The sequence below is a fragment of the Trichomycterus rosablanca genome, chromosome 5 (assembly GCF_030014385.1).
Source record: "Trichomycterus rosablanca isolate fTriRos1 chromosome 5, fTriRos1.hap1, whole genome shotgun sequence".
NCBI lineage: Eukaryota > Metazoa > Chordata > Actinopteri > Siluriformes > Trichomycteridae > Trichomycterus > Trichomycterus rosablanca.
In genome coordinates, this window is record NC_085992.1 from 39292936 (window position 1) to 39544624 (window position 251689).

Below are 251689 nucleotides of genomic sequence, written 5' to 3' on the forward strand. Positions count from 1 at the left end.
TTTTTACAACCCCTCCCCTGCATTTCCCCTCACCCCGTATCTTGCGTTCTCACTGGCTGTTCAACATAGCACTCATTGCCAGTTGTGCGACTCAGATCCAGATATTTGACATGCTAGATATCTCTCTTCGGTCGCCGAGTGCTCGGCGAGCCGCTTGGATTGAGTTGTTGAGTAGTTCTCACACAGCGATTTAGAGCCGAGTTTCGATCGCAGAGCAAACACCAAGTTGCTCCCGAGCTGGCAAGTTTAGCGCTGACCAGTCGGAGAGCGAAAATCAGGGCAAAAATCGTGTAGTGTGAACTAGGCATTAGGAAATTGAGAGACTGTTTATAACACTGGGTCTACTTACTGCCTTTAAGAGACTGTGATTGTGCACTTTGTCTTATCATTTTATTTATTACAAGCTGCGCTATGTAACTTCTCTGGTAGAAATTTGTTACTGCAAGCAGCTTGAGTTGTTTTAATTCACTTAATTAGATGTGTAGATTAACTTAATGATTACATTTTATATATACTTGATCTGTTCTGAAAAAAAAAGCATTGTAGGTGGTTGATGAGATTATTTCTGTCTTTGCGGTAACATGTAAATATGCCTAGATGCTTGGGTGGCACAGAGGTCTGTTTGTGAGGTCTGTTATGCTTGACATTAAGCAAAATGTATTAATCTTGATAACTGCTTCATCCTGATTGTGACACACTGGGAGCAAAGCAGAAGTATAACCAGGACATAACACCACACACTTACCAATTACATTACTCACACCCAAAAGCAAAATTGCATAACCAATTTTCATTGGGTATGTTTCTGGACAGTGGGAAAAAAATGTACCCAATAGTGACACTGGTGCTGCATGGAAATGGGCATTACAATCAAGAATTCTAGCAAGAATCTACAGTGCAGGATTTATATACAGTCATGTGAAAAAGTTAGGACACCACCTGAGAACCTGTGTCTTTTTGAACATGTTTAAACATATGGACATTTGAGCTTCATTTGAACAGTACTGAGAGATGGAGCTTATATAACTAAACAAATAAAACTGAAAAAATTACTTTTAAACACAAGTTGTAAAATGTAATGAACAAAAATTGAAATTTATTGTGAGGAAAAAGTTAGGACACCCTACGTCCTAATAGCTGGTATTTCCCCCTTTGGCTGAAATAACCTCAAATGGACGTTTCCTATAACCATCGACCAGTCTCTGACATCGACTGGGAGAAAGTTTTTCCCACTCCTCCATGCAGAATTTCTTCATTCAGCTGTGTGAGGTTTGAGGAGTTTCTTGCCTGCACAGCCTGTTTCAAATCACCCCACAGCATCTCAATAAGATTAAGATCCGGGTCTTGATTTGGCCATTCCAGAACTCTCTATTTCTTTTTTTTTTTAGCCATTCCTTGGTGGATTTACTGGAATGTTTTGGGTCGTTGTCATGTTGCAGGGTCCACCTCCGCTTCAGCGTTTGGACAGATGGTCTTACATTTTCCTCAAGCACTCTCTGATACAGTGAAGAATTCATCGTGGAATCTATAATGGAGAGCTTGCCAGGCCCTGCTGCTGCACAGCAGCCCCAAACCATGACATTTCCACCTCCGCGCTTCACAGCTGGTATGAGGGTCTTGTGCTCAAATGCTGTGTTTGGTCTGTGCCAAACATGTCTTCTGTTACTGTGCCCAAATTATTCAACTTTGGATTCATCTATCCAAAGTACATTGTTCCAGAAGTCCTGGTCTTTGTCTAGATGTTCTCTGGCAAACTTTAGCCTTGCCCTGATGTGTTTTTTTGACAGCAAGGGTTTCCTCCAGACCTCCCATGAAAATCAAACTTGTGCAGTCTCTTTCTGATGGTAGATGCATGTACCCTGCTATCAACTGTGGCAAGAGCTACCTGTAGGTCCCATGATGACATTGTAGGATTATTGGAGACTTCTTTACACATCTTGCGGTCTGCTCTTGGGCTGAACTTGCTAGGACGGCCTGACCTGGCCATATTGGCAGTTGTTTTAAATGTTCTCCACTTGTACATTACTTTCTGGACAGTGGAATGGCTGATTTCTAATTGTTTTAAGATCTTTTTAAATACCTTCCCAGACTCCTATGCATCTACAACCTTCTTTCTGAAGGCCTCAGAGAGCTCTTTAGATCTCACCATGGTGATAACTCTCACATTACCAATCAGGAGCAAACCAAACTAATGTCTGAGGTTTAAATAAAACTCGTGTCCTCTAAAATTTGTATACCTCTATAATTGCAGCTGATGTGGTGCACCGGATTCTAATTTTAGCCATTTTAAGTAGTAATAAATGTGGGGGTGTCCTAACTTTTTCCTCACAGTAAATCTCCATTTTTGTTCATTACATTTTTTGTTTAAAAGTAATTTTTAAATTTTTTTTTGTTTAGTTATATAAGATCCATCTCTCAGTACTGTTCAAATGAAGCTCAAATGTCTGTTTAAATATGTTCAAAAAGACACAGGTTCTCATGGGGTGTCCTAACTTTTTCACATAACTGTATAAAAAAAAAAGTTTAGTATGTGTGTGGTTGTACATTTATTAACTTTTAAAATGTTACTTTAAGCACTTTTTCATTCAGCCTTGTTCAGTCTAATAAAATCTTTATAAAATAAATTAAGGTAAAATGAATTTGTATATAACTAATGTAAACTACATTTAATATTGATGTTGGTGGTAATCAGAAACTCAATTATTTGAATTATTTGTGTTTAATTAAAAGTGAGCTTGTATGGTGTAATTGTAAGAGCCATGCTGCTCGTAACAGGGTTTCAGGGTTTTTAATCCTGGGCTGGACTCACATATACGGAAGGCGGATGCCGTAACATGAACTTTGTCCCCCCATTTGGGGGACACATATCAGTGCGCCCTTAGTGCCGATCCCAAGCCTCCATTCTTAGGAGGGTTGAGAATGGTCCGCTGTGGTGACCCTAACGGGAGCAACCGAAAGGACTCATTCATGTGTTTTTAATAGGAAACCATACACTCCTGATAATGATTTCATGCATTTTCTGAATGTGTATTCACTTGGTCTTAGTATTTATTCTGCAGTATTTTACTATTCATGCACTGACACTGAAGGTAACAAGCCTACACTTACTGTAAATAATAAAACCTCAATGCAAAATTTTATAACCATTAGTTCTGGTTTCAGCTATGAGATTGAACAAATGTTTCTATTTATTTGTTTATTTATTTTCACTGGATTCATCTAGTAATGTTGTGCAGTTTTATTTTAACATGAAATCCTTGTAATATTTATTTTTGAGTTACATCAAAAATAAATATTAATTAATAAATTGTTCTCAACCAGCAGCAAGTCTTGCAGGTCATTTACATGTACTTTTCAATGGGCGCAAGGCACACAGTGACACCCTGGATGGGGCACCAGTCCATCGCAGGGCAGACACACATACACACACCCATTCACCTATAGGGCAATTCAGTGTCACCAATTAACCTGACTGCATGTTTTTGGACTGTGGGAGGAAACCCACTCGGATACGGGGAGAACATGCAAACTCCACACAGAAAGGACCCGGACTGCCCCGCCTGGGGATCGAACCAAGGACCTTATTGCTGTGAGGCGACAGTGCTACCCACCGAGTCACCGTGCCGCTCATGAGTTATTTAAAAATTTACACAGTAACCACATTAAACATTTACTGTAGTATAAGAGTAATTCTTTTAATCTAGTATTTTCCTCAGCTGAGATGCTTGGTTATTATTTTCATCTAGTAACTCATTCCACAGACTGAGCTGTTTTTATCTAGTTTTTATTCACCATCAAAATAGACATTTAACAAATGATTTAGATCATGGTATCCAAACAGACTTTTTATGTACAACTTATTAGACTATTCGACTTTTGGTGATGACAATTATAGATTTTATAACAGAATCAACAAATGTGTGAGAGAACTTAGCGTGTGTTGTGGAATAGGTAACAGGCCACAGATTTCTTGTACAATATTCAGACTCTTTTATCCAAAACAACTTGCAATTGTGACAGAATACAGTGTAAACAATTGAGGGTTAAGGGCCTTGCTCAGGGGCCCAACAGTGACAATTTGGCAGTGGTGGTGTTTCAAGCAGCAAATTTCTTGTCTCTAATTTAGTACCACTAATAAGCTACCGCTGCCTTTTTAAAATGCATTTTATGTTGGGCATGCTATTCCAATGTGCCACCAAAAGATGGAACCAGAAGGTCACATTGGTTTAAATAATGCAACAGCATTTTGATGTAAGCACTTACACCAATCAGCCATAACATTAAAACCACCTCCTTGTTTCTACACTCACTGTCCATTTTATCAGCTCAACGTACCATATAGAAGCACTTTGTAGTTCTACAATTACTGACTGTAGTCCATCTGTTTCTCTGCATGCTTTGTTAGCCCCTTTTCATGCTGTTCTTCAATGGTCAGAACTCTCCCAGGACCACCACAGAGCAGGTATTATTTAGGTGGTGGATCATTCTCAGCACTGCAGTGACATTGACATGGTGGTGGTGTGTTAGTGTGTGTTGTGCTGGTATGAGTGGATCAGACACAGCAGCGCTGCTGGAGTTTTTTAAATACCGTGTCCACTCACTGTCCACTCTATTAGACACTCCTACCTAGTCGGTCCACCTTGTAGATGTAAAGTCAGAGACGATCGCTCATCTATTGCTGCTGTTTGATTTGGTCATCTTCCAGAACTTCATCAGTGGTCACAGGACGCTGCCCACAGGGTGCTGTTGGCTGGGTATATTTTTGGTTGGTGGACTACAGTGACAGTGAGGTGTTTAAAAACTTCATCAGCATTGCTGTGTCTTATCCACTCATACCAGCACAACACACACTAACACACCACCACCATGTCAGTGTCACTGCAGTGCTGAGAATGATCCACCACCTAAATAATACTTACTCTGTGGTGGTCATGGGAGAGTCCTAATCATTGAAGAACAGCATGAAAGTGGGCTAACAAAGCATGCAGAGAAACAGATGGACTACAGTCAGTAATTGTAGAAGTACAAAGTGCTTCTATATGGTAAGTGGAGCTGATAAAATGTACAGTGAGTGTAGAAACAAGGAGGTGGTTTTAATGTTATGGTTGATTGGTGTATTATCACAGGGCAGGATGACTAGCTTTAGTTTATGACAGCTACGTGATTTCTGTCACAAACTCCAGCTACATTAAAAAGCTGGGTTTAAAAGTGGAAGGCAAGCTGTACTTAAACATTTTTAATGTGGAGGTTGGAATGTTAGTTACCACATTTGCCAATTTTCTATATGGCTAAATGTAAACACTTGACATCCTTGTTGTACATCCATTTCCAAAACTATGGGCAATAATATGGAGTCCCCTCACAATATCAGCCTCCACTTTCTTTCACAGAAGGATTTTCAGTAAGTGTGTCTGCAGGGCGGCACGGTGGCTAAGTGGGTAGCACTGTCGCCTCACAGCAAGGAGGTCCTGAGTTCGATCCGCAGGTGGGTCTGGGTCCTTTTGTGGAGTTTGCATGTTCTCCCCGTGTCTGCGTGGGTTTTCTCCGGGTGCTCTGGTTTCCTCCCACAGTCCAAAGACATGCAAGTGAAGTGAATTGGAGATGCAAAATTGTGCACGACTGTGTTCAATATAATCTTGAGAAGTGATGAATCTTGTGTAATGAGTAACTACCATTCCTGTCATGAATGTAACCAAAGTGTAAAACATGACGTTAAAATCCTAACAAACAAAAGTGTGTCTGCTAGAACTTGTGCCCAATTAGTCAACAGCATTGGTAGGGTCTGGCACTGACGCTGGACGAGAAGGATGGGCTTACAACCACAGTTGCAGTTTATCACATATGTGCTTAACAGGGTTAAATATACCCTTTTTGTATATAATTCCTTGTATACACCTGTTAGCAATATGTGTGACAGAAACTACTAAACTCAATTATTAGCTTTGGTGTCCATATATACCTTAGGCAACATAGCTTAGCTCATTATTATTTATAGAAATCCTATAAGCGTTTGCCAAGACAAGGTAGAATCACGCCTTCTAGTGGTCATACTAGAAATAGCAAGAAGAATCAGATGGATTTCTGTCAAAATGTTGTATACACCTGTTAGGAATTTGTGTGACAGAAACTACTAAACTTAATTATTAGGAGGTGTATATATATATATACCTTATGCCACATACTGTAGTTTAGCTCACAATATATCTTATAGAGATGACTTTCTGACAGGGCAGAGAAGCGTTTGCCAAGACAAGGTAAAACCACGCCGTCTAGTGGTCATACTAGTAATATCAAGAAGTATCAGATAGATTTCTGTTAATACGACGTTAAGTGCAAATGTTCACAATTCACATTTCAATGTTTTGGAACTAGAAATGACGTCTAATTTAAATGCAACTTGTAATGTAGTGTAATTCAAACAAGTACAACGATTACTTGAAAATATAACAATTCAGGCAATTTTGCATATTAAAAAATGACCAATTAAATGCATCTTATGAACATCTAGCAGTATTATATTAATTTTGGAACCTCACACATCACATAAATCATTGTAGAGTTTTTAGGCCTACGGCTGAGGGAATGCGCTTTATGGATTTATTGCATGTTTTATTTGGTCAGTGTAAATGAATAACAGAGTCATGTAGCCTAATTATGCTAGTGTTGATACAATGCTTACAGATGACATACAGGTGACATTGCTCAGAGCTGTCCACATTATTAGAATAAAACTCCTCGTTAATATAGTGTTCTTATATTTCAGATTTTTATTTTATAGTTCTGATTTTTATTTTATAGTTTTGATTTTTATTTTATAGTTCTGATTCTTTATTTTATAGTTCTGATTCTTTATTTTATAGTTCTGATTTTTATATTATAGTTCTGATTTATAGTTCTGATTTTTATTTTATAGTTCTGATTCTTTATTTTATAGTTCTGATTTTTATATTATAGTTCTGATTTATAGTTCTGATTTTTATTTTATAGTTCTGATTCTTTATTTTATAGTTCTGATTTTTATATTATAGTTCTGATTTTTATTTTATAGTTCTGATTTTTATTTTATAGTTCTGATTTTTATTTAATAGTTCTGATTTTTATTTAATAGTTCAGATTTTTATTTTATAGTTGTTTTGCATGTTTTTATTACCATTTGGAATTATGTGTAGTATTCTATTGTTCTATTTTTATTTTATTTTATAATAATTTATTTTCACTTTAAGTAATTTTGTTTAAAGATTTAAAAGTGTGTATTTATTTGTGTGTATCTTTAGCAAAGAATGGAAGTAAATCTGTCTCATCAGATTTTGAAATTTAAAAGCCTTTGAATTTTGATTACTGAACTTTTTTTGCCTCAGAATTCAACCCACACATTTTACAATAACTCATTTTCACTTTCATTTTTCGATGTTAACAAATTCTAAATCAAAAATTCAAGTTTATAAAATTCAAATAATATATATTCAGGTTGCTCAAATTCGATAGGTCAAATTCAGATCACAAAATTCAGATTAAAAAATTCAGACTAAACATCCGGGACACGCAGGATGAGCAATCGATTCCAGAGCCGTAGAGAGAACAGAGTAGCGACACTCCCATAGAGAACCGCTGTGACGGGGGCGGGACAGCTCCGGGTGGAGCTCTGTTCATTTCCACTACTGAGCAGCATTTTCAGCTGTATGTTGCTTTGTTTTAAAAAAAATTATGAATTTAATGTCATTAATATACTTAATCCTGTTATTGTTTAGCATTTGCTCAGCACTAAATGTTACATGTTTATCTTAATTAATAGGTATAACCGAATTTAGCTTAGTCAATTAAGCTTAATTAATGACACTAGAGTCTTCTCACCTAAAATGAGTTGATTAATCAAGAGTCTTGTTACAGAAATGATAATAAAACATTAGAACCATAATAAATCATGCTACTTTTACTTTCATACTTAAGTATGAAAATCATACATTACATAATGTGATATCATTAAGTAGTAGAGACGATATACAGTACAGAGATTAAAGAGCTTTTTTTTTTTTTGCATAAACTATAATCTCCCTTCACTTTCCTGAGGATTCATAATAATAATAATCATCATTTTGGTTAAACACTAAGCCATGTGGCTGGATTCATAATGTTTACCTGCACTGAATGAACAGGTTAATAAACACACCACCGCACCTTTAACATTATAGTGCAGGTACATGACATAGCATTCATTCATGTCTTATTTCATGAGTGATTAATAATTGATTCCTACATGTAATACATGAATTAATTCATAATTAATATGCACAAGTTCATTTTGTCTAATGTAAGTGGTGGACAAGGTAGACAAACCATGTAGTTGAGTCGAAGTAGAGATATCCAAGGTAAAATATTACTCCAGTAAAAGTAGTAGTAAAAGTAAAAATACTCTTTACCTCCACTTCACTGAGTACAAGTACTAAAGTATTTACCTTCAAATGTACTTAAGTATGAAAGTAAAAGTAGCATGATTTATTATGGTTCTAATGTTTTATTATCATTTCTGTAACAAGACTCTTGATTAATCAACTCATTTTAGGTGAAAATACTCTAGTGTCATTAATTTAGCTTAATTGACTAAGCTAAATTCGGTTATATCTATTAATTAAGATAAACATGTAACATTTAGTGCTGAGCAAATGCTAAACAATAACAGGATTAAGTATATTAATGACATTAAATTCATAATTTTTTTTAAAACAAAGCAACATACAGCTGAAAATGCTGCTCAGTAGTGGAAATGAACAGAGCTCCACCCGGAGCTGTCCCGCCCCCGTCACAGCGGTTCTCTATGGGAGTGTCGCTACTCTGTTCTCTCTACGGCTCTGGAATCGATTGCTCATCCTGCGTGTCCCGGATGTTTAGTCTGAATTTTTTAATCTGAATTTTGTGATCTGAATTTGACCTATCGAATTTGAGCAACCTGAATATATATTATTTGAATTTTATAAACTTGAATTTTTGATTTTGAATTTGTTAACATCGAAAAATGAAAGTGAAAATGAGTTATTGTAAAATGTGTGGGTTGAATTCTGAGGCAAAAAAAGTTCAGTAATCAAAATTCAAAGGCTTAAAGTTCAGTAATCAAAATTCAAAGGCTTTTAAATTTCAAAATCTGATGAGACAGATTTACTTCCATACACACTGACCACTGTACAACATCACTCAAGCAGTAAATATTTAAGTAAATTATTGTTCTATAAAAATAATAATAATAATTTGCAATGAATTTTGCATTTAACGTGCTTAACATGTACAGTCAGCAGACAATAAATTAATAAATTCGTTTGAAATCTATTCAGTTTAATCTATTAAAATACCAAAAAAGTATTTTTATTATATATTTATGTAAATAAAAAGAATTAAGAGTAAATTTGTGTTGTTTACAAAAATGCTACTACTAACATAAATTCATATTTTCCTTTTATATTTTTTTATAGTTGGTTCAGAAAGCTGTGTAGTGTTATAAACATCCACAACTAAATAAAATGGACTATATAAATTTTATTTAAACATTACCAACAACCAACCATCTTAAACCGTTTAATAATTATCACCATTTATATTACTGAATTTTAAAAACAGAACCAAATATCTGTCTTTTTTTTTTCAGAATAAGAGATCACAGCAAAATTTAAAAACACTATTATATCTAATTTATAAATATCAAATCCTAGTCAGTATTAAAAAAATTTACACACTTTGTTGCTGAAGTGCAGCTATTGTATTTTTACAATGATCTTACCATGAAAAACAAAGAGGTCACAGAGTAAACCTATTACAACTGTTTGCAAAAGGTTGAGCCCCCTAGCCAAATGTACACCCTTAACTGTGCCTTAACTGACTGATAAGGCCTGGTTAGCCAGGTCAGGCATTTTTATTAGATATTGTCTGCTGATGACATTTCCAAACCTTTAAACCTTGTGCTAACACTCAACAACTAAAGACCCCATTCATGTAGATAAATCAATACAAAACAGGGGAAGTCTGTGAGACCTGCCAGTCAAAACATGTTTTGTCTGAAGCGGAAGTGTTAGAAGTTCATAAGCCTGTCAGTGGCATGAGTAAAATCTTGCACTTCTGTGAGGACACCAGTAATTCTGAGGGGTACATTTTGGAGCAACATGTAACAAAGCTGCAGTCTTGATGATGCCTTTTTCAGTAATGTTGATTTAGCGAAACAATGCCAAGCCACATGTTGCATGTAGTACAAAAGTGTGGCTTGGTAGTAAGAAAGTGCATGTGCCAAACTAGCCTGCCTGAAGTTCATAATTGTATTCTATTTAAAAAGCATATGGCAATGGAGACCACTGACAGTTGAGTAGCTGAAGTATTATTGTTTTTTCTATTTTTTGTATGGTTGTGCAATATGTGTAACAATTTCCCATGGGATAGTTCCATTCATCCAACCATTCATCCATCCATCCATCCATCCATCCATCCTCTATCCGTCTATCTATCTATCTATCTATCTATCTATCTATCTATCTATCTATCTATCTATCTATCTATCTATCTATCTATCTATCTATCTATCTATCTATCTATCTATCTATCTATCTATCTATCTCTATCTGATAGCTGAATGCAGATCTGTGCATCTGTTATGCTTTTTGAATGGAAAAAGGAGCCTGCTGTGATTCTTTTATACCTCATCTAGCCAAAAAAGCAGTTCTAAAAAAATTTTAATACAAAAATGTTGGTATTTGTGGCAGCCTAATGGCATCAGTGAAATTTCACACTAAGAACATTTAAAAGACTTGCCTGAAATGCTTGTCTATGCAACATCTTAAATTTGGACTATTACACCAGTATAAGGAGAGGACCTGGGTTCAAATCTCACCTCCAGTCACTGTCTGTGAGGAATTTGGCTTGTTCTTCCTGAGTCCCAATGGGTTTCCTCTCACCTCAAAAAACATAAAGAAGGTGAGTTGGATGTTTTAAATTTTTTCTAAGTGAGTTTCTGTTGCACAGGGATGCATGGCCACCCTGTCCATAGTGTGTCCAGTCTTACTTTGTGCTCAGGGTTTTAGGCTGGTGTCAGACCCATTGCAATCCTGCCCAGTGCTAAGTGCTACACCGATCAACCAAAACATTAAAACCACCTCCTTGTTTCTACACTCACTGTCCATTTTATCAGCTTCACTTACCATATTGAAGCACTTTGTAGTTCTACAATTACTGACTGTAGTCCATCTGTTTCTCTACATACTTTTTTAGCCTGCTTTCACCCTGTTCTTCAATGGTCAGGACCCCCACAGAACCACCACAGAGCAGGTATTGTTTGGGTGGTGTATCATTCTCAGTACTGCAGTGACAATGACATGGTGGTGGTGTGTTAGTGTGTGTTGTGCTGGTATGAGTGGATCAGACACAGCTGCGCTGCTGGAGTTTTTAAATACTGTGTCCACTCAGTGTCCACTTTATTAGACACTCCTACCTAGTTGGTCCACCTTGTAAATGTAAAGTCAGAGATGATCGCTCATCTATTGCTGCTGTTTGAGTTGGTCATCTTCTAGACCTTCATCAGTGGTCACAGGACGCTGTATACAGGGCGCTGTTGGCTGAATATTTTTGTTTGGTGGACTATTCTCAGTCCAGCAGTGACAGTGAGGTGTTAAAAACTCCATCAGCATTGCTGTGTCTTATCCACTCATACCAGCACAACACACACTAACACACCACCACCATGTCAGTGTCACTTATGTGCTGAGAATGATCCACCACCCAAATAATACCTGCTCTGTAGTGGTCCCTGACCACTGAAGAACAGCATGAGAGGGGGCTAACAAAGCATGCAGAGAAACAGATGGACTACAGTCAGTAATTGTAGAACTACAAAGTGCTTCTATATGGTGGAGCTGATAAAACAGACAATGTATGTAGAAACAAGGAGGTGGTTTTAATGTTGTGGTTGATCGGTGTATAATTCACTTATTAATACTTTACACAAAAGTCAATTTATCTGATTCCACTGGCAACAAAATAATTTACATTTTTGTTTAATATTTTTAAGGTTTTTAATTACACTTTACAAAGTTCTTTTTTTTTAAATAAGAAAATGTACCAGAAAATGAACCATACCTGCTCACGTTTATTCAGTACAGCTTTTTTGGTACACTTCTGTGGTGATCCACAGGATAGACTCCATCATTTAAAAAAAAAACTGCAACAAAATAATTATTTTCCCTTAACTTACAAATAAGGCCTTATAGACAAATCTATAATGTTAGTAAATGTTTCTCTCTGTATGATATAATAAGCTTTTACTGTATATGACAGTTTGTTCTGTATTAAAATATGACTCTGATCTATAGATAAACACACTGCAATGGATGATGTGGTTAGGGGTGGTGTGTGTGCTCTTATACCACCCAGCAGGAATGTAAAGCCCACAGCCAGCACTGCGTGACACGTGGGTTCAGGAGTTGGACACCACAGTGACACATGACCATCCCTTAGTGCTATGAGCATTTTACGATTTTACAAGTGTGTCCACTCAATAAACACACAGTTTTGGGGGATTATGTTAAGGGTGGTCTGGAGGATACTTTATTTAAATACACTTTATGTTATGACAGGACATGTGGAAAGACTCCGAAGACAAGGAAGACCAAGAATGAGTTGGATTGACATCACAACACAGATTGCATTATCAAGGGCTAGTTCACTACAAGCGACACAAGACAGAGGGTATTGGAGAAACATGACCCATCTGTGCAGCCAACCATCACAAAGCAATGACGGCTAGTGACATGACGTGACAAATACACTTTAATATTTTTATATACAATGTTTTATACTGTATATATTTATGCACGTGGGTAAAAGTGATACCCAGGGAGCTTTATTCACTTTTAAAAGATGCCAAAATGTCATCTTTTAATGCCATTATTTATGGACATGTGAGAAGTGTATGTGTGCATGAGGTTACTCTCAGACAGGTGAATCATTAACCCTGGCTGTCAGGGATCAGTCAGTGATAAACACTCACATAGCAGATTTTACTGAGTTTACTGAGTCACTGAGCTGAACTCTTCACCGCTGTCTCTGCTCCTCCAAATCCAAATGAGTAATAACGGCTCAAAAACCAGGTAAGTCTACCAGAATTTTTTCCAAACCTGGCAGGACTCGCTTTTTGTAAGATGAGGTGTTGGAATGTTTCCAGATTTGATGGTTTTATCGTGTAGGCTTATGTCATGCTGATTACAGGAGGAATGATTAGGAATCGTTTGGAGTGGGGTGGAACTCTGATCATAGATCATGACTTTCAAGCACCTGAGTGTAAAGACACATGAGGAAGACTGTTCTCCATTGCTGACTGAAGCCAAGTGTTCCAAATGTCCCAACACTAAACACAGGAGGACAGATCCACCAGAATTCTTACTCAGCAAGTGAGTTCAAACATGACATTTTTGTGAATGACAATGTAGAGTTGGAGTGAAACATCTGCATATACTAAAGGAACATGTACAGTATGTCATGGCAGTATTGGGATTTGTTCCAATATACATTAATATCATTAATATGGTACCAAAAAATGTGATTATGATTTACTAGAGTTTATGACTTTACTAGTACAAGTACATGGCCTCTAGTCTAGCTGTAGTTAGTCATTATCATTAAACAAGAATCTGTTATTTATTCATTGTCTTCAACCTTTATTTAAGTACAAAGTTTTCACTTATTAACTTCATTGCGGGCGGCACGGTGGCTAAGTGGGTAGCACTGTTACCTCACAGCAAGGTCCTGGGTTCGATCACCAGGTGGGGGCGGTCCGGGTCCTTTCTGTGTGGAGTTTGCATGTTCTCCCCGTGTCTGTGTGGGTTTCCTCCGGGTGCTCCGGTTTCCTCCCACAGTCCAAAGACATGCAGTCAGGTTAAATGGAGACACTAAATTGTCCAAGACTGAGCTCAATATAACCTTGTGAACTGATTAACCTTGTGTAATGAGTAACTACCGTTCCTGTCATGAATGTAACCAAAGTGTAAAACATGACGTTAAAATTCTAATAAACAAACAAACATTAACTTCATTGCATTTTGTAAATATAGACAACCTTCAACACACTCAAAGTTTGGAAGGGGAAAAATACGCTTACCAATTCCACAATAAGCAGGTGATGTGGTAACAGGTGGGTCCGTGGGTCAGCATGTTTTTGGACATGTTTGTTTATATATACAAATTAGTACAAACTACAGTAATGTTTGCAATGCTCAAATGGTGCTCTAGCCCACCACCAATAAGATCTGGGTTCAAATCTCAGCTGTGCTATTGGCCACACAGTCTACACAGACATGATTGTGTACAGGGGTTGGACAATGAAACTGAAACACCTGGTTTTAGACCACAATAATTTATTAGTATGGTGTAGGGCCTCCTTTTGCGGCCAATACAGCGTCAATTCGTCTTGGAAATGACATATACAAGTCCTGCACAGTGGTCAGAGGGATTTTAAGCCATTCTTCTTGCAGGATAGTGGCCAGGTCACTACGTGATGCTGGTGGAGGAAAACGTTTCCTGACTCGCTTCTCCAAAACACCCCAAAGTGGCTCAATAATATTTAGATCTGGTGACTGTGCAGGCCATGGGAGATGTTCAACTTCACTTTCATGTTCATCAAACCAATCTTTCACCAGTCTTGCTGTGTGTATTGGTGCATTGTCATCCTGATACACGGCACCGCCTTCAGGATACAATGTTTGAACCATTGGATGCACATGGTCCTCCAGAATGGTTCGGTAGTCCTTGGCAGTGACGCGCCCATCTAGCACAAGTATTGGGCCAAGGGAATGCCATGATATGGCAGCCCAAACCATCACTGATCCACCCCCATGCTTCACTCTGGGCTTGCAACAGTCTGGGTGGTACGCTTCTTTGGGGCTTCTCCACACCGTAACTCTCCCGGATGTGGGGAAAACAGTAAAGGTGGACTCATCAGAGAACAATACATGTTTCTCATTGTCCACAGCCCAAGATTTGCGCTCCTTGCACCATTGAAACCGACGTTTGGCATTGGCACGAGTGACCAAAGGTTTGGCTATAGCAGCCCGGCCGTGTATATTGACCCTGTGGAGCTCCCGACGGACAGTTCTGGTGGAAACAGGAGAGTTGAGGTGCACATTTAATTCTGCCGTGATTTGGGCAGCCGTGGTTTTATGTTTTTTGGATACAATCCGGGTTAGCACCCGAACATCCCTTTCAGACAGCTTCCTCTTGCGTCCACAGTTAATCTTGTTGGATGTGGTTTGTCCTTCTTGGTGGTATGCTGACATTACCCTGGATACCGTGGCTCTTGATACATCACAAAGACTTGCTGTCTTGGTCACAGATGCGCCAGCAAGACGTGCACCAACAATTTGTCCTCTTTTGAACTCTGGTATGTCACCCATAATGTTGTGTGCATTGCAATATTTTGAGCAAAACTGTGCTCTTACCCTGCTAATTGAACCTTCACACTCTGCTCTTACTGGTGCAATGCGCAATTAATGAAGATTGGCCACCAGACTGATCCAATTTAGCCATGAAACCTCCCACACTAAAATGACAGGTGTATGTCCCCTGTATGTCTAAGGGTGGAGGGTTGAGGCCCCGCAATGGATCGGCACCCTGTCCACTGCTTTGTGTGTATATCTAAAGGGGGAGGGTTGAGGCCCTGCAATGGATCAGCACCCTGCCCAGGACTTTTTCCTTGTCCTTTTTTTCAGTGCTTTCCAGTGAAAGAGGACCACTGTGACCCTGACCAGGATAAAATATTTTTCGGATGATAAAAATGAAATGAAAAATGGAATTCGGCTGGTCACTGAAAACAGTGAGCACACTTACTAGGGCACCTCCCAATGGCTAGGCTATTTCGCAACCCCCGTCCCCAGACATAGCCATTGTGTCTGTGTAGATGCCCAACTCGCCAATAGCAGTGCTGAAATTCGACCCTGAATCTCAGCAGTTGAGAATTGGTATGTTTTATTGTTGCACCACTTGAATAAGTGTTTAATAGACTTTAACAAATCACTGATTCTTTATTGTAATGCATTTAATCACAAGTTTTAAAGGCGCTCAGGTGGCACAGCGGGATAATCCGCTAGCACACCATCGCCGAGATTCTAAACTCCTCGGCCATATAGCGGGCATAAGGCAGGAATGACCGGAATATGTGGGCGGGGTGTTCAAATACTGTGTAAGGACCCTGATTGGCAGATAGAGGCACCTGTGCAGAGTGCATGGGTGGAAGAGGGTTCAGGGTTAAGGGCTGTGTGCGGGTTGGAGGAGGCGTGAGCAGCAATATACCCACCTCAATTGCAAAAACCGGGGATCCCCAGCAGCAGAAGACAAATTGACTACACTAAATTGGGAGACAAAAAACATATTTTATATATACAGTATATATATACAGTGTATCACAAAAGTGAGTACACCCCTCACATTTCTGCAGATATTTAAGTATATCTTTTCATGGGACAACACTGACAAAATGACACTTTGACACAATGAAAAGTAGTCTGTGTGCAGCTTATATAACAGTGTAAATTTATTCTTCCCTCAAAATAACTCAATATACAGCCATTAATGTCTAAACCACCGGCAACAAAAGTGAGTACACCCCTTAGTGAAAGTTCCTGAAGTGTCAATATTTTGTGTGGCCACCATTATTTCCCAGAACTGCCTTAACTCTCCTGGGCATGGAGTTTACCAGAGCTTCACAGGTTGCCACTGGAATGCTTTTCCACTCCTCCATGACGATATCACGGAGCTGGTGGATATTCGAGACTTTGCGCTCCTCCACCTTCCGCTTGAGGATGCCCCAAAGATGTTCTATTGGGTTTAGGTCTGGAGACATGCTTGGCCAGTCCATCACCTTTACCCTCAGCCTCTTCAATAAAGCAGTGGTCGTCTTAGAGGTGTGTTTGGGGTCATTATCATGCTGGAACACTGCCCTGCGACCCAGTTTCCGGAGGGAGGGGATCATGCTCTGCTTCAGTATTTCACAGTACATATTGGAGTTCATGTGTCCCTCAATGAAATGTAACTCCCCAACACCTGCTGCACTCATGCAGCCCCAGACCATGGCATTCCCACCACCATGCTTGACTGTAGGCATGACACACTTATCTTTGTACTCCTCAACTGATTGCCGCCACACATGCTTGAGACCATCTGAACCAAACAAATTAATCTTGGTCTCATCAGACCATAGGACATGGTTCCAGTAATCCATGTCCTTTGTTGACATGTCTTCAGCAAACTGTTTGCGGGCTTTCTTGTGTAGAGACTTCAGAAGAGGCTTCCTTCTGGGGTGACAGCCATGCAGACCAATTTGATGTAGTGTGCGGCGTATGGTCTGAGCACTGACAGGCTGACCCCCCACCTTTTCAATCTCTGCAGCAATGCTGACAGCACTCCTGCGTCTATCTTTCAAAGACAGCAGTTGGATGTGACGCTGAGCACGTGCACTCAGCTTCTTTGGATGACCAACGCAAGGTCTGTTCTGAGTGGACCCTGCTCTTTTAAAATGCTGGATGATCTTGGCCACTGTGCTGCAGCTCAGTTTCAGGGTGTTGGCAATCTTCTTGTAGCCTTGGCCATCTTCATGTAGCGCAACAATTCGTCTTTTAAGATCCTCAGAGAGTTCTTTGCCATGAGGTGCCATGTTGGAACTTTCAGTGACCAGTATGAGAGAGTGTGAGAGCTGTACTACTAAATTGAACACACCTGCTCCCTATGCACACCTGAGACCTAGTAACACTAACAAATCACATGACATTTTGGAGGGAAAATGACAAGCAGTGCTCAATTTGGACATTTAGGGGTGTAGTCTCTTAGGGGTGTACTCACTTTTGTTGCCGGTGGTTTAGACATTAATGGCTGTATATTGAGTTATTTTGAGGGAAGAATAAATTTACACTGTTATATAAGCTGCACACAGACTACTTTTCATTGTGTCAAAGTGTCATTTTGTCAGTGTTGTCCCATGAAAAGATATACTTAAATATCTGCAGAAATGTGAGGGGTGTACTCACTTTTGTGATACACTGTATATACCGATCAGCCATAACATTAAAACCACCTCCTTGTTTTTACACTCAATGTCCATTTTATCAGCTCCACTTACCATATAGAAGCACTTTGTAGTTCTACAATTACTGACTGTAGTCCATCTGTTTCTCTGCATGCTTTGTTAGCCCCCTTTCATGCTGTTCTGTTCTTCAATGGTCAGGACTCTCCCAGGACCACCACAGAGCAGGTATTATTTGGGTGGTGGATCATTCTCAGCACTGCAGTGACACTGACATGTTGGTGGTGTGTTAGTGTGTGTTGTACTGGTATGAGTGGATCAGACACAGCAGCACTGCTGAAGTTTTTAAGCACCTCACTGTCACTGCTGGACTGACAATAGTCCACCAACCAAAAACATCCAGCCAACAGCGCCCCATGGGCAGCGTCCTGTGACCACTGATGAAGGTCTAGAAGATGACCAACTCAAACAGCAGCAATAGATGAGCGATCGTCTCTGACTTTACATCTACAAGGTGGATCAACTAGGTAGGAGTGTCTAATAGAGTGGACACTGAGTGGACACAGTATTTAAAAACTCCAGCAGCTGTGTCTTATCCATGCATACCAGCACAACACACACTAACACACCACCCACATGTCATTGTCACTGCAGTGCTGAGAATGATCCACCACCTAAATAATACCTGCTCTGTGGGGGTCCTGACCATTGAAGAACAGGGTAAAAGCAGGCTTAAAAAGTATGTATAGAAACAGATGGACTACAGTCAGTAATTGTAGAACTACAAAGTGCTTCTATATGGTAAGTGGAGCTGATTAAATGGACAGTGAGTGTGGAAACAAGGAGGTGGTTTTAATGTTATGGCTGATCAGTATGTATATTTATGTAAACAAAGAAGCATGAGCTTATCATTCAGTCACAAAATAATGGTGAGGAAAATATTGAACTTGACATCAATGACTTTCATAAATGAATGTATTTTTTACTTTGCATTTGTACTGTAAAACTATTAATGATTGTTTTAGTAAAAAAGTACAGTAATGTCTATTATCTTTCTGTATAGACGACAAAATATTGCCCTGAGTATTGCTCTTCTTCTGAGCTGTTACTCAGTAATTCTTGTTCCAGCTTATTTGCCTACAAAACAACCCACTTTGACTGAAAGCTCCACAGAGGAGTTCAAGGTACAGAAATAACATTCTATAATACAATACTTGTCATTTTGGTCAAAATAACCTCATAAATATGATGATAATAACTTATATTTTTATCTGGTGGGTTTACTTTTTAACCATACAAGCCATGTACAGTGTATCACAAAAGTGAGTACACCCCTCACATTTCTGCAGATATTTAAGTATATCTTTTCATGGGACAACACTGACAAAATGACACTTTGACACAATGAAAAGTAGTCTGTGTGCAGCTTATATAACAGTGTAAATTTATTCTTCCCTCAAAATAACTCAATATACAGCCATTAATGTCTAAACCACCGGCAACAAAAGTGAGTACACCCCTAAGAGACTACACCCCTAAATGTCCAAATTGAGCACTGCTTGTCATTTTTCCTCCAAAATGTCATGTGATTTGTTAGTGTTACTAGGTCTCAGGTGTGCATAGGGAGCAGGTGTGTTCAATTTAGTAGTACAGCTCTCACACTCTCTCATACTGGTCACTGAAAGTTCCAACATGGCACCTCATGGCAAAGAACTCTCTGAGGATCTTAAAAGACGAATTGTTGCACTACATGAAGATGGCCAAGGCTACAAGAAGATTGCCAACACCCTGAAACTGAGCTGCAGCACAGTGGCCAAGATCATCCAGCGTTTTAAAAGAGCAGGGTCCACTCAGAACAGACCTCGCGTTGGTCGTCCAAAGAGTGCACGTGCTCAGCGTCACATCCAACTGCTGTCTTTGAAAGCTAGGTGCAGGAGTGCTGTCAGCATTGCTGCAGAGATTGAAAAGGTGGGGGGTCAGCCTGTCAGTGCTCAGACCATACGCCGCACACTACATCAAATTGGTCTGCATGGCTGTCACCCCAGAAGGAAGCCTCTTCTGAAGTCTCTACACAAGAAAGCCCGCAAACAGTTTGCTGAAGACATGTCAACAAAGGACATGGATTACTGGAACCATGTCCTATGGTCTGATGAGACCAAGATTAATTTGTTTGGTTCAGATGGTCTCAAGCATGTGTGGCGGCAATCAGGTGAGGAGTACAAAGATAAGTGTGTCATGCCTACAGTCAAGCATGGTGGTGGGAATGCCATGGTCTGGGGCTGCATGAGTGCAGCAGGTGTTGGGGAGTTACATTTCATTGAGGGACACATGAACTCCAATATGTACTGTGAAATACTGAAGCAGAGCATGATCCCCTTCCTCCGGAAACTGGGTCGCAGGGCAGTGTTCCAGCATGATAATGACCCCAAACACACCTCTAAGACGACCACTGCTTTATTAAAGAGGCTTAGGGTAAAGGTGATGGACTGGCCAAGCATGTCTCCAGACCTAAACCCAATAGAACATCTTTGGGGCATCCTCAAGCGGAAGGTGGAGGAGCGCAAAGTCTCGAATATCCGCCAGCTCCGTGATGTCGTCATGGAGGAGTGGAAAAGCATTCCAGTGGCAACCTGTGAAGCTCTGGTAAACTCCATGCCCAGGAGAGTTAAGGCAGTTCTGGGAAATAATGGTGGCCACACAAAATATTGACACTTCAGGAACTTTCACTAAGGGGTGTACTCACTTTTGTTGCCGGTGGTTTAGACATTAATGGCTGTATATTGAGTTATTTTGAGGGAAGAATAAATTTACACTGTTATATAAGCTGCACACAGACTACTTTTCATTGTGTCAAAGTGTCATTTTGTCAGTGTTGTCCCATGAAAAGATATACTTAAATATCTGCAGAAATGTGAGGGGTGTACTCACTTTTGTGATACACTGTAAGTGCCAAAACAGACATTACTTACTCCTGATCACATAAGTCAACATTATGTTCATTCTTCCCCAGGCTGTAGTTAACAGTTCAGCAGTGTTGCTGTCAAATCCATGTAAAAGTGGCTGGACCAAGGTACAGCTACAGAAAGTGCAGAGGTTCCAAAACCTGCTTCAGATTCCTGTATTCCTGCATAATGGAACAGGCTTTTGGGATATGCCACCTCCACTCGGTCTACAGGGCACTAAGGAGACTTTGGTACAGACACTTAGAATTCTGCCCAACTATGGGCTGCCTTCTGGCTCAGATAAGTGTAGAAGATGCATAGTGGTTGGGAGTGGTGGAATCTTACGTGGCAAACATCTTGGAGCCCATATTGATAAATATGACATTATCATCAGGTATGTGGAGCTACTTCACAATTTATTTAAACGTATATAGCACTTAAGAGTAGACATACTGTTATAAAGAAGCTATACAGATGACAGCAACTCTGAAACAGCATGTAAAGCAAAATTTTATAAGGTATAACTTCTAGGATGTTACATACATCGACCAGCCATAACATTAAAACCACCTCTTTGCTTTTAAACTCACTGTCCATTTTATCAGCTCCACTTACCATATAGAAGCACTTTGTAGCTCTACAAATACTGACTGTAGTCCATCTATTTCTCTACATACTTTTTAACCTCCTTTTACTCTGTTTTTCAATGGTCAGGACCCCCACAGGACCACCATAGAGTAAGTATTATTTGGGTGGTGGATGATTCTCAGCACTGCAGTGACACTGACATGGTGGTGGTGTGTTAGTGTGTGTTGTGCTGGTATGAGTGGATAAGACACAGAAATGCTGATGGAGTTTTTAAACACCTCACTGTCACTGCTGGACTGAGAATAGTCCACCAACCAAAAATATTTTTTTTTAAAACAGCGCCCCGTGGGCAGCGTCCTGTGACCACTGATGAAGGTCCAGAAGATGACCAACTCAAACAGCAGCAATAGATGAGCGATCGTCTCTGACTTTACATCTACAAGGTGGACCAACTTGGTCGAAGTGTCTAATAGAGTGGACAGTGAGTGGACATGGTATTTAAAAACTCCAGCAGCGTTGTTGTGTCTTATCCACTTATACCAGCACAACACACACTAACACACCACCACCATGTCAGTGTCACTGCAGTGCTGAGAATGACCCACCACCCAAATAATGCCTGCTCTGTGGTGGTCCTGTGGGGGTCCTGACCATTGAAGGACAGCATGAAAGGGGGCTAACAAAGCATGCAGAGAAACAGATGGACTACAGTCAGTAATTGTAGAACTACAAAGTGCTTCTACAGTGGGGGAAATAAGTATTTGATCCCCTGCTGATTTTGTAAGTTTACCCCCTTACAAAGACTTGAACAGTCTATAATTTTTATGGAAGGTTTATTTTAACAGAGAGAGACAGAATATCAACAAAAAATCCAGAAAAAAAACATTAAATAAAAGTTATAAATTAATTTGTATTTAATTAAGGGAAATAAGTATTTGATCCCCTACCAACCAGCAAGAATTCTGACCCCCACAGACCGGTTATGTGCTTATGAGGCACACAAATTAGTCCTGTCCCTGTATTAAAAACTCCTGTCACAGAATCAGTTTCTTCCGTTCAAATCTCTCGAACACCATGGGCAAGACCAAAGAGCTATCAAAGGACGTCAGGGACAAGATTGTAGACCTGCACAAGGCTGGAATGGGCTACAAGACCATCAGCAAGAAGCTTGGTGAGAAAGAGACCACTGTTGGTGCGATAATTCGAAAATGGAAGAAATACAAGATCACAGTCAATCACCCTCACTCTGGAGCTCCATGCAAGATCTCACCTGGTGGGGTAAGAATGATTCTGAGAAAGGTGAGGTCAGCCCAGAATTACACGGGAGGAGCTTGTCAATGATCTCAAGGGAGCTTGGAGCAGAGAAATGCTGGATATGACCCCAAGAAGAAATAACTCAATTTTGGTCTCATCTGACCATATCACATTCTCCCAAGCTTTCTCTGAATCATTCAGGTGTTCATTGGCAAACTTCAGACGGGCCTGTACATGAGCCTTCTTGAGCAAAGGGACTTTGCGGGCACTGCAGGATCTCAATCCATTACGGCGACGTGTGTTACTAATGGTTTTCTTGGTGACTGTGCTCCCAGCTCCCTTGAGATCATTGACAAGCTCCTCCTGTGTAATTCTGGACTGACCTCACCTTTCTCAGAATCATTCTTACCCCACCAGGTGAGATCTTGCATGGAGCTCCAGAGTGAGGGTGATTGACTGTGATCTTGTATTTCTTCCATTTTCGAATTATCGCACCAACAGTGGTCTCTTTCTCACCAAGCTTCTTGCTGATGGTCTTGTAGCCCATTCCAGCCTTGTGCAGGTCTACAATCTTGTCCCTGACGTCCTTTGATAGCTCTTTGGTCTTGCCCATGGTGGTCGAGAGATTTGAATGGAAGAAACTGATTCTGTGACAGGAGTCTTTTATACAGGGACAGGACTAATTTGTGTGCCTCATGGGCACATAACCGGTCTGTGGGGGTCAGAATTCTTGCTGGTTGGTAGGGGATCAAATAGTTATTTCCCTTAATTAAATACAAATTAATTTATAACTTTTATTTAATGTTTTTTTTTCTGGATTTTTTGTTGATATTCTGTCTCTCTCTGTTAAAATAAACCTTCCATAAAAATTATAGACTGTTCAAGTCTTTGTAAGGGGGTAAACTTACAAAATCAGCAGGGGATCAAATACTTATTTCCCCCACTGTATATGATAAGTGGAGCTGATAAAATAGACAGTGAGTGTAGAAACAAAGAGGTGGTTTTAATGATATGGCTGATCAGTGTATTCAGCTTAAGCATGAGAATAATTGTGCCTAAAATACTGGATTTACTGTATATTATCAGATAAATGCAATGGATTATTAAGCTTCTCCTTGTTGTTACCATTAAACAATACTATCATTTTAATGATTTTATTTTTTACCCAAATAATTCATACTTAAGAATATGATTAAATGCTAATTAATAATAATCTTACATTTTGTAAATTCCACCCCTTTAGATTAAACAATGCACCAATATTTGGATTTGAAAAAGATGCAGGCTCAAGAACCACCATCCGATTGATATACCCTGAAGGAGCCCCTATTTCCAAACAAGAATACCAAAACACAGATATAATAGCATTAGTTGCATTCAAGAGGCTGGATTTAGAATGGCTTTCCTCTGTCGTGACCAGAAAACCTTTGGTAAGCTGTCGAGATGCTTCTTTATTCAGCTCATCCTACTGCAGTGTTTTTATATGTAAAACTGTCATTAAAATATAATTAAAAATAAAAATGTATTTCTCTGTAGAGCTGGTGGTCTAAACTGTGGTTCTGGAGGGATGTGATTAATGAGATTCCACTGGAGCCAGGAAACTTTCGCATCCTGAACCCTGAAATACTCAAAAGGATATGGAATGTGCTGCTAACGTACACAGAACTACAAAGAAAGGTACCAACAGATACTGATTATGCAACATTACAATGACAGATCTACTTAAACACTTCACTTCAAAAGTAGTTGAGTTTTAAGCAACATAACATCTACCATCTGGTTGGCGGTGTTTCTGTTCATGTCAGGTGGACCATGGAGAAAGCATTGCTACAGAACTTTCCACTACTCGATTATCACAACAGTTCACGTTTTATTTTGTAAATGTTTGCTGGACTTTTTGCAGATGTAGCTTAGTTATTTTTTGGGGTGATATTTGAGGAGCCATTTAATCCATTTCCAAGCATGGTGAGTCAGTAGAGTCACTGGCTTAAATTATATATACAGTAGTGTTCAAAAAAATAGCAGTGATTTCAAAAAACCGAATAAAGCACAAAATCATTATAATAACTTTTATTTCCATAAATGCAAATGCATTGAAAATACTCCACTTTCAATTCTAAATCAAAACATTATTAAAATTTAGCCAGTTTGCGTTCATCCTTTACAGAAAATTAAGAAAAATGAATATTAGGTTGTTCAAAAAAATAGCAGTGCCAGCATTTTTCTTAAAAAAACTAAAAAAAATGTATCTATAACATGAAAAAATGTTTGAGGTTTCACTTTACTTTAAATTACTGAACTAATATTTAATATAACAATTGTTTCCGAGATCTGTGTTGCATGGAGTCGACCAACTTCTGGCACCTCTGAACAGGTATTCCAGTCCAGGATGATCAGACTACGTTCCACAGTTCTTCTGCATTTTTGGGTTTTGCCTCAAAAAAACACGTTTCAGATTTCAGCCCACAAGTTCTCTATGAGATTGAAGTCAGGGGATTGGGCTGGCCACTCTATTACCTCAACCTTGTTTGTCTGTAATCAAGATGTTTTGGGTCATTGTCATGTTGAAACACCCATTTTAAGGACATTTCTTCTTCGACATAGGGCAACATGATCTCCTCAAGTACTCTGATATATTTAAACTGATCCATGATCCCTCGTATGAGATAAATAGGCGTAACACCATGGTATGATAAACATCCCCATATCATCATTTTGTACCACCATGCTTTACTGTCTTCACAGTGAACTTTGGCTTGAATTCAGTGCTCAGGGGTCGTCTGACATACTGTCTACGGCCACTAAACCCAAAAAGAACAATTTTGCTTTCACCAGTCCACAAAATGTTCAGCCATTTCTCTTTGGACCAGTCAATGTGTTCCTTGGCAAATTTGAACCCATTCAGGACACGTCTGTTTCTTAACAACGGAACTTTGCAAGGAGTTCTTGCTGGTAAATTGGCTTCACTTAATCATCTTCTGTACTCACTGGTAACTTCAGATGTTCCTTGATCTTTCTGGAGGTGATCATTGGCTGAACCTTTGCCATTCTGGCTATTCTTCGATCCTTTTGAACAGTAGTTCCACGCTTCCTTCTGCATCTTTCAGGTTTTGGTTGTCACTTCAAGGCATTTGAGATCATTTTAGATGAGCAGCCAATAATTTGCTGCACTTCTCTGTATGTTTTTTCCCTCTACAATCAACTTTTTAATCAAAGTACGCTGTTCATCAGAACAATGCCTGGAACAACCCATTTTACCCAGTATTTCAGAAGGAATTGAGCTATGACCAACCTGTGCAACATTTGCCCCCTCCTACCTTAAATAAGGGCCAAAACTGACACCCGTTCTTCTGCATAATTAATGACTTCACCAATTAAACTCCTCACTGCTATTATTTTGAACAACTCCCTTTCAATCAATGCTTCGATTACTCATAATGAGCGGCATGCATGTTCTAATTGTTGGGTTTGTTTTGTTTTCATTACTCTACTACTTTCAAGTAAATTTTTTGCTATGCAGAAATATCACTTCTACTAAAAACAGTGATTTATCAGGTTAATGGTGTTGGACTGCTATTTTTTTGAACACCACTGTATATTTGGTGTGCTAGTGTGTGTTGTGCTGGTACAAGTGGATAAGACACAGCAGTGCTGATGGAGTTTTTAAACACCTCACTGTCACTGCTGGACTGAGAATAGTCCACCAACCAAAAATATCCAGCCAACAGCGCATCGTGGGCAGCGTCCTGTTATCACTGATGAAGTTCTAGAAGATGACCAACTCAAACAGCAGCAATAGATGAGCGATCGTCTCTGACTTTACATCTATAAGGTGGACCAACTAGGTAGGAGTGTCTAATAGAGTGGACAGTGAGTGGACACTATTTAAAAACATAGTCACTGCGAGCGGCACGGTGGCTAAGTGGGTTGCACTGTCGCCTCACAGCAAGAAGGTCCTGGGTTCGATCCCCAGGCATGGCGGTCTGGGTCCTTTCTGTGTGGATTTTGCATGTTCTCCCCATGTCCGAGTGGGTTTACTCCGGGTGCTCTGGTTTCCTCCCACAGTCCAAAAACATGCAAGTGAGGTGAATTAGAGACACTAAATTGTCCATGTCCTTGTGAACTGATGAATCTTGTGTAATGAGTAACTACCGTTCCTGTCATGAATGTAACCAAAGTGTAAAACATGACGTTAAAATCCTAATAAAACGAACAAACAAACAAATATTGAAAAGTATTTTTCTCTATTGCAGATTGTGCCTACCCTGGGCATCGGTGGTGTGGTGTTAGCACTGCAGCTGTGTGATGAAGTGAGTCTGGCAGGTTTTGGTTATGACCTGAAACATCCTGGAGCATGGCTGCACTACTACGAGACTCTGCGCATGGACCACATGATGGTACAAGTTGTGCATGATGTCAGCGCCGAGGGCAGCTTCCTTCGAGACCTGATTAAAGCCGGGGTTGTGCATGACCTCACAGGGGCACTGTGATTATCTAACAGCGTTTGCACGTTGAACATGACACTGCTTCTTCATCCTCGTGGGGCTATTATTAGACATTCCAGGGACAGAAAGAACAAGCAATGGCTTGTTTCAGTGGTAAGATGTAAAGCAATGTGAGGTACAAAAAGAAAAACAGTATGATCAAAAGAGGTGCCGAAGAGTCCTCTAGCATCAATGAGTCTTGACACTGTGATGTGAATTTGTATGTACACATATTTATTATAAATTTTAATAATTTAGCAAAACATAAGAGCAGGCAGCACAATGACACAAACATACAGAAGGTGAACTGGCTACTCTAAATTGTGTGCAATAATGGCTTAGCACCTTATTTAGAGACCCTTACTTGTGTCTAGTACTTTTGGGTGGCATTAGAATCACCCAGCCTGTGAATGAAATAATAAATAAACTAATTAATGATTATTTTATTTATTTGGTCCCACCACCAGACATCTTCTGGGTGGTTATATTAATGATTCTGACACAAAATGATGAAACAAAATAAATACATTGAAATGACACCTAGAAAATATCTGTATTTTTATTAGAATTTTCAGTTCTTACTTTGAATTTATGAATTATTATTAACCATGACTGTTGCATGGATGCAATAAATTATTGCTCATTAAAATCCTGTGTTTGTCATTAAAGTACTAAGATATATTCATCAGAATGACAGGCCTTCTACTACACACAATTCAGTTTTTTTAATATTGTGAATGGGGAATGAGTGGTAAATAATTGTAAAATACGAAAATTGACCAAGTGTAAAAAAACTACAAACAGGAAAAAAGAAAGGGGGGGTGCTGCAGTGTTTTCAGCAATGCTCAAACGTAGGAGTAATTTTTTAATCTCCTGCAGAAATGCTTGAAAGAAAACGGTCACTTCTGGCTTTCTCCCTTTTTCTCCCGATGTTTAGCATGTCTAATTTTTACCCAATTGCATTATGCTTCCTCTCTACTGGTGCTGACCCCGACCCCGATTAAGGAAAGCTAACTGACACACGCCCCCTCCGACACGTGTGCAGTAGTCGACTGCATCTTTTCACCTGCACGAAGCGAGTTCTTATGCGGATCGGCCTTGTGCACGGAGAGCCACACCCTGACCAGCATTATTCCTCTACTCTGTGCAGATGCCATCAATCAGCCAGCAGAGGTCATAATTGTATCAGTTATGAGGAGTCCCTATCCAGCATTTCCCTCCCTGGATGAACAACAGCCAAACGTTGTTCATATAGCCAACCAGCCCAGCCGGATGACAGAGCTGAGATTCGATATGATGTATTCGAAATCCCAGCTCTGGTGTGCTAGTGTATTTTACCAATGCACCACCTGAGCGGCTCACTTCTGGCTTTTTTAACAGCGGAAATTGTTAATGACTTAAACATTTAAAACGCAGAACCACTTTCAGGAAGAATAAAATGGTCCAGTGATATCAGATGTATTCTGCAGGGAGATAATGCAACTCAAATGATAATATGGTAATATAAACTAGAATGTGCAAGTTTTGCACTTGGGTGCCACTACTGGTAGAACTTGGAATCCAGGGTTTGGATCTCGGCAGGGTTATTGGCTCCTAGGAAGTCTACAGGGACATAATTGGCTAATGTCTGAGGATGGAAGACAGATGAAACAGCCTAGCTATTGGAAGGTGCACTTGTCAGTGAGCCCTCAATGCCGATCCCAAGCCTAGATAGAAATAAGAGGGTTGAGTCAGGGAGGGCATCCCGCTTGAAAGACTGTGCCAAGTCTGGAATGCAGACCAGATCTGCTGTGGCAACCCCTATATATGGGAAATTATCAGCAAAGAGGAGGTCTGTTATGGATCCTCTGGCTTTATTCTGAAGGTGGTTAAATGTGACCATTACTCTTTAATTTCATTTAAAGGTAAATAAATGTAGCTTTAGAAGGCGAACTTCATATCGACACTTTATCCTCAAAAAGTTTCCACACTTTTATATTTTCGTTGGAAACAATGAGGGCGGGTGGGAGGAGAAATAATTGGTCGTGTCGGAGAGACTGAGAGAGCTTATAGTCCGGATTTAGCGCCATCTGATTTCCACCTCTTTGGTCACTCAAAGAAGCTTTACGGGTAAGATTTTCATGTGATGATGTGCAAGCAGCGGTGCATCAGTGGCTACACGCTCAACCAAAAACATGTTTTGCTGATGACATTAAAAAGTTATAAAATCCTTTGGAGGGTGACTATGTAGAAAAGTGGTTTTTTTAAGTGAAAAGAACAAAATTGTTTATTAAATTCTTAATAAATAGGGTTAAAAAAAATTTTGCTTCACTAAACCTACTAGTTGGGCAAGCAAAATAAATAAATCAGAATCTTCGAAAGGACTTTTCCAGAACCTAAACAAATAACCTTAATTACATGTCATTAAGGAACAGTAAAAAAATACCATTTGTTTATTACTATCGGACAGCAGTTCAGGAACAGGAATCATCTGTACACAATATATGGCCACAACACGGGGAGCCTAGTGGATTAGTGCAGCACATTTTAACAGCTGTGTGAATACTGACAGTGTCATGAAACCATCCAGAGTCCAGAACTCAGCAAGTGCTCATAAGAGAGGAATGCGTGTTGGCTCCCACAGCTTGCGGGCCAGCTGGCTGCAGTGCTGCAGGATGTACTCAGGAGGGATCACGCCCAGGTGCACGGTCAGCAGCTCGTAACACTTCACCACCTCATTCTGGTGATTTTTACTGTAGTAGCGCAGCAGCTTCCTGTGGGAGAAAAGAGCTGTTAACTCTTAGAGACCCAGCCTATTTTTTTTTGCAATTTTTTCCTGTTGTTTTGCCCCAGTGATTAGTCTGAATCTCAAATCTGAATCTTATTAATGAAGCCACATACACAGAGGTGTTTGATGTGCTGTGTGTTGTGACATTCACCTCATCAGTAGTATTAAAATGATCTACCATTTAAGCCACAGTAGCTCTTTGTTGGTCAGTATCATACATCATAGCTTTCAAATCCTCTGGCATCAATGAGTCCTGGCCACTCAATAACCTGTCAGTGATTTGTGGTTTGTCTGATAGTGGGTAGTCACCACGGCTGACTGAGCACTCCTTGCTGTGTTAGCGAATCATCAACCCATTTTTCTTGGCAATAAAGATTTGGCCTTTATCATAGTCAGTCTGATCTTTAAGCTACAATGAGCATAACACTTAGTATATCCTTGACTATAACACGGCCAAATGTTATGACAAAGGCAAATTTTTTTGGAAGGGGGTGGTCCTAATATAATGGCTCATCAGTGTATTTAGGACCATAACAATGTAGCAGATACATATTATATTTTACCAGTACTACCATTATACACGTTGTCTGTTTATTACACTGTGAGTCAGAGATGTCCACAAGTCACAAAATACGAGTCCGAGTCGAGTCACGAGTCTTTAGGCTAGAGTCCGAGTCAAGTCACGAGTCAATATAATATACACAAAATATATATTGCAAGTGTAGCCTAGAAATAATCAAATAATCTGTAAGTTCAGATAAAAAACAACAACAGATTAGCGACTGTATTTTGCCATCTTACTTTTTTTTTTTTTACTGCCTTTATTTTCCTAGGTACCAGTTAAAAGCTTAAACTGATGTTTTGTTTGCATTGCAAATTACTGCACAGCGGCCAAAATCCCAAACACAGCAAAAAATTCATAATACTGCTTACCTTAGCTTATGTTCTTCCCGATGCTATTAAATTTATAACAGTGTGTCCCATTAGGAATATAATCCGTTATTTTGTAAATGTGCTTATAATTAAAAACCTCCAAACTTTTCCTGGTTGTGAAGTAAAACACTAACTTTTCGTTAGAAAGCCAATCAAGTGTTTCATTGACAATCATCTGTGTGATGCTGCAAACTAAATACATACAAATAACAGCATTTCTTACTAAAAATTACAATCAAAGGGTCTGATTGGTTCAGAAAGCGGTTCTTAAAATCATTAGCGTCAATTCTGTCGGCGTGTTCCATTCACATTATATGTTACTGTAAAGTGCACTACGTAGGGTATTCCACCATTTTAAGTAGGGAGCGACGCTTTATCACTTCGCCGGAAGCTGGAACATTTACCCATTGCGTGCGTTGCGGGTTAAGACAGCCGGAGCATTATTAGAGAACAGAAGGACACAATCAGAATGATGTCGGATCGCATATGTATATACATATATACATATACAGTACAGGCCAAAAGTTTGGACACACCTTCTCATTCCTGTGGTTTTTCTTAATTTTTTTAAATTTTCTACATTGTAGATTAATACTAAAGACATCCAAACTATGAAGGAACACGTATGGAATTATGTAGTAAACAGAAAAGTGTTAAACAAACCAGAATATGTTTTATATTTTAGATTCTTCAAAGTAGCCATCTTTTGCTTTAATGACAGATTTGCACACTCTTTGAAATTTTCTCAACCAGCTTTATTAGGTTTCCACCTGGAATGGTTTTCAATGAATGTTTGTGCCTTGTCTAGAGTGAATTTTTGGAATTTGTTGCTTTTTTAATGTGTTTGAGACCATCAGTTGGGTTGTGCAGAGGTAGAGTTGGTAAAATATAAAACATATTCTGGTTTGTTTAACACTTTTTGGTTCACTACATAATTCTTCATAGTTTGGATGTCTTCAGTATTAATCTACAATGTAGAAAATAAAAATAATCAAGAAAAAACATTGAAGAGAAGGTGTGACCAAACTTTTGGCTGGTGTGTCCAAACTTTTGGCCTGTACTGTATACACACACACACACACACACACACACACACACACACACACACACACACACACACACATACATATATATATATATATATATATATATACAGTACAGGCCAAAAGTTTGGACACACCAGCCAAAAGTTTGGACACACCTTCTCTTCAATGTTTTTTCTTGATTATTTTTATTTTCTACATTGTAGATTAATACTGAAGACATCCAAACTATGAAGAATTATGTAGTGAACCAAAAAGTGTTAAACAAACCAGAATATGTTTTATATTTTACCAACTCTACCTCTGCACAACCCAACTGATGGTCTCAAACACATTAAAAAAGCAACAAATTCCAAAAATTCACTCTAGACAAGGCACAAACATTCATTGAAAACCATTCCAGGTGGAAACCTAATAAAGCTGGTTGAGAAAATTTCAAAGAGTGTGCAAATCTGTCATTAAAGCAAAAGATGGCTACTTTGAAGAATCTAAAATATAAAACATATTCTGGTTTGTTTAACACTTTTCTGTTTACTACATAATTCCATATGTGTTTCATCATAGTTTGGATGTCTTTAGTATTAATCTACAATGTAGAAAATTTAAAAAAATTAAGAAAAACCACAGGAATGAGAAGGTGTGTCCAAACTTTTGGCCTGTACTGTATATATATATATATATATATATATACACAGTGGTGTTAAAAAAAATAGCAGTCCAACACCATTAACCTGATAAATCACTGTTTTTATTAATTTAATTGAAAGTGTAGTAGAGTAATGAAAACAAAACAAACCCAACAATTAACACATGCATGCCACTCATTCTGAGTAATCGAAGCATTGATTGAAAGGGGCTTGTTCAAAATAATAGCAGTGAGGAGTTCAATTGGTGAAGTCATTCATTCTGCAGAAAAACAGGTGTAAATTTTGGCCCTTATTTAATGTAGGAGGGTGGCAAATGTTGCACAGGTTGGTCATAGCACATTTCCTTCTGAAATACTGGTTAAAATGGTTTGTTCCAGACATTGTTCTGATGAACAGCGTACTTTGATTAAAAAGTTGATTGTAGAGGGAAAAAACATACAGAGAAGTGCAGCAAATTATCAGCTGTTCAGCTAAAATGATCTCAAATGCCTTGAAGTGACAACCAAAACCTGAAAGATACAGAAGGAAGTGTGGAACTACTGTTCGAAAGGATTGAAGAATAGCCAAAATGGCAAAGGTTCAGCCAATGATCACCTCCAAAAAGATCAAGGAACATCTGAAGTTACCAGTGAGTACAGAAGATGATTAAATGAAGCCCATTTACCAGTAAGAACTCCTTGCAAAGTCCCGTTGTTAAGAAACAGACGTGTCCTGAATGGGTTAACATTTGCCAAGGAACACATTGACTGGTCCAAAGAGAAATGGCTCAACATTTTGTGAACTGGTGGAAGCAAAATTTTTTTTTTTGGGGTCTAGTGGCCGTAGACAGTATGCCAGACGACCCCACTGTGAAGACAGTAAAGCACGGTGGTACAAAATGATGATATGGGGATGTTTATCATACCATGGTGTTACACCTATTTATCACATACGAGGGATCATGGATCAGTTTAAATATATCAGAATACTTGAGGAGATCATGTTGCCATATGCTGAAGAAGAAATGTGCTTAAAATGGGTGTTTCAACATGACAATGGCCCAAAACATCTTGGTTACAGACAAACAAGATTGAGGTAATAGAGTGACCAGCACAATTCCCTGACTTCAATCCCAGAGAGAACTTGTGGGCTGAAATCTGAAACACGTTTTTTTGAGGCAAAACCCAAAATTGCAGAAGAACTGTGGAATGTAGTCTAATCATCCTGGACTGGAATACCTGTTCAGAGGTGCCAGAAGTTGGTCGACTCCATGCAACACAGATCTCGGGAAACAACTGTTATGTCACTAAATATTAGTTCAGTAATTTGAAGTAAAGTAAAACCTCAAACATTTTCAGTTTCTACATACATTTTTTGAGTTTTAAAAGAAAAATGCTGGCACTGCAATTTTTTTGAACAGCCTGATATTCATTTTTCTTAACTTTCTGTAAAGGATTAACACAAACTGGCAAAATATTGTTAATGTTAATGTGTGAAAGTGTAGTATTTTCAGTGCATTTGCATTTATGGAAATAAAAGTTATTATAATGATTTTGTGCTTTATAGACTTTTTTTAAATCACTGCTATTTTTTTGAAAACCACTGTGTATATACAGTGCCTTGCAAAAGTATTCAGCCCCCTTGAACTTTTCAACCTTTTGCCACATTTCAGGCTTCAAACATAACGATATGAAATTGTAATTTTTTGTGAAGAATCAACAACAAGTGGGACACAATCGTGAAGTGGAACGAAATTTATTGGATATTTTAAACTTTTTTTAGAAATAAAAAACTAAAAAGTGGGGCGTGCAATATTATTCAGCCCCTTTACTTTCAGTGCAGCAAACTCACTCCAGAAGTTCAGTGAGGATCTCTGAATGATCCAATGTTGACCTAAATGACTGATGGTGATAAATAGAATCCACCTGTGTGTAATCAAGTCTCCGTATAAATGCACCTGCTCTGTGACAGTCTCAGAGTTCTGTTTAAAGCGCAGAGAGCATCATGAAGACCAAGGAACACACCAGGCAGGTCCGAGATACTGTTGTGGAGAAGTTTAAAGCCGGATTTGGATACAAAAAGATTTCCCAAGCTTTAAACATCTCAAGGAGCACTGTGCAAGCGATCATATTGAAATGGAAGGAGTATCAGACCACTGCAAATCTACCAAGACCCGGCCGTCCCTCTAAACTTTCAGCTCAAACAAGGAGAAGACTGATCAGAGATGCAGCCAAGAGGCCCATGATCACTCTGAATGAACTGCAGAGATCTACAGCTGAGGTGGGAGACTCTGTCCATAGGACACAATCAGTCGTACACTGCACAAATCTGGCCTTTATGGAAGAGTGGCAAGAAGAAAGCCATTTCTCAAAGATATCTATAAAAAGTCACCTGGGAGACACACCAAACATGTGGAAGAAGGTGCTCTGGTCAGATGAAACCAAAATCGAACTTTTTGGCCACAATGCAAAACGTTATGTTTGGCGTAAAAGCAACACAGCTCATCACCCTGAACACACCATCCCCACTGTCAAACATGGTGGTGGCAGCATCATGGTTTGGGCCTGCTTTTCTTCAGCAGGGACAGGGAAGATGGTTAAAATTGATGGGAAGATGGATGGAGCCAAATACAGGACCATTCTAGAAGAAAACCTGTTGCAGTCTGCAAAAGACCTGAGACTGGGATGGAGATTTATCTTCCAACAAGACAATGATCCAAAACATAAAGCAAAATCTACAATGGAATGGTTCACAAATAAACGTATCCAGGTGTTAGAATGGCCAAGTCAAAGTCCAGACCTGAATTCCATCGAGAATCTGTGGAAAGAGCTGAAAACTGCTGTTCACAAACGCTCTCCATCCAACCTCACTGAGCTCGAGCTGTTTTGCAAGGAAGAATGGGCAAAAATTTCTGTCTCTCGATGTGCAAAACTGATAGAGACATACCCCAAGCGACTTGCAGCTGTAATCGCAGCAAAAGGTGGCGCTACAAAGTATTAACGCAAGGAGGCTGAATAATATTGCACGCCCCACTTTTCAGTTTTTTATTTCTAAAAAAAGTTTAAAATATCCAATAAATTTCATTCCACTTCACGATTGTGTCCCACTTGTTGTTGATTCTTCACAAAAAATTACAATTTCATATCGTTATGTTTGAAGCCTGAAATGTGGCAAAAGGTTGAAAAGTTCAAGGGGGCTGAATACTTTTGCAAGGCACTGTACATATATATATATATATATACAGTGTATCACAAAAGTGAGTACACACCACACATTTCTGCAAATATTTCATTATATCTTTTCATGGGACAACACTATAGACATGAAACTTGGATATAACTTAGAGTAGTCAGTGTACAGCTTGTATAGCAGTGTAGATTTACTGTCTTCTGAAAATAACTCAACACACAGCCATTAAAGTCTAAATAGCTGGCAACATAAGTGAGTACACCCCACAGTGAACATGTCCAAATTGTGCTCAAATGTGTCGTTGTCCCTCCCTGGTGTCATGTGTCAAGGTCCCAGGTGTAAATGGGGAGCAGGGCTGTTAAATTTGGTGTTTTGGGTACAATTCTCTCATACTGGCCACTGGATATTCAACATGGCACCTCATGGCAAAGAACTCTCTGAGGATGTGAGAAATAGAATTGTTGCTCTCCACAAAGATGGCCTGGGCTATAAGAAGATTGCTAACACCCTGAAACTGAGCTACAGCATGGTGGCCAAGGTCATACAGCGGTTTTCCAGGACAGGTTCCACTCGGAACAGGCTTCGCCAGGGTCGACCAAAGAAGTTGAGTCCACGTGTTCGGCGTCATATCCAGAGGTTGGCTTTAAAAAATAGACACATGAGTGCTGCCAGCATTGCTGCAGAGGTTGAAGATGTGGGAGGTCAGCCTGTCAGTGCTCAGACCATACGCCGCACACTGCATCAACTCGGTCTGCATGGTCGTCATCCCAGAAGGAAGCTGAGGCACAAGAAAGCCCGCAAACAGTTTGCTGAAGACAAGCAGTCCAAGAACATGGATTACTGGAATGCCCTGTGGTCTGACGAGACCAAGATAAACTTGTTTGGCTCAGATGGTGTCCAGCATGTGTGGCGGCGCCCTGGTGAGAAGTACCAAGACAACTGTATCTTGCCTACAGTCAAGCATGGTGGTGGTAGCATGGTGGTGGTAGCATCATGGTCTTGGGCTGCATGAGTGTTGCTGGCACTGGGGAGCTGCAGTTCATTGAGGGAAACATGAATTCCAACATGTACTGTGACATTCTGAAACAGAGCATGATCCCCTCCCTTCGAAACTCCCTTTCCAACAGGATAACGACCCCAAACACAACCTCCAAGATGACAACTGCCTTGCTGAGGAAGCTGAAGGTAAAGGTGATGGACTAAACCCAATTGAGCACCTGTGGCGCATCCTCAAGTGGAAGGTGGAGGAGTTCAAGGTGTCTAACATCCACCAGCTCCGTGATGTCATCATGGAGGAGTGGAAGAGGATTCCAGTAGCAACCTGTGCAGCTCTGGTGAATTCCATGCCCAGGAGGGTTAAGGCAGTGCTGGATAATAATGGTGGTCACACAAAATATTGACACTTTGGGCACAATTTGGACATGTTCACTGTGGGGTGTACTCACTTATGTTGCCAGCCATTTAGACATTAATGGCTGTGTGTTGAGTTATTTTCAGAAGACAGTAAATCTACACTGCTATACAAGTTGTACACTGACTACTCTAAGTTATATCCAAGTTTTATTTATATAGTGTTGTCCCATGAAAAGATATAATAAAATATTTGCAGAAATGTGAGGGGTGTACTCACTTTTGTGATACACTGTATATACAGTATATTGTCAAACTAACTAATGTTGCTGACTTTTGCTGTCCACAAGTCATTTTTTGCGAGTCACGAGTCGAGTCCATGTCATTTGAAACGAGTCCGAGTCAAGTCTGAAGTCGCTGTGTGTTACTAAGCCAAAAATACAAGGTCCATGCTATTGTCCTGTCGGGCCTCTACATACAGGCATTGACATTCTGAGGAAGTCGGATCCACCGGACAGAATAACGTGGTGGTAAAAACATGAAAATGAAAAAAAATGGTTTAAGTCTTCTGCATTTACTATTGTATGCACTATGCTTTGTAAACATAACAGAACTCAGTCTTCTCCTACAATGTTTGATAAAACAATACTTCTGAGAGCATTTCTTTTACTATTTTGTTTATGCCTGTTTCCCCTTTTTCCCCAATTTAGCAGTTCAGTTCGTCTTCCACTGCTGGAGACTCTGGTGGAGTAGAGTATTTTTGCTCCCTCCGATGCATGTGTGCAGTCCACTGACCCCTTCTTATTCACCCACACGTATGGTGAATTTGCATGCGAGGACATTATTCATGTGTGGAGAGTCACACACTGATCTCTGTGCTTCTCCACCTTATGTACAAGCGCCTCAGGCTACTAACCAAGATCCTTACACAGTGTCGAAGACCCCACCCACATTCAGTCCGGTCTTTCACCCACCCGGAAGACTTTAAATGGGCAATTTTGTCTGACCCCTGTCCACCACCAAAAGCACCATCAATGGGCATGTGAGCATCAGGATGTGCTGGACAAACAAGTCCGATCCATGGAGGCCCGACCTTGCAACTTACAGGAGTTAAAGAATCTGCTGCTGACATCTTGGTGCCAGATACCACAGCACACCTTCAGGGGTGGTCATGATGTTATGTGGTCAATGTCAATGTAAGGTGGTCATAATGTTATGCCTGATCGGTGTATATCAATATGTATCTCGCATTTAGTAAAACAAATTACCTGTAATAATCCCAGGCAAGCATTCCTATAGGACCCAAGTCATCAGGAAGTTTAGGGATATCAACCACCTCCAGCTTGTACCCCTGTCAATGAAAAATACACAAAATAAGTATTAGACCAATAGATAATCGATAGTAGTTTATGAAATACCAGGTTAGTGTGTTCATCCATGCCCCACTAGTCATGATAAAAGTTGAGACAGGGAGATTTTAGTTTGGAATAGTCCACCATTGTGGTGCAGTTAGCATTAAGCTGTGACTTTGAATTAACTTTGAATGATTCTGATGTTTCTACACATACACAGAGAATATCAGGGTTGTGGCAGGTCAGTTTCCACCAGGAAACACCAGGGCGCCAATCCATCTCAGGGCTTCAGCCATCCCCACCTCTCAGCCACAGCCAATCATGTATGTGTGGACAACTGGCTGGCTAATAGCACTGCTGGGATTCAAACCAGAATCGTAACAGAATTGTAGACCGCTTCACCACTCTTGTAGAGCGCTCCATGATAATATATAACAATCATAACTGCAATAATGAATCCACACTCAAGCAAAACTATAATCAGGTAGGTTTTTTTTAGAAGCCTAAACTTTTTTCAACAGTTTACTATTGAAGATTAATGGCACTCTGCCTCCTGTTGCACCCTGCAACGTTGTTAACAAGCCAAGTTACCATATGCACATGTAAATAGCAAAAGGGACAAACATAAAATACATCTAACCAAGACTCTCAAATGACCGCGAACTACATTTCCACATTCATATAGAACATTTGTAATACAGTATTACCTTGTAACTCAACGTCCCCTAAACTCAAAATGTTTAAAACTCAAAGCCCTTCAGCGAGAAATTTCTACCCTTAAACTCAACCTTTCCCTTGAACTCAACGTGTGTGCGACTACTGCTTCAGCGCTTGGCTTGAGTGGTGGGGTAAAACGTCATGTGAACATGAGACAAATCTGCATTTCTGTGGAATAACCGTCAAATTCACTCTGAAAGCTCCACATGTACCTGTGTTCAGCTGTGTTTCTCCTGTTTCACTTTTAAACTTGTGTTACAGCTTGGGGTTCTGAGAAATTGTAAGGTCAGCTTTTCTGAGAGAGTCTAAAACGCTTATCATAAAAAAAGGAACTTAATGTATTAAAAGAACAACATAGAAACACTAAAGTTCTCTTAATTATTACTGCTAATAAGTTCTCTCTACTAATTAAGAACCATGAGGAAACAATAAAGAAGTAAAGGTAAAGGGCAGGTTTTATTGTATTTTTGATTGATTTTTAACTGTTTTTAATTGTATTTCAGTGTTTTTTATATTATATTTGTGTTACTTTCAGTGTATAAGTGTCATAAACAACCCAACAACCCCTTTTTTTTACATTAGCCTAAAATATATGCAGTTCCACAGGAACACGGAATGCATCAACAGGTTCCCCATACATCCTTATGAGGAAAAAATACTATAAAACTCAATGCCTTTTAAACTCAATGCCACTCTCCGAACCAATTGATGTTAAGTTTCAAGGTACCACTGTATCAGGATGGGTTATACTGTGTAGGAAGTGTAAACACAGTAGACTCACTCTCGTGCTAGATAGCAGTGAACCTTTTTTACAGTCACTTCCGCAATAATTATAAGTACACCTGGCATTATAAGTACACATAAATGTATGACCTTGTGCTCATTTTATTGCTAAATGTAAATTTACTTGTGCTTCATATTAGAAAATGGTGGTTCTGCAGTGCCTTAAAAAGACCACACGTACTGTCTCATTCTCAAACCAGAGGAAGTAGCAGAAGTAGTAGTCTCCATCTCGTAACGTCACAGTGCTATAGCCTTTCTGCAAAAAACGCCTCGTCGTTGCAACCAGACTCCACACCTTTATAAGAAAGATAAAATACCAACAAGTTGCGAAATGTGAAAATGAAACACACATTTACTGTAACGACCACATAACAAAAAGTGCTCAGATGCTTTAATCAAACCTTGTTTTTTATAAAGTGAGCGATTGGACCGCTTCCAAGCTCTGTAGCAGCACTGTCAGTCACACTGAGAGATGGAGCAATCATTTGTCCTGTGGTACGATCCACGTAAATAAAATGCACAAGACCAGGAAAGTCATCTAAGTATGTGAGAATCTTGTTAAGGTCAATTTATCCAAATACAAGTAATGAAATGAACATGAGTTATTTTAGAACCACTGCACCTCTGGCAACTAAAAACCCACAAAAAATAAATAAATAAATAAATAAATAAATAAAAATTATATATATATATATATATATATATATATATATATATATATATATATATAAACAAACATTGTATGCATTTATTTAAATTAATCATATATCTTTTGTGCAAGTTTTTGCCAAATGAAGCATGATAGTGTTAATTTATTGATTATATCACCTAAAACTTGTTTTGCAGATCATATATTTCTTTCTACAATAAATATTAAATCGATGGGGTGGCTCAGAGTCATGCTGTGCTGCATGATCACTTTTTCTGTTCTAGAATAAATTACTAGACTTTACTAATTAGATTTTAGAATGCAATATTTTAACGATTGCTTGTCCCTTGGTTTGTTTGTTTGTTTATTAGGATTTTAACGCCATGTTTGACACTTTTGTATAACAGGAAACGGTAGTTTATCTTCACACAAGGTTCATCAGTTCACAAGGTTATATCGAACACAGTCATGGACAATTTAGTGTCTCCAATGTACCTCACTTGCATGTTTTTGGACTGTGGGAGGAAACCGGAGCTCGCGGAGTAAACCCACGCAGACACGGGGAGAACATGCAAACTCCACACAGAAAGGCCCCACCTGGGGATCGAACCCAGGACCTTCTTGCTGTGAGGCGACAGTGCTTCCCACTTAGCCACCGTGCCGCCCCATATCCCTTGGTAGCTGTATAACTAAACCCACTGACCTCCTCAAGTTAAAATAAAGCAATAAAACACTATTAACTTCACTTTCCACACTGATTTTTTAACATTGTATTTTAAATGGTAGTCGAGGCCCTGTGCTAGTTGGGCGCCCTGCATTGCGCCCAGCGATTCTGGTGAAACCGGTCCCATTGCAACCCTGACAAGGATAAATCTGTGGTAAAACATGACAATGAAATGAAATGGGGAAAAAATGTTGACGTGTGATCTGAATTTGCAAGCACTCTGGAGCGCTCTGTTTAAGTATTTGCCTGTATTCATCTGTCTCTTAATTATAACCAGTCTACCTGTCCCTGTCCCTTGAAAAGCATCCCATAGAATGATGCTCCCAGCACCATGTTTCACAGTAGAGCTGTATAGTGGCTGTATTTGGTCCTGATCAAAAAGTTAAATTTTTTTGTCTCATCCAACCAGACAATCTTTTTCCTTTTAGAGTGAACGTTGGGTTCACTCTTATGTCTTATGTCTTTCTTGACCCAATGCCCAATTTGGCTGGATGACCAACTCTAAAAAGGTTTAATGTTGTGCCAAGGTCCTGTGAACAATCCAAGCCTTAGGCTTATATGGTTTTATATCCAATTTGATTGCATATGTGTACACTTATTGGTAAAAATAAATTATTCCACTTCGAATCCACCACACAAAGTGTGCAAAAACTCAAAAGGTCGAAATACTTTCTCAAATCCACTGTAAGTGAGCACACTAATTCAGTTAGTGAGTAAGTAAACTACATTTTTAAATTACATTGAGTTTTAGAGGAACTCAACATATTTTTGTTAGAAAAAAGTGCAATTCGATAGTCTGACAGATTTCTTTCTTTGAATAAGGATCCTTTTTTTTTTTTTTATAACTAACTACTTAATCATGATAAGGGTCAGAGAGCGTCTGGGTCCACCCTATACAAATCACACACACACCCATTTACTCCATTACTTATTACCTGGGGGCAATTAATAGTAGCCAGTCCACCTTTACATATTTTTGAGAGGAGGGAAGAAACCTGTGACCTAAAACAAGAAATAAACCCAGGTTACTGGACCCGTGTTGTGGTAAAATTATGCTTTTTGTGTTATCATCAGCTTTGATGTAGCTTTAAGCCTAACTAGAAAGAAAAAAAATGTGGCTAATTAAAGGCAATCCAGTGCCACGAAAACAAGGATATGAGACCATAGTTGTATTTCTCTTGCTCTTAACCAGCAGAAAGTCCTTCCAGTCGATCAGCTTTTCTCTGGAACAAAATAAAACGTTGCTGAAATAAAATGCTGTAGTAAAGGAAGCAGTAAAACTCTTTAATATCTAAATAACTAAGCATGAGAACTGAAATGAGACATACTGCACCATGTTCAGCACTCGTTCTTGGAGCGTGGGGGAGAGACGCTGGGTACTTCCCATACACTCAGCTGCAAAACACTGTCGATACAAACTGCACAGCTGAGTCTTCATGTTTCGACACAGGAGCACCAAGCTACACAACAAGAACCACAGTGTATCGAGATTGGATCACACATTAATCCACATGGCTAAAAAGTAACTTAAGGTGCATAGCATGATGCTATAACATTTACACAGTCCTATTTTTATGCTGGGGCATAGGGCAACATATTCTAACCATTACACATACACTATAGCTGAGTGTCCGAAATCGCATACTTCCATACTGAACAATAAGCGAAAGCAGTACGTGAGAGCGGTTAGTATGTCCAAATATGTAGTATACATTAAAAAGTATGCGAAAACGATGCACACTTATGGACCGATAATCTGTCCTATAATGCAACTGGGGCTGCAAAGGCATTCGTAGCGAAGACGATAGATGGCGGAAAGAGGAGTAAGACGAACATTATACATGTTATGATTTAGTACAACCCGGAATAATGTTATGAGTAGCTTTGTGGAGAACGACAAAACTAATTTTGTCTGATTTTCAAATGGTTATAAGTGTGGCGATGAGACGTCATGCATCACGTGATGTTGGTAAGATGGCAGAAGTAGTACGTACGAGGTTGCGTGCATACTGCACACTTGCGTACTGAAAGAGCATACTGTTTCACCGGCCGAGCAATGTATACTTCCTCGAATCTAGTACGTACCGTACCTAGTAAGTATGCGATTTCGGACGCAGCTTATATGCAAAAAATTTGTGGACACCCGACCAGAAGCTTGTTGGACATCAAATTCAAAAATCATTGGCAAACCCACTTGTGTGGTCATAAAAGTGTTCAATCTTTTGGGAAGGCTTTCCATAAGAGTACATGTCAAGGCAAAAAGCCTGTTTGAGGTCAGGCCCTGAGAAGATGTGGCTTATATTCATGAATCCAAATCATTCCATATTTGTTTAAAGACATTGGGGTCAAGGCTCTGTGCAGGCCAATGAAGTTCCTTTGCACCAACGGGTCAAACTGTGTCTTTATGGACCACGCTTTTAGCACAGTCATGCAAGTTTAGCACAGTCATAAAGTTTAAAGCATCGATTTTACTTTGTTATTTATTTTATACATTTACATATTTGAAGGTCAGTTGTAGCCTAGCGGTTAAGGTGCTTGACTAGTAATTAGAAGGTTGCGAGTTCAAATCCCACCACTGCCAGGTTGCTGCTGTTGGGCCCTTGAGCAAAGGCCCTTAACCCTCAATTGCTCAGACTGTATACTGTCCCAAAACTGTAAGTTGCTTTGGACGAAGGCGTCTGCTAAATGCCGAAAAAGTAAATGCAATGTAAATGTAAATGCTTATTTTGTAGGGCAGCTGTAGCCTAGTGGCTAAGGTGCTGGTCCAGTAATCAGAAGGTTACCGGTTCAAACCTCACCACTGCCAGGTTGCTGTTGGGCCCTTGAACAAGGCCCTTAACCCTCAATTGCTTAGATTGTATGCTGTCAGAGTACTGTAAGTCGCTTTGGATAAAAGCGTCTGCTAAATGCTAAAATGCAAATGTATATGATACATCTGTTAGCAATAGGCACAGCTGAAACATGTGAAATAACTAATCAGGAGTGGTGTCCATATACTAGTTTATTAATTAAACTAGCTTATTTGGCATATTGGTGTAACAGTTTTGCTATTTATTATGTTAATGCTTTACTTATAATTCCAATATCAACTGTAAGCTGTTTATTTAAATTCACTTTTTAAACTGAAACTTTAGATCTTTAGACCAAGCATAAATAGACACTCACACTTTGATGCCCTGTCCTGATCGGGTAACAGCCTTGTTCTTAAATTCTGTCCAGGCGTTGTGAAGTTGAGGGGCCTAAAAATGAGAATATCAAGAAATTACAATAATAATATTAATAATAACACTAAACAAGCCATTATACAACAGCTGACACTTTATTATTTACAGCTATTACACATGTGTAGGGTGTCTGGTGTTTTTAAACATTAACTTGAACATTAACTTCCTGGACATGATTACAAAAATAGATGTGGTACATCTTGTGTGCATTTAAAGATAAGATAAGATAAGACTTTATTGATCCCTTTAGGGAAATTAACTTGTTACAGCAGTATGAAGACAAGAATACAAGAAATAAAACTAAGTAAAAAATATTGCACACATAGTGTGTAGTTATTTACTCTATAAAATATCAAAAAAATTATATATACATTAAAAATATGCAAAATATATTAAGTTATTGCACTTATTGTGAATAGGTTACATATTGCACTTATTACACCCAACATGAAAGATTAGGTATGAGTGATATTATTCTATATTATTATTGTTGTAAGCTCTGATGGCTGCGGGAATAAAGGACCTGCGGTAGCGCTCCTTCTTACACAGGGGGTGGAGGAGTCTGGTACTGAAGGAGCTTGTTAGGTCTCCTACAGACTCATGTAGTGGATGTGTGGTGATGTCCAGGATGGATGAAAGCTTGGCTATCATCCTCCTTTCTCCCACCTCCTCTACAGGTTCGAGAGGACAGTTCAAGACAGAGCTCGCTTTCTTGATCAGCTTGTTCAGTCTTTTTCTGTCTCTCTCCGATATTGCACCACCCCAGCACACATAAAATCAATAGCTGTTATTTTTTCGCACACATTTTGTGCTCTTTGGGACGTCACAGTACTGCACCACACCAGGGTCCAGGAAACTATATCTCTATTTACCGTCTGTGTGGAGTCTGATATGCTTTGAATCTGTCTGAATGTTTCCTTCTAAGAGTGTATCATAGCCCTATATCTGGATATAGTATTTATTTATTTATTATGATTTTACCGTCATGTTTTACACTTTGGTTACATTCATGACAGAAACGGTAGTTTTTTTCTCCCCCTTTAGCGCGTCCAATTGCCCAATTTGCATCACGCATCCTCTCTGCCTCTGCCGATCCCTGCCCTGACAGAGGAGATCGAAGCTAACCCACATCCCCTCCGACACGTGAGCAGCAAGCCGTATGCATCTTGCCACCCACACATTGACGAGTGTGGCGCCACCTAGCGTTGCGTGCAGAGAGACACACCCTAAGAGCGCTCCTTCCTCATCTCCGTGTAGGCGCCTCTAATAAGCCAGCAGACGTCGTAACTGCACCATTCTGACAGAGAGAGACCCACTTCCGACCTTAGTCCCGCCCATCTGAACAACAGGCCAATCGTTGTTCATATAGCCGCTCAGTCTCGGTCGGTAAGGCAGAGCTGGATTCGATACGACGTACTCAAGATCCAGTTCCGGTTGCAGCGTGTGTTTTTACCGCTGCGCCACCTGAGCGGCAGATTCACCAGTTTTAAAGTTTAAGGGACAATGGTAGCCTAGTGGGTAGGGCTTTGGGCTATCACATGAAAGGTTGAGAGTTCGAATCCCAGCTCTGCCATGCAGCCACTGTGGGGCCCTTGAGAACACTGACTGACCCTGCGCTCTGACCCCAGCTTCCAAACGAGCTGGTATATGCGAAGAAGAGAATTTCGTTGTACTCTATAATGTCAAACACAGTCATGGACAATTTTGTATCTCTAATTCACCTCACTTGCACGTCTTTGGACTGTGGGAGGAAACCGGAGAACCCGGAAGAAACCCAAGCAGACACGGGGAGAACATGCAAAGTCCACACAGAGAGGACCCGGACCGCCCCACCTGGGGATCAATCCCAGGACCTTCTTGCTGTGAGGCGACAGTGCTACCCACTGAGCCAACTTGCCGCCCAATCTGGATATAATAAGTAAATACATGAATGAATAAAAGCAAAGTGCACATTATAGTCATGTGGAATGAATGTGGATACAGTAAATCTAAACTAGCTGCTATAAGTAATTGCTGCCTGTTTTGTGTGACTGACAAACAAAAAACCTGTAAGTTTTATTAAATTCTATTAAATCTATCCATACCTGGATGTCCATGCTAGCCAGTACTTTGAGGAACTTCTCCATTTTGTTGCGGAGCTCTTGGATTGAAGGTTGAGCGCGCAAGCCCCCCGGCCCGTCCAGTCCTTCACTCAGCCTCTTTTCCAGCTTAACAAAAGCCTCCAGTAACACATACACAGACATGGCCACCTGGCTGTTAGGGATCTGTTGGGGCAAACATAAACGGACATGCCATGTGATCAAAAAACACTCAAAATAAACTGAACATGAAAAGGCAGTGTGTTGAAAGATCTGTAACAGAACCATACACAAACAAGTTCCATCTCAAACTGGAAATCAGTTGTTGCACTGAAACCAGATTTTACAGTTTACACAGCAGTCATGCAATTTCTTCAGGCTTTTATTAAACCAGTAAGAAAGTCAAGGTGTTAATGGATTGTAGAGTTCATGAGGTGCTGCCACCTTGTGGTTCAATATTGTCTTTGTGTAGTAGGAGGTAACAACGATCTCAACAATACACTAATCAGCCATAACATTAAAACCACCTCCTTGTTTCTACACTCACTGTCTATTTTATCAGCTCCACTTACCATATAGAAGCACTTTGTAATTCTACAATTACTGACTGTAGTCCATCTGTTTCTCTACATACTTTTTTAAACTGCTTTCATGCTGTTCCTCAATGGTCAGGACCCCCACAGGACCACCACAGAGTAGGTATTATTTGGGTGGTGGATCATTCTCAGCACTGCAGTGGCACTGACATGGTGGTGGTGTGTTAGTGTGTGTTGTGCTGGTATGAGTGGATAAGACACAGCAATGCTGATGGAGTTTTTAAACACCACACTGTCACTGCTGGACTGAGAATAATCCACCAACCAAAAATATCCAGCCAACAGCGCCCTGTGGGCAGCATCCTGTGACCACTGATGAAGGTCTAGAAGATGACCAACTCAAACAGCAGCAATAGATGAGCGATCGTCTCTGACTTTACATCTACAAGGTGGACCAACTAGGTAGAATTGTCTAATAGAGTGGACAGTGAGTGGACACGGTATTTAAAAACTCCAGCAGCACTGCTGTGTCTGATCCACTCATACCAGCACAACACACACTAACACACCACTACCATGATATTGTCACTGCAGTGCTGAGAATGATCCACCACCTAAATAATACCTGTTCTGTGGTAACCATTGAAGAACAGGGTGAAAGCGGGCTAAAAAAGTATGTAGAGAAATAGATGGACTACAGTCAGTAATTGTAGAACTACAAAGTGCCTTTATATGGTAAGTGAAGCCGATAAAATGGACTGTGAGTGTAGAAACAAGGAGGTGGTTTTAATGTTATGGCTGATCAGTGCATTAAACCTGTAAGAAAGTCAAGGTGTTAATGGATTGTAGAGTTCATGAGGTGCTGCCACCTTGTGGTTCAATATTGTTTTTGTGTAGTAGGAGGTAACAACGATCTCAGTAAGTGTTCTATTAATAAGTTATACATTCCTGTTTTGAACTCTGCTCTAAAAATGTGCATGTTTTTTTTTTTTGTTTAAATAAAGAAGTATATGTTTCAATTAGCCAAAAAAGCTCAGACAACATTGTTTGGAAAATGTTGCTCACATTGTTGGGGTTGTTCTTGATTGTTGTGCATGCTTTGGGGTCATGCTCTTAATGTAAAATCAGTTTGAGCAAGATCGTTTTTCGCAAGGACTTTCATAAGCATTGCCTAATATTTGGATAAAACATGTTTGCCAGATCTACGTCTCTGAAGTAATTTTACCATAGAACATTTGTTTATAACCAAATCACAAAGGATAAGAGATCTCTGTATGATGTACAGACATGAAAGTGTCTACTCAATTCACGCATTGTCATCACACATAAAACCTTCCATCCACGGCTTTCCTTGTTCTCAAGAAGAAAACTAAATTAACGTTGAGTAAATAATAAACAATTTAAAATGGAAAAACATAGTTGACAACGTTCACTGCAAAAATTTCAACTTCTTACATTTCAGACTTTCACAAGTTTTTAATGTCAAACAGTCATGGACAATTTTGTATCTCCAATTCACCTCACTTGCATTGTCTTTGGACTTTGGGACGACACCGAATCTCCCAGAGGAAACCCACGCAGACACGAGGAGAACATGCAAACTCCACACAGAAAGAACCCGTACCACCTGGAGATCAAAATCAGGACCTTCTAGCTGTGAGACGACAGTGCTACCCATCTTATTAAACAAATAAATGACGTAACGAATTTGGTGGAAATCTGCGTCATACTTTGGCAATAACTGCATTAGCCCATGTCCAGATTTAAATTTAGATACAATTAAAAAAAAAAAAACAATAGTATCCAAAATTATATTAAACAAGGATGTAGCCATGATGAATATGGGATGTGGGAAGGGAGGCATTCTGTTTGTTTGTTTATTAGGATTTTAACGTCATGTTTTACACTTTGGTTACATTCATGACAGGAACGGTAGTCACTCATTATACAAGATTTATCAGTTCACAAGGTTATATCAAACTAGGGCTGGGCGATATGGATCAAAAATAATATCTCGATATTTTTCGCTGAATGGCGATATACCATATATATCTCGATATTTTTTTATCCCATATGGTAATAACAAAAAGACACTTCTGAGACAAAGCTACATGTTCCAAATTTTTTACAGGCACTTTTATTAAAATTCATGCTGGGGAAGCTTCACACAAGAACTATTTTCACTTAAAAAAAAAAAAAAATGAGCTATTCTAACAAAAAGACAGTTGTTTCTAAGGTATCTCCTGTCGTGTAATGTAAACGTTTTCTCAAAAATCCACCCAAACGTTTTCTCAAAAATCCATCCAAACGTTTTCTCAAAAATCCATCCAAACGTTTTCTCAACAGTTGAGGGAACATTTGGCTAGATTGTTGGGAACATTTGGGTGAACTGTTGAGGGAACATTTGGGTGGATTGTTAAGGGAATGGTTGGGTGAATTGTTGAAAACCCAAACGTCTCAACGATCCACCCAACCATTACCTCAACAATTCACCCAACCATTCCCAACAATCTACCCAAACGTTCCCTCAACGTTCCCCTCTCACGTTCCCTCAACGTTCCTTCATGAACGTTCCCCCAATGTTTCCACACAAACGTTTCCTCAACGTTCCCCCCGAACGTTCCCCGAACGTTTCCCCCCGAACGTTTCCCCAACGTTCCTTCATGAACGTTTCCCCAACGTTCCTTCATGAACGTTCCCTCAACGTTCCCCCCCGAACGTTCCCCCAATGTTCCCCCCCCCGAACGTTCCCCCAACGTTCCTTCACGAACGTTCCCCCAATGTTTCCAAACAAACGTTCCCCCAACGTTCCCCCCAAACGTTTCCCCAACGTTCCCCCCCAAACGTTTCCCCAACGTTCCTTCATGAACGTACCCCCAACGTTCCCCCCCCGAACGTTCCCTCAACGTTCCCCTACGAACATTCCCTCAACATTTCTTCACGAACGTTCCCCCAATGTTTCCCCACGAACGTTCCCCCAACGTTCCTTCACAAACATTCCCCCAACGTTCCCCCCGAACGTTCCCTCAACGTTCCCCCACGAACATTCCTTTAACATTTCTTCACGAACGTTCCCGTTTTTTACAGGCACTTTTATTAAAATTCATGCTGGGGAAGCTTCACACAAGAACTATTTTCACTTAAAAAAAAAAAAAAAGAGCTATTCTAACAAAAAGACAGTTGTTTCTAAGGTATCTCCTGTCGTGTAATGTAAAAGTTTTCTCAAAAATCCACCCAAACGTTTTCTCAAAAATCCACCCAAACGTTTTCTCAACAGTTGAGGGAACATTTGGCTAGATTGTTGGGAACATTTGGGTGAACTGTTAAGGGAACATTTGGGTGGATTGTTAAGGGAATGGTTGGGTGAATTGTTGAAAACCCAAACGTCTCAACGATCCACCCAACCATTCCCAACAATCTACACAAACGTTCCCTCAACGTTCCCCTCTCACGTTCCCTCAACGTTCCCCCACGAATGTTCCCTCAACGTTCCTTCATGAACGTTCCCCCAATGTTTCCACACAAACGTTCCCTCAACGTTCCCCCCGAACGTTACCCCAACGTTTCCCCCCGAACGTTTCCCCAACGTTCCTTCATGAACGTTCCCTCAACGTTTCCCCCCGAATGTTTCCCCAACGTTCCTTCATGAACGTTCCCTCAACGTTCCCCCCGAACGTTCCCCCAATGTTCCTTCACGAACGTTCCCCAAACGCCACCCCCGAACGTTCCCCCAATGTTCCCCCCCGAACGTTCCCCAAACGTTTCCAAACAAACGTTCCCCCAACGTTTCCCCCCAAACGTTTCCACAACGTTCCCCCCCAAACATTTCCCCAACGTTCCTTCATGAACATACCCCCAACGTTCCCCCACAAACGTTCCCTCAACGTTCCCCCCCGAACGTTCCCTCAACGTTCCCCTACGAACATTCCCTCAACATTTCTTCACGAACGTTCCCCCAATGTTTCCCCACGAACGTTCCCCCAACGTTCCCCCCGAACATTCCCTCAACGTTCCCCCACGAACATTCCTTTAACATTTCTTCACGAACGTTCCCTCAACGTTCCCCCACGAACAATCCCTCAATGTTCCTTCACGAACGTTTCCACACAAACATTCCCTCAATGTTCCCCCGAATGTTCCCCCGAACGTTCCCTCAAAGCCCCCCCCCCCCACGCAGACACGAGGAGAACATGCAAACTCCACACAGAAAGGACCCGTACCACTCCACCTGGGAATCAAAATCAGGACCTTCTTGCTGTGAGACGACAGTGCTACCCATCTTATTAAACAAATAAATGACGTAACGAATTTGGTGGAAATCTGCGTCATACTTTGGCAATACAATAAAAATCCACCCAAACGTTTTCTCAAAAATCCACCCAAACGTTTTCTCAACAGTTGAGGGAACATTTGGCTAGATTGTTGGGAACATTTGGGTGAACTGTTAAGGGAACATTTGGGTGGATTGTTAAGGGAATGGTTGGGTGAATTGTTGAAAACCCAAACGTCTCAACGATCCACCCAACCAGTACCTCAACAATTCACCCAACCATTCCCAAAAATCTACCCAAACGTTCCCTCAACGTTCCCCCCTCACGTTCCCTCAACGTTCCCCCACGAATTTTCCCTCAACGTTCCTTCATGAACGTTCCCCCAATGTTTCCACACGAACGTTCCCTCAACGTTCCCCCCGAACGTTCCCCCAACGTTCCCTCACGAACGTTCCCCCAACGTTCCCTCACGAACGTTCCCCCAACGTTCCCTCACGAACGTTCCCCCAACGTTCCCTCACGAACGTTCCCCCAACGTTTCCACACGAACGCTCCCCCAACGTTTCCCCCCGAACGTTCCCCCAACGTTCCTTTATGAACGTTCCTGCAATGTTCCCCCCGAACGTTCCCCCAACGTTCCTTTATGAACGTTCCCGCAATGTTCCCCCCCGAACGTTCCCTCAACGTTCCACCAACCAAGATTCCCCCAACGTTCCCCCCGAACGTTCCCTCAACGTCCCCCACGAACATTCCCTCAACATTTCTTCACGAACGTTTCCCCACGAACGTTCCCCCAACGTTCCCCCACGAACAATCCCTCAATAATCCTTCACGAATGTTTCCACACAAACGTTCCCTCAATGTTCCCCCGAACGATCACCCTCAACGCTTTCTCAAAACCACCCCACAACGTTCCCGCAACCCCCCCCCCCCCCCACGAGGAGAACATGCAAACTCCACACAGAAAGGACCCGTACCACTCCACCTGGGAATCAAAATCAGGACCTTTTTGCTGTGAGACGACAGTGCTACCCATCTTATTAAACAAATAAATGACGTAACGAATTTGGTGGAAATCTGCGTCATACTTTGGCAATAACTGCATTAGCCCATGTCCAGATTTAAATTTAGATACAATTAAAAAAAAAAAAACAATAGTATCCAAAATTATATTAAACAAGGATGTAGCCATGGGATGTGGGAAGGGAGGCATTCTGTTTGTTTGTTTATTAGGATTTTAACGTCATGTTTTACACTTTGGTTACATTCATGACAGGAACGGTAGTCACTCATTATACAAGATTTATCAGTTCACAAGGTTATATCAAACTAGGGCTGGGCGATATGGATCAAAAATAATATCTCGATATTTTTTCGCTGAATGGCGATATACCATATATATCTCGATATTTTTTTATCCCATATGGTAATAACAAAAAGACACTTCTGAGACAAAGCTACATGTTCCAAATTTTTTACAGGCACTTTTATTAAAATTCATGCTGGGGAAGCTTCACACAAGAACTATTTTCACTTAAAAAAAAAAAAAAAAAAGAGCTATTCTAACAAAAAGACAGTTGTTTCTAAGGTATCTCCTGTCGTGTAATGTAAACGTTTTCTCAAAAATCCACCCAAACGTTTTCTCAAAAATCCATCCAAACGTTTTCTCAAAAATCCATCCAAACGTTTTCTCAACAGTTGAGGGAACATTTGGCTAGATTGTTGGGAACATTTGGGTGAACTGTTGAGGGAACATTTGGGTGGATTGTTAAGGGAATGGTTGGGTGAATTGTTGAAAACCCAAACGTCTCAACGATCCACCCAACCATTACCTCAACAATTCACCCAACCATTCCCAACAATCTACCCAAACGTTCCCTCAACGTTCCCCTCTCACGTTCCCTCAACGTTCCTTCATGAACGTTCCCCCAATGTTTCCACACAAACGTTCCCTCAACGTTCCCCCCGAACGTTCCCCGAACGTTTCCCCCCGAACGTTTCCCCAACGTTCCTTCATGAACGTTCCCGCAACGTTTCCCCCGGAATGTTTCCCCAACGTTCCTTCACGAACGTTCCCTCAACGCCACCCCCGAACGTTCCCCCAATGTTCCCCCCCGAACGTTCCCCCCAACGTTCCTTCACGAACGTTCCCCCAATGTTTCCAAACAAACGTTCCCCCAACGTTTCCCCCCAAACGTTTCCCCAACGTTCCCCCCCAAACGTTTCCCCAACGTTCCCCCCCAAACGTTTCCCCAACGTTCCTTCATGAACGTACCCCCAATGTTCCCCCCCCGAACGTTCCCTCAACGTTCCCCTACGAACATTCCCTCAACATTTCTTCACGAACGTTCCCCCAATGTTTCCCCACGAACGTTCCCCCAACGTTCCTTCACAAACATTCCCCCAACGTTCCCCCCGAACGTTCCCTCAACGTTCCCCCACGAACATTCCTTTAACATTTCTTCACGAACGTTCCCGTTTTTTACAGGCACTTTTATTAAAATTCATGCTGGGGAAGCTTCACACAAGAACTATTTTCACTTAAAAAAAAAAAAAAAAGAGCTATTCTAACAAAAAGACAGTTGTTTCTAAGGTATCTCCTGTCGTGTAATGTAAACGTTTTCTCAAAAATCCACCCAAACGTTTTCTCAACAGTTGAGGGAACATTTGGCTAGATTGTTGGGAGCATTTGGGTGAACTGTTGAGGGAACATTTGGGTGGATTGTTAAGAGAATGGTTGGGTGAATTGTTGAAAACCCAAACGTCTCAACGATCCACCCAACCATTCCCAACAATCTACCCAAACGTTCCCTCAACGTTCCCCTCTCACGTTCCCTCAACGTTCCCCCACGAATGTTCCCTCAACGTTCCTTCATGAACGTTCCCCCAATGTTTCCACACAAACGTTCCCTCAACGTTCCCCCCGAACGTTCCCCCAACGTTTCCCCCCGAACGTTTCCCCAACGTTCCTTCATGAACGTTCCCTCAACGTTTCCCCCGGAATGTTTCCCCAACGTTCCTTCATGAACGTTCCCTCAACGTTCCCCCCGAACGTTCCCCCAATGTTCCTTCACGAACGTTCCCCAAACGCCACCCCCGAACGTTCCCCCAATGTTCCCCCCCGAACGTTCCCCAAACGTTTCCAAACAAACGTTCCCCCAACGTTTCCCCCCAAACGTTTCCCCCCAAACGTTTCCACAACGTTTCCCCCCAAACATTTCCCCAACGTTCCTTCATGAACATACCCCCAACGTTCCCCCACAAACGTTCCCTCAACGTTCCCCCCCGAACGTTGCCTCAACGTTCCCCTACGAACATTCCCTCAACATTTCTTCACGAACGTTCCCCCAATGTTTCCCCACGAACGTTCCCCCAACGTTCCCCCCGAACGTTCCCTCAACGTTCCCCCACGAACGTTCCCTCAACGTTCCCCCACGAACGTTCCCCCAACGTTCCCCCACGAACAATCCCTCAATGTTCCTTCACGAACGTTTCCACACAAACATTCCCTCAATGTTCCCCCGAATGTTCCCCCGAACGTTCCCTCAAAGCCCCCCCCCGCACGCAGACACGAGGAGAACATGCAAACTCCACACAGAAAGGACCCGTACCACTCCACCTGGGAATCAAAATCAGGACCTTCTTGCTGTGAGACGACAGTGCTACCCATCTTATTAAACAAATAAATGACGTAACGAATTTGGTGGAAATCTGCGTCATACTTTGGCAATACAATAAAAATCCACCCAAACGTTTTCTCAACAGTTGAGGGAACATTTGGCTAGATTGTTGGGAACATTTGGGTGAACTGTTAAGGGAACATTTGGGTGGATTGTTAAGGGAATGGTTGGGTGAATTGTTGAAAACCCAAACGTCTCAAAGATCCACCCAACCAGTACCTCAACAATTCACCCAACCATTCCCAAAAATCTACCCAAACGTTCCCTCAACGTTCCCCCCTCACGTTCCCTCAACGTTCCCCCACGAATTTTCCCTCAACGTTCCTTCATGAACGTTCCCCCAATGTTTCCACACGAACGTTCCCTCAACGTTCCCCCCCGAACGTTCCCCCAACGTTCCCTCACGAACGTTCCCCCAACGTTCCCTCACGAACGTTCCCCCAACGTTCCCTCACGAACGTTCCCCCAACGTTTCCACACGAACGTTCCCCCAACATTTCCCCCCGAACGTTCCCCCAACGTTCCTTTATGAACGTTCCTGCAATGTTCCCCCCCCCGAACGTTCCCCCAACGTTCCTTTATGAACGTTCCCGCAATGTTCCCCCCCGAACGTTCCCTCAACGTTCCACCAACCAAGATTCCCCCAACGTTCCCCCCGAACGTTCCCTCAACGTCCCCCACGAACATTCCCTCAACATTTCTTCACGAACGTTTCCCCACGAACGTTCCCCCAACGTTCCCCCACGAACAATCCCTCAATAATCCTTCACGAATGTTTCCACACAAACGTTCCCTCAATGTTCCCCCGAACGATCACCCTCAACGCTTTCTCAAAACCACCCCACAACGTTCCCGCAACCCCCCCCCCCCCCACGAGGAGAACATGCAAACTCCACACAGAAAGGACCCGTACCACTCCACCTGGGAATCAAAATCAGGACCTTCTTGCTGTGAGACGACAGTGCTACCCATCTTATTAAACAAATAAATGACGTAACGAATTTGGTGGAAATCTGCGTCATACTTTGGCAATAACTGCATTAGCCCATGTCCAGATTTAAATTTAGATACAATTAAAAAAAAAAAAACAATAGTATCCAAAATTATATTAAACAAGGATGTAGCCATGATGAATATGGGATGTGGGAAGGGAGGCATTCTGTTTGTTTGTTTATTAGGATTTTAACGTCATGTTTTACACTTTGGTTACATTCATGACAGGAACGGTAGTCACTCATTATACAAGATTTATCAGTTCACAAGGTTATATCAAACTAGGGCTGGGCGATATGGATCAAAAATAATATCTCGATATTTTTTCGCTGAATGGCGATATACCATATATATCTCGATATTTTTTTATCCCATATGGTAATAACAAAAAGACACTTCTGAGACAAAGCTACATGTTCCAAATTTTTTACAGGCACTTTTATTAAAATTCATGCTGGGGAAGCTTCACACAAGAACTATTTTCACTAAAAAAAGAGCTATTCTAACAAAAAGACAGTTGTTTCTAAGGTATCTCCTGTCGTGTAATGTAAAAGTTTTCTCAAAAATCCACCCAAACGTTTTCTCAAAAATCCATCCAAACGTTTTCTCAAAAATCCATCCAAACGTTTTCTCAACAGTTGAGGGAACATTTGGCTAGATTGTTGGGAACATTTGGGTGAACTGTTGAGGGAACATTTGGGTGGATTGTTAAGGGAATGGTTGGGTGAATTGTTGAAAACCCAAACGTCTCAACGATCCACCCAACCATTACCTCAACAATTCACCCAACCATTCCCAACAATCTACCCAAACGTTCCCTCAACGTTCCCCTCTCACGTTCCCTCAACGTTCCTTCATGAACGTTCCCCCAATGTTTCCACACAAACGTTCCCTCAACGTTCCCCCCGAACGTTCCCCGAACGTTTCCCCCCGAACGTTTCCCCAACGTTCCTTCATGAACGTTCCCTCAACGTTCCCCCCCGAACATTCCCCCAATGTTCCTTCACGAACGTTCCCTAAACGCCACCCCCGAACGTTCCCCCAATGTTCCCCCCCGAACGTTCCCCCAACGTTCCTTCACGAACGTTCCCCCAATGTTTCCAAACAAACGTTCCCCCAACGTTTCCCCCCAAACGTTTCCCCAACGTTCCCCCCCAAACGTTTCCCCAACGTTCCTTCATGAACGTACCCCCAACGTTCCCCCCCCGAACGTTCCCTCAACGTTCCCCTACGAACATTCCCTCAACATTTCTTCACGAACGTTCCCCCAATGTTTCCCCACGAACGTTCCCCCAACGTTCCTTCACAAACATTCCCCCAACGTTCCCCCCGAACGTTCCCTCAACGTTCCCCCACGAACATTCCTTTAACATTTCTTCACGAACGTTCCCGTTTTTTACAGGCACTTTTATTAAAATTCATGCTGGGGAAGCTTCACACAAGAACTATTTTCACTTAAAAAAAAAAAAAAAGAGCTATTCTAACAAAAAGACAGTTGTTTCTAAGGTATCTCCTGTCGTGTAATGTAAACGTTTTCTCAAAAATCCACCCAAACGTTTTCTCAAAAATCCACCCAAACGTTTTCTCAACAGTTGAGGGAACATTTGGCTAGATTGTTGGGAACATTTGGGTGAACTGTTGAGGGAACATTTGGGTGGATTGTTAAGGGAATGGTTGGGTGAATTGTTGAAAACCCAAACGTCTCAACGATCCACCCAACCATTCCCAACAATCTACCCAAACGTTCCCTCAACGTTCCCCTCTCACGTTCCCTCAACGTTCCCCCACGAATGTTCCCTCAACGTTCCTTCATGAACGTTCCCCCAATGTTTCCACACAAACGTTCCCTCAACGTTCCCCCCGAACGTTCCCCCAACGTTTCCCCCCGAACGTTTCCCCAACGTTCCTTCATGAACGTTCCCTCAACGTTTCCCCCCGAATGTTTCCCCAACGTTCCTTCATGAACGTTCCCTCAACGTTCCCCCCGAACGTTCCCCCAATGTTCCTTCACGAACGTTCCCCAAACGCCACCCCCGAACGTTCCCCCAATGTTCCCCCCCGAACGTTCCCCAAACGTTTCCAAACAAACGTTCCCCCAACGTTTCCCCCCAAACGTTTCCCCAACGTTTTCCCCCAAACGTTTCCACAACGTTTCCCCCCAAACATTTCCCCAACGTTCCTTCATGAACATACCCCCAACGTTCCCCCACAAACGTTCCCTCAACGTTCCCCCCCGAACGTTCCCTCAACGTTCCCCTACGAACATTCCCTCAACATTTCTTCACGAACGTTCCCCCAATGTTTCCCCACGAACGTTCCCCCAACGTTCCTTCACAAACATTCCCCCAACGTTCCCCCCGAACGTTCCCTCAACGTTCCCCCACGAACATTCCTTTAACATTTCTTCACGAACGTTCCCTCAACGTTTCCCCACGAACGTTCCCCCAACGTTCCCCCACGAACAATCCCTCAATGTTCCTTCACGAACGTTTCCACACAAACATTCCCTCAATGTTCCCCCGAATGTTCCCCCGAACGTTCCCTCAAAGCCCCCCCCCGCACGCTCAAAGCCCCCCCCCGCACGCAGACACGAGGAGAACATGCAAACTCCACACAGAAAGGACCCGTACCACTCCACCTGGGAATCAAAATCAGGACCTTCTTGCTGTGAGACGACAGTGCTACCCATCTTATTAAACAAATAAATGACGTAACGAATTTGGTGGAAATCTGCGTCATACTTTGGCAATACAATAAAAATCCACCCAAACGTTTTCTCAAAAATCCACCCAAACGTTCCCTCAACGTTCCCCCCTCACGTTCCCTCAACGTTCCCCCACGAATTTTCCCTCAACGTTCCTTCATGAACGTTCCCCCAATGTTTCCACACGAACGTTCCCTCAACGTTCCCCCCCGAACGTTCACAAGGTTATATCAAACTAGGGCTGGGCGATATGGATCAAAAATAATATCTCGATATTTTTTCGCTGAATGGCGATATACCATATATATCTCGATATTTTTTTATCCCATATGGTAATAACAAAAAGACACTTCTGAGACAAAGCTACATGTTCCAAATTTTTTACAGGCACTTTTATTAAAATTCATGCTGGGGAAGCTTCACACAAGAACTATTTTCACTTAAAAAAAAAAAAAAAAAAGAGCTATTCTAACAAAAAGACAGTTGTTTCTAAGGTATCTCCTGTCGTGTAATGTAAACGTTTTCTCAAAAATCCACCCAAACGTTTTCTCAAAAATCCATCCAAACGTTTTCTCAAAAATCCATCCAAACGTTTTCTCAACAGTTGAGGGAACATTTGGCTAGATTGTTGGGAACATTTGGGTGAACTGTTGAGGGAACATTTGGGTGGATTGTTAAGGGAATGGTTGGGTGAATTGTTGAAAACCCAAACGTCTCAACGATCCACCCAACCATTACCTCAACAATTCACCCAACCATTCCCAACAATCTACCCAAACGTTCCCTCAACGTTCCCCTCTCACGTTCCCTCAACGTTCCTTCATGAACGTTCCCCCAATGTTTCCACACAAACGTTCCCTCAACGTTCCCCCCGAACGTTCCCCGAACGTTTCCCCCCGAACGTTTCCCCAACGTTCCTTCATGAACGTTCCCTCAACGTTCCCCCCCGAACGTTCCCCCAATGTTCCTTCACGAACGTTCCCTAAACGCCACCCCCGAACGTTCCCCCAATGTTCCCCCCCGAACGTTCCCCCAACGTTCCTTCACGAACGTTCCCCCAATGTTTCCAAACAAACGTTCCCCCAACGTTCCCCCCCAAACGTTTCCCCAACGTTCCCCCCCAAACGTTTCCCCAACGTTCCTTCATGAACGTACCCCCAACGTTCCCCCCCCGAACGTTCCCTCAACGTTCCCCTACGAACATTCCCTCAACATTTCTTCACGAACGTTCCCCCAATGTTTCCCCACGAACGTTCCCCCAACGTTCCTTCACAAACATTCCCCCAACGTTCCCCCCGAACGTTCCCTCAACGTTCCCCCACGAACATTCCTTTAACATTTCTTCACGAACGTTCCCGTTTTTTACAGGCACTTTTATTAAAATTCATGCTGGGGAAGCTTCACACAAGAACTATTTTCACTTAAAAAAAAAAAAAAAAAGAGCTATTCTAACAAAAAGACAGTTGTTTCTAAGGTATCTCCTGTCGTGTAATGTAAACGTTTTCTCAAAAATCCACCCAAACGTTTTCTCAAAAATCCACCCAAACGTTTTCTCAACAGTTGAGGGAACATTTGGCTAGATTGTTGGGAACATTTGGGTGAACTGTTAAGGGAACATTTGGGTGGATTGTTAAGGGAACATTTGGGTGGATTGTTAAGGGAATGGTTGGGTGAATTGTTGAAAACCCAAACGTCTCAACGATCCACCCAACCAGTACCTCAACAATTCACCCAACCATTCCCAAAAATCTACCCAAACGTTCCCTCAACGTTCCCCCCTCACGTTCCCTCAACGTTCCCCCACGAATTTTCCCTCAACGTTCCTTCATGAACGTTCCCCCAATGTTTCCACACGAACGTTCCCTCAACGTTCCCCCCCCGAACGTTCCCCCAACGTTCCCTCACGAACGTTCCCCCAATGTTCCCCCCCCGAACGTTCCCCCAACGTTCCTTTATGAACGTTCCCGCAATGTTCCCCCCCGAACGTTCCCTCAACGTTCCACCAACCAAGATTCCCCCAACGTTCCCCCCGAACGTTCCCTCAACGTCCCCCACGAACATTCCCTCAACATTTCTTCACGAACGTTTCCCCACGAACGTTCCCCCAACGTTCCCCCACGAACAATCCCTCAATAATCCTTCACGAATGTTTCCACACAAACGTTCCCTCAATGTTCCCCCGAACGATCACCCTCAACGCTTTCTCAAAACCACCCCACAACGTTCCCGCAACCCCCCCCCCCCCCCCACGAGGAGAACATGCAAACTCCACACAGAAAGGATCCGTACCACTCCACCTGGGAATCAAAATCAGGACCTTCTTGCTGTGAGACGACAGTGCTACCCATCTTATTAAACAAATAAATGACGTAACGAATTTGGTGGAAATCTGCGTCATACTTTGGCAATAACTGCATTAGCCCATGTCCAGATTTAAATTTAGATACAATTAAAAAAAAAAAAACAATAGTATCCAAAATTATATTAAACAAGGATGTAGCCATGATGAATATGGGATGTGGGAAGGGAGGCATTCTGTTTGTTTGTTTATTAGGATTTTAACGTCATGTTTTACACTTTGGTTACATTCATGACAGGAACGGTAGTCACTCATTATACAAGATTTATCAGTTCACAAGGTTATATCAAACTAGGGCTGGGCGATATGGATCAAAAATAATATCTCGATATTTTTTCGCTGAATGGCGATATACCATATATATCTCGATATTTTTTTATCCCATATGGTAATAACAAAAAGACACTTCTGAGACAAAGCTACATGTTCCAAATTTTTTACAGGCACTTTTATTAAAATTCATGCTGGGGAAGCTTCACACAAGAACTATTTTCACTTAAAAAAAAAAAAAAAAGAGCTATTCTAACAAAAAGACAGTTGTTTCTAAGGTATCTCCTGTCGTGTAATGTAAACGTTTTCTCAAAAATCCACCCAAACGTTTTCTCAAAAATCCACCCAAACGTTTTCTCAAAAATCCATCCAAACGTTTTCTCAAAAATCCATCCAAACGTTTTCTCAACAGTTGAGGGAACATTTGGCTAGATTGTTGGGAACATTTGGGTGAACTGTTAAGGGAACATTTGGGTGGATTGTTAAGGGAATGGTTGGGTGAATTGTTGAAAACCCAAACGTCTCAACGATCCACCCAACCATTACCTCAACAATTCACCCAACCATTCCCAAAAATCTACCCAAACGTTCCCTCAACGTTCCCCCCCTCACGTTCCCTCAACGTTCCCCCACAAATTTTCCCTCAATGTTCCTTCATGAACGTTCCCCCAATGTTTCCACACGAACGTTCCCCCAACGTTTCCACGCGAATGTTCCCTCAACATTCCCCCTCAACGTTTCCTCAACATTCATTCACGTATGTTCCCCAACGTTCCTTCACGAACGTTCCCCCAAAAATTTTTATTAATTCATCCAGTATAAACTAACACGACCACGTACAACATCCAGTACAGAGATCACTGCCCATAATGTTTTTTACAGATATAGCAAATATCTATACATGCACATCACATATACAAACACAAGAGTCAGAACAACAGGAGATGCACTGTTAAGTTATTATTACTGTTTATAACACTTGTGCTTGATTTACACTGTTTAAATATGAAGTAAATACATGCATGTCAGCGCGTGCATGCGCTTGTATGTATTTCCGTTTTCCAATATTGGTTTCTGAAACGAATAACGACTCGTTTTCTTGTTTTTCAACTTTGGGATTTGAAGTGAAAAACGAATGACCAAAGGTACACGGAGCTGGAACCTTTTGTCTGGACTTGTTTTCGGCATTCCCTACAGAATACATTATTCTGCTGTTCATCTGACACTTTGAATCCGAACCATCTCCAAATAACTGAGCCATTATTATTCTTTTTACTAAGCAGCTCCTCCACCGTCTTCATGCTATCATGGCAGTTTTACTTACAGAAATGTGTTCTGAGGGCAGAAAGAATTGGCGGTGGGGAGGGGCGAGTTGTGTTCAGTGAGGGAGAGGGGCTAGTTGTGTTCAGTGAGGGAAAGAGGCGGGGCAGGTGAACATGCGCAGAGACTAACTGGGAGAAGAGAAAGACGAACTGTCGGATCTAACTGGAACGCAACATCTATATCGATATAGACGATATTGTCTTATCTTATATCGCGTATGAAAATATATCGATATTTTATAAAATCTCGATATATCGCCCAGCCCTATATCAAACACAGTCATGGACAATTTAGTGTCTCCAATTCACCTCACTTGCATGTCTTTGGACTGTGGGAGGAAACTGGAGCACCCAGAGTAAACCCATGCGGACAAGGGGAGAACATGAAAGGACCCGGACCGCCCCAGCTGGGGACTGAACCCAGGACCTTCTTGCTGTGAGGAGACAGTGCTACCCACTGAGGGGGGCATTCTAAAACATTCCTGACATATCAGCAGTGGAATGCTAATGAGTGGAATATGTTTATTTATAATTTTTACATCAGCATAATGGGGGCATTTAATTGATTGATTACTTTATTGATACCCAATTTTTTTTGCACCATAAGCCACTTGTTTGTTACTGTTGGATGCTCTTTTTCAGTCCCTTTGCAGCCAATACAGAAGTTGACCAGAACAGCCAGTATTTACCACATGGCTGTGGCAGGAAGACAAAATCCATTCTAAAGCAACTGAGGGTAGGAGAGATCACCTGAAACTTCATTTTCTGTGCCAAATCTCAGTCTAGAATAAAGATCAGCTTACACATCAAAGGGACAGTAAATAACATTTAACAGAACAGAAACAACATTTTACCTTAGTCAGCAGCACCAGGGTAATACCAGGCCATAAGGGTAAACAGTACATGGAGTGAGGCATCATGGGATGAAAGCCCTCCTTAGATGCTGCTTCTAGGAATACTCTAGTTGGGGTCATAGGGTCAGGAGCCGGCACCTGAAGAGTTTGCAGACTGTCCTCTGCCATCTGAAATTAAACGCAGCACTCTAAAACAATCACAGCATGAGTTTAACTTTTGAATGTGATAAGATTTTACTGGTCTTACCTGAATGTCAGGATCCACAAACTGGAAGACAGGAGGACTGTCACTGCTAAGATGGCCTGTGTAGATTAATGTTAGGCACAGTTGCATAAAGTTTAGCCATGTTGTTATTCTATTTCATCTTTTTATTATTTACAGTGCATGATACCAGTCTGTAAGGGTAATTAGAGATGCAATGTCATTGGGCAGAGGGTGCAAATTGTTGTTTTACATTTCCATTTAGCATACAGTAATTAGCAGATGCTAAATCCAAAGCAGCTTACAATTGTGACAATGCAATAAAAGCAATTGAGGGTTAAGGGCCTTGTTTAACTTTGCAGTGATGGGGCTTGAACTACTGACCTTCCGATTACTAGTACAGTATCTTAACCACTGAGCTAGCACTGCTTACTTACTCCCTTCTGTACACATGAACCATACATGAACTTAGCGACATGTGACTGGTCGGGTTAGCTTGGACCAATAGGGAACGCCAGAATGCCTCCCTTCAGCCCCCCAAAAAAAGAGGGCCAATTATACACTCTTGGACTTCAGGACACACATGGCTGATGGGAACACTTACTAATCCTTCAGTATAGAGCTCCTTAAATTGAATTCAACATTTTATGGTTCTGTAGTGTATTAGAACAATATTAATTGATTTTGAGAATGGTGCGGCATGGTGGCTAAGTGGGTAGCACTGTTGCCTCACAGCAAGAAGGTCCTGGTTTTGATCCCCAGGTGGGGCGGTCCGGGTCCTTTCTGTGTGGAGTTTGCATGTTCTCCCTGTGTCTGCGTGGGTCTCCTCCGGGTGCTCCAGTTTCCTCCCACAGTCCAAAGACATGCAATTGAATCGGAGACATTCAATTGTCCAAGACTGTGTTCGATATAACCTTGTGAACTGATGAATCTTGTGTAATGAGTAACTACCGTGTCTGTCATGAATGTAACCAAAGTGTAAAACATGACGTTAAAATCCTAATAAACAAACAAAGAAAACAAAGTCAGAATGAGGTCTGACTCACCAGAGTCTTTTTCAATTGGTGAAGGTTCTGGAGTGTAGAAAATGTCAGGCGCTGAAGTACTTTCCAGCTCCTAAACACACCAGCAAGCCAAAAAAACACATACTTTAATATGAATATCAATGTGATGCCCGAATGCCAAAGGTAAGTATTAGTGGTGAACTGATACACTGCTTATACTTGATTATATCTGTTGGGGTTTTTTTTATTTTAGTAAACAATATTTTAGGAGGAAGCCTGGAGTGGCCCAATAAAAAAAATCACACACTAACACACACTAAAATTCAACACTTATTGCAAAATTTTGAATACACAATGTTCATACATAATTAAAAAAATAATAATAACAGAATAAAATATGTACAAGATTAATTACATGTTAAAACTGAACTATAAAATGAACAATTTTAAGCTGTAAGTGTATTAATAAAAATATTTTATGACATTTAGCAGATGCTTTTCTCCAAAAACAACATAATCAAGGCAGTTTAGGGTCAGGGGCTTTGCTCAAGAGTCCGACAGTGGTAAACTGAGAATAATGGAGCCTAAACCAGTGCTAAATGCTAGTGACAATGTTTAAAAAAATGAAACTGAAACCTAAATGTCTCCCTACACTTTACAGAAACATTACTCAAGATGCAGAAGCCAAAAGGTCAGACTGTTTGCAGTAGATTCATGTAGGCAATAAGGGTTTATTTATAATCCCTCAGTTTAAACAGTGCAATTGCATAAGAGTGTATAATCATGCTAAATCTATGTGATGTATCATGCTATAACACACTGTAACACACCTAATATATATACAGTGAAGCCCGAAATTATTCATACCCCTGGCAAATTTTGACTTAAAGTTACTTTTATTCAACCAGCAATTTTTTTTTTGACCAGAAATGACACAGGTGTCTTCCAGAAGATAATAAGACGATGTACAAGAGGCATCATTATGGAAAAAAATATTTCCCAGCTTTTATTTACATTTGAACAAAAAGTGGCATGTCCAAAATCATTCATACCCTTTGCAAACTGTCACAGTCTATGGGAAAATCCAAAGTTCTATACCATTCCAAATAGTCCAAGCTGTTCTAAAGCATCCTAATTACCCTGATTCATTGGGAACAGCTGTTTTAATCAACTCAACAGGTGAAAAACAGCAACTTTCTGCAGTTGGTTTGTGGACAGTCATGGCTAAGACAAAGGAGCTCACTAAGGACCTGCGGCTGTGCATTGTGGCAGCTCACAAGTCAGGAAAGGGCTATAAGGCCATATCTAAATGTTTTCAAGTTCCAGTGGCTACAGTGCAAAGTATTATTAAAAAATACAAGACATTCCGCACTGTGGAAAATCTCAGAGGACGTGGTCGGAAGCCAAAAGTGACACCTGTGCTGGCCAGGAGGATAGTGAGAGAGGTGAAAAAGAATCCAAGGATCACCACCAAGGCCATCCTGGTGAATCTGGGCTCTGCTGGTGGCAACGTCTCAAGGCAGACAGTCCAACGGACACTGCACACTGCTGGGTTCCACGGACGCAGACCAAGGAGGACGCCACTTCTCCAGAAAAGGCACACAAAAGCTCGCTTGGCCTTTGCAAATGCTCATCTGGACAAAGAAGAAGACTTCTGGTCTTCTGTTTTATGGTCAGATGAAACAAAAATTGAATTGTTTGGCCACAATGATGTATCCTTCATTTGGTGTAAAAAAGGAGAAGCCTTCAACCCTAAGAACACCATCCCCACTGTCAAACATGGTGGTGGGAACCTAATGATTTGGGGGTGTTTTTCAGCCAATGGACCAGGGAACCTAATCACAGTAAACGGCATCATGAAAAAAGATCAATACATCAAGATTCTCAACAACAACATCAGGCAGTCTGCAGAGAAACTTGGCCTTGGGCACCAGTGGACATTTCAGCACGACAACGACCCAAAACACACAGCAAAAGTGGTGAAGAAATGGTTAGCGGACAAAAACATTAACATTTTGCAGTGGCCCAGCCAGAGTCCTGACTTGAATCCAATTGAGAATCTGTGGAGGGAGCTAAAGATCAGGGTGATGGCAAGGAGACCCTCCAACCTGAAAGAGTTGGAGCTCATCGCTAAAGATGAATGGGCAAAAATACCAGTGCATACATGCAAAAAGCTGGTCAGCAATTATAGGAAGCGTTTGATTGCTGTAATAGCCAATAAAGGCTTTTCTATTAATTATTGAGAAGGGTATGAATAATTTTGGACATGCCACTTTTTGTTCAAATGTAAATAAAAGCTGAGAAATATTTTTTTCCATAATGATGCCTCTTGTACATCGTCTTATTATCTTCTGGGAGACGCCTGTGTCATTTCCGGTCCAAAAAAAAAATTGCTGGTTGAATAAAAGTAACTTTAAGTCAAAATTTGCCAGGGGTATGAATAATTTCAGGCTTCACTGTATATAAATTTTTTTATTTTTTTTTACCTCAGTAGATGTGTCTTCAAGCTCGAGGCTGCTAGGATAAAGATCCTGCACAATGATGATCAGGGACAGAAGGTCTGAAGTACTCAGCGTGCTGGCATTACGGCTACAGAAGAGAATACAAAACAAATCAAATTATACACTCGGGATGTTCAGCTTATCTTTTTCACTATGTGCCGAGTGCAAACCAAAATCACATTAATTACATTAGAATTCAACATGATTAAGTTCAACAAAGTTCACATTTACAAACTATCTGTCAAATGACTGCAGTGTGTTGTCGTGTTCCCTCTGATATGTGTCCTGTACACTTGATTATGTTTTTTTTTTATATGGAAGATTTAATTAGTGTATCTCTTATTACTTCCATGTTACCCAATCTGAATAGACATCATTGTATAATAAGGTTGTGACATTGTTTACAGTCAGTCTGGACTGGATCCAAGGCTGGATTAGATGTTCTAATGTCTACAGTTGTGTTTTGTCCTGTTTATGGATGCAGACTTAGCTTAGCTTGCTAGGAACTGACATGTTAGCAAACAAAGTAAATAAAAAAGCCTTTCTGTACACTGTTAGTTGTGATCCTCCAAACTACTTCGAAAGTGTAACAAGCCCACATGCTAGGGCAATTGGCGGTGTGGCTTGGTTGTGGAATTATGTCCTTATGTCTTGCCAAATATGGCTGGCAGATGTGGCATGGATCCTCTGACAATCACCTGCACCCTGTTGAGGGTTAACTCGCTGCATGTGAGCATTACGGTTTCTTTCACACAGACTTGCCGGCTCCTCTGTTGGCGACACGCCTTTCTCTTAGAACCATGATGCCGGGCTTTGTCTGGTCTGTTGCAGCACTTTTCTGGTGTCATGGGGGAACTGCCCTGGGCAGTCTGGACCCAAACTGGCCACTGGCGCTCGTACATTGCCATCCACTGCTTGTTCAGAGTCTACTTTTCTCTTTTTTCTGAGAACTTAGTTGTTACAGGTACTCTGAGCAGCTTGCCATATTGTGACAACCAGTTTTTATGTTTGCACTATCCCTTTCAAATCCCCTTTCTCTGTTGTTGGCTGCAGATTTTTGTTTTGGCCTCCCACTCTATGTTTTATTTAGCCTTTTTGTTTGTTTGTTTGTTTATTAGGATTTTAACATCGTGTTTTACACTTTGGTTACATTCATGACAGGAAACGGTAGTCACTCATTACACAAAATTCATCAGTACACACAAGGTTATTTCGAACACAGGCATGGACAATTCCACATCTCCAATCCACCTCACCCGCATGTCTTTGGACTGTGGGAGGAAACCGGAGCACCCGGAGGAAACCCACGCAGACACGGGGAGAACATTCAAACTCCACACAGAAAGGACCCGGACCGCCACACCTGAGGATCGAACCCAGGACCTTCTTGTTGTCAGGCGACAGTGCTACCCACCAAGCCACCGTGCCGCCCAGCCTTTTTGTTTGTGGCCCTTTAGCCACAGTATTAGTTCAGCACCCTGCAAACAGGGTTTATTTTCAGTACTTACTGGTGCCTCAATTGCAAGGCACAACCCACCCTGTTAGAGAAATGGGAAAAAAACCCACTGTTCTTTAAGAAAGCTGATATGTCAAGGCACAGCCAAACTGCCAAATATTTCACAACACCATTACCCAAAATGATCACCCAAAAACCTCTTTACTCAAGGTCATCAAAGGAACTGAGTCCAGCACATAAAACTGCAGGTTGAATGCATTTTATTAGAAGGTCACATGATTTATTCCTCAATACGCATTTACAGTACCTGGAATAGAAAGCCAAAAGTTTGGTGTGCACCAGGATGAAAGCATGCAGCACCTCCTCTCCTGCTCTTTCAGCACTGCTGTTGATCTGCTGCACCAGTTTCCGCTCCAGAAACTCAATGCATTGTTCACACAGCATCGGGTGGATCAACCTCTCCACAGCCTAATAAAGAAAGAAAAACATCTTTCACATTTATTCATTCTTATCAATTGCTTTATCCTAGTCAGGGTCACAGTGGGTCTGGCACCACCAGGAATAACTGGACAAGAGGCAGGAACAAATAAAAACACATTGGGGTGCCAATCCATTCCAGACAATCGCACACTCGCCCCATTTATTCATCAGCTTGCTCACACCTTGTGGCAATTTAGGGTATCAAACCATATTTCCTCATGTTTTTGGAAGGTGTTACACATTACACTGTAATTATGACTAGAGATGGTCAGACTGCAGACACTGCACAGGACAAAACGTGTACAGGACAAAGTATAATGCTAAACACAGGCTTGTTCTTAAAAGAAAACAGCCGATCCAGCTTTGGCATATTTTCGGGAGGTGGAAGAAAACCAGGGCAGCCATAAGAAAAACATGCCTACATAATAAAAAGATAAACTCCTCACAGAGTGCCCAGAGGCAAGGAAGGAACCCAGGTTCTCATACAGTATGCCACCTACTTCACCAGCTGTGCCACTGTTTTTTTTGTTTTTGTTTTTTTAATTTTTTTCAACTTTTTCTCCCCTTTTTGCGCATCCAATTGTTCAATTAGCATCGTGCTTCCTCTCTGTCTATGCCGAACCCTGCCCTGACGGAGGTGATTGAAGCTAACCCGTATCCCCTCCGAAACACGAGCAGCAGCCAGATGCATCTTTGCCACCCACACATTGACGAGTTTGGCGCCACCTAGCGTTGCATGCGGAGAGACACACCCTACGGGCACCCTCTCCCATCTCTGTGTAAGCGCCTCCAATCAGCCGGCAGAGAACGCAATCGCATTCTGACAGAGAGAGACCCACATCCGGTTCTTTGTCCCACCCCCCACATGAGCAACCGGCCAATCGTTGCTCATATAGCCACTCAGCTTCGAACCGGTAAAGCAAGGCTGGATTCGATACCACGCTTCTCAGAATCCAGCCCTGGTTGCAGCGCGTTTCTTTTTTACCGCTGCGCCACCTGAGCGGCCTGTGCCACTGTTTTGACAGGAAAACAAAAACATGTTTGTTTTTTAGCACTACCCATTTGAAAGCAGATTGTTACTACCTCCACTAAAAAGCTTTGATCCTGTTCTCTCAAGCGGCTGTACGTTTCAAGAAGTCCCTGCAGTTTCTTCCATACACGGTTCCTCTGCTCCATGTCGTGAGGGCGCAATCTGGCAATCAGAAAAAACAAAGGAAAGATAGATAAACAAATTTATTACTTAATAAAATCATTGTTCTTCAGAAAATATCACAAACATTTATTCTACTTCAGCAGATGTTTCTTCTTAATTGGGGTCAAGTTGGTTCCAGATGGACCTGAAAGGTGGTAATACAAAGTGGATACTGTGCTAATCCAACAATGTTTGAATAAAGTCATGAATGCATAAATGCTAGCGCACTACCATTGAGATCTAGGCTTCTATCACTGGTCAGACATCTACACAGACATGAGGTGCGGCACTGTGGCTCAGTGGGTAGCCTTGTCGCCTCACAGCAATTAGGTCCTGGGTTCGATCCCCAGGTGGGTTGGTCCGGGTCCTTTCTGTGTGGAGTTTGCATGTTCTCCCCGTGTCCTTTCTGAGTGGAGTTTGCATGTTCTCCCCGTGTCCTTTCTGAGTGGAGTTTGCATGTTCTCCCCGTGTCCATGTAGGTTTCCTCCAGGAGCTCCGGTTTCCTCCCACAGTCCAAAGACATGCAAGTAAGGTGAATTGGAGATTCAAAATCTGTCTGTGACTGTGTTTGACATTAAACTTGTGAACTGATGGGCAGTGATAGCTCAGTGGTTAAGGTACTGGATTAGTAAACAGAAGGTTGCCGGTTCAAGCCCCGCCACCGCCAAGTTGCCACTGTTGGGTCCCTGAGCAAGGCCCTTAACCCTCAATTGCTCATTGTGTTAAGCTCGTTGTGTAAGTCGCTTTGGATAAAAGCGTCTGCTAAATGCTGAAAATGTGAATGTAAAATGATGAATCCTGTCATGAATGTGACAAAAGTGTGTAAAACATGACGTTAAAATCTTAATAAATGTGCTCACAGTGCCGGTTCCAAGTCTAAATAAAAAGGGTTGCGCCAGAAAGGGCATCCAGTGTAAAAACTGTGCCAAATCAGGTACGCAGACCAGAACTATCAGCCAAGGCTACTCCTTAACATGGGTGCAGTAAAATGATTAAATCAGATTTATTTTGTAGCTGTGCAAAGCAGCCTTTTATGTTAGGGTGGCATGGTGTACATACACAAAACTACAAAAAACTGACACATTACTGTTCCAGTGAAATTTAAATGTCACACTTCTAACGAGGCTATACTACCTACATTAGCAAATATATTTCTGTCACAAACAACAGATTCGAAAATAACTGGCTTACACCTGAGCAAATTAGACGATAATCTAAATATTGGCTCTTAAACTGACCAAATCAGACGACATTCGAATTGTTAGGTCTTAAACTGGTAGCGATTTTTTTTTTTTCCTTAAATTTGAGTTTGTTTCCATACTTTTACAAATTAGTTAAATTAGAACAGTAAACCAGAGTGAATTTCTTACTCTTTCCTCAAGAGAGAGCTGCTGAGCATCACCATGCCAAACAAGATCTCTGTAAGTTTCTTCATCACAAAAACTTTTCTCTTCAGATCCTCATCACTCTCCTCACCGTCTCCATTCACAGCTATATACAGACATTCATCAAACTGTAAAAACAACAACGTTTTATTAACACAGTAATTATCTTCATTATTTCATAACATAGCACTGTGCTTCAGATCCATGAACCTAATCTATTTTTAATAATTATTTTCTACATTAATTTATGTGGTGTGTGCAATTTAAGGGTCAAATCAATGTCACAGAAAAAGACAGTAAACCAGTGCTTGGTACAGAGGTCAGACCAGCTTTTGAGACAGTCAACATTAGGGGAATCACAGATAGCAGAATGATGGGGGGATATGATCAAGTCAAGTCAAGTCAAATTTATTTACATAGTGATTTTTACAGGACCAACAGGCCAAAAACCCCTGTTGAGCAAGCCGAGGGCAAGAGTGGCAAGGAAAAACTCCCTTAAAATTACAGGAAGAAACCTTGAGAGGAACCAGACTCAGCAGGGACCATCCTCCTTGGGTGGCCTGGAGGATAATTTAATAAATAGGATTTACACAATCATACATACACAAAATTCAATTGAACTAAAAGTTATAAGAAGTAGCTAAAAATAATTGGAGTTCTTCATTATTCAGTTCAGTTTGTAATAAAGTCCGTAGTGAGTTCTGTTTTAAAAGGAAATGTAATTCTGTACAGCATTTCTTGCAGATAAGTAGTCAACTAGTCCTAATAGACAAACCGAGTAAATCAAGTGTGGCACCAACCAGCATGTTTCTGTAATGAATTCAGCAATTTGAATAGATGTTTAATTAATATTAAAACATAAATTTAAATTTTTTTATTAAACTGAGAAAGAATGCTGTAATTTTTTTTAAATTCTACATTGTGTCTAATGAGAAGAAATGTATTTCATTTATTTTCAGTAACCAGATGAGGATTAGGATGAATCCAAAGATTTAAAAAAATCAGGCCCAAGAAGAGAAGATACATTACATTTACAGACGCTTTTATCCAAAGCGACTTACAGTTACAGTATACAGTCTGAGCAATTGAGGGTTAAGGGCCTTGCTCAAGGGCCCAACAGCAGTAACCTGGCAGTGGTGGGGCTTGAACCACCAACCTTTTGATGACTAGTCCAGTAACTTAACCACTAGGCTACAGTTTGCCCATATACAGTATTTTGGATGGGGTGTCAACCCCTTGCATTGCAACATAATCTTGTCTGCTTGTTTTATACCTTTTAAAATAAGGGGTTGAATATTACCAATTGCAACTGTATATCTCTGAAAAATCTTTGTGTGTTTGATTTCTACACTATATGGACAAAAGTATTGGGCCACCGCTTTACATTTTTCTTTATGCATTTATTGGATCATGCTTCCTCTCCACCAATGCCGATCCCTGCTCTGATTGAGGAGCACGAAGCTAACCCACGCCCCCTCCGACACGTGGGTAGCATGCCGTATGCATCTTATCACCTACACTTTGACGAGTGCAGTGCAGCTCAGCGTTGTGTACGGAGAGACACACCCTGAGAGCACTCTTTTCTCATCTCTGTGCAGGCGCCATCAATCAGTCAGCAGAGGTCGTAATTGCACCAGTCATGAGAGAGAGACCCCATCCGGCTTAGTCCCGCCCATCTGAACAACAGGCCAATCGTTGTTCATGCGGCAGGCAGAGCTGAGATTCGATACGATGTATTTGAGATCCCAGCTCTGGTTTCAGCATGTGTTTTTACCACAACTCGACCTGAGCGTTCATGTGTTTTAGCCACAATTGCTAACAGGTATAACAAATCAATTAAATGAAGACAATTATAATCTTTAATTATAATTATAATCTTCCAACTTTAGATTAGGGAAACCAGCATTACTTTGCCCCTGTGTACAAAGCATGCTTTATAAAGACATAAAGAAAAGCTTGGCTCAAAGACCCCCAGTAGCCTACACAGAGCCCTGACTTCAGCCCCACTCAACAGCTTTGGAATAAACTGAAGCATCAGTTAAGGCTTTTCTTGACCAATATTAGTGCCCAGCTAAACAAACTCTTTTGACTGAATGGGCACACATTTCCACAGACATTTTTCAAAGTCTTTTGAGAGCTCACATAAAGGTCACTCTAGTTTAATCCCATTCATTTTTTTAAATGGGACATCCAACAAGCTCACAGTCAGAGGCCCAAATACTTTTGGCCATATAGAGTAAATGTAAAGGAGCCCTGATATATTTTCATGGTTGACGAGATGCACATGACTTTCTGTCCCCTTCACTTTTCAAATGCTTGCTACGTTTGTGGCCAGCAGAGTTAGCCAATACTAACTGCACTCTTTTTTGCTTTACTAAATACACACATAAGATTTCATATCAGCAGAATGTAGACCTGTGAGTCATATGACCCCATTCCACTGTGAGAATTAGACCAGCTTACCTGATGTAGAGCATAGACGTGACCATTCTCTGTGCTGAAAGAGGTGTAGCCCTCACCCAGACGGTCAACCATGGTGCTACAGGAGATGATAATTGGGGCAAACAATGTGTTGATGCTATCCTCAAAGGCTGGTGGCTGAGAATGTAAACCATAAACCATAATGTCTAACAGTATTATTGTTGTTGAGAAATGTTTTTCCAAATATTTTTTTAAATATGGAAACAATTCTTACCCTTCCACCCTCCTCTTGTGGTGTTTCATATTGTTCTTTAATGTGCTGCTCAAATTCAGGATCAGTCCAGAAGAAAAGGACTTCGGCACTTTCTGTGGCCACCAGAAGGCACTTCATCTAAACATAGATGTAAAGATTTAGCATTGCTTGTTTTCTGGTTAACCCCGATGGTTTGGCGCCCTGATGGTTTGTGTTACTGCCTGTGATTCCAGAAAAGTTGGACCCACTGTGCCCATGACCCAGATAAAGTGATGGTAATTCATGAAAATTAAACAAAATGAAAATAAAATTACATATTTGTGGGGCCGCTCAGGTGGCGCAGCGGTAAAAAGACACGCTGCGACCAGAGCTGGATTCCTGATACATCGTATTGAATCCAGCTCTGCCTCACCGGTTCGAGGCCGAGTGGCTGTATGAGCAATGATTGGCCGGTTGCTCAGTTGGGGGGGCGGGACAAAGAACCGGATGTGGGTCTCTCTCTGTCAGAATGCGATTACTACCTCTGCCGGCTGATTAGAGGCGCCTGCACAGAGATGAGTGTGTCTCTCCGCATGCAACGCTAGGTGGCGCCAAACTCATCAATGTGTGGGTGTCAAAAATGCATCCGGCTCCTGCCCATGTTTCAGAGGGGATATGGGTTAGCTTCGATCTCCTCGGTCAGGGCAGGGTTCGGCATAGACAGAGAGGAAGCACCATGCAAAACTGAACAATTGGATGCGCTAAAGGGGAAGAAAAAGGGAAAAAAAATTACATATTTGTGAAATGTACCAAATATTTGGAGTGCTAGTATTTTAATTTGTAAGACTCGGATTATTCAGACTTATATTGTATGGATTAATTAAATTAATAAAAAGAAAGAAATCAAAGCTCCCTGGGTGAAAAAAAGTAAAAAATGTTATGGGGATTTGGTTAATGAAGCACATTCCTTGGATTTTTCTAAAGTCTTAGACGATCCATGACTTGTGTGGAAGTAGGTCAATGAACCTTCCTAACCTAGTTCTTTCCTACAAAACCTTGAGGCTAAACCTCTTAAATGCCATTGTGAATTGTGAATGCTTATAGTTTACCAGAAAGTCATTTTTACTAAAGTATATACACACCGATCACTTACTATAAAGAAGCACTTTGTATTTCTACAATTACTGACTGTAGTCCATCTATTTCTCTACATGCTTTGTTAGCCCCCTTTCATGCTGTTCTTCAATGGTCAGGACTCTCCCAGGGCCACTACAGAGCAGGTATTATTTGGTTGGTGGATCATTCTCAGCACTGCAGTGACACTGACATAGTGATGGTGTGTTAGTGTGTGTTGTGCTGGTATGAGTGGATAAAACACAGAAGCACTGCTGGAGTTTTTAAACACCTCACTGTCACTGCTGGACTGAGAATAGTCCACCAACCAAAAATATCCAGCCAACAGCGCCACGTGGGCAGCATCCTGCAACCACTGATGAAGGTCTAGAAGATGACCAACTCAAACAGCAGCAATAGATGAGCAATCGTCTCTGACTTTACATCTACAAGGTGGACCAACTAGGTAGGAGTGTCTAATAGAGTGGACAGTGAGTGGACACAATAAAACCTACATTAACGGTGGCAGACACACAAATGAGCAAGTTTATGGTAATTCCTATGGTAATTCCTATGAAAAACCTTAAAAGGAACCACACTGATTATTCAATCCTCAGAGAACATAGAAGCATATTATTGGTAACACAAGAGTTCATTATCGCATCAAACCTTTTTGACATTTTACAGCACAGGTTTTATGATCTAGCTTTACTGGTTTAATTTCCAGACATTATAACAGCTCCCAGCCTTCATTATAGAAAGAGTTAAGTTCATTTACTTTTGAATAAATCTGTAGGCAGCACAGTTGCCAGCTGGTAGAGTGCACAGCAACATGGGTTCTAAGGATCTGGGTTTGATCTTTACTTCGGGTCAAGAATTAAATACATATAGTTGTAATATATTAAGTAAATAAAATATATTTTGTTGTATTTTAGAATAATGTTGTTTTGTGAAAGCCAAGTGTGTAAGATGATCAGTGGAGTAAAAATGTACCTCAGTAAAGTATTAATTTAAACTCCAAATCAGAAAAAGTTGGGGCAGTATGGAAAATGCAAAAGGGGGTAACTTAGGGCTAGTAATGAAGTAAAAAAAATAATGATGTGATGTCAAACAGGTGATATTAACAGGTGTAATCATGATTTGGATCAAAAGGAGTATCCACTAAAAGACTGAGTATTTGAGAAGCAAAAGGATCTTTAATTGGGGGGTTAGGGCTGTAATTAACAGACTTCGACAATAAAACCTACAATCAGAGCTACATTAATGGTGGCAGACACACAAATGAGCAAGTTTAAGGAGATAATTCCTATTAAAAACTATTTCTATGATATATTAATATGTAATATATAATTGCACTCATTCTTCGATCCTCTTCAAATAGAAAGAAAAATAGTACAAACTAGAAGCTTATTGTTGGTAACACAATTATAGCAACTTATAGTTCATTATAGCAACTTATAGTATCAAAACATAAAGCACAGCTTTATGTAGCTTTACTGGTAGATAAGTTTTATTTTCAGATATTATCACAGCTCCCAGCCTTCATTAGAAAAATAGAGTTCCAATTCAGTTAATTTACTTTTTATTAAATCTATAGGCCAGCTGGTAGAGTGCACAGCAACATGGGTTCTAAGGATCTGGATTCGATCTTTACTTCGGGTCATTAGATACATATAGTTGTAATATATTAAGTAAATAAAATATATTTTGTTGCATTTTAGAATAATGTTGTTTTGTAAAAGCTAAGTGTGTAAGATGGTCAGTGGGGTACAAATTTACCTCAGTAAACTATTAATTAAAACCCTGAATCAGAAAAAGTTGGGACAGTATGGAAAATGTAAAAGGTTGGTAACTTAGGGCTAGCAATAAGGTAAAAACTGAGTCTTTGAGGAGCAAACGATCTTCAATTTGGAGAATTCGGGGTTGTAATTAACAGACTTTGACAATAAAACCTAAAGTGTGTAAGATGGTCAGTGGGGTACAAGTGTACCTCAGTAAACTATTAATTAGATTAGATTAGATTAGATTCAACTTTATTGTCATTACACATGTACAAGTACAAGGCAACGAAATGCAGTTTAGCATCTAACCAGAAGTGCAATAAGCAGCAAGTGCAGGATGTACAGTATCTACATTATTTACATTATTTACAGAATACAGGCAGTGGTATGAAGATATACAGGTGAATATATTATTGAATGTACTATAAACATGATATACAGATGGGAGTGCTATACACATAATAAACATATTTTTCATAATATACAGAATATACAAAATGAAAACCCTGAATCAGAAAAAGTTGGGACAGTATGGAAAAAGCAAAAGGGGGTAACTTGGGGCTAGTAATGAGGTAAAAATAAAAACTAAATAATGTGATTTCAAACAGGTGATATCAACAGGTGTTGAGTAAATCTGTAGGCAGCACAGTTGCCAGCTGGTAGAGTGCACAACAACATGGGTTCTAAGGATCTGGGTTTGATCTATAGTTTACCTCAACTCACTGTATGTAAAAAGATTGGTATGTTCTCCTAGTTTCCACGTGGGTTTTTCGCGCATCCCAGATCAAACAGAGGTTGGACTGGTTACGTTAATTTGCTCTTAGCTTTGAGTGAGTAATAAATGAATAAATGAATGAAAGTCCAGTTTGATTTCATTTGATGCTTTCTATCAATGGGATGAGTCTAAGTAAAGTATTGCACGCCCATAGGGAACGGATGGGAAAGGGAAAAGATGTAGTAGAACAATTTCTGTGCAGATTTAGTGTGAGGAAATGCAAAAACAAAATAGTAGAACAGTTGTGCTCATATTATACAGCATCAATATTCTAAATAGTGCTTCAGAACAAGAAGAAATAAACTTACGCCTGTAGTGTGTCAGAGCAGCCGAGCTTCAATGTCTTTTTCTGCCCCGCCACATGATTCATTTATCCCCTAAAATACACGGAAAGATTTACACCAGTTTGTAAACACCAGTTAAACTGGGAGCGAGAAAGCACTTTATAAACACTGACACTGACTCGCTCCCCTCCAGCCAGCAGCAACTTTCAACACTTCCGTGTGTTACGCCCTCAGAGCGGTCACATGACTCCACAACAACACTGTGCTGCGTGTGTGTGTGTGTGTGTGTGTGTGTGTGTGTGTGTGTGTGTGTGTGTGTGTGTGTGTGTGTGTGTGTGTGTGTGTCTGCAGCGCGTGAGAGTTATTTTATAAGGGTAGCTAGGTTTGATTCGAGTTGTGAGTAAGTCATGCGACTCTGAGCTGTGCCACATGATTTCTAGAGTAGATGTGAATGAACTGACAGTATTCACACACACAGGTTCAGGATCGCGGTGAGTCCAGGGCCACCCAGAACACACATTGAACAAGGCTTCAATTGGACGGAAACGCAGCCCATTCACACACTCATTCACTAACACTTAAAGGCAATTTATTATTGGCACTTGTTTCCATGTCTTTTAAAGGTGAAAGGAAACAGCACCCAAAGGAAATTACAGCACAGAGAGAACGTGCAAAACTCCTGAATGATTCAAATCCAGGCCACTGCTCTACCTGTCAATATATGGTAGATTCATAAGTTATTTAGACCCATTTACATTTTTGGCATTTAGCAGGCGCTTTTGTCCAAAGCAGCTTACATTATACAGTCTAAGCACTTCAGTGTTAAGGGTCTTGCTCAAGGGCCAATAGTGGCAACCTGGCAATGGTGGGGTTTAAGCCAGCAACCTTCTGCTTACTAGTCTAGTACCTTAACCACTAGACTACAACTGCCACAATCTTGACTTTTTGTTTCTTTTATTTAGGGCTGTCGAAGTTAACGCGATAATAACGCATTAACGCATTCTCAATTTAACGAGATTAAAAAAAATAGTGCCTTTAACGCACTAATTACATTACGAGATTTTTTCACTTCTAAAACTAAAGCAATTCATGTTTCACCCACAGGAGACAGATTGAATTATTCTCACTGACCACGCTCACACGCACGTTTAATGTTATTTAGTTCCGTTTGACAAAAAAACCACTTAAAAATAGAGCTAACAGCGAAGATAAACCGGTTACAAAAGCAGCGACCGCTGTTTGTGTTCAATACTCTGTTCACAGTGTCGATACAAGTGATTCAGGAATCGATTCATTGTAAGCACAGCGTAAGTTTCTTTTCTCAGTCATCTCTCCGTGTTTACTGTGATAATGAATGATGCGGTTGTAAATAAACACCAACTACTACAGAACATTTTGTGTGACTCGCTTACCTTATAAAGCTCAGGCTTAATTATACTGGTTATTACCACAGAGCGGGAGTCGACTCAGAGTCGTTTACGATTTACCGAGGTGAACCACGAACGTGCTGATAGAATCGGCTCAGATGGGATCGGACTGTATTATTTTTTTAAAGTAAATATTTCAATCAGCAGAATCGCATCGCATGTATGATGTGCACAACGTTAATTACGTGCGTTTATTAATGAACGTTTACGTTAGCTTGTCAGAAGCTTTCTCAATGATGTCTGTGCGGTGTTTTTTTTTTACAATTAGTGATGGCAAGCAACTGTTCCACTGCACTATTTTACACTAAAAACTCCACTATTCCATAATGCTCCAGATTGCATCATTCTAAATAGGTATCGGCGAGTACAAAAATACATTTACTTGTACTCGTACTCGGTTGGGAAAAAATGGTATCGATGCATCCCTAGTGAAAACACACTCACTTTGTGTAGAAACGTCCATCAAACCATCGTCACAATACAACCACAGAAAAGTCTGTTACAATAACTGCGCATCTGACATATATACGAAGTCAAGGTTCTCTGCTGGATTGTATTACTGCCTAGTATGTGAGTGAATAAAACTCCCTTACAGTTTTCTCTTGTCCCAGCAGTTTTTAACATAAGTACATTTAGCATAAATATGTTCACCATTTTAATTGTAACATTTCACTTAAAAATCCTTGTTTTCTATAACATTTACACAGATTTTTTTTAATGCGATTAATCGCGATTAACTATGTAAAATTCTGAGATTAATCGCGATTAAAAATTTTAATCGTTTGACAGCCCTACTTTTATTGTGTGGCAGATTTGATTTTGAAGGTATTTAATTGCCATTTAGCCATCAATCCACATTCAATCACACACAATGAAGAGAAGTTTCAGTTTTTAAACATTTTTCTAATTAAAAATCAATTATTCACAACATTCACAGCATTTAAAGTATTTTCCGATACTTTCATGAGATCCATTTGGCTGAAAATTCAAGTGTGTGTCTTCTTGCCAAGCTTCTTCAGTTTCAAAATGATTGATGCCACTGTGATCCTGAGAACACTCAAAGCTTAATGTTACGTATCAAAACATTACGCGAATATAAGATGTGGTAGATAAAAAATATAATAACACATAAAATAATCACAATGCATAATTTATGACTAAATAATACATATACATTAAATAAATACATTTATGAATAAATACATATTCATTTTCTTAATTTTGTCTTTTTTCAGCTGCTACATTTAACAAGGCTTTAAAAATATTCACCCGTTGGTGAATGGGCTTATCTAGGATTAACCGAAATTCAGTGGTCATATGAGTTTTCATTCCAGCTTGTCTGGAAAAAAAATCTAATGTGCCAAAGACCTTAAGGACCATCCAGACGTTATAATCAAAGGGGGCAAAGGCCAACAACTATCATGGTATAGGGGGCATACGTGTCCACAGCATGGGTGACTTGCATATTTTTGAGGTACAACTGACACAGTGGCATATTTGGGATTTTTGAGAGACATATGCCGCCATCAAGGTGATGTATTTCCCAGGAAGTCCATGGTTATTTTAGCAGGACAATGCCAGGCCTCATTCTGTATGTGCTACAACAGTGTGGCTTCACACTTTATTGACAGAGTTTGAGTGCTTGACAGGCCTGCATCAACTTTCCTGATAATAACAGGAATAATAAAACATGAACCAAATACAATTATACATTATAAACCAATTAGGCATAACATTATGACCACCTTTCTAACTGCCTGGTCTGTAGCTATGCAGCCCCATACACAACAAACTTTGATGCACTGTGTATTGTGACACCTTTCTATCAAAACCAGCATTAACTTCTTCAGCAATTTGAGCTACAGTAGCTGGTCTGTTGGATTGGACCACACGGGCCAGCCTAAGCTCCCCATGTCCCCAGTCGTCTAGCCATCACAATTCGGCTTATCAAATTGTCAAACTCACTCAAATCCTTACGCTTGCCCATTTTTCCTGCTTCTAACACATCAACTTTAAGGATTAAATGTTCACTTGCTGCCTAATATATCCCACCCACTAACAGGTGCCATGATGAAGAGAGAATCAGTGTTATTCACTTCACCTGTCAGTGGTCATAATGTTATAATGTAATAATGCATGGTCAGTGTATAAATGAAATGCACTTTCGATAAAGTAAGTTCTAGCTTGACAAACACACACAAGCGTGTTACACCCGGATCAGGTTTACACAGGTTCTTGAGCACAAATTAAGCCTGTACTGAGTTTTAGTGGATAATCCTTTTTGACACCACAGTCTAATCCTAGACTAGTCTTAACTTGTATTTAGCTGCTCAAACCCTAGACTGTAATTTAATTCATGCCAAAATGTACTTGTGACATAGAGGGTGTTCTTTAACGCAGTACAAACTACTGATAGATAAACCTAACTAGACTCCTGTTTAAACAAATCTTCTCAGATGTTCTTATTTAACAGTCAAAAGCAAATTAGCAGAATCTGTTAGTACAAAATCTGTAAATAAAGGCATCTAGAATTACACAAACCAAAATATTGCCACCCAGAATGACTATTCATTCATTCTTAAATGTTAAAAAAGAGATTTATCCAACTTGAATACAAGGAAACCAATTTAATTCTTGATGTTCAGATCTACACCTGTTAGAATTTAACATTGTTAGAACATTACCTAATCTATTTAGTAAGGTCTAAGACTGCAACATTCCCCTAAGCCTTATTTAAGCTGACTACTGTATACATAGTATATACAACATGAAATCCACCATCCAAGAGATGATTGGGTCTACACATGGATCCTAAAATATAAACAGTTTCACAGTAGATTTGATTACAGTTTGAATGGCTAAGGGGGCATAGTCACGCAAAGGTATGTTAACTCAGCCCAAGCTTCCTGTATGTCAACATTAACCTGTTTAGATACAGACTACACAAGTTAAAATCACATGAATCTCAACTAATAATTTCTAAATGGGTAAAAGAAAATCACGTAGTAATAAAGTAAAGGTTACAAAAACGTCAACATTGTTAAGCCATAAGATCAAAGTGGTTCCATTTGTTTTTGTTCAAGCATGGAGCATGGCAGGATGAATAGAAGGTTTTTTTTTATGGTTGTTGCCATGGGCATTTGTCTGTATGTCATATGGTTCCATGAAGGAAATGCATTCTTATTCTTGCTGTTCATCCTTCCCCCATCGGGTTCTCATGAAGTTTCAATATTTCTCTACAAACGTTACAAAGTCCGTGTTTACTCAGCAACTTTCCTTGAAGTATGTGCCATGTTTTAAATGTGGATAAATATCTTTAAATGAGAAAATATGCTCATAAAGTGCTTCTGGGTAATGTCAGTTTATTGGCATGATACCAAACAAACCCAAGTGTGAATGATCCAGGACTGTGTTTAGAAATGAACCAAGTTGACTCATTTAAGATGAACCATATGTCAAAAGAGGCATGTTTCCTGAAATTCACAGTGATGATAGTTGTGTAAACACTTACCAAATTCAGCCATCTGCATAAATTCCTGTTTAGGGCCTCAAACTTGCGTTAAGGTGTCGATAGCTATGCTGTAAAATACAACAGCTGAGGTATGACGTAAACATATTGAGTTTGAATTAAACTACTTACAGAAATAAATGAATAAAAAATAACTAAATAGAGGCACCTATTGGAAACAGTATAAGAACGGCTGGTTATTTTAACCCTTGTGTGGTGTTCATGGTTTTGGTGAACCCACTGCATTATTGTTTTTAAATCAATACAGCCATAACTTATTTAACATACAAAATGTTTAAGATGTTTACAAGCAATAAAGACAGCATATTTGGTTAACATTTACTATTTACCTATGTTGGATCATATCTGAACACTGAACACAATCTATTCATGCTAGCCTATACAACACATGAGGGTCAGCTTTACTGTGTGTGTTGCATACATTGATTTGATGCATGTATGCTGTGTCTGTCTGTCTCTCTGTCTGTGTCTCTGTCTGTCTGTCTGTCTGTCTGTCTGTCTGTTTCTCTCTCTGTCTGTCTCTTAGTCTGGATCAGTATGTCTCTCTTTATGTATGTCTGTCTCTCTCTCTCTCTCTCTGACTGCCTGCCTTCCTGGCTGTCTCTGCCTGTCTGTCTGTTTTTTTCTGTCTGTCTGTCTGTCTGTTTCTATCTCTGTCTGTCTCTGCCTGTCTGTCTGTATCTATCTGTCTGTCTGTCTTTGCCTGTTTGTCTGTTTCTCTCAGTCCGTCCATCTGTTCCTCTCTCTCTGTCTGTCAGTCTGTCTGTCTGTCTGTCTGTCTGTCTCTCTCTCTCTCTCTCTCTCTCTCTCTCTCTCTCTGTCTCTGTCTGTTTTTTTTCTGTCTGTCTGCCTCTCTGTCTGTCTGACACTCTGTCTCTCTCTCTCTAAAGTAAAGGGACACACTTTTATATCTGCGGGTCCAGTGGACCTGAACACCACATGTGTAATATAAATGTGTAGGGGGATGTACAGTGTGAACTCATTAGAAACGTGTTATTTTATATGTTCTTCACACAAAATGAGCCAAAGCAAAGAGTCTGAGGTTAAAATAATAATAAATAGCATCATTTTTCTTTTGGTAAACATTGAAAATGGGTCCCACAGACCCAAACACCACACACAATCAAATTGGCTAATACATAAGCATGTTTTTACAGAGACAAACAGCTTGGCATGGATTCTTTCCCATTTCCATTACTCAGTACCTTTGAATTGAGATGTAAACAGTATCCATCACTTCCTGCTTTACAACACTTCTGACAACATAATATTGCTTAGTCCCAAAACTGAAGTCTACTTTTAGTGCTACTATTTATAAGCCTTGGTAAGTGGCCTTTGGGATCAGTCTAGTGTGGCTAAAAATGTTGCTGGTGCTCTTTGAAACCACAGTACTATTTTTATTTGAACCATCAAAATTTTTCCACTCATCTGTGGCTAATGCTCATGCATTTTGGCTACCCATTTAGTCTTATTGAAACTTAATATGCTAAATGTCCCAGTTATTTAATTAAAAATGTGATTTTAAATGGCAATCAGCCTGATAAAACTCACTTGTGCAGCTGTATTTGTCATTTACTCATTTTATGTTATTATTTTACTATTTTTTTATTAAATTATTATTTAGCCAAACATTATGCATGTGCAAATAACGTACAAATTTAAAAGTATTTAAATATATAACATAATTATATAGCGTGGGGCAGCACAGTGGCTTAGTGGATAGCACTGTCACCTCACAGCAAGAAGGTCCTGGGTTCGATCCCCAGGCGGGGTGGTCCGGGTCCTTTCTTTATGGAGTTTGTATGTTCTTCCCGTGTCTGCGTGGGTTTCCTCCGGGAGCTCCGGTTTCCTCCCACAGTCCAAAAACATGCAGTCAGGTTAATTGGAGACACCGAATTGCCCTATAAGTGAATGTGGGTGTATGTGTGGGTGTGTGTGTGTCTGCCCTGTGATGGACTGGCGTCCCGTCCAGGGTGTTACTGTGTGCCTTGCGCCCATTGAAAAGCTGGGATAGGCTCCAGCACACCCCAACCCCCCACCCCGCGACCCTAATAGGATAAGTGGATAAGAAAATGAATGAATGAATGAATTATATAGCGTAATTAATTGAATAAAGCAAGTTGATGAATTCACAGCTTCTTTTTGTACATTCATTCACTGTCTGTTTTATCATTGTTCCATCGTGGTCAGTGTCGTGGTGGGTCAGATCCACGGTCAGGTCGCCAGTCCATCACAGGGCACACACACACATGCACTCACTCAAACCCGGGGGAAATTTTTAGTAGCTTTAACTGGCCTGACTGCATGTCTTTGGACTTGTGGCAGGAAACGAGGGCACCAACTCATATACATTTAGCAACCGACTATTTAGTATTCACTGCCAAAAATGTAATGAGGTAATTAATCAATGATATTCAATCCATCTGTCAGTAGTTTTAATGTTGTGGCTGATCTGCATAAACAGGAATAAATATGATAATAATGATACTGAATGTTAAAATCTGGTGATTGGCATGGACATGGAATAACTTTGACTTTATTTTTGTGATAATCAAACAACTTTTACATAATCTTAGTGGGTTATATTAGAACAATATCTTGAAATATGGGAACATAATTAGAAAAGGGTGTTCATACCAAAGAGTACACCTGGTCCTGTAAAAATGCCTCATGTTTGTTGCCAGTAATACATGCATAAAAAGCAATCACTGGCCTTAATTATTTTCACCAGCTACCAGTATTAATCATTCACCATATGTTGGCAACAGACACCTCAGATTATGCCTTTTTCCAAATGTAAACCTGTCCAGATTTAGGAAAATATAGTCAGGGTAACTTTTCAGACATTTTTTATTACTCAGGGGTCCAAGATTTGTGGTTCTTACACTGCAGTGGCCTGTCTTACGGCAGGTTTGTTGGGACTGTTGTACAGACTCTTTTTAGAGCGGCACTTAGCGCAGGGTGCTAAGCAACTATCATTTAATGTGTTTATTTATCCCTGTTCCTGTTTCAATCCCTTTCAGCAGACTGTCAAATACAACCCTAAATCAGAAAAAGTTGGGACAGTATGGAAAATGTAAATAAAATAAAAATGCAGCGTTCCTTACATTTACTTTGCCTTTTTTTTTATTGCAGACAGTTTAAACCCAAGATATTTCATGCTCAACTTCATTTCATTTATTATAAACATTCATTCCTGCATTTCATGCCTTTACTTTACTGTGCAAAAAAGAAGCCTTATGTTAACCATGTCCAGAAGTGGTTTCGACTTCTCTTGGCTCAGAGGCATCTAGGATGGACCATCACACAGTGGAAACGTGTATTGTGGTAAGATGAATCAGCATTCCAGGTTTTTTTTTGGAAAAAATGGACGCTGTGTGCTTCGGACCAAAGACGAAAAAGACCATCCAGACTGTTATCAGGAACAAGTCCAAAAGCCAGGGTCTGTCATGGTATGGGGCTGTGTCAGTGCCCTTGGCAAAGGTCATTTACACTTCTGTGATGGCAGCATTAATGCAGAAAAGTACATTGAAATCTCAGAGACGTCATCTTTAAGACGTCATCTCTTCCAGGGACGTTCACACATTTTTTAACAAGACAATGTAAAACCACATGCTGCACACATTACAAAGGCATGGCTGTGGAAGTAGAGGGTACGTGTACTGAACTGGCCTGCCTGCAGTCCTGACCTGCCCCCAATAGAGAATGTGTGGAGAATTTTTAAACAACGATGACCCCGTACTGCTGCACATCTTAAGACGTGTTTGCAGGAAGAATGGGACAAAATAAAAGCTGAAACACTAAATCGCTTGGTATACCCAAACGTATTTTAAGTGTGGTGAAAAGGAATGGCAACATTACAGAGTGGTAAATGCTTTACTGTCCCAACTTTTTTTGGAATGTGTTGCAGGTCTGAAATACAGGAATGGATGTTTATTAATAAATGACGTTAACCAGACAAAACATAAAGTATCTCAGGTTCATTCTGTTTGCAATGAAATAAAATTTGGGTAGTACATACAGATATGAACCTAATGATGCATCAGGATCTCATTCTTGGGACTTAAATTAATATAAATAGTAATTTGCAACATATTGATGGGTTGCTTTAATGATGAAAACAGTCTACAGTCGAGCACAAAATAAAACCAGTTTAGCCATAGTGTTTTATTATTGTAAATATATTTTTAGACAAATATGTTCAAACACATTCAAACAATAAAATAATGCTCTGTTAATGTAGAGAATATTAACAACTTTAAATACACAATATCTACATTTGACAATGAAAGAAGATGCCTGCCATTTTCCAGCTTCATGATTTCCAATTGAATTGACAAGTTCTCCCACGTAAATGAAAATGCAATGTACCAGAGTGTGCTGGTTAATTCTGTAGATTTGGAACGTTGGTTAAAGAAACACTTTATATATAGTTCCCTCCAACTGGCTGGTAACAATGTGTAACTTATAAGGCTTATAAGAAATGTACCTGTTGATAAATGAGCTTAATTCACTCCGACAAAAAAGAGAAAAAACCAGCCTTAGGATTAAAGTAAATTTAATAAAATAAAATAAAAAAAAAACCCACATGCACCACAGTTATTGGCACCTCTGCATAAAATATGTTACAACCACCACTGGCATAAAAAACACCACTTTGTGTTTTCCTATAACAGAATATTACAGAATGCAAAGCATTAAATTTGAGACAATTTCTCTTTACACAATATCTCCAGATTTCCCACGGTATCTTGTGCATGCTCCTCTTGAGCTCACTCCACAGGTTTTCTATTAAGTGATCTGAGATAGTAATGGCGAGAAACTTAATTTTGTGTTGATCTGGACATATGTTTTGGATCATTGTCTTGCTGGAAGAACCAATCTCGATCTATTTTTTACTCAAAGGCAGACAGATTTTAATTAAAAATTGTATTTAGTTTTCATCCATTCCTTTATCCTGGCCATCGTTGTGGTGGGTTCATGGGAAACACATCCATCTCAGGGCTTCAGCCATCCCATCTCAGACATAGCCAATCATGTCTGTGTGGATGCAGATTTGAGTATGGATCCCAGTGCCGATGTGCTAGCATTATAGACTGCTGTGCTTAATTGTCCCAGTATTTCATTCAAGTCCATGTACCCTAACAATATGAGTGTCAGTGAACATCAAACAGTGAGCATCAGGCTCTTTTCAGTTTGTCTGCTCTTTTCTCTTCTCTTTATACCAAAGATGCACATCCTTAGGGATTTGTTCACATCTGTTACCATCGCATGCACTGTGCATAGTGGCAAATCAAACTAGTGTCCTTGTTCATGCAAGTTTGTCACAATTCCACTTAAATAAAATCTTTCTTTTTTAAATAATGTGCTGTAATTAACTGTAGATTTTGGCATTTCAGTCAAGCAGCTTTATTTTATAGCCCTACTTTTTGCTTACTTATGTGTTCTTGAACCTTCCTAGACACTCTGAACAAAAAAAAAATAAAATATGTATTGTTTAAATTAATTTAGTTTTGTTCTAATAATTTGTAGGGGTGGACGGCACGGTGGCTCAGTGGGTAGCACTGTCGCCTCACAGAAAGAAAGTCCTGGGTTCGATCCCCAGGCAGGGCGGTCCGGGTCCTTTCTGTGTGGAGTTTGCATGTTCTCACCGTGTCTGCGTGGGTTTCCTCCGGGAGGTCCGGTTTCCTCCCACAGTCTAAAAACATGCAGTCAGGCTAATTGGAGACACTGAATTGCCCTATATGTAAAAGGGTGTGTATGTGTGTGTGTGTCTGCCCTGTGATCCAGGGTGTTACTGTGTGCCTTGCGCACATTGAAAAGCTGGGATAGGATCCAGTACCCCACCCAAAGCGACCCTAATTGGATAAGCAGTTAAGACAGTGAGTGAGAGAGTGAGTGAGAGAGTGAGTGAATTTGTAGGGGTACCAATAATTGTGGCACATTGCTTTGAATTTTGTACAACCCTTTTACTTTTCAACTATGTCATTCTTGTCATCTGATTGAGAGGAATATAGCAAATACAAAACATTGCATCATTCATAAAGATTGTGTACCTTTGCATATGGTTACAAGATGCAATTCATTGTCAGGCCCAAATTAGTCTTTGTTAAATACTCTTTTATAAGCATACAAGACATTTAATTAATTGACAAAAAACCATCAAGACATAAATGTATATACAAATATATATTTATATAAATAATATATGTAAAAAAACAAAAACACACTTCTAAAACTCTATTATAAACCTATGTACATAGAATATTTATGCTCATATAAACCAGTTGTTTAGCAGCACAAAGGATTGACTGTACATTTGACTACACAATATACTCTAAAAGGTACAGGTAAGTATGGCTGAACAGACAGTTATCAGATGAACGACAAGGTAACAGTGTGTGAAGTGTGTGTATAAAATAAGTATTGTTCTTTATTAAGGGATTAAAGCTACATACTAACTAGACGGGAGGCTATGACTTCTTAAGTTTAAATATTTACTAATATTATTTTTTCTCTGGGTGGCACGGTGGCTCAGTGGGTAGCACTGTCGCCTCACAGCAAGAAGGTCCTGGGTTTGATCCCCAGACGGGTCAGTCTGGGTCCTTTCTGTGCAGAGTTTGCATGTTCTCCCCGTGTCTGCGTGGGTTTCCTTTGGGTGCTCCGGTTTCCTCCCACAGTCAAGTTAATTGGAGACACTGAATTGCCCTATAGGTGAATGGGTGTGTGTATGTGTGTTTGCCCTGGGATGGACTTACTGTGTGCCTTGCGCCCATTAAAAAGCTGGGATAGGCTCCAGCACCCAAACCCCCACGACCCTAATTGGATAAGTGGTTAAGAGAGTGAGTGAGTGAGTAACAATAATAACGATATATATTAAAAAAATAATAATTATAATGGGCACAAGGTTTACAGTAGGCTACCTCTGTCTATTTCCTCGGCTGCTCCCCTTAGGGGTTGTGATCCGCATTACTGATTTGGCACAGTTTTTACGCCGAATGTCCTTCCTGACACAACCCTACCTATTTATCCGGCCTTGGACCGCCACTACAATGCACTGGGTACCTATAGGACAATTCTGTCTCCAATTAGCCTGGCCGCATGTTTTTGGACTGTGGGAGGAAACCGGAGCACCCGGAGGAAACCCACACAGACACGGGGAGAACATACAAACTCCAAAAAGAAAGGACCCAGACCGCCCCACCTGGGGATCAAACCCAGGACCTTCTTGCTGTGAGGTGACATTGCTACCCACTTAGCCACCGTGCCGCCCTACAGTAGGCTACCTATTTAATATTTTTATAATATTTAGAATATTTTTGAGAGGGGAGAGACTGGAATACTCCATAAAACAGCTCCTGATGATGTCAAAACCCTTATCGACTTACAACGCTACACTACTGTGCCACCTTATACATCTTCAGAGTTTTTTTTTTATTTAGTGTATGTGTGTATGTTGTAGTCACATGGATTTAAATGTGGGCCCTACTTTAGTAAGAAGCATAAGACTAACCAAATGCTTGGCCTTTTGCCCTCAGCTAGGTCTTTCTTTTTCCTTCTGGTTTATTTATCTTTAAGACAAGAAGAAACATAAAGAGTGAACTGTAGTTCAGAACCACTACAATGAACCACAGTTTCAACACCTCGTATTAACAACTTTTTTTTGCTAATATTAGATTATTTTAAACAAGACCAGCTTTCTAAAATCTTAACCAAACAAACCCAGAACACGGAATTGATTAAAGAAGCCTCCATCTGACTGTTCCCGAAATACAAGAAAAATACAAACCAAATGGACATGACCTTAGCTGAAAGCAAAAACGCATGAGCAAAACAAATGTCTGACCAGAAACAGAGTTAGTTTTGCAAAACTATATGAAAAGATTGATGGTGTTGAAAGATTCAGTGCAGCCCTTGCTTACATGAAGGGCAGATCTCTTTATGCCTCTCTATTCAGATTAAAGAGAATGGAAAGTGATCAGAATGGCCATAGCGAGATGGTGCATTGCATCTGATTGAATGATAGAGTCTCATTGATGGTCTCATTGTTTGCGACAGGCATAAGCATTGATGTTCTTGATAACGTAAAAGCCGATGGAAAGTGGTGGCATGGCGATTGTTCGCCCTGCTCTGAGTGTCCGTGGTTTTAGTTCAGGGAAAGTGTCACTGTCTACCATGACCAAGGGCTCTCCATTCAGCATAACCGACCTGCAGAGCACAGAGACAACATGGGTCAAAATACAGATCACCAAGCTCATCCACAGAGCATTATGTTATAATAGACTATTTTAATACATATTCCTAATTTAAAAAGACAATTAATAAGAAGGTTTTGTTATAAATGAACAATAGCAGTAAATACACTAGCTAATAAAAGGAGTATTATTATTATTATTATTTTAAATGTCCTGTTAGGGATGAGTAATAATATTAAAGAACAAACACTAGCTTCTCACACTGCTATCACATTGCACAATAATCATTATTCTATTCATCCACCTGATGGCGCCACAATTGCATAAAGTAACCTAAAATAACAACACCACTAACAACAATAACAACAACAAAAGGTTGGCTTATTCATTTATTCACTTGTTTTCAGTGACCGCATTGTTTTGATTAGGGTGGTGGTGGTGGATCATGGGAATACACAAAAGCACTGTGCACAAGACAGAAGACAGAAACACAGACACAGAGTGTCTATCTTCTCACTCACTGTTTATTTTATCCTCTCCAATTACCATATAAAATCACTTTGAAGTTCTACAATTACTACCTGTAGTCCATCTGTTTCTCTACACACTTTTTTAACCTGCTTTTACTCTGTTCTTCAATGGTCAGGACCCCCACAGGACCACCACAGAGCAGGTATTATTTAGGTGGTGGATCATTCTCAGCTGCTGGTTTTTTTAAATACCAAGTCCGCTCACTGTCCACTCTATTAGACACTCCTAACTAGTTGGTTCACCTTGTAGATGTAAAGTCAGAGACGATCGCTCATCTGTTGCTGCTGTTAGAGTTGGTCAACTCTGAGACCTTTATCAGTGGTCACAGAACGCTGCCCATGGGGCGCTGTTGGCTGGATATTTTTGGTTGGTGGACTTTTCTCAGTCCAGGAGTGGCGGTGATGTGTTTAAAAACTCATCAGTGCTGATGTGTCTGATCCACTCATGTCAGCACAACACACACTAACACACCACCACCATGTCAGTGTCACTGCAGTGCTGAGAATGATCCACCACCCAAATAATACCTGCTCTGTAGTGCTCCTGTGGGGGTCCTGACCATCAAAGAACAGCATGAAAGGGGGCTAACAAAGCATGTAGAGCAACAGATGAACTACAGTCAGTAATTGTAGAACTACAAAGTGCTTCTATATGGTAAGGGGAGCTTCAGGGTATTTTTTCCCATAAGGATGTATGGGAAACCTGTTAATGCCTTCCATGGGCCCATGGATTATTTATATTTTAGGCTTATGTAAAATAATGGGGTTGTTTTTGACACTTATACACTGAAAATAAAACGAATATAATATAAAAACACTGAAATTAAAAGCTGATTCTTACAATTTCTCAGAACCCCAAGCTGTAACGCAAGTTTAAAAATGAAACAGTGAGGAAAATCCAGCTAAACACAAATACAAATCTGACGGTTAATCCACACAAATGCAGATTCGTGTCATATTCGCCCTTTGATTACGTTTTACTGCACCGCTCAAGACGAGCGCTGAACAAAGCGACTGTTCATTGTTAAGGGAAACGTTGAGTTTAAGAGTACAAATTTCTATATACAATAAGGTATTATGGCGATGTGTATAGAAATGAATTAAAACTACAACAAAGTATATACAGCATTTTTGATAACATTGGTTGACATATGTATAGTACAAAGCCCTGTGATGGTTTGGCACCCTGTCCAGGTTATTCATGCTTTGCTCCCAGTGTTTCCTGATGGAACCAGACCCAGAGATTTTTTTTTTTTTAGTAAACACTGTCTGATCACAGAATGCTGCTAGCTTTCTATTTCTGGTTGGAGCACTGTTATCCTTTCCGCAAGTCATTACCACATTAGTCTCATTTCAGTGCTAAGAAGGGTCCATCACCCAGATTAAATCTGGTCAGTAAGGGGTCCTATTGAGATCCCTTTCAGTTGATAAATGGGGTACTAGTAAGAGTTTCAAAACAAAGCTAAAATGGGTCGTGACTACATGTTTCAGGAGGAGACTGATCCAAGACATATGTCCAAATGGTTTAATGTGCACAGAATCAGGCTTTTGCCATTAGCATGGATATTTTATCATAATTTCCAGTCCCAATAGGTTAATGTATTAAGGATCTTAATATAAAAGCTATGAAGGTATGAATTAAGAGCAGTCTCAAAACAAAACACAAAGCCCAGTAATCAATCTCACCTCATGGACTGTTTAGTATTAACACTCATGTTTATGACTTGATGACCCTGATTTTATCATTTCATTCCACCTAGCACAGATTGAAGTGATCAGAAAGTTGGAATTGTTCTAATCCCGTTTGTTGCCTGTGGGACTGAAATCTCTCTGGAATCTCGGTGCAGGTTGTTTGGTGATGTAGTGTGACACAGCATGCTTCAGAAGCCATGCCAAAGAGCAATTGTTGATCTTCACAATCAACTCTCTAGAGGAATTAAGACTCTGGAGTTGAAAGCAGAAAGGATAGGTATGTAAGCATGCGGTATGCAGCACATCGCTTAAGGCCTAGACAGGAGGTTGTATCTGCATTTCCTTAAGATATGATAGAAATTAAATTTAAGTCCCCTAATAGTTCCATATGCTTGAGTTGAAGGAGTTCCTGGCTGCAGATGTGGGCATGTGTGTGAAAGAGACTGCCCTGACAAGACAAAATCCTGCAGGGTACTTAGACAGCAAAATGAAGCCAAAAGTCTGGGCTGATCAAATACCAAAACCACAAGGAGAAAGTTCTACACATACATATTTATGTTAGCGTAACTCTAAAGATGAAGAGATTAATAAACTGGAACTGGATAACATAAGCAGCACATCCTCTGTTACAGCACATCTTTCTTTAAACACTTCTTTTAGCGTCTTCACCACTGTTATGCATTACTCTATTAGGAAGGTTTTTTTTAGTTATAATTCTTGGATATTTATGCACATATGGGGTATGTCCTGTGGCATTCCTTGAAGATAAATATATGATATTTATTTATGTACACACTACAAAAGAAAATGCAAATCATGTCATATTTTCATTTTAAGAAGGACAAAAGTTAGGCTTGGGTTTGAGGCTTGTTTTACTTCTAATATTGAATAGTGTTCCAGTTTCAAATCCAGCATTCATTTTTGCCAACATATTGTGCTGATCGTACATAATGTGCTGATATACCCTGCTGAGTCTGTCTCAGTACACAGCTGGTGGTTAAAACCCACTGTCTAACCCGTTAATATATCTGACAAAAATGGTGTTAAGCTTTCTTGTCATTCAGAGAGATGACTAAGCATTAAATCTAGGCTCGTGGCCATCTTTAATTTGAACAGATATCAGAGCTGACATGTAACAGGAAACACACTTACAGATTCACACACTCACTCCTTCACTCTTACTAAGTGGCAAAGCGGAGCAGGCAAAGTACCTCCTGCATGTTTTGGGAGGTAACAGGTAAACCAGAATTTCCAACGTTCTGTCCTTCAGCTTAATTACTAAATACTTCATTCATAATTCATATAATGCTGTGGCATTCTATTTTTTCATTGTTGGTAATTTTTTTTACTATTACATGCTTTACATTATTTGTAAGTGTGTTTTATTGTTTAACACTGTTAAATTGGCTACTAATTACATTGGCTATTAATTAATGAATTTATATATTTTTGAACAATGGATACTTTTTATTAAGTATAAACATAATACAGTACTATATAATAAATAATATAGAATGTAATACTGACAAGCTGACAACTGAATATACAAATTGTTCATTGCAAGTGTGACAGATCTATATGATGCTATAACAGTATAACCACATCACAGATAACAAGACCCATCACAACATGTAACTTGTGATGAAATTATGTGCAGTAAATTTGGATGTAACTGGAAATTTACAAAAGTTTATTTAAATAATTTCTATGATCATTGTAATGGTAAGCTTATTGGATATCATTAAAATAACCACTAACACATCAAAATCCTTTTGGAAATATGTATTGGGTGGCATGGTGGCTCGGTGGGTTGCACTGTCTGCTCACAGCAAGAAGGTCCTGGGTTCGATCCCCAGGCGGGGCGGTCCGGGTCCTTTCTGTGCGGAGTTAGCATGTTCTCCCCATGTCTGCGTGGGTTTCCTCCGGGAGCTCCGGTTTCCTCCCACAGTCCAAAAACATGCAGTCAGGTTAATTGGAGACACTGAATAGCCCTATAGGTGAATGGGTGTGTGTATGTGTGTGTGTATGTGTGTCTGCCCTGCGATGGACTGGCGCCCCGTCCAGGGTGTTACTATGTGCCTAGCGCCTATTGAAAAGCTGGGATAGGCTCCAGCAACCCCGCACGTGACCCTAATTGAACAAGCAATTAAGAAAGTGAGTGAGTGGAAATATGTATTGCATAAAAATCAGGAAAAGGTGCTCAATGTGCACCAAGTGTGCAATATTTTAACATCAGAAACAGGCACTTGAATAAAAAAAACTGTACTATAAGTGAAGGTATTCAACTGTTTTTGTTTTATAATATTTAATTTACTTCCAGTGCATAAATTCACTTAAAAAATGCACATACATTATACTAAAATATAAGTAACATAAATATACAAACACGTATTTATAGGTATAAACTATAAATTTAATAATTTTTTGAAAATTCAGTTAGTCATACCTCAAATTAATCATTTAAGTACTTCATAGTAAAGCCCTTTTTGACAGTTACATGTCTACAGAAAATATTTTAATGGGGTTTAAGGAGTTGGGAACTTCATTGGAAAGTCACAACATTGACTATGTCATGCAAACACATTAAGAAATTGTCCTGAGTTGTCTATTTTGGGGGGCAGCATGGTGGCTAAGTGGGTAGTACTGTAGCCTCACAGCAAGAAGGTCCTGGGTTCGATCCTCAAGTGCGGTGGTCAGGGTTCTTTCTGTGTGGAGTTTGTATGTTCTCCCCATGTCTGCGTGGGTTTCCCCCGGGTGCTCCAGTTTCCTCCCACATTGGAGATACAAAATTGTCCATAACTCTGATCGATATATCTTGTGAATTGATGAATCTTGTGTAACGAGTAACTATTGTGTGTCTGTCATGAATGTAACCAAAGTGTAAAACATGACACTAAAATCCTAATAAATAAATATGTCTATTTTGGCTGTAAGTTTAGGATTAAAACATTAGGGCCGCTCAGGTGGCACGGCGGTAAAGTACGCTAGCACACCAGAGTTGGGGTTTCGAATACATCGTATCGAATCTCAGCTCTGCCTTTCCGACTAGGCTGGGCAGCAGCATGAACATCGATTGGCTGTTGTTCAGGGTTAGGGGTAAGAAAGTCGGATCATAGGTCCTCATAACTGGTGCGACTGCGGCCCCTGCTGGCTGACTGACCTGCACAGGGCTGAGGAATAATGCTGATGGGGGTGTGGCCCTCCGTGCACAGTGCCCGTCAACTATATGACTATACTGACTGTGCATACCGGAGGGGGTGAAAGTCAGTTGAGAGGCGTCCTCAGTCAGCGGTGAAGGGTCGAATCAGTATAGAGGACGCAATCAGGGTAATTGGACACGATTAGACTGGGGGATAAAAATTGGGAAAAAAGATTAAAACATTAGGACTGATGTATAATGGCTCAGTATTTTTTTTTATTAAAATGTCCTTCAATAATTTTGTCCTGTTTAGCTTTATGAAGTTCCTTTATCGTGATTGTGACTTGTTGAGTAAAATCTTTTTAACCACTGGCTTTTCTGAAAACACCAGATGCAATCTTTACAATGACTCCTTTTATTATTTGGAACATTAATATCTACTGTAGAACTATGTAACAGTACATATATACTTTATATATGTTAAATTCAAATAATGTGTTTGTGCTTATAAATACTTTTCTGTTTAATTTTATAAGTATGATGTCAAATTTTACTGAGTGAATTATAGTAATATAAACATTAAAAGTATTATTAAATAATAAAATTTGTTAATACTTGGTAGTCTTTGTTGTTACTCGCATGGACTCCGATAGGCTACATTACTACATACTACAAAAATATCATGAGAATTATATGCAGTTCAGAACAGTGCCCTCTGGAAGTATAGATACCTTTTGTATTAATGAGGAAAGAAGGCTATAGAAAATATGACCGGTTGTAACAACAGTGAGAGTGATGTTTATTGAAATGCAGGTGCAGGTGCTATATGTGGTTTGACACTTACAGGCTTTCTTCTGACAAACCTTTTATATAGTGTGTTGACACAGAAGTTCCAACAGTTCAAAGAGGCTTAGATATCAGTGAATAATTAACCTTATTGTTAGTATAGATCCTTCTTCAATTTTCATTCTGAAATCAATTAAACAGGTTACACAGACTATATAGTACATGTCAGTACATTGGTTGGTGAGAATGGTAAACAGGGCAAATCTTTTTTCTAAGGATTACAGTTGGAGGTTTGAAAAAGATGGTAGAATTCAGGGTTATAAAGATTTCAAAATTACAAATAGACAGCACCCTTGGGCCAACAATCTATTTACTCTATTTCAGGTTTGTTACAAGAAAAAGATAATTTCATTTTACTACAAATGTAAGCAACTAAAGTTCACTAGTCACTGGTGGAAGGGTTCCTCAATGTGAGTTTGCTCTAAAAAAGTCTTAACCTCTTCTGCAGTGTTAAATTTAATGAAGGTGAAAATTGTGACATATTGATTTGTTAAAAACAAAATTGTAATAGGGGTTAATAATGTTTTTTTTTTACTTGAATTAATAGTTGTCTCTACTCTCTACTTTATGCTGTGTATACAGTATATCATTAGTATTAAAAAATGAAAAACAAAAGCAAATTAGAATCATTTATGCTATGGGAACTCAGACCTTTGACTTTATTAAAATGCTTGGACTGTTTAAATGGTCAAGTGTAACCCCTTTAAGTGAACATTTGCTTGTACACTGATCAGCCATATCATTAAAACCACCTCCTTGTTTCTACACTCACTGTCCATTTTATCAGCTCCACTTACCACATAGAAGCACTTGTAGTTCTACAATTACTGACTGTAGTCCATCTGTTTTTCTGCATGCTTTGTTAGCCCCGTTTCATGCTGTTCTTCAATGGTCAGGACTCTCCCAGGACCACTACAGAGCAGGTATTATTTGGGTGGTGGGTCATTCTCAGCACTGCAGTGACACTGACATGGTGGTGGTATGTTAGTGTGTGTTGTGCTGGTATGAGTGGATAAGACACAGCAGCGCTGCTGGAGTTTTTAAACACCTCACTGTCACTGCTGGACGGAGAATAGTCTACCAACCAAAAATATCCAGCCAACAGCACCCCGTGGGCAGCGTCCTGTGATCAACTCAAACAGCAGCAATAGATGAGCGATCGCTTCTGACTTTACGTTCACAAGGTGGACCAACTAGATAGGAGTGTCTAATAGAGTGGACACGGCATTTAAAAACTCCAGCAGCGCTGCTGTGTCTGATCATACCAGCACAACACACACTAACACACCACCACCATGTTATTGTCACTGCAGTGCTGAGAATGATCCGTCACCTAAATAATACCTGCTCTGTGGTGGTCCTGACCATTGAAAAACAGGGTGAAAGCAAGTTTAAAAGGTATGTAGAGAAACAGATGGACTACAGTCAGTAAATGTAGAACTACAAAGTGCTCCTATAAAGTAAGTGGAGCTGATAAAATGGACAGTGAGTGTAGAAACAAGAAGGTGGTTTTAATGTTATGGCTGATTAGTGTATATGTGTTAAAGAGGATTTAGGACTTGAACGTATCATGAGTAACATGAGTGTGCCTGCATATGTTACTCAGTCAATTCGCTACGGCAGGCACTGATTTGGGCCATATGGGGTTCTGTGGATTTTAAATGAGATAAATACCCAACATAGTTTGCCATTACTGTAGGACAAGTGAACTAATTATTCTTGTAATTACACTTGCCAATTCCTAACAATCAAACTATGGTTATGTTAATTAGTCAATGTTTACTCTGGGAAATCCCACAAGAGGATCTGGAAATTTGAAGTACTTGAATTACTGCACAGTCTGGTAGTGACATATGTAAGTCTTTGGACTATAGTAGAACTTTACACTGGTATGAAAATACCATTCAGGTCTTAGTTAAACATACATCATTATGTCTTATTATTTAAGAAATAGTAAAACACACATCTTTCATTTTCTTGACAAATGTTATAGTAACAGTTGTTCAACATAGTAACTAATGACTCAAAAGAAGTAATTATTGTTATGTTTGCATGAAGAACTTTATGATGGATTGCATTGTTAGACATAATTGGTATTTGGCTTTTGCAACCTTACTCGAAATATTGTATTCCATTTATCACTGTTAGTACTGTGGTAAAGGTGCAGGCAACATCGCTGGAAATGTAACTTCTGGATATTTGATTTTATCAGCATATTTTCAACCATGTTCATAGTTCATAATTCATTTAATAGAAAACATTTTATCTAAATGAAATAAATTGTTTCCTGACACTTATTACAGCAAAATGTTTCACTTTACTGTGCAACATCAACAGCATCACACTACAAGACTGCAATTCAATGTAAGTAACAGATCTTGAATGTTTTCAAGAGTGACCTGAACATGCCGACATTCCTCCTGAAACTGAGAACACTAACAAGCATTTAATGACTCATCAAACGCTTACATGTGGCTGCACTAAAGGAAGTTACTTATCACTGCACACTCAGTTTGTTTTAAGTTTCAATAAGCCAAGACAAAGTTATTACGTTAATCCAATTTTATGGTCAATTTTGAAAGCAATGTTTTGTTCTTGGCTTTAAGTTAATCCCAGCAATCAATTCCAGTGTTTCCTGGGAATTCACACAACATAGCGAGGGGAGCATGTTTCAAAATCTGCTAATACTCAACCTTTTTGTTCCAAGCTGAAATAAATACACAGTTGAGCAGTTACCCCAACACAACAATGTTGCCATCCAGTATACTGTATGTTTTGAACGAAATTTTTTTGTTTTGCACTAAATCCTGTCTAGTCTTGTACACGTTATGTGTGTAATTCCTGTACATATAACTATTTTACACCTGAATGTGGTCAGTTCATCCCACTCTTTATTACAGGTTCTTACAAACTATGACAGATTGGATGGCAATCATCTATGATCTGCCATATTCAGGTCTTTCCAAAGATATCTGATGGATTTTGGGCATGCGAGTCTGGGCTAGAGATTTGCCCAATGCCACTTCTTTGCTGCTTTGGCTGTATGCTTTGGGTTAATGTTGTGTTGTAAGGTGAGCTGTCACAACAAGCCTGACTTTTTCTTCAAGAATGTTTCTTCATTTGGCTGAATACTTATGTTTTTTGACTTACTGATTTTTTTATTTGATCAGTCCTCCAGTCCCAGCTGCTATGAAGCAGCCCTTTTGCACAATATTGCCACCACCATTTTTACCAATGGATGGTAATAGCCAGTTAATGTGCAGTGCCTGTGTTTTCTACAGACATCGTGTTAACTGTTCTGCCAGTACAATTTTATTTTCATCTCATATTGCAACTTAATTTCTTTAATCTCATACAGTTCAAATGCAAAGCTAAAATTAATTAGGCCACCATGGTACTGGGAACTCTCAATGCCTTAAATATTATTTTAAATCCTTGCCCTGATCTTTGCCTTGCCACAACTTGATCGTGGAGATCCACAGGCAGTCCCTTGGATTTTATGGCTTGTTTTCTATTCTTACAATGGGATTTAAATTGAGAGCCCCCTATAGTCCCAGCTGTGTGACATTCCACCCTATGTCCAATCAATATATATAACACAGAAAGACAAACTGTTACAACACATGGTCTTCAGTAGTTTGGAGGTTATATGACTGGATAAATGATAAACATAAATGGTTTATCAAAAAAAAAAAAAAACTTATGGAGTTTTTCTGCTCAGAACATTAATGACAATATATAATTATGTACTTACTTTGAGTGGAGGCCATCAGCTCCAAATGGTTGTAACAAATATTGGTGAACTGTTTTATTTCGTAATGTCCCAGCCAGCTTTATTTTCTTTCTCGATCGATGCAGATTGATGATGTAAATTGTTATTGATCCTCTGACATAGTTGTGGCTATAAGAGATATAACAGTAAATTTAGTAACAAGGAAAATCTTCAAGTACATCTACTCTTTATGAAATCAAATGAAATATTTTTTAACTAATTGACTGCAGTAGGAAACACCATGCCTGCAGTCCAGATCTGTCTCCTATATGTGGCGCATCATGAAGGAGAGAATCAGACCACAGACTGTTGAACAGCTTAAGATCTTGTATCATGCAGGCATGGCCAGAAATCTAACTTATGTTATGTTCTTATGTTCAGTTCTTAAATAAATAAAAAGTGTAATTAAAAATTGTACCACCCCTGTGCTTGTCAAACCGACCCGCGCACAGCCCTTAGCAGAACCCTTTTCCACCCATGCATTTTGTACAGGCACCTCTCTATCTGCTAATCAGAGTCCTTACACAGCGTTTGAAGACCCCACCCACATAGTCCGGTCATCCCACCCTAGCAGAAACGTGTCTGCTGCAGGCACTGCAAATTATGCCCGCTAGATGGTGCCCAGCCGATTTGAACCGAGGAGTTCAGAATCTCTGCGCTGGTGTGCTAGCGGAATATCAAGTGGTGGAGTCTAATAGTAAGCCGTGTCATGTATGGAAGGACAGATGACCCATGACCAAACAGAATTTGTCTCAACTAAACAGCTGAAATTAAACCCATTTAACATCTCTCCCTCAGACACAGCCAACTGTTTGGATGCCCAGACTCTAATGACTTTTGGATGTTAAAATAAAAATTAAAACCGCAAAAAAACTGCACATGGTGGCACAACAGGTGATGTTCTGAGAAGCTGGTTTTGACCTGTGCCTTCTTGCCTTACTGTCTGTGTATGTATGTGTTTCTTTAATGGACCTAGATTTTCCCCTATCTCCCCAAGTAAGTAGATCTGCTACTTTTAGTTGCCCAGAGGTATAAATGTATGACTAAATACAGTAGACGAGTAATTAATGCCCTTTCCAAGAGTGTAGGCCACACCTTGAGGAGCGATTATTAACCTGTAAGAAGAGAGTAAGGTGGGAAACTCTTGAGTTCAGAAAGGCTCCCTTTTTTGTGCTTGGCAGCTAAACTCCCTCCACTTTTATTTATTTAGAAAAATAAAAACATGAAGAGCTGTGTAGTACTGGGAGAGAGGTGGATGCAAGGATTTATCAAGGAGGAAGGAAGGAAATGATGGGTTTCCAGGTAGAATTTAGACCCACAACCCTGATCAGGATTGAATATGAATTGAGATTCTGTCTTTAAGATAACTAATTACAGCCACTTTGCTCAAAATCAACGTTGCCAAATATACTGTATTTTGATTAAGCTTTTTTAAGATATAATTTTGAAAAAATTTATTTTTATTAGGGTTTTACAGTTACATAAAACACTATACAATATAACCACCGTACATACACCGTACCCTGTAAAATAAGTTGTATATGTATCACTGAGAAGGTCAGGCTAGGGGCCAGAAGGAGGCATGAAAGTGAGCTGAGACAGAATGAGGATTGTGGTTCGTAAGTCTACACTGCTGCTGACAAGCTAGCAAGCCCTGTGCACATCATCCTGGGGTAAAGGATAACCATCAAAGGGAATGGTGACATTTTTATCTGTTCTATGCACAGACCCCCCTATTGTCCTATTACCCACCACTCTCAATAAAAAAAATGCTAGAACAGAGGCCTCTAATGCCTTTCAGCAACTCAGTGACAGTAGAAAAGGCCCCTGCATACTTGATAATTGATACTTGTTAAATTTTATGGGCAGTCACCCTGAAAGAGTGGGTGTCTGAAGTCAATAATTTATGTGTGAGCTTAAGCAGATATGAAGTACAGTGTTAACCACTCTGGGCAGTGTTCTCAGATAACTGAGACTGTATATGCTGTGTATACAACAGCACACAGGCACACTCATTTCAGACAGTTATAATTGATGGTCAGAATGTCCAAAGAACCAATGCATCTCCTGCTTTAGTTTAACATAACCAGATATACAACCAGATATTAAGTAACAGAATACAAGAATAAAGTACAAAGAGGTCATTTGAAAAGAGTAATTTCCTCTGTTACATATTTGTCACACTAAATAATTATAGATTATTAAACAAAACATAATACTACACAAAACTAACTTGGTTAAAACTGAACACAGTTTCAAAGCATGAATTTGTTTATTAATGAAACTAATTCATTCAACATGCATATTACTTTTGGCTGTATGAATGAGAGGCATATATTAGGATTTTAGAAAGACATGCTGCCATCAGGGTGATGTCTTTTCCCTGGAAAATCCATAGTTATTTTAGCAATATATGCTACAGCAGCATAGTTTCGTAGTCAGAGAGTGTGTATGCTTGACTTGCTTGCCAGCAGTCCAGATTTGTCTCCTACTGATCAAATTTTTTTCTATTCTATTACTTATGAATGAAGTTCTCAAATACAGTGCTACCTTGTAACTCAATGTCCCCTAAACTCAAAATCTTTAAAACTCAGCGCCCTTCGTCAAAAATGTTGTACCCTTAAACTCAATGTGTTCAGTTTGTTTTTCAAAAATGTATTTATTTAATTTCAAATTAACAATGAACAGTCGCTTTGTTCAGCGCTCGACTTGAGCGGTGCGGTAATAGTGTGCATATGAGACGAAATTACATTTGTGTGGAATAACCGTCAGATTCATTTTGAAAGCTCCACATGTATCTGTGTTGTGGATTTTTTCTCCTGTTTCACTTTTAAACTTGTGTTACAGTTTGGGGTTTTGAGAAATTGTAAGAATCAGCTTTTTATTTCAGTGTTTTTATGTTATATTTGTGTTCTTTCAACACAAATCAAGTATCAAAAGCAACCCCATTATTTTACAAAAGCCTCAAATATATGCAGTTCCACTGGACCATGGAACACATTAACAGGTTTACCATACATTCTTATGGGAAAAAATACTTTGAAACTCAACACCTTTTAAAATCAACACCAGTCCCAAAACCAACTGACACTGAGTTTCAAGGTACCACTGTATAGTAAGATCTGATGCAGTTGAATATCTAAATTTGTTACAATACTATCTGCTCCAGTTATTTAATGTGTCAATAATACCGTCAATATTGACACCTATCCCTCTTAAACTCAACCTTAGAACCAATAAGAAGATCACTATAACAGCACTAACACTGTGCCAATAACACTAAGAAATCAATTTACATTTTCCATTCACAGCATTTTGTTTTATTCATGTGACCAAATACAATCCAAGCAGTTAAGGGATAAATGCTTTGCTCAATGGCCCAACAACAATAACCTGGCAGTGGGTGCTTGAAACAATCACCTTTCGATTACTAGACCACTACCTTAACCGTTGTGCTACCACTATAAATGGTATAGGCTGTATATTTCAAACTCTAATTTATTTTGAATGTTTAGTTTAGAATCCATAAAAACCTTAAGTACAAGTGTTCTTCAAAAAGTTTCCACACTTTTAAAAACTCTATTTATTAAGAATTCACATCACTTTTTTACATTGACACCTTCCTTTGCGATGCATTTTTCCAAATGTTGTATCATTTTAATGCCATCAGCAATAAATGTCTTTGGTTGAGTGCATAGCCACTGATGCACCACTGCTTTCACATCGTCATCACATAAAAATCTTCTTCTCCTTAAAGCTTCTTTGAGCGTCCAAAAAGGTGGAAATCAGATGGCGCTAAATCCAGACTGTCGCTCTCTCTCAGTCTCTCAGAAACGACCAATTACTACTCCTCCCCTCCGCCCTCACTGTTTCCAATGAAAATATAAAAGTGCGGAAACTTTTTGAAGATCCCTTGTATTTTGTTTATCCTGAACCCAGCAAAAATGGAGCATACATATTTGTTGTTCATTAGTATAAACTTATTAGTTTTAGTGAATATTGTAAACACATATAAAGGACACAGTGGTAAACCTACTTTGCAAAGCTTGTACAGTGGGCATATATGCGTAGCTTGTCTCGGATTACTCTCCCAGGACGGGGCTTTCTCTGGAGAGTGGCGATGTGAACTGCCAACACCCTGGGACCCACGAGATGTTTAAAAAGCAGAGACAACCAGTAATCCTGCAACAACAAAACACAAATGAACCTGTTACAAAAATGATCGACCGGCTTGTTTGTACTGAGGCATTTGCTTGCAGGAGGCTAGCTATTCAGTTAAATGCTGAAGGAATATTGGTGTGGTAAGGGTGGCATGTTTGCCGGAAATTAAAGATGAAAAGTGTTCCGAAAATAGAGAATCCCAGCTGTAAAGTGCCTTTCTCTTATTAGCCTTGTCTGCTGGAGGGACTGACGGAGATGTGTGTGTGTGATCTTTCATCTTGTGGTTAAACAAGCCCACCCATGCCTAAGCATTTTATTAAAAGAGACATTTTCTTGGACAGCCATTTAGAGTTATATACTAAAGATATTGTTGGGGAGCTTTTTATTTTATAGGCATAGAAAAAAACAAAGAAGAGGAGCATCTCTCTTTTGTCTAGAACAAAATGTTTGACTGGATTCCGGTTCATGTCATGTCATGTCAAGAGGGGGCGGATATGCACTATTAAGTGTACTAAATATTTAACACTGAAAACAAAAGATCAAAGAACATGTTCACACTTAATTTGACAATGTTTGATTTATTACTGCTACTACTACGACTACTGCTACTACTACTACAACTACTACTACTAATAATAATAATAGAATACTAAAATTGTAATTTATTTTTATGCTTACAAAAAGCAAACAAAATTAATTGGGAATTTATTATTGGTGGCCTACTGGGTAAAGACTCAGGTTTGATGACAGTGGGGGAGGTGGGCGCTGATGTCCTATGAAAGCCTTCATGACTTTGTTACCTGCTCGCTCTCCCTTTTAGTTATGCTGTAATAATTAGGGGTGCCGAAGTCTAAAGCTACTCTCTGCAAAACTGACATTTTACTCTTAATGATTTGACATTTTAACTACATCTTCTGTTGTTTTACTCCGAGGTTAAAGACTGCACGTCGAGACTGCTGTGCCAACAATGCTGCTCCTGCTAGATGTGACGGGAACCTGGCTTGTTTGCACCAAAAATGTCAAGAACTCGCTACAGACTTTATCACAGACAAATAATGAAAAACTCATTTGTTTTTTGCTAGTTATAACTTTTTTTTTTTTTTTTTTTTTCCCTTTTCCCCCCACTTTAGCGCATCCAATCATCCTCAATCATCCTCTCACTAATGCTGGTCCCTGCTCCTGATTGGGGAGGACGAGGCTGCTCCACGCCCCCTCCGACACGTGCACAGCAATCGAACATCTTATCACCTATACTTGACGAGTGCAGTGCAGTACAGCGCTGTGTACGGAGAGCCACCACCTCTACTGCACTCCTTTCCCATCTCCGTGCAGGCGCCACCAACCAGCCAGCAGAGGTCGTAATCGCACTAGTCTGAGAGAGAGTCCCCATCCGCCTTAAACCCACCCCTATCTAAACAACAGGCCAATCGTTGTTCATGTGGCCGCTCAGCCTCAGCTGGCAGGCAGAGCCAAAATTCGATACGATGTATTTAAGATCTCAGCTCTGGTGAACAGTGTGTGCTTTACCGCTGCGCCACCTGAGAGGCAGTTATAACTTTTAGCTTAATTTAATTTTGTGTTTGTATGATTTGTGTAAATCCTATTTATTCAAATTATCCTCCAGGCCACCCAAGGAGGATGGGTCCCTGCTGAGTCTGGTTCCTCTCAAGGTTTCTTCCTGTATTTTTAAGGGAGTTTTTCCTTGCCACTGTTGCCCTCGGCTTGCTCAACAGGGGTTTTAGATCTCTAGGTCCTGGATTCTGTAAAGTTGCTTTGAGACGATGTTCATTGTAAAAAGCACTATACAACTAAAATTGACTTGACTTGACTAAAGATCTGGACTTTAAATCTCTTCAGTTAGAAGGTTGTGGATTCAAATCCCACCTCTGCTGTGCAACCACTGGCTCTTAATGCTCTTGGTTCCAGCCATAGAATGTCTGACCCTGCACTTTGACCCCAGCTTTAAAACAAGCTTGGATATGTGGATAAATTGAATTTCATTGACAAATAAAGGCGTTCCATCTGCCCTAGATTATTATTCATTCAGCTGTTTTTACTAGCTGCTTCATAGCTGCTGATGATACCCAGAAACACCAGACAGAAATACTCCCTAAACATGGGGCTTATCCATTGCAAAGCAACACACAGTCACTTATCTACTCAAACTTGAACTAATTAATGAATTCCTGAACATATACTGTATATATTCACATTTATTCTGTTACTGAGAAACAATTTCAATGACAAAGATTAAACAGTCACAATATTTACAATTATAAAACATTACTGCTATTAATAAGTGGATGCACATTTGGATATTATTGGCAAACATGATGAAAGTGCTGCTAAAACAACCAAATATTTCAGTAAAGATTAGCGTGCAGTATTTGATTATGATTATAAATCTTAACAAATATTAATGATATACAATGAACAACACGCTGTTTGTTAGTATTTTGTAGCTACAGCAATTTAAGATACATTTTTCTTATTAGTTTCCAAATTCATCACCTAACTGAACGGATTCGGAACAGCATATGTGACTCAGGAAGTTCCCATGCAATCCTGCATGTGGAAACATTTAAAGTCTTCTTTTTCAGGGAAATGTTAACTTAATTTGCTCCGGCAGCAAGTAATATATAGGATCTGCTGTGGTAAGAAGGAGAAGTGTTAGTCGCAGTGGTGGGACTGTCTCATTGAACTGTGTATTATTAAAAAGACTAAACATAAAATTTCTACATAAAATAAAATGTCTAAACAAAGTCTGGTAAAAGTTTCCTAATTGTATACAGTATGTATGCATGATTAAATCAGTTATTATTATAATATATAAGTAGTTAAAATTCAGGTCAAATGGTAGATGATTTTTCTATAAAACAGACATCTGCATATGCTGTAACAAATACAGGTAGCTACACTTGTCTGCCAGTGTTCAGCAGGAGGGCAGAAGGCATATTGGTCAGCGTTTCTCAATTCTGTGGTACTAATAAACCTGAGGAATGCCAACAGCCTCACCCACAGATAGGCATCTAAAGTATTTGCATGCAGTAATCAAAATATTAACTATTTCCAAATTTCCAAAATCGTAAGTCAAATGTTTGCAACGATTTGAAAACGGGGAAAAAATAATGAAGGAACATACTTATTTGCTCAAATTATAATAATAATAATAAAAATTAATAATAATAATAATAATAATAATAATAATAATAATAATAATAATAATAATTATTATTATTATTATTATTAATAGTAATGATACTAAAAATTGTAATAATACTAAAAACAATAGTATAATACTACTACTACTACTACTAATAATAATAATAATAATAATAATAATAATAATAATAATACTAATAATACTACTACTACTAATAATAATAATAATAATAACAATAATAATAATAATAAAAAAAAAAGAAATAATACTAAAAATAATAATAATAAGAAGAAGAAGTGGGTTTGACCCCCAGGTGGGGCGGTCCAGGTCCTTTCTGTGTGGAGTTTGCATATTCTCCCCGTGTCTGCATGGGTTTCCATGCAGAGCTTCGGTTTCCTCCCACAGTCAAACATGCAAGTGAGGTGAATTGGAGATACAAAATTGTCCATGACTGTGAACTGATGAATCTTGTGTAATGAGTAACTACCTTTTCTGTCATGAATGTAACCAAAACATGACGTTAAACTCCTAATAAATAAATAAATAAATAAATAAATAAATAAATAAGAAGAAAAAGAAGATTATTGTGTGTTTTCTAATAAATATGACTAAATCGGCTTGGTCAAAAACATACATATAGCACATCTATAATTCATTTGTATGTTTCCTAGCTCTTTTTACCTAGATTAGTAAGATTCTGGCACAACTGGATAAATTCAACCAAATAAATTTGCTGATTTTACTGCACAGACTTGTTTTTCAATACAGCTTACAGATTTTTGACATAAAAGCTTAATTTAGCCTGATTTAGCCATTCCCAAACAAGTTAAAGTGTTTATTTGGGGTCACTGGGCCATTGGAACACTTATTTGTGTCCTACGTTTCTTCCTTATTTATTATTCCAGTCCTAGTTTTACTGGCAACAAAACTGCCCCATGCCATACTACTATCTTCATCATGCTTCACAGTAGAAACATTGCCGTTGGGACTAAATGTAACTAACCTAATCTTTTATCTTAGCATAAAACCCTCTTCTAGAAGGTTTTGCTTCCTTCACATGGTCAACAGGTGCTAATCTGGAGCGTGGGCTTTACTCTTGCATAACAGGCTTTACGCCAATGGCATGTAAAGCTTGTTCTACTGTAAACAATGACATCTGTGTTTCAGCAGCTACTAATTTTGTGTTTTACCTTTTTTCTATCATATCTAATCATCTGCATGAGTTTTTTCTCTGTATAAGGTGGGTTTTCTTTATGACATTAGCAAACAATGCACTGCATGTCTGTTTGCACAGATGATTTGAGACCTGAAGTTTTTTCAGACTCACATTTTTGAATGTTTATAATCTGCTTCTTGCTACAGGTAGTAATTACAAATGTGAAATTAGGAAACCATGCCACAAAGTTAAAAAACAATACTGCACTTTATATATCACTAAATGAATAATCTAAGCATCTATATTATTCTTTGTTTTTCGTATTTTTGGTATATTACAAAACAACAACAACAATAAAGTAATAAAGTTTATTTTAATAAGGTAATAAAGTTTATTTTTTTGGTAAATGTGTTCCAATCATTCACACACATAAAGAGAAAAGTTGTGTATAAAACATTGACTTTTAATGCAAGTATGACAACCAGTTTTAATGTATTTTAAAATAATTTTTCTGTAGAAGCTCAAAACATCCAGAACTTGGGATGAATGTTCAAAACAGGAATGTCTTTGCAGCGCTACAGCTGTAATTAATTTAATTCAGTCTTACATAAATTACTCAATACTAGTACTAGAGTAAAAACAGTGATACCTTTCAGAGATAAATGTCAAGTACAAGTTGAGTGAACTGTGTCCTGTGCAGCCACTCTGACAAAATTTGGGAAGTGTTTCAAACTGCATTCTTCTTGGTGCTTACAAACAATACCAGAAATTATATAATTATTGCATATTATTAAGAAGGGTATTGTGCAGTCTGGAACACTGCATCTTACTGTTCCTCTTCTTTATGCACAGTAATATGCAACTTTTAAACTTTTCATTATAGTAAATTACAATTCAGATAATTATTCATTTATTAATTTAAAGTAATGAATTTGTTTGTGAAAGGTAATTTATGTAAAAGTTGACACGTGTTTAAAATGTATTTAAGTACTTATTTATTTAATGTATTTATTTGATGTATGGAAAATGTATTTAGGCACATTAATAACATTAGAGGTTAAATAGAGGTTTATTATTTTACTTATACTTGACATCACACCAGTTCCCCAAATTTACAAAGCAAACTGCATATACATAACATTATGCCCTACTTCATAATGTATGAAAAAAAAATCAGTTCAAGTCAAGTCAATGCCATACCAATTCTAGTCTGTATGCATCCAGGTGAAGCACTTAGATGAGAAGGCCAACTTACAATCAACGCTCCAGTTTATACCTAAGGTGTAACGACTTGTTGTAAGCCACTAGAGTTCCTCTACACCAAACTTGTAAAACCATGTCTTTATAAAAAAGGAAGAACCTTCCTTAAACTGTTGCCACAAAGTTAAAAGTCTATTCATACACCTTTTAGCAATGGATGTGGCTGAAACACATGGAGTCAATAATTATGAGGGACGTTTCCATACTTTCATTCTTACTGTATTCAATACAAATGTACATACAAATCAAGGTAAATGTACATCTGAGTATCTCACTGTCTTTAAAAGACGATCACCTCTTTACTAAGCACTTAAGCTGAGAACTAACACTAACACTTGTTCAAAGTAAAAAAACTTTGGTTCTAGCAGAGTTTCAGCAGATTTGTGTTCATGGACTTTTGTCTACTTAAACTAGAGTAGTAAATGCCAAAAATGTAAAATGTAAATGTAATACCACTGTGATAAGGCTACATTTAAAAAAAATAAAAATTCAATGCTAAAACAAAAATAATAGGCTGAGTGACTGAGGGGAAGGTGGGAATGTTCTAGAAATTAGATGTAGAAGGACGTGAAGGTTTTGGGCCAACCCTGCAGAATTGACTGAGACATTAAAGAGATGGCATCTGGACATAAATTTCCAAACTGGCCGACAGGTTGGGCCTGTTGTGAATTCTCACAGTCAGAAGTCTGGCAGTTGACAAAGACACCCAGCTATGTTTAAAGCATTGTGATCGCAGCAGGGGGTGACTTATTGCCAGGAATGACCAAAGATAGATTAAACCAAGAGCAGGAGAAATGGCTCTCAAAACCAAGAAAAATTAAGAACATTTGCTAAAAACAATGATGAACAATGATATAAAGATGATCTTGTATGAATGTATTATCAATGATTAAGTGTATTGGACGAGGCTGGAATAATGTTACATGTCTTCTTGTAAAAAAAAACTCTATATACATATATACACCGATTAACCATAACATTAAAACCACCTCCTTGTTTCTACACTCACTGTCCATTTTATCAGCTCCACTTACCATATAGAAGCACTTTGTAGTTCTACAATTACTGACTGTAGTCCATCTATTTCTCTACATACTTTGTTAGCCCCCTTTCATGCTGTTCTTCAATGATCAGGATCAACACAGAGCAGGTATTATTTAGGTGGTGGATCATTCTCAGCACTGCAGTTACAATTACATGGTGCTGGTGTATTAGTGTGTGTTATGCTTGTATTAGTAGATCAGACACAGCAGTGCTGCTGGAGTTTTTAAATACCGTGTCCACTCACTGTCCACTCTGTTAGACACTCCTACCTAGCTGGTCCACCTTGTAGATGTAAAGTCAGAGACGATTGCTCATCTATTGCTGCTGTTTGAGTTGGTCATCTTCTAGACTTTCATCAGTGGTCACAGGACGCTTCTTTTTGTTCTTGGCACATGTCTGACCATGCAAACTATTGTTTTTTAAGCATAAGGTAACTTATCAGCTTTACTTGACCTCCTGTGACACACTGCAGTTTTTATACAGACATGGTTTGATGAGTTTGGTGTGGAGAAACTTTAGTGGCCTGCACGAAGACCCGACTTCAACCCCACTGACCACTAGTGGAATGAATTTAAAGACTAATTTCTAGCCAGGCATTCTAGCCTTCTCATTTAACATCAGCGCCAGGTATTAAAAACACTTAATAGGCACAAACTCCCAGAGACACAATTCTATTTTTTTCTGGAAAGCTTTTCCAGCAAGGTAGAAGCTTTTATAGCCATAAAGGTGTTGCCAACTCAATATTATTGCCCACAGTTTTGGAATAGGATGTCCAAAAGGAGAGTGTGGTGGAAAAACTCTTGATGAAATACTCCACGACTGGATTGTGAGTAGAAAAGTTTTAATCTTGTCTCACACAGATGATCTGTGGATGCGATAACCATAATAATAACAAACATCCTTATATATCTTGTTGGTGACCTGTAGGACAGTGGAAGATTCCACAGTTAACATAGGAACTGGTCTATATCAGCTAGAACTGGGTTTTGGATGTCATACAATGCAATTGACGCACTTTTTATCATGTACACATGAAGTAACATTCTATTGTAGCAGTATTCTTGGAATATGACTACTGGCAAAATGCCCTAAGCATACAGTAGACCCTTGTGTTACGAACGGTTTACCATAAGAACCTTTTGGGTTACGAACAATCTTTTTCAACTTAACGTACGAACAAATTTCGGATTACAAACCAAAATTCGCGAAACACGTGACGTCACGAACAAGTTCACTCCGAGTGTCTCTCTCTCTCTCTCTCTCTCTCTCTCTCTCTCTCTCTCTATATATATATATATATATATATATATATATATATAGATATACTGTATATATATATATATAGAGAGAGAGAGAGTGAGAGGAGAGTGGATGGTGTTTTTTCGGTGTTTTCTATATATTTTGTACAATTCAGTATTAAAATGGCCTCAAAGAATGTGCAGAAAAATAGTAGTGTTGAGAAAATAAAAAAATCTATTACATTTGTTGTGTTGTATAATTACTCCTGCCAGTAGCTGTCACTGTGTATCAGACAGAGGAGACAGTGAGTGAGAGAGAAGAAGTAAGTCACTGAGTAAAGTATTCTTTCTTTCGTGCAATTACAAAATACAACACTTAAAATAAAGAATGAAATAATAGAGAAATATGAGAGCTATTGTTGTTTCTGGTAGATACGTACATTTTATAAAAAAAGAAGGAAATGTATTATGGTGTACGGTACAGCACAAATGAAATGTGATGTGAAATGTGATGTGTGTTTTTAATGTACAGTACTACTGTGTATTGTTGTTTATTATTGTTTATTACAGGAATGTCTATTCTATAATTTAAGATTTAAGGGAAATATACTTGTATTTATAACAAAAAAGAGCATTTAAGACATTAGAAAGGTTAGGTAAGGGGGTGGTTTGGGAGGTCTGGCACGGATTCATTCTATTTACATTATTTCTTATGGGAAAAATAGGTTTAACTAACGAACATTTTGACTTAAGAACAGCCCTTCGGAACCAATTAAGTCAAGGGTCTACTGTATCTACATTTTCTAACTAGTAATTAATCATGTATTAATACTTAATTAATACGTAAATTATCATTTTTCTATCACATTAGATAAAAAAATGTGTTTAAATCAAATGCTACAGATTACATTACAATGAACCTATTTCTTTGCCTGGCCATGTACCTTCTCTTCGAGTATTTATGTTGAACAGATTTAATGAAATACTTTAAATGCTGCTGAAAATGTCATTTTACTAAAACTGACTTTTACCTTTTTCCTCTGATATGCAGCAGAAGTTATAATAAATACTAAGCACTCAAATGTTCCTAACTCGGATCTCAAAATCCTTATCACTCCCTATTTTTCCTCAAAATATCTTTGAGGCTTTATGCTCTAGTGAAAACAGAAACAACATGAAAGGCCTTCCTTACCATTTCAGAACTGTTCAAACATCTATATAAAACAGTTGAGTGATGAAGAAAAGGAAAGCCATCATAAAAGAACTAGGACTTTGCCCTTGGCATTGTACTTGTGGCACTACAATTCTCTAAACCTTATAAGCTGCTTTATTGCCAAAGCACTGTAGGAGTTCCCAAATAAAATTGAATTTTATTTGAAGTATTCTGTTTACCCTGTCCAAGAGGCTCACCCACAGACAGTTTGCAAGGCTGAGGTACATAGTACCTTGGATAGAGCCATACTGACCAGACCATAAAGAGCTGCATGTGGTTGTAGCGGTGACCTGCAGAGTAGCCTAGGCTCAGGTTTCTTGTCTGTTAGTATCTAGCAGGTCCAAACTCAAAGTGAAGCACACATGTTTGAGGAACAGTGGAGGGGGCCAGGTGACACTGTCCTGAAGTATTTGACACAGGGTTAGGGTTTCAGTGCACCTCACATCAGCTGCCCACTATTCAACACCATTAAACACCTTTCATCTTGGCTAATAGGTCCCACGGGAAACGGCTGTGAAGTGCCCAGGTATCAGACTGAATAGAACTGTCTCACACACTCGGTAGATCATGTGACTAAAAGGGTTTCATCAGAATAAGAGTAAAGCTTTAGGTCCTTCAACTATTGGACACATTTTGCTTCTAACATTTTTCCTTATGCTACAGACATACACCAATCATGCTTTGTTAGCCCTCTTTCATCCTGTTCCACCATAGAGTAGGTATTATTTGGGTGTTGGATCATTATCAGCACTGCAGTGACACTGACATGGTGGTGGTGTGTTAGTGTGTGTTGTGCTGGTATGAGTGGATCAGACACAGCAGCGCTGCTGGAGTTTTTAAATACCATGTCCACTCATTGTCCACTCTATTAGACTACCTAGTTGGTCCACCTTGTAGACGTAAAGTCAGAGACGATCACTCATCTATTGCTGCTGTTTGAGTTGGTCATCTTCTAGACTTTCATCAGTGGTCACAGAACGCTGCCCACAAAGCGCTGTTGGCTGGATGTTTTCGGTTGGTGAACTATTCTCAGTCCAGCAGTGAAAGTGAGGTGTTTAAAAACCCCTTTGCTGTGTCTTATCCACTCATACCAGCACAACACACACTAACACACCATCACCATGTCAGTGTCACTGCAGTGCTGAGACTGATCCACCACCCAAATAATACCTACTCTGTAGTGGAACAGGATGACAGGGGGCTAACAAAGCATGCAGAGAAACAGATAGACTACAATCAGTAATTGTAGAACTACAAAGTGCTTCTATATGGTACATGGAGCTGATAAAATGGACAGTGAGTGTAAAAACAAGGAGGTGGTTTTAATGTTATATGGCTGATCAGTGTAAGTATACATACAGTATGTGTTCAGATAATTTGGTGTGCCACTTTTAATAAAAAAAAATCTGTGGACCTCACTATCAAACTGTGGTTATATGAAGCTTTGAGTGTTGTTAGGTCCACAGAGGCCTTGAAAATATTATTTGGAACATTTTAATACAAGGGTGATATTGCTGTTGGATGACATCACATGTTGTACAAATTATGCTGTTTATATTTGTTTACTTATTTATAACTTAAGTTCAATATCATGTTTTATTTAACGATCTAAAATCATTCAGTGTGACAAGTTTTGTTTTTTTATCTTAAACTACTGTATATAACTCAACCTGTTACAGAGGTATCAAACAGTGTAAAAAATTTTTAAAACAGTAACATATGGAAATTGGTCAGACAACATCATAACGTAAAGTGTAATAATTTGAGTTATATTAAACTTACAGGTAAAGGATTGAATTGCTGATCCACTAGATGGCTGTAACCGTAGTCAAAAAACGAATGTCGAAGCACAACATCAATTCCTTGCATTGCAGAAATTCCGAGAGTATTTAGCCACCTAGTAAATATAAAAATAAATCAATGCTCACACAAACAATAATTATATAAATTGTTGACAAAATAGAGTTAAAGAAATCTTAAACATTTACAGTGTTTACATCTGTAGTTAGGACCATATTACTATCTGACCGGTAAATTCATCCATTTGTCTCATGGCAGGGAATATAAATCCACCCACTATAGTCCTAAATGTACTATAAATAACAGAAGCTCTAATGAGCGCTAATGTGCCACACATTAGGTCTGTTTAAGAAAAAACAAAGAGCTCTCTTTTCTCACAAGTCCAGGCACTAATTGTAAATGCTGCAAACTGTTTCTACATTTATTTGGAAGCTACTGCTCGGTCTGTAAATCTTCAGCATGAATCAGTTCCTGGAATCGACTCCCATTGATCGTTTCTCTTGCTATCTGTCTTTTTTTTTTTTTTTTTTAGCTTAGCCTTGGGAGAAAAGCATCAGGACTTTAAACATGTGTAAATGGGTTGGTGGACTGAGTAGCTAGCCTGCTGGTCATAGTCACAATTTCACCTAGTGCATGAATCAGTTCATCTAATATAATTCCACCAGTATTACTAATGCCTAAATTGGATGATCAAATAATACTTACAAGAATCCAGCAGCAAAAGTGTCTGACAAATTGTTAAGACCTCCAGACCATGCAGGTCCAACTCCACCTAACCACACCCTCTTCTCCGGAGCATGCATCTTTACAATCTGCACACAAGACAAACACATCCATAATAACTTCAAGAGCAAGATACAAATACAGAAGTCTTTATATTGTTTATATAATGATTGTATTAAAAGAAATATAAACATGATTGTAATAAAGAAATATAAAAATAATTTTAAGAAAGAAAATGAAATAGCTTACAGTACACAATAGAGAGTAGCTTGACATGTACATTTTTGACATTTAGCAGACGTTCTTATCCAGAACGACTTACAGAAGTGCTTTCATAGTAAACAATTATCTGACACCAGGCAGTCAGTCATAAATTGGGGAATTATGGCAAATATATTTTAATTTAATGTTAGTATGAGTTAGCACTGTATTGTTCTTCATGTTGTAGAACTAGCTGGATTCCTTGATTTTTTTTTTTTACTGCTGCTACATAAGCACCAAGTGCTGAACCACAAACTCAAGGTGCAATAAGCATTTACTCTTTTGAAATACATAAATTGAGTAAAATCACCAATGAGGTCAAGAAAAAAAATATCTTTAGGACTTTTATGTGCAGTGTTTATCTTGCTATTGTATGTGATACAGGTCAAACTGCTGTCACATTCTGGTTTTAGCACATTGCAATAATGACATGTTAAGCTTAAAATTCAAAAATGGGAAAAATATGTTTTCTGTTTAATGTCTGACCAGAATTATCACCCTGTTTGGTGTACCTGAATATGCTGTATCAAAGAAATAAGACATACATGAGCTGTTTTTTTTTTTATTATGACTGGTGTCCCTACACAAGCCCTTAGGACAAACCAAAGTCTACTCTCAAGAATCGGAACACATACTCATGGGTGCACCGAGTTGCAGAAAAAGGCAAGAGTCTTATATTGTATATTGCACATATTTGCAATTGGCCAGAAATAATTTGACAAATCTGTCTGAAAGAAGCTTTTAACCTAAATTACTATCATACTTGATGGTGAGTACTAATTCCTATTATACTGACCTAAAATAAACAAGTGATGCTTTCATTTAATTAATATTAATAAAAAAGCCAGTTTCTTTTGCATGTTGTTTATGAGGAACACACCAGATGTGAACCTGACACATGACACTTGAAAGCTGTAGTTTTAATAACTTTCTTTTCAGTTTTAAAACTTGGGTCTAATGTGGCACTGATACACACTGAGTAAGATGAAACTCCAGCTCAAAGCTTCTGTGCCTTCATTTTTGGTCCCCTAGCTATAGCCCACCATGACTACAGCTTATTAGAATGTTGCACCTGAGAGAGAGGGCACAGTGTGATAATTAAGGATCAAAACCTAACAAGATCAAGAGGGAGTTTATTGCCTTTAATCCCCAGACAGTAACAACCTAAGTCTTTGGTGTTAGCAAAGAACACTAATTAACCCTCAACCTACAACTTATTTTGCCAACACATTAGAAACAACTATCAGCAACAGGAAATATTTCCGTGCAATAGAATAACATTTTTCTTTGCAACTTCTAATTCGGAATCTTACCTTCAACACCTTGTTGATCTGGTCTGTTAAGGTGTCCAGAAGTCGTGTTTTCAAAAAGTCCTCCACCTTGGTCACGCGTCTATCAATGTAAAAACTAACCAGAACATAGTACAGCTCAACAAGACTCATATTAATCAGTTTGGGTAATGGTTATAAATGCTAGTAAAAAGATAGAAAGCAGGCAAAACAGTATGAGCACCTTAAGGCATCAGAATACAAGTATTTATAAGTCTTGTAATCCTCTATAGGTGCTTTGATTGATTATCGTGACTTCTCTGTGTCTTTTGACTGCACCCATTAAAAATCCACAATAAACAAGCTTTACATCAATATGGGCTTAAAGGCTGCCATGCAAGAAAGACACCCCTACTCAAATGTTGGTACCATAAAGCTTTACTGAGGGTACAGGGGTATCTTTTTAGCACTGCAGCTTCTAAACCCAAAATGATGCAAAGCTTGCTTTGATACCTTTGTTTCGGCAGCTCTTAATTCATGACAGACCTTATTTAGTTTTCATGATCACAACTGTTGGGACACATTTCCTCTCTGTGTAAATAGATAGATTGGGTTTTTCTTTCCTGACATTGGCAATACCTACAGATAACATTTAAGATCTGATTTTCCGACAGAGGTTTTATTTTTTGTAATGGTGTAATGGTTGTTGCTCAGTATAACGGGTGCAGTCAAACTAGCCTTATATTCAAGGGCACAAAAGCCATGCCACATATCAAGTTTAAGTACATTATAGAACTTTTTACACCAGCAAAAATCAGTTTTAGAAATCTTTCAAAATCCAAATAGTGCAAAATCCAGATAGTGCCTTCAAGACTTGGTTTAACATGCTTAGGAAGGAATTTGGCTGCACAGTGCTCTTATTCTAATACTACTGGCCACCTGTTGAATGAATTGGAATGGCAACTGTAAGCCATAACTTTCCATATAACAACAGCTACTACAGATATTACCTTACTTATAAGTAAAATTTTCCACAGACACACGTGAAAAAGAAATTCCTTGTACATCTGCTACTTGGCGAATAAAAAGATTCTGATTCTGATTCTGATTCTGATTCTGAAAAGCGTTTCAAGGAAATGGCTGCTATAGATAAATTGGCAACCCTATGACAAATCAGTATAAAGCCATATTGGTATAATATTGTGATAGTGAGGGGTTTTAAATTTGTATATGTGATCATCTGGTAAAGTGTTAAAAAAAGCGGTAAGCTACCACCATTCAAAAGTTTTGGAGAGCTGAAAGTCTGTGCTGACAATGAACCACACAATTTACAGCCTCACTGGGATTACAGCTGCACAACAGTAAAAGCAACAAATCTTCATTATCTTGGGATCGGAAAAAGTACTGAATAACTCTTCAGCCGGTCTGCTTTATTATCAGTATGTCTCCATTAGTGAAGATTTAGTTTAAGATTGCATAGCACATTAATGATCATTTTACAACCTACCACGAAGTTGTTTTAAACACAACTCTATAAATAGACAGAAATAAAATTCTAGTTTGTACACTGTGTGTGTTCTTCTATTTCGTGGCAAACTACCAAACAGCAAGTCTGCATCCAAGGCAATATAATGCTGGTGAAATTATGTAAGACAGATTAATTATTTAACTATTTTAACATAAAACTACATACAGCTTAAAATAACAGAAATAGCAAAACAATTCATTTGTACACTTGGTCAAGCAATTAATACCTATTAAGATCTAGGTATAAAATACTACTTTGTTTGTTTATTAGGATTTTAACGTCATGTTTTACACTTTGGTTACATTTAAGACAGGAACAGTAATTACTCATTACACAAGGTTCATCAGTTCACACAAGGTTATATCGAACACAGTCATGGACAATTTAGTATCTCACTGTGGGAGAAAACCGGAGCACCCAGAGTAAACCCACGCAGACACGGGGAGAACATGCAAACTCCACACAGAAAGGACCCGGACCTCCCTACCTGGGGATCGAACCCAGGACCTTCTTGCTGTGAGGTGACAGTGCTACCAACTGAACCACCGTGCCGCCCTAAAATACTAGTAGAAAACCTGTTACAAAGGTCATAAAAGGTAAAGTACACAATGTCCTTACTGTACTGTAAGAACTGTATATCCGCAAAGGTGAATGCATGACAGCATATGGTTCACATTTGCACTGGGTGTTGTTTTTATTCCTCTGACACCGTCTTTCCTTTTTTTCTTAATTAAAGGTAACCTCTGCTTTAATAAGTCCACTTACACAGATTAGGGATGTAAGTTTAAATAGCTTGCCAAACCCATTATCTGTCTGTTGAAACAAGGGACAATGTTACTGAGGGAAAGAAAACAAACCCACATATGCCCTTATAACTCTTAATGACTTTAACTGCTGTGTAGACTTAATGAAACACTTTTTTTGCCATAGATAAAATACACATTGTCAGGTCATTTTAAACCATCAAATGTAATCTATGCAGATTTTGGTTCAAGAACATACTGAAATGGCAAAAAGGAACTCTATTTTACCTTTGTGTAAAATAGAGTAATAAATACATTTAAGAATACGCAACCTGGAAGCATCTCATATTCATAGCAGAAAGTCATGAGTAGAATAATATATATAATAATATAAATACCAGCATCTCAATTTCGATCATCATATTTATAGCAATTTATTAACTCGTATTCTAATTTTATCTTGCATGCCAAATGTTTTTTTAAAAATCGCATTACCACCATTTAAGCTGCGTTCTAACATTTGTTTATTCATTAATTTATGCATCCATTCATTAATTTGGTTGTTTATTCAATTATTTATTTTTGCCACCTAGAAAAGGCATCAGTCACTCATTTACTTGCACCCTCATACGTTTGTACCCGCGTAGACATGGTTAGGGGTTGCAGTATCATGCTCACCTGCCTTGCCATTAGGACCATATACACATTTGAAATAAGCATAAATTCGGTTTAGCTATGAGTTTTGAATTCTGGCTTTTCTGTTCTTCGTTGCAGCAGGCTGCTATGCAAAATCCCTCCTGGGTGCAGATAGCGTCAGGTGTGGGAGTAACAGTCTGCCTTTGTTCTTTATCTAGTTGCTGCTAGTTTTGTGGAGTTCCTTGCAATTTGGTCTATTTTCTCAAAAGTGTGAGTTGCCATTGCTGGTGGATTGAGTAGCTTATTTTCTTTTCTGGGTGAGTGCATGGAGTGTGTTGTCTTCTTCTGTGCTCACCTATCTGTTCTTTTGCCTTTACAATTTGGGAGATTTTTATTTGGTTTTCTTTTTGGTTTCATTTTCTGTTATTTTGGCCACTTTTTTCTTTCCTCCTCTTTTGGCTGTAGCTTATTAGCCACAGTATTTTTCTACCTTGGTCAAGTGTCATGCAATTGGTTCTTTTCACTCAGTCTTTCAGGTATGGGGTATCCGAGCAAGCCATTTAGTCTGTATCAGCCACTATGAGCTTATAGACAGTTTAAAATAAAGTGAAAGATATTCTATACTTAGTAATATAGTAAATATACTACAAACACAAAAGATTTCCATAAATAAAGGATATATTAAAATAAATCTAAGATAAACTGACTGGACGTTAGAAGAACTCATTTAAAGATGAGTGTCTTAACCCATAGCCATTGACATGGGGAGTGTTTGAAGCTAACAGCACCTGTGATTCTTCATGCTGTGAAACAAAGAGAAACTTTCCGTGACCTGAAACTCACTATCCTGTGTGTGTTTCCGGTGGCCTGCAGTGATCTTTTCACTTTCCTTGAGCTACAGTGCTGTAATTAGGGAATGCACAGCAGAGTCTCATCTTCAAACAAACTTGTAACCCCACTTCTGGCTGCCACTTGGTCAACCAACCAGCTACTCAAAGTACAACCTACTGTCCTATAACAAATGGACTAAAAATGCTTCCAGCTAAATTCCATTTATCCATTTTACACAAAGTTTATCTCTACCTCTACTACCTCTACTAAATGTATCTAAACCAGTTAAAAGGACTCCAGAAAGCTTGTCATTTTAAGTGCTATATAATCCAGCCTCAAAGTGTTGGCTACTCTTCCTTAAGTGAGGGCCACTTATTGGTAATCCCCTTGAAAAGGTTTTAGGGTTTTTTTGTCACGTATTTACAGTTTTATTACACATATTAGTACACAGTACACATACACTGATCAGCCATAACATCACAACCACCTTCTTGTTTCTACACTCACTGTCCATTTTATCAGCTCCACTTACCATATAGGAGCACTTTGCTAGTTCTACAATTACTGACTGTAGTCTATCTGTTTCTCTACATACTTTTTTAGCCTGCTTTCACCCTGTTCTTCAATGGTAAGAACCCCAACAGGACCCCCACAGAGCAGGTATTATTTGGGTGGTGGATCATTCTCAGCACTGCAGTGACACTGACATGGTGGTGGTGTGTTAGTGTGTGTTGTGCTGGTATGAGTAGATAAGACACAGCAATGCTGATGGAGTTTTTAAACACATCACTGTCACTGCTGGACTGAGAATAGTTCACCAACCAAAAACATTCAGCCAACAGCGCCCTGTGGGCAGCGTCCTGTGACCACTGATGAAGGTCTAGAAGATGACCAACTGAAACAGCAGCAGTAGATGAGCGATCGTCTCTGACTTTACATCTACAAGGTGGATCAACTAGGTAGGAGTGTCTAATAGAGTGGACAGTGAGTGGACATGGTATTTAAAAACTCCAGCAGCACTGCTGTGTCTGAACACACCACCACCATGTCATTGTCAGTGCAGAGAATGATCCACCACTTCAATAATACCTGCTCTGTGGTGGTCCTGTGGGGGTCCTGGAGCCTATCCCAGCTTTTCAATGGGCGCAAGGCACACAGTAACACCCTGGACGGGGCGCCGGTCCATCACAGGGCAGACACACACACACACATTCACCTATAGGGAAATTCAGTGTCTCCAATTAACTTGACTGCATGTTTTTGGACTGTGGAAGGAAACCGGAGCTCCCGGAGGAAACCCATGCAGACACGGGGAGAACATGCAAACTCCTCACAGAAAGGACCCGGACTGCTCTGCCTGGGGATCGAACTTAGGACCTTCTTGCTGTGAGGCAAAGTGCTACCCACTGAGCCACCAAGTGGCCCCATGTAAATTTTAATTTAATATTAAATATTAATTAAACTAATTAAATATAATTCATTATAAATATAAAGAATGATACTGCTTTAAAGTACTGTTTTTGTTCCTACAATAAGGACTATTTTTTGCTATTAAGTTGCTTAAATCTAGAGACAACCTTGAAACAATAACATGCTTTTCAACCAGTAAATAAAAAAATCAATGTTACCACAGATTAACAAAAAAAAGTACAATTTTAACTTTAAATTGTTTAAACACATAAAATCAAATTATGCATTTGGCTACAGTATGCCAAGAACTTCAAGTGAGATTACACCACTGTTATCAACATAGTAAAGCATAAACTACAAGTACTGTAAATATCACAATTATTTAAACAAAATGTAATAGTAGAAATATATAAGGTAGAATACCTACTGTTGCCACGTAACTGCGTCAACAACAGAACCACCATTTTTCATGAACCTGTGAAAGAAAAAAAAGTAATTGTTCAGTTGGTAAGTGAGAATTTGGCTTTAAAAGTGCAGATTATTTACAGCTGCTGTTTCAGTCGGCGCCGCGATTGTAAATGACTCTCGGTGCTGAGAATGCTGGCGTAGGCCACCAGTGTCAAGGCCAACTAAGACACACTCACATGGAGAGCGTGTTTATATGGCTGGTGGAGGTAGATCATTTAGGCATTGTGTAAACTGGCTCTACCCTGGTTCTTAACAGATGTGAGATGACAGTTTAGCAGTGTAGCCCTTGTAAGGGAGAAGGCCTCTCTTTCTAAACAGTCACTTTGCTGAAGAAAATGCGAATGTGTGATTTGTGCAATAAAACTGTTGACACCCTCATTCTTTCAAAATTTCATTTCTTCCCTATAGCCTCTGAAGCACAGCAGAACTCACTGTCTGCAAAACTCTGAATCAATTTGTCATTTCTTTTCAAACCCCAACTGGTAGCAGCAAGGGGTGGCGTCTCTCAGAGAAAGGCCTTTGACAAGGCAATTGTGGTAATATCAAGTGGGCATCATTCCACAATTGCTTTTAATAAAAAAGCTGAACAAACTATATGATAAAAAAAGTTAGATTGCACTTATATACAAACCAAACATTTACCTGGATTCTAAATACCAGACAAATTTAGGGTTTCATTTAAGGACCCATTTAAATTTCCCAAGTGTTTCTGAGAGGTTTGTAACTTAAATTCATGGTCTCAATGTTATTGTTATTAATGACAATTCAATGTTAAGAAATTTTTGTCTGTTATCTTTGCTGAAACAGAATCCCTGTCCTTACAAGCATAAAAATTATGTAAAGACGTAGACTGAGCAATAAAAAAAAAAAAAAATTGACATTACATATGATAGTGAAACAATGAACAGTAGCTGTGTTTGAATTTGCCTACTGCAAACTGCACTGTTCTCAGTATATACTGTATACTGTTCTCAGTATATGCTGTATACTGCATACTGTTCTCAGTATATACTGTATACTGCATACTGTTCTCAGTGTATACTGCGTACTGTTCTAAGTATATACTGTATACTGCACTGTTCTCAGTATATATTGTATACTGCCTACTGTTCTCAGTGTATATTGTATACTGCGTACTGTTCTAAGTATATACTGTATACTGCACTGTTCTCAGTATATACTGTATACTGCATACTGTTCTCAGTGTATACTGCGTACTGTTCTAAGTATATACTGTATACTGCACTGTTCTCAGTATATATTGTATACTGCCTACTGTTCTCAGTATATATTGTATACTGCGTACTGTTCTAAGTATATACTGTATACTGCACTGTTCTCAGTATATACTGCATACTGCCTACTGTTCTCAGTGTATACTGTATACTGTGTACTGTTCTAAGTATATACTGTATACTGCACTGTTCTCAGTATATACTGCATACTGTTCTCAGTGTATACTGTATACTGCGTACTGTTCTAAGTATATACTGTATACTGCACTGTTCTCAGTATATACTGCATACTGTTCTCAGTGTATACTGTATACTGCGTACTGTTCTAAGTATATACTGTATACTGCATTGTTCTCAGTATATACTGCATACTGTTCTCAGTGTATACTGTATACTGCGTACTGTTCTAAGTATATACTGTATACTGCACTGTTCTCAGTATATACTGCATACTGCATACTGTTCTCAGTGTATACTGTATACTGCGTACTGTTCTAAGTATATACTGTATACTGCACTGTTCTCAGTATATACTGTATACTGCATACTGTTCTCAGTGTATACTGTATACTGCATACTGTTCTCAGTGTATACTGTATACTGTGTACTGTTCTCAGTATATACTGTATACTGCATACTGTGCTCAGTATATACTGTATACTGCGTACTGTTCTCAGTATATACTGTATACTGCGTACTGTTCTCAGTATATACTGTATACTACATACTGTGCTCAGTATATACTGTATACTGCGTACTGTGCTCAGTATATACTGTATACTACATACTGTTCTCAGTATATACTGTATACTGCGTACTGTTCTCAGTATATACTGTATACTGTTCCCAGTATATATTGCGTACTGTTCTCAGTATATACTGTATACTGCATATTGTGCTCAGTGTATACTGTATACTGCATACTTGTCCCCTTATTAGTATGCAGTATAGTATCAATTATGCGACAAAAGCAAACCATACTATGGCGCACACAAACCCATTAAGGTTTTAATGGGTTTTTTTCCCCCACTTTTATTTCCAATGGCATGTCAAAACTGGTCACGTTACATAACTGGATGTAGTACCTCTCAAAGATAGCTTGGAAAATGTACTAGAAATTTTGTCCGGAGTAGTCATCTGGGCATTTTTTGTATCATTTTTGCATACTGTATACTGCATACTAATTTGGGGCCCCATTAGTACAAGAGTAGTTTGTAGCAGGTTTTTTAGAACACAGCCAGTGTTTCTATTTCAAAACAGTGGTAGTCAAAGGCTCAAAACAAATGGATTGTATGTAAGCCTTAAACTTTATTTAAAAAAAAAAAAAAAAGACTTGTGACACAATTACAGTTACACAGGTCAGTTCTGTTAAATTGGCCTCCAGTTGACAGCCTATCAGATGAGAAGAGGTATGACAATTAGTCCAATTTGCAGGTACATTTGTAAATAAATCTAGAAAAGAATGTAATGGCTTAGGTGAACAGTTCAAAAAGTAATGGACATGTCAAACATGGAAAAACAGCTTCAGTGAAAAAGAATGTGGTTGGTCAATATAAACACTTTACAGAATAGTCGATAAATGTCCTACAATTTACATCCACAAACATAGAATTGAATAAGCATCTCCATAAGCCAGTACCAACAAAAATGTTTGCAATGACCTTCACAAAGCTGGAACTCATGGCAGGGCTTTTATTGTTATGCTTGGAGAACATATTATCTGCTGCCAATTGTTAAAGTACAATGGTTTATAGTATTTTAACTATTAATGGTATAAGCATCCATCAGGTGAAAACAATTAGGTCTAGTCATTGCTTTGCATATTCATAAAATATCAAGGGAATATAAAGCACAGAGACGGCTGCACCCTGTGGTGCAAAATCATTTGTTTCTGTAGATAATCCCACACTTTGTATTATATATCTTGTATATCTTACGTAAAAATGCTTCAAGAGTGGCTTGATGAACACCAGGAATAAATCAGCCTTCTTCAAGTGCCTCGAAATGTAAACATTATTGAATGTTTTCATAATGTTCTGGAGTGCAGACTGTTAAGAAATGAAAGTTTGCGTCATTCATTCCTTCAAAAACTTTTTTTTTTTTAAAGAATGCTTCAACATTCCACTACAAAACATTCAGAACTGTGAGCATTTCAAGACATGATCAAAACTGATCTGGAATTTTGTTACTGCTCTTTATTAGAACCTTGATATGAATTTATTGTGGGTTTAGGTTATTTTGTATGAGCCCTATTTGATGTCCTATTCTCAAAATGTGCTGCCAAAACAAATATAAATAAGGAAGTTGGTGACTATGTATGAACATATTTCCAAAATAAAAAAGGGAAAAACCAATGAAATGCCCTCCAAACAAGCAGCCAACAAGTGCTCAACATATGTGGAAAATGTTGATAGAGCCTCCCAGGTGGCTAACTCATGAGACTGGTTAGGAGAATGCCAAAATTGTGCAAAGCTATTACCAAGCTTTTTTGTGGAATTCAAAATATAAATTTATACGTATTTAAACTTTAGCCCATTGAAAAATCTCAGATGTAACATTATGTTTTGTCTTCACTGTTACCCTTAGATGTGGAAAGTAGAAAAAATAAAGCAGACCTTTATGTATGTGTGTGCAAATCATGACTGATGCTGTACATGTTTTCTTGTCATCATTCTAGTACTTTCAGAGTGTGTCTGGACGGCGCAGACAGGTGCTGCTGCCAACCACTGATGTTGTGTATGAAAGGAAATTACACTCATGCATGATATTTATTGTCTGACTAGGCAATGGCATATTTATGCGTGGCTCTGAAACATCTGTACAATAACCAATTAGCTTACTAACCACTAACTTCCTCCAAATGGCCTCATTATCCCACATTTCAAAATCATAGTCAACTGCCTCAAAATGCAAACAACCAAAAATACAGACATGTCAGATCTTGAGTACTCTTTGGCAGCTGATAGATGCCAAACATATGTACAGTAATCCTGTCTTACTGCATTAAAATGACACCAGACAAAGTGTCCATAAAAAACTCAGCACAGAGTCGGCACAGTTGATGTTATAATAAGTTCCTCATTGTCTTGGCAGTACTACTCAAGAATCTGTGCTCAGCTGTTTGTCGGGTGTCTCTAACTCTTAATGGTACCAATTGACTGAATCTATGATGAGGGAAAACGTCTGTGTTCTGTTATAAATGTATATAAAAGTAAATCATGTGTGTCTTTAGAAAACTCCAGAACCTTAAACCTTTGGATTTATGCCCATATTCTAGTCTATTCCTAATCTTAGTCATAGTAAATACATACATTTTCCCAAACATTTGAACAATATTCAAAATCCAGCCTGCAAAAATAAACAAATAAATACACTGATCAGCCATAACATTAAAACCACCTCCTTGTTTCTACACTCACTGTCCATTTTATCAGCTCCACTTACCATATAGAAGCACTTTGTAGTTCTACAATTACTGACTGTAGTCCATCTGTTTTTCTACATACCTTTTTAGCCTGCTTTCACCCTGTTCTTCAATGGTCAAGACCCCCACAGGACCACTACAGAGTAGGTATTATTTAGGTAGTGGATTATTCTCAGCACTGCAGTGACACTGACATGGTGGTGGTGTGTTAGTGCGTGTTGTGCTGGTATGAGTGGATCAGACACAGTAGCGTTGCTGGAGTTTTTAAATACCGTGTCCACTCACTGTCCACTCTATTAGACACCCCTACCTAGTTGGTCCACCTTGTAGATGTAAAGTCAGAGACGATCACTCGTCTATTGCTGCTGTTTGAGTTGGTCATCTTCTAGACCGTCATCAGTGGTCACAGGACGCTGCCCACGGAGCGCTCTTGGCTGGATATATTTTTTGTTGGTGGATTATTCTCAGTCCGGCAGTGACAGTGAGGTGTTTAAAAACTCCATCAGCATTGCTGTGTCTAATCCACTCATCTCAGCACAACACACACTAACACACCACCACCATGTCAGTGTCACTGCAGTGCTAAAAAGGTATGTAGAGGTATGCAGAGAGACAGATGGACATCAGTCAGTAATTGTAGAACTGCAAAGTGCTTCTATAAGGTAAGTATGGCTGATAGGTGTACATGAGCCAGGGAAAAAAAGACATGGGTGTTTATCAATTAACAATATGATAATTTGTCATAAAAAAAAAATCTGTTTTAATGCAGGTACCAGTTTAAAATGATAGCCAACAGCTAACACAGCTAAAAAGGGAATCTTAAAAAGAGAACTCTTTGACTTGATCATTTAATGAATGATAGGAATCATGCAGGTGGAATATTGCTCAGTCACACCATAAATCGAGTGACACTTTAGTTAGCTGACAGGATTTTCTTGATGCAACACACCCCAGAAATAACCCAATGGGTGCAATATAAACATGGTTTGCTATGTGCTCTGTGATAGAGACAGAAAGTACTTAGCAGTATTAACAAAAAGCTATGGAGCTTTTTATAGAAAATGTATGTCTATAAAAAGAAATACTGGCCACACTGCAGAAAAGTTATCTTGTTCTAAACAGCTGGTATATGAACCCTGAAATGTCTGAACGTCATTGAGATATATTTATAACTTCTGTAAAATCATCTCACAAACCACTAAAGCGCTCAGTTATATGCAACAGTGCTAACACATGGGGGTGAGAGACCTTGTCAAGACTTCCCTGATGTAAGATAAGCAGTTCTAGTACAATGTTTCATTCAGTCCATCTATTAACTATAATGCAATAATGATACAGTACAGCAGAAGTAGAGATGAGCCATGCAGAGACAGACATAAGGGTTTGATTGCGCACAATTTATTTTTTTTCCTGATCTAATATATGCAAAGATGCAAAGTTATGCCATCTTCAGGTCTGCTAACTCATATAGACATACACTCACATGCCCCTTTATAAGGTTTATTTACAATTATTTCATGCAGACAGTTATTGGCTATTTTATGAGATACAACCAAACAGTGAATATAAAAAGCTTACACACTGTTGATTAACTATAAAAGAAGCGCTAATTACAGGTTTAGTTGTTTGCAAGCAAGCATCAAAGTTTGCTTTTTAAATAATTATTTGTCTTTAAATAAGTTACTGCTGCAATTACAAATGCAAAGTTTGATTATAGAAAGCAGAAGACATATATCAACAACATCCAGGCTTGTGTTTTCTAGGCCAAAACGAAAAATGGCTTTCTGGCTGGTACCAACATAATATAAAAGTTAGTGTGTATTAGTGGGGGTGTGTTAGTGCCAATGGCATGAATAACTTGCACATCTGTTTTAGCACCATTAGTGCCAAAGGGTGCATACACAATCTGAAGCATATGCTGCTATCAAGATATTGGCTGCGTTCAAAACTGCATACTTCCATACTCAACAGTACGCGAAAGTAGTACGCAAGAGCGGGTAGTGTGTCCAAATATGCAGTATAAATTAAACAGTATGCGAAAAGTACTTGAATGACCTACTGCATGGGCAGCCAGTTTTAAGTATGCAAACACAGCACACTATGGTTCAAGAATCTTTAATAATTTAACTGGAGCTGCAAAGGCGTTCAAAGCAGAAAAAGAAAGATGGCAGAAAGCGGAGAGTCGGAGTAAGACAAAAATTTAAAATGTTATGATTAAGTACAACCCTGAATAACGTTATGAATAGCTTTGTGGAGAACGACATAATTACTTTTGTCTGATTTTTAAATTGTTATAACTGTGGTGATGTGATGTCATGCATCACATGGCGTTAGTAAGATGGCGGACGTAGATCGACCGAGGTTGCGTGCATACTGCACACTTACGTAATGAAAGAGCATACTGCTTTACCGGCCAAGCAGTCTGCGCTGCCCCGAATTTAGTACATACTGTTTAAGTATGAGATTTCGAATGCAGCCATTGTCTTTTTAGGGACATCCCTGTTTGTTTCAGCAAGACAATGACAATGCACTTAATACAACAACATAGATTCATAGTAGAAGGATTCAGCTGCTAGTATGGCCTGCCTGAGGTATTTTTGTGTGGCACATTATAAAGTGTCAGCATATTAATGCATCAGCATAATGGACTGTTTAGTAGCTGAAGAGTTATTTAAATAAAAGTAAGAAAATTTATTTCCAGGGATAGAATAAGTGTATACATACAAAATATACTTAAATAGAATTTAAATTTACAAAAAATTGAAACAGTGAGTGATTGTGTGCCTTGCAATACCTTGTAGTTTTGTTCTTGTCAGTTTGGTAGTAGAATAGTAGAATAATTGTGGTGTGTGTGATAGAGAAATGCTTTGAGTAAGTGTATTGACTATTTTTAACACAGTTTACATTTATTGGCCTTTCTGTTAGGCACACATGCCCTATTAGCAGCATACCATGTTTTTTTTCTAGCACAAGCATTCATCTGCTAGCTTTTTATCAGTAAGCTGTTTTTGATCTAAAGATGCTTTTTGGCTTTATTTACTTATTTATTTATTTATTTATTCATTGATTTATTTATGGGCGACATGGTGGCTCGGTGGGTAGCACTGTCGCCTCACAGCAAGAAGGTCCTGGGTTCGATCCCCAGGAGGGGTGGTCCGGGTCCTTTCCGTGCGGATTTTTGCATGTCTTCCCCGTGTCTGCGTGGGTTTCCTCCGGGAGCTCCGGTTTCCTCCCACAGTCCAAAAGTCAGGTTAATTGGAGACACTGAATTTCCCTTTAGGTGAGGGTGTGTGTGTATGTGTATGTGTGTCTGCCCTGTGATGGACTAGCGCCCCGTCCAGAGTGTTACTGTGTGCCTTGCGCCCATTGAAAAGCTGGGATAGGCTCCAGCACCATCCGACCCCCCCTGTGACCCTAATTGGATAAGCGGTTAAGAAAGTGAGTGAGTGATTTAGTTATGTTTTTTGTTAGACACTACTCTTATTTAAGCACTTTGCATAATCTCAACAATACTGTTTCACTTAATACACCTACACCATACAATTCACACATTAGTGCTAAATAATCGTTTACCACTCAAATTATATCCAGTCAGTGGGGGTTACTATCCATATCAGGTTAAGGGTTGTGACAAAAACTACAGGACAACAGGCGAGCAACAGTCAGTATTTGTATACCCAGAAACCATAGTAGTAGGTATAGCTCAGTAAGTGGCTATTGAATGTAAGTACAGAATTGATGAAGCAAATTGGTAAAAGTGGCTGGTATGTGATGATTGCAATTGCAACAGCTGTATCAAATACTGTCTTTTTTCCTTTCATCAGTGTTGTTTCTGTGGGAAGCATCACTCAGCACTTAGGAGCTCCTGCTGTTTTTAATCATAGATCTTTCCAACAGTCCAGAGTCAAGAGGCAGCTCTTGGACACATCCAATAGTATATTCAAATGCCTGCTGTGAGACCAAAACTTAGTCCAAGGATGGAACTCTTTTACTTAATCCAAATGCAACCCAAACAATCATTATGTTTACAAAAGCCCAAATTCCTTCTAGTGTCTCATTTTGAATAGGCTCAAACAGGCACACAGTGAGACTAAAGGTCGTGTGCCAGACTAGTACAAATGTTTCTTGACAACAGGTAAACAGACTTTTCTCTGAATTTATTGCTAATCCCAGGCATAAAAGGAAAGATCCTTTAAGCCTTTTTTTCTTACTGCTTAAGTTAAACTGTATGAGTAATGATACAGAGCTGCTAGGTTAGCACAGGAAGTAATTCAAAATTGTTGGCTTAAAATTAACCAGTATAACCCCTATAATTTGAGCAATTGAAAGATCAGAGACTGTATTAAGTGGCCTTGTACACAAGGCTGAACTGTTAGATTACTTACACCGATCAGGCATAACATGATTACTTCCTTGTTTCTACACTCACTGTGCATTTTATCAGCTTCACTCACCATATAGAAGCACTTTGTAGTTCTACAATTACTGACTGTAGTCCATCCTGTCACCCTGTTCTTCAATGGTTAGGACCCCACAGGACCACTACAGAGTAGGCATTATTTGGGTGGTGGATCATTCTCAGCACTGTAGTGACACTGACATGGTGGTGGTGTGTTAGTGTGTGTTGTGCTGGTATGAGTGGATAAGACTATAGTTTTATATAATTAAAACATAATTTTGCCTGAAATTTAGATTTCAGGGTAATCAACTGAACTCAATTAAATCCAAACAGCTGCTTAAAAAACATTTTTTTTTTACAAACCGCTTCATTCTGGGTTTAAAAGCGATAGGTCCGGTTCCATCCGGAAACCAAGACAGGCTGCCAATCTTTGTTGTGAAGTTAATTTTAAATGAATATAATTGCCATTTTTACACAACAGTCTACACTTAAGTATGCATAATGCTGTCATTTTTTACTTTCTGGTCTGGTTGGGTCGTGGTGTGTCCAGTTTCACTAGAAACTTCTGGGCATTAATCCATAGCAGGGCTTCAGTCAACCCCCTCTAAGACATAGCCAATCATATCTGTGTAGACTAAGATTTAAAGCCAGTATAGGGTCTCATATCCATAAACAATTTACTACCAGAAAATGCCACATAGACAAAGTAAATTATACTCAAATTTTATACTCACAGATTTTCAGTAGGAAAAAGAGAAATGGTTACAGATATAAAATGCAAAGATTAGCCAATATAATAGCTGTGTAGCATCACCCACTTTTCACCCGAGTGAAAATGGAAGTGCATGTCTAAGTCCTATTAGACAAAATAAAACCACATTAATTATTTGTCTGTCGCAGTTACTTACCCATCCAGTAGCAGGATAGCATTTTTGCGAGGACGGCCAATGTTAGGTCCATAAAGATTGGCCCGGCTGTAGTAGCGGACAGACTGTAGCAGCGTCTTCAGAAGAATGTAATCCTGGGCCAGTCGAGTGCTGTTGATTGATCGTGCTACCATTGTGCGGTAACTGTTGGGCTCTAAAAGAGAAATCACATTAAAAAAGTATGTATTTAATGATTTAAAAGCATGAATGTAATTATATTTAACAGGTCCGGTCTGACAGTAATAGTGAAGTGTTGCAAAATCCTTATTTTTACAGATCAAGAGGGAAGGAGATTGGACAGAATTTTATAAGTATGTAAAAAAACTCACTTAAACATTATCACAAAGCCAACCAATTATTTACTTTCATTAAAGCTTAGATTTTCTTTTTTTGGCGTAAGATTAAGCTTCCTAATCTGTATTTGTTTTACTTAAGTCATGTGCATAGAGATGACCAACAACCAGCTATAGCACTTAAGTTGATATACTGTATATGAGGGTTCTTTGAAAAGTTTCTGCACTTTTTTAACTCCATTTATTCAGAATTTTAAAAACAAAAACATCACTTTTCTACATAATCACCTTCCGATGCATTTTTCCCAGCGTCAGACCAAATTTTTAATGCCATCAGCAAAAATGTGGTGTTTTTTGGTGCACCGCTGCTTTCACATCATCATCACATGAAAATCTTCTTCCTCTTAAAGCTTCTTTGAGCGTCCAAAAAGATGGAAATCGGATGAAGCTAAATCCAGACTATAAACTCTCTCTCAGTCTCCCAGACACAATCAATTATTACTCCTCCCCTCCGCCCTCACCGTTTCCAACCAAAATATAAAAGTGTGGCAACTTTTTGAAGATCCCTCGTACATTAGTGTCACAGAAAACTTTAGTAAAGCATTATATGATAAAAAGACATACCATTGCCCAGCTCCCATGATATGTTATACTTCTTTCCAGCACTGTATTTCAACAAACCCAGCGCACTAGATGCATTCCACGAGTTGTCAGGATTTCGGTGTAAGGCATTGAGTCCAAAGATCAGGTGCAGGCCAGCGCAGTCAGCAAAATTGTACAGTTTGTCTAAAGACCTGGCTGGGAGAAAGCGAAACACAGTTGTAACTTTGGCAAATTTATTTTCTGTAAAAAATGCTAACATACATTTTATATAACTATTGATCAGATTATTAGATTTAGATTAAAGAAAAGGAAAACAAGTATTTAAACATCTTTTTTTCTTTAATAACTTTACATTTTCATACTAAACAAAAATACATGCATTTATATAAAAGTAAATGAAAAGGGAAAGATACACTATATGGACAGAAGTTCCTGTGTCTGTGTGGGTTTCCTCCGGGAGCTCTGGTTTCCTCCCACAATCCAAAGAAATGCAAGTGAGGTGAATTGGAGATACGAAACTGTCCATGACTGTGTTTGACAATAAACTTGTGAACTGATGAATCTTGTGTTACGAGTAACTACCGTTCCTGTCATGAATGTAACCAAAGTGTAAAACTTCATGGTACAATCCTAATAAATAAATAAATACACTGATTAGCCATATCATTAAAACCTCCTTGTTTCTACACTCACTGTCCATTTTATCAGCTCCGCTTACCATATAGAAGCACTTTGTAGATCTACAATTACTGACTGTAGTCCATCTGTTTCTCTACATGCTTTGTTAGTGCCCTTTCATGCTGTTCTTCAATGGTCAGGACTCTCCCAGGACCACTACAGAGTAGGTATTATTTGGGTGGTGGATCATTCTCAGCACTGCAGTGACAATGACATGGTGGTGGTGTGTTAGTGTGTGTTGTGCTGGTATGAGTGGATAAGACACAGCAGCGCTGCTGGAGTTTTTAAGCACCTCACTGTCACTGCTGGACTGAGAATAGTCCACCAACCAAAAACATCCAGCCAACAGCACCCTGTGGGTAGCGTCCTATGACCACTGATGAAGGTCTAGAAGATGACCAACTCAAACAGCAGCAATAGATGAGTGATCGTCTACAAGGTGGACCAACTAGGTATGAGTGTCTAACAGAGTGGACAGTGAATGGACATGGTATTTAAAAACTCCAGCAGCGCTGCTGTGTCTGATCCACTCATACCAGCACAACACACACTAACAAACCACCACCATGTCATTGTCACTGCAGTGCTGACAATGATCCACCACCCAAATAATACCCGCTCTGTAGTGGTCCTGAGGGGGTCCTGACCGTTGAAGAACAGGGTGAAAGCAGGCTAAAAAAAAGCACGCAGAGAAACAGATGGACTACAGTCAGTATTTGCAGAACTACAAAGTGCTTTTATATGGTAAGTGAAGATGATAAAATGGACAGTGAGTGTAGAAACAAGGAGGTGGTTTTAATGTTATGGCTGATCAGTGTATATCCAACTATATTCAATTCACCAGCTTCCATTTAAATACACATTTAATGAATATAAAACACTATTTTTGTGTGGCTTTGAGTGTTCCCAAGACCATTTTGAAATGCAAGGAGCTAGATAGAGCTCCAAAGCCCTTGCAGAGACAGAAGAACCTGGTGGTGAATGGACAACCTGGATGGTAATCTCTGCAGCACTGCTTGGAGGTTGCTAACTGGCATGTAAAAAACTAAGGCAACATGAGGTAAAAGAGGTTAAAATTAAACTTAGCAAGCACTATGTATGTACTTCTCTTGGATAATACCATCCCTATGGTAAAATTGCTGGTGGGGTGCTTCTCAGCTGCAGGAACAGGTGAGATAAGTGTCATAATAATTGACATAATAAATACATGCAACCAAATACAGGAATATCCTTGAAGAAAATCTGCTCCATGCAAACTCAAACAACAATGAAAATACTGCCCAAAAAACACCTAAGAAACTTTGTGGCAAGAATCTGAATGTCCTTGAGGAGTCCACTGCATTTACTGTACAACAGGTTGGATAATTTGTCTGTGTGCAACAATTTACCTAAAATAAATAAAATAAATAAAAAATCTAAAATAAAAATGCACATTATAGAAGATGCGCAGAAAACATTGGCACACACACACTGAGTACACTTCATTATCAGTGCCCACCTTATAAAACAGAAATGTGCCAAAAACAGCATTTTAGTGCAAAACCCTTGAGGCTTGTACCGCACATGAGCATTGGTTGTTTTGAAATTCTATCAGTTAAGAGTGGTGACAATAAACACAAATATTTCAGTGCCCCTAGACTCAATTTCGTCTCTTTAAAGTAAAGCAGATGAGACATCCACAGGGGCCCCAGGGTTAGGTGGTGGATGGTGGTGTAATAAGAGAATACCAAACATATGTGTGTGATGTACCAGTAGAATGTAATATAGTACCCATGATCAGTAATTACATTAACCTTTTAAAATTCACATACCACACTGATAGCACAGCAGTCTAACTCAAAGTTACACTACAGCAGAGATCAGTGGTGACAATGGTGTGGTCAAGGCGCTCTACAGAAATGTACCCTTACTAAAGGATGAAAGGTCATACCGTTTGTTTATTAGGATTGTAACGTCATGTTTTACACTTTGGATACATTCATGACAGGAACAGCAGTTACTCATTACACAAGATTCATTAGTTTACAAGGTTATATCAAACACAGTCTTGAACAATTTTGTATCTCTAATTCACCTCACTTGCATGTCTTTGGACTGTCGGAGGAAACCGGAGCACCTGGAAGAAACCCACGTGGACACGGGGAGAACATGCAAACTCCACACAGAAAGGACCCGGACCATCCCATCTGGGGATCGAACCCAAGACCTTCCTGCTGTGAGGCGACAGTGCTACCCACTTAGCCACCGTGCCGCCCAAATGTCATAATGAAAGTCACTTCTGTGCTTCACTCATTCTGTCTGGTCAAGGTGTCAACATGAGTGGGGGAGGAATACAGAGAGCATAGTGTTTCTCTAAACATGTTAAAGCTTTCTGTAAAAATCATTCAATGGCTTCACATGCCAAAGGAGGCATTTGCTAGATTGGACCATCCTTGGCCAACATGGGTGTATACAAACAAGAGGAACATGCAGTTGAAAAGTTATTGAGACATGTTTATATGTTAAATAAAGTAAAATAACAAAATATGCCATGGTTGGACTGCCTCAAAATTGCCTGTAGGTGTGGGTGAGTGAGTAAATATGTGTGTTGCTCTGTGATTAATTAATGCACTGTCTAGTGTATTCATGTCTTGTGTCCAGTGTGGGTGGCACCAGACCCACTCAGATGGTGAAAATAAATTAATTAAAAACATTGAATGTAAAACTGTACATTTAGTGAAAGGGGTTAGTTTTAAAATGCATATGTCTTTGTGATCAGGGACAAAACAGCAAGAATGCATGCTTGCCTGGAAATCAGAGAATACTGAGGGGATTCTACACCTGTACACATATCTGTTAAAAAATGTCTGTCTGTACAGTAAAATTGCTATTACATCTGGATTTAAATCCCTTGGAAATTATAAGTATTTATACTATTGTATATTTTGATGGTTTTAAGTCTGACCTCTTATTTTATGAGAAGAGTAGCCCAAGGAGGGAGAGTCCAGGTCAGAAATATGAGACGGGTGCATCAGAGGTGTAGATATCCAGTTAGCAGAAAATCCACAACATGCAGTTACATCTAACCCAAATGAAGTAAGACAAATTCCCTCCCCATATGTGCACATTTACATGATTACTAAATTCCTGATTTTATAGGGTGGGTAACTTTAAAGCATTTTAAACAAAACACAGTTACCACACCAATAATTATGGGTGACAATCGCGTAATTTCAAGGGAAAGTCTAATTCAAAGCATATTTAATGTTACACTGTGGTTCAAAGCACATTAACCAGCATAAGTTCTTAATTGGTCTAATGCATCTCTTAATAGGGTACAAAGCTATAAAAAATAAATGAGGAGGATAAGAGCCTGTTTAATCCAAACACAAAAAGAATAAACAAATGGTAATTGTGAGCATTTCTAAAACTTCTTTATTCCCCAAACACCAAAACACCACCAAGTCGCTGCATGGCAGTACCAGTGCTAACCTAGATTTGTTCATTTTATCTTTCCAGTATGCATTTGAACCAGAAGGAAGGAAAGCCCACCTTGATATGCCTGAGTGGCATTCTGGGATTTCTGTCTGTTGTGTTATGTACCCTTTAGCACAGTGAGCTGATTGAGATAGAACTGTATCAAAGGCAGGTGGATGGAAAGCAGAACCGTGCTGTCAGGGTAGAAATAGAAGAGAACCAGATGTGGGCCAGAGGCTGAAAGAATCGAAGGCCTTTTTTACTCAAGCAGGCTCTTGCACAAGAACTGGAATTGTTAAGGATGCTGGATCTGAGTCAAACACATATCTAATTAAGTCAACTACTAGGATCACTTTTGTGTACTCCTACAGTGACTATCACTAAAATTATGATTTTAAAACTCAGCAGTGACCACCCAATTTTAGTTGTTCTGGTTATGTAAGTACATTTCTGAAGGTAAAATTTGTTCCTCATTTAGTTCTTGGTACCAACCGTTTGATCCTGGTGAGGGTTGTGTTGGGTCACGCACTTCACTGAAATACTAAATGCAAGACAGGAATACACCCTGAAGGGAGCACCAGTACATCACATAGCAACACACCTACACATTTACTTTTTTAAAGCTAGGCATAATTTAGCGTAACTAATCAACCACCTGCCTGTTTTAAGAAGTTCCCAGATGAACATAGGAAAATATGCAAAAGATCAAACCCAGGTCCTCAGGACTTTTATTGCTATGAAGCACTTACTCTACCAACTGCTGTTGAATATAAATCTTATTTAAATAGAAATTTTTTAATCAACAAACAACCACAAACCTGATGAATCACCACAAATAAATATCACCATACAAATAAATAACACCATAAATATATAATATAATATAAAAATTTACTGTCTTCTGAAAATAACTCAACACACAGCCATTAATGTCTAAATGGCTGGCAACATTAGTGAGTACACCCCACAGTGAACATGTCCAAATTGTGCCCAAATGTGTCGTTGTCCCTCCCTGGTGTCATGTGTCAAGGTCCCAGGTGTAAATGGGGAGCAGGGCTGTTAAATTTGGTGTTTTGGGTACAATTCTCTCATACTGGCCACTGGATATTCAACATGGCACCTCATGGCAAAGAACTCTCTGAGGATGTGAGAAATAGAATTGTTGCTCTCCACAAAGATGGCCTGGGCTATAAGAAGATTGCTAACACCCTGAAACTGAGCTACAGCATGGTGGCCAAGGTCATACAGCGGTTTTCCAGGACAGGTTCCACTCGGAACAGGCTTCGCCAGGGTTGACCAAAGAAGTTGAGTCCAAGTGTTCGGCGTCATATCCAGAGGTTGGCTTTAAAAAATAGACACATGAGTGCTGCCAGCATTGCTGCAGAGGTTGAAGACGTGGGAGGTCAGCCTGTCAGTGCTCAGACCATACGCCGCACACTGCATCAACTCGGTCTGCATGGTCGTCATCCCAGAAGGAAGCTGACGCACAAGCAGTCCAAGAACATGGATTACTGGAATGCCCTGTGGTCTGACGAGACCAAGATAAACTTGTTTGGCTCAGATGGTGTCCAGCATGTGTGGCGGCGCCCTGGTGAGAAGTACCAAGACAACTGTATCTTGCCTACAGTCAAGCATGGTGGTGGTAGCATCATGGTCTTGGGCTGCATGAGTGTTGCTGGCACTGGGGAGCTGCAGTTCATTGAGGGAAACATGAATTCCAACATGTACTGTGACATTCTGAAACAGAGCATGATCCCCTCACTTCGAAAACTGGGCCTCATGGCAGTTTTCCAACAGGATAACGACCCCAAACACAACCTCCAAGATGACAACTGCCTTGCTGAGGAAGCTGAAGGTAAAGGTGATGGACTAAACCCAATTGAGCACCTGTGGCGCATCCTCAAGTGGAAGGTGGAGGAGTTCAAGGTGTCTAACATCCACCAGCTCCGTGATGTCATCATGGAGGAGTGGAAGAGGATTCCAGTAGCAACCTGTGCAGCTCTGGTGAATTCCATGCCCAGGAGGGTTAAGGCAGTGCTGGATAATAATGGTGGTCACACAAAATATTGACACTTTGGGCACAATTTGGACATGTTCACTGTGGGGTGTACTCACTTATGTTGCCAGCCATTTAGACATTAATGGCTGTGTGTTGAGTTATTTTCAGAAGACAGTAAATCTACACTGCTATACAAGTTGTACACTGACTACTCTAAGTTATATCCAAGTTTTATTTCTATAGTGTTGTCCCATGAAAAGATATAATAAAATATTTGCAGAAATGTGAGGGGTGTACTCACTTTTGTGATACACTGTATATATGTATATATGTACGTATATATGTGTATATACAGTATATATATATATACAGGGGTTGGACAAAATAACTGAAACACCTGTCATTTTAGTGTGGGAGGTTTCATGGCTAAATTGGACCAGTCTGGTGGCCAATCTTCATTAATTGCACATTGCACCAGTAAGAGCAGAGTGTGAAGGTTCAGTTAGCAGGGTAAGAGCACAGTTTTGCTCAAAATATTGCAATGCACACAACATTATGGGTGACATACCAGAGTTCAAAAGAGGACAAATTGTTGGTGCACGTCTTGCTGGCGCATCTGTGACCAAGACAGCAAGTCTTTGTGATGTATCAAGAGCCACGGTATCCAGGGTAATGTCAGCATACCACCAAGAAGGACAAACCACATCCAACAGGATTAACTGTGGACGCAAGAGGAAGCTGTCTGAAAGGGATGTTCGGGTGCTAACCCGGATTGTATCCAAAAAACATAAAACCACGGCTGCCCAAATCACGGCAGAATTAAATGTGCACCTCAACTCTCCTGTTTCCACCAGAACTGTCCGTCGGGAGCTCCACAGGGTCAATATACACGGCCGGGCTGCTATAGCCAAAACTTTGGTCACTCGTGCCAATGCCAAACGTCGGTTTCAATGGTGCAAGGAGCGCAAATCTTGGGCTGTGGACAATGTGAAACATGTATTGTTCTCTGATGAGTCCACCTTTACTGTTTTCCCCACATCCGGGAGAGTTACGGTGTGGAGAAGCCCCAAAGAAGCGTACCACCCAGACTGTTGCATGCCCAGAGTGAAGCATGGGGGTGGATCAGTGATGGTTTGGGCTGCCATATCATGGCATTCCCTTGGCCCAATACTTGTGCTAGATGGGCGCGTCACTGCCAAGGACTACCGAACCATTCTGGAGGACCATGTGCATCCAATGGCGGTGCCGTGTATCAGGATGACAATGCACCAATACACACAGCAAGACTGGTGAAAGATTGGTTTGATGAACATGAAAGTGAAGTTGAACATCTCCCATGGCCTGCACAGTCACCAGATCTAAATATTATTGAGCCACTTTGGGGTGTTTTGGAGAAGCGAGTCAGGAAACGTTTTCCTCCACCAGCATCACGTAGTGACCTGGCCACTATCCTGCAAGAAGAATGGCTTAAAATCCCTCTGACCACTGTGCAGGACTTGTATATGTCATTTCCAAGACGAATTGACGCTGTATTGGCCGCAAAAGGAGGCCCAACACCATACTAATAAATTATTGTGGTCTAAAACCAGGTGTTTCAGTTATTTTGTCCAACCCCTGTATATATATATATATATATATATATATATATATATATATATACTGTATATATATATATATATTTTTTTTTTTTATAATTTTGTAAAACTGAAGAAAAAAATCTACAAGCTATAAGACTGCTCACTTCTATTTGATCTCCTTGTGGTCAGTATTATACTGGGTAATTCTGGGTAATGTAATATTTTACATACACTTTTTTGAATGAATTATGAGTAACTACAGTTCAGATCTGGTTTCTGAAGAGTTTAATCTTGTCAAGTTTACAAAGTCACAATACAAATTACTTACAAAGGAAGTGGGTGGCACTTTTTAAAATGTATAATTTTATACAAAGAACCACTTTGATGTCTTACTAAGACAGCGGAGCACTTTCAGCAACAGACTCATCCATCTCCGCAGTAACAAGGAACTCTACAGGAGATCGTTTGTACCAGCAGCGATCACGCTGTATAACACTTCACTAGTTCGGGACATCATCATCGAACACTGAGCTTCTATCAGGATGGACTCATGGACCATGATCTAGCACTCTGTTTATGGAGCCTATATTACACATCTACTAATATTTACTGCAATTACACTTTTAAAGTTATTTATATTATATTACATACTACATTGTTTATTCTATTTATTTAATTACATAGTGTGTACAACATTACTTGTGTACTTTAATATTTTGTACTTGAATACTCCTGTACTTTAATACTTTTGTACTTTAATAATGTTGTACTTTAATACTTTTTGCTTTAATGTATCTTGAGCTGCTGTAATAACTGACTTTCCCTATGGGATTAATAAATAATATCTATCTATCTATCTATCTATCTATCTATCTATCTATCTATCTATCTATCTATCTATCTATCTATCTATCTATCTATCTATCTAATATAATAAAATTCACTTTTTTTCTAAAAGTTCAGTTACATAGTTACATAACAAAGTATCATTTCGTTTCATACAGTTTAAAGTGATTCATGCTACCTGACTCCCTTTTTATTGTCTCTGTCTCTTTCACAGGGACAGCCACAATGAAAGAACAGCTACTGTGATTAGTCCCATGTAGCCAAATGTAGCCAATTGTGATTAGTCCCATGTTTCCAAAGTAAAGTAATTGCACCATGAACAGCATGCAGGCTCCTAGGGCCTCAGTGCAGACATGGCAATATAGGGAAGACCTCAGGAACTGAACTCTGGTTCACATTTACAGCAGACACAAAGTATTTCCAGATCAGTCTGATTTCTCTCTCTCTCTCTCTCTCTTTCTCTCACACACACACACATAAACACACAGTTCACAGTTCGCGCTGTCCCACTCTCAATGTCTTTGATAATAATGAAAAACAACAAAAGCTAAAGAGAACTAAAAAGGAAAATGACATTTGGGTTGTGAAATGTGCAAAATCAGATGGTTTGTCAAAATGAGGTTTTAACGTCACCGTCAGTTGGTTCTGGGAGGGGCGTCGGGTTTAAAAGACATTGAGTTTGCAAGGTATTTTTTCCCATAAGGATGTATGGAAAACTTGTTAATGCGTTCCATGGTCCTATGGAACTGCACAGATTCTAGGCTAATGTAAAATAAGGAGTTGTTTTTAATACATGATACACTGAAAATAACACAAATATAATATAAAAACACTGAAATGCAATTAAAAAACAGTTAAATACAGTACAATAAAACCTGCTCTTTACCGGCATTTCTTTATTGTTTCCTTATGCATCATAATTCTGGAGATGCTTGATTTTGGAATACCGTATTCCATTCAGTAAGGGCACATTCACATGAGTAGCGGCAAAATAGCTTTTGTGCTGGCTATGCTGTTATTTTCTATGGAGTGTGGCAATGCACAAACATTAACGTGACTTATTGTACTAAAACAATGAGTGAGGAATTTCATTAGTGGAGGGAACCTATGAGCAGTAATAAATAAGAGAGCTATAACACAAGTTTAATAGTGAAACGGACAGTTATTCCACACAAATGCAGATTCGTCTCATATTAACTTTAATGATGTTTTACTGCATTGCTCAAGCCAAGCACAGAACAAAGCAGCAGTCGCACACACGTCAAGTTTCAGGTAAACGTCGAGTTTGAGGGTACAAATTTCTCAAAGATTGAGTTTCAAAGATTACGAGTTTAGGGGACATTGAGTTACTGGTACCACTGTATTTGAATACTTACGTTTTCAATATTAAATAGACCTGCTGTTGTTTTTACATGTATTCTAATAATTCAAATAAAAATACAATACTGAAGTGCAGTGGCATTTGCAAGATGTTATATTCCTGTGCAGTACACCGATCTGCCTAATAGATAAAACCTGCCTCCTAATAAACCTGCAAAAAGAGCTGTTTGCAGTAAGTCAGGTTTGTGCAAAGAAATAGACTATTTTACACTGGTGTCAGAAGTTAGATCTGCTAAACCAGAATAAGATGCAACACATCAGCTTTCAGCATGACAGGAGCATGACAAGCAAGCTGGAGTAGCAGAGGGAGGTGAGGCTGGCAGAGGTCAGGAATAAAGCATCACAGCTGCAAAGAACTGGACTAACCTTCCTGGGGAAAAGTACATTCTTCCAAAGACAGCGAAAGCAAGCAGCAAGCCTTAGCAAAGCACGGGCGACCACAGGGTGTTTCTTCACATGGTCCCGGGGAAGATTCACAGGAAAAAGTCAATGAGAAACAACAACTCTCATGGGCCGTGGGCCTTGTCCGTGGTGTTTGTGGGGAAAAAGAACTCGTCTTGAGGGTTTCAGGAATTTACCGTTCTCATATTTGGCCTATGTAATACTCCAGCAACCTTTTGAAGAAGGTCCTGAATGTAATTTCACCCAATGAGTGCATCACGTATATAGACGACCTCTTTGTACACACCACCAGTTCTCAAGTGGAGGCCTAGTTTAGTCGCATGTTGAGCTGGTGCTCTTGGTTGACCTTCAACAACTTAACTGGGATCAACATCTCCCCATATTGCTGTTCACCTGTCACACCTTCATCTGCCTGCCAGATGACCAACTGCCGCCTGAGCCATCGCCTGATGTATGATTGAGCTGTAACATACATCACATAGCCAGCCATATTAAAACAAAAGGGCCAGAGTGAGTTCTAGCCAGGGGAGCGAGTGTGGGACTTTAAGAAACGGTGCTTAGAATACTCTGGACAGAATTGTAATACATTCCAGAGCTTTGTCCATCCACCCCTCTTAGACATTTTCTGTATGTCTGTGTAAACACCCAGCTGGCTGACAGCACCTTTGAGATTTAAACCTAGTATCTAAACCTCAGATCAAGTGAGCTAGCGTAATAAGCAGCTGCCCCTCTTGTGCGACATTCCAATTTGTTAGAATAAAAATATATTTTAAATACATTATGAATACATAGATTATGAATACATGGCAAGCTATATATTTATATATGTAGCATTTTTCCCAGGGTGTGGATCAGATTGTGATGCTAGGCTTTACAGTTAAAATATAAAAGGTCTTTAAATCAAAAGGTGCATTATGTAAAGTAATACATTGCTGCCCAAGCACATACCCACATATACGTATGTCTAATGGTGTTCCTTTATTTTAAATTGAACATTGTAAAAGTGTAAGTTTCTATTTGAAATCGTAATAATGCGATTGTTACAACTGCTGTATTCCTAAAACTGAGGGCTTGTAGTTAGTATCAACTGTAAAGCTGTGCACTGATTCCTCACAAGCTTGCAAGCGTAATGGAAAGAGAGGGGTCTGGATATTGTCAGAGTAGCTATCTGATCAGAGACATAAGACTTCCATAACGAGCAGGACTGTACCAGAGCGCTACGGCTCATTTCTGAGCCACAGCATTTCCATTTATGTTCAATGATTACCTACAGAAACAAACTGCATATTTAAAAAAAAAAGTTCAAAGCAAAGTAGTTCAATAGCCAGACAACATCTACAATGTCTGCTCTTAAGAAAAACAATGACTGCAAGAATGGTCTCAGCAAATCCCCTCATTTCATGCAATGTTAAATTCTGCATGTCGTTTACTTATCTGTGGGCAAAGTCATACATTTTCTTTTTGCTTTGTAACTGTACAGTAATTTTATTGATTAAAGATTACAACTACATATCTGGTGTAGCTAGTTTTTGTTTGCTTCTCTTAATCCTGTTTTTTTTTTTTAGTGCATTCATGTTTCCTATAAAAATGTAAGAAGTATTAATCATTTTTGTTATCATGGTTTTGGTCTCAACAGCATTACTTCTTTTTTTAAATCCGCTTCAAATGCTTTCTGTGCTCCCAGTGTGCTCAACAAATTAATTACGTGACTGCAGATGACTGATAATGAATCCTAATACCTCCCACTACCATGATTTACGATCTGTGACAGACTGTTTTCCACTTGAGGAAAGGCAGTGGTGCCATGTAACTTGTTTCAATTCCCAGCTCATACCAAACCAATTTGAGGCAAAATAACTACTCAATTACAAGGAAGGACCAACAAAGGTCAATCATGCAGATGTTGTGGAATTCTGGAGGCAGTGAGGAAGAGCATATTGTGTCTTCACTGCAATATGTTTTTAGTTATTCTGCCTGTAAGGCTAACAAGCTTCAACAATATATGCTAGTGTGAATGGTAGTCATTGTTCTTTATAGGTGTTGAGTAACTTAATAGAAATACTTTTCTTAAATACGTGAGAACATTTCATTCATATTTTTAACTCGTATTTTTACTTTACTCTGATTTTTGCTTTACTGTATTTTTAAAAGCAAATTGTTACTGATAATGTTGCCTAAACACAGTCATTACTTACTAATTTCTAAACAAATGTGTTTAAAAAAAGACAAACAGAAAGATGTTTCCTTGCATAGTGTACACTACCTTATTTATTAATATGAATTAATTACTGCACATTAATTAGTACAGTTCGAATGCACTGTTTAATAGGTAGAATATGCTGTTGGAACACCTTTAGTGGTTTTTACATAGCCATTTTTACATAGCCACTCAAAAGTCACCTCTCGTACAATATAGAGCAAGTTGAACCATTGGTCTAGTGGCTATGTTGTCACACAGAAGTGTGCCTGCATATGGACGTGCGGAGTGGAGTCAATAAAAAAAATACAGTATATTATTCAGTGGTACCTTGTAACTCAATGTCCCCTAAACTCAAAATCTTTTAAACTCAACAACCTTCGTCGAGAAATTTCTACCCTTAAACTCAAAGTTTTCCTTAAACTCAACGTGTGTGACTTCTGCTTTGTTCAGCACTCGGCTTGAGTGGTGCGGTAAAACATCATCAAAGTGCGAATACGAAACAAATCTGCATTTGTGTGGAATAACCGTCAAATCCATTCTGAAAGCATCCACATGTATCTGTGTTTATCTGGATTTTCCTCCTGTTTCACTTTTAAACTTGTGTTATAGCTCGGGGATCTGAGAAATTGTAAGAATCAGCTTTTCAGCTTTTCTGAGAGAGTTGCTCATCGTTAAAAAGCTTAATGTAACTTAATGTATTAAAAGAATGACATTGAAACACTATACTTCTTTTAATTATTACTGCTCATAGGCTCTCTCCACAATTAAGAAGCATAAGGAAACAATAAAAAAGTAAATTGTTTTTTTTTAATTGTATTTCAGTGGTTTTTATATTATATTTGTGTTATTTTCAGTGTATAAGTGTCAATAAAAAACCCATTATTTTACATTAGCCTAAAAAATATGCAGTTCCACTGGACCATGGAATGCATTAGCAGGTTCCCCATACATCCTTATGTATGTTGAGTTTCAAGGTACCACTGTATTTTTCTTTTTACCTCCATACATCACTGCGTCCATGCAAATACTGACGAGGCTTATTTTTTGTATGTCTTGAATTGATGGATGTTACCATATAGCAGAAGTGTAGTAACATAAAGGTGGCAGAGTGGCACAGATCATAGAGTGGGTGCTGTAGAGCAGTATGGGTCCTAGGGACATCCAGTGAATGTAATGAGTTTTGCATGCTCTATCAATGTCCACATGGCTTTGTTTAAAGTAGGCTTACCAGTTTTCTCTTACCTCCCAAAAAGCATGCAAGGAAGGGGTTGACTATTACTAGTGTGCACCTACAGGGGTTGGACAAAATAACTGAAACACCTGTCATTTTAGTGTGGGAGGTTTCATGGCTAAATTGGACCAGTCTGGTGGCCAATCTTCATTAATTGCACATTGCACCAGTAAGAGCAGAGTGTGAAGGTTCAATTAGCAGGGTAAGAGCACAGTTTTGCTCAAAATATTGCAATGCACACAACATTATGGGTGACATACCAGAGTTCAAAAGAGGACAAATTGTTGGTGCACGTCTTGCTGGCGCATCTGTGACCAAGACAGCAAGTCTTTGTGATGTATCAAGAGCCACGGTATCCAGGGTAATGTCAGCATACCACCAAGAAGGACAAACCACATCCAACAGGATTAACTGTGGATGCAAGAGGAAGCTGTCTGAAAGGGATGTTCGGGTGCTAACCCGGATTGTATCCAAAAAACATAAAACCACGGCTGCCCAAATCACGGCAGAATTAAATGTGCACCTCAACTCTCCTGTTTCCACCAGAACTGTCCGTCGGGAGCTCCACAGGGTCAATATACACGGACGGGCTGCTATAGCCAAACCTTTGGTCACTCGTGCCAATGCCAAACGTCGGTTTCAATGGTGCAAGGAGCGCAAATCTTGGGCAGGATGACAATGCACCAATACACACAGCAAGACTGGTGAAAGATTGGTTTGATGAACATGAAAGTGAACATCTCCCATGGCCTGCACAGTCACCAGATCTAAATATTATTGAGCCACTTTGGGGTGTTTTGGAGAAGCGAGTCAGGAAACGTTTTCCTCCACCAGCATCACGTAGTGACCTGGCCACTATCCTGCAAGAAGAATGGCTTAAAATCCCTCTGACCACTGTGCAGGACTTGTATATGTCATTTCCAAGACGAATTGACGCTGTATTGGCCGCAAAAGGAGGCCCTACACCATACTAATAAATTATTGTGGTCTAAAACCAGGTGTTTCAGTTATTTTGTCCAACCCCTGTAAGTGTGCATAAGTGACAGAATGGGTAAGTGTGAATTGCTTTGTTCAGCACTCGGCTTGAGTGGTGCGGTAAAACATCATCAAAGTGCGAATACGAAACAAATCTGCATTTGTGTGGAATAACCGTCAAATCCATTCTGAAAGCTCCACATGTATCTGTGTTTATCTGGATTTTCCTCCTGTTTCACTTTTAAACTTGTGTTACAGCTTGAGGTGCTGAGAAATTGTAAGAATCAGCTTTTTAGGTTTTCTGAGAGAGTTGCTCATCATTAAAAAGCTTAATGTGACTTGACAAAATCCGGCAGGGTTTTGTAATAAGCGCGCTTTGGTTTGTAATAATCTAAAAACGTGACAGAACTTTAACAGAAAATCTCAACTCTATGTCAATTCTAATTGGTCCATTACATTTGATTGACATTTACATCTTCCAATTGTAGACACTTTTGTTAAACAAGCCAAAAATGCTGCTAAATGTTCTGTGTGTAAAAGGTAAAATAAAAACAGCAGTTTTGCATAAGTGTGATGTTGTACAGAGGTTCTGTATTTATTCCTTTAGAATATTTGTTTCACAGTCTGAGAATTGTTATTTAGATAGCTACAGTGAGGAAAATAAGTATTTGATCCCCTGCTGATTTTTTAAGTTTAACCCCTTACAAAGACTTGAACAGCCTATAATTTTTATGGAAGGTTTATTTTAACAGAGAGAGACAGAATATCAACAAAAAATCCAGAAAAAAAACATTAAATTAAAGTTATAAATTAATTTGTATTTAATTAAGGGAAATAAGTATTTGATCCCCTACCAACCAGCAAGAATTCTGACCCCCACAGACCGGTTATGTGCACAAAAGGCACACAAATTAGTCCTGTCCCTGTATAAAAGACACCTGTCACAGAATCAGTTTCTTCCATTCAAATCTCTCGACCACCATGGGCAAGACCAAAGAGCTATCAAAGGACGTCAGGGACAAGATTGTAGACCTGCACAAGGCTGGAATGGGCTACAAGACCATCAGCAAGAAGCTTGGTGAGAAAGAGACCACTGTTGGCACGATAATTCGAAAATGGAAGAAATACAAGATCACAGTCAATCACCCTCGCTCTGGAGCGCCATGCAAGATCTCACCTGGTGGGGTAAGAATGATTCTGAGAAAGGTGAGGTCAGTCCAGAATTACACGGGAGGAGCTTGTCAATGATCCCAGTGTTTCCCAATGAAATTAAACTCACTGATCAGGATAAAGCAGTTGATAAAAAAATAGATAAAATTAATTAACCAACTGATCAATCAATCAATCAATTATAAAACAACTGAATGAAAAGCAACACTGAGAGCTAAAGTATAACTAGCTCCTACAGCAAAAAAGCTGCTAGAGTGAAAATATGGTTTCAATAGTCCTCATCTGCCCGTGGTAGTCTGAAGTGCACACTGCATGTCATACAAACCCAAGTACTCTGGTGTTTATAAACACAGCATTACACTGGGACTCTCCTTTGATAGAGTATGTTTTGCAAAGAGCTGATCAGGTCAAAGCACTTTTGTATTCTTGAAGAATGTGAGCTATGAAGACACCTGTTTTTGATTCGCTATGACTAGCATAAAATCTTAGTGTGTATGTTTGTGTCTGTGTGTATAGACTAGTAAACTGGTGGACTTCCCAAGTGCAAGTGTGTTATCCAGATAACATCTTGTATTTGTGAGCTTTTGAAAGCGTGTGTGTTTGTAGGGGGGTGTGTGTATAAATGTGTGTGTGGCAGTAATTCTACATGTTTGCATGTGCATGTCAGGCCATGTGGTTAGCAGTGGAAAGGATTGAGCAGTGAGTGACATGTTAACATCCCGAACACACACTGGTGTATACATCCACACACATTTGTGTACACTAATTAATCTTCTCCATGAAAACTGTCTTGTGTAGCAGCACATGGCTGAGACAGCACAGAGCTGCATGCTGGATTCTGATTTCCCGTTAGTGTCAACAGTTCTGAGTGCTCAACTGATTAAAGATACACTTGATGTCAAAGACAAGACTGTGTGCCAAACTGAGACTGTGCCAAGAACACTATGACATCCCAACTTATACCGAACCTTGGCTAAAAATCCTTATTCATAGATGTCAATTTTTATATGCGAGTGAGTGAGTGAGCGAGCGAGCGAGTGAGTGATAGACTGCTGCTCTGTACAGGTTATACAGTATTCTTGCCTTGCATTGGGAAGAAAAAAACCCAAAGCTAGACTTTTAAGTGGCTATTAAAGACACATCGATCAGCCATAACATTAAAACCACCTCCTTCTTTCTACACACATTGTCCATTTTATCAGCTCCACTTACCATAGAAGCACTTTGTAGTTCTACAATTACTGACTGTAATCCATCTGTTTCTTTGCATGCTTTGTTAGCCCCATTTCATGCTGTTCTTCAATGGTCAGGACTCTCCCAGGGCCACTACAGAGCAGGTATTATTTGGGTGGTGGATCATTCTCAGCACTGCAGTGACACTGACATGGTGGTGGTGTGTTAGTGTGTGTTGTTTTGGTATGAGTGGATCAGACACAGCAGCACTGTTGGAGTTTTTAAACACCTCACTGTCACTGCTGGACTAAGAATAGTCCACCAACCAAAAATATCCAGTCAACAGCACCCCGTAGGCAGCATCCTGTGACCACTGATGAAGGTCTAAAAGATGACCAACTCAAACAGCAGCAATAGATGAGCGATTGTCTCTGACTTTACATCTACAAGGTGGACCAACTACGTAAGAGTGTCTACTAGAGTGGACAGTAAGTGAACACGGTATTTAAAAACTCCAGCAGTGCTGCTGTGTCTGATCCACTCATACCAGCACAACACACACTAACACACCGTACAATGGCTGACCCTGCGCTCTGACCCCAGCTTCCAAAACAAGCTGGGATATGCAAAGAAATAATTTAGTTGTACTGTACACCTGTATATGTATATATGACAAATAAAGGAGTTCTATTCTAATGAAATTTTCTGCAAATCAGCTTTCTTACATTTTACATTTTCAGCAGACGCTTTTATCCAAAGCAACTTACAGTACTCTGACAGTATATTGTCTAAGCAATTGAGGGTTAAGGGCCTTGCTCAAGGCAACCTGGCAGTGGTGGGGCTTGAACCAGCGACCTTTCAATTACTAGTCCAGTACCTTAACCACTAGGCTACAACTGTCCTATTTCTTATTTCATTAATAAGTGAGTGTGTCCTACGAGGTGGAGCTTAGTGCTGTGTTTTGTATTTTTAAAAATGGTATAAATAATTATGTGGCTTACATAAAACCTACACTAAGACAATGTTTTAGCCACATCAGTGGTGAAAACTAAGAGATTTGATTAAAAATAACATCTCTTTATTAATTAACTCATGCAAGTCTTAAAATTATAATAATAAGAAGTTTTACAATGACTATAACAAAAAAAAAACCAGAATGTTTATATATGTATATTATAAAATATATTTTTGTTTAGTCTGGTTAATTCTTTATACATTCAATACATTTAGATTTTATGCTTGGTTCTACGTATAACAAAGCTATTAAAGCCCATCCCATGTTCCTGAATGTTTCTGGTTTGGTAGAAAGTCACCAAAGAGTGTTAAAATCCTCTTTAGAGAAGATTGTTCTAAGCCTTTACATACCTAACAGAATTATCTATCTGAAATCTTTACTATGTGCTAATGCTGTAATTGCAGCAGTAATTGCTCCATGATTATTTTGTCACTTTAAAGAAGCAGAGCATTTAGGAGGGGCAGAACTAACCTGAGCTGCCCCTAGGCTACTTATAACACACATCAAAAGATTTCCCTGAAGTATGTGCCTACTGTCCATTGTGCTTTACTGCACCCACTGATTAAATGCGCTGAAGCAGGTAGAACAGCAGGTCTATTATACTGTAGACTAAGGACGCATAGTAAAGTTTAATTCAACCTGAAATTTGTTAATTAACATGTCAATTAAAGACAAATCAATATCAAATTTATTATCCAGTTGATCATTGTAGTACAAAGCAACAGGTAAACCAGACTGCTCTGTCTCTATAAGTACATCACTCTTTCCTGAGTTAAAAATTAATACTTTACATTTTAAAAAAACAACTAGGGGCAGAAGTTGTTGGTCAATGTTGTGAGATGCTTTTTCTACCATTTTACATAAAACTCAACTGGATTTTAAACTAACAAAAAGAACAACTTAAATTTACCCTAATAAAACCTCTGAGAATCAGGCTGAGCATGTCAGACCAATAGAGTTAGTTTATTACATTACCTTTCAATACAATAGAGCTGTCAGGAGTTGTCAGGGCTGGTGTGTTATTTGTAATAGCCTAGAGCATACATTTAGCTTTGGCATTTATTAGTATATAAAATACTGCATACTACATGAATTCAGTACAAACACTGTAGATCTAAAGTTACTTATAGTAATGTCTTATATCAGCTGATACCAATGATGAGCTGATACTTACATCCTTACTAGGGCTGGCACCGTTTTCCGATATTGGCCCAAATCACTGGATTGGATATCGGAAGGAAAAACAACATGTAATCCGATCCGATACTGTTGCTGTATGTAAATAACACTTACTGTAAATAAGGCCATTCAGAAATTATAACACATTGATCTACTTAAACTTTTAGCAATTAAAAAAATCATCTTCTACTGCCACATCTAAAAACACTGTTTTACGGCGTGTCGTCCAAAATTGTCTACAATTGGAAGATGTGAATGTCAATCAAACGCGATGGCCCAATAAGAATTGATGCAGTGTTTGGTTGAGATTTTCCGTATAAGTTCTGTCATGTTTTTAGATGATTAAAAACCAAAGCGCACTTATTTTAAAAACCCTGCTGGATTTTGATGAGGACATCTGTGGCTAAATGGGAAACAGTGTAGTTTGTTTTATTTCATAACACTAATGGATTAAATTTCGTTGAGGATGTGAGAGATCTCCAAGCCGAGACAAGATAGATACATTTGTTTATTTTTTATTATCTAATTGTTTAATTTTTATTGTTTATAAATAATATTTTTTTATTATATATAATTTTTTGCTGCCTCTTCAAGGTGTAGACATCAGAGTTGACAATTCTAGAATTTTATATTGAAATTATAATTCATTTGTTAAATACAGATAAAGTTGCACTTTAAATTTTATTTGAAATGTTTGTACGGTGCTGTTAAACAAGCTAAAAATACTGATAAATGTTCTGTGTGTAAAAGTTAAAATAAAACAGCAGTTTTGCATAAGTGTGTTGTTGTAGGTTCTGTATTTATTCCTTTAGAATATTTGTTTCACAGTCTGAGAATTGTTATTTAGATAGCTAGTTTAACCATGGTGCATTGAGACATGTATTATTACTGCTTAGTTGTTTGAGAGGAGAAATGACGGTATCGGATTGGTATCGATATCGGACATAAAAAAAAAAGTGGTATCAAGCCAGCCATAATCCTTAATGAAACAAAGATGATTCACTACAAGCAAATTATGAATACATTTAAAAGTGTGATGGTGTTGTGCTTTACCGATTGAAGTTTAAGTTGATGACACACACACATATTTACTGCATTAAAAATCCATGTGGATCTCATTAACAAAAATAATAACAATAAAGAATTATTTTAAATCTGATCTGATACTGACACTGACACTCCTTATCAGATCAAAACATTGCCAGTTAAACACCAAGACTAAACACTGATAGAGACTCAACTATGAAAAACTAAAACTGCCAACAAGTCACATACGTATTGATTAAACAAGCAGTACTTGTCTATTCTTAACAATTATTGTTGTGATACTCATCGCATTGTTAAATATTGAGTAATTATAGAAACAATGTTCACCCTAGAGCTGGGCAGTTCCTGAATCACCTGGGTTAATGATTCGAATCTTTGTACTGAATCAGGAATCACGAGTCTGAAATCTTAATTAACCTGGATCCTATGAGTCCTCTGACTGGCTGCTGCTCACCATAACACCACGGACTCAGATGATTTGGCTGAACCGACTTTACTCCAGTCTGTGAATCTAAGTAATAAGTTAAATATTCCAATAAACATGCGGTTAAACTCACTGGTGTTCGTTATGTGGCTGATTTTATGCACATGCTATTATTATTATTCAGTCGTCAAGGTATAGATTAGTAATGCAGCATATTTTCTTGTAAGCAAAACAACAACAAAATATAGTTATATTATTATTAAAATGCAAATGCTTACAGGCTACTTTAGTACTGTACCACTTAAGGAGTATCATAGCCCCCATGGTAATTTTAAACCCTTGACCCATTAATATACCCATCTGATAGGTGAGTCCACCCCCTCTCCCGCATGATCAAGATTCCACTTAGAAAAAAGCGTCAACTTGTCACTGACAAGAGAAGTGTGAGGTGCCAAGATGGTGAGGTACAGAAGATGAGTGCATGGAAGATAAGTGATATTTGGATGCATTTTTATGCAGTAAATCAATCGCAATCAGAATGTCAGTACAAGTGACGCAACTGACTCAACTGACCCAAGTGAACCAGATCACATTACTGAGTGACTCAGATTAACCCGAGTCCACAAAATGAACCGAATTTACCACCACTAGTTCACCCAAGGTTAAAAAATGCTTTTTAATACACTTGACACTAGTTTAGTTAAACTAGTTTTTTTTTTCTGTCATGCTGTTTTTATTACATTAGTATGCTAGACAAGCTCCCATCAAAGAAACTTAAAGCTGAAGATTTAAACCACATGAGCAAAGAAATCACTTTTCAGTTCGTTTTGCTTTCATCCCTCTGTCATCCTGAAGAAAGCCTGCCATTTAAATACCTCTTAAACGTTAAAACTAAACAACTCTGTGTTCCAACTAAACCCTTGATTTTGTAATTGGCTTCTGTGTTCTTATTTAATCCTTGAGTTTGTAATAATGCCAGTCTAAATAAATTGCTTTTACTCTAAAACATATGCTGCTAAAATGATCACTAAAAGAACTATTTAAAATTTCACAATAACTGTGATGCACAAATTTGCAGAAGCTGTTAGAGGTATTCTTTTATTTCTTTGAGAATGCAATAAAAAACTTCACTAGCCACAGAGCTGCAAGACAGACCAAATGCGTGCTAATAGTGCTAATGGGCAAAGACCTAACAGACAGTGCAACAGCCCATATACACCATGTGCTATGCCCAGTTAACAGTGGAAACAAAATGTCCATCTGGCTTCAGTTAGAAGTGTCAGGTCCTGTCACTCAATTTCGAGGAGACTCAGAATCAGCAAAGAGTTTTTGTTGGCCCCTTCTCTCACAGCAATTGAAATGTACCCCAGTCACCACTTGAATCAAGTGTGGGACTTTATAACACAGCACAGAAAACTCAATTTTATTTTTCCTTTTGGTGCTCCCAAGACCATAGCAAATGTTATTACACATTTATGGACATTTGTGGACAGATTTATAACATTGCTTTCCTTCCACGCGGTTTCACTTACATTTTCTGTGGATGCAGGGCAGGCTTGTAAGATCTGTCACAGATAAACACATCTCTCAGGCTTCCACATGTGAATTTCCATCAGTCAAGTTCAGCATAGTGTTCATTACAGATAGTGGCCATATTCTACATAACAATATTATTTAAAGTTATGCTTTGTTGACATATTTACCCTGTTTAACTTACAACCCCCAAATCAGAAGAAGTTGGGGCAGTATAGAAAATGCAAATAAAATAAAAACAGTGTTCCTTAGATTTACTTTGACTTTTATTTAATTGCAGACAGTTTAAACCCAATATATTTCATGTTTTGTCTGCTCAACTTCAATTAATTTGTTAATGTACCTCAATTCCTGCATTTCAGGCCTGCAACACATTCCAAAAAAAGTTGGGATGGGGGCAATTTAGTGCTAGTAATAAGGTGATAAAACTAAATAATGATTCCAAACAGGTGATGTTAACAGGTGATTGTAATCATTATCCAGTAGTATCCAGGAAAGGCTGAGTCTTTAATGAGCAAAGATGATCAGAGGATCTCCAGTTTGTCAACAAATGTGTGAGAAAATTATTGAAATGTTTAAAAACAATGTACCTCAAAGAAAGATTGGAAAGGATTAGCATATTTCTCCCTCTACAGTGCATAATATCATTAAACGATTCAAGAAATCTGGAGGAATTTCGGTGCGTAAAGGCCAAGGGCGCAAGCTTAAGCTGAACGCCTGTGATCTTTGATCCCTTAGACGGCACTGCATCAAGAACCACCACTCAACAATAGCTGATATAACCACATGGGTGAGGGATTACTTTGGAAAACCTTTGTCAAGCACTACAATACAGAGTTACATGCACAAATAACACTTAAAACTTTACTGTGCAAAAAAGAAGCCTTATGTTAACTATATCCAGAAGTGGCATTGACTTCTCTGGGCTTGGAGGCATCTAGGATGGACCATCACACAGTGAAAACGTGTATTGCGGTCAGATGAATCAGCATTCCAGGTCTTTTTCGGAAAAAATAGACGCTGTGTGCTCCGGACCAAAGGCGAAAAGGACCATCCAGACTGTTATCAGCAAGAAGTCCAAAGGTCAGGGTCTGTCATTGTATGGGGCTGTGCCAGTGCCCTTGGCAGAGGTTATTTACACTTCTGTGATGGCAGCATTAATGCAGAAAAGTACATTGAGATCTTAGAGTAACATGTGCTGCCTTCAAGACATCTTTTCCGGGACGTCCATGCATTTTTCAACAAGACAATGCAAAACCACATGCTGCACACATTTCAAAGGCATGGCTGCGGAAGAAGAGGGTACAGATACTGGACTGGCCTGCCTGCAGTCCTAACCTGTCCCCAATAGAGAATGTGTGGCGAAAAGTCAAAAATGTTTAATTTATTTTAAATTTCAACAATTTTTAAATATTCATCTAAATATTACAAAAATGCATTTTTACTGTAATTCTCAGTAATTGTCAGCCTCAAATCAGGTACACATTTCAATTGCCTGATTCTTCCACCATCATACTTTACAGCAGATATACAGTACATACACACATCAAAATGTGTAAAGTCACCAACTACCTATTTATACCAGTTAGTTGCAAAGATTTATAAAGTCCATAATACGTACATAACACATAACACATACTGCCAGCTCAATCAGTCACAGTCACTAGAGACAAATAATTAAGCACCTGGCCAATCTGGTGGCACCATTGAGACTTAAACCTAGACACCTGAGCACCCTGATACATTGTATTATTTACGCCACACATACCACACACACAGAATCCATGCTGCATCAGTCACAAACACTAAGTACCATTTAGTCAAAGTCACTGGTTGATATTACAGTACCAGTTCTAACAATTTCCCATTCTAGTTTGTTGATAATTTTAAAAAAACTGGTAGAGACTATGACAAATAAAAAAGAGTCCTAAATACTTTTCCAATTATTTATGACTCCTAAATGAAATATTCTGGGCTTAATAAAATTTAGTTTGGAGCAGAAGAGAATCAGCCTGATATGTATTCCTGTGGTTGAAGGATTCTAGGCTTATTAGCATTTTCTTTGGAGCAATAGAAGATCAGTCTGAATTTTATTAATCTGGTACATATTATATTCTGAGCTGAGGCTGGCATCATTGATAATACACAAAGCTAGCATGAGGACAAGTGGAAATGCTTTGGAGTTAAAGACCTGATCTACAAGTGATGCTCCATGCCCCAAATTTGCATGTCTAAAAGCCCATCACCGAGCAGCTAAGACCAAAGCAAATGAGAAACCGGGGTGGTCTAGAAAAAGAGGTCTGAGTTTCATGTGATTTGTGAGAGAATAAGTATGCAACATTAACATTTTGTGTCTTGTACTGCAGTCTAAATCATTGTTAACTTTGAAAGAATGACATTGATTTGATTTGTTGTTGTGGATTTGCACAGTAGTGGAGGTGCAGTACTGACACTTCCACATTTTACTCTTTGTTGTACTGGGACTTTTACTTGTGTACCAGCACTTTTTACACTGCTCTTTTTTGCTTTCTCCATGTCAGGTTCAAGGCGAATCATAATAACCCTGTATAAGCTACATTACCCAGGAGGCACTATGTTATGCTCACCTATTCCCATTCCCTTGTCATCTCTAGTGCAAGACATGTAACGTTAATTTTAGTCTATATATTGTTATTTTAGAATTAAATGTAAAACTTTATGATTTGCTGATGCCAGCTAATACACACGTCAACATGTGAAGAAGGGAAGTACCAGCCCTTTTTTCCCACTACAGACACTGGTTGTATCCTGTTTAAATGTATTATTAAGTTTGGAATGATAAACCATTTAAAATAAGTCAAGTATTTTAGGCTTAAATTTTTACACTTTGTTAGATGCTCACACAGTGCTGACTCAAGATTTGTGTGTGTGTGTGTGTGTGTGTGTGTGTACCAATACATTTTGCTAACATAAAAGTTAAAGTTAGACATTTTGCTAACATATTATGAGGGTTCTTCAAAAAGTCTCTGCACTTTAAAAAAAAAACTCAAAAACAAATTACATCACTTTTCTACCAACTTTTTAATTCCATCAGCAAAAAATGTTTTTGGTTGAGCGTGTAACCACTGATGCACCACTGCTTTCACATAATCATCAGATTAAAATCTTTGTTCCCTTAAAGCTTCTTTGAGCAGTCCAAAAAAGTGGAAATCAGATGGCGCTAAATCCAGACTATAAGCTCTCTCTCTGTCTTTCAGACCCGACCAATTACTACTCCTCCCACCCTCACTATTTTCAATGAAAATGTAAAAGTGCAGAAAGTTTTCGAAGATCCCTCATAGTTTGATTAAAAAAAGTGACTATTATGAAGGATAAACATGTTAGTGTTAATAAGATTAAGCATTAATAAGATTATACTAATAATAAGATTTCTCTACCCAGCTGTATTTTATTTCTTTTAAATGTACCCTTGTTCAGACCTGAATGTCTTGCTTTAACAACATCGATGGAATTAAAGTCTTTGTAAAGCTTATTTACCTAATGCATTTTAACAGCAGGTATCAGCTATAAAACAGCCTTGATAATTAGTAAGTTGACAATTAGTAAGTTGATGTATAAGATTTTAATCCAACAGTGGTCACCTAATAAAGTCAAGAAGAGGCCACATACTAGGTGCCATAATTGAGTGCATCCATCACAAACACAAAAAAATGGTATCATGAAAAAACTGATCACATGTTATCTGAATGTACATTAGAAAACACTACATAATGAAACAAGCACAAAAACTTTACATCAGGGTAGGGTTGACATTTAGATACCTTTTGTGTCAAAGGTCAGTGCTCAGAAAATGCAGGACTTGGTGTTAATGAACACAAGACCTAGACCCAGTGTAAATTAAGTATTACGAGTCGGCCTCCCAGTATATTTTTAAAATTTCAATGTGTCTCTGTTACCAACTGTTAAGAATGGTTGGGGAACCATAATGGTACAAACAGCCATCTGGTGGAAATCATTAGGTCCAACTGGTTTGCATGGTCACTTAATAGCCAACAAATAGAGGTGGTTTTACTGGACCAGGGGCACCCTATGGTGCAGGTGCCCTGTACTGATTAGGTTCTCATATTCCAGGATGATAGTTCCCAATATTTACTGCTGTTGAACACAGAAACAAGGTCAAGCACCTTTTGTGGTGTCGGCAATTACATGTAAACATCATTAAACATTTATGGGAAATTCTAGGGCTTGGAGTACAAAGACGATCTTTGACTTCTTTATTTCTCATTATATTGAAAGATTTCTTATCCAAAGAATGATCCCGAATCCCACTACAAACCATCCAGCTTTTTAAGATTATTCTTCTGAAGGAATCTTATTCCTGCTAGTTTTTTGGGGTATTAATTTACTGTAATGGATTTCCACACCCTATAGACCTAAGATAATTAAACCTGCCAGTGAACTGCACATATAACCAACCCCTACTACATGTGGCACCATGTAACAACAAGAACTTCCTCCACAACTGGTTGTAATGTGTTTTAATGAAGTAACCAGACCCTTGCCAATTTCTTGAAAAAGGCAAACACATCCACATTCCTAGGGCAAGCACATGCATTTTCCTGACAGATCAAGCGTCACATTTCCAAAATTAAACATCTTATAGTAATGAAAGTTATTTCACCTCAGGACCTGAATGCATGTGGATGCAAAAAACTAATTAAAAGAATTGGATGCTGGGCTAAGTTAATCACTCGTGAATGTAGTACATTACAACAAAACGAGGGACAAGTTAATGTCACATTGGCATTAACTGAATCTTTAATTAAAAGCAGATTGTAAGAAAGTTCAGATGTTTATTACATTCTGGGCAGCGATAGCCAAATAAAAACATGCTGATTCTGTACATGTGCTATGAAGGATGAACATAAAGGTTACCATTTAATAATGTCTTCTGTTGGACAAATGCGCAGACACTACTATCAGTCTACACACAGCATCTCTATTGTAATCAAATCAGGATGTTGACCAGGCCACTCCAAATTTCAGATGATTTTTAGGTATTGACACTTGCTTTTATGCTTTTTTGAAACGTTGGTCTGGCAGCATAACCCATTTAGATTTTAAACAAGTAATGTAAGCTTTAATGTTGGTTTCCTTACTGCTAGTAATGAATACTGACCTTAGCTGGTGCTTCAAAATTCTACAGAATTCTTTATTAATTAATTTATTTATATTATTATTATGATGATGACGATGATGATTTATTATTATTATTATTATTATTATTATTGTTTTGTTATTATTATTATTATTATTATTATATGTATTTTTTTTTTTTTATTATTATTATTTTTTTTCTTTTTAGGCCATACAGACTGATATATGGTACTTTTTTAAAACCTCCCTAGATTAGGGTGACTACTTGACTTATGGTGACTGAGGGGACTGCTTGAAAGATACTTAAAGATGAGTGAGAGATATATTCTTAATGGATGGCTGAAATCAAGCCTGTCTGCATATCGATTCATTATACTGTATACTCAAAGGAAAGTATATTTTTACTATGAGAATATGTGTTGAACCTCTTGAATGAATAAAATTTTATGTCACCGTATTTTGTGTTTTAACTCAAGTTCTCTTTGTGAATAAAACAGAATTATGCAACCCTGTATTTGGCAATATTAAGTAGAAGAACAATTTTGGAGGGAAATGTAATTCATCATAAACAATAAATCTACACAATCTATTAAAAGGCTAAAAGCCAGTAACCTTATGCTAATTTAAAGAAATATAAAACAATATTTGACCCAATGTGTTTTTTTCTAGTTTACTAATACTGATGGTAAAGGAAAACTTGGACTGTTAAAGTCATTTGAATGGATTTTGATTTGGCTTCTCACAATGGCTTCCCACAATGTCCAGTGTTTTTGCACCAATAATACTCCAAAAAAGCCAAAAAAAAACTCCTCTGGTTCACCATCAGATTGACAAATAATAAATGCGTAGAGCAATACAAAGGATGATTTAAACAGTTTATGTTGGTGATATCATCAGGTATATTGAATCCAAGAACATAAAATATAGCACTGAGAATATAATAAACCTGAAAATAATTTTTATTATACATGATGAATTTGTAAATACGCTATCCAGTTTTTATAAATTGAGAATGAAGAAAAAATGCCTGTTGCTCAACATTTTGCAGAGGCTGGTGTTTTATTGAACATTTTAAGGAAGAACAAAAAAGTGCATTTTAAATTGATATTATTATACTCATGTTAAGAAATGCCTGCCTAGATACTGTGCAAACACATCTTGGGTTTTCTGGAAGATCGCGAGGATGCTACTAATTCCTTTTGACAAAGTACAAGCTGTACACTGTAGTTTGCAATTCAAATACGACCTAACTCTATTAGACAGTACTTTAACCTATTTTTAGCAAGCTAAAAACAAAGCAAGGTAACAAGATGGCTCCTAGTTTACTTTATTTTCCTAATGACTGTACTCGGTTTGTAAAGTGAACTAATTCAGAGCCAGACTAAAGCCTGACAGTGACAGACTTTGGTTGCAAGTGTTAGTGTCTCATTTATTCATAATTCTGTTTAGTCAGGCCTCAAGTGATTAAATTGAGTAAATGTGATCTCCCTCATTCACTTTCTCTCCGAGAGTTTAAACAGAGCCATTATGAACTGTGTGTATATGCACGTGTGAGTGTGTTCAGGAAAAGGTGCCTACAGGCATGCATTTACTTAAAGGAATCTGTTTCTGTGTACGCATGTATGCATGTATATGCGTTCAATGTATATGTCGCTGTAGAGGAACGTTCATCTGCTTAACGTCTTAGAAATGGGAAAAAATCGTATGTTTCCTTTCTGAGGCAGCAACATCTGCTGGAGTCTTAGATCCATCACTAGCTCAGTAAGCTACATGCTTTCACTGTGTTTGCATTGAGTGCACGCACGCATACTCCAGGAGCTGGGGGAGGGGAGCCAAAACATGAAACTCTTTGAGTTATTTTACACAGCCTGATGAGTCTAAAGATAATATGACAACTCACGAGGATGTAAAGTCTAAAATAACGAAATAGTGCCATGCGGTATTCATCAAAATGCCCCATCAATCATTTCCGCAGCATTACCACTCTGCAGCAAACACACTTAATAGGAACAAATTTTGGCTTCATTGACTAAAAACAAAGCTGAACAGCATAATCACACTCTCAAAGTTCTATAACTATAACTTTGATCTGCCATTTCACCTTTGTTCAGATCACTTCATATATAAAGTTTACCACAGCAGAGCCCTAAACCCTTCCACATTTGAATAAACAAACTTGATTTTTGTTACAGAGCACTGTCAATACTGTTTTCACAAGATCTTCCTTTAAAGAGCTTTTAATGAGATGAAAATGTATGTAGTTACTGCTGTCAACGAAAATGAGAGGCTAAAGGGCACCTTTAGTTAAAGCTAAAACTACATACACTGGACAATTTCCTGTCATTTGTCTTTAGTTCCAAGGGGGTGTAGACAGGAAATAGCTTTAAATATTAACAATACAAAGCTCAGAAACATGTGAGATTTCTGGTGCATCTTTAAAAACACACACGCACACATGGTAGGGAAAATTTAGGGGGCATTATAGTAAAACAGGAAAGGATTACCATGATACAGACAGGAGATGCATGAAGTTGTGATAAATGTTGCTCTTGAGGGAGCCACAAGAATGAGTTCCAGTATTTCTGGTAGCTCACATGTTTACACAGCCAAGCTCAGAAACAAGTGATGACAACCACAGCTTTCTTTTCTGCAGAACACTTTCCTACATTAATTTAACTTCAGTTTTTGCTGAAGGGCCACAGGGTAAAAAACAGAGATTTGTGTGCAAGGAGATGAGTTCATTAGATTAGATTTTACTTGGAATGTTGGCATGAGTACTACAGCAAAGTACAGTATAGGATCGAAACTGGTGCAATAGTAGTAAAGTGTGGAGATAACAACTAAAAATAGCAGTGTATAAGTTTGATAAGTTTGGGTCATGGATAGTTACAGTATAATCAATGTGCAATTAAAAATCAATAAACAAGAGAAATATGTGTCATAATCAGCGCAAAAATGAACAGTTATAAGCACCAATGGAAGCAGAAAAAGGAAACATATTTTACCACGTTATTATTTAATATACTTCCAATGAAAATATCCAATTACATCCAATAATGTTTGTACTTACAAATATGCACAAAATGATCTTAAAAATCAGTGTGTGTAATGGGTACATAAACATACATAAAGCTGTAGATATACACCAATTAGCCATAAAACCACCTCCTTGTTTCTACACTCACTTTCCATTTTATCAGCTCCACTTACCATATAGAAGCACTTTGTAGTTCTACAATTACTGACTACAGTCCATCTGTTTCTCTGCATGCTTTGTTAGCCCCCTTTCATGCTGTTCTTCAATGGTCAGGGCCCCCACAGAGCAGGTATTATTTAGGTGGTGGGTCATTCTCAGCACTGCAGTGACACTGACATGGTGGTGGTGTGTTAGTGTGTGTTGTGCTGGTATGAGTGAATCAGACACAGCAGCGCTGCTGGAGTTTTTAAATACCGTGTCCACTCACTGTCCACTCTATTAGACACTCCTACCTAGTTGGTCCACCTTGTAGATGTAGAGTCAGAGACGATCGCTCATCTATTGCTGCTGTTTGAGTTGGTCATCTTTAAGATCTTCATCAGTGGTCACAGAATGCTGCCCACAGGGCGCTGTTGGCTGGATGTTTTTGGTTGGTGGACTATTCTCAGTCCAGCAGTGAAAGTGAGGTGTTTTAAAACTCCATCAGCATTGCTGTGTCTTATCCACTCATACCAGTACAACACACACTAACACACCACCTCCATGTCAGTGTCACTGCAGTGCTGAGAATGATCCACCACCCAAATAATACCTACTCTGTAGTGGTCCTGGGAGAGTCCTGACCATTGAAGAACAGCATGAAATGGGGCTAACAAAGCATGCAGAGAAACAGATGGACTACAGTCAGTAATTGTAGAACTACAAAGTGCTTCTATATGGTAAGTGGAGCTGATAAATTGGACAGTGAGTGTAGAAACAAGGAGGTGTTTTTAATGTTATGGCTGATTGGTGTAAATGCTACTAATAAATAGTATTAATTTTTTTTGGTGCAAATTGCAGCTAGTTTCATTATTAATTACAATAAATTCTGTACCAATGTTTAAAAAGATAGCAAAGAGCTGTAGCCGCAATCGTTCCACAGCAGGTGGGTAATTAATTTCTAATGACTAATATAAATAGAAGGGTAAAAAAGCAGCAGCTATGCTAAAGCAGTTGCAGGATGACCCAAAATCAGCCAAGGTATTAGTTCCCCAGAAAACAAAAAGCAATGAGCTGCACTTCAACTATCTTTGTTCCTGCATGCCATGCAAAACTCAAGACCCAAAATCACCACACATTCACTAACAAATATAAAAGGGAGCATCATAGTATAGGGGCCTTTCTCCTGCTGCTGAGCTGAGTTGTTGATCAAGAATGTAAGTGTGGTGTTAGGATGGAAATAAGACAACAATCTTGTCTTAAAATTGCAAGTTCAACAGAGGTACCCCTATGTTTTTTAAGCAATATTGCTATAATTAGTATGTCAAAAGTCAATCGGCTAGTAAAATGATTTGTTTTGTGCGGGTGAATTTGAAATGCAACATAGTTTAAGGTTTTCATACCCTGTGTTTTAACTTACTTTATTAGATTCACTGAACTCATAGATAAAATACACAAAGCACAAAAAGCAAATGCAATTTGACTAATTTTGTCTATGAAGTAAAACAGACAAATAGAACTGGGATGCTCCTATGGAGCAACACAAGAGTCCGTAAAACAGGGTAAGACTGCAGCAACTTGAGAGCATCAGCTGACCCTGACCTTGACTTGTTTCAGATGGTTTGCTTTAACTAACCTGGACTAAACTATGACAAAAAGAAAAGTGAGAGTTTGACCTCGGCATGTCTCACCACGGTTTGTTTTAACTGGCAGGGGTGCTTTCTCTCTTAGTTCAATTCTCTCTTTAATGAGGGAAGGTCAGTAAGGGTCACGTGAAGAGTGAAAAAGGATGGAGCAAGGCTGTTTTACCACTTCTCCCACCTGCCAGGCACCACACAGGAGGTATTCTGATTGTTAACAGACCTGTCTATCTGTCTCACCCAGACTCTGAACACTGGTGTGTTAATTCTAGCAACTTAGAAACGTCCTCCTAACAGTTTTACATGCTAAAGATCTTCCCAAGGGACAGAAAAGGTCCTCTTATTACCAGTTTGTCATGTGAAGCAGAGTTCTATAAAGCATGACATGACTACCCCCCCAACACACACACACACACACACGCGCGCGCACACACACACACACACACACACAGACACAGCAATATTCTATTCTAAGTATAATAATCAAGTACTTGCAGGTGGTTGTAGAGAAGGCATAGTTTAATAGTTTTTTTTTTTTTTTTTTATGTGTGATATTGATGGTCAGTCTAATAGTTTTATATTACATTTCCCAGTGGAAAGACGCTCTGAGGGGATCAGTTTTGGAGGGGGGTTGTAAGCTTGTCAACCATGACAAATAGAGTGCGGGTGTTGCTGATGTTCGTGTTAATAGTCTTAAAAAAATGCAGCTGCCTAGCCCTGCTCAATTTAGAGTTAAAACTTCAAAGCCTTTGTTCATATTTAAATAAGGCAGTTAGCTCGGTAATATAATATATATAATACAATAATATATATTTGTGTTTGTGTGTGCCAATAAGAATATTTAAATAATTAAATGCATTCCGGTATAAAGCGATTGTACTTCCCATTTTTTTTCTTTAGAATGGTACTCCCAAAATTCTATTTTGTACAGACCTCCAGAATAAGCTGCAAATTTTAATGAGTTTGCTGTTGCTGTGTGGACCTTTTCATTATTTAATGCCTCAAATGATCATTTTTCAAAATTTGCTATTTCCTCCACATAGAAACATTAAAGTAAACCAGGGATACCCTTATTTTGTATTTAATGTGTATTTACTACAGTATGGTGTGTACTCGATGTTGAATTTACATTACATAACAAATCTTTGTGGAACAACACCTGCTGTTTTTAAAACATATAAAACATGATGTGCCGGTGTTGTATGGCGTTTTTGTTTTGTTGGTTTTGTTTAGGATGTTTAATTTTCTAAAGGGTTAAAACATTAATATTGGTGCATTTTAATCCACCAAAGAGGAACAACATCACCACCAATAAATAAATAAAATTAGTGATTGGTTGGTGAGCCGAAATATACTTCTGGTAACGATTAATACTTGTCAGTACACCACAATATCTGTTTAAAATAGAACTCGACCATAATATTTCAGTTCTGCCATGTATATAATAGCATGTAATAAGCGTGGTTTGATATATATATATATTACATTTTTAAAAATTTTTATTACGGAACATCCGAATGCGAATTCCATCCTAGGAACTCGAAACATCAAGCACCCAAATAAATGTCGACTAAAACATCCAACCTTGTCGAAGATAACGAACGAACGAATAAATGAATGAATGAATGAATGGCCAACTATTTTAACACTGAGCTGGCCCAGAAGGTCACTGTCACTTAAGACTATATAGCCGGATGCAAAATTAATAATTAATAAAATATTATTTTTTTTTATCTCAAATTTAGTCGAAATGAGATATAGAAAATTAGAGACACTTAAGTCTTACTAATAAACACATTAGAAAATACCCTTTAAAGATACAAAGCGCTCAATTAAAGCAGAACGATTGCCGTGAACAACTTAATTTTAAAATCTATACTTTTTTTTACTAAAAACATATGAAATACTGTCCATGCTCAAGTCCATCTAATATGCAAAGATTTATTCATTTGATTAGTTGATCATTTGATTCCCTTTTGAATGAAATATTTGTAGTATGTAGTAAGTAGTAAGTAATTTTAAGTTACCTTCAAGAGCGGGTTATCATTTTAAGATTAAATTTTACTTAAACTAAAGGCAAATGCACAAATTGATTTAGGTTGGATTAATAAACGTGACATTTCTCAACAATTGACAACTACATGACAAAAAGTAAAAAAAAAAAAAATCTTTAAGTTTAGGCTATGCACAACTCCAAAAAAAAGCTGGGTTGTTTTCTCTACCCAAACGATGGGTTGAGGCAGTTAGGTTACCTTGCTGGGTTATTTCTCACTCAAATAACCCAACTGGTATTTTCTCAACCCAGCACTCGGGTTACCATGTCTTGTTGCCCATGGCTACATTTCCTTAAGAATATAAATGTTGCCAAATAAAGCGTTGGGTTACCAAATAACCCAGGTTGGGTTGTTTTCAGCCCAGCATTTTTAGAGTGTAATTGCAAGGAAGCTCAAATACAACAAATACAATGATAAGTGAACATAAACCTTCTTTTTGCTCCAAAGCCTATTGCTGTTATCTCGTTACGGTCTTATAGACGGTTCTCATGCTCAGCGTGTTTGTTGTGATCTCCTACCTGTTATTGTAACATCACTGTAAAGGTTGGATAGCTGCTCCTTCAATAAAACCTGCTGCATCTGAGCCGCTTTCTCCCGCTGCAGCTCCAGCATCATGTCTGGGTGACTGGCCAGTTTACATCCCTTCTGTTTATCCAGGGCAATGTCACTGCGCACAATATCTGTCAAGATACAGTAAAGTAGCTACAGTAAGCGTTCATTGTTTTAAATTACCATGTCGGATATTATGTATTAAATTACAGGGGAAAACATCTTACCATCCTCATAATTCTTGAGGTAATAGTCTGGTCCTGGTCCTCTAAACTTGGCTAAATTCTTCAGGTTGTGAAACTGGAGGAAATCTGTTCTCTTGCCCCCAAACCGCAGATAAGCAGGAGAGAGTCCTCGAGCCAACGTCACTAAACGCTTTGAACTGAATAAATAAATAGTGTCTGTTTAAAGTTATTAAAGACATTATATTAACATTTATGGATTAGGATTATAAAAATAACAGTAAATTATACTAGAACTCTCAATTATTAGCAGGACTACAGAAACAAGTGCTACTTTACTGCATTTATCTTATATCTTCAAGCCTGCACTTGATGTAAAGTTACAATTTGAAAGATACTATGTTGGCATTTTATAATAGGTCTACAGAAGCTCTAGAACTAAAACGATTTAAGAAATCCAAATGACGTTTAAACTGAGCTCTACAAGACAATGTAATAAAACTGAAGTTTTCACTGAATATTACAATAAAGCTTATACGGTGTTTTGATAAAGCCCGGTACGATGCCAAAAGGTGTTGCTCTGTGCACTTTTTAAGAGAGCACATTATTGCTTACACGACAAAAAAATTATGTGTTTGCAAACCTGACCCTACAACAATTTTTATATTGTTGATTTGAAATTATTCGCAAATGATGGTTTACAAAATTTAAGCATAAAAAGGAACAGTCAATCCAGGCCTTATTAAATCTAGACTTACATTCCTACTTATAAACTAAAAAAGAATGTCAATCGGCTGCCCAGTTTCAATTCCACTTAAATACAATATAAGCAAACAACTACGTAATGAAAAAAAATAATCAAATTGTCTGATCGTTTCTTTATCGTTTCTTTATCTTGCTAAATGGTGTTGTATTAAATGATGATGCTGGTGATAATAATAATAATAATAATAATAATAATAATAATTTTGACATAGATACATATATACCTTATCGTTATAATTGCAGATGTAGCCATTACACACAGCAGGCCATACCACAGTCTCAGTATGTATGTTTGTTTGTTTTCCCAGCTAATTGCTTCTAGTTTATTTATTCAAAATAGATTAAAGGTCACTTGCAGCACTGCGACTGATCGCAACGCATCTATTGTAATGTAAGTTCATTTTTATCACTCAAAATGCAAAATGCGGTATCATGCTAAGATATAATTTTATCATTTTCACATAGCCACATCAGGTAAAAGTTTCTGTAGAAATTAACTACGAAATAAATCTGTACAATTTATCGCAGAAAGTGAAGAATTATGCGACAACAGTTAAGGAAACCACCGCTTTGCATTTATTAATACTTTTGTCTATAGAAATCCAGCTTGGTATTTTTTTACATTTTTTGAAAAAGTTTTTTTTTTTTTTATTAAATGTAAATAACAAACGAACATAGTCATACAGTAAAAAGACATAAGTTCAGTATTTATCATTCTGAAAATGGTTAATCAGCCTGGAATGGGTAAATTCACTTCCAGGTCAAGGGCCTGGCCTAAACCGCACACAGCATCACACTAAAGACGAATCTTTTATTTTTCACCGTTCTGGTACATCGAGTACAGCAGGATTTTTCGCACATCTGTTGGGTTTTGAAACTTCTTCCAAAGGCCATGACCATGTTCCATCCCAGCGCCAGCGTGGTGAAGCAGCGCCGAATAACAAAACGAGAACAGAAGCCGCAGAGTCTCGTTGCGGAACATCCAGTTTTACTTAGTCAGAAATGCAGGAACTGACTACAGTTTCGGCCTAATAACGCAATTATATCGCTTATACACAAGTAATGTTTCATATGAAGCATCCAAAAAGCAACAGTCTGCATTTTACCACAACTGTACATGTGCGCAGAACTGATAAAGATTGATTTGCACTAATTTAAAATGATTCTTCAATGAAATACTGAAAAATGAGTGGTTATTATACGTGTAAGGTAAGAAAATCATTTATACAGCATTATAATGCTTTTATAGTTTAATTTATTGATCTATGGTCAGGTCAAATTAAAAAAAAAGTGAGAATATGTCTTTTCTGACAATATTTCTGTGTATATGAATTTAAATCGTTAGACGTAGATGTCAAATTACCATTGTTTGGTAAGGTGTTTTATGTATTTTAGCGTTATGTTTGTACATGTGGTCTTCACTAGCAGGCATAGACTGATAAGACTGATGCTAATAAAATGCTAATTGAAGGGTTAACTAACAAACTATCTTACTAACAAAACTCAACAAACTCAACGTGTCACCAAACACATTCAAGTCAACTCTTGAACAGAAAAAAATCAAACACAAATGTACGTCTATGGAATGTATTAAGATTATTTGATGGCACTACAGCTATCATACAATAAAATGATGTCACAACTTGGTGTACCAACAGAGCTGCATGAAACGGGTGGCTAATTACCACTGCTGATAAATAATTGTTCATTACATTACACCTGTGTATAACAACTGTATGCAAACAACCAATGTAGAATAAAATACAAATACCTTAAAAAGTCCAACCAGCCGTTCTTCAAGATAGATGGATCCACTTGCAGCGACAAGAAGTTGTCATTCAATATCCTCACCGGGCTACGCGTGTTAACGTCCAGTAAAATCAGCGTCCTCTCCAAAAAGCTCTGTCTCTTCTCGGTGTTCACGTGTCTACCGTAAGTATTGTTAGCAGAGGATACTCGAGACTGGATTAGAAATGTCCAAACCAGAACCAAGCCGAACATCTGAAGAAAGAATCCTCCTGGCATCTTCTATCCGCTAAGCCACCGAGCCGAGTGAGCTGCAAATAGGAGGAGACCCTGTTGTGCAGCCTTATAAAAACACTCTGATTAAAATCACCTGAAACGATCTTGTCACCCCTTGGAGTGCCTGTTTGTTTTTTAAAGTCCACTATATTTGGCACCCATCAACCCCCGTTTGTCAAGCTGAAGCTGTCGAGTCCGCCCCGGGGCCAGAATCCCAACCTCTTCGGTAACGGGGGCCAGGGGCAGCACCGCCCCTCCACACACACACACACACACACACACACACACACACACACACACGCACACACGCACCCACTGCTGCTTCTGAAGGTAAGGAACTACACAGACTATATTAATCTACTGAATGATGTATTTAGGAAGTTTTTTGATGAGAAATTGACGTCAATTACATTAAGGTCATTCTCAAGCATTCAACTGAATGATTTGCTTGGTGGTAATATCGGTTTTAAGAAAATAAGCTCCTGAAAATGGCCTGTAAGTAATTTCTGAACCTAGTCGAGAGATTTGCTTTATATGCTGACGACTGATAGACGGTTTAAGGGCGTGTCATTTTCTTTGCAACAATCAACAATGAAAAACAGCTTTAAAAAAGGATTTTTATTGGTCGACATTGGGATAACTGGCCTACCGTATTTTCATATTAGCTTCGTATTTGGTTTGCTGAAATAATCAACACATTCCAATGATGTTAAAACACATTAGCCTGCCTCATGGAAAGCAACTTAAAGACACTTAAAATTCTATTTCTCTTACTTTGACTTGATGACTAGAACACTAACATTAAACCGAACGATATGATTGGGCATTTAATAATAATACCTTTAAATTAATTTGACACAACATAGAAATGGCACCCACAAGGTTTACTCCTCTAAATTATGTAAGATATATTCAAGTACAATTAATTGCAATCTGTTAACCATCTTGTAATTTGTTGTATTGTCCCAGAAAATGTCAGAGCACGCTATTAAGAAAAAGATGACCTTCTGTCTGTCTGTGTCTTTAATTACCCGTGAATTGTTGTTAAGAAATGGCATATAAACATTATAAAAAAAACATAATGAAAGCTAAAATCATTATTAACTCATAAAGCTCACGACATTGTCAAACATTTAATTATTTTCAAGAAAATTAAGGATTCCTGTTTTTTTTAATTAAGAGGCTTTTTAATTCTGTAATGAGTTTTGCATAGCAATGTAAGCATATTTAAGTACGAAATCCATTCGATGAAACTGATTTTAGTCTAGCACCATGCCTTATTAAGTTTATTTATATAGCACTTTATACCAAGCATTCACAATGATCACAGTTAAGGTATTAAAAAGAATACGCGTATTAAAGCTGCACTTGTTATTAAAAAAAAAGTTCTAAATAAACATATACACACATACAGATTGAAGAGATTATAATGATTAAATTTTAATGTTTTTGTTGTAACTAATGAATTTTAATTTTACAATTCAAACCCCATTTCCAGAAAAGTTGGGGGACGTTTGGTAAAATACAAAAAAAGAAGAATCTCGGATTTGTTAATTCACTTGAATCTTTAGTAAAATGACAAGAGTAGAAAGAAAAAAAGTTTTTACTTATCAGCTTCTTTGTATTTTGTAAATATAAACAAATTTTGAATTTAATGCCTGCAAGACATTCTAAAAAGTTGGGACAGATGCGTGTTTAGCTCTGTGTTTCGCCAGTCTTCCTCTCAAAATAGACATGTGTTTTATTGCTACTGTTTTTTTTTCATTTTTATGACTAAATTAATAAAATGGTGCAGACACTGAACTAATATTTCCACAGACATTGTGGGCAGTGTTATTGGCCAGAATAAAGCGACCTCGTTCTGGAGCTGCAGCGGGAGCAAACGGTTCAAATTCCACAGGTTCTACTGAAGGAGAGCATTAGAGGTAACCTAACCTTTACAGATTGTTTTCACTAAATATTTATATTTATAACTAAAATAATAATACATCCAACATGTACTTTTATTCAGCTTGGATTGTCCTATTTATTTATGTATTTATTTATGATCCGTTGTTTGTGGCACTGTGTAAATAGCCATATAGGCTACCTAAGTTACCGGACGATTTTAAAGATAAAAAGTAGTTGACCAAAAAGAGAGAAAAAATATATATATATTATAAATAAAAATGTAAATGTAAAACATTAAGTAAGTACTAGTGAGGGCCTAACGTTGAACGGGCTTTATAACCAGTATTTACACGGTCTAAATCTTATTTGTGTGTTTAAAAATAAATGTAAGATATTTTCTTTAAATAATTGTGTTCTTTAAAAGTACATATACAGCTCCAGAGTGGCATATATAAATAAAAAACTTGCTAACAGTTTAGATAAAAGCGTCTCTTGATTGCGCTGTTTTTAGACGCGTTCATGACTCACTGATGCGCGCAAAACTGCATCTAATACATTTAATTACAAATATCTAAAACAAAACCAAATATAGCATAAGAACTCTTGTAAATAAAAAAGGATAATTTTGTTTGTCGCATCTGGAAAAATATTTGGATATATATATATATATATATATATATAAATAAAATTATGTAGCTATATATATATATATATATATATATAATAATTTTATTACATTATGACGGTTGCATTATTATTATTAGTAGTAGAAGTAGTAGTAGTAGTAGTATTTGTCACTGCGAATGTAATTGTTGTGTTGTGGAATTTGTATTTTCATGCTATGTGTTTAAGTACAAATGTACATACATAAAAATATACGTACATATTTAAACATACATGCATACATACAGACATACATACATACACACATACCTGCATACAGGTATATGTAAGTCCGAGAGGCCAGGCTACTTTCTGTGTAGAGTTTGCATGTTCTCTCTGATACAGAGTGGGTTTTCTCTGGATGCTCCGGTTTCCTATCATAAGTCCAAAAACATGCAGTCAGGACAACTGGAGCTACTAAAAGCCTTGTTGCTGTGCAAATAAAACATACAGCTCGACCCCTTTAAACATACAAAAGTTTCCAGCAGCAAGTCAGCATTATTTGGGTTGTTTGACTGTAGGCTAAACGCGGCCTTCATTCACACCCAACACTCAGTCTGTTCTGGTGCGTTAATGTTTTCCAAAGGCCTACGGAGAAAAAAACGAGCACACATAAAGCAAAACACATAAGCCTAAGCGCAGCAATAAAAGCTTCTTTTATAGTTTAAACGGCTGTTTTTAGGGTTAATAACTAATGTAATTTTATATTAATAAAATACAGTATTTTATTAAATATAATGTAATTTTATTAAATAATTATGCTCTGCATACATTGCATGATACTTATGATACTTTTATTATTAGGATTTTATTATTATTATGATTTTTAATTTCATACACATGGTGTAAGAAGAGATATTCCTTTCATGGTAAACAGAACCATCCATAGCAAATTCGGTATTTGATGAAGGGCTACGGACCTTTGTCACTTCACCATTTCGAGTCTTCCTTAAAAGTCAACATTACACGGTTATATTTTAAAAACATGCAAATATAAATATACTACGATTTGCTTGGGCCAGGTTATTTACAAAAATATGAACTTTATGGCAACAGTTTTTTTTTCAATTATTGGCAAACTTTAACTTTGCAAGCTCATTTTAAAAGATGATGCAAACTAAAGTAAATATTGGTAAATATGGACAATAGTTAAGGATAAATATTTAAACTTAGGTCCCAGTGTATAATTCCGTGATCAAAACCCATTACTGAGTTTACTGTTGAAAAGGTGGAGGTGTTATGGTTTGTTGTAATTTCTAAAGGAATGTCAAAATCTGGCCAGAATTAGTGGTAAGTGAAATAACATGTTATACGCACACCAGACGAGCTACATTTAGGATTTGTGAATGCTATACATGTTGAAGTAGAATGAAAACCAACAGTAGAACCAGTAGCTTATTATAAATTATACTACATGTTTTATTACACAAAAAAGGTCTGCATTGTCTCAGAACAAACATGTAAACTTGCAATTGGTCAGATATGCAAATACGAAATTTACTACAATACTATATACTATATTTATTACAAATATTAATCCACATAACGAAAATCAAGTTTACCATAAAATTTAACATTTAACATAATAAACTATTGGCCATATAGGTATTTCGAGCTAAATCATATTTATTTGACCAACCCTACCTCATCAGTCCAGAACTAGGACTCCAGATTGGCCTTAAAGAAGCCACAGGATTTTTCAATATGATGATTGGTCAGTAATTTAAAACAGTGTGTTGGACATATGTGTGTTTTGCTAACGTTTGCATAAAAAAAAAAACACTAGTGTTAAAAAAACCATAAAACAACTGTCCCAATTTTAGCAAAATTTGGATTTAGGATGTTCTTATGCTTTCATTTCTTGATTTTTGCTGTTAAATATTGTGATGCATTGGCGTTCAGTCTTAACGACAGATATAAAGACTTTACCTGGTTTTCTACGTGGCTGCAACACTGAGCACATCAACTAAGCAAATACATACTTTTATGTGGCCAGAACAGTTCAGTTTTTTTATAAAAAGAAAAACAACTTGTTTCCTTCACTCTACAAAAGTAAGTTATATTGAAACTGCCTGTTTTGGTGCTTCTTTCCTGCTGAAAAAGGCCAAGAAGTTGGGTTTAGCTGCTAAATAGCTTCAGCTTGTTAAGGTTGTTCAGGCTTGTTTACTTTAATGGTTTTAACGCTGTCTGGGGGATCACCAACTATACACTAGCCCAACAGTGCTCTGACTGTTGTTTGTTACCTGTATGAAAGTCTAACTTCAGATTTAACTTGGGCGGCACGCAGCTAAGTGGGTATCACTGTCGTCTCAAAACAAGAAGGTCTTGGGTACGATCCCCAGGTGGGGCGGTCCGGGTCCTTTCTCTGTGGAGTTTGCATGTTCTCCTCGTGTCCGCGTGGGTTTCCTCCGGGACATGAGTCTTCATGAACCTTATACTGTGTGATAAAAGCTAATCGGGAGGCAGACAGTCCATCTGACTGTAAGCTTTTGCTGCAAGAGCGTTTCAATATTTTGGTTAAGACAACACTGCCACCTTTTGGAAATTTGGAAATTTCACAGTTATTTTATGCTCTAAAACAAAGGTCCCTTTTACAAGAAGCACTGGTTTAATTTTCCAGTTCTTTAGTCTTTTATTATATAAAGATGACCAATAAATGTAATATAAGTCAATTTACTAATTTAATGAATTAGTTTACTAACTAGCTTGCTGTTTCAGTTTGCTTTTCAGTGGGATGCTTATGAACTGGTAAGACATTCACAAAGATAATTCCATGATGAGCAAACCACTACTATTTAAAACTAAAATATAGATTTTATATATAATCATAAGAATCTTTGGTGACACATGCTGCAGCACCTTGAATCAAATCATTGGACTCCCTCCTTATAAAATACATTCTAACTGAGTATCCTCATCAAGAGTTAGATTATTGTACCCATCTAAAATTGTGTAACTAATTTCTCAGAACCTCTAAGTAGAAGGGGCTCTGAAAAGGTAAAATGTTTATATGATAAGGACCAGTGCCACGTTACAAGTATCACCAAAAGTGGTGTACAATAGGCCAATGTAGCACTTACGAGCATATCCACACTTCACATTTTGTGCTGCTGGCAGTGGCATGGGTTCAATGCCACACCACTAAGCAAATTATCCCTTGCACAATGTGGGTTGTCTTGATGGTCCTATACTATACATTCAGGAATGGAAGCACTAAAACATACCTTTTTTTGTTGCTTGATAATAATGTGCTGTATTTTCCTATGTAACACCCTTGATTAAGGTACAAAATATGTATCACATCAAAGTCCATTTTAGTACTTCTGTCCATGTGGCCCTTTGAATGGCTATAGATAAACATTTTGAATTATTTAATTCTTTAAAATATATAGGGTTCTTTGTTGCACAAAAATTTCATATTATTACAAATAAATTAGTATTAACCTTTCATGCTCAGAATCAGAATCAGATTTATTGGCCAAGTATGTGGATACACACAAGGAATTTGGTTCCAGCTGATCTCACTAGTATAAAAACAGTATACAAGCAATGTATACATTAAACATTAAACACAAAAAAATATACAAACTATAAGTGTATATACATTTAATATATAGAAAATGTATGGACGTGTGCATGTATGTATGAACAGTATTCAGTGACCATAAGCAGAGGTACACAGTATCTGGTAACATACAGTGGGGTCAAAAAGTATTTAGTCAGCCACTGATTGTGCAAGTTCTCCTACTTAGAAAGATGAGAGAGGTCTGTAATTTTCATCATAGGTACACTTCAACTATGAGAGACAAAATGAGAAAAAATCCAGGAAATCACATTGTAGGATTTTTAAAGAATTTATTTGTAAATTGTGGTGGAAAATAAGTATTTGGTCAATAACAAACAAGCAAGATTTCTGCTCTCACAGACCTGTAACTTCTTCATTAAGAAGCTCTTCTGTCCTCCACTCGTTACCTGTATTAATGGCACCTGTTTGACCTTGTTATCTGTATATAAGACACCTGTCCACAGCCTCAAACAGTCAACCATGGCCAAGACCAAAGAGCTGTCGAAGGACACCAGGAAGAAAACTGTAGACCTGCACCAGGCTGGGAAGAGTGAATCTACAATAGGCAAGCAGGTTGGTGTGAATAAATCAACTGTGGGAACAATTGTAAGAAAATGGAAGACATACAAGACCATTGATAATCTCCCTTGGGGTCAAGATCTCATCCCGTGGGGTCAAAATGATCATGAGAACGGTGAGCAAAAATCCCAGAACTACACGGAGGGTCCTGATGAATGACCTGCAGAGAGCTGGGACCAAAGTAACAAAGGCTACCATCAGTAACACACTACGCCGAGAGGGACTCAAATCCTGCAGTGCCAGGCATGTCCCCCTGCTTAAGCCAGTACATGTCCAGGCCCGTCTGAAGTTTGCCAGAGAGCTTATGGATGATCCAGAAGAGGATTGGGAGAATATCATGTGGTCAGATGAAACCAAAATGGAACTTTTTGGTAAAAACTCAACTCGTCGTGTTTGGAGGAAGAAGAATGCTGAGTAAACACCATACCTACTGTGAAGCATGGGGGTGGAAACATCATGCTTTGGGGCTGTTTTTCTGCAAAGGGGACAGGACGACTGATCCGTGTTAAGGGAAGAATGAACGGGGCCATGTATCGTGAGATTTTAAGCCAAAACCTCCTTCCATCAGTGAGAGCATTGAAGATGGAACGTGGCTGGGTCTTCCAGCATGACAATGATCCAAAACACACCGCTCGGGCAACGAAGGAGTGGCTCCGTAAAAAGCATTTCAAGGTCCTGGAGTGGCCTAGCCAGTCTCCAGACCTCAACCCCATAGAAAATTTGTGGAGTCCGTGTTGCCCAGCGACAGCCCCAAAACATCACTGCTCTAGAGGAGATCTGCGTGGAGGAATGGGCCAAAATACCAGCTACAGTGTGTGCAAACCTGGTGAAGACTTACAGGAAACGTTTGACCTCTGTCATTGCCAACAAAGGTTATGTTACAAAGTATTGAGTTGAACTTTTGTTATTGACCAAATACTTATACCACCATAATTTACAAATAAATTCTTTAAAAATCCTACAATGTGATTTCCTGGATTTTTTTCCCCTCATTTTGTCTCTCATAGTTGAAGTGTACCTATGATGAAAATTACAGACCTCTCTCATCTTTCTAAGTAGGAGAACTTGCACAATCAGTGGCTGACTAAATACTTTTTGGCCCCACTGTACCAATAGTAATGTACAGTAATATACAGATATGTAAGTTAGCAGCATGTGGAATATTTACATAAACAGTAAAGTGCACAGCATGTAGGATGAGTGCTACAAAAATTAGTCAATTGGCAGCAGGTGAATATTGTCACGCTCTAGTCTGTATTGTCAGTCATTTATTTATTTAGGAGGGAGATGGTCTGTGGGAAGAAACTGCTCTTGCTATAAAAGTATGATATACTATAGTTATGTTTATACACTAATCACTAATCTCCTTTATACGATTTTATGCTGCTGCATACCTGTTCCAGGTAAAACCAACCAAATTCTAAGCACATATAATATTGAATTGTTTACCTGCAAAAGAAATTGCACAAGGATGCACTGTAGGATAATCCAATGTACAGAAGTTGAAGGATCTGCTGTTAATGTCCTTGTACCAGATACCACAGGACTCAGATGTCTTGTGAAATCCATGTCTCAGTGTTGAGAGCATATACAGCAGTTGGTCCTGATGTTTCGGCTCACTGGAGTATCATGAAACTACTAAAAGATGTTCTTACATTTGCCAAAAAAAACTATAATGACCCCCTTTTTGCTTTTTTTACAGCCAAGCAATTTTTCTTGTTGAACTTCTTGGAGGACATGAAGGTCACCATAGGGTCCACATAGCATTCCACAATACCAGGAATTAAACACGATAATGCCTGTGTAAAGGTGGTGTATGTGGACCTTATTATTAGGTTTACATATTTCAGACACATTCATTGCTTACAGGTGTATAAAATGATATGCTTTTAACTTCGTGGCAGGAGTTAAGGGAAGCTTGAAGCAAAGGAAGGTCCATAGAAACGTGATCTGATGGGGTTAGTGTGGAGGAACTTTAGCGGCCTGCTCAGAGCCTCTGACATCAATCACCTTAAGCACCTTTGGAATGAAAAAAACTGTCAATTGCAAGCCAGGCATTATCATGGGTGGAAGCTGTTATAGCAGCAAACTCCATATTAATAACAATGGTTTTTATATGAGATATCAACAATTATTTTTGCTTGTGTCAATGCTTGTATGTATGTGCAATTACATATATTTTTAATGTTGTAATGGTAATGTATATCTAACTGAAATGCAAGTACAGTAAAGGTTACAGTAAACAAATATGTAACCCAGGTGGTAGGAAAACATACAAGTCACCTTGCAACACTGATGTAAAATTATACTTGGGGATGCAGCGGAATGGTCAGTAATATACCGAACAAATTTTATTGCACACAAAAGAAGAACACTTAAAACATCAACTCCATCACAGTCCCTTGAGTCTTGGAGCTACCAGTGGTAGAGGTAGGAGAGGGTGGGCTTGTCCAAAACTCATACTTCATGAAACGACAGACTCAGTTCAATATATTCCATAAAACTGCCACTACAAAGAAGAGAGGGAGAGGGAAGCACAGTTACATCCTTAATGGCAACACTTCCCACAATAAACAGAGAGGAAAACTACCACCCTTACACTACAACTTAAGTCTACATGAAAACCTATACCAATTTAAAATCCACTGCACCCGTGTTGTAGCACACAAATACACTCAAATCATATACAAAAATAATTAATAAATAATACACTCTACATTCTACCAAAAGAGTAAATAATAAATTACACTACCACAAAAAGAGGAGGTGTAAATTGGTGTCCAGTGGCAATTAATTAACTAAAAGTCCCATTTTTTATGCATATTATTAATATTTTGCTAGCAGTTTAGGAGTAATTTTGCAGTACGCGTGTGTGTGTGTGTGTGTGTGTGTGTGTGTGTGTGTATACAGTAGCGAGATAGAGATGGATACAGAGGGAGATCGCCACGTGACGCTTCTCGCCAATGTCCTTCTACATCCCCACTCAGCATCATGGCTGCGGATGCTGCGGATGCTTTCCTCCTGCTCCGCATCCCAGCACCATGGCAGCTGACCCTGCTGCTTCTCCTCGTGTCACATCTTCCTGTCAGGACTCACGGCTTGTTAGGCTTTCGTCCGGAGGACACAAGCCCAACTCTGTCGGTGCAGGGTGGATTGCTGAGGGCGACCGAGGGAACTCGCTTCGTGCTGCGGGTTTACTATGCAGCATCACCGCAGAGGCTAAACCGAAGCTCGAGCGTCAGATCCGACCACACCACTGCACCATGGATCGCGTTCGTGGAGGAGCCAGAACCTGGCCGGGAGGGACAGGCGCATCCGAAGAAGAACTTATGCGTGGAAGAGAGCGCACGAAGTTCCGACATAGAGCTGCTGGGCTCGTTCAGATCGGCCTCGAGTCAGAACTCCATCCTGGTGGAACTGCTAGCCAAAGATCTGCGGAGAGGGGAGAAAGTGAAGTACTATTCCATGTGTGCCTTTGACGGGTCCAAGTGGGAGCACTTTAGGACGAGGGACTTCTGGCTTGCAGTGGTTGAGCGACCACCGCATGCAGACAGCTGGCTTCAGGCGTCTGTGTCAGTTCTGCTCTTGGCACTGTCTGCACTATTCAGCGGGCTGGTTATAAGCATGCTTGCCCTCGATCCCGTGGAGCTCAAAGTGCTCCAAAATAGTGGTACAGAGAAGGAGCAGAAGTACGCATGGAAGATCGAGTCCGTGCGCAAACACGGCAACTATGTGCTCTGTACTTTAGTGTTGTGCAACGTGCTGACCAATACGTTCTTAGTGGTGTGGATGTGCCAAATTCTTGGAGTCACACCCCTCTCGACCGCCGTCTGCACTTTTCTCATCTTTTTCGTTGGAGAGATCCTCCCGCACTCGGTTGCGTCTAGACACGGTCTGGCCATTGCGTCTAAAACAATCTGGATAACTAAACTGCTCATGCTGGTCACTTTTCCAATCACCTACCCTATCAGCAAGCTATTGGACAACATGTTGCACCAAGAAATCAGTAACTTCTACACACGTGAAAAGTTACTGGCCATGCTACGGGTCACAGATCCGTATCACGATCTGGTCAAAGAGGAGCTCAACATCATACAGGGCGCCCTGGAGCTCAGGACCAAAACAGTCGATGATGTCCTGACCCCTCTGAACGATTGTTTTATGCTGTCTTCTGATGCTATTCTGGATTTCTACACCATGTCTGACGTTATGCAGAGTGGCTACACTCGGATCCCTGTGTTTGAAAACGAGAGGTCAAACATTGTTGATATTCTGTTTGTTAAAGATCTGGCGTTTGTCGATCCAGATGACTCTACCCCTTTGAAAACCATCACCCAGTTCTACAAGCATCCTTTGCAATGTGTTTTCAATGATACCAAGCTCGATGCAATGCTAGAGCAGTTCAAGAAAGGTAAGTGTCAAGAACTTAAATTAAGATCTTAGTCTGTTTTAATTGAAATGGCTTTTGGACTTATGTATTCTGTCAACCTAATAAGCAAAACGTTTTCTGACTGGATGTTACAAAGCCAGAGGGTGTAATAATTTATTATCAGTAGTCTTTTTGTACATCAAACATTACAAGGACATGAGGGAAGGATTTTGTTAAAAAGCTTTAAAGATACTGTTTGTTTGTTTGTTTATTAGGATTTTAACTTTAGGATTTTTTAGTTATATTCATGACAGGAAACGGTAGCCACTCATTACACAAGATTCATCAGTTCACAAGGTTATATCGAACACAGTCATGGAGTAAACCCACGCAGGCACGGGGAAAACATGCAAACTCCACACAGAAAGGACCCAGACCGCCCCACCTGGGGATCGAACACAGGACCTTCTTGCTGAGAGGCAACAGTGCTACCCACTTAGCCACCGAGCCGCCCTAAAGATACTGTAACATGCCATACTGTAATACCACAAGCTATTTTTATGTCCATTTTACTTACTATTGAATCAAAGTAAACAACAAAGTTGCTATAATATGCATCATTTGGGCAGCACAGTGGTATCTGGTAGGGTCAGTGCCACAGAGCAACATGGTTCCTGAGGACCTGGGCTTTAACCTCACTTTTGGTCACTGTCTGTGAGGAGTTTTGCAACTTCCTCCCACCCTCCAAAACATTCAGACAGATTGACTGCTGTCTGTGTACCTCTGCCCTAAATCCAGACTCCGAACAGGGTGGTTAGTGAAAATTAATAAATAAATATACAGTATTATTGTGGAACTGGTGCCAATTGATACTCTATCAGTCTACTTTTGAGAAGATAAGGTTGTGGTCAGGGCTCTTTTCAGGCCATTTTTACACAGCAAACCTTTTTGCCCAAAGGTATTTTACAAACTGTTACCACAAATTTATATACAAATATATAAAATATATAAAAATACAAACATTTCCAAAACAATACTATATGTTGTAAGTTTTTTCTTATTGGAGCAAAGAAGCATAGCCCAAACACACAAAAACAGCCACAGCTCATTATTCCTGCCCCACAACGTTTACATCTGGCACTAGGCTATAAAATTGTTCAGGGGCAAGTGAAGGTGGAAGCATTAACCTGTCAGGGGGCCCAAAATTCCTTCTGGTGTCTAGCATATACATTAATTTGCTGATTACAGTTGTACTTCATGGATGTGTATGATTTGTTCAATTTACCTTATGTGATTTATGTACCCATTACAGACACACAATTGTAAATGATCAGAAAGAAACAGTAAGTGGGCACAAATGAGTCATTAGTAATAACTGGTATCATTCTATTCAGGTTCTGCATTGTGGAAAGATCTGCAACATTTGGGGGGCCAGTGATAGCTCAGTGGTTAAGGTACTGGACTAGTAAACGAAAGGTTGCTTTAAGAAAAAGGAGGCTGTAGATCAGCTAAATTATGTTATAATACAACAACACAGCCTGAGATGAAAAAAGCTAACTTAATTACACATAATTATACTTTTCTCTGTGAAGTATTTAAGAATCTGCTTGGCACAGGACACAGCTAATTACCTCTTAAGCAGTGACCTTTCTCCTAATTACTGCCTCAGCATCAGCCATAAAGACCAAAAGGTCAATAGTTCAAGTAAAGAAGATTTTGCTGCTGTCAGACTGAGCACCCCAAGTCTTCTTCTTTGAAGCTACCACCTCTTGCTATGTCCAGCAGGTGGCTTTTAGAGGAAATCATAAAATATGCAAGATCAACCTTTTCTTTCAGCTGTCAGACTAAGGAAGGAGACACACAGCAGGTTGCAGTGAAAGCTGGCATTATAATTGGCACCGCTTGTAACTCCAGGAAAAGAATATAGGTTCCTCTGACTGCAGTGAATGCTGCAAATTGTACACAAAGGAATTATTGAGGTTTTGAAAATGAGCACAATTAAAAACATCATGATTTAAATATTTCATGTCTGCACATGCTGTAATCTTTCTTTGGTGTTAGTAAGTCAAAAATCAAACATTTTGCATCAATTATTTTCACTTTATTGAACATTAATAATCAGACTTTGACACATTCTAGATAATCTGAACACAAACTGATCAAAGACTAGCAAATACACCGATCAGCCATAACATTAAAACCACCTCCTTGTTTCTACACTCACTGTCCATTTTATCAGCTCCACTTACCATATAGAAGCACTTTGTAGTTTTACAATTACTGACTGTAGTCCATCTGTTTCTCTACATACTTTTTTAGACTGCTTTCACCCTGTTCTTCAATGGTCAGGACCCCCACAGAGTAGGTATTATTTGGGTGGTGGATCATTCTCAGCACTGCAGTGACAATGACATGGTTGTGGTGTGTTAGTGTGTGTTGTGCTGGTATGAGTGGATCAGACACAGCAATGCTGATGGAGTTTTTAAATACTGTGTCGACTCACTGTCCACTCTATTAGACACTCCTACCTAGTTGGTCCACCTTGTAGATGTAAAGTCAGAGACGATCACTCATCTATTGCTGCTGTTTGAGTTGGTCATCTTTTAGACCTTCATCAGTGGTCACAGGACGCTGTCCACGGGGCGCTTGGCTGGATATATTTTTGGTTGGTGGACTATTCTCAGTCCAGCAGTGACAGTGAGGTGCATTGCTGTGTCTTATCCACTCGTAGCAGCACAACACACACTAACCACCACTATGTCAGTGTCATTGCAGTGCTGAGAATGATCCACCACCCAAATAATACCTGCTCTGTAGTGGCCCTGGGAGAGTCCTGACCACTGAAGAACAGCATGAAAGGGGGCTAACAAAGCATGTAGAGAAACAGATGGACTACAGTCAGTAATTGTAGAACTACAAAGTGCTTCTATATGGTAAGTGGAGCTGATAAAAATGACAGTGAGTGTAGAAACAAGGAGGTGGTTTTAATGTTACGGCTGATCAGTGTAGTTTACCATAACAAAATCAAAGTAAAGAAATTTTTCACTGTACTAAAACATCTTGTTAATTACAGTTTTAGCAACGTACACACCAATCCTTTCACTACATTTAAATATAATAAGCTTAAGTACTGATTTTTAAAACCATTCCATTGAACTACATTAGATGTATGTTTTTTTTGTATTAGGGGTCTGTGCAGGCCTCTAAAATTTCACCACTTTCATTCACCATGTAACCATGTTTTTAACATACCTTGCTTTGTGCACAGAAGAACAGTATGTTGAAACAGATAAGGGCCCTCCCCAAACTGTTGCCACAGAGCTGGAAGCATGTCATTTTTATACACGTTTCAGCAATGGGTATGGCTGAAACACCTACGCATATTTATTAGAAGCATTGTTAAGATCATTTTGTTTATATAGAGTTATCTCACAAATCAGCAAGCCTCTTAAATAAACCAACATTAAGTGAATATATGCCATGTCTTTATGATTAAAAAAGAAACAGGTTTTTATCATACATATGCTTTTACAAACAGCTTAACAACTAAAGACAAGTGTTATATTTCCTTAAAAAATATGTATAAAATTGTATAAAAATTATAATTAAATCATTATTATCTTTTTCATTTAATGTAGTTGAATGGGGTTAAAGTCATGGTTCTGGGCAGGTCAATCAAGTTCTTTCACCCCTAAAAACAGCAAACCATCTCTTTAAAGACCTTGCATTGTACACAGGGTCACTGTCATTCGGAAATAGGAAAGGGCTGTTTCCAGCTGATGACAGAAGCAAGCAGTTCTCTATTCACAATACATTATATGGCCAAATGTATTTGGACAAGACCATGAGCTTGTTGAACATTCCATTAAAAACATAGAGTGACCTCTATTTGATCTTTTGTATATCTGTGGAAACTTGTGCTCATTTAGTCTGAAGAGTGTTTGTATGGATGGGCACTGATTTTGGTCAAGAAAGCCTCAATAAATGTTCTAGTTCATTCCAAAGCTGTACAGTGGGGCTGAGGTCAGGGCTCAGTTCAGGTACTAGAGTTTCTTTAATGTCTTTATAGACCTTGCTTTGTGCACAGGGGCACAGTCTCCTTTATATAAATGATTTATCACACTTGTTAGCAATTGTTGAGGCTAAAACACATTATTTGAAAATTAGAAGGGATGTCCCAATACTTTTGTCCCTCACAGTGTATTTTATCTCATGGAAACTAAAGAGAACAGACAAAAGCAATAAAAACAATGATAAAATGTATAGAATAATGTATTTTGTTGAATATCTATAGGATATTGAAGCTGATGTGTATTCTGTGCTAATGTGTGCTGCCTTTTGGCTTAATATATAAGAACCTCATATACATTTGGGCAATCACATGTAAGTTGTACTTTAAATTGAAAACCTTGATCATTAGGTCATCCAGCATTTTTCCTAAATAATAAGTCATTTTGTAAAGGATACATGGCAAGGCCTGGTATATCAGCTCTTTACTTTGGTCCTATTGGTTCTGTTTTAAAGTTGGTGGCAAACCTCCTTTAATACACTAAGCTTTACTTTTAATATATTTATTTCAATATTGCAACTTAAATAGATAGATTTGTTTTAGGCTGAATCGTAATATGTTATCAAATGGCATTAATATTTATACTAGACTGTATTTGTTTTACTATGATGCCTAATTTAGCATCACAGGCACACGCTCACAGTGTCAGCCGTATGGAGCTGATCTGCTGGCACAGCAGCAGAGGAAATCATGGGGCCTCCATGTGTGATTCGTCTTCCCTTGGGGTGCATTTGTGTGTGTGTGTGAGAGAGAGAAAGAGAAAAACAGAGAGAAAGACAGAGAAAGATTTATTTGCATTATATAATACTGCAGTGATGTAATGCACCTTCCTTCACTTGCTAAAGGGCTGAGCGGTGCATTGTGGGATCCTTGATCTGTTCTCAGAAAAACTCACCACATTGTTTAACCTTGTAGAGCTACATATATTGGAACTGTTCAATTTAAACCTAATCAGGAGGTCAGACTGTGGTGCTATCTTAGGCGATAAGGTGAAAGGAAGTGGATGGCATAATACAATCCTCTGTGTGAATTGATACTCTATATCAGGCCATCTGATGCTCTACAGACCCCCACTGGAGTTAGGGCAGTCAATGGATGTATCCTGAAATGACCACTAACCCTGAATAAATGCACAGTTTTTACATTTGCCATTATTGTGCAACACAAGTTACACAATAAAGTGGAAGCAATTTTACTATGGAATCTAAACATTTAAAGTTCTTGACACTATTTTACACCAAAACCAATTGCGTTAGGGGTGATGAGCCATTAAATTAAATAATGATTAAAATACTTCTATAAAATTTTACTTGAGAATGTATATTTCAGTAAGTACATGTGCTCTTATGCTTTTCTCATTAGAAACTTGCTTTACTATTAGTCTTTCACTCTGCAGAATTTAAAGTAATTAAAATAGCTTATTCACGCTGCAATTTCAGTGTTGTTGTAAAATAAGATCTTCAGCTTGACTTTCATTCCATTATGAATAATTTTGTGTACTGACTTGCATAATCCTAATCCTGAGGCTTAATAAGCCAGCTCATTTGATAAGCAGTATACTGTATACCTACCAAATATCTCACATGCTAATGCTTCATGGTGGTTTGGTAGACAGATCAAGTGGGTACAATAGAAACAGAACACAGTAATTCGTTTGGACAGCTGGAACAGTTTTTTTTCAGGGCTGTATGTGCATGGTTGGTAACAGTGGCATGATCAGCTTTGTCAGCAGAGCCTGACATCCCAAACACTGTTGCATAATCGACCATCACGACTTGTGCAAGGACAAATCTGAAACTTGAAATGTCTGTTCTTTGGCAGTTTAATCTCTGTTATCCACCCACTGCTGCTAAGATCCCTCATGTTCAGAGCATTTACTACAGCAGTACAAAAGAAAGTCTGCAGTTTGCACTGCTTCTTGGCTTGTATATACACAGTGAATATTTTGTGCTAAGAGCAGCTGTGTTTTAAGAGTGAGCAACACCAGGGACTTACAGTTTATCCGCCGTTACAGTTTATCCGCCGTTATTTAAAATATATAACAAATATAATGTGTTGTTTTTTTTTGCATTTTTCCCCAATTTTCCTCCCCAATCTAGTTGTATCCAATTACTCGATTGCATTATGCTTCCTCTCTACTGATGCTGATCCCCACTTCTGATTGAGGTGGGCGAGAATGTCACACGCCCCCCTCCGACACGTGTGCAGTAGCCGACTGCATCTTTTCACTTGCATGAGACGAGTTTATATGTGGATCAGCTTTGTGTACGGAGAGACACACCCTGTCCACATTATTCCTTGACTCCAGCAGCCAGCAGAGGTCGTAATTGCAACAGTTATGAATAGTCCCTCTCCGGCTTCCCGCCCTGTATGAACAACAAGCCCAGCCCAGTTTGAAATGTCAGCTCTGGTGTGCTAGTGTGTTTTACCGCTGCACCACATGAGTGACATGTGGTCTTTCTTATTCATCAAACAATTCTTATCCACTGTCTACACTTCTACACTCACTGTCCACTCTATTAGACAGTCCTACCTAGTTGGTCCACCTTGTAGATGTAAAGTCTGTTTGAGTTGGTCATCTTCTAGACCTTTATCAGTGGTCATAGGACGCTGCCCATGGGGTGCTGTTGGCTGGATATATTTGTGGTTGGTGGACTATTCTCAGTCCAGCAGTGACAGTGAGGTGTTTAAAAACGCCATCGGCATTGCTGTGTCTTATCCACTCATACCAGCACAACACACACTAACACACCACCACCATGTCAGTGTCACTGCAGTGCTGAGAATGATCCACCACCCAAATAATACCTACTCTGTAGTGGTCCTGGGAGAGTCCTGACCATTGAAGAACAGCATGAAAAGGGGCTAACAAAGCATGCAGAAAAACAGATGGACTACAGTCAGTCATTGTAGAACTACAAAGTGCTCCTATATGGTAAGTGGAGCTGATAACATGGACAGGGAGTGTAGAAACAAGGAGGTGGTTTTAATGTTATGGCTGATCAGTGTAGGTGGTGTTTACTGGGAAATGTATGCTACACCTGAATAATATATTTTTTGTTTGTTTTAAGGCAAAAGTCATTTGGCTATAGTGCAGCGAGTCAACAACGAAGGTGAAGGTGACCCTTTCTATGAGGTTATGGGCATCGTTACTCTGGAGGATGTTATTGAAGAGATCATCAAGTCAGAAATTGTGGATGAAACTGATTTATACAGTAAGCACAATGATTTTAAAAATCTGTGATATTTTCATCTTAATTTTACTATAAAGAGTGAAAAAATATCTGTTAAAAATACCAGCTATGACTAAACAGTGTTTGCTCTGGACTATTGTATTTTGTGGGTGCCACACAGTACTGGAAACCTGGGTTTGATCCTTGATTCTGGTCACTTTTTAACAGGTATGGCATGTGATCTCTGTCTGTTTGGATTTCTGTCCAGCTCCAAGAACATGTCTTTAGCTAGACAGGCTGTTTTAAATTCCCCCATAGGTGTGAATACAGACATCCCAAGTTGCAAAAACTCATTTCAGGGAGGTACCCCCGGACCTCGACCCCGACCCCGACCCCCCAAGCCCCCCCCCCCCCCCCCCCCAAAAGCTAAAAAACCTCTCACACACATCAAAGGATATGGGTGATAACAGAACTTTTAGGAGCTGCTAACTAAGCTACTAAGCTAACTGTTCGCGTCACAAACACATTAATGTGTACTACATAGTGCACTAGATAGTGTGAAAGATAATAGATTTATGTTCCCTACATAGTGCACTAGAATGTATTAGAAAATAATTTATGTTCCTTACTTAGTGCACTAGATAGTGTACTAGATAATAGACTATATTAGTTAACAGATTTAGGTTCCCTACATAGTGCACTAGATAGTGTATTAGATAACGCATTCATGTTCACTACATAGTGCACTAGAAAGTATAACTAGATGATGATTTGTGTTCCTTACATAGTGCACTAGATAGTGTATTACATAATTAATTATGTTCCCTACATAGTGCACTAAATTGTATATCAGATAATGGATTTATGTTCCCTACATAGTGCACTAGACAGTATATTAGACAATTGATTTATGTTCCCTACACAGTGCGCTAGATTGTATATCATATAACGGATTTAATACTCCGCTCGTTCTAGATTCCGGGAGATTTTATCTGACTTGCGGGCATCAGGGAGCCGCTATGTATATGCGGGAGACTCCCGGAACTTCCGGGAGACTTGGGATGTCTGTGAATAAATGGCTAAGTAACATCTTGTACCAGATGTTTTCATTGTTTCTGTTTTTCATACCCCAGTACCCATGTAGTTGTGTGGCACCCAGTTTAATCTCTGCTACAACCAGAGATATAGCTAATAATATATGCAAATTCCCTAAAGTAAATTACATATAAAACCTCATCTGAACAAGAGAAGTTATTTTCTCTGCAGAGAATGCAGTCATTAATAATACCATGCTACAATCTTAATTACATGTGTGTGTTATTCATTGCATAAATCACATCTGTTCCACTGAGAGTCAGACATAATTTCATTAGTTTCAATCTCATAAGCTAAAGCTACTAGAGCAGCTTGTTTATCTTCTACACGAATGCGATTTGCACCATATGTACTGCTCAAAGTGTGATGTTGGATATTTAATCACCTTGCCATGAATTTACTTGCACAGAATTTATTTGAACTAAAATAATGTTAGAACACAGAAATCACTTAGGTGGTCCCATTTCAATAAAATGAAATACGGATTGTTTTATGGCTCTTGTACAAAGAATTAAAAAGAGTTTTCCTCACTGGTGTTCCGTGTACTTGTAGCTGATAATCGTACTAAGAGACGGGTGTCCCATCATGAGAGGAAACAGCAAGACTTTTCCATCTTTAAACTCCCTGAAAGTGAGATAAAAGTGAACGTCTCTCCTCAGCTGCTGCTGGCCACTCACCGCTTTCTCGCTACAGGTACCTCCCTCAACTCACAACATTTCAGAACAGTTCTAAATATCACACAAAGTCTGTTCTTTGATTTAGGTTTGTTTATGTACTCGTTTATGATTTTATCACAATGGTTTGGTTGTGATTGTTCATAATAACCAGCATTGATATGTATAGATAAGTATATGGACACTTCTTCCATCTTATGGTTTGGTTTTCCCCCCTTAGTTCTAGTGAAAGAACATCCTAATTCTACAGCCTACATTGACTGTCTAGTCAAGTAAAATACAATTTATTTGTATAGTGCTCTTTACAGACATTGGCTGCGTTCAAAATCGCATACTTAAACAATACATGCTAAATTGTGCGCACTGCTCGGCCGGTAAAGCAGTAAGCTCTTTCACTATGCAAGTGTGCAGTATGCACACAACCTCAAATGTACTACGTCCGCCATCTTACCAAACATCACGTGATGCATGACGTCATATCGCCACAGTTATAACAGTCTTAAAATCAGACTAAATTAATTCTGTCATTCTCCACAAAGCTACTCATAACGTTATTTGGGGTTGTACTTAATCATAACATTTTTAATTTTTGTCCTACTCCACTTTCCGTCATCTTTCTTCTTCCGCTACGAACGCCTTCGCAGCTCCAGTTGAATCATGGGATAGATTATCGGACCACAAGTGTTCTGTGTTTGCATACTTGCATAAATGGCTGCCCGTGCAGTAGGTCATCCAGTTACTTTTTGCATACTGTTTAATGAATACTACGTATTCTGACACACTACCCGCTCTTGCGAACTGCTTTTGCATACTGTTTGGTATGGAAGTATGCGATTTCGGACGCAGCGATAGTCTCAAAGCAACTTTACAGAATCCAGGACCGACAGACCATAAACCGCTGTTGAGCAAGCCAAGGGTGACAGTGGCAAGGAAAAACTCCTTACTAAACTAAACTAAAGAGACTGAACATGAACCCATCCTCCTTGAGTGTCTAGAGAATTAAGAGCCACTAGCTTTGTACAATCAGCCTAATAAAGACCCTTTGCTGTTTTGATATGACAATGTCCCAAAGTAAAAAGTCAGATCTGTATGTTTATTAAGTTTGTTGTTGAAAAACCTGACAGGCCTGCAGAGCCCTGACCTCCACCACACTATTGGGACTAATTTGACTCAGTTATGAGGCAGGCCTCACTGTCCAACAACTTTGCCCAACCTTATTAATGCAGCTTTTTTGCTCAATGAAGATGAATCCCTGTAATCATGTTCAAAACCTAGCAGAAAGCCTCTTCAAAAAGAATGGAGGCCATTAAAGCAGAAAGCTTGAAACCAACTCCATTTAAGTGCACATAACAAGCACATATGGCGGAAATGTTTGAGTGCCTACAGTATATGTCTTTGCCTGTGTAGTGTATACCCACAGTATAATGTTTGATGTTTGTTTCCTTTCTGTGTTTTCTCAGAAGTGGAGCCTTTTAAACCTGCATACATATCAGAGAAGATCCTGCTGCGCCTTATTAAGCACCCGAGCGTTGTTCAGGAGCTCAAGTTTGATGAGAAGAAAAAGAAATCGCCAAAGCACTACCTCTACCAGCGCAACAAGCCTGTTGATTATTTTGTGCTGATTCTGCAGGTAAAATACTAAAACATATGGTGCAAAGACCACACCACAGTGTAACAGAAAACCTAAATTTGTGTAATAATGTAGAGATTAGACAATGGACTACAAAATATGAGCTTTAATCCAGAACGATATACAGAGGTGCTTCCATAGTAAACATTACCTAGTTACTTACTCAAGTTTAAGTAGACAACAGTCCAAGAATACAAATCTGCTGAAACCCTGTTAGAACAGAGGCCTTTTTTTAAAATAAATAAGAATGTTAGTAAGTACATGTTAGTTATTAGCCTAAGTGCTTAGTAAAGAGGTGGGGTCGGCTTTTGAAGACAGTGAGAGACTCAAGTCAAAATTCAAATTTATTTGTATAGCACTTTTTACAATGAACACTGTCTCAAAGCAACTTTACAGAATCCAGGACCAACAGACCAAAAACCCCTGCTGAGCAAGCCAAGGGCCTGCAGGATAATTTGAATAAATAGGAGGAAAATTTTAATAAACTCAGATGTTCGGACAGACAAAGGAAGTTCGTTCCACCACTTGGGTGCAAGTACAAACAAGAGCCTTGATGCATGTCATTCTCGAGTTCTGGGTGGAGGATCAAGGCAAGCAAGACTAGTGGCTTGGAGGTTGCGTAGTACAGTCCTTTAAGATAGCTTAAGGCTCTTCCATTTTTGGCTTTGTAGGAGTCAAAGTTTGACCCAGACGTCAAAAGTGTTATATGTCTTTTATGCATGTTCTGAGTTCAACTTTAGCGGTACCACTGGCCAGGCAGTAGGCCATGTTACAGGGAGGGAAGGCCAGATGAAGAATCACCTCCTTGCCATGGCAACAGTGACTCCTACTGTGTGGTCATGCTGTAGACATAAGCAGCGGAGGAACACAAAGAGAATACACCAAGCCTCTGTACCGCCAGTGTAAAGAAGCAGTCAGATGTCAGAGGAGGTATGTGCTAGCCTGTGGCCCTCCTCTGCCATTCAGGGTGTCGTGCAAGAAACCAAATTAGGACCATGCAAAAACATTTAAAAAGATTATAGTATTTATAATATTTTTTTATATAATCGTTTATCAGGGCCACCATGGGTTTTGTGAATTGTTGTCTCTTGCTATGCAGGGTCGAGTGGAGGTAGAGATTGGCAAAGAAGGACTAAAGTTTGAAAATGGGCCTTTTACATACTACGGCATGCCCGCCATCATGGCCGTCCTACCCACAGGTATGATACTAACAACTGTTTATTAGGCTGTGATAATACAGTATGATAATATTATGTCCAACACTGGTGAAGCCCCAACTCAAATATAATGAATAACCACAGACACTTTGTCAAAGTAAAAAATTAGAAGCAAATAAAATGACTGGAAGGTAAATAAGTTTGGAAACTCTACTGGAGGTGACCTGCTTCACAACTGAGGTATTTATGGCAGGCGAAGACAAGCAGAGTGGCTATATAAATCTTATGGGCTTTGTAATTCTTATGGGAGTAGAGTAAGGTAATTAAAGGCAGACTCAGACCCTGAGAAAAAAAAATAGCACAGTTATGTATTATTAAAATTCTCACAAGGGAGATTATCACATAGTAATATTAACTCCAAAAGCCCTAATGCTCTACTGGTGCTGGCTCCAGACTCACTCAGCTCCGCCGTAACAAGGAACTCTACAGGAGATCGTTTGTACCTGCAGCGATCACGCTGTATAACACTTCACTGGTTCGGGACATCATCATCGAACACTGAGCTTCTATCAGGACAGACTCATGGAGCATAATCTAGCACTCTGTTTATGGAGCCTACATTACACATCTGCTAATATTTACTGCAAAGAACACTTCCCAACAGTTTAGTATATTACATATTACATATCTCATCTGTTTACTGCAATGACACTTTTTAAAGTTTTTTATATTAAATTTTTTATTCTGTTTATTTAATTACATAGTCTGTACAACATTACTTGTGTACTTCAATACTTCTGTGCTTTAATACATTAACTATCCATCCATACATCCATCCATCTATCTATCTATCCATCTATCTATCTATATATATCAGTATGAGCCCCACAAAACAAAGAAACATTTACAAATAACATACATTTTATTTTGTGTGTTTTAAAGTATTTACTTAAATACTGGGCATGGTGGCACATGAATCCAGGTTCAATTCTTGTTTGTATAGTCTTGTAGGGCAAGACCTGATTTCTAATAATGTTATTCTGCATAAATTTGTTGAAGAATTTGGCGTAAATGGGGGCTGGAATGCAGCATACTAAGGTGCGACCAGATTTATAACAAGTTACTCAAATATCAGATAAATATAAAGTATGTGATTCCAAGCTGCACCATATAATGGTAAGCCAAAGTGAAGCACTGATTTTAAAGGATGAAGGTTAAGTTTACTTATTCTTCATTTCTTTTTGTTCACTTCTGTATAAATAGATTAGCTACTCTAAATTGGCCCTAGGTGTGTGTGAATGAGTAAATTTGTGTTGGTTACGTAGTACAACTGCTTTGCCCATTGTTTCTAGCATAAGTTCCTGGACAAACAGACAGACAGACCATGCACATGGCGCATGATTAGGATTGTAGTAAGTGCGAAGCCACTAAGAAATCACAGGGCCGTACACACTCATCCATTCACTCATCCAGCCATATTCATGCGCATTTAAGAGCAGCCAGTTAATTGGAGGGAAAACCTAAATACAGAGAGGACCTGTTTTCCATTTTCCTTCAAGACACCCTCTCTTATGCAATGTGCTTGCTCATCCATAGGCAATCTCTCACAGCTTTTATATCCTTTTTTCGTGTATAGTTTCTGGATTTAGGCTATATAAACTTCACAAAAAGCTAGAACATCTTGCTGGTTACATAATGTTAAGTATATACTATAAAGGTGTAATTTAAATAAATGATTCATTCATTTATCTTTAGCAACTGCTTTATCCTAAACAGGGATCAAGATATCTACAGATTATCAAGGTCTTTCATTCATTCATTCATTCATCATTCATTCAGCAACTGCTTTATCTTGAACAGGGTTGTTTCGGGTCTGGAGAGTACTTGGAAACACTGAGCACAGGGCGCGCTACCTGGAGAGGGCACCAATCCATCACAAGATATCAGTTACATATAAGGGCAAAAAGCAGCAGCCAATTCAATCACTGGTACATTTTTGGAAGGTGAACACAGGGAGAACTTGGCAAACTCCACAGAGACTGGAGGCCACAGGTTTCCAGAACCCTGCTGCTATGCAGGGCCAGCCAAAGTTGCTGCACCTCTGTTTTACCCATGTACATTTATGGGAATTTTTGCCTCAGATACAATTATGCAATTATTGCTATTTTATTTCAAGAATAAAGCTCTTTTTTTACAGTGCTGTGAAAAAGCATTTGTTCCCTTTCACCTTCTTCTATGTGCAACACTTACAAATAAACAATTAAATAAAAATACTAGTTTTACTACTTTTACTACTTTTAATATTAGACAAAGGTAACACAAGTAAATTATTTAATTCATTGAAGGTGAAATGCTCTTCAGCCCTACCTGGCCATATGAAAAAGTAATTGCCCCCTTATCTACTAAATCAATCAATTAATCAAATTCAGTAGCCACAACCAGATATGATTACTGCCAGATCTGTTCAAATTAAACTTCACTTAAATAGAACCTGTCTAGCAATGTGAAGCAGGCTAGAAGGTCTCAAAAAGCACAAACAAGCGGCGAACACTTTGTCACAGAACATATTTCAAGTAATACATCCAATTGGAAGCCAGTAGTTGTCAAAGAATCATTCATGTAGAGCCATACATTTTCTATGCTTAATTTAAAATAATAAGACTAAGATGCTACCTAACACAAACATACAAACTAATTCTATTACAGTTTACCGCAAAAGACCACTTGCCACTCTTGCTTTTTGTTTTCCTTCAGTAGTAGAGTATTTTAAGCCTATAAAATCTCAGAAATCTGCCAGCACCTTATTAAGCTTGTGTGTTTTATAATAGAGCCTAAGGGACTTCATTAACTGCCAAGCCTATTATTGCCATCTGTAAATCACGTCCGACCATCTGCATCTGATTTCAGAAACTATGAAATGTAGAGCAATAAATGGTCCAGTCCTTCCACGCTGTTCAGCCTCTCGCATTTCTTAAAACAATAATAATTAGGCTCAAACCTATTTAAATTCCGTTGCAAAAAAGCATGTTCATGAATGTGCTTCTTTTTAAAGTGACATATATATTAAAACATGACATAGTGAAAGGATTACATGAAGTGACTGGTCGTGTCTCATTCAGTTCACAGGTCACCATCACGGAGCAGCGGACTAAACCATTCTGACACCACCATTCACGGGGGAAGTCAGAGCCAACTGAGCATAGGTGGAGGAGCTTACCTACCAGATTATTCTGTTCGACAGCTCACTGACCTACAGATTATCAAGGTTGTCATCCAGAAACACTAATTGATGAGTGATGGGCAATGTAGCTGACATTTATTTTGTATGCTACATCATACCATATTGGTATTTATCATAATATAGTACTTATGTAGCAACAGGTAGAAAGAGTAGATGGTTTGTTGGAGTAGCTGTAGTCAGATTCACATAATTCACATAATGGTGTCTTACACAAGACATACAATAGTTATTACAATTAGCAATTGGTTTACTGTTTAAAGTAAAAACAATAAATATGTATCTGGCCAATACAAGATTGAGTTTATAGGGATAGTGATAGCCTAGTGGGTAGGCCCTATCAGTTGAACGACTGAGTGTTAAAATTTTGGGTTTGCTATGCAGCCACTGTTGAACCCTTGAGCAAGGCCCTTAACCCTCTTGGCTACAGGGATGCTGTACAATGGCTGATCCTGTACTCTGACCCCAGCTTCTATATGAGCTGGGATACGCAAAAAGAGAATTTCGTTGTACTGTACATGTGTATATACAGTATGACGATAAAGGCATTCTATTCTAATCAGTGGATGTCTTTTACAGATCACATGACCTCACATTTGTATTGCTTCTATATCAATGTTCATTCTGTAAAGTTTGTCTTTAAAGTAAATTTTATTTTGCATTTAGGTCACCCGTAATCACTACCAGAACGCTCTGACAGCCACCCGCATGGACAGCTCACCTCAGACTCCTGATGCAGACAACCAGGCCGGAGGAGAGAGAACCACACTACCAGAGACTCGCTCCAACAGTATCGCTTTACCCCTACCTCGCTCACACTACAACGCACACCACTTCAGACAGCCCCACAGCACCTCCACACTCAACGAGAGGAACCGTATTGTTCGTGAGTGCACTTGCCCTAATCTAGCATTTTTGAAAAATTTATGATTTAGTTGAGAGCACTGGAGAGCAGGAAAGGTTCATGAATATTTAGAATAAGCACAAATAAATTAAATATTAAACAAACTTAAATGCAGATATGGACCATGTGGGATATTTTCAAAACATGCAAACTTTCCACAGAAAAGGCTGCACCCAGCTGGGGAATCAAACCCTTATTATTATTATTATTATTAATCAAACCCTTATTATTATTAATCAGACCCTTATTATTATTAGTAGTAGTAGTATTACTATTATAAATTATGCATAAAACATGTACAGTATATAAGTAGTCTTAATTGTCATATGCACTGTGGACACATTTACATTTGTGGCATTTAGGAGATGCTTTTATTTTAATTGACCTGTGACCAGTTACAATCCAAGCAATTGAGGGTTAAGGGCCTTGTTTAAGCCCAAAAGTGGTAGCCTGGATATAGTGGGGCTTGAACCAGTGACCTTCTGAGTATTAATCCACTACTTTAACCATTAAGCTACCACTGCCCTACCACACATGCTTTACACCTGAGACCACTACAACATTTTTTCCCAAATCTAAAACCTTGAAGCTTTGCAACAGCTACTTGAAGACAAAAGAAGATCAAGGAGTGCCAACTGTCATCACCTGATCTAAACCCCACTGAGCATTTATGAATACACTTGACAGAGAATGCCAAGCATTCAGTGACATTATGATGATCTTCGCAATATCATTAGATTTTACACTTGTGGAGTTTTATTATTATTCAATTTTTGTTCAAATTGTTATGATAATTATTTGAATTATATGGGGAGAAGTGGTACCTCAATGGTTAAGGTACTGGATTGGTAATCAGAAGGTTGCCAGTTTAAGTTGCCACTGTTGGACCCTCAATTGCACTGTCATAATTGTTAGTCACTATGGATAAAGGCGTCTGCTAAAGGCCGCAAGCGTAAATATGAAAATTGTGATGAAAACATTAAATTTAGGAAAAAAAACTAAATATAATTATTCTTACAAGTGGTCTCAGTCATTTGGTGCCTTTTTTATTTTTATTTTTTTTTATTATTTTTTTTTTTTAACATATTTTGCACTTAGGGAGGGTGCTTGAGTGGTCTAGTGATCTTTTATGCTAGCCTACCTATGGTCTGTGGGTCGGCCAGGCACCTGCACAGACATGATTGACTGTGTCGGGGGAATTGGCCTAAGCCCTGGGGATTTGTGCCCTCTCTAGGATATTCCTGCCTTGTGTCCAGTGTTTCCCAGTGGAACCTGGCCTGCTCTGACCCTGACTAGGATAAATGTGTTGATTAAAATGATAGAAAGATGAATGCACTTAGGGAGCTTGTTGTTGAGTAAAATGTAAATGTTGTCCAGAACATTTTGATCAGATTTTGTGGTGTGTTTTTGTGTATTAAGTTGCTTTTGGCTCTTCTTGTAGGGAGTAAATCAGACGGGCAGAAGAGCCCCAGTGACTCTGTATTTCTGCGCATGGATGAGACTCCGTACATGCGGACAGAATGTCTCGAGGAAAAAGGAGAAACTGGTGAGTGAACTTACCATCTGCTTATTCTACAGACACAAACTGTTAGTGTCACCTGTCTGGGCTACCTCTGACGGCCCTCCACAGCAGGATTTTAGGATTATTGCATTCATCAGCCGTTTAGCCATTACACTGGTGATGGTTGTAAACAGATGTTCTTTACAAACATGTCTTGTGTGGGGGCTGACATGAGCAAAGTACCAGCTATCTGCCATGGCAATGAGTAAATGCACTAAAACTTTCAAACAGTGGAGAGGTTGTTTGACACGGTGCTGCAAGAGGAAATGCATGACTTCCAGGCTCTGTTTATATGACCAGTGCCGGAATGCTGACACCAGACACCACCACTCATCTCAGCGGTGTTTGTTATGGCTGGAGGTTAGCCGAGCCACTAAATCTGAGATTTTGAAATCAATGTAAGTAATGGGAGAGCCAGAGGATACAGAACGTACAGTTCAGAATAAAGAAGCAAGGAAGATGTGGTACAGTTATAGTGGTACAACGAAAAAGGTTCAAGTAGATTTACTTCAAGACCAACCTTTACCTCTAAAACAGCTATAACTCTTTTTGGAAACTTAATGGTTTGGGATGAGATGTTGGGCTAGGCTTTAAATTTGAGTTGTATGATGATGTATGAAGATGGTGTACACCTAGTTCATAGTTTACACACCAAAACTTTAAGCATATTCAATGATGTTTGAATCTGTTGATTGAGAAGATCATGGAAGCAATAACTACACCAATCAGGCATAACATTATGACCACCTTTCTAATATTGTGTTGGTTACCCTTTTGCTGCGCCATATGAGACACCATTCTATCAGAACCAGCATTAACTTCTTCAGCAATTTGAGCTACAGTAGCTTGTCTGTTGAATCGGATCACACGGGCCAGCCTTCGCTCCCCACGTGTGTCAATGAGCCTTGGCCGCCAATGACCCTGTCGCCGGTTTACCACTGTTCCTTCCTTGGACCACTTTTAATAGATACTGACCACTGCAGACCGGGAACACCCCACAAGAGCTGCAGTGTTGGAGATGCTCTGACCCAGTCGTCTAGCCATCACAATTTGGCCCTTGTCAAACTTGCTCAAATCCTTACGCTTGCCCATTTGCCCTGCTTCTAACACATCAACTTTGAGGATAAAATGTTCACTTGCTGCCTAATATATCCCACCCACTTACAGGTGCTGTGATGAACAGATAATCAGTGTTATTCACTTCACCTGTCAGAGGTCATAGTGTTATGCTTGGTCGGTGTATATTGCTTTACTTCCACCATAAGGGTGACAATTAATAATATAGTGAAAGTTGGCTTATCAGACCATATTACTTTCCATTACTTAGAGGTACAAGTACACCAGTGCACTTCACCACCCCTCCTATTTGTATGGTGTTTGTAGAATGAAATAATATGTTTATCTTTCTATTAAACTAACCATCTGTCCTTTATATTTTCAGAAAGTATTACTGTACCTACAGAAACTGGTGTGTCCATGTCTCAGCTAATCAGTTCACACTCTCTGAATGGATCAGATGAGACATTGGGCAAGAAGTTACTGCGCAAACTGAGTAAGTACCGCAACACACACACATTCACACACACACACACACACACACACTGGAGTACTGCTGGCGCTGACTGTATCTTAGCAACCAGGCAGGCATTATTATTATGCTGCTGCCCACACATATTTTTAACAAGTATGATATACACTCCAATTTGACACACGCATTGCACATGTATTTTTGGACCGCTGATTGTGATCTGTTAAGTGATCTGCCATTAATCATCATGCTTAGTCAGAGGTTTAATTACAGGACTAGCTCAGGACACTGACTTGTCAGTTTATTAAGTACGCCTACATCGTACATTGACTCATTTGATATTTTATCAACAAATATGCACATTGTAGGTGTTTAATTACTGATCTGATCTGAAACCGATCTGTTGCTTTGTGCAAATTGTCAGTACATTTTAATTATGTACTTCAGTATGACAGGACCACCACAGGACCACTTCTGTGGTGCTTGTACAAGTGTATCAGATGCAGCAGCATTGACCATTTTTTGCATCGCTGGTATTGGGATATACAATGCTGTAAAAAATGTCCTTATTTTTTTTCTACTTTTGCATATTTGTCACACAAGTACACATAAAATGCTTTGTTTTAATGATGATTTTATTATTTTTTTAAAAATGGTGCTCTACCCTTCCCGACCCTGGACAAAATATTATAACATGTAACAATAGGTTCATTTCAAGCAGCTAATAAGATCAGACAAACCTTAACCTCCTATAATCTAACACCTATAACCTTTTTTGGAGTGCTAAATGGTTTGGGATAAGATGTTGGACCATGCTTTAACTTTGAGTATGAAGTACGAAGTTTGATGTATGAAGATGGTGGAGACCTAGTTCATACACTGATCAGCCATAACATTAAAACCACCTCCTTGTTTCTACACTCACTGTCCATTTTATCAGCTCCACTTACCATATAGAAGCACTTTGTAGTTCTACAATTACTGACTGTAGTCCATCTATTTCTCTACATACCTTTTTAGCCTGCTTTCACCCTGTTCTTCAATGGTCAAGACCCCCACAGGACCACTACAGAGTAGGTATTATTTAGGTGGTGGATCATTCTCAGCACTGCAGTGACACTGACATGGTGGTGGTGTGTTAGTGTGTGTTGTTTTAGTATGAGTGGATCAGACACAGTTTTTAAATACCGTGCCCACTCACTGTCCACTCTGTTAGACACTCCTACCTAGTTGGTCCTTGTAGATGTAAAGTCAGAGTTGATCGATCATCTATTGCTGCTGTTTGAGTTGGTCATCTTCTAGACCTTCATCAGTGGTCACAGGATGCTGCCCACAAAGAGCTATTGGCTGGATGTTTTTGGTTGGTGGACTATTCTCAGTCCAGCAGTGACAGTGAGGTGTTTAAAAACTCCATCAGCATTGCTGTGTCTTTTCCACTCATACCAGTACAACACACACTAACACACCACCACCATGTCAGTGTCACTGCAGTGCTGAGAATGATCCACCACCCAAGTAATATCTACTCTGTGGTGGTCCTGGGAGAAACCTGATCATTGAACATTGAACAGCAAGAAAGGGGACTAACAAAGCATGCAGAAAAACAGATGGACTACAGTCAGTAATTGTAGAACTACAAGTGCTTCTATATGGTAAGTGGAGCTGATAAAATGGACAGTGAGTGTAGAAACAAGGAGGTGGTTTTAATGTTATGGCTGATCGGTGTAGTTTACACATCAAAACTTCAAGTGCATTAGATGATGTTTAAATCTGGTAACTAAGAAATCCATGGAAGCAATAAGTATATTTAATTACTTTCACCATAAGGGTGACAACTAATAATATAGTGAAAGCTGGCTTATCAGACCATATTACTTTCCATGTGGTCCAAGTACACCAGGGCACTTCACCACCCCTCCTATTTGTATAGACTAAAACAAACATTTTCTACACTTATTACCTTGCAAATAACAAGTCAGTGCTAATGTTGTACTGAGAATGTTCCAACACCCAAGTATTATCTGGTCAGTGTAGGTAATAAAAAATGAAATTAAAGAAAGTAAATTGCAACTATATGGTCGGTACATAGTGAACTGTTCAGTCTGTGTATATATTAGATATGCACATCTGTAAACTAGTTTTTTTTCTCCTATTGTTGAAGCACACAGACTAACAGTGGTTTGCTTTCAGGCAACAAAAAGCAGAAAAGGTCACGTGATGGAGAGAAGCCAATGGAGGACAACTGTGAACAGTCCCAGGTGAAAACCTAGCACTCCAGTAAAGGGCTTCAGGCTTCACATCTCACAAACCTGTATCGCCCACCAATGTGAAATGTACTGCAGTCCCCTGTCTGACTTAAAAAGGATAAAAGCTTAATATGCAGAGATCAATATGAAGACTGAAGTCAATATTTCCAAATTTCTCCTGTTGGTTGAAACTCCTGAATTGAGTAAGATAAGACTTTAAAATGTGTTATGCATTCAGGTATGAGGCTATAGGTACAAGCCAAGCTATACAGCCCAGTTTTGGATGTGGGCACTACTATGATTCTAGACAAAACATCTTGTTTAGTGTTTTAAGACACTACATAGCTTTTTTAAGTGCCATGTATTATTTAAAGAGATCCCCTAGATACTGCACAGATCTAACACAGACCTTTGGTGCAGGCAAACCTGCAAAGCTCAAGTTCTTTATTTTACCCAAAGCAGGATCTAGCTTTTAAAGTGGGTCTGAAAAAACATGGTACTACATCAGTACTGCTTTTGAATTAATGATTAGTTTTTTATTAATTATTCTGTTAATTAAAAGAGGTATTTTTAAGAACGTGCCTGGATATATATTAAGATATTTTAGTGATAATAGAGCACTTTGAGATAAATATAATTATTTAATTTAATACTTTGTTGAATAGTTTACTGGATGTATTGACATGGGGTAAATCACTGAAACTGCCTATATTAGGTACATGCTATTAGCTTTTTAAAAGCTTTTAGCTAATTAATAATTTTATAGTGCTGTATAAAAATGTATTCTATTCTTTTTTCCCAGTCATGTTAGCTATAATACAACTTTTCAGTTGAATGAATATTCTGTCATGGCCACAAGGTGACAATGGTGGCTGGTCTTCATTCCTTGAGAAGTACATTGGCTGATGTTATAATAACACATCCAGCTAGTTATGAGCAAGCACATTCAGTCAATAAGTTTTACAGTAGAATGAAAAATATTAAAAAGCATGCATTTTACGTACTCAAATACGTACTACTATTAATAAAACTCTTATATTTATTCAAAATAGGCTGTTAAAAAGCCATATCTTGAACAAACCTCAGACTTTGAAATTTATACGTCTTTTATAAATGAAATGACAATTTCATAGTAATGTAAGCTAGCATTTTTAAAACTAAGTGCAAAAGATAATACCTACAATTAGTGATAAGCTTAGTACCCTGTAGTGTACTATCCAGGTTAACTTTACATCCATACCAAGATACAAAGTAACGTTTCACCTCATGTCACCTGTGGACATTCCAGACATGTTTACTGCAGTTCATCTGCCTGGCTTCATGACCACTGCCCAGCAAGTATTGCCAGATTGCAGTCGCACCACACAGGATGTGACAGGCGGTGTCTTGAATTATTCACATACCTCCTTAATGACGAATAACAGCCTCACTTAATAGTAAAAGATGTGTTATGTATTTATTTATCAAGTCAATTTAAACGTTCAATCTTTACAAACTTGGCAATAACCTGTGCCGACATGCACATGGGCTTTGGCTCAAAGCTCATACTACTGCACTACTAAATACACTGATCAGCCATAACATTAAAACCACCTCCTTGTTTCTACACTCACTGTCCATTTTATCAGCTCCACTTACCATATAGAAGCACTTTGAAGTTCTACAATTACTGACTGTAGTCCATCTGTTTCTCTACATACTTTTTTAGCCTGCTTTCACCCTGTTCTTCAATGATCAGGACCCCCACAGGACCCTCACAGAGTAGGTATTATTTGGGTGGTGGATGATTCTCAGCACTGCAGTGACAATGACATGGTGGTGGTGTGTTAGTGTGTGTTGTGCTGATATGAGTGGATCAGACACAGCAGCGCTGCTGGAGATTTTAAATACTGTGTTCACTCACTGTCCACTCTATTAGACACTCCTACCTAGTTGGTCCACCTTGTAGATGTAAAGTCAGAGACGATTGCTCATCTATTGCTGCTGTTTGAGTTGCTCAACTTCTAGACCTTCATCAGTGGTCACAGGACGCTGCCCACAGGGCACTGTGGCTGGATATATTTTTGGTTGGTGGACTATTCTCAGTCCAGCAGTGACAGTGAGGTGTTTAAAAACTCCATCAGCATTGCTGTGTCTGATCCACTCATACCATCACTATGTCAGTGTCACTGCAGTGCTGAGAATGATCCACCACCTAAATAATACCTGCTCTGTGAGGGTCCTGTGGGGGTCCTGACCATTGAAGAACAGGGTGAAAGCAGGCTAAAAAGGTATGTAGAGAAACAGATGAACTACAGTCCATAATTGTAGAACTACAAAGTGCTTCTATATGGTAAGTGGAGCTGATAAAATGGACAGTGTGTGTAGAAACCAGGAGGTGGTTTTAATGTTATGGCTGATCTGTGTATATTAATGACACCATTTATGGCATAATAATTTCACAGAATCTGTTTGTAAAAAGTAACAGCTGTACAAAAGAATTTTAAGTATTTTTTTATCATACATAGGAGCAAATATTTGGTGAAACCAACAGTACTAAGCTTAAGGATCATTTTTACTAAGACATGGCTTTGCTCCCAATTCCACATCTCGCAACACAACCTTTTTGAGATGCTGTCTTACCTCACTTCGATTGCTAACATTCAGTCATTTTGTCTCACCACCATAAATTACTCACTTGAACTGAATTGCAATAGTTTTTTTGTTTTGTTGTGCCATGTCACTGCCCGTGTGAGGACAGAATTAGTCCACACATTGGAAATGGTGTCCTTTTTTTTTTCTAGGAATACTGCAGATCATCCAAACTATGGCAAAACAGTCAATCTATCAAAGGTGCCATTCCTGTATCACTGCCATCCCTTCACCAGCATGCCATAATCATGCTAAACAAAGGACATTTTGAGCTCATCCCTGCCAAATGGTTACAAACAGATATGCTGTATGGGTGGGTGGCATGGCACATAGATGTTTTGCATGAAAAGGCACTATTTAGCTGCATATATTCCCCCACTACCTCTCTTGTTCTGCATGCTTGAAGTAGGCATCAGTATCCTGCACTGAGAACAAAGAGGTCAGTCTGCATGAGGTGTACACACCCAAGAGACCTGCAGTATTTCTGAGCTGCTCGGAATCAGTGATTGAGTTTAATCCACCCGTGTATAGCGCGAAACAAAAATGACTCAGGCAGGCAACCCCATGTCCATGATATTTCTCGAATAATGTTTAATGATAATGATAAGCAATAAGAAATCTGTTGATGAATAACCCCTTTGTTACTGATGCACTGAATCCGTGTTTTTAAATTGTAACCAGTGTCTGTCGGCAGTACTGATGCTGCTCTCAGGTCACATGGCACCACATTGTTGTGCAATACTGTGAGCTGACTCTGCTTTACTGAGAGCACATGGCACACAGCAGCTGGAGAACGCACTCTGCCTTGCACTGCTGCATTGCAGGCATAGGAACATGTGATGTGTGACGTTTAGACCCTGCCCTCCTCCACACACACACACACACACACACACACACACACACACACACACACACACACAATTATTTAAAGGGTAATTTAGATTCTCATTTTTAGCTTATTAAGGATTAAAGATCAGCATCTAAAGGCCAGCAAGGTGACTGAGCTGATAAAGTGGGTCCTGAGGACCAGGGATTGATCCTCATCTTTGGTCACTATACACTGATCAGCCATAACATTAAAACCACCTCCTTGTTTCTACACTCACTGTCCATTTTATCAGCTCCACTTACCATATAGAAGCACTTTGTAGTTCTACAATTACTGACTGTAGTCCATCTATTTCTCTACATACCTTTTTAGCCTGCTTTCACCCTGTTCTTCTATGGTCAGGACCCCCACAGGACCACTAGAGAGCAGGTATTATTTGGGTGGTGGATCATTCTCAGCACTGCAGTGACAATGACCTGGTGGTGGTGTGTTAGTGTGTGTTGTGCTGGTATGAGTGGATCAGTTTTTAAATACCGTGTTCACTCACTGTCCACTCTATTAGACACTCCTACCTAGTAGGTCCACCTTGTAGATGTAAAGTCAGAGATGATCGCTCATCTATTGCTGCTGTTAGAGTTGGTCATTTTCTAGACCTTCACTAGTGGTCACAGGATGCTGCCCACGGGGCGCTATTGGCTGAATATTTTTGGTTGGTGGACTATTCTCAGTCCAGCAGTGACAGTGAGGTGTTTAAAAACTCCATCAGCATTGCTGTGTCTTATCCACTCATACCAGTACAACACACACTAACACACCACCACCATGTCAGTGTCACTGCAGTGCTGAGAATGATCCACCACCCAAATAATACCTACTCTGTGGTGGTCCTGGGAGAGTCCTGACCATTGAAGAACAGCATGAAAAGGGGGCTAACAACGCATGCAGAGAAACAGATGAACAAAGTGCTTTTGTATGGTAAGTGAATCTGCTACAATGAACAGTGAGTGTAGAAACAAGGAGGTGGTCATAATGTTATGCCTCATCGGTGAATGTATCCTACTTCTCAAAACATGAAAAAGGTGATTTGGCAGCTTCACATTGTCCCGAGGCGTGTGAAATTGTGTTGCCCAGTCACCCTGACCAGGATAAAGTGGAATGAATGATAACATGCGTGAATGAATAATATTAAACATAAAGATGTGCTGTTTATTCAATTGACTCTAATATATACATTAAAATAGTTTAGACAATTGCTTTTCTTTAAAAAAAGAAGCACTAAGAGATTTAGTAAATGCTGTCAAATTGAGAAATCTGTTTACTGACTGACTTGTAAACTCTAATCTTGACCTAAACACATTGCTGACGTTCATGTTACCTCAGTATTCAGATCAATTACACCTAATTCCTCTGTACATGTAAACACACTGACTGCATTGCACACACACACACACACACACAGACCCCAACCCTAGAATCTGATGACGCATACATTAGAAGCCTTAACTAATCAGTCTTGCTAAAGACAGTGAGGGGTGGAAATGGCATGTGAGTCAGCGCTCCTATGTCCTCTCAGTAAATATGTTGAGCAATGCCTGATAATCTAATGTTGGTTTAAGAATTTATGTTTATTAAGATATTTGCAGAAAGAAATCTATTGAAATATGTAGTAGGAAATAAAGATATAAAGATTTAAAATGTATAGTATATGAATTAAATATGACATGATATTTTACAGTAAAAGTTTATAATAAATGGAATTGAACTGCATTTGTCTGTGGTGTTTTGCATTATAATCATTAGTATTAGTAGTAGTGGTAGTTGTAGAAGTAGTAGTATTAGTTTGGTGAAAAAAGGCTTATTCTGTTCCAACAGGGTTGTGCCACCGTTCATTAAAACACATTCCGACATGTTTGCTGTAAATAAACTTTAATGGTCTGCACCTAAGTAACCTGCTAGAAAAAGAAGAAAGTTTTTGTCCCCACGTACAGTTAGTAGAATGGTCAGAGAAGCACACCTTTCTCCAAGAATCATGATTAGAGATTTGGATAAGCATTTTGCAGTCCTCAACATTCTCAAGAATCTACTAAATGACAACCCCAAGCCAAAGCCATTTCAGAAGAATGTCTATTATTCATCTAACCCTAAATGCGACAACAAACACACAAAGTGACAAAGTGTGAACACACTTTTAAATATGATGGAGGTTTTGTTATATATTTTGCTGACTGTTATTCAAAGACCTTGGGCACCATGTTTGGATACATGGCATCATTAATTCAAAGAACTACCTAAGACATTTTTAAAAAAAGAACAGTGCTAGAACAGGACAGTGATCCAAAATAAATGTCCAAATGCACACAAAGCAAGAAAAGACCCTGATACCTAAATGATAAGGCAAGATGTCACATAGAGAATTACTTTTAGCTATATTAAGGAAGACTCAGTGATATCACTTTGGCAAAAAGGATGCACAAAGTAAGCACAATCACAACACAATTATTACCACCACTGCTTTGGTAAAGAGTAATTTACAAAGAATAAATTTGCTAAAAAAGATTGAGCTAAATAACCTAAAACATTTTCTTAATAAAAAAAAAATAAAGCTCAAGTTTTAGTGTGGGTCTCCTACCACTTTTTAAAAACATGCAAGTAGTGTGAGTGATGAGAGTAAGATTAATGCCCTGTCCTGTGTCTCGGGTGAGATCCACACTCATGTAACTCTTAAGTTATGATAAGGATAAGTTACTGACAATGAACAAATGAATGAATAAACGAATGAATTGTAAAGGCAAACCTAAAATCAAAACTTTCGCCTATATTTATCTCTTGTCCATGTGATTCTGGGAACAATTTATCATTATCAACCACTTATTTTTTTTTCTTTCACCAATGTTTGTTTTTACCAAGAAATGATAGGTGAAGAAAAAAAAACTAACCCATTATACTGGGTCATGCTTCATGTTCTCTCCCTCTCCAGAAATTATAAACAAAAATTCTAAGCACTTTCACTCAAAAAACTTGTAATGTTACAAAAGAAAAAAAAACATTCAATTTTAGAAAGAAAACAGTAATCCTCATTTTATCATTGCAATAAAGTTATTCTATTAGCTAAAAAGTAGAACTGGCTCAGTTTCAAGGCCTGTTAGTTGTCAAGGTCACATGACCCTTTGTCTAGTTTGTTATGTTAATAATGATAACCTTTGGTTGCTGGTTGATCTGAACAAGAAAACATGTTCCTGGGTTTTCTTCACTCACTTCAAACAAGAACAGTCATTACAAAAGGACAGACTCGTGTACGTTTACAATATGTTTATTTCTAGGGGCAGTAGACATCCTGTGCAACACATTTTATTACAGATTTTACATAGTACGTAAATAGATTATTTACCAGGCGTTTTAGTTAAACATGGTTAAAGAGCAATCCCTACATGTGCTATTGGATGTATATGTTTGACTTGGTAGTGTGATCCTTAACAGATATTCAAAGCATTGATGGGGGTAAAACAACAATCACAAAAGACAATGAACACATAGTGCAAACACTGCTAAACTCTGTATTTCCTGCATTGTCAACACCACAGATTCTCTTATTTGCCTGAAATTGTAAAGTTTGGATGAATCAGCCACCAAGTATAGTCAGGATGATGAAGCAGACTACTAGAAATATAATAATAGAAACTTGCATATTAGGCACAGTTTATTGTCATGATAGTTTTAACTTTATTATTAGTTTAGGAGTAGGACATAGATAATAAATGTAATGTAACTACACTATACATTACAATGTTCTGGTAATTCAAGTCATAAAAGGAGTTTGCTTATTCCATTCATTTTTGGTTATGACAATATAGATTCAGTATTTGAGTTATGATATAATGCCTGTATTCGTTTGATCGCATATCATCAACTTTTGACTTGATCTAACCACAATATAGTAAATAAATTGTAGTGTAAATTTATGCTAGTAATAAACTCAATGCAAGTATGTAAACACAAACGACCAACCTAGTGCAAGCTTAATATGCATTCTTGCATCACTGTGGAGGTTATGAACATTCTCATGGGATCAACAATCCTCATGGGAGAATTATCACAATTTGAGTCACAAATTAGTCCCAGGCTTTCCAGTTTCTCTTGACAGCATTCTTGGAAAAGTAAATTTAGAGCTTAAAATGCTATAAATATATTTGTACTGTCATACCAGCTTAAGGAAATCAGTGACATTTATTACACTGCTTTGCCATAACAGACTGGACATAAACACACTCAGGTGGCGCAGCGGTAAAAACACATGCTGGAACCAGAGCTGGGATCTTGAATACATAGTATCGAATCTCAGCTCTGCCTGCCGGCTAGGCTGAGCGGCCACATGAACAAAGATTGGCCTGCTGTTCAGATATGGGTGGGATTAAGCCGGATAGGGTGTCTCTCTCATAACTAATGCAATTACGACCTCTGCTGGCTGATTAATGACGCCTGCACAGAGATAAGAAAAGGGTGAAGAGTGCTCTCAGGGTGTGTCTCTCTGTACATAGTGCTGAGCTGCACTGCACTCGTCAAAGTGGAGGTAATAAGTTCTCCTCAATCAGAGTAGGGATCGGCATTGGTGGAGAGGAAGCATGACAAAATCAGGCAGTTGGACTCGCTAAAAGGGAGAAAAAGGGGAGAAAATGCATAAATAAAATTCACAAAAAAAAAAACACTCAAACTGAGTGCACTAGCTGCAAAGCATTCCGAATTTCGTACTGACACGATGCAGAACTCAACAACATGTGAAACTGATCTTGCCTACCTGGTTGTGTTTACGTTTACAGTATGTTTTACATTAAGTATGTTTCTAGCATGGATGTACTCTATACTGTTGTCTTATTTATTCCAAACTAGTCAAACTAAAGTTATCAATATTAAATCACTCACAGCTTTTCTACTGAGCAAGTCCTCACTTAATAACACCGTTCTATAGGCTTCCTTATGCCATCATAAACCTTAACCTTTAGAGTGAAGCACTACAAGCGAGACTGAAGTACAGACTTTTACTGCAGGATGGCTACAGCTGGAAGGATTTCATTAAAACTGTATTTATTTTTGCTGGAACAAATATTTGACCTTAAGTGATAATTAAATGTGCTGTATACATGTGATTATTAAGCCAGCAAAATTAGCTGGAGTGCTGAGCACCGATGAATAAGAATAGAATATGGTGTACATGTGGACATCACACCAATAATGCCTCTCATTGCACACAAATGGGAAGTTGATATGGGAAACAATTATTGGACCTTAGTGACAGCTTCATGGATGGACTCTGCAACATAGTCAATGTTCTTGGTGGTCAGACCACACATGTTGATGCGGCCACTGGCCATCAGGTAGACATGCTTCTCCTTCACCGTGTACTCCACTTGTTTGGCTGTAAAAGGTAAACAATATATAACTGATTTGAGCATGCATAGGTTTACAGTAGGCTTGTGTTAACATCAGGTTTATTATTTATTTTTCTTATATTCCATACCTAGAGGTTACACATCATTTATTCGAAATAAGATTTGTGTTGGCTTCTAATTGATCAGACAGGCTTGTGACCTAATGTCGGAAAAAGTGTTTAGTATGGTCACAAAATCATGTCCTTCATTCATTCCAGTATCTGGGAACACTGAGCATAAAGCAGAAATGCACCTTGGAAAAACCACCAGTACATTAAAATACCCCTCACCCTTACACCTACATGTAATTTAATTTGTGTAAGGTAATTAGTGTGGATACTGGAAGGTTTTGAATCCAAATGCTTAGAACTCTGGAGCTGTGCAGCACCCTGCTACTCGTTAAATAGAAAATTTATGTGTAGAGACTGGCTAGGCAATAAAAGTTGTTACTGCAGTGTTCGTACAGAGTTCTTTTTAAACAGGGTCAGTTAGAGTTTCTTTTTCAGTAAAGAGAACAGAGAGAAAAACAAAGATGAGTGAGGAGATCACATAATTACAAAATAAACCAAGACTAATTTTAAACATTACTAAAGTAAACCAGGACTAATGCAATCATGCTATGGGCATGTGTAGTGTACTGTCTACTTTGCTTTCTTTGATTTAGCTAATAACTGGCAAAGAAAATCACATATATTAAAGCGGACATAGGAACATATTTTACTTGTAGTGCGTAAAACATCTTATTGAGTTAAAACTACAAACTTTAACATAGTTACATTTATCAATTTTTTACATTTATGGCTGTAGCCATGGTGTACACTTTTTATTGGTCTACTAGCATGTTTTATTCATCTGAAAGAAGGAAGTTCTTACACGCACTTTTGTGTGGTTTCTAAATATGGTCGTCAGGAAGTCAGAATCTATTTGACAGTGCTTAATAACAATGAAATAATAATGCTATTATTAGCTATTAGGCACAAAGCTTTTACTTACTAAGTCCTATAACATTAATGCACCAACAAGTAAAAAAAAAAAAAATCACTAAATATGACATATTAAAAGAATGTTTTAATGTAGGCATAACATTATGACCACCATCCTAATATTGTGTTGGTCCCCTTTTGCTGCCAAAACAGCCCTGCAACTGTGATGCACTGTGTATTCTGACACCTTTCTATCAGAACCAGCATTAACTTCTTTAGTAATTTGAACTAATATTTGGATCTGACCACACAGGCCAGCCTTCGCTCCCCACATGCATCAATGAGCCTTGGCCGCCCATGACCCTGTCGCCGGTTTACCACTGTTCCTTCCTTGGACCACTCTTGATAGATACTGAACACTGCAGACTGGGAACACCTTACAAGAGCTGCAGTTTTGGAGATGCTCTGACCGAGTCGTCTAGCCATCACAATTTGGCTTTTGTCAAAATTTTTCCTACTTCTAACACATCAACTTTGAGGATAAATGTTCACTTGCTGCCTAATATATCACACCCACTAACAGGTGCCGTGATGAAAAAATAATCAGTGTTATTCACTTCACCTGTCAGTGGTCATAATGTTATGCCTGGTCGGTGTATATTCCATTGTGTTTCGTAATGAGTTAACAGCAAGATTATACAACTTTTATCAATATGGCCATTTATTTCTAAAAATATAGAAGTGAGGATCTCAGGGGTGCATGTTGCAAACCTGCACAAGATATGTAAAAATAACACTAAATAAATAAAATGTTGGATGCTCGGGTGTCAAAAGTGGTAAATGCGCTAGCCACTATTGGTAAGATCCAAGGTTCAAATGCCCAGAACTGCCAGCAGTCAGTCAGATGTCTATATACAGATGTTACTGGCTATGCCTGAGGGTGGGGCGTGGTCAAAGCCCTGTGATGGATTGGCATCTTGTCTGGGGTGTGTTACTGAATTGAAGCCAGTGATTGAAGAGAAACCCACCATGACCCTGACCAGGATATGTCAGTGGTAAAACAAAAACCCTACAGAAACTAATGAACTGACAGTACATAAGAAAAATCCAGAGAATGTTCTGGGTGATTGGATCTATATTGCATTCCTAGATGTAGTGTTTTCAAAAGAGACTATGCTTAGTATGAGAGACTGTGTGCAGAGTAATACATACGGTTGAGGCCTGTGAAGCTGAACATGCCAATCTGTTCAGTGATGTGCTCCCAGGTGCCTGGGGTGCCCAGAGCCTTTAGTTTGGCTTTCAGCTCAGCTCGCATCAGCAGCACCCTGTCAGCCATTGTCTTAACATTACCCTTCCTGTACAAAGTAATGGAAAATCATTAATGTGTTATGGTGTGTGTATGAGTTTTTTTTGAACATGTGACATTTAGTTTTATGTACCATTCAGCAAAGAGATCTGGGCTGTTGAGTGTTATGGCAACCAGACGAGCTCCTTGGGATGGAGGGTTAGACCAGGTGATACGGACAATCTTCTCCATCTGAGAGAGAACTCGGTTCAGGTTGTCAGCATCTTTAGCAACAACTGTCAGGTTGCCAACCCTCTCATCTGTGGAAAGTAGTTTAGCATTTTATACAGTTCAGATCACATTCTACCAGTATGAAAATTTGGTGACATGGGAATAATCTTATGTTCATGTTTCTACCAAAAAAGTGCAGATTGTGCATCTAAAAGCAACAATGAATAACTTACTGTACAGGCCAAAGTTCTTTGAGAAAGACTGTGCGCAAAATATCTCAAAACCCTGAGACACAAAGTAGCGAATTGCCCAAGCGTCCTTCTCCAAGTTTCCTGAAGCGAATCCTTGATAGGCTGAATCGAAGAAGGCAAAGAGATTCCTCCTCTGTAAAGATTAAAACAGAATTGTAAACATAAGGTGTCTAAATTACGAATATTTTACAACTAATACAGTCTCAATTTATTTTATATACAAACCTAAAAAAGATCTGGAACAGCGGGTAAATTCAAATAAAAACAGAAACCAGTGTTGCGGTGGGCCTGGTTTCCCCGGAACCACTGGGCAAAATGCAGTAACACACCCTGCACAGGATGCCAGTCCATCGAGGGGTCATAGCCAGCCTACCCCTCAAACATAAACAATAATGTCTGTATAAAAACGCCAGACTGGGTAATTGCACCACTAGGGATAGAAACACTGGATACCAGTGGTAAAGGCTAGCGTTATATGCTACTGCACCACCTGAGTGGCCAGTACATTATTTTTTTTAGTTACATGCTAAGTCTGACTGTTTGATGTTAAAACTTGTGATCTGATGAATCTTGTGTAATGAGTAACTACCATTTCTGTCATGAATGTAACCAAAGTGTGTTAAACATGACGTTAAAATCCTAATAAACAAACAAACAAACATGCTAATTTCTAATTTGAAGCATGCAACATATTGCATGCATCAAAAAATTTGGGACAGATGCAAATGTTGGCTGTAGATGCCAACATTAGCCCCTGTTCAGTGCACATGCCTTTGATAGTGCCTATAATATAAAAAAAGAATCATTTGCATAAAGGGACAACTATCATATATCTAGGTTTAGATGCAAAATAAAGCAGTTCTGGCTTAAATTAAATTTGCTAGTAAATATTTAAACTATATTAAGTGAATTTAAGGGAACAAAATCACATCAGATTTAAATAAACAAAAGATATAAGTTAAAAATCTACACTGATCTAAACTATTAAACTAAACTATGAAACTATGAGAACAAAATGTCACTGAAAAATAAAAACATCACCCCACAAGCCCTGGATTCAAAATCTTCCCAAAAATCAAAGCAAAAAATTTTAATCAGTGGTGTGTATGGGCAGGTGTAGCCTAGCGGTTAAGGTACTTGACTAGTAATCAGAAGTCGCTGGTTCAAACCTTACCACTGCCAGGTTGCTGCTGCGCCCTTAAGCAAGGCTTAATGCTCTTAACCCTCAATTGCTCAGACTGTATACTGTCACAGTACTGTTAGTCGCTTTGGATAAAGGCATCTGCTAAATACTGAAAATTTAAGTGTATGACCCCTCTGTGTCTGTATGCACTCCCAACTGGGACTGCTCCTGATGAGACAGACCTGGATCAGGGCATCAGTGAGCTCATGAACCGCTGTGGCACTGATACATAATGTCCCAAAGCTTCTCAATTGGATTTGGCTTTGGGGAATGTGAGGACCAGTCAATGGCATCAATACCTGACTGACTACATACTCACTTTGTCATACTCACATAGGTCACTTTGCAAGGCTTAGGCTGTGCTTTTCCTGTTCCTTCTCGCACAAAGAAGCAGATAGCGGTCCTGCTGCTGTGTTTTACAGCCCTGTCTAGCTCTCCTTAAGAGACTGGGACAGGCTGGCATATTAAACCTAAATATATCTTAAGTATATAATGCTTAGCCATGACTAAATGTTTCTCATGTAAATGAGATTAGGCTACTTTTAGGGTGGTTTGTTTGTTTATTAGGATTTTAACGTCACGTTTTACACTCTTTGGTTACATTCATGACAGAAACGGTAGTTACTCATTACACAAGATGCATCTGTTCACAAGGTTATATCGAACACAGTCATTGACAATTTAGTGTCTCCAATTCACCTCACTTGCATGTCTTTTGACTGTGGGAGGAAACCAGAGCACCCAGAGGAAACCCACACAGACACAGGGAGAACATGTTAGGGTGGCTAGCTGGGGTTTGAGAGTGACTTTATAGTTTAATTTAAAATTCTTACCTTCATAACTTCTGCGATTTTCTTCCACTCATCCTGGGTGGGATCTGTGCCTGTTGGGTTGTGTGCGCAGGCATGTAGCACAATGATAGAATACTCCGGTGCACTCTAAAAATATATATATAACATATGAAATACTTTTAGAGGATCGTTAGCAGAGTTGGACAAGGTGCTCTAAAAATGTGGTTAGCTAGGTAGAGGTTACTCTTTAAAAATGTACTTTAACACTATCAAAGGAAGAATATTGCTGCTGTACTACACCAAAACTTCAAATAATAATAAAATAAACCTGTCATGCAATTTATTCTTATTGTTATATTGAATATTATTATTCTTATTTAATGTTTATCTCTGGTACACTGAATTAATCAATAATATAACCTCTGATGAAAAAAGGCATTAATTTCAGCAAATACAATTAAAACTGACAAATGTAAATAATGTCACTACATACGACACCTTTGACTTGTCTTAATGTCTGTTATTTCAGCAAAACATTTTGAAATGCTTTTGTCAACCACAAATTTAAAACTTGCCATTCAAATTAAATGCAGAGCATAGGGCCGCTCAGGTGATGCAGCGGTAAAATACGCTAGCACACCAGATTTCGAATACATCGTATCGAATCTCAACTCTGCCATCCGGCTGGGCTGGGAGGCTATATGAACAACGTCTGGCTGTTGTTCATTCAGGGAGGGAGCCGGATAGGGACCTCATAACTAATGCAATTAGGACCTCTGCTGGCTGATTGATGGCGTCTGCACAGAGTAGAGGAATAATGCGATCAGGGTGTGGCTCTCCGTGCACAAGGCTGATCCGCATATGAACTCGCCTCGTGCAGGTGAAAAAATAGTCGGCTACTACACACGTGCCATTGGGGGAGTGTGTCAGTTTGCTCTCCTCAATCGGGGTGGGGGTCAGCACCAGTAGAGAGGAAGCATAGCGCAATTGGGTGTAAATTGGACGTGCTAAAAAAATAAAAAATAAAAAAACAAGGAAATCCAGCACTACCTTCACTAGCTTTAATGTAAGTGTCAATTTATAGAGCTTGCAAAATCAACTGTGACTTGCACAATCAGCACAAAACAGTTTTAGTACATCGACTGTGTTACACTTTTTTCTTTTCCTAAACGGACTGATTCAGAATAGTCCTCTGGCCTTTTCATTTGCTATACATGCAGATTGATTTCACCTGATTTAACACGCCTGGAATTCTACCAATGGGGGACCACAGAGAATGTGGTGTATCGCAGAGGACCAGCTACACTGATGGCGCTTCGGAAAGAAATGGACCTTTATACAAGTTTTCCTTTTGTTGAAAATGTGTGTACATTTTGGCTGGCCCCTATGTATATTAAAAATGACAACTGTGTATGTAGTCAAATGTATTGTCAGTTACATTTCATGTAGTATTAGTAACTTTTTTACTGGAAGTATCTATTTAAAAAGTATTTTAGAAACAGCAACACTACCAACCTGTTTCTAAAAATAATCAGAAACTAATACATTTGCTCTATTTAATGAGTCTCCTGTAAAACACTGATCATTTCATGAGCTTTTTAATCAGAGACGTAGAAGATAAATAACTCTGTCAAGTTGGATTAAAGCCCAAGTTGTTCAGGAGCTGACTGATCAAAAATGCATGCACAGGTTTAAACTTCACCTCTAGGTCACCCAGGAAACCAGACAGGTCCAGTCCACATTTAGCTGCATCCCAATATTTGTATGAACGGATATCTTCAAACCCAGCATTAGCAAAAACAGCATTGTGATTCTCTAGAGATGAAAAACATGGGTGTGAGTATTTAATCAAGTAGTGATAAAACCTTATCTAATAAAGCCAAGGACCATCTGCTCAGACTATCACTCAGGACTTTGATTCATATTACAGCTCCGCTAGAATAGAATAAAGTGTACTTTGCTCCCATGCGGCAATCAGCTTTAACTGTTACAAAATATGCACAATTATCTTCCTTATAAACCAACATTTTCTTCTACCCCATGTCGGTGTGGAGACATAAACAGGTGTTTTTGTGTTGTTGTCTCCATTGTGAAATCTGCGAAGAAACTCTGCGCCAATCTTCAGGGCACCAGTTCCTCCCAGGCACTGCACAGCTCCTACCTGCAAGACATGAACAAAACTAGTCAAAACATCAAGGAGTATGTAGCAGGTCGGCTAAAATTGGAAAGAGGAGATTGTTTAGTGGTTATACCTGTAGTAAGTCCGCAAATCAAAATCAATAGCGCATCCTCTGGAGAACTAAATTTTCTAATGAGTTTTGCAAGAGTAACATTTAAATTTGCCAAAACTAGAAATAAACCAACTAGCATGATTTAACTCACATGCATGGTAATAGTGTTAATACAGACTGAAATTAATTAAGAATGTAATGAAGTATTTGACAGAGACACTAATGATCAAAAAATTTTAATACTTTTTTTCAGTTAAGCTTCAAATGTACACACATTTAGTAACAAAACAATTTCAGATCTATCTGTAAATTAAGGAACTTTGCTTTAAATACATTTTCAATAACAAGGTTGGACCTAAACAAGACAAAGTTAGTTTCTGTTTTTGATATTACATTTAGAGAATTTAACATCAAAAGTTTTTGTTGACTTTCCTTTCCAATGATTGACAGGGGCCAACCATTGAAGTGCAGAAGTAAGCAACAGTAATATCTCCAGCCATTGTTAACCTTTTGTGGCTCAAGTGTAACGGAGTTAAAAAGTAATAATATTAGTCCCCTTATTTTGGTGAATTCTATCAAAATTATTTGTTACAAGAACGCATGTTGTGTCATGTTGTGTCATTAAAAATAATGATTTGTATTATTCACATATGTTATATACGTTTAATGTGTTCTAATGGACTACAATTCCCTGCTTTACACACGCGCAGCTGCAAAGCTTCTAAAATTGTCCCTTAGCGCTTTCCTTACTCCAGTGGCGCACTGTACATTGCTGGAGAGCTTGTGCAGTTGCAGAACACAGAAAAAAAGGATTGTATATGTGTGTATGCAGGCAAGCACAATAAAGACAGAGAGAGAAGGAATCAAGAGTCACCCCTTTTCATTGTGTTCACCCCCTGATCGCATTAGAGCAGTGCAGACCATTACATTGGTGAGTCGGTCCATCAAAACAAGCAGAGACCCGTTACACAAACCTCTAAATACAAGATAGTTTTACTTTGATTTTCATTGTACCCACCTAAAAATTTAAGGAAATGTATCTAAATGTAAGTATTATGTGACACTAGTGAAGGGGTTAAATTAAGGATGCAAATTTTGTACAAATTCAGTGCCGATCAGTTATATAACCTTATTATACTGTTAAGATGACCAAAGCAGTATTTAAAACAAAAGCTATAGCTTACCCTCTTCTCCAAAACAGCAGGGCTGTCCTCACCCAAAGCAATTTTAGATGCACTGGAACGAAATTCAGGCAGGCCCAAAATGGGCAAGTACTCATGGTTAAGACTGTTGTCTTCAGCTATCATCTTTTCCACTTTCCTCACAACAGGCAGAACCCATGGCTGACACTCATCAGTCCTGTAGGCTACAAAAAAATTATAGCAATAAAAACAGTGATTTAGTTCTGCTTAAGTTATCTATGCATTCTGACCATTGGTTTTAAATTCCAATATAATAGGAATGAGACTGTTAAATTGGCAAGGCAATAACATTCAAGTTTTACTCATTTTAACACTGTTTTAGAGCACTTGGGTGGCACAGTGGTCATAAGTTTGAATCTCAACTGTGATATTAGCCGGTTGCCAGCATCTGCACAAACATGACTGGCTAGCGATTGGGAATTGGACTTGTCAGTGTGCTCTCAGTGCCTGTCCAAAGTCCAGTGTCAGCAAGGGCATCTGGGGACCAGTTGCCACATTTTCACGATTGTGGTCAGCATTTCCACTTGCATTGAAGAAATTGGTCTACTGAGCACTCACATACAGCTACATACTGTTGTAAGATACAGCTAGAAACAAAATGTAGTAGATTAATATTAATAGCTAGTTTTACTCATTGTAATGACACACAATCAATATTTTGACCAGTGGTATTAGGATGGATCTCATAGGAACAAACAGCTGGGCATTTGGAAAGTTTTGCCTTGAACTCAATAGAGATGTTGTGGTGAGACCTAAAATAAGTTCATCCTATTTATTTAATTTAAGGCAGTTTTGAAAGGGCGAAATTTGATCAAAAAGCACAGTGAAAAGTGTTTAGCTGCAGTAATTGCTGCTAAAGGTTGTTACAACCAGTAATTAAAAAAAAAAAAAAAAAAAAAAAAAAATATATATATATATATATATATATATATATATATATATATATATATATATATATATATATATTAGGGTTCGGCGGTATGACGATATTACCGTATACCGCGGTATTCAAAAATGGTGACGGTATTCAAAAATGGTGACGGTATTTTTGAAATGTGAAGCGCCGAATTTCTGCTTCAGGTTTACCTTGAAAACTGAGACTTTAGGACATGCGCGCATCCACAGTGAGGGAGGGGTGGGAGGGGTAGGTGGTTGGAGCTCGCTGATTGGCTGTGTCTCACTGTGTGATAACACAGAGAGACGAGTGAAGAGCCACACTGGCTAGCGTTAGCTGTGAGCTAACAAGCAGAAACTGAATAACGGCTCGTCTTTTAATTTTTCAAAATCAACATTTTTTATCAGTTCAACCGGAAATGAACACAAGCGCGTGCATGCGCGGACATGTACTTATTTACTAAATATATCTTCAGTGTAAATCGAGCACAAGTGTTGAGAAAAAGGAGCAAACAGTAATAATAACGTTACGCCCAATCCGCTGTTCTGACTCTTGTCTGCCATAGATTTTCCTGCCTATGTAAGAACTATTTTTTTCCTAAATAAAAGCGCTATATTAAGAAAAAAGAACGTCTCACCTGTCGTGTAATGTGAATTATAAAATATATTGTCTGGCCCTTTAAGAAAGTTAAGCGCACTATAGGGCGTAGGGAGCGAGTGTGTAGGGAAGAGATCGGATTTGTACCGTTTCCGTGCTCCTGTTTTGCACTGAGCTTGTGTGACATGTAAAGTAGCGTTCTCGTTAACCACTCAAATGTTTGGACTTTGAATTATTTTAACATTATTTTACATCACCGTCATCGCAACATGAACATTTACATTCATATTTTTTGTATATAAAAACAAAAACAAAAAAACAATATGCATTCACCTGTAGTCACCGGCTTTCACATTTGCATTCAACTGCAGCTGTAACCTAGTGGTTAAGGTACTGGTTCAGTAATCAGAAGGTTGCCGGTTCAAGCTTCACCACTGCCAGGTTGTCGCTGTTGGACCCTTGAGCAAGGCCCGTAACCTTCAATTGCTTAGACAGTGTACCATCACAACTGTAAGTCGCTTTTGATAAAAGCGTCTGCTAAATGCTGAAAATGTAAATGTAAACTGCTTGGCCTATTGACTATTTTGCTAGACATTTAGTTATACAAACATATAATTACCTGGGCTGAAGATGCAGCTAAAAAAAGATTTAACCCAATTTTATGTTTAATATTTAATCCAAGTTGTCATTGTGTGTTTACTCTACAATAAGAGCTCATGGTAAAACTTGGAATGTTTTTCAACTTGGAAATTCACTGTTAGGTGGCAACTTTGCTTTTCTGAGCCTGATGGAGGAGGTGGAGAAAATAGCCAAGCAGACAGGGGCTGTAAACTGAAACCATTTCTCAACTTTATCATTGACTGTGCTGGCTGCAGTCCTGCAGGACGGCAAGGACAAATCACTGCAGTCACACCTACTGAAAGCTCAAAGATCCAGTTCAAATCAAGATCTGCAATCAGGACTTAGGTCTAAACCTTACTAAGCAATAAATAAAACCGATTCTGTAATATTGACTTTACTGAGGTAACAGGCTGTATCACTAGACAACCAATTCATCTCACAGAGGTCAGAAAGAGGATTACTGAGCACTGCTGATCTATGATCTCTGATCCTGAGTGGACAGAAGGAGAGCAGCAGGGTGTTAATAGAAAGATCAGCACAAAACAGGTGGATTTAGATAGATTCCAGTATATAATGTGCATGATGTTAGGACAGATCATTCACATACGGCCTTCAATAAGTTAGCTTAGCTAGCTAACCGTCTTAGTGCAGTGGGTCTGTTGTTATTATACCCCAAAACAGTAGAAGATCAAAAGAATCTGAGGTGATCCACTATGAGATCTAAGATCACTAACAACATCATACAGCTTCTTACCTCCAACTCCGAGGTTCACCTTGTTAGGACTCGGGTCTTCACGGAAATCCGCTGTCAGTTTGAACACAGCTACGGGAACTGCAAGTGGAACCTCGCTGAACAACGACGACATTGCAGCTACTGGTAACAAACAGGAGAGAGAATAGACAGTTACTGCACCGGTGTCAAACTGAAGAGCCGCCTGAGAAGAATTTCACCTTCAAACCGCTTTGAGCAATGGAGGATGGGCGTGACAGAACCGACCAATGGGAAGCCCTCTCAGCTAACAGACCCCATAATAGAGCCAATCATGTCACAGTGTTTGAAAGGTCACGAGGTAAACGAGTGACGTCATATACAAAGCATAATGTGACCCATGATAAATCGAATGATGTGATAAGGGGCCTTCCTACCCTGTCCAGTGTTCCCTGGCGAACCTGACCAGCCGTGACCCTGACCAGAATAAACTGGTTGATGAAGAAACTTATTGTTGCACAGTTTCAATCAGAAATTTGTAACCCTCTCAGTTTACAAGGTAGTATAGTGATGTGCAGAAGTGGAAAGTAACGAATCACATTTACTCGCGTTACTGTAATTGAGTAGTTTTTTGTGTACTTGTACTTTTTAAAGTAGATTTTACAACCAGTAATTTTACTTTTACTTAAGTATGTTTTGTATTAGTAATTGTAATTCGCTACATTTTAAATAACATCCGTTACTTAGTAAAATAACTGCTGCAGTAAATTCTGTGATGGGGAGTCGGATCTTTTGGCTCGGTTCCTTTTAAAGAGCCGTTCAAAAAAATGGTTCTTCATTCTTTTTTTCAGGCAGCGAGAGGCGCTACTGTAACTATAATACAGCCCCGATATTAATATCAATGATGAACAATCATCTAATTCAAACAACGCTTAAATGAGAAAAAAAGATTGTTGTTAAAAGTATACAAATTGACAACAAGTATATTTTAATAACAAAAATTGTTTAAAATAATTGCAATAAATCATCTGTTGTATAACTTGTAGCCAAACTGGGCTAACATTTTATTTCATTACATTCCGCTCGGTAATACGTGATAGAGAAAAAACTACAGGGAAGAGACATACTGTGGTTGCATTGTATTCAGTTTCAGAAAAATCCTCTCTTGTGCACAGACGTGCCTGTGTTTATATATAACGACTCCCAGAGGCGCGACTCGGTTCCTTTCGTTCATTTTAAAGAGCCGTTCAATAGAATCGGATCGTTAGCGAACGACCCATCACTAGTGGTTATACAGTTTGAATAAGTTTTATGGGATGGTCTGTACTAAAATGACACATTACACATTCCCAAATGTTTTAAATGTTGTATCAACATGTTTTTTCTATTATATTTTAGTTAAAAACAACTATTGTGAGACGGTTTTGTGGTATACCATGGTATATGGTATATGGTACTTTTTTTTGTATGACTATATGACTTTTTATTACTGTGGATGATTTTACTGTCATAAGTACATATAATGTAAAAAATTTATATAAAAATGTATGCAATGTATACAGGTTGGCCAAAAAGTATTTAGTCAGCCACTGATTGTGCAAGTTCTCCTACTTAGAAAGATGAGAGAGGTCTGTAATTTTCATCATAGGTACACTTCAACTATAAGAGACAAAATGAGAAAAAAAAATCCAGGAAATCACATTGTAGGATTTTTAAAGAATTTATTTGTAAATTATGGTGGAAAATAAGTATTTGGTCACCCACAAACAAGCAAGATTTCTGGCTCTCACAGACCTGTAACTTCTTCTTTAAGAAGCTCTTCTGTCCTCCACTCATTACCTGTATTAATGGCACCTGTTTGACCTCGTTATCTGTATAAAAGACACCTGTCCACAGCCTCAAACAGTCAGACTCCAAACTCAACCATGGCCAAGACCAAAGAGCTGTTGAAGGACACCAGGAAGAAAATTGTAGACCTGCACCAGGCTGGGAAGAGTGAATCTACAATAGGCAAGCAGGTTGGTGTGAATAAATCAACTGTGGGAGCAATTGTAAGAAAATGGAAGACATACAAGACCATTGATAATCTCCCTCGATCTGGGGCCCCACGCAAGATCTCATCCCGTGGGGTCAAAATGATCATGAGAACGGTGAGCAAAAATCCCAGAACTACACGGAGGGACCTGATGAATGACCTGCAGAGAGCTGGGACCAAAGTAACAAAGGCTACCATCAGTAACACACTACGCCGAGAGGGACTCAATTCCTGCAGTGCCAGGCGTGTCCCCCTGCTTAAGCCAGTACATGTCCAGGCCCGTCTGAAGTTTGCCAGAGAGCATATGGATGATCCAGAAGAGGATTGGGAGAATATCATGTGGTCAGATGAAACCAAAATGGAACTTTTTGGTAAAAACTCAACTCGTCGTGTTTGGAGGAAGAAGAATGCTGAGTTGCATCCCAAGAACACCATACCTACTGTGATGCATGGGGGTGGAAACATCATGCTTTGGGGCTGTTTTTCTGCAAAGGGGACAGGACGACTGATCCGTGTTAAGGGAAGAATGAACGAAGCCATGTATCGTGAGATTTTAAGCCAAAACCTCCTTCCATCAGTGAGAGCATTGAAGATGGAATATGGCTGGGTCTTCCAGCATGACAATGATCCCAAACACACCGCTCGGGCAACGAAGGAGTGGCTCCGTAAAAAGCATTTCAAGGTCCTGGAGTGGCCTAGCCAGTCTCCAGACCTCAACCCCATAGAAAATTTGTGGAGGGAGTTGAAAGTCCGTGTTGCCCAGCAACAGCCCCAAAACATCACTGCTCTAGAGGAGATCTGCATGGAGGAATGGGCCAAAATACCAGCTACAGTGTGTGCAAACCTGGTGAAGACTTACAGGAAACGTTTGACCTCTGTCATTGCCAACAAGGGTTATGTAACAAAGTATTGAGTTGAACTTTTGTTATTGACCAAATACTTATTTTCCACCATAATTTACAAAAAAATTCTTTAAAAATCCTACAATGTGATTTCCTGGATTTTTTTTTCTCATTTTGTCTCTCATAGTTGAAGTGTACCTATGATGAAAATTACAGACCTCTCTCATCTTTCTAAGTAGGAGAACCTGCACAATCAGTGGCTGACTAAATACTTTTTGGCCCCACTGTATAATGAAGGTTTTGAGGTCCTTGCATGTGTGGATTGCAGAGATGGGGACTCGAGTCGCACGTATGTCACACACACAGCGACTTCGGTTTGGAGGTTTTTAATTATGAGCACATTTACAAAATAATGGATTATATTCCTAATGGGACAACACACGGTTATAAATTTAATAGCATCTGGAACAACATAAGCTAAGGTAAGCAGTATTATGGATTTTTTTCAGTGTTTGGGATTTTGGACACTGTGTCATAATTTGCAATGAAAACAAAACGTCAGTTTAAGCTTTTAACTGGTACCTGGGAAAGTAAAGGCACGAAGTAAAACGGCAAAATAATGACTTGGACTCTAGGCTAAAGACTTGTGACTCGACTCGTATTTTGTGACTATGTGAACATCCCTGGTGGATTGTTACTGCGTTCATAATGTCGTTTTTGCCGTGGCTCGACAAACCGTGCAGTATATAGTGTTTTAGTCTGTTCTAAACTGCCGACACGCCTCATTTATTTGGCAGGTTCTTCCTGTGCATATTTGGTCTTCCTCTCTTCATCTTCCATCTGTTTTTGTTTTTTTTATTTTTATTTTTTTTTACCAGTTTGAGGAAACCACTCTCATTTGTTAATACTGTCATGCTAACGCTAACTCGTGAGCTGTATCTAATCTGCACAGAGCTCCATAGCGCTTTTAGCACCAAACAATATATGATTAGCTGCCTACTGAAGCTTACAGCTGTTGTATTAACTGTGCTACAATATGGCGGTATTTAAAAAAATCCATACGGTATGAGGAATCAAAGACCAAATGGTATACCAAATGTACCATCATACTGCCCCAAACTACGTACAAGCAATTTTGGGAACAAAAATTTATATAACTTTGAGTTAAAAAAAAACATCTAATTCTATTAACAAGTGTCCATATGCTCTATAATTCACCATTATTCAACTTTCAAAAGAGTTCTGCCATGTCCTTGGTTGTTAGGTGATCTTCTTATGACTGTCACTGACGTTTCCCAACCTTCATCAGGTCGTTGTGTAAGTCTTTTGCAGTAACACAGAGGCTTTTCTTTGTTTTCCTAATGAGATTGCTAAGACCCGTGGATGAAATGTTGGGCTTTCTTCCATGGCCAGGCAGGTTTGCTGCTCTGCCATTTCTCTAGAACTTCCAGACAATACTTCCAGAATCAGATTCAGAATCTTTATTATTCACCAAGTACCAGATGTACAAGGAATTTCTCTTGGTGCAGGTGTCAACATATATACAGTACATCTAATTAAATAATAGAAAAATATAAACTATATATAAACATAGAATAAACAATACAACAGCAACATAAACATTACAGCATCAGAAAGTCAGGCGAACTCTGATGCCATGCGCAAGTTTAACAAGTAAAACTAACACTACTAACACAACACAATGACACAAAAACACTGTGGCTGCCTCTCTGGGTGCCATCTTGAAGTGGTGTCTCTGAGAATGTTTAAGGTTTTGGAAATCTTTTATAAACATTGCCCTGAAATTATTTCCACATCAGAGCTAAAGCAAACTGAGGGTTGTTATTAAGTTCCCAGTGGTTTCATCATGTTGGTGACATGGCTTAAAAGGTTTTTCCTTTCCACATTGTGTCTAAAATGGGATCACCGTCTGTCAAACCGTTTTTATTTCATATGGATGTTTTGTGACACTGCACATTGTTCTTCATTAGTATTAATTTCTGAACACAAGATGCAGTTGGCTTTTTTTTTGCCAGACAACTGTATGCCAAATAATAATAATAATGTGTTTACTTGTTAAATACAAGATTAATAAATAAATGTTAAAGCAATAAATATGATCTTATTTTAGAGTGTTATGTTACAAATATTAACCTTTATGTTGAGTACCTAAAAGCAATTTTGCTCTACCCACACATACTAAAATTTGTAATTGTGATTTTCACCAGCAGAGGGAGATCTACACTTTATAAAGTCCTACACTTTATATTTAGCTTGAGGACCAGGACTAAGATAATGATTAAAGTGTTGTCATTAAAAAACTAGTTTTTTTGGCTCACAACCCAGGGTTTAAAAAACTCTGGTCTAGGCTATATCACAGAAATTTCACTTGTTGCTACATGTGCCATCTTCTGAGGGAATCATAATTGATTTAGCTATTTATAGAGGAGCTATTTGATCACTTGAAAATTTTTAGAAAATGTAATAATATGCAAGTATGGCTGTGGTAACATTTAATCACACAAATATATGCATATAAATGCAGACAGGTAAATTAGATTGTTTATTTAAATATATAGGCGTTTTTTATTATAGGGCCAAGTAAAAAATTCATACAAATTTGTAGGGTTTTTGTAGGGTTTTTATTAGGCTATTTAAATGTTACATTAATTTAAATTTTACATTTAAAACTTAAATGTAATTACCATTTGGCATTACTTATGGGTTACTATAAATACTTGGTCTTGCATGGCGACTCTGAATTCATTATTTTACCACAAGATGGCGGTAAATAACTTCACTAAAACAGCTCCTAGTCATCCAAATGATTTTGTTTTGCTCATCAGAATCTGAACGTTTATTACCTTTATAATAAAGAAGTGTATAACTTGGTATAGCATCAATTATTTTTAATATTGCAGCTGACTTGGAATTGATTTTAGACCATTCCTAAGATTCATTGCATGGAAATCTTCATTTACTTAATTTCCACACTATTACTAGATTAGGATTTGGAATCTTTTTTGCATAATAACAAAACCAACCAAATTAACCACTGTTGATTCATTTGTTTGTGTTTTGTTACTGTTTTGTAACATTATACCACATAGATCACTATCTTAATTTTTTTTTTACATTAAATACATGTTGGAAGTATGGAAGATGTTTTGCTGCCCTTTTTGCAATAAGTTTAACATTTCTTTTAGGTTTATTTTTTTCTTATATCTTATATTTAGATATATCAGATCTTATAATGTTCTATAAGGACATATTTTACAAAGCACACACTTATTGTAAGAAAATGTGAGCCTTTTTACTGAGCAGGACACAGGGCAACCCACACAAGCTCATCCAGTTAATTATAAGACTAGAGCTTTATGTACTTTTCCCAGCCATTTCTGTAAACGATACATCAATGTGTTTAATAAAGACTTGACAAGTACAATCATTTGTATGTTTAGTCGAATTTAGTGTTTGCTTATTGTTCTGACTGCCAACTGAGGTAAAATTAATCCAAAAATCCAGGTAATTTAAAATGATTTACAGACTTTTGCAGCTGTAAGCAATATATGTGTTTTTTCCTGCATAAATCTATCATTGAAAAAAAAGCACCAAAACCTCTGTTATATATAATGTTAGTTACTTTTAGCTTTAAATTGTTAAAAGTCTTTGTAAACTAAAATAAATATTGTTTTATAGTGTCAAATATTCTCTGAAATATAATTGTAATAATTTCGACTTTTCGGGTAATTTAATCACACAATGACTGGGTCACATGTTTTTTTTTTCTTATTTAAAACATAGATCAAGTACTGGGAGCATATACTGCTTTGGCTCCACAATTGTAAATAAGCAACATTTGATAATCAGATGATTAAAGTAGAAACAGTACATTCCAGTTTTAAAATCTTTTTTGTTTTTATTTATTATTTGTTTTTATTTATTACTAATGTAAGCTGACTATTGATGTGAACACCAGTTACATAGGCCTTTTGGCTGACTTCTATTTGATACAGTGAGGGAAAAACAAGTATTTCACAAATGCTACTTAAAACTTCACTGTGTAAAAAAAAGCTGTAATGTTTACCTTGTCCAGAAGTGGCATCGAGTTCTCTGGGCTCTGAGGCATCTGGGATGAACCATCATATAGTGGAAATATTTACTGTGGTCTGACGAATCAGTATCATGGCATTTTCTAATTTGAGGTTGTATTAGATGTGCATTCATTTCCTGTCTGACACAGGACAACATCTATGGTCTGGTTTGAACTTTTGGAGGAGCAGTGGTAGATCAGCAGGTAATATAACCTTGTAACCATAAGGTTGCTGGTTCAAGCATCACTGCTGACAAGCTGCCACTGTTAGATCCCTGACCAAAGACCTTCACATCTAATTGCTTGCATTGTATTTAGTCACAATTGTAAGTTGCTTTGGATGAGAGTGTCTGCTAAATGGTGTAAATGTAAATTTTGTCAAACATTATAAATATAAATGTATTTTGACAGTTTTGTGTGTATTTTCAAATTACATATTTAATATATTTAAATTAATACAAATGATAATTATAATTAATAATTGATTATGTTTATTTATAAAAGATTTTAAATAGCCCTGATCATTTTAACTGAACATGTGTATTTTGCAATTACTGATAAAATGAAAATTAAAGTTTTTGCACAACTAATGTAGTTAAATATTATAAATAACAGTATATGTATTGTTTGCAAATTTACTAATTAATGGTCTTTTTAAATAATAACTAAGGATATTATTAGTATTACTAGTACTTTTGTGCAGACTATATATGGGTTAGAAATATTCAAGCACTCATTTTCAGTTGCTACAATACTTACTATTATTATCATGACATCACAGTATCTTTATTTTATAGATTAAAGTCACAAAGACACAACTGGTACTTTTTTCTCTGACCACTAGTTTTATCCTCTTGTTTTGTCTTCTGTAAAGACCCACAAACAATATGACAAACCTTTTATCATTTTGTTACTTTTATTACTTATTGCCTTGCAGACTAAGCAAATTCCAAGCTGATAGTGAAGTATGATGGTCAGTTTTTTATAGCTCATATTATTACATGACAATAGCATTCACTTTAAAAGAACTGAAGTTAGTCTTTCTGTATAATTAAACTTTTGTATACTGCAGTAACAAAGGGGTTCCAGCTGCACCTGTAACATCAATGTCTCCTCTTCCAGCTCTCAGCCTCCTACATATGATATTTGCATTTTTTTCAGTCAGGTAGTCTGTCTTACCTCTCTGTGTTACCTGCCAACTTGGTAATTATGGGATTTGGAAAGAGGAGGTGCAGAGATTGAGAGAGAGAGATACCAGAGAAAGGGAAGTAACTGATCACAAAGAAAAAACCTTGACATATCTGCCTCCTGGTGAAATGCTTTCTGCTTCAGTCACACTAGCACTTAGCAAGTTAACATGAGTTTAGGAGATAGTCCACAAACAGCACACGTCAGAGTTAAAGCTATGAAGCACTATAATTTAATCTATTGTTTCCTAATGAATCCTATCTTTCTTATCATTATTTCTTACCATTATTATGATTTTAATACAAAATTATGCCACCTAAATGCATAAAAGTTTATACTCGTTTGGGTCAGCTTAAAAAAAAAAGCAGAAACCTGGTAGAATTTCAGAAACCTACTTTGCCCTAATGTAGCCACAGACCATGAAGGAAGTGAGCCACTTTTACCAAACATATACACACAACTACATTCCATCCTGGGACCTTCTTTTGTTGTCCACGTGTTACATTAGCCTTTTCTCCAAGGGTCAGTGGATCTGACTGCCTTCAAGTCCATGTTGGTTGTTTGACTTTCTACTGAAAGTGTCATCAGTTCTGCGTTAGAGACTAGACCAAGCAAAGCCCACAGAAAGAAAAGAACCACAAGGTTTCCTCTGCACTATTCTGACCTATATGGCGTGTGTCTTCTGGCTGTCAAAGCCAAGTTTACATAGCTAAGTGAGGGCACAGTCAGTGTACCAGGTTCAAAGCTTATTTTGCATCATTTATTCTGTTAGTGAACAACAGTTCACTAGGTCAAATATTTTAATATGAGATAAACTAAAGCATATAAGGTTAGAATGAAGAATACACTTTAACAATTGGTGTCCATGCAGAAAGTACTGAAAATACACAAAAAAGAACAAATTGTTTTCCTTTTTTTGCCATTTTTCAGTTAAAAAATGAATATATTTTTATGAAAGCATTGACACGATCACTGTGGCTTTATGTGAATGTTCCTAAAAGAGCCATGGAGAAGCATACATTCTCCCCTATTCTATACAAGCTTGATTGATTTTGTGTTTGGTTGAACCGTGACATTAGAGACCTGCACTAGATTTAGATAGGACCATTTTAAACAATAGTAGGAAGTGTAGCTTCATGTCTACCAGTCTACTTCTACCAATTGGTTTACATCTTAGTAAAGAAGAAAAATAAACAAGACAAGTAAAAACACCCACTTAAGCATTCCATTATTCAGAAAACATGTACAATATAAACAAAACCCAAGCTGATATAAATCATTATGGTTTTCACCCTTACTATACCAGAATGACTAATTCTGCAGCCAAGTCTTTGTCTCTTCTGAATTCTGTTTATCCTGTAGTTTCATTTTGCATTAAAAATGTGTAAAATCTACATCGATCAGCCATAACATTAAAACCACCCCCTTGTTTCTACATTAACTGTCCATTTTATCAGCTCCACTTACCAAATAGAAGCACTTTGTAGTTCTACAATTACTGACTGTAGTCCATCTGTTTCTCTGCAGGCTTTGTTAGCCCCCTTTCATGCTGTTCTTCAATGGTCAGGACTCTTCCAGGACCACTACAGAGCAGGTATTATTTGGGTGGTGGATAATTCTCAGCACTGCAGTGACACTGACATGGTGGTGGTGTGTTAGTGTGTGTTGTACTGGTATGAGTGGATAAGACACAGCAGTGCTGATGGAGTTTTTAAACACCTCACTGTCACTGCTGGACTGAGAATAGTCCGCCAACCAAAAATATATCCAGCCAACAGGACCTCGTGGGCAGCGTCCTGTGACCACTGATGAAGGTCTAGAAGACGACCAACTCAAACAGCAGCAATAGATGAGCAACTGTCTCTGACTTTACATCTACAGTGTGGACCAACTAGGTAGGAGTTTCTAATAGAGTGGACAGTGAGTGGACACAGTATTTAAAAACTCCAGCAGTGCTGCTGTGTCTGTTCCACTCATACCAGCACAACACACACTAACACACCACCACCATGTCATTGTCACTGCAGTGCTGAGAATGATCCAACACCTAAATAATACCTGCTCTGTAGTGGTCCCGAGAGAGTCCTGACCATTGAAGAACAGCATGGAAGGGGGCTAACAAAGCATGCAGAGAAGCAGATGGACTAGAGTCAGTAATTGTAGAACTACAAAGTGCTTCTGTATGGTAAATGGAGCTGATAAAATAGACAGTGTGTGTAGAAACATGAAGGTGGTTTTAATGTCATGGCTGATTGGTGTATATGCATCAACTTTAACATAGGTCTGTTTTAGTTATAATGTTAATAATTTAATATCAAAGAATGTAAAGGTAACAGTGATAAAAACAGTGGTTGTAGTATGTTTATACCCTTGCCGGTAGAAATAACTTAAAATAAGTGTAATGATTATAATAATAATAATAAACAACTAGCCATGTATTGCATTAGTTTACAAAAGTAGTACAACGTCCTAAACAGAACTTTTGATCATTCTATAACGTGGAGCAGTTGAAAAAAATGGTTAAATCACTGTGTCTGACAAGTTCCTCAATAGGATATTTCAAGCCCAAACATGCATGCTATGAATACCTATGAGTGCATGTATTTTTGTACTGTCAGGATGTCAGATGTTATTTTTTCTATTTATCTTAATACACTCACCTAAGTTATTATTCAACAAGGAAGCTATTACAGTTTAATCTAAGGGCTCTGTCTTATTTCAGTCTAGTGAGTAGGAATCAAGTATGTGACCCATTTTTCTCAATCCTTAACTCCTTTTAGTGATGTGTGTAATTTTAGAGTCATGTTGGCTGACAGGAGAGGAACCCAATGTGGTCTTCTACAGTTGTAGCCTATCTGCCTTAAGGTTTGATATTTGTTTTCTACGAGCTTTTCTGCTTACAACAGTTGTAAAGAGTGGGTAATTAACTCTTCTAGTTAGCTTAAACCAGTCTGACCATTCTCCTATGACATCCCACATCCACAATGTGTTTCCGCCAGCAGAACTTGCTTACTTAAGGTTGATTTATTTATTTTTTTCAGATTTGCACCACTCTTTGAAGCCAACCTGAGAAAACACAAACTACTTTTTTTAAATTATCATTTCATTTATTATAAAGAGAGAAATATGCAGTATATAAATAAATAGAATAATTGTTTGTGCCACCTTTAGCCGCAAAAACTGCTGCATAATTTCCCATTTAACTGAAGATCAACTGAAGTGTGTTTTTGGAAAATGACTTAAATTCAGCCACATTAGGGCTTTTAATATTAAACTGGCACCCATTTAAGCTTTACCGCAGCACCTAAGAAAGTATTCAAGGCAGACTTTTAGTAGGCCACTGTAAGATCTTAATTTGTCTTAAGCTGTAGGGCAGCTGTAGCCTAGGGGTTAAGGTACTGGTCCAGTAATCAGAAGGTCCATAACCCTCAATTGCTTAGATTGTATACTGTCACAACTGTAAGTCACTTTGTATAAAAGCGTCTGCTAAATGCCAGATATGTAAATGTAATTTACTTGTGCTTTGAATCATTGTCTTGTTGCATAACCCAGCTCTGCTTTAGATTTAGATGATAGAATAATGACTGGACATTATTCTACAGAATTTTATGTTAGAGAAGAGAATAAATGGTTTTATTAATTAATTGTAGGTTTCCCAGGCCCCAAAACTGCAAGACATCCCCACACAATTACCCATATCCTGTTTGACTAATAATCTGTTTTTCATTGTCAAAATACGTGTAAAGGGTCATGTCTTCCACAGCTTTCACTTTTGACTTATTATATATTACAAAATATTATAAAAAGGGTTTTTGGCAACTGTGAGACATGGCTTTATGTTCCTTTTAGTTAGCAGTTGTTTTTTGTCTTGCCCTCTCTACAATGGGTACAATGTTTGCCTTTCTTGTCTATCACTAATAAATGTACAAGAAAGAGACAAAGCTGATATAAATTGTTATGGTTTTCACCCTTATTGTACTAGATTATATTATTCTGCATGTAGTCTACTCCTAATTCTGTTTAATTGTGGTTTAATTTTGCTTTCAAATGCTATATTTGCTATGTTATTTAAAATGCTAATTAAACAATCGGCTTTAATGTAAGATAAGATAAGTTTTCCATGCGGTAAGCAGTAGTTTTTGCCTTGTCTCTTTCTAGTTCATAATTACATGCTATTTAACAGTATGGTGATGAACACTGACCTTGTCTGAAGTGGGTGAGGCCTGCAATTTCCCATATATTATGTGGGGAAGGGTGTTTTTTTTTTTTTATATTTATCAATGTGCTTTTTAAATATTCTGGTACCACTGTTCAAGTTTTAACCACTTGTATGTAATAGCTTTTACTTTGATTTGCCTTAAAGGCTTTGTACTTTTTTCTAGACTTTTTTCTAGACTGTACTTTTTTCTATATTTCCATAACTTTCTTTATTTTCTTAGTTTTTATTACTTTTATTGTTGGTTCTTAATTTCTACCAGCAGTTCAGCCTTATTGTGTCTAGTGTAATTGCACTTAATTGTTTATTACATTTGATTAATTTGTATTTGTCCTACAGTAAATAAAGTAATTATTAATTTAATAGTTAATTATTTTTAATTTAATATTTATTTTTTAAGACAAAGCAAACTTGAATATATTGTTTTTACTCAGGTTTACGTTGAGATGTGGAACAATTAAGCAAAAATGGAAGAAATACAATTTCACAGCACTGCAAGACAGATACTGATCAACCGACCGACTGACCAACAGCGAGATAGACAGACAGACAGACAGACAGACAGACAGATAGACAGACAGACAGACATACATACAGACATAGACATTTCCCAAGCTTGCTCTTGCCTACTAAAATGCAAGCATTTTCTCTGCCAAAATCAAATTGCAAAGGAAATGTACGAACAGAAATATGGTCACTCTTATTTACAGATATGACAACGTATGAATGGGAACTCATGGCTTAATAAAAACAAATTGTCATTTTGATGGGAGACGCCACACTGGCTGCTTAGAGCAACACAGACTCACTGCCTGCAACATGTTTACCCTGTGGGAGGTTATGTGGTGTGTATATGCTTGAGTAAACAGCATATAAATCCAAATGAAATTAATTATATTATTGTTTCAAAGACAAACTTAGTAAACTGTGGACATTCCATGGTCAGATGAACTCTGTATAACCTTTCCTTTTGTTTTTGCACAAATTTGGAGCAGCTTATGGGATAAAAACAAGAAGATTTAGCTTTTAACTTCCTACTTAAGCATGATAGCTGCTCATTACACCATTATAGCTTAATCACTGCTGGTCAGTGGCAATAGACAGGATGAGAATATTTAGTTTAGAAACTTCCTTTTTCACTGCATTTCCTAAGACATAGGTCACACACATTATAGTTTTAGCAGCCGCTAATTTGCACTCATATATACAAACACACACCTGCAAGGCTAAGGCCGCTGGAGCAGAACTACAGCTGTCTAATTTATTAGTCCCTTGAGGACGAACAGGGACTGGTGATCTCTACTGGCCTGACTTCCGTCAGTGGTCTTTTAGAGCAGACCTCCCCAGCTTGGAGCTGAAGTGTGACAGAAAATATCTGGTGGTGTTGCAGTAAGGTCCACTCCCAGGCCTTTGGCTCACCTCCTCTTTTCCTTTCTGTCTGAGGCCAATGCAGGCAAGGCCATCAGTCACCTGACTCAGTCACAGGCACAATGGTGTGTTCGAGGTCTCTAAACACTGTTGCTACAAACAGCCTTCCAACTAGTAGCTGATAAGACTCACCTTCCGGGACCAGGGGGGTCTGCAGCTTCTCAGATATGCATACTGTAAATAATATGGGCTTTGTGTTTGGCTTAAAAACCTGGCGTGCCAAGTACAGTTAGCAGATGCATTTTTAAATAAGGTCTTTAACAAAATGCACAATAACATGATAGTCAAAAGCACTGTGTAGTCTATAGCATTATTCTTAAATATGGTGCCTTTTATATTAGAATTTATTTTGTAGGGAGGAAAAAAAAAAGAAAGAAAAACAAATCTTTACAAAGTTTATGAACAAATATATCTTAAATCCATTCAGACGTCATCTGTCATATTTTATCAATGAGCTGTTAGTTAATCATAATAGATCAAAAAAACAAAAGAGGTATTGTAACATACATATAAGATTTTTAACATTTACACTTTCTGCAAAGTTTCACCACTAAATCTTTTACTGAGTCAGTCCTTACTGCTTTTAATTCTTTAGAAAAATAATTTTAAAAAATGTGGAACTACTATTTATTGTTTATAATTTAAATTGTTTATAAATGCACTGCAAATTTTTAAACTGTCCATTAAATTTTGTCCATTGACATAATGGCTGACAGCTTTCAAAAAGCTCAAAGAAGCACAAATTTTTGCCTTTTCTATCCAGACACTGTAGGGGAATTACCTTTGCCAAAACCATTATGCAGGTAAGAACCATCAAGGAGAGATTTTGTGCCAGTAAAGGAGTCTCTAAACCCTTTAGTCAACAAATTAGAACTTAAGCAATGAAGTCTGCATCCAGTGTTTGGGGTGGAGGGGGGTTGTTTATAAAATCATTCTGATTGGCTGCATTCTGGGTAGGCAGTTAATCCCTTGTCATATCTCTGCAATTATTCTTTAACAAATGAGTGTATTATGTTTGAACCACACCACTCTTTCATTAATTTGACTTCAATGTGTGGGTGATACAGCCACCTGAAAATCAAAGTGGTTAGACATAATAATTTAGATTAATGTGGTATTTACAGTTACATTATCGCAACTTTAATTTATTATTCTTAGCCTATTTTTTACACACTTTTGAAATTAGATTTTTTATAATTTTAGATAATTATCAACGAGAGGTTATAATTCAGTGAACCTATAACATAGCACAGCACTTGAATTAATAAAAATCACCAAAGTAATGTCTGCTTGCTATTATTAAACATTAATAAACTTACATAATCATCTATCGTGTCAAATTTATTTTTGTTTAAAAAGTACATTATAAAGTATTAATACTTGTGTATAGTTTAGTACTTTAGTACTATAGTTCTATCTATCTATCTATCTATCTATCTATCTATCTATCTATCTATCTATCTATCTATCTATCTATCTATCTATCGAAAATTAAATTTCTTGTCAAAAAGAACAATAATAAGGAGAAGCAGAAGGTAGTGCCAACTTCAGTATTTCAGTATCGCGTCTATAAACTCTACTTCACACGTAGGCAGTTAAATCCTGACGAAGATGATCTATTGGCATCTCCCTCCCTTTGCTGACCAGCTCACTGTCATGGTGCTCATGCCTGGGTTTTGTTAGGTCCAGGAAACAGACTCTTCCTTCACGTAAACATGGATTTAAAGTCTGTTTGTGTCCAGACTGGTAACTGGCACGCAAACATTACTGTCGTTTCTCTCAGATTCATTGAGGAAGGAGATAGAGCCGAAGGTAAAGGTGATTGAGTAGGAATCGAGCATTGTTTGGTTTGTTTTATTACAGCGAATAGACATTTCCTACCAAGTCAAAATCCACGCGCACAGTCCCCCGTGATTAATACAATCCCCGAATTTACACGTGCTAAGGATTTAAAACTTTAATTATTTACTGCGTGGCTATAATAAAATATGACAATGAAGAATAGTCTGTGTAAAACAGCTGCGGTGCATCCATGCTAAGGACACAGCTGTCACGTAGAACTGCTTCAGGATATGCCACTGACCATATGAGAAAATAATGAAAGAGGCTAAATAATATTAGTATCATAATAATAGTGTTATTTTGTTAGTAATGTTATAATATTATGACTATTGCATAAAAAGTTACATTTTTAGTTACATTTTATATGTGGTTATAGACACCTTACATTTGTTGAGCATTTAGTTCACTTTGGGTCTCTATATAAAAATTTATAATTTACTATGTGATACCACGACAAAGTGTGTTAATACAAAAGTTAGTGCAGTGGCGTAACTAGGAGCTCATGGGCCCCAGTGCAATTAAAATTGGGGCCCCCTCAACAAATTTCATATTATATGAATATGATCATATTATGATCATATTATATGAATATTATACATATTATTATTATTATTATTGTATTATTGTTGTTTTTTTAGTATTATTATTATTGTTGTTGTTGTTATTATTATATATTATATTATATTATATTATATTATATTATATTATATTATTATTGTTGTTGTTGTTATTTTTATTATTATTATTATATTATTATTATTATTATTGTTGTTGTTGTTATTATATTATATTATATTAAATTATATTATATTATATTATATTATATTATATTATATTATATTATATTATATTATATTATATTAATTATATTATATTATATTATATTATATTATATTATTATTATTATTGTTGTTGTTGTTGTTATTTTTATTATTATTATTATATTATTATTATTATTGTTGTTGGTTTTATTATTATTATTATTATTATTATTATTATTATTAATAATAATAATAATAATAATAATAATAATAATAATAATAATAATAAGTCGGCAAGGTGGTGCAGAGGGTAGTGCTGACGCCTCACAGCAAGAAGGGCCTGGGTTTGATTCCCCAGCAGAACAGTCCGAGTCCTTTCTGTGTGGAATTTGCACGTTGTTCCTGTGACCGCATCGGTTTCCTTCGCGCTTCGGTTTCCAATGACATGCAGTCAGGCTATATGGAGCTACTGAAAAGTGCCCTAAGTGAGTGTGTGTGTTTGTGTATGTGTGTGTCTGCTTTTTGATGGACTGGCGACCTGTCTGGGGTGTTTCCTACTCTTCGCCTAATGAACCAGACCCACCGCGACCCTGAACAAAACAAAGCGGTGGTAAAACAGACAATAAATTAATAAATAACAAGAAGAATAAGAATATGTGTTTCATAGAGAAATAATAAAATATATAAAACATTTTCTGCAAAAGAATCCCACAACTAAGAGTGAGATAAATTATGAGGCTGTTAAAGTAGTTGCTCGCTGTTGGGCAATCATGACAGAGAGTTTTTGCTGTAATGAAAATATACGACGTTTATCTTTAACTCTTGAACAGGATTTAAACAAGCCGAGTGGTCAGGCGCTGCTCCATAAAATAGGGGATAACAGAATGGGTATAGGCCTGAATATGGGAGTTCAGACTCTATTGCAATACTGCTCTTCAAATTAACTAATATAGTAGGTCGATTTACGCCTAATATTTCGAGTTTTTACTGTCACAAAACCAAAAATAAATATTCATGAGAAAAAAAGTGTATTTGTAAAAAAAAAAGTAAAAAAAAAAAAGTAAAAAAAAGATTTGTTCATGCTAAAATTAACAAAAAACTAAAAAGTTTACTTGAAGTTTACGTAAATGCACGACAATGCTATTTTTAAACCTACTAATAATACTATCCAATTTTAAATTATGTGTTCTAGCGATTTACGAACAACTTTAAGAAAGACTTAACTTTAACACTTTTGCTAGTGTTTCCCAAAAGCCTTCTTAAGTCTCCGAAATTACCAACGAGGGGTGCGTTTCCCTATAACGATTGATCTTACCGATTTACGGACAACTTTAAAAACGATGCAACTTTAAGATCGCCAATTTTGCGAGTGTTTCCCAAAAGCCCTCTTAAGTCTCCGAAATTACGAACGAGGTTTAAGTCGTTCTTTGTTGACTCCGCCTTTGAAAAGGCACCGCCAGTCGAAAACTGAATCACCGATTATCATACAATTTCTCATCATTATATCACAAAAAGCAAATAATCATTAAAAAACTAATAACCAATAGGTCTTTATATTACTGGTGCAAAAATGTTACATTTGCCAATACTGCATATCAAGCCTATAAATAGGCGCACAATTAACCTTTCCATCGATCCAGAAGCATGGCAAGTCTACAGCGCAAACGGGGGCACAATTCAGGAAAGAGAGGGTTAAGACAGGTGGAGGTCAGTTATTTGCAACAGGTCTTACTGTGGAAGAGAAAGCAACACTGAGAACACTAAGGTCAACAGGGAGTATATGTATGTTTAAAGCTCCCATCTCTACCACACCTCAGCCTACATCCCCTGTGCAATTTTCACTTTGGAGCAGTCCTGGGTCATCTCCTGGGCCTTTCTCTGCACAGCCCAGTCAGAGTTTTAGCTAACCATTGCCATCAATTTGTGTGCCAGTTATACTGCCCTCTGAACAAGCATTTAATTTCTTTTATTTAAATGTGCACATCAACAGATGATCAATGTACATTGAAATTGAAAACTGCATATTTTATAGTCAAAATTGACTTTCCTTTGCGCTTCCAATGACATGCAGTCATGCCGTATGGAGCTACTGAAAATTGCCCTATAAGTAAGTGTGTGGGTGTTTGTGTGTGTGTGTGTTTGTGTATGTGTGTGTCTGCCTTATGATGGACTGGCGACCTGTCTGGGGTGTTTCCTATACCTTTCGCCTAATGAATCAGACCCACCAGTGGTAAAACAGACAATGAATTAATAAAGGAATAATAATAATAAGAAGAATATGTGTTTGATAGAGAAATAATAAAATATATAAAATATTTCTGCAATTTTTTTTTAATGATAATTAATATTTTTTTATAAAGGTGCTGTTGCCGTGCATATAACCAGTGCGTCTGTGAGATTTTTTTTTTTTTAAGGCAAATTAGCTGCATTTATCGTTTTTGTGCACCCAAACTTACATTTACATTTTCGGCAATGTAAATTTTATACAAAGCAACTCACAATTATGACTGAACACGATTTTGAGCAGTTGAGGGTGAAGGACCTTGCTCAGGGGCCCAACAGTGGTAACTTGGCAGTGGTGGGGCTTGAACCGGCAACCTTCTGATTACAAGTCCAGTACCTTAACCACTGAGCTATTACTGCCCACACTTACTGCCCAAACTTCAAGTTAAGAAGTACTTAGTGAGTTAAGAATGGGTCAGACTACTCTTAATTTACGAACGAGTTTAAGTACTACGTTAGTTACGAAGGGAAACACTCTTCTCTTCGAGTTTACGAAATACTTAGCTTTACGAACGTTTTGGGAAGCGCTCCCCTGTTGTGTAGAATTTCGTTTTTACTCAATATACTGTTTTGTTCATTTTAATTATGTTTTCTATGTGCACTTTCGTTTATAACCGGAGATAAATGATGACCAGTCGTACAGGACAAGTGTGTGTGTGTGTGTGTGTGTGTGTGTGTGTGTGTGTGTGTGTGTCTGTCTGTCTGTCTGTCTGTCTGTCTGTCTGTGTGTGTGTCTGTGTGTGTGTGTGTGTGTGAGAGAGAGAGAGAGAGAGAGAGAGAGAGAGAGCATATGCGCCCTTCACGCTCAGGTGAATCTCTTGGTTGAGTGAGACGCGCCGAACCTGATGCCGCTACTAGTGACCTCTTCCTCACACAATACAGCACCTTAACACCGTTCAGGAAGTCCAGCAGCAGCTTTCATTATATACACTACATCTATCTAAGTCCGATTTTACGAAACATTTACAGGAATTGCAAAAATCAGTTCCCATTTTGCTAGATTTCAAAGAATGAAAGTGTAAAAAAAATCGATTACTATAAGAAGGTGTTTCACAAATTTAATTACAGCTTATTGAGTTAAAATTTTAGGAGTTTGCTCTCCAATAGTCTTATTCATTAGGCTGCTATTATTATTATTATTATTATTATTATTATTATTATTATTATTATTATTACTTTTTTTTTTATTTTCTCATTGAGTTGCTCAGTAAAATCCACTATAAATCAGTACCGTCAGACATGGTGTCGGTGTTTGTCCTCTTTCCACATGTCAACACATTTAATTTATCATGATGGATGGTGGGCATTTTTTACTCTCAGAGATAAAACTTTTAGAGCTAAAGAGATAAAGCATTAGTCAACTAAGACTCCAATGCCAGCCACTTACTAGAGTAATTCTGACATAAAAATCTCCAATAAATTATACGATATTTTTGGAAGTGAAATCAGTATTAAACGCTTATTTAAATAAATTATTGTTTCATCTCTGGTTACTGGGGAATTTTGTTTGGTAAGACGTGTTTTAAAAGTAATGCTTACAACGTTTTCTGTCAATAGATAAGCCTGTAACATGCCCACTTCTGTGGCTTCTCTTACATGGGTCATTTTGAGACATTTATCTTCTGACGGGAAGACATCAGCCTAATCTAACAGTACTGTTGATTGCTAACGGATGAGATTATCTCCTCTTACTCTCGTCTTTCTTTCCTACTCTTTTTAGCAACAACCAGGCTTTGTCAGTGGCGCCGGTGCAAGGCCGCAAATCACAGAGGACAAGAGACAACTGAGAGACAAGGGAGAGAGCATCTCTTAAGTAGTTATATATCGCCGTTTACTTCAATTCGGACACAGTACATTATACAATAGCGTTTAGGTTATCGAGCTATACCTCAGTCTAAATTAATACCGTTTTTCGACCAATAAAGTACAGAATTGCTCCCTAAGCACTTATCAGCTTGTCAAGAGAAGAAATATGCGATATTAATTAAATGACATTTGAAAAACAATATTTCAAAAGCTCAAGTAAACTACTGGAAATAGTGATGATATGACATTTCGAGCAAATTTTGACGAGGTGCACAAATGGTAAAAAGACTAAAGTGTAATTAGGCGACACAAATGTGCAAAAATACAGAAATGACAGACAGACAGACAGACAGACAGACAGACAGACAGACAGACAGACAGACAGACAGACAGACAGACAGACAGATAGATAGATAGATAGATAGATAGATAGATAGATAGATAGATAGATAGATAGTAGATAGATAGATAGATAATCCTGAAGGAAATTAAGGCCTCAGTAGCAAGTTACATAAATCAAAAGGTCAAAAGTAATAGTACACACTACAGAGATTCACATTGTACAAACAAATATCTGTATAACCACAACAACACTCAGACAACACACAACACCAAACAGGACCTGAGGATGCAGATGACATTTAATCGTTTATGGCAACTACACGTATTTAGATTCATTTGTATTTCGTATCTGTTCCTAAGTATATGCGGCCATATGCATGTATACAACTTCAGACGTCAGGAAAGCAAATGTGGTGTTTCTATTGTTATGGAGGCAGAAATATGAACTTTTCGCAACCAAAGGACAAGGTTCGTTATCACTCCTACGCCTCCGTTTTTAAATACAGACAATATGAATTATGCAAAAAGAAGTCTTCTAGATAGCAATATGAGACGCGTCACATAATGAGAATGTATACAGGCTTGTTTTTAAATCTTATTTTCATGTACATTATTTAAATGTAAATCACCAAGTAACCGACTCCGTAAAACACTGATTATGTATTGAGTATGTACACGCACGTCCAGACACAAACACAGGTGGATTGATTGTTCAGAAATGAGTCTGATAACTACTCAGACCAACGTGTGTTCTGCTATATAAACGTTGGGGGAAGACAGCACTGCGGTGTGCTATCTCTAAAGGTCTCTTTAAGCTCTCTCCCAAGCTACATATTATCTTGCTAAATGTATATTTGGTGGTAAAACTTCCTTTTTTGGGATCGTTTTAGTCATGCATGTACGACTTTTACATAAGAAACTGTTTTGTTTTCTTATTTTTGAGAGTAGAAATACCTTATCCCACAAGACAGACAAGGTCATCATGCCATAAACAAAGGGACTATGGACATGATGTGTGACTTGTCCAGATATAAATAGGTCCAAAATTCTCCTACCGTCGTTCATCTCTCTTGGGAAAAGAGCCGTGCATTCAGAGTTAACCTAATCAGGGCCAACGCTGCACCTTGCATTCGTCTTTCGTTTAACCCCATGCGGACAAATAGGAGTCATCCTTACTCAGACGTTGAAATAAACAGGGATATAGTTGGTTTGGGGCTGGGGGAACGTAACCTAACCAGCCTTTATCCCGCCCCAGTGGCATGACATCACCAGCATGAAGCAATGCCCTCTCTGACTTCAAGAAACTGGAGCAAAACACACAGCAGCAGCTCGAGCTTCTATGCAGTCACTAAGTGACTGGCCCAGCTCGCCCCCTTGCTAGTTCCAAAAAGTTTACATGTCGGTTATGTTTCCATAAAGTTATTGCCTATTTGAACTTAAAATTTTTTTAATGAAGAAACAGCTGATAATCTCGATGCAGTTTAGCAGAGCCCGATGATGCTTTCAAGCCCTGTAACGTCAACCCCGTTTTCTGTCAAGGACATCCTAAAACTGGAGCAGCAGTCTCACCACCTGCACGGTCATTCTTTGCAAGTACCTTTGCAAGATTTACAGCAGCAGCAGCAGCGATTTCACACCCCTCCATCTTGCCTGCTTGAGGGTGAAGAGAGCCCTGGATTCTCAGACAGCGAGGACAGAATGGCTTTTCTTAACTCTCTATCCGTGCAGGACAGCCTGGTTGAAAGCAGCCTTTCTCCGCCCATGTTTACCCATTCCGCTCTGGGACACGTCGTGGACGCAAAGTTAGAGGAAGATATGGAAGAGCAGGAAACTAGTAAGTGATTTAGACACAAAAATTCCCTTTCTTATGACCACGTGTAAATGTATAGTGGAGCCGACTCTAAGAAAACAGGGGAGATTTAAAAAAAAATAGGCCGATTTCTTGGTGTTAAATTAAATAGCATCTAAAAGAATGTTAAGACGTAACCAGGAACAAAAACCAGTAAACATACAGTATAGTCTACTTCGATGTGGTAACGTGTGAATGTTATTGTTTTCCCTAACTAATTACATGTGTTTACTGTAAACAACACAAATAAATGGTGTTAAATATATAACAGCGTTCGACGAATGCTGCAGTGTATACTTTAATTTTTTGAAAATAAATAAAACGTGTGTATTGCCCTGAAAAACCCTAACATTATTTTTTTTTTGTAAAATCAGATGACTTTTAATAAATGTGCAGTAGCATAATGATTTATTTAATTTTAATTTTATATTCAAATGTCTTCACCATTTCTTAATAAATTATACTAATATATACTAATATATATATATATATATATATATATATATATATATATATATATATATAAATTATAACAGTCTTCAAGCTATTCCATCAACATTTTTGAAGTGTGTACACATTTGGGGTGTATTTACTTTCTGTTTGCAACCATCAGTTAATCTTCAACAAGTGATGTTATGAAAGTGTTCCTAAACAAGTTGCTTGACAAAGCATCTTTTTCCTCAAATAGGCCTAAGAATTAAACGCAGAAACGTTTATCCAAATTAATAACATAAAATAATTTGAAACTTGAAACTATTAGGTGTCAATTCAGTCCTGGATTGTTGCTCATTGAAAAAAAACCAGAATCACCATCAAATACGTCAAAACGTGACCTTGTTGGTTTTAAAGCTATCCTGCTTTGCATTTTAGCATTCACTGTGTTTCTCTGTGTTTTGTAGAAACTTGTGGCGCTGCAGTGAGATCTCCGGACTGTGAGGTCCCATCGGATCTTGACAGATCTCAGAGGCAGAGAGCTAGGAGGAAGCCGCGGGTGCTTTTCTCCCAGGCACAGGTCTTCGAACTGGAGCGACGCTTTAAGCAGCAGCGCTATCTTTCCGCTCCAGAACGAGAACACTTGGCCAGCACTCTGAAACTCACCTCAACTCAGGTCAAGATCTGGTTCCAGAACCGAAGATACAAATGCAAGCGCCAGCGCCAAGACAAAAGCCTGGAGATAGCTGGTCACCATCATCACCACCCACCGCCGCCGAGACGAGTGGCAGTACCGGTTTTAGTCCGTGACGGAAAACCTTGTCTCTCGGGATCCCAGAATTATAACGCTACCTACGCTGTTGGCTCTAACCCCTACTGTTATAATAGCTACTCGACTTATAATAATGCAGCATACACAAATGCATATAACTGCTCATATCCCAGTCTTCCAACACTCCCAGCAAACACAGGAGCCAACCCTCTAATGTCCATGAGTCTGAATAATCTCGGAGCGCACTCCCAGGCTCAGTCATCGCAAGGGACTTCGGTTTCACCATGCCAAGGGACTCTGCAGGGCATCCGGGCGTGGTAGTGCATGACAACCGTGTGTCATTTGTATATGCCAATTCCGTACACGCTTTAGCATTCTTTGCAGATAATATAAGTATTACACCACAGAAAAGCAGTACCTGGACACTTTACATTTATCAATACCGTGTGTAAAAATGCCGCAGCTGTTGAATGCATGTACATTCAGTTGTTTTATGCTGAAGATCATTATATTTTTGTTTAACGTGAAGTATTAGCAGTTATGACGCTGACATCTCATAATATTACAAAATTGTAAATTTATGAAATGTAGGCTTATACCCTGCGTTGGACCAAATACTGAATATAAGAAAAGAGTACACGGCACGTATATGGACATATTTACAGAAGAAAAACAACTTTATCAAGCATTGAATTACCAGAGATTACAGTTTTTTTTATTAAACATTTAAGGAATTGCCTTTTTCGTGTCATTCATTAAATCAGTTAGAAAATTATGGTATATTATCTATTAATTACAGTATTGGCTGCGTTAGGCTATATATTTATTTGATCATGTACTGTAGATTCACTACCATGGGACTTATTAGACGTGTGTTTATTAAGAATTAGAAGCATTAAAGTAAAATATTTTCGAATATATGTGTAATTTAATTTAAAGAAAATTATAACTTGCATATAATAAAAAAATGACCTCAGATTTTACTAGGTTCCGCAATCTGAACATATTAGAATTATTATCTGATGCGCACTGAACACTTAACGAGAGGAAATAAATGAAGAAATGCGAATAATCATATCGGTCAGTTAATAATGTTGGCAAATTATTGTGCGCGTTTTTTTATTGTGCAAAAAGAAATAACAAAAACAAAATTAAAGTGAAAGAGAAAACACAAAATAGGAAATCCAAGGAAAATTGTTGATGAATTCAAATTTTTTTTTGTTAAAGCCACTATTTTCATTTTAAATCTTAACAACTAACCTCATAAATGTAAAGAAAACAAAATAAAAAAATTAGCCCTCGCAACCAATTAATTAATATACTATATATTTGAGAAAATATTTATTAGGAAATATTTAGAATACTTTAAATACATTTAAATACACTTTAGGAATTTTTGTTTTGTTTTATTGTGCATGCTAATAAATAATGCACACTTGGTTTTAAGCTTCCCCAGAGGCACTGATTCATTTGCGTTTTCGTCGATTGAGCATGTAGACAGTTATTGTATGGGCTATTTATGTTGAGAGAGGCCAGGCGCACACTAGGCCTGTTGACGAAAAGCAGAAGGCCAAAGGGAACTTAAACAGACATAAAGAGTGGACATTAATATCAGCGTTTTGGTAATTCAGCTCGGTTGTAGATATGTGCTGTATCTAACCTAATGTGTTTCAGATAATTAAAGGCGTGCAGTATGAGAACTACGAGTACAGAGTATAAAGTATAAAATAATTGATATTACCATGCTTAGAATAGCTGCAATTAGATATTTCAAAATGTTTATAAAACCAAGACTAAAACTTTTAAACCATGTTTAAAATCTTATATGTATGATATGCCTTGTGAAATAATTTTATTCAGTTTAAATATTTAACTTTCTTTGTTTTATGACAGCTTGTTTTAACTTCAATTTCTACAACTCCCGCAGAAGACGTCGTTCTTCGTTTACCTTCTTGTTAAGCCATAATAGTCCCAGCACCCCAGCGTTTATCCTGCTGAATCTGCCGAGGTTAGCCACTGCCCAAGCTTTAAATGGAGATTAATAGAAATATAAACAAAGCGTCAAAATGGGTTTGTCAGCGCCAAAAGCGAGGATGACCACTTCTCCTGACTAGTGCACTACCGGTAGGACATACCTGGTGTCAGGATAAGTGGTCCAGGCCCTTGAGTGTAAATAGCGCTGGCGACAGAGAGGCGATGCCTGGGGACGCCGGGGCGCGTTTACACACAGCCTGTTGTCGTGAACGATGCAGTCACACTGATTTCTATCTATGCACTAGATAGGGGCCCTTCCATCAGGCTTAGGCTTCGTGGAGCTTCCCAAAACAACGTCTCCTTGGCAACATAATAGTTAGGACTAGATTACATTTGAAAACATGTCAGTT

The 251689-nt window shown here is 38.5% G+C and overlaps 6 protein-coding genes across 10 annotated transcripts; 3 read left to right on the forward strand and 3 right to left on the reverse strand.

Annotated features, from left to right (window-relative positions):
* The first annotated feature begins 13040 nt into the window (after nucleotides 1–13040).
* On the forward strand, nucleotides 13041–27951 carry st3gal7 (ST3 beta-galactoside alpha-2,3-sialyltransferase 7). 2 transcript variants are annotated; one of them, XM_062996156.1, is made up of 7 exons: nucleotides 13041–13115; nucleotides 13234–13415; nucleotides 19098–19218; nucleotides 21045–21370; nucleotides 24062–24248; nucleotides 24355–24495; nucleotides 27072–27951. In XM_062996156.1, exons 2-7 carry the CDS (start codon nucleotides 13285–13287, stop codon nucleotides 27306–27308), a joined length of 1143 nt encoding a protein of 380 aa, XP_062852226.1. In that variant the 5' UTR covers nucleotides 13041–13115; nucleotides 13234–13284; the 3' UTR covers nucleotides 27309–27951. The 2 variants fall into 2 exon arrangements, with proteins under 2 accessions (XP_062852226.1, XP_062852227.1); XM_062996157.1 differs by having other exon boundaries at nucleotides 13046–13115; nucleotides 13212–13415.
* A 1682-nt stretch (nucleotides 27952–29633) lies between these two features.
* Nucleotides 29634–78713, reverse strand: hps1 (HPS1 biogenesis of lysosomal organelles complex 3 subunit 1). 3 transcript variants are annotated; one of them, XM_062995175.1, is made up of 18 exons: nucleotides 78577–78713; nucleotides 74642–74752; nucleotides 74410–74544; nucleotides 71932–72074; nucleotides 70453–70561; nucleotides 69197–69357; nucleotides 67419–67521; nucleotides 64975–65044; nucleotides 63974–64029; nucleotides 63727–63894; nucleotides 46744–46923; nucleotides 44601–44674; nucleotides 42764–42895; nucleotides 42590–42658; nucleotides 40464–40605; nucleotides 40244–40357; nucleotides 38479–38561; nucleotides 29634–30055 (listed from the first exon to the last, which is right to left on the reverse strand). In XM_062995175.1, the coding sequence occupies exons 3-18, from the start codon at nucleotides 74479–74481 to the stop codon at nucleotides 29893–29895; spliced, it is 1839 nt and encodes a 612-aa protein (XP_062851245.1). In that variant the 5' UTR covers nucleotides 74482–74544; nucleotides 74642–74752; nucleotides 78577–78713; the 3' UTR covers nucleotides 29634–29892. The 3 variants fall into 3 exon arrangements, with proteins under 3 accessions (XP_062851245.1, XP_062851244.1, XP_062851246.1); XM_062995174.1 differs by having other exon boundaries at nucleotides 74642–74758; XM_062995176.1 differs by lacking the exons at nucleotides 29634–30055; nucleotides 38479–38561; nucleotides 40244–40357 and having other exon boundaries at nucleotides 40522–40605; nucleotides 42769–42895; nucleotides 74642–74758.
* A 12837-nt stretch (nucleotides 78714–91550) lies between these two features.
* hpse2 (heparanase 2) lies at nucleotides 91551–173276 on the reverse strand. Its single transcript, XM_062995178.1, has 12 exons — nucleotides 173023–173276; nucleotides 170532–170686; nucleotides 170274–170435; nucleotides 135487–135660; nucleotides 134552–134723; nucleotides 124545–124592; nucleotides 119015–119108; nucleotides 117423–117529; nucleotides 116700–116814; nucleotides 105719–105864; nucleotides 101665–101811; nucleotides 91551–91716 (listed from the first exon to the last, which is right to left on the reverse strand). Exons 1-12 carry the CDS (start codon nucleotides 173274–173276, stop codon nucleotides 91551–91553), a joined length of 1740 nt encoding a protein of 579 aa, XP_062851248.1.
* Nucleotides 173277–182952: 9676 nt separating this feature from the next.
* LOC134314546 (metal transporter CNNM1) lies at nucleotides 182953–205758 on the forward strand. The gene is made up of 10 exons (XM_062995179.1): nucleotides 182953–184381; nucleotides 191480–191623; nucleotides 193229–193369; nucleotides 194811–194980; nucleotides 196080–196179; nucleotides 199257–199402; nucleotides 200042–200261; nucleotides 201721–201825; nucleotides 203282–203392; nucleotides 205559–205758. The coding sequence occupies exons 1-10, from the start codon at nucleotides 182962–182964 to the stop codon at nucleotides 205636–205638; spliced, it is 2637 nt and encodes an 878-aa protein (XP_062851249.1). The 5' UTR covers nucleotides 182953–182961; the 3' UTR covers nucleotides 205639–205758.
* Nucleotides 205759–212368: 6610 nt separating this feature from the next.
* Nucleotides 212369–225652, reverse strand: got1 (glutamic-oxaloacetic transaminase 1, soluble). Of its 2 annotated transcripts, none has more exons than XM_062996158.1 (9): nucleotides 225462–225652; nucleotides 222577–222758; nucleotides 221199–221322; nucleotides 220864–220976; nucleotides 219204–219308; nucleotides 217170–217320; nucleotides 216860–217025; nucleotides 216633–216775; nucleotides 212369–214484 (listed from the first exon to the last, which is right to left on the reverse strand). In XM_062996158.1, the coding sequence occupies exons 1-9, from the start codon at nucleotides 225571–225573 to the stop codon at nucleotides 214345–214347; spliced, it is 1236 nt and encodes a 411-aa protein (XP_062852228.1). In that variant the 5' UTR covers nucleotides 225574–225652; the 3' UTR covers nucleotides 212369–214344. The 2 variants fall into 2 exon arrangements, with proteins under 2 accessions (XP_062852228.1, XP_062852229.1); XM_062996159.1 differs by lacking the exon at nucleotides 225462–225652 and adding an exon at nucleotides 224420–224662.
* A 22094-nt stretch (nucleotides 225653–247746) lies between these two features.
* nkx2.3 (NK2 homeobox 3) lies at nucleotides 247747–249648 on the forward strand. Its single transcript, XM_062995180.1, has 2 exons — nucleotides 247747–248086; nucleotides 249001–249648. The coding sequence occupies exons 1-2, from the start codon at nucleotides 247747–247749 to the stop codon at nucleotides 249624–249626; spliced, it is 966 nt and encodes a 321-aa protein (XP_062851250.1). The 3' UTR covers nucleotides 249627–249648.
* The last annotated feature ends 2041 nt before the right edge of the window (nucleotides 249649–251689 follow it).

Excerpts from the sequence above, each read along its gene's own strand:
- st3gal7 (XM_062996156.1), top strand. The coding sequence starts at position 13,285 with ATGACTTTCAAGCACCTGAGTGTAAAGACACATGAGGAAGACTGTTCT. Across the intron at positions 19,219-21,044 it reads GCTCCACAGAGGAGTTCAAG|GCTGTAGTTAACAGTTCAGC; the intron begins GTACAGAAATAA and ends ATTCTTCCCCAG. Across the intron at positions 21,371-24,061 it reads AAATATGACATTATCATCAG|ATTAAACAATGCACCAATAT; the intron begins GTATGTGGAGCT and ends CCACCCCTTTAG.
- hps1 (XM_062995174.1), bottom strand. The coding sequence starts at position 74,758 with ATGAAGTGCCTTCTGGTGGCCACAGAAAGTGCCGAAGTCCTTTTCTTC. Across the intron at positions 69,358-70,452 it reads ATCAAAGCTTTTTAGTGGAG|GCTGTGGAGAGGTTGATCCA; the intron begins GTAGTAACAATC and ends TTTCTTTATTAG. Across the intron at positions 67,522-69,196 it reads CTTTTGGCTTTCTATTCCAG|CCGTAATGCCAGCACGCTGA; the intron begins GTACTGTAAATG and ends TCTCTTCTGTAG.
- hpse2 (XM_062995178.1), bottom strand. The coding sequence starts at position 173,276 with ATGCCAGGAGGATTCTTTCTTCAGATGTTCGGCTTGGTTCTGGTTTGG. Across the intron at positions 135,661-170,273 it reads CAGTGATGTTACAATAACAG|CCAGGTCTTTAGACAAACTG; the intron begins GTAGGAGATCAC and ends GCTTTCTCCCAG. Across the intron at positions 91,717-101,664 it reads GCTGATGGCCTCCACTCAAA|GTCGGTTATGCTGAATGGAG; the intron begins GTAAGTACATAA and ends TGTGCTCTGCAG.
- LOC134314546 (XM_062995179.1), top strand. The coding sequence starts at position 182,962 with ATGGCTGCGGATGCTGCGGATGCTTTCCTCCTGCTCCGCATCCCAGCA. Across the intron at positions 193,370-194,810 it reads TCACCGCTTTCTCGCTACAG|AAGTGGAGCCTTTTAAACCT; the intron begins GTACCTCCCTCA and ends GTGTTTTCTCAG. Across the intron at positions 200,262-201,720 it reads CGAGAGGAACCGTATTGTTC|GGAGTAAATCAGACGGGCAG; the intron begins GTGAGTGCACTT and ends CTCTTCTTGTAG.
- got1 (XM_062996158.1), bottom strand. The coding sequence starts at position 225,573 with ATGTCGTCGTTGTTCAGCGAGGTTCCACTTGCAGTTCCCGTAGCTGTG. Across the intron at positions 220,977-221,198 it reads TGTCTCCACACCGACATGGG|AGAATCACAATGCTGTTTTT; the intron begins GTAGAAGAAAAT and ends TTTCATCTCTAG. Across the intron at positions 216,776-216,859 it reads CCAGATCTCTTTGCTGAATG|GAAGGGTAATGTTAAGACAA; the intron begins GTACATAAAACT and ends TACTTTGTACAG.
- nkx2.3 (XM_062995180.1), top strand. The coding sequence starts at position 247,747 with ATGATGCTTTCAAGCCCTGTAACGTCAACCCCGTTTTCTGTCAAGGAC. Across the intron at positions 248,087-249,000 it reads TATGGAAGAGCAGGAAACTA|AAACTTGTGGCGCTGCAGTG; the intron begins GTAAGTGATTTA and ends TGTGTTTTGTAG.